The sequence below is a fragment of the Crotalus tigris genome, unplaced genomic scaffold (assembly GCF_016545835.1).
Source record: "Crotalus tigris isolate CLP2741 ecotype Arizona unplaced genomic scaffold, ASM1654583v1 scf7180000020524.2783371122:307494, whole genome shotgun sequence".
NCBI lineage: Eukaryota > Metazoa > Chordata > Lepidosauria > Squamata > Viperidae > Crotalus > Crotalus tigris.
This window is the reverse complement of record NW_024098060.1, coordinates 1-288,358: the sequence shown is the minus strand read 5'-3', so window position 1 is coordinate 288,358 and position 288,358 is coordinate 1. Positions and strand designations below refer to the sequence as shown.

The window sequence follows — 288,358 nt, the reverse complement described above, 5'->3', positions numbered from 1 at the left end:
TCTGTGCTTAATGAATGTTCCCAACACCAACACTGTTATCAAAGAAAAGGAAACTGCCACTGACATTAAACTGATTCCTAAAGGTTCCTCATAAGAAAGAAAGCTTATTGTTTTGGGGATGCATCCATCCCTGTTCTTGGTAGCATACTGATCTTCTGGGCATTCAATACAATCAATCGTATCTGAAAAGGAAAAGAAAAGAATGGATTTATTACATCTAATTGGAAACCACTTCTATTTGGACATTGATGGGAAGATAGGCTTACTGTGGAGACTGAATCTATTATAGTTAATTAGACAACAAGTGATAAGATATGGCATTAAGAAAGAAACATGGGTATTTTATACAGGACAAATTATTTATAATTTTTCAGGATGATTGAGGATAGATAAACTTTCTATGAGTGGATTACAATAACAGTTTGTTGATAGAAAGTTTTGAAATTTTAATCTTGTGTTGTTTTATTGTTATTATTTTTTCTGTTAAATATGTTATCCCTAATGTAATATATAGAAGACAGGTCAATAACTTGCAGATAGATTTACTAATGTAAAAATGGGGGGGCTGTTTCACAAGGTGTGAGAAATAATAATAATAATAATAATAATAATAATAATAATAATAATAATAATAATGAGGAGGAGGAGGAGGAGGAGCAGGAGGTTGGAAGGGACCTTGGAGTCATCGAGTCCAACCCCCTGCTCAGGCAGGAAACCCTACACCATTTCGGACAAATGGCTGTCCAGTTTCCTCTTAAAAACTTCCAGTGTTGGCGCATTCACCGCTTCTGGAGGCAGGTTGTTCCACTGGTTAATTGTTCTGACTGTCAGGAAGTTTCTCCTTAGTTCTAGGTTGCTTCTCTCCTTGATGAGTCTCCATCCCTTGCTTCTTGTCCTGCCTTCAGGCGCTTTGGAGAATAGCTTGATTCCCTCGTCTCTGTGGCAGCCCCTGAGATATTGGAATACTGCTATCATGTCCCCCCTCGTCCTTCTCTTCATTAAACTAAATATACCCAATTCCAGCAACCGTTCCTTGTATGTTTTATATATTTATATATTGAAGTAATGTATTAATCAGTATTCAGTTAGGGGGGATAATATATGTATACCTTTTTTCTTTTTTAATGTCTTGTTGTTTTGTGGGGTTTTTTCCCCTTTTTGTCTCTTTTGGGTTCTTTGGAGTTTTAATTTTTTCTTGAATGAAATATAAACAGATTAAAAAAAGAAATGAAAACATCCTGTTTAAGGATCAATATACAACATTCTGAAGAATACACGATATTCTTGAAAAGCCAGCACCAAAGAAGATTTCCTACTGCTAATATTGCCTGTTCTCTTGTTCTTGTTATGAAATCTAATATAGTAATTTATCATTTGTTGTATTTGAAAACTTTCAACCTTTTCCCTTCATAGTAAATTCTTAATTTTTCTATTGCTGTACAGCTGAACTGGGCCTTGAAGAAATGAAGGTTCTTTAATAGAAATCTCCATCCGGGCATATGCCTCAATATTTTTCAATACTGACATTTGTTGTCACTGAATTCCATCTCAACATTTCATGTCCTTTCATCCAGCTTGAAGAATACTTTGCTCTTTGATAATTATTTTTCTTGCAAGCATTCTAAATACTATTCTTTATTCTTTATCAGTTTATTCCCCTTTTCTTGGCACTGGTGAGACCACACCCAGTGTATTATGCATTATTCTGGACCCCAAATTTCCCAAAAGATGTTGAAAGCCCTCAGGCTGATACAGGGACTTGAGGACATGACATATGAGAAATTTAACCTGAGGGAAGGGAAAAGACTTAAGGGAAAACATGCTTTCTGTGCTCAGATAAATAAAAGGGAGGCATAAAAAAATACCGTATTTTCTGGCGTATAAGACGACTTTCTAAACCCTGAAAATCTTCTCAAAAGTCAGGGGTCGTCTTATACGCAGGAATATACGGGTAGCTGTTCTCTGAATTTAAAACCAATCTGCCCCCTAGTGGCCAGCCCTATTTTTTTTACAGAAATAAGCACCAACAGGACAAAGCTTTCTAGCAGCAAAGGAATGGAGCTCCTATTGTGCTCATCTATAAACAGAAATTCAATATTATACTGTATTTTCTGGCGTATAACTTTCTAAACCCTGAAAATGTTCTCAAAAGTTGGGGGTCGTCTTATACGCCCAGTCGCCTTATACGCCAGAATATATGGTAGTCAAAAGTTGGAACTAGGACCAAAAACCCTGGTTATAAGTTACAGCTTTCTAGATTTTATATAAATATAAGGAGAAACATATCTATTCAACAATGGAAGGATCTGTCTATAATGTTATGGGGTTCTCCATTGCTGGAGAAGTTGCTTTCATTGATTGTATTGCATACTCCAGAGGGTAGCATTATATCAACATTATGGTCCCATCCAGTTCCACAGTTTTATAAATTTAAGATTTTATCACTGTGTGAATTAATGAATGTATCAGTTTATCACGGAGACAGGCATGAAGCATGGGAGGATGAGCATTTTTTTTCATTGGGTTTTCTTTTTCTTTCTTTCTTTTGATTTGATGTTGGATGGAAAAGTCCAGAGGATCTCATGAATGCAAGAACAAGGGGACAGTTGCTACTTCTTTATCTCAAATAAAGAAGGTGGTGCTGTTGAATATAATGCATTGCCTACCCTTCAACTTTGAGATCTTCCTTTCTGGGCATGGTGTGCAATCATAACAGCAAAATTTATCCTTTTCTCTTTTTTTCTTCTGATACCCTGGAGGGCAAGATTCAGAACATATGGAAACTGGTTGTACCTACCAGAAAGAAAGAAGTAGCAATGGGTTTAGGGGAAGCAAGCCAAGGAATTTAGGTTTTCACAGCTACTATTTACAAATGAAATGACGTCTGGGTAGTCATGGGGATAGTAAATATATGAGGCCATATTCACAGTCTCACACAGCATTTCCCCCTTCAGCAGTTGATATAAAGGAACATTGTGGGTTGCTATTATTTTTATAATCTAGATAATAAAGATCTGGAGCTCAAGCAAATAAATAATCAATCAATCAATCAATCAATTGACTCAATCCAAAACTTTTAGAATGAAGAAATGAGTAGTGATATTCCTTGATGATGCTGATAACAATTATTTCTTCTAACTCAATCAAAATTTAATTCACTGGAAAATGAAAGCACAAAATTCTGCTTGCGTATTTTGGCCATGTCACCCAATCAATCTTACTAGAAAAGGCTAGTATGGTGGGAATGGGCAACAGTAAAAGGAAACAAGGCCTCTAAAAACCATGGTATTTAGATACTACCAAAGCAGACACCGCCAGACCATAAAACAGCTGAAAAAAAGGTATAAAAGATAAGAAACTATGGAGGGATCTGGTCCATAGAATCAGATATGTTTGAACAGATAGGATCATCAAGTAGAAACATGTAGGGTATGGTTTCTAAAATATAACAGAATAACAGAGTTAGAAGGGACCTTGAAGATCATCTACTCCAACCAACTCTTCAAGCAGAAGACCCTATACCATTCCACACAAATGGTTGTCCAATATCTTAAAACCCTCCAGTGTTGGAGCACCCACAACTTCTGGAGGCAAATTGTTCCACTGATTAATTGTTCTAGCTGCCAGGAAATTTTTCCTTAGTTCTAAGTTGGTTCTCTCCTTGATTAGTTTCCATCCATTGCTTCTTGTTCTAGCTGCCAGTTCTTTGGAGAATAGGTTGAACTATTTACTTATTCCGATAAATACTGTAAAACAGTGGTTCTCAACCTTTTTAATGCCGCGACCCCCAACCGGTCGTAAGTCGAGGACTACTCAACCAGTCGTAAGTCGAGGACTACTCAACTGGTGCAGCACCGTTTGCAGAATGGGACTTTTGGCAGGTTCAGCAGGGCAGAGACAGCCTGGACAATTCCTATTGGCTTTTGAAAGCCCATAGAATTAGACTCTATTCAAGAGAGTCTATTCTATTGGCTTTCAAAAGCCAATAGAATAAAAGGGAGTAGCACAATTAAGGAAAAGAGGGGGAAAATGGCAGACTGCATTGTTTGGCGACCCCCATGAAATGGTCGTTCGACCCCAAATGGGGTCCCGACCCACAGGTTGAGAACCACTGCTGTAAAACAATTCTAGAGGATAAGAAGGAAAATCAGAAATTAAATACTTATCTATATTATTTTTAAAAGTGCTTTCTATTCTGGTTTTCTTTTTTTCCTTATTACCATTTATAAATAATAAAATAGTGGAAATGTTGGCATTAAGCTCAAAAATGTCTACCTTTTTATATCATAGATATATTTGATGGATCTATATTATGTTCTACTCTATTCTAATATACTTTATGTAGGTATGATTTATCTTTTTCATGTTATATTAAGCATCAGTTGTAGAATCTCAGTAATTCTCTATCCATTTATTGACATTTTCCTTATTAAAAGTCCTTAGCTTACAAGCATTGATTTAGTTAGTTTGAAGTTAAAATGGTTTATGTCTAGTGACTTATGACTGTTTTTCACACTTACGACCTCATTACTATATCCTCATGGTCAAAGGATCAAAATTCAGATGCTTGGCACTGGTGTATATTTATGATGCTTGCAGGTCCTAGAATCATGTGATCACTTTTTGTGACTTTCTGAAAGTGAAATCAATGGGGAAGCTAGATCCACTTAGCAACCATGTTACTAAGTTAACAACTGCAGTGATTCACTTAACAACTGAGACAAGAAATGAAGCAAAACTCACTTAACTACTGCCTTACTTAGCAATAGAAAGTTTGGATTCAGTTGTGGTTCTAGGCTGGGTTCAGTCATGGTTCTAGCCAAGGATTGCCTATAGTACACTTACATGGCTGAGCGAAGTAGAAGAACAGAAAGACAATGGAAAAGATGGTATTAGTTGAATGTCCTCTAAAGAACTGAAGATAACCATCAGGAACAATCCAAGGTGAAGGGCTTCTGTCCACAGATTGTCACAAGGTTTCAGACTCAACTTAATGATACCTACCTATTTTTTATGGAAATAAATTGTCACCCATGATGGGCTCAGCCCATTCAGAAGAATGGAAAGACAGTGGAAACGATGGGTAGATGTTATTAATTGAATGTCCTGTAAAGAACTGAAGATAACCATCAGGAACAGTCTAAGGTGAAGGGCTTCTGTCCACAGACACACAAGGTTTCAGACTCAACTAATTGTTATGGAAATAAATTGTCACCCATGATGGGCTCAGCCCATTCAGAAGAATGGAAAGACAGTGGAAACGATGGGTAGATGTTATTAATTGAATGTCCTGTAAAGAACTGAAGATAACCATCAGGAACAGTCTAAGGTGAAGGGCTTCTGTCCACAGACACACAAGGTTTCAGACTCAACTAATTGTTATGGAAATAAATTGTCACCCATGATGGGCTCAGCCCATTCAGAAGAATGGAAAGACAGTGGAAACGATGGGTAGATGTTATTAATTGAATGTCCTGTAAAGAACTGAAGATAACCATCGGGAACAGTCTAAGGTGAAGGGCTTCTGTCCACAGACACACAAGGTTTCAGACTCAACTAATTGTTATGGAAATAAATTGTCATCCATGATGGGCTCAGCCCATTCAGAAAAAGCAAATGTTAAGTTACAGGTCTGAAGATGAAAAAATATTCTGAAAAAGAATCATAGATCATACCTGATTATAACGCTGGGGCCACATAATTGATGAGTCATCAATATTGAGATTTTTCCCTTCAGGATCCACTGTTCCAATTTGCACCCTAACGAAGGAGTTATTTGGGAATGTGATTAAGTTTGTGATATCAAATCCACCACCCATTTCCTTCCTTCCATTGAAGAACACTGTTTCCCCAGCAGAATTGTTGAACACAATAGATTGAAGAACTAGATGGAGCTACATCCAACATACAGAGGGAGACAGAGAGAGAGGAAAACAACACACACTGAAAATTGATTGGAATTTTTCTGAACACATCTCCTTCTTTTTGTGCAGTGCATGAATATTCAGTCTACCATGTGCAACTTCTCAAGAGACATAACAGACCAATAACCATGTTAGACAGACAGAGAGACAGACAGATAATTTTTAAAAAGATAGAGATAGATAGACAAAAATACAGATCAGTTGATAATGATACTTGTTAGCTGGGCTAACTTTATTGGTTGAGGACGAAGAGAATGATTAAAGATGCAGAAAATGATGAGAGGACATAAATCACAAGTACAAAGGGACTGTAGTTTGTAAAATAGAATAGAATAGAATAGAATAGAATAGAATAGAATAGAATAGAATAGAATAGAGTAGAGTAGAATAGAGTAGAGTAGAGTAGAGTAGAGTAGAGTAGAGTAGAGTAGAGTAGAGTAGAGCAGAGCAGAGCAGAACAGAACAGAACAGAACAGAACAGAACAGAATAGAATAGAATAGAATAGAATAGAAACTGGAAGGGATCTTGGAGGTCTTCTAGTCCAGACCCCCACTAAAGCAGGAAAACCTATACCATCTCAGACAAGTCACTGTCCAATCTCTTCTTTAAAACCTCCATAGATGGAGCAACCATGATTTCTGAAGGCAAGCTACTGATTAATTGTCCTCACTGTTAGGAAGTTTCTCGTTAATTTCAGGTTGCTTCTCTCTTTGATCAATTTCCAGACATTGTTTCTTGTCCTGGTTTCTGGTGCTTTAGAGAACCATTTGACCCCCTCTTCTTTGTGGCAGCCTCTCAAATACTGTAATACTGCTATCATATCACCCCCATTTTTTCTTTTCTTTAGACTAGCCAAACCCAAATCCTGCTGCCATTCTTCATATGTTTTAGTCTCCGGGCCTTTGAACATCTCAGTTCCTCTTCTCTGAATTTTCTCCAACTTACAACTTCAGAGAGCTTATCTTAGACTTTGTACTATTTCAGGCTTGTATGCACTAGACCATAGCATATTTCCACACTCAAGTAAACAAGAACCAAAAAGTGCAGCTACAGGGTTCCCAACAAGTAGTTCTCTATATTTGTTCTCTATCAGTGGAAATACAGGTATGTATTAATTAATAATAAGATGGTTATCCCAAAGATGCTTTTTCATGAGGCAACTGGACTTTTTTGTTTTTCTTTGAAGATGTTTTGCTTCTCATCCAAGAAGCTTCAATTCTGACTGGATAGTGGGAAGGGAAGGATTTATACTCCTGCAGACAGCTGTTCATTTGCCTTCTTTTAGGGAGTCCTTAGTGCTACCTGGAGGCTTATCTGTGTCTTCAGGGTCACCTGAGTAGTGCAAATGTGTGTAGAACTGTTGAAAGGACTGTGTTGTAGACTGGAGACAGATGATGTCTTATCCCTCCCCCTCTGTTGAGAGAGGGCTGCTCAGTTTTGACATAGATGGACGCTAAAAGAATGCAAAGGACCAGCTGTTTGTAAGGAGTGTAAATCCTTCCATTCCCCACTATCCAGTCAGAAGAAGCTTCTTGGATGAGAAGTGTAACGTCTTCAAACAAAATCAAGAAAGTCCAGTTGCCTTATGAAAAAGCATCTTTGGGATAACTATGACCTGGATGACTGAGAATCTCCATAGACAGTAAGATAGTTAATACTGGTTGACATTACATCACTCTAAAGATATTTGCACACACGGACACTTCAGAATACAGAATGAGAGAGTGTGAAGGGATGGTGGAGGCTCATTTTGAAGTTTTCCAATGTGGAACAACAGTAACAGAGAAAGAGTAGCAGTATCAACTTTTCAGAACTCTAAACTATAGATCTTTTACAATATCCAAATGTTTTTTTTTAAATAAAGCATTTCCCGCCACCTGACATAAGTCATGTTTCCCATATGAAGGAAAAAGATTATTATTATTATTATTATTATGGATCATCGCACAGTCAGCCAGATGTTCAGACTGGATTTGGCATTTTGTCTACCTATCGAGTCCTTACCCAGGACCTGGGATAGGCAGATGTGGATGTTTGATGGTATTACAGATATCGTCGCAGGATGGAAGCAGTTCCTAGTAAGGCCGCCTTTTGCAATTGACTAATAGCGAATTTGTCAATGCCAATGGTGTTCAAGTGGTGCTCCAGTTGTTTTGGGATTGCACCCAAGGAGCCTATTACTATTGGTACTACCCTTGCTTGCTTTTGCCACAGTCTTTCTATTTCTATTATTATTATTATTATTATTATTATTATTATTATTATTATTATTATTATTACTATTAATAAAGTTGGAAGGGACCTTGGAGGCCATCTAGTCCAGTGGTTCTCAACCTTTTTAATACCGCGACCCCCAACCGGTCGTAAGTCGAGGACTACTCAACCGGTCGTAAGTCGAGGACTACTCAACTGGTGCAGCACCGTTTGCAGAATGGGACTTTTGGCGGGCTCAGCAGGGCAGAGACAGCCTGGACAATTCCTATTGGCTTTTGAAAGCCAATAGAATTAGACTCTATTCAAGAGAGTCTATTCTATTGGCTTTCAAAAGCCAATAGAATAAAAGGGAGTAGCACAGCTAAGGAAAAGGGGAAAAAATGGCGGACTGCGTTGTTTGGCGACCCCCGTGAAATGGTCGGCAACCCCAAATGGGGTCCCGACCCACAGTTGAGACCACTGATCTAGTCCAACCCCCATGCTCAGGCAGGAAACCCTATACCATTTCAGACAAATGGCTGTCCAGTCTCTTCTTAAAAACTTCCAGTGTTAGAGCATTCACCGCTTCTGGAGGCAGATTGTTCCACTGATTAATTGTTCTTAACTGTCAGGAAGTTTCTCCTTAGTTCTAGGTTGCTTCTCTCCTTGATTAGTTTCCATCCGTTGCTTCTTGTCCTGCCTTCAGGTGCTTTGGAGAATAGCTTGACTCCCTCTTCTTTGTGGCAGCCCCTGAGATATTGGAACACTGCATCATGTCCCCCTCATCCTTCCTTTGTTAAACTAGGACATACCAATATCCAGCAAAAACCGTTCCTTATATCTTAGCCTCCAGTCCCCTAATCATCTTTGTTGCTCTTCTCTGTGCTCTTTTCTAGATTCTCAAACACTTTTTTACATCGTGGGTGACCAAAAACTGGATGCAGTATTCCAAGTGGGCCTTACCAAGGCATTGTTAAAGTGGTATTAATACTTCACGTGATCTGATTCTATCCCTCTGTTAATGCACCCTAGCACTGTGTTGGCTTTTTTTGGCATCTGCAGCACACGGCCTGGCTCATATTTTAAATGATTTAGTCCACTAGGACTCGAGATCCCTCTCACAGTTACTTACTATGAGCGAATACTTCCCTATTAATATACCTGTACATTTGGTTTTTCTTGCCTAATGTAGAACCTTACTTTTTCACCATTGAATTCATTGCACCCAGTTGTTTCAAGCTCTGTCTAGAAACTAACAAATAGATCACCGTGCGGTCTCTCAACATAGGGCGACGACCCAAAGTTGGCGGCTGCAGGATCTTCTGACCTCTTTTATGGGGTACGTCCAAGCTGTGGCGCTAGATCCGACTATTTTTGTCACCTACCTTCGGGGGCGCGGCTGCGCCATTCCGTGGGGGCACAGACCGGCTTGCTCTCTTCGCGCCACGCTATGCGCACTGCGCGTTCTGGGGCTCGGGCCTCGGCGGCGGCGCTCGCTGCCTTCCGGGGGGGGGCCACTACGCTCGCTATTGCTCGCTGCGCGTGGGGGCCTTGCGCGCCGCGCCTCTCCTCTCGGGTATACGCTCGCCCGCGCTATTGCGCGCCCACGCCGACGGGGAGCCCACCGCCCCACTATGCGCCGCCGCCACGCACGGGGGGCGCCACTCCCTTCTGCGCCCCTCATACGCGCGTCTATCGCCGCTGCGGAGGCCCGCCCCATGCCGATACGCCGCAGCCGTGCTCCTCCTTGGCAGTGGGAGTGAGTCGCGCCTGGAACAACATGGCTACGGCCGCGCGTGCGGGGCCTTCCGCCACCGAATTGCGCGCCTGCTCCGCTCCCTGCGCTGCTATGCGCACATATAACCTTGCGCTGTGTGGACGGCGGAGTGTCACGTCCCGATAAGGGCGGCGGCGCGCCTCCGGGAACGCCGCCGCGCATGCGCGCCACGCGCGGGAGCCCCGCCCCCATGCGCGCCGCACGCGGGGGGCGCCACTGCGCATGCGCGCCGCGCGCGGAGGCCCGCCCCCATGCACGCCGCACGCGGGGGGGCGGCGCCGCGCATGCGCGCCGCGCGTGGGGCCCCGCCCCCATGCGCGCCGCCGCCGCGCATGCGCATAACCTTTGTGTGACGGGGTCGCCGTCACACAAAGGTTAAGAACCGCTGGTCTAGATCCTCCTGTATCCTGTATTATAATTGTTCTTCAGTGCATCATAGAGAACAACAGAATTACAGAATTGGAACAAACCTTGGAGGTCTTCTAGTCCAACCCCCTGCTTAAGCAGAAGACCCTATATCATTCTAGACAAGTGTCTGTCCAGTCTCTTCTTAAAAGCTTCCAGTGATGGAGCACCCACAACTTCCAAAAGTAATATTCCACTGATTAATTGTTCTCAATGTCAGGTAATTTCTCCTTAGTTTTCAGGTTGCTTCTCTCCTTGATTAGTTTCCAACCATTGCTTCCTGTCCTGCCTTCTAGTGCTTTGGAGAGGTTGACCTCCTCTTCTTTGTGGTGGCCCCTCAAATAGTGGAATATTACTATCGTGTTTCTCCTAGTCCTTCTTTTCACTAGACTAGACATACGACTTTAATCGCTCATTAAAGAGATAATATGGATGATATATGAGTCTCTACTAATCTTTTTATGAGGGAAAGAGAAACGCACAGCCATTACCTGCCAAGGCTGAAGACTTTGAAGTTTGGTCCTTTTCATACCACTCTTTGATGTGAGTTTGGATCTAAATAACTCCATGGAATGTAAAGCATGTGCTATAGCATAGACCGCATTGTAGATGCTATAGCTATGACCAGTCATGTGCATTTCGAACAGAGATCCAGGAAGTTTTTTCAAGCTCTCTTCCCAAGAACATACTTCTGTGACTTCCATCTTCTTTGGACATTGAAATAAACAGTTAAAAGCTTGCTCCAGGAAGACATCCAGAAAATTATTTCCTTCAGCCTGACATGGGTCTAGGGCCAGAAGAAATTTCTGGAACTTGGGCAGTTGATGGGAGTGAACAGTAAAAGAAATGGCTCCTTGAAACACTTGCAAATCTGAGCCCATCTGAATTCTTGTCATCCCAAAATCAATCTGGGCAGTCATAACCCATACCCTTTGAAAGAATATATCTGAATTATCATGAGTTGCTTGAAGCATAAAATTGCTCAGCAATATCATGGACAAGTTTTCTCCATAAACAACAATTGTATTAACATTGACATTAGTCATCGGTAGATAAATATTCCAGACTTTCCTGTTAACACTGAAGATATCATCCAACTCTGCTTTTGGGATTTTTGTTGTGAATGCTGAACAGATTCCATTCTGGGAAAGCAGGGGTTCTAACATCTGTATGAAATGTTCTCCACTGTCATCATCAGTGATGAAGAACCCAATCCATGTCCACCCGAAATGGTGAAGTAACTGGATAATTCCCCTATACTGACTGGCTTCATTTGGAACCATACGGTATAGAGCTTGGGATGGTGTAATATGGCTCTCCTCTTGAGCAAAGGAGCCATAAGTAAGCTAAAAAAAAGTAGTTTTTTTAGAAACTGGCTGGAAGGAATGTATAAATAAATCTGCATGCGAGAAAATTTTTATACGTGTCAGAGTAAAAAAAAAGTATCTTTGTCTGCATAAACCCACAAGGTAAACATCTATTTTCTTTTTGTTTGAATGTTTCTGCATGTTAAAAAAATATATGAGGTGGAATATAGATAAAAAGGTTGGTATTACTTTAGAGGATGTGAATTTGGTAAAACAGATTAAAGATCAAAGTCGATTTCATATAAAAAGAATTGATAATGCTTTAATAGAATTGGACTCTGAAACGGAGTTAGTTAAAGATTGTATGATTAAATGGGCGCAAAATATCCAAGAGCCAATTTTATTGGATACATGGGAGACAATTTGGGTTAGAAATGTAAAATTTACTCAAGCACAAAATTTAAGAGAAATTTTTATAAAATGTTTTATAGATGGCATTTGGATCCCCAAAAGTTGTCCCGCATGTATCCAAAATTACAGCCCAAATGTTGGAGATGTGGAAATTTAGATGCAACTTATTTTCATATTTCGTGGACTTGTAAAGATATTAAAGCTTTTTGGATTAAGATTTGGTGGAATATTCAAAAGATTTTTAAGAAAAAGATAAAGTTTATTCCGCAATTATTTTTGTTGGATACTATTGTAGATTTGGATGTTAAAGAAACTAATTTGATGTTGAACTTCATAACTGCTGCAAGATTATTGGTGGGGCAATATTGGAAGAAAAACTTATTGCCTACTTTGGAAGAATGGATACTTAAAGAGTCTAATTTAGCAGAAATGGCGAAAATCTCCACCTATTTGAAGGATCATTCACAAGAAAGATATATTATGGTTTGGAGAAGATGGATTGATTATATTCAGAAGAAGTATGAAACTGAAAAGTATTATCTTGCTTTTGAATAGATTTTAGATAATTATTAATAGTATTAATGGTATTATTATTTTTGTTTTAATTTGTTAATATTTGTTTTGAGAAAGAGTTAAAGTGCATTATGGTTTTGATTGATAGTTTAGTTGGTTTATGTTAGCTAGAGTATGTTTGTTTATTTGTTACCCTGTAATCAGCTCTGGGAAGTGGGGGAGGGAGGAGGGAATGGGTGGGTTTATATTGTAATTTGTAAAACTTTTAATAAAATAAAATAAAATAAAATAAAAATATGATTTTCTGGAACAAGTATCTTGCAAAAAGGTATACTAAAAGTAGTTAATTGGAAAAAGTGCAGGGAAGGACAATTAAGGTGAGTAAAGGCCTAGAAACTAAAACATATGAAGAAAGGTTGCAGAGTTTGGGTATGGCCAGTCTAAAAAAAAGAAGGACTAGGGATGACTTGATAGCAGTATTCCAGTATTTGAGGGGCTACCACAAAGAAGAGGGGGTTAACGTATTCTCCAAAGCACCAGAAGGCAAGACAAGAAACAATGCATGGAAACTAATCAAGGAGAGAAGCAACCGGGAATGAAGGACAAACTTCCTAATAGTGAGAACAATTAACCATTGGAACAGCTTGCCTTCAGAAGTGGTGGGTGCTTCATCATTGGAGGTTTTTAAGGAGAGACTGGACAGCCACTTGTCTCAAATTTTATAGCAGTGTTTCCCAAACTTGAGAACTTTGAGACCGTTGGACTTCAACTCCCAGAATTTCTCAGCCAGAGATACATGTCTGCAGAATTCTGGGAGTTGAAGTCCAACGGTCTCAAAGTTCTCAAGTTTGGGAAACACTGTTTTATAGGGTCTCTTGCTTGAGCAGGGGGCTGGACTAGAAGACCTTCAAAGTGCCTTGGCAGCTCTATCCTGACACAATTTTATTCTTAATCTCCTATCCCTTTTCCACCTTGGGGAAACATTGCTGTTTATCTCTAATGCATTTCTGACCTGCAAAATCAAAGTAAGAAGAAAAACGATTATAATTTATAAACTTCTCCATTATTCTGTGAGCAGATCTTACCTGTGGGATCTTATAAAGACTTAAAAGGTTTGCCATATGGAATGAGACAACGGAACCAAGTCCGCCAATAACAGCAATAAGCTTTTTCCCAGAATCACATTCATAATTAGGTAAAAGACTGTGCATCTTGAAAAGAAGGTCTAGAGTGGTCCGATAGGTCATCATTGCATCATTGTAGCTATCACAGATATGGAATCCAAGCGTGATATTGGGTAAGATCTTGGAATCCTCGTTTATTTCATTTATGGCAAATGCCAAGGCCAGGATATGTTGGTAGAACTTAGTCACCATGCTGCCAATAAAGTGAGAAGCAAATTGTCCCATCATAGACTAACATTAAAAGGAAAATGCTGCAATCCTGACTCAGATTCATTGCAAGCAACAGTCATAGTTTTTCATCACTGTTTGAAAGAGGGAATAACAGAATAACAGAATTGAAAAGCACGTTGGAGGTCTTCTAATCCACACACACCCTCCCACCCCAGGCAGAAAACGCTACACAATTTCAGGCAAATGTCTGTCCAATTTTTTTCTTAAAAACCTCCAGTGTTGGAACACCCACAACTTCTGGATTTTGTACATGCAGCCAGACACAAAGTATTCTTCTCCATCATGAGAATGATTCATATATTGTATATAAAAACAACTTATATAATGAATATAAAACCTGGGATTGGGAAGTCTTTCAAATTTTTCTGTAAGGAATGGATGATCTACATTTAAATCTCAAATTCATACCACCAAATGTAGGGAAAAAAATGCTCAAAGAGAGAGATAGATAGAAAGATAGATAAAAACTCTTTAAAGCTGTGTGAAAATATTCTTCAACAGAAGGCATGATTTGAAAACATTTCAAATGTTTTAGTAAAACTTTTAGTAAAATCAGTGGCCATGGTTATATTTCTCTTTTAAAAGAATAATGAACCACAGACAAACTATAAACAAATACTACCTTTCCACCTTTATTTATTTATTTTTTCTTAGTTATCTTCATGTCATTTTATACGCCTGGTGGCCAGAGGGACACCTTGTGCAGTTTTCCAGGCAACGTTATTTAAAAATTATTTTCCTTTGCTTTCTTCGTAGGGCTGATAGAGAGGATTTGATCCAAAATCACCCAGCTAACTTCACGTCTAAGGCAATATTAGAACTCACAGTTTCTCAGTTTCTAATCCAGTGCCATAACTACTACATCATTCTGATTCTTATATTTTCACCTAATCTAGGATAAAAGTGAACTTGGAGGCTCAGGAAAACAATTGAGGTGCAAACCTAGATAACATAACAAGTCAAGCCAAGCACAACCTTTAGTCATTAAAACAGATAATGGGCTCATGTGAAGACATTCTCACTAAGAATAACAGAGTTGGAAGGGACCTTAAAGGTCTTCTAGTCCAACACCCTGTTCAAGCAGGAAATCCTATACCATTTCAGACACATGATTGTCCAATCTCTTCTTAAAAACTTCGAGGGTTGGAGCACCCACAACTTCTGGAGGCAAGTCGTTCCACTGGTTAATTGTTCTTACTGTCAGGAAATTTTTCCTTAGTTCTAGATTGGCTCTCTCCTTGGTTAGTTTCCATCCATTGCTATGAATAATAGTTTGACCTTCTTTTTCCTTTTGGCAGTCCCTTAGCTATTGGAAGACTGCTATCATATCACCCCTAGTCCTCCTTTTCATTAAACTAGATGCAACTCAGAGTAGATCATTCTGATTCAGTAAAATTGAGTATGACAAACCATTTGGGCACCTTCTTTTCAAAGTCCTAACAGCAAAAAAAAAAGGGGGGGGGAGGTGAAATCCTTACATGGGAAAATCCGATTCCAGCTCTTTTGATGGATGTTTCCTGAAGGTAAGTGGATAGGAAATATAAATTATCTGTGAGGACATTCCACCAAGGAGGAGATCTCCTGGTTGCTGCCAGTCATGTCGAACAGGAAGAGGATCATTTTTAGAGCACATCTCTGCAGCAAATTTGCACACTATGGGTGGTAAAAGAAATAAAACCAGGACCAACATCACCATCAGGTGTCAGAGGTCCCACTGTGACCACCTACAGATGCATGATTGCTATTCATCCCATTAGCATAGAATGAAAAGATTGGAAATAAATGTGCCCTGGATCAAATGATTATTTAAGAGTCCTGTTTTCCTTCTGCCCGTGCCCTGAATGGAAACCTGGAATTATTTCAGATTTATGCCTTTTTAAAAGAATGCTTTTTCTGGTAGCTATTGAGAAGCAATTGGAGGTTGGGTGAGTCATGAGAGTCTGATAATTGCATGGAAATAATTACTTCTGGCTTCAGAGGGGGTGGGGCTCATGGTAAGTCATATGGCTTTTTCACATTGGCTCACAACTCCATTGGGAAATTTGTCTCTGGATCAGTAATCTGACAAGAGCAAAGGGAATATGCCCTGGGTTGAAACCATACAGATGAAAAGCATCTGTAGACTAGATGCTCCATTATGATGATGATGATGATGATGATGATGATGGATCATCGCACAGTCAGCCAGATGTTCAGACTGGATCTGGCATTTTGTCTACCTATCGAGTCCTTACCCAGGACCTGGGATAGGCAGATATGGATGTTTGATGGTATTACAGGTATCGTCGCAGGATGGAAGCAGTTCCTAGTAAGGCCACCTTTTGCAATTGACTAATGGCAAATTTGTCAATGCCAATGGTGTTCAAGTGGTGCTGCAGTTGTTTTGGGATTGCACCCAAGGTGCCTATGACTATTGGTACTACCCTTGCTTGCTTTTGCCACAGTCTTTCTATTTCTATTTGTAGGTTTTTGTATTTTGTTATCTTCTCCAGTTCTTTCTCGTCTATTCCGCTGTCTCCAGGCACTGCCATGTCCACTATCCAGACTTTTTTGTCTTTCTTATTGACAATTGTTAAGTCTGGGGTGTTATGTTGCAGGTGCTTGTCTGTTTGAATTCTGAAGTCCCAGAGCAGTTTAATTTTATCATTTTCTATGACTTTCTCTATTTTATGATCCCACCAGTTTTTGCTTACAGGCAAATGATATTTTTTGCAGATCTTCCAATGCACCATTGTTGCTACTTTGTTATGCCGCTGCTTGTAGCCAGTCTGTACAATCTTCTTGCAACAGCTTACTAGGTGGTCCACTGTTTCTTCAGCTTCTTTGCATAGGCGGCACTTACTGTCTGTTGCTGTCTTCTCAATTTTGACTTTATATGCATTTGTCCTTAAGGCTTGGTCTTGTGCAGCCAGAATTAGTCCCTTGGTCTCTTTCTTCAATTTTCCTGCTCGTAGCCATTGCCAGGTCTTGTTATTATCTGCTTTCCCAGTTATTTTTTAATGTATTGGCCATGTAGTGCTTTGTCTTCCCATGCCTCTATTCTGTTCTTCATTTGGTCTTTCTTGTAGGCCAGTTTGGTCTCTCCAGTAGTCAGTAAGCCTTCCTGATATACTAATTTCAGTGCATCTTCATCACTGTCCTTCAGATATTCTTCCAAAGCCATTTTTTCTTCTTCAACCATCTGATGTACTTGCAGCATTCCATGCCCACCTATTTGCCTTGGTAGATAAAGTCTGTCAATGTCACTGCGTGGATGAAGGGCATGATTCATTGTCATTATTTTTCTGGTCTTCCTATCCATTGCTATTAGTTCTACTTGAGTCCAATCCACTATTCCAGCTGTGTATCTAATGACTGGAATTGCCCAGGTGTTGATTGCCTTTATTGTTATTATTATTATTATTATTATTATTATTATTATTATTATTGTTGTTGTTGTTGTTGTTGTTGTTGTTGTTGTTGTTGTTGTTATTTTCCATCAGGGGAAATTAATATGAAGAAATTGGCCAATGGAGGAAAATTGTCATTTTAACTCTTGTTTGGATTTCTGTGAAATTGACACAGGGAGTGTAAACTGAGACTGAATGTTTTCACATATGTGTCCCAACTGCTATTGTCATTTATGGCTCCATATCTCTTCAAATCCGGAGAAAATGATAGAAGCTTTGTGGAGTGCATTGGTGACTTCACTATACCTGTTGGCAACCCTATAAGGTAAATCAATCTTTTCTCAGAATTGCACTGTAACTGCAGAATGCAAAGATTTGTTGTAACCAAAATCTAGCTCACCTAAAGCAACCAAATCCCTTTGAAGCTAAAAGCATAAATGTATTAAATTTGCACACAACTGCAGTGTACACTGTGCTCCCAGCCAAAATAATTGGCAGCTTCCTGAGCATAAGCAGAACCATAGCTCATATACCTTTGACCGGCCATATTTTCAGACAAACTAAAGGAAAAGGCAGACACAGTGTGACTTTTATTTATTAATTCAATTTATACGCCACCCAGCTAATCTGGAATTACAGCATGATGTTGGGATGTTTTTGATAAACCCACCAGGAGAGTCTAGACCAGGTCTCGGCAGCCTTAAACACTCAAAGAGCCACTTGGACCCGTTTCCCAGAGAAAAGAAAACAGTGGGAGCTGCAAAACTTGTGTGCGCGCACGATTGATTGAAGAGTTTAATTTAAAAGAAATAGAGGCTGCTGTGCATGAGTTCTCTCTCTCTCTCTCTCTCTCTCCCTCTCTCTCTCTCTCCCTCTCTTTGTCTCCCTCCCTCTCTCCCTCTCTCTGATCTTCTGCTCATCTGGCAAGCTGGCTTCACGCTGTTCTCCGACAAGCTGACACACAATCTTATTGGGCTGGCTCTCTCCTGCCCTTGGTCTGCCAGTCCTCTTCCCCCACTCAGAAAGAGAGAGAGAGAGAGAGAGACACAGAGAGAGAGAGAGACAGTGAGAGTTAGAGACAGAGAGAGAAACAGAGAGAGACAGAGAAAGAGAGAGAGACAGAGAGACAGAGACAGAGAGAGCTTTCTTTGTTGTTGCCCCCACCCTGTGGAATATTGTCCCTCCGTAAGTGAGGAGGACCCTCATTCTCCTGACCTCTGGAAAGGCATGAAAAGAAGGCTCAGCAGCCTTGCTTGTGGGTATAAAGGAGCACACAACTATGGGACTGTCTAGCACAGTGGTTCTCAATCTGTGGGTCAGGACCCCATTTGGATGCAGTCCGCCTTTTTTTTTTTTTGCCCTTTTCCTTAGCTATGCTACTCCCTTTTATTCTATTGGCTTTTGAAAGCCAATAGAATAGACTCTCTTGAATAGAGTCTAAATCTATTGGCTTTCAAAAGCCAATAGGAATTGTCCAGGCTGTCTCTGCCCTGCTGAGCCCACCAAAAGTCCCATTCTGCAAACGGTGCTGCACCAGCTGAGTAGTCCTCGACTTACGACCGGGTGGGGGTCGCGGCATTAAAAAGGTTGAGAACCACTGGTCTAGCACCTTTAAAACCCTTTCCTAACCTTTTAAATATTAATTAAGAGCAACTTCTCTGTCTGATCACCTTGAATCCATTTCACTTCTCCACAGCAGACTTCAACTGGCCTTCTCTAAGAGTGGGGTACAATGTGGGTCAAAAGTCACACCATGACTTTCATAGGTCATGGAAGAACACCATGACAATCAAAGGTCTATCCGGGGTCATTCAGAGCCTGAACAGAAATTGTATACTATGAAATTCTCTACCCCCCAATATCCGCTTCAGGGAGAATGAGCCCATTATATTGTTCCACCCCATGTACACTTATAGATCTGGATGGATATCAGGGAGAGTTGGGGGATGTTCCTGCTGCATTGTCCATCTGAAGCATTGTTCACTCTTTGGAATCAGATTCAAAGATGAGGCTTTGAATCAAATTGCACCCATGCAACCTATCCTTTCTCGCAGAACTAATCCTATCCCATGCTTCACTGAAGAATTAAGGGAGGTGAAACAAGAGATATCAAGATCATAACTGGGACTTCACAAATGACAAACTCAACCAAATATGAGCTGGGGCTGTTACTAAGTCTTACATTGTGGCAGAAATGATGACACAGTGCCAATTTTCCACCACTCTTATTGCATCTGCATATATAATTCTGTAGCCCTGTTTGGGGGTGACAAATGTACTCCTGGGTATAGGAAATCCAGAGAAATCCTTGTGTGGGCATGTGAAATTATTTGTTAGCATCTATCACACAAAATTGCTGAAATACGTTCACAGTTGGAGTCGGCCTTATTGCAGGTCCAGGTGGGGGTGCCTGTGGAGGAGTCTTGCTCCAATATTTGGGAATAGGTTGAACCCATTGTGCCTGAGGAAGTGGATAGATCCTTAGGTCTGTGAATTGGGCAGCATTGTGTTATGCCACTTTGCCACCTTTTCCCCATTGTGATTTGGGGAGAGATCTTTCCCTGGGCTACTACTCAGTGGTGGGATTCAGCCAGTTTGCACCAGTTCGGTAGCTAATTTTTTATTGCCCAGGCCCAGAATGGACTTTTCTGGAAGTGGCATCCACACAAAGAACCGGTTGTTCACATATTTGAATCCCACCACTGCTACTACTGTGTGATGTTCTGCAGTATCCATACTCTTTTGATTCCTCTTAAATATCTAGATGAGTCTGCTTTGGTTGTCATGTGATCAGATATAATCGATATACAGAAGTAGCATCCTATGAGTCCTGAGAAAGAAAGAAAGGAAGGAAGGAAGGAAGGATTTAACATTTATAAATAAATGGACTTCCTAAAGTTATTTCACAATTAAAGAGGAAGGAGTGCTCTAATTGATTTCCCATTTCCCATTTTTGTGATCAAAAAGATTTGTTGCAGGGCTATAAAATATCAATGGTGGATAATTGGTTAAATCAGGTAAAGGATCGTGTCAGTCATCACACACACAAACAAACACAGACACAAAAATATGGTCCAGATCAGGAGACTTTGAGGAGACAGATTAAAAACCATTTGAAACAAATGAAAAAAGCCTAGTTATATTTTTACTATTTATAATTTAGTTTTCAATAAAAACAGTGTTCAAAACTATATTCCTCTTAATATTAAGAACTTTCTCTTCTGAAATTGATTCACTCTCTAAAGGTGGATCAATCAAAAACTTGTCTCCAATGTTATTCCTTTTTATCTGGTTGCTCACTAGGCATTACACACTGCTCCCAAACCAAAGGAATCTGAGCAGCTTACAAATTAACTCCCTTGTGAATGTTAAAAAGAAATATCATAACAATAACCAAAGTGCTTAAAGACCTCAAAACAATAAAAAATGTGAGTGTGATCCTATAATATGATGGGTCCATTTCTCTTTGGCTTTTTGGAAAAGTCACCCTTTAATGTGCTTCCTAATGAGAAAGTTGGGTAGTTGTATTGTTCCACAGAATGAAAAGTTTACAGCTACAGAACTAGCATTTGTTCATTTGCATTTACATTTTCTTTTTTTTTCCCCTCTAGCTCCCATACAGTTTGCAGCTATGAGTACCTTTTCTTAGTCCATAAATATCATCATTCTGATTTCTACTCAAAACCTCAAAGGAGCGTCACTGACTGTCCATTGATTTCCCCTATAATTACCTAAGGAATATCTGTAAAGTAGATTCTTCTCAAATCATTGAGGAATTTCAAGGGACAATTACCCAAGAACAGCTCAGGGTTGATGAAAAGAATTGTTAATTGTGCAACCAAAATGTTAGAGCTGCAGCAATTTGCTATTTGGGAAAGAATATTTATAGAGGCTATTCTAATCAGTGGGAGGATTTTTTTCCCCCTTATGTTTCAGTGTTGCAGGTGGACCTGGTTCATATGTGGTGACAAACATTTTCTTGAAGAAGATGATATTTTCCATGGCAGTGATGGCAACATTGTCAATGTTACTGTCAGGAGTTACATGCCTTATTCTTTGTACTAAAGCATGTGCTATGGAGAAACTTTCCCTTATTAAGCACAAGTATTTTCGGCCAGGGGATTTCATAGTGGCTGGGATACTATCTCAATTCTACATGATATCAGATCGAGTTGGTTTCACAAGGCACCCATCTGAACATCTGGTTGATGAGATTGTGTAAAGACTTTCACTTACCTGTAGCATATCTTAAACCATATAACTTTTTCCAATAGGTTGGCTGAGCATAGCTGATTACACGTATTACTTGCAGCACAAATTATTTGTTTTGTTTCTTGCTGTTAGTTCCTTCATTCTAAAACCAATGTAGATTGATTACACTGATATTTCTTACTGGACAAATAAATATTTTATACAAAGACACTTATAACAGCTCTCAACTCAGTGATTTCCCCATTTTCTTACTCTTTAAATGCTCTACTCTCAAATTACCCTTTGTAACTAACTGGGTATAACTTATAGTATGCCTAAGAGTTACTGATATGTTTTAATAGGATTATTAATGTTCTTTCAAGCAATTCATCTGTTTCTTAGTGAGAATTGTTTATAATGAATAAAAAGAAACATAACATTCTGCCTGGAACAACTGTAATATATCTATATCTATATCTATCTATCTATCTATCTATCTATCTATCTATCTATCTATCTATCTATCTATCTATCTATCTATCTATCTATCTATCTATATTAAAGGTATATATCTATATCTAGATAGATAGATAGATAGATAGATAGATAGATAGATAGATAGATAGATAGAGATAGAGACAGAGACAGAGATATAGATATAGATATAGATATAGATATAGATATAGATATAGATATAGATATAGATATAGATATAGATATAGATATAGATAGATATAGATAACAGTTGTTCCAGGCAGAATGTTATGTTTCTTTTTATTCATTATAAATAATTTTATATAAATAAATATATATATTTGTTTTCGTACATATATACACATACACATATTTCCCAGGAGCATTTTCCATTTCATCAAAAACCACATTTTTAGACACTATGAAAAAATCTTTGCAAAGTATTTCCATTACTATAAAATTATGTCATCAGTTTTCATATCCATCCATCACAATATTGGTGGTTCTGTGATGTCATTTTTCAGGAGGAGAAATATGATTTATAATATATCTCTCATTACAGATATTTTCTACAGAACTATCAACATATCCTAGCCTTGGTTTTTGCTATAAAGGAGATAAATGAAAACAATAACATATTATCCAACATCAGTCTGGGTCTTCAAATCTCTAATAGTTATTTCATGGCGAGATGGACTAACCTGGCTTCTATGGAGCTTGTTTCAACACAGGGCAGATTCATGCCCAACTACAAGTGTGATGTCAAGGATTGGGTGGTTTGTGTCATTGCAGGACCTAACTCTTCCATCTTTCCTTTCATGGCAAACATTTTGAATGTCTACAAGATGCCTCAGGTAAGATTTGTTCTTGAACAAAGTTTTAGTGGACTATAAGAACAACCTTGAAAGGCAGGAGAAAGAGCTGCAGGCAATTACAACACTCTGATAAATATAATCTGGGCCTAACATACTTCATTCTTTGGAACATAAAGGCAGGAGAGAGAATACTATCCAATTTTCAAGATTGACGTCAGCCTTTCAAGATTATGCAGACTAAAAAACAAAATCCTGAAATCTTCTATTGTAAAGTTCCCATAAAGAATCTTGCAAGTCTAAAAATGCTCCCTCCTTTTTACTTTTACAAACTAAAAAACAACAAATAATCTTTTTTTCCCCTTTTATATTACATTTTGTGAATTGGAAATAAAGTGGCAACCCAAATTTGCAGATGAGATGGATACGTTTTGCTACTCTGCTAGATTTATTCATCAATATGAATATTAATCAATTGAATTCCTTGAATTATTTATTAATGCACTCTAAAGAAATATCAGTTCATTTCATGCATCCATTTTCTTACCATGTTTAATAATGAAGTAAAGGATTCATGGACTTGATGAAGTAAAGGGAATATTTATCTTGATCTTTATATTGCAGAATATACTTCCTTCCTTCCTTCCTTCCTTCCTTCCTTCCTTCCTTCCTTCCTTCCTTCCTTCCTCTCCATGAATTTTTCATGATGACTCAAGTAACAAAAAATTAACCTATGTATTACAAATGAATCAATATGAAATTCAAATAAAATATTTATTTCACCATTAATTCCCTTATAGCTCATCCCACTGTAAAATGCATCAAGTACTTAGCAAAAATACTAGAACTAAAAGATAAATAGCTGAAACGATGTTCTTCAATTACTCATCCTATTTCACCTTCATCCCATCATTACTTCATTTCTTGAAATGTCTTCCATTTCCTATGAGGAGAAAAATGGTGATATATGTGTATGGATTTCCTTCCTCAATCAGAACCTAGAAGATTTAGATGTCAACGCTGTAAACATTGGATGTTCACGCTCTGACAACTGATGAAAATTGCAGCCATTTTCTCTTTGCTTTTAACATGCTTTTTCTGGTATTTAGAAATCAGGTGCAGAAGGGGGTGGGTGGGATGAATGCTTGAGCTCAGCTAGCCATAATAATAACTTTACTTTGTGGGAACCCAAGAACAAACTGATAATGTTTTGGCGGGCTGAGGAACTGGGGAGAAAGCACATGTTTTAGGCTAATTGGAGAATGTGATTTACGACAGCTTATTGGGGGTGGGAATTGCACTTTGTTATTTTGTGTGGGGGGAAGGGAATTTAGTTTTTGGGTTCAACTATGTAGTGCCAATACTTTGTTTCCTGAATAAGGAAGAATTTTTTTCCTTGAAGTTCTTTTGATAGGTTTCATCTATCGGAACCATGACATTAGACCTTAAAACATGTGGTTGATTTTCACTATAATATTTCCTGAATTAATATATATTTGATGTAAAGTGGTACCTGGAAAAATATTAATGGTCTGACAACGAATGTGGGTAAAAAGCAGATGGCCCACCAAAGATTGTGTGTGAAAGGGAGGTTTGTTTTGCTTACTAGACAACTCTTAAATTTAGGATGGCCAGACATCCTGTTCCCAGCTCTGCACATGATATATTACTAACTGCCTGTCACATGGTGTAACTAAACTGCTTAACACTTGATATATTGCTGATTGCTAAAAGCATTCCAATGTAAACGAAGAGCTATCGATTATAGATCTGTCTAGTAGTTTTCCTATGTTAGAAAAGGACCTATAGAATGTGGTATGGAATGTGACCTGCTCAGGAAATAACCCCCGCCTGAAGGATTATAAAAATGGTCATCAATGTACAGTCTGTGTTCAGATTCTTTAGCCATGATGGCTCTCTGAACCTGCGCAATAAACTTCCCTTTCCTGGAAAGAGCTGACTCAAATCTTTCAATTCTACAACAGATGTTTCTCACTTTGAACTTATATTACAGTAACAGCTGTTGTATAAAAATTCCACATTTGTTTCTGAAATTGATTAGATATCTTTCAATATTTGCAACAAACAAAATAAATTAAGAACAGCATTTTTAAAAATAATGAGTATTTCATTTTGGAAAACCATGTTCCCTCTTTCCCCAATGTTTAGCTCATTTATGGATATTCTCCATCAATACAGAGCAAGACACAAAGTGTTTTCTTTCATCAATTTTTCCCAAATGGTGATCAAGAGATTATGGGTCTTCTCCAGCTGCTGTTGTATTTAAAGTGGACATGGGTTGGACTGATTTTCCAACTTGAAAAGAGTGATGAAAAGTTCATAGAAAATGCTGTTAATTTGTTTTCCCAGAAAGGAATCTGTTTTGACTTCATGGAAGAGACAGCCCAGCCAACATTTATCAATTATGTTCAAAGTATACTTAATGATTTCCGTAAACTATATATTATTATCATGAAAAGTACTGCCAATGTGATAATTCTATACTGTGAAAACCATTACACTATCACTATTTTACTTTTGCCCTACTTTGAAGAAACGGTAGAGAAACCAGTCAAGAGAAAAGATAAAGTTTGGATAATGCCAGCTCAAATGGAATTTACATCATTTTCCCTTCTCAAAATGTTGACTATGGATTCTTTCCACGGTGCTATAACTTTTGAAGTCTCTTCCAAGGAGATCCCTGGATTCAGTAAATTTCTTCAGATGACAAAGCCAACTTCAGGAGAGGAAGACCAATTAATGAGAGTGTTTTGGAAACAGGTTTTTGATTGCACCTTTGCTCATGCATTGGTAGATGATGGTAAGCTGTGCACTGGAGAAGAGAAGTTTGAGAATGTACCTAAGTCTGTGTTTGATACCACCATGACTGGGCAGAGTTACAGCATCTATAATGCAGTTTATGCTGTGGCACATGTTTTACAAGTCATGCTTTCCCCCACATTTAAACAGAGGACACTAAAAGCTGGGAGAGAAACATTTTTGACTCAAAATGCCTGGCAGGTAATTAGAGAATGCATAAAGATTTCCTATTAATCTTGTTCTAATCAAAGAGCTGCAGAACAAAGTATAAGGCCAATGAGAATATTGGAGTGATAGGAGTGTCTACTATCTCTCCATTTTCCTCATCCTTCCAAAATTTGAAAAGTTTTGCAATTGTGAATAGATAAAAAAACTATAACAATATGGAGAAAAAGGTTTAGATGCTACAGAATCTGTGTGATTCTCAGAGGTTCAAACATCTGTGGCAGAGAAGAAACAAGATGAGTGTTTGTGCAATACTAATTCTATTAATGTGCTCAATTATATTAAATGGATGATCCATAGCCTAATACCACTGGTATCTTCCCTCCCTCCCTCCCTCCCCTCCTCCTCCTCCTCCTCCTCCTCTTCCTCCTCCTCTTCCTTCCTTCCTTCCTTCCTTCCTTCCTTCCTTCCTTCCTTTCTTTCTTTCTTCCTTTCTTCCTTTTTTCCATTAATTTTTTGTTTAGCTCCATCACTATTTGAGAACCATCTCTTTTAATAACACTGCAGGACAAAAAGTCTCCTTTAATGAAAATGGAGACTTGAACACTGGATTTGACATTATCAACTGGGTCACCTTCCCAAACAAGAGCTTTGTCAAAGTCAAAGTTGGAAAGATCGACCAAACAGCTTCTTCAGATAATCTATTTGTCATTTCTACAGAAGACATCATCTGGCCTGCCATGTTTAACCAGGTATTTCCTGCTCAGATTTCAAACTACAATATGCATTTTTCCCTTCCCTGTAATATAGTAATATAGATTATATTACTATGATAATATAATATAATTACTATAGTAATATAGATTTGAACTTGTCCTTCAGATTGTCAGACTGAAGACTGCCAACTTGAAGAAATAATGAGCAGCAATTTTGAAATGCAGAGACTGAAATCTCTTTATGGCAAGTGTTAAAATAATTTTGTGACATCTCTTCATCAAATCATTATAATTTTAGTAGAATATAATTCAATAGATGCTGTCTACTCTTGCTAGGATTTCAAGGTTGGCTGAGTTTAAATTATACAGTTTAATGACTGTATTGTATATGCTGCAGAAGTTCCACAATACAAGATGGTATTTTTAGAAAATCCATAACTAAATTCCAAACAGTGACACTGATTTTATTCAAGTTGTATTTCCAGCTTCCATGCAAGATGAAATTATTTTTAATTTTAAAGGAGGAATCATGTTTATACAATATTATTATTGTTAAAACCATAATCACCATATGGATATATGCTCATCATTTTGATATAATAACTCCTCACTCCATAGATATTTAAGAATTTGCTTTGATCTCGTAATTTCAGCTAATCCATTGTCCTCTTATTCTTCTTCAGCCTTGTCAAACATAGTATTTCTTCTCTAGTCTTTCCTTTCTTTGAATAGTCTAGCCCGAGTTTGACAGTTTCCATTTGCTAATCATTGTATCTGGGAAGCAGTCTCTATTAGATCCAGGAATGATTGACTTGTTCTTCTTTCTTCTCATTCCATTGTGTTGTTCTTAGTGCTCTGAAAATCATTTGCAACTATCTATATTTTGTTTCTTGCTTCTCCTCAGAGACCTTATTTGGAAATAATTCAATCATTTGAACGGATTGACTTGTCACAATAGCCACTGAAATATCCCACTCCTTCAATTTCTTTTTAAAGTTGTTGTTGGTTTCTTTTCTAGTGTTAATATCTTCTCTACATCTTCTGCATAGTGTCTATCTTTACCTATTCAATAAAGAAGGATAAAACTGTTGCTCCTAATTTTCTTCTTTTTCCACCAATACTTGAAAGATATGATCCACTGAATGAAGGCAATTGTTGTGTAAGGGGAAAAAAAATCAGGAACAAAGATAGATTTGAAAAGTAATAAAAGTTTATTTCATGCTAGCTATGAGCAAGAATGTGATCTACTAACTGCCAAGGCAATTTGGCACAAGGTAAGAGTCAACAGGACTTCAATTGGAGGTGGTACTTATGTCTCTTTTGTGTACAAAGGGACCCCAGATTGTTTATGCTTTGACTGCACCCTCAGGCTCAACCTGGTCGTATCCTACATGGTGTTTACTTTCCTGACATGGCTGGGAAGCAAAAAGAAATGGGGAATCCCATATCAATGATCATGTTAACTCTAGTTCAGACAGAACCCCTGGGCATTTGGGGGCAAAAGGAGAGAAAGAAATTAAAACTCAAGGAAAATATATAATTCTCTATTTCCAGCTAATTTATATAAGATAAACAACTCTTCTGGATCTTGACTTTCACCTAGTGAAATGATGCCATCTTCACCTCTCCAATTCTTAGGGTACCTTCCTTCACTTTTGATTCTAGGTCTCCTTACCTGTAATTCAGTATAATTTCTCTAAAGCAAGGAGATTTTGGAACACCCACATCCAACATTTATTATTTAAAAGTAAAATCCATTCTGAAATAGACTTTTCTAGAAAAAAATGTGTGCCTTGCAATAAATCCTGCTTTCACTTTTTGATAGGTCCAACCGCTTTCTGTATGCAATGACAATTGCTATCCAGGATACAGGAAGATGAAAATAGAAGGGAAGCCATTTTGCTGTTATGATTGCCTTCCATGTGCAAAAGGGGAAATTTCAAACCAGATGGGTAAGAGTGGTCCTGTGCAAGAGTATTCAATTTTCGTAATTGTTGAGTCCTCAGCTTAATGGCGAATAAGCACAGAACATCTCGTAGTGTCAAGAAGCCTTTATTGTAGTCTCTTCTGCTCCATTACAGCTCTGAGGCTCGCAAGCCTCTCTGCTTCTCTTAAGAACGCTTCCCTGGGCCGAATGGCAACATTTGGTGCGCTCTGCACCTTGCGCATGTGCGCGAAGCCGGCGCCAGCCAGTCTGGTCCCAGGCAGCTTGCAACTGCCCGGGACCATTGCAATGTCCCGAGCCTGCCTTTGCAGGCTCAGGACACAACACCCCTTCCCCCCCAGCTAAGACTAATAAACTATATGAATAGTTACATGCAACCTCAACACGAGCGTGGTGTGCCAACCCATGCTCCAAATGGTACCGGGCTATTGTTCTGGGGATTAATACCCAATGCCCGTATTTCCATTGTTCCCAACAGCAGACACCCTCTCACTGTTTCTGCTTTGCCAGCAGAGTTACAAAGTCCTCAAGGTACTTAGGAGATCTCTTGACTCTCTGTGACTTCCTTAGACCCTGAGAGTCCCCAATTCCATTTTGCCCAGAGGATGACATGAAGTTGTCCCCTCTTTCAGACCCTGGTGGTCCCCATGGACCGTGCCCCATTGCCTGGTCTGCTTGCTTGCCCACCGGGCTCGTCAGACCAGGACTTTGTTCTCCCAATAACCTGGTTGACCTGCCTAGTTGCAGGCTCTCTGGCCCCTCTAATAAACTGCCACTGTTAGGCAACTCTGTAGAGCCTCCCAGGCCCACACTGGACCTATCAGGGGGCTGCATTCCTTCGCTCCCCAGTCCCGTAATGGGACTGTCTGGAGTTTCAGTATTTCCCCAAAACTCAGTTGCCCCCCCATCTGTGCCGGAGGTGTCAGAATTTGGATTTGCCTCTCCGACCACCTCCCTGTGTGACTGCCTCCTTCTGGAAACAGCAGCAGTACTGGGCCAACTAGACTGTTTATGTGCCAGCTCTCTTGCAATGTTTGAGTTATTAGAATGCTCCCAGTTATTCTCCCTGACTGGAGTACTGAATGGTATTGGTGAATGATGAGTATGCCCCCTGGGTGACTCCCTGGCTGGAGTAGGCACTGGTGCCTGTGTGCTTCCTAGTTCCCATGGATTCCTGTTTGGAACACTTGCAGAATCTTGGAAAAGGCCGTCGGTGGCCTCTCTGTTGGGGCCCGGCTGCTGCCAACACCCATCCCTTTGCCCATAGAGGTCACCCCCCCTGGAAAAGGCCCAGGAGTTTCTGAGGGTAAGTCCAGTCTTGTACGCAGCTGGTCGATATATCGCCGAAGGACACGACCTTCATCCAACGATACCTCGTACGACAAGGGATGAGTAACTTTGCATACTACAGCAGGAACCTACAAGTGACCTGGCCCGTAATTACGGGTCCATACCGGGGCACCCACTTGCAGATACCTCGGTGCTCTGGGTTGAGTAGCCTTAGGAGGCAATCTTTCCGGGTGCAACCGGTCAAGTTTAGTAATCAGTTTGCGCCCCCAGCGAAGTTCAGCTGAGCTTTTCCCAGTAGAAGTTAAAGGTGTGGTGCTGTACGCAAGAAGAAAGTCTGCCAACCTGTGGTGCCAGTCTCCATAGGTCAGTTTCTTTAAAGCATCCTTGGTGATGCGGACCATCAGTTCAGCCATACCATTGGTGGAAGGGTGGAATGGTGCAGAGGTGGCATGACGAATCATGTTGGCCTGTAAGAAATCTTGGAATTCGGAAGAGGTGAATTGAGGCCCATTGTCAGACACCAAAACATCCGGAAGCCCATGTGCAGCAAAAATCCCCCTCAGTACTTGAATGGTCTTGGCAGCGGTGGTTGAAGAGACAGGTACAACCTCAAGCCACTTTGAATAGCTATCAACTAGGACCAAGAAGAATTGACCCTGAAAGGGCCCAGCGTAATAGATGTGCACCCTAGACCAAGGTGACTGTGTTTCCTCCCATCTATGTACAGGAGCCTGGGGCATTTCTGGGTGTGAGCACTGACAAAGGTGGCATGCATGCACCTTAGCCTCAATTTCCTTGTCTAACCCAGGCCACCACAAATGGCTGCGCGCAAGCGCCTTCATTCTTACAATGCCAGGATGGCCTTCATGAAGGGAACCTAAGACCCTAGATCTCATTGAGGTAGGAATAACAACTCTGCTGCCCCACAGCAGACAACCCTGAAAAGTGGATAACTCATGTTTCTTAAGCCAGAAGCTCTGAAACTCAGTACCTGGACAACTCTCTGGCCATCCAGACAAAACCCAGGATAAGACACAAGAGAGTGTAAGATCTGTGGCTGATTCAGCAGCCACATCCCTGGCATTTAAAGGTGACTCAGGCAGCGCCTGACTGGAAAGAATGTTGATGGCAGGGGCAGGATCAGCCTCCACTACTTGTAAGGGTAATTTACTGAGGCCACCAGCATGGCCCATTTCTTTGCCAGGTTTGTGAACTAAAGAAAAATCATAGGCTGACAGAAAGATGGACCATCTCAGCATCCTAGGGAAGATGATATGGGGGGTTTGTTTGTTTGTAGTAAACAACCGCAACAAAGGCTTATGGTCAGTGTAGACCATGAAATGCCTGCCATATAAAAAATCATGGAATTTTTTAATTCCAACAACAACAGCTAAGGCCTCCCTGTCTATCTGAGCGTAGTTTCGCTCAGCAGAAGACAAGGTTCTGGAGTAATAAGCAACAGGAACCTGAGTTCCATCAGGTCTTAGATGGCTAAGTACTGCTCCCACCCCATAAGGGGAGGCATCACATTAAAATGTGCAAGCACATTATTGGATGTAAGTAAGGCCTTAACCTCATTGAAGCTTGCTTCATGTGCTTGTGACCACTGCCACACTGCCTGTTTGTCCAGAAGCCTATGAAGTGGTTCAGCTATATTAGCTTTGTTAGGAATGAAAGCATTATAGAAATTCAAAAGGCCCAGAAAAGCTTGTAGTTCAGCTTTGGACTTAGGCCTAGGAGCTTGCATAATATCCTTTAGTTTAGACTCAGCAGGATGAATGCCAGTGGCATCAATTTTGAATCCCAGAAAATCTGTAGAAGGCACCCCAATTTTACATTTGTCTTTTTTTAAGCTTGAGGCCTGTTTTCCGGAACCGCAGCAAGACAGCCCTCAATCTCTCAACTAAATTTTGAGTGGAATCTCCAGCAATTAAGACATCATCAAAATAGGGGCAACCCCTGGTATACCTCTCAAGGTATTTTCCATTACGCTTTGGAAAATTCCAGGAGCCACATTTACTCCAAATTGTAGTCTTTTGACTTTGAATGCCCCCCTGTGTGTTACAATGGTTTGTGCTACAGCAGCAGCTTCATCAACAGATAACTGTTGATAAGCCTGTGCTAAATCTAGCTTTGCAAAAACACGCCCCCCCTTGAGGGAAGCCAGAATATGGCTGACTACAGGTACAGGATAGGCATGTTGTTGCAATGCCTTATTTAGGGTGCATTTGTAATCTGCACAGATGCGAATGTCCCCATTAGCCTTAAGAGGCGTGACTATGGGAGTTTCCCAAGGACTGGAGTCAACAGGTTCTAAGACTCCTTGCTGAATCAATTTGTCCAATTCAGCATCAATTTTTCCTTTTAAAGCAAAAGGTACTCTCCTTGCTTTTACTTTGATAGGAGTGACAGTGGGGTCCAACTTTAAGGAAACTGGGGGCCCTTTGTATGTACCCAGCTGTGGGCTGAAGATATCTGCAAATTCTTTGCAGACTTCTTGTAGACCTACTGTTTGCATACTATTAAGCCCTGTAACTTGTATTCCCAAGGCCTCAAACCAATCGAGTCCTATGAGACTCGTGCGCTCACCCCCAACTACCAATACATCTAATGGACCTTCAAAATCCTTATATTGTACATTAAGGGTGGCCTCCCCCTTAACACACACTTTGGAGTTTTGAAAGTCTGTTAGAACTATATTGGATGGCCTAAGCTTGGCCTGGAACCCACTGCTAGAGCAAATCTTTCTGAATGTGTGAATGGAAATAATTGAAAGTGCAGACCCAGTGTCTAGTTCCATAACCAATGGAACTCCTTGCAACTTCACTTTAAGTGACAGTTTCTTTTTGAGTGGCTTGTGTGTGCCTGTCCTATAAATGCTTCTTCGTGAAGCACAGAAACCCACCCTGTTTTGGCTGGGGACCCTGGTACCTTTCAGGCGCAATTCTTCTCGGGGTTGTACCTTCTGACGGCCCAGACACACAGCTGCTATGTGGCCTTGCTTCCCACATGCTCTATAGATTGTAGAACGGAACCTGCAGTCGGTCCTCTTGTGGCGACCTCCACACCCAAAACACTTGGGTACAGCTGAAGACTTTTCTTTGCCTTCCTTCTGCTTCCTTTCTTTGGCTGGGTAGAGATGATCCACCTCTTCTTCAGGATCCTCTTCCGAGCTCTCCTGGACTCCCTTATGGTGCACGGAAACAGCTTCTGGAGTGCTTCTGATAGGCCTCATATTCTTGATTGCCCCACCTGCTGCCTCTTCTGCAGTAACCTCTCTCAAGGCATCTTGGAACGATATGTCTTCCTTTGCAAAAAGTCTCTGCTGCAAGTCTCTGTTTCTAAGCCCACATACACATCTGTTTCTCAGCCTTTCTTCTAAGTCTTTAAACTCACAAGGCTTAGCTGCTCTTCTCAAAGCTGCAATGTATTCTTTAGCTGATTCACCAGCCCGTTGATCCCTTGTTCAAAAGTATGTCTCCATGCAATAACAGACAACTTGGGCTGAAAATGTTCTTTTAGTAATTTTTTTAAAATCTGTGTAGGTGACAGATTCAAGAGGTGCAGGGGCTGCTAAGTTTTCAGCAATTTCAAATGCATCTTGACCACAAACACACAGCAAGGTAGCGGCCTTTAAGCCATCTTCTCTTACTTGGTTTACTCTAAAATAGTTTTCTACTCTGGCCACATAAGACTCCCACCTTTTTGGGTGCGTGACAACAAATTCAGAGAGTCTCCCTATCTTCGCCATTTTCTCCTTTTGTAAGGAAGGGGTCTATCAGCCAGCTTACCTCCAGCGACGCTGTACTGGCAGGCAGGTGCTGAATTTAACGCCGTCTTCCTAGCTGCTCTCAGGACTCCTGAGTAAGCTTACAATTCTTCTTAATTAATTGTAAGGCATCCCACCTTCGTCACCAGTGTTGAGTCTTCAGCTTAATGGCGAATAAGCACAGAACATCTCGTAGTGTCAAGAAGCCTTTATTGTAGTCTCTTCTGCTCCACTACAGCTCTGAGGCTCACAGGCCTCCCTGCTTCTCTTAAGAACGCTTCCCTGGGCCGAATGGCAACATTTGGCGCGCTCCGTGCCTCTCGCATGCGTGCGAAGCCGGCGCCAGCCAGTCTGGTCCCGGGCAGCTTCCAACTACCCGGGATCATTGCAATGTCCCGAGACTGCCTTTGCAGGCTCAGGACACAACAGTAACCATGGTTCAGAATGGTAATATTTATACTACCTACAAAAGGCTTTTAGTCAATAATATTTCTTTATAAATACCAAAAATGAAAATATATTTCAAAGAATTCAGAAATAAACTTCTCATCTTATTTGTTCTAGATGGTTCCAATTATGGTTTCTAAATTAATGCTGAAATTTGTGTGTATTAAAGGAAAGGGATAGAGCTAGTATGCAGTTGCTGAATTAGGAGTTTATCTCCATTAAATAATCATACAACGTAATATATACTTTCCTCCCACTTAATGCTTTTCATTTTCTCCCCACCACAGTTCCTTGATAGCCAGGAACTAAATACAAGCAGGTCGTGCTTAATTAGGAATAAATTAATTTGCTAAATTAACATTCAGTTCTGCTACTTGACTATTTGTTGAAACTGGCCATCATCTGGCAGAAACTGGCAGTATTCCAATATCTCAGGGGCTGCCCCAAAGAAGAGGCAGTCAAGCTATTTTCCAAAGCACCTGAAAGCAGGACAAGAAGCAACAGGTGGAAACTAACCGAAGAGAGAAGCAACCTAGAACTAAGGAGAAATTTCCTGACAGTCAGAACAATTAACCAGTGGAACAACCTGCCTCCAGAAGCAGTAAATGCTTCAACCCTGGAAGTTTTTAAGAAGAGACTGGACAGCCATTTGTCCGAAATGGTGTAGGGTTTCCTGCCTGAGCAGGAGGTTGGACTAGATGACCTCCAAGGTCCCTTCCAACTTTACTATTATTATTATTATTATGGATCATCGCACAGTCAGCCAGATGTTCAGACTGGATTTGGCATTTTGTCTACCTATCGAGTCCTTACCCAGGACCTGGGATAGGCAGATGTGGATGTTTGATGGTATTATTATTATTATGGATCATCGCACAGTCAGCCAGATGTTCAGACTGGATTTGGCATTTTGTCTACCTATCGAGTCCTTACCCAGGACCTGGGATAGGCAGATGTGGATGTTTGATGGTATTACAGATATCGTCGCAGGATGGAAGCAGTTCCTAGTAAGGCCGCCTTTTGCAATTGACTAATAGCGAATTTGTCAATGCCAATGGTGTTCAAGTGGTGCTCCAGTTGTTTTGGGATTGCACCCAAGGAGCCTATGACTATTGGTACTACCCTTGCTTGCTTTTGCCACAGTCTTTCTATTTCTATTTGTAGGTCTTTGTATTTTGTTATCTTCTCCAGTTCTTTCTCTTCTATTCTGCTGTCTCCAGGCACTGCCACGTCCACTATCCAGACTTTTTTGTCTTTCTTATCGACAATTGTTAAGTCTGGGGTGTTGTGTTGCATTATTATTATTATTATTATTATTATTATTATTATTATTATTATTATTATTATTATTATTATTATTATTATTATCTTTTCTTATTCCAGATGCAGTTGATTGCTTCCAATGTTTAGAAGATCGATATCCAAACAAGGCTCAGACCCTTTGCATTCTAAAAAAAATTACTTTCTTATCTTACAATGAGCCACTGGGAGTCACTTTGTCCATTGTTAGTCTATTCTTTTCTGTTGTCACCATTATGATGCTGGGAATCTTCATTAAAAAGCAGGACACCCCCATTGTCAAAGCCAACAACAGGAACCTCACTTATACCCTTCTCGTTGCCCTTCTGCTCTCCTTCCTCTGCACTTTCCTTTTCCTTGGGCAACCTGATCAAGTGAAATGTCTTATGCGTCAAACTGCTTTTGGTATTATTTTCTCCGTAGCCCTTTCTTGTATTTTGGGTAAAACAACCATAGTGGTTCTTGCTTTCATGGCCACAAAGCCAGGCTCCAAAATACAGAAATGGGTGGGGAAAAGGATGGCTCTTTCCATTGTCCTTTCTTGCTCTTTGACTCAACTCACGATCTGTTTAGCATGGCTGGCAATCTCTCCCCCATTCCCAGATTCTGACATGCACTCTATGGCTGAGGAAATTGTCTTACAATGTAATGAAGGTTCAACCACCATGTTTTATACCATTCTTAGTTTTCTGGGATTCTTGACTGCTATTAGCTTCTCAGTTGCCTACCTAGCTAGGAGCTTACCTGACAGCTTTAATGAAGCCAAATTTATCACCTTTAGCATGTTGGTCTTTTGTAGTGTGTGGATATCATTTGTTCCCACCTACTTGAGCACAAAGGGCAAATATATGGTGGCTATGGAGATCTTTTCCATTTTGGCTTCTGCAGCCGGATTACTGGGCTGCATATTTTTCCCCAAATGCTACATCATTATTTTGAGACCTGATTTGAATACAAAGGAGCAATTAACAAAGAAAAATTTGTGAATATGGAGTTCAATTTGCCCATTGATTCAATGCAAACTTTCCCCTACTCCAATCTAAAATTCAGGTTCATTACATGCTGCAGTTTCTGGAACCTGGAACCGGTACATAAATCTGAACATAGCTTCACCATCATCATCAAAAGCCCTAGAACTTTCTAGCAAGTGGCAATAATTTTCTTCTCCTTTAGGAAAATTGCTTATAAAGAAGAACAGTAGAATACTTCAGTAGAATATTTTGGCTAACTGCAATGAAATGTTACAAACAATATCTGAGTGCTCACACTTGTACATTCTGAACTGTTGAAATTCAAATTTTCTTCTGGCTGTTCCTCTGAATTAGTTTTTATGTCACTTATAGATGTCAAGATTCAATCTGAATCAGAAGTTAATAAATTTTGCAAAAAGAGTCCTTAACATTTTTCTCCCTTGCGACTATCCATTTTTATATACTGTTTACAAGACATTAATATTTTCTTGGTATACCACTCAAGAGTCATCTGTGAAGGATGTGGTTGGTTTTAAAATGTGATGAATAAATAAATGATTGTGCCCTGATTACCAAGTATCTGAATTTTAACTTTGTGATCATGAAACTGCAATGAGCACAACTATGAGGATCTCTAAGAAATATGCTCCTTCAATAACATCATAACTTCAATTGGATATTAAATGAGACAATCCATAAACAATTAAATATGTATTGATATTGCAGAATATTTAAATATCAAGAGATAAATGGAGAGGATTGTAGCACAGAGTTGTCACTTGTTCAGTTGCTGCATGCATCTCTTGATTATGTTAGCATCTATCAGACAAAGTTGCTGTAATTTGTTCACAGATCCAGGGGGCCAATGCCTATGGAGCAGTCTGGCTTTGATATGTGAGAATAGTTTGACTCTATTGAGCCTGAGAAAATGGATCGGTCCCTATCCATCTCCTCTTTAGATCCGAGTGGCTGTCAAAACCAACAAACATTCTACCCTTCTATATAAACTCAGGGGATCAATGTTTTTTGCTGCAATGCCTGTGGAGCAGTCTGGCTGTCTGGGAATAGTTTGAATCTATTGAGCCTGAGAAAATGGATTGGTCCTTGGGGCTATGAGCTAAGCCATCTCCTCTTTAGATCGAAGTGGCTTTCAAAACCAACAAACATTCTACCCTTCTATATAAACTCAGAGGATCAGTGTGGGTAGCACTGTTTTTTTCTGGTTTGTCTTCTTTCTCTGATTTACATACATTTACAGACAGTGGTGATTGGCAAAGAGATGCTGCCTTTGGCCCTCACTGTGTGATGTTCCCAGTACAAGGTATCATCAGTTCAAAAAAGTGGCATAGTATGTGTTTTATTTGCTAGAAAGATGTATTTGATGGGTCCTAGAGGGTGGAAGGAAGGAAGGAAGGAAGGAAGGAAGGAAGGAAGGAAGGAAGGAAGGAAGGAAGGAAGGAAGGAAGGAAGGAAGGAAGGATTTAACTTTTATAAATAAGTGAATTTCTTATTTTAGTATTTGTATATTATCATATTCTTCAATTTATTTGTCCATGTGGTCAAACATGTACTGGTAAAGGACAAAGTAAAAATAAATAATTTCAAGTGACCATTATTTCTTTACTACAAAGAAACTGATTCAGGTTATGTTTTGTATATGATAAAAGGAGCAACATTTGTAGCAGCAATCAAATTTCACAATTAATGAGGAAGGAGTCCTGTGACTGGTAGATTATTATTATTATTTTCATTTCCCATATAGGATTGATAAATAGATTTGTTTCAGGGCTATAAAATATCAATGGTGGATAAATTGATTGGTGGTGGCTCATGTAACTCATCAAGCCAGACAAAAAAAATATGGTTCACACCATGTGATTTTGAGGATATGGAGTAAAAAATCATTTAAAATGAGTGAAAAGAGGCAAACTATATTTTTACTTTGCAATAAAAACAGTATTGAAAAATATGGTCCCCCTAGAACTTAGAACATTCTATTTTGAGATCGATTCATTTTGTAAATGTGGCTCAAATAAAAAGTTGTTTCCAACGGTATTCCTTTATTATTTGCATATTCACTTGGAATTACACACTGTTCCCATCCCAAAGGACTCTACACAGCTCACATGCCTGCTTCCATTAAAAAGTTTAAAAAGAAATGTCATGATTTAATTACATTACAAATACAGTAATCAAAGTGCTTAAAGACCTATCAAAAAGATAAATAAAGGTGGGCGGGATCCTATAACATTATGGGTCAATTTCATTTTAGCTCTTTGGGAAAAAAAATCATGCTTTAATGTACGCCCTAACAGGTCAAGGTCAGATAGTTGTTTTGTTCCAGAGAATTTAAAGTTTACAGCTACAGAACTAGCATTTGTTCATTTGAATTTTTATTATGTTTCTCTATCTCTTTTATAGTTTTCAGTTATGAGTTCTTTTTTACCTAGCCCATACATATCATCATTCTACTTTCTCCACAGTCTCCAAGGAGCGTCACCAAACATTCACTGATTTCCCCTATAATTACCCCAAAAATCTTACTAATGTGGTTTTTTTCTCAACTCTTTCAGGAATTCTCAGGCACAGCACCAAAGGATAGCTCAAGATTGAAAGGGTCTGTTAATTGTGGGATCAGAATGTTAGAGACGTAACAACCTTTTTTCTTAGAAAGAATATTTATTCTAATAAGTGAGAGTTTTTTCCCTTATGTTTCATTCTTACAGATAGAACTGGTTCATATGTAGTGAAAAGTGTTTTCTTGAAGAAGATGGAATTTTCCATGGTAGTGATGGCAATGTTGTCACTGTTACTGTCAGGAGCTACATGCCATATTCTGCATACTAAAGCATGTTCTGTGGGGAAACTTCCCTTTATTAAGCACAAGTATTTTCTGCCAGGAGATTTCATAATGGCTGGGATACTCTCTCAGTTCTACATGGTATCGGATCCAGTTGGTTTCACAAGGCACCCATCTGAAGAACTGGTTGATGAGCTCATGTAAAGACTTTCTCTTTTTTATTTTTTTTATTATTTTTCACCATACACCATACACCCAAACAAACTTAAAATACATAAACATAAATCTTTTCTTTTAACAGAACAGTACTATACATTTTAAGCATTCTTTACATCTTATTTACATTTTATGTACATCAATAATTATGTCTTTTCCTTTCTCTGTTCTAGCCAATTATAACATTTATTCCAAATTTCATAAAATTCTGTCACCCCCTTGTCTTTTAATTCTAACATAAGTTTAATCATTTCTGTGCATTCCAAGATTTTGTACATAATCATATCATTTGTAGGAACAAACATTGAGGATATGCTATACGAGCTGCAGTCAATATGTGTATATTCTCCATCTTTAAATTTATTATGCCCAAAAGAAATAATTCTGGTTTAAAATCCATTTGTATCTCCGTTATCCCCTGTATCCAATCTCTTATTCGTTCCCGATAATTTTTTGCTTTGGGGAACAGCCACCACATGTAATAAAATGTTCCTTCTCTGATTTTACATTTCCAACACTTTGGGTCTATATTTTTATACATTTTAGCCAATTTCGCTCATGTAATCAAGCTCATGTAAAGACTTTCTCTTCTTAACTATAGCATATCTTAAACCATATATCTTTCTCTAATAGGTTGCCCTGGCAAATAAATACACAAACACACTTATGACAACTCTTCCACTGATGTTTTTATTCAAATTCCATATTGAGATTTTCTTGGTTTTTTACGGTTAAATGAATCATTAGTGATGTATTATCAAGGTGCTGTACTATTTGTAGTTAAATCTATGTTAATCATTTAATTATTTCACTTAATATTACGGAACATTTGCATGCTTTGAATTATTTTCCAAACAGTGGTTGAGCATGCATGGAACACAGACTTAGAGCATCTCTGCCTTAATGAAACATCAGTGACTTTTATTGGAATAAGGTCTATCATTATCCCAGAAAAAAACATAATATATAACATTTGTCCTCAAGTTTACTCCAAACCCACTTTTCATGCCTATATCCACCATAAAACATACGCAGGAAGAAGATGAAAATATAAGGCTGAATATATATATAATAATTACATATGGGTTTTAATACGATCATTTTTCTTCAAGCAATTTATCTGTTTCTAGTAAAAATTGTTTATGATGAATTAAAAGAATCATAACATCCTGCCTAGATCCACACAATATATCTTTCAATGCAGATTTTTCCTGCAGAACTACCAACACATCCTCGCCTTGGTTTTTGCTGTAAAGGAGATAAATGAGAATAAGCCTATATTATCCAACATGAGCTTGGGTATTGACATCTCTAACAGTTATCACATGGCGGGATTGACTTACTTGGCTTCAATGGAGCTTCTATCAACACGTGGCAGATTCATCCCCAACTATAAGTGTGATGCCAAGGACTGGACAGTATCTGTTATTGCAGGACCTAACTCTTACATCTGTCCCTTAGTGGCAAACATCTTGAATGTCTACAAGGTGCCCCAGGTGAGATTTTTTTTTCTTGGACTAAGTATACACTGTAAGAATAACCTTGAAAGGCAAGAGGAAGAACTGCAGTCCTATTTTTAAAAAAAGTCTGATAAAAGAAATTTGAGACTAAACCAGAAGTGTTCTTTGAGAAAGCATCTCAAGATTAACACCCAATCCTCCCCAATTCTCTGGAAAGTTAAGGCAGTGGAAGGGAAAGTGTTTTCCTACTTGAAAGGTTAATGTCATCTCTTCCAGATTGTCCAGGGTAGGAAACCAAAATCACACATACTAATAATTCTTTTATTGTAAGGATACAATAACAGAGTCTTGCAAGTCTTAAACTACCTCCCATTTGTTTCTTTTGCACAGTGATGTTTACAAAAAAAAATAAAAAAAATAAACCAACTTTTCTTTTTATTACTTTTTTGTGGTTTGGAAATAAAGTGGTAACCATACAATGATGAACAACATATCATGTGTTTGCAGAAGAGATAGATAATTTTAGGTACTTTTCTTGATTTATTCTACAATCTGAATCTATGATGAATGTCAGTTCTGGAGATTGTCTAGACTAGAAAACAAGATCATGAATACTAGCAGTTATGTTATTGTAAGTTACGATAATCTTGCAGCTCTGAATGAACTCACCTTTTTTTTTTACTTTTATAAAGCCATGTTTAGAAAACAATGAATAATAATTTCTTTCCTTGAATATTATATTTTGTGGTGTGGAATTAAAATGGCAGTCCAAACTATGTGTTTGCAGATGAGATGGATATTTTTTCGTACTTGCTTTATTCCATGGAATTTTCCATGGTAGTCATGGCAATGTTGTCAATGTTACTGTCAGGAGCTACATGCCATATTCTGCGTACTAAAGCATTTTCTGTGGGGAAACTTCCCTTTATTAAGCACAAGTATTTTCTGCAGGAGATTTCATAATGGCTGGGATACTCTCTCAGTTCTACATGATATTGGATCCAGTTGGTTTTACAAGGCACCCATATGAAGAACTGGTTGATGAGCTCACGTAAAGACTTTCTCTTCTTAACTATAGCATATCTTAAACCATATATCTTTCTCTAATAGGTTGCCCTGTCAAATAAATGCACAAACACACTTATGACAACTCTCCTGCTGGTGTTTTTATTCAAATTCCATCTTGAGATTTTCTTGGTTTTTTACTGTTAAATGAATCTTTAGTGATGTACTATTAAGGTGCTGTACTATTTGTAGCTAAATCTATGTTAATCATTTAATTCTTTCACTAAATATTAGGGAACAGTTGCATGCTTTGAATTATTTTCCAAACAGCTGCTGAGCATGCATGGAACACAGATTTAGAGCCTCTCTGCCCTAATGAAACATCAGTGACTTTTATTGGGATAAGGTCTATCATTATCCCAGAAAAAAACATAATATATCTTTCATTGCAGATTTTTCCTTTATTTCCTGGTTTGGAAATAAAGTGGCAATCCAAACAATGATGAACAACATACCTTCTGTTTGCAGAAGAGATAGATAATTTTAGGTACTTTACTTGATTTATTCTTCAATCTGTAAGTTACAATAATCTTGCAACCCTGAATGAACTCACCTTTTGTTTACTTTTATGAAGCCATGTTTAGAAAACAATGAATAATAATTCCTTTCCTTGGTTAGAGGAGATGGGGAGGGGAAGAGAGTAGGAGGGGAGGAGAGAAAGAGAAGGGAAGTAGGGAAGGTTTAGAGAGTGTGGACGCAGGCTTGGGGGAATGGGCAGGCGGTACCAATGGTTAATTGTATTTTATATGAATAAATTGAAAATAAAAACTTTTTAAATAAATAATAATAATAATAATTTCTTTCCTTGAATATTATATTTTGTGATGTGGAATTAAAATGGCAGTCCAAACTATGTGTTTACAGATGAGATGGATATTTTTTCATACTTGTTTTATTCCTCAATCCGAATCATCTGAACAATTAATATACAATGATTCTTTGACATATTTACAAATATACTGAAGAGAAATGTCAATATACTGTATTGTAATGCATCCATTTTCCTACCATGCTTTAGTAAAAATATTAAGAATTCATGGATATGATTGAGTAATAGTTATCTTGATCTTTGTACTGCACACTGGTCTTCCTTCCTTCCTTCCTTCCTTCCTTCCTTCCTTCCTTCCTTCCTTCCTTCCTTCCTTCCTTCCCTCGCCCCTCACAAACTTCCTCCTTCCTTCCTATAAATATTATTCATTGTAATTCAAATATTTAAAAAAGCAATGGATGGAAAGTAATCAAGGAGAGAACCAACCTAGAATGAAGGAGAAATTTCCTGACAGAACAATTAACCAGATGAATGATTTGCTTCTAGAATTTGTGGGTGCTTCATTCCTGGAACATTTTAAGAAGAGACTGGATAGTCCCTTGTCTAGAATGGATGGGCTTCCTGACCAAGCAGGGGGTTGGACTAGAAAACCTCCAAGGTCCCTTCCAACTGTGTTATTCGGTTATCCTATTAAGGTTCAGGGATTACTGAATCAACAGATTGTCAAATATATGGCATTCAAATATTAAATTAAAGGAAACACTGATTTCTTTCTACATTATATTTTTCTTCAAGTTTGTGAGGAACACAGTCTGAATCATAGATTCTAATGCCCAACTATTTTAAATCATTTTTTCCCTAGCTTCTATATGGATCTACTCCAATAAAAGATAATAGCGAACACACAGTTTTCTTTCATCATTTTTTCCCAAATGAGGAGCTTCAGACTAAGGGGATTCTTCAGCTGCTGTTGCATTTAAAGTGGGTATGGATAGGGCTGATTTCCCAACCTGATGAGGGTGGACGGAGTTTTGTACGGAATGCCTTTACACTGTTTGTCCAGAAAGGTATTTGCTTTGCCTTCATGCAAGAGTTGCCAAAAGAAACTGTTTCTAATGATATTGAATATATGCTTAAAGATTATGTCGCCATGTACAAGGTTGTCATGAACAGCACTGCCAATGTTGTGATCCTGTATGGTGAAAACCACGTCATTGGCATTTTCAGAACACTTCCCCATCTTTCAGAATATGAGGATATACCGGTAAAGAGAAAAGACAAAGTTTGGATCATGCCAGCCCAGATGGAGTTCACATCAGTCCCTTTTCAAAAAATATTCCCTTTGGATTTTATTCATGGTGCCATATCTTTTGCGGTTTCTTCCAAGGAGGTGACTGGGTTCAAACCATTCTTGCAGACAAGAAGCCCTACTTCAGAAGAAGATCATTTAACAAGATTGTTCTGGGAGCAGGCATTTGAATGTTTTTACCTTAAAGATAAGTTAGATGAGGATGCTGGAGTGCTGTGCACTGGAGAGGAGAAGTTGGAGACTCTTCCTAATTCTGTCTTTGAGATCACCATGACTGGGCAGAGTTACAGCGTTTATAATGCAATCTATGCTGTGGCACATGCCTTGAGAGCCATGTTTTCATCCAAATACAAACACAGAGCAAGGGCAGACCACGGAAGGCTGATGATTATCAAGGAAGAAACGTGGCAGGTAATAATAAAAGAAATCACAATGACAGATTGATCAAGCAATCAATTTGTAAAATAAAATAAAATAAAATAAAATTGTAGCAATAAAATCTTCTCTGATGCCACCAGGTGATTTTATGATTGCAAAACATGTACATTTCAGGTTCAGTATGCACATAGTTTACACAAATTCATGTTTCATGTTTCCTGACAACAGTGTGGAGGAACTATGTAAAAAAGATCCAATTCTAAATCAAGCTTCAAAATTCAGTTTGAAATTTCGTCAGACCATTTTATTTGGTGATAATATGTTTATTAATATTGGGGTTCACTTGCACAGTAGTATTAGGAACTTCTAAATGGTAGTTGTGTACATTTAGTGTGGATTTTTATTTCTTCAGATCAATTGCATTTATTTATTGAACTTATATGGCTGCCCATCTCATTCATATAACACTGGACACTGTGCACAGTTAAAACACAAAGCTAAAAAATCAATATAATTCAAACACAAACATTTGTGTTTGATTTGCTTCCATTTAGCTCCATCCTTACCTGAGAAAAGTCTTATTTAACAACAGTGTTGGGGAAACAGTTTTCTTTAATGAAAAGGGGGAATTGGGAACTGGATTTGATATCATCAACTGGATCACATTCCCAAACAAAACATTTCTTAAAGTCAAAGTTGGAAAGATAGACCCATTGACTTCTCCAGAAGAGTCTTTCATGATTTCTGAAGAAAACATCATCTGGCCAACCATGTTCAACCAGGTATTTCCTACTCATGTTTCAGGTTGTCTCAAATCCTCCCATATTCAAAAATCACATTTATCATTTGAGTGACTAATTAATAATAAAATTAAGGCAATAAAATATGACGAAAAATGAAAGAGCAGAGCTCATTTTATATAGGTGTTCCATTATTAAACTTGTCTTTCCAGAAATCTATGGGCATTCCTAAATTTACACAATTACCAGCTGTCATTTTCAGGTTGTCCTACATATGGAACCATCTTTGAATTATAAAAGCTGAAAATCATTTAATAATAAACAAGCAGCATGCTGAGATACTGTACTGGTTGAAATATCTTATTCCTGTCCATTGTTACCTTATAATTTTACTATATTCTAACGGCCCATTTTCTAAGACATATTTTAAAATCCCAACTATTTTCTTTAGTTTTCTAAATTTAACCTGCAACTTTGTAAATATTAAAACATGGTCTATTTCATAATTTCTACAAGACTGACTAGATGCAATTGGAACTCTGTATCCCATGAGTAAATTCTCTGCAGTATTTCTTTTCAGGACCTATTTGGCAGAAAGGACGGGACTCAATGAAAATGCAGATAATTCCAAGTTTAAGTTCACCTATAAAGTGTGGGATAAATTACCAATCAGATTCACCTCAAAGGTGCTTTTCAAAGGCAACTGGACTTTTTTTTCCTGGAAAATGTTTTGCTTCTGATCCAAGAAGCTTCTTCAGTTCTCAAGGAACTGAATGTTTCTCAAACATTTTCAAGGAAAAAACCACAAAAGTTGGTTGACTTTTGAAAAGCACCTTTGGGACAACCATGACCTGGGTGATTGAGAATCCTCATAGATATTTACCGATCAGATTTACCAAAATGGAATTTGAGGGGAATCCAGTTTCAACAATTAAGGAAACCTCTAAGGTCCCATGGAAATACATGGGAAATGCATAGGATACATAGGAAATACATAGGAAATACATGGTTCCATGAGGACATATAGATAATGTCACATTATTATGGTGGCATTCATTAAATGTGCCTATCTAATAATATGTTGAATTGAATCCTATATATAGAATTTCTCCAAAAGTTATGCAGATTTGTCAGAATATCATATACACTTTTAAATATGAGTGTATAAAATATAAAACTCCCTCCGGGTTTCATTTCTGAATAGGCATTACCACTTTCTGTATGCAATGAAAATTGTTATCCAGGCTACCTGAAGAAAAAAATAGATGAGAAGCCCTTTTGCTGCTATGATTGTCTTCCTTGTTCAAAGGGGAAAATTTCAAACAGATCAGGTAAGATGTGCTTAATGAGAAGACTTATTAATTGTCACCAGCAATATTGTATACCTATCTGTGTTTACTCTGCACGGTATTGTTCTCAAATGTAATCAATTATTCAGAATTTGGAATGTTGGCCTCATTGAAGCAAGGTATTAGATGAGAGGCATTTGAATATAAATAACTCAGGTTGGTAGTTGAGCTGTTAGTTTGATCTCCAAGCTTGGCGATTTGGCTGCAAATGTTTCATCTCCATTCAGGGAGATATCTTCAGTGTGCTTTTAATTGTGCTCTTGTGTCAGAACACTGACCTTTAAATTGGTGTGGGTGTTATTTGTCAAGGTGTTTCTGAGTCATGGTCAGGATTTGGGCTGTTTGACTGACTGGTTTGTTGTTGTGAATTGAATATGATGCTATGTTAGTATAAAGAAGCAAGAAAATGAGTTGTCCTTGCTGGAGAGAAGCAGGCACATAAGTAGATATGAAACATAAATATTGGTCCTTCTGCTGGTCTGATAATGAACTACAATCTTCATGGATCTTTAACCCTTATAAATAACTGGAATTCTTGCTAAAACTTTTGTCACCTGAGCATGAAGAATATTCATAATGAAAAAGCTTTTTCCAAGATGACACTGAGATTGATACAAACAACACTCTTAGTGTCTATTTAACCAAACATATACAGGGTACTTTTCTGCATGTGGATGGTCCCATTCTTAATTTTTAATACTGTAATACAAATAAAATGGACATAATTAACTAGAAATAAATGGAGTTGCTTTCATAGCTTCTATGGGCCACAATGTTTTCTTTGAGCAGTCCTTGGTGCTCTCTCAGCTTGGTGATTTTCTTGCAGATATTTCATTACCAAACTAGGTAACATCATCAGTGCAACAGTAATGATGTTGACTAGCACTGATGATGTTACCAAGTTTGATTATGAAATGTCTGCAAGAAAACAACTGATCTCAGATAGCACCAAAGTTTCCTCATTTCAACTCTGAGTTATAAATAACTTCCTTATTATGACTGTAATCTCATAATTCGCAGTAGAGTCAGGGCAACTGAGCATTTACTGGCTGGATGCCTTTCCTGACACCATGTGGAGTTGGCAGCAGATATTTTTTCTTTACACCCTAAGAAAAAAATCTGCCGCTATTGAATTATCAACCACCGAAGTGGGAGACGAGCATCTTAACCACTAGGCCATGATTCAGCTCTGAAATTCTGATCAATAAACAGTCCTTTAATGTTTTCTTTGGCAGACGCAGTTGACTGTTTCCAATGTCCAGAAGATCAATATCCAAATGAAGCTCACAATCTTTGCATCGAAAAACATATAACTTTCTTGTCTTATGAAGAACCTTTGGGAATCACTTTGGCCACTGTAGCTGTCTTCTTTTTTATAACTTCAGCCTTGGTGCTGAGGATCTTCATTAAAGAGTGGGAAACCCCCATAGTCAAAGCCAACAACAGGAATCTCACCTATATTCTTCTTATTGCTCTCCAGCTCTCTTTCCTCTGCAGTTTTCTTTTCATTGGACAACCTGGTCAAGTCAAATGTCTCATACGACAAACTGCATTTGGCATCATCTTCTCTGTAGCCATTTCTTGCATTTTGGGTAAAACAACCATAGTGGTTCTTGCTTTCATGGCCACCAAACCAGGATCCCAAATAAAGAAATGGGTGGGGAAAAGGCTGGCCAACTCCATTGTCCTTTCTTGCTCTCTGATACAAGTCACAATTTGTGTTGCATGGCTGGCAATTTCTCCCCCATTTCCAGATTCAGACACCCATTCCATGGCTGAAGAAATTGTACTAGAATGTAACGAAGGATCAGCCATTATGTTTTATACTGTTCTGGGCTTTATGGGGTTCTTAACTGCTATCAGTTTCACAGTAGCCTTCCTAGCTAGGAAGTTACCTGATAGCTTCAATGAAGCCAAATTCATTACCTTCAGCATGCTGGTGTTTTGCAGCGTTTGGGTAACATTTGTTCCTACCTATCTGAGCACCAAGGGAAAGTACATGGTGGTGGTGGAGATCTTCTCCATTCTGGCTTCAGCAATGGGGTTGCTTGGCTGTATCTTTTTCCCAAAATGCTATATTATTCTTCTGAGACCTGATTTAAACAGAAAGGACAAACTTATTAAAAAACACTGAATTATGTTTCCGAACCTTATTCTGTAAACTCTCCTCACTGTTGTGTTTCCTTTTTCTGCTAGTCTTTGTAGTTTGGGAAAACTGAGACAGATGCACAAATGCACAAAATAAATATTTGTTTAATGTTGGAATGTGCCTAGTTTATAACCATGTCAAGAAATAAAGTACAATATCTTCCTGTGGCAATTTTGCCCAGCATTTTGCCTGCCATTTGGTCAGATTTGTTGTAGTCTTGGGTCTTCATGGATCATGGGTAATGCTTTGAAGGAAGCTTAAGTATAAGATGATAGTTACCAAAATCCAATTCAGAGTTCTTAGGAAGCTAAATCCTTATATGGAATATGATAGTAGTTTCGAACTTTCTTTTAGAGGGTAGGTTATTGAGTAAATAGTGTAGATTAATTGTCAGACCAGTCTAGGTGCATGGATGCATGGATGATAAAGGCAATGTTCATCCATTGGACATGCTCATAGATAAACTTTGCTTTTATGGAAGTAATCCTCTCTTTTTGTTCCCTCAGTAATACTTTATATAACTAATAGGATAGATATTTCAGAGACACTAAGCATAAGGTGATGATATTGCATTTATCTTCCTATTACCATCCTTTGATTTTTGATTTTTTTAACTTTCTTTTCTGGAAGTTAAAATAGGAATCCAGATGAACGATACAGTATTGCGTTCTCCAATATTCACAACCAATCAGACTTAACAGAAAATTGGTCCATTTTCACTATAACATTTCCTGAATCAAGAGTTTATCATTACTTTTTTGTATAGTGCCTCTATGCTCGTGTAATGATCTCCATTTTTCGATGTTGGTTGAAAATCTGTTGACTCCAGATCACTGCCTGGACATGTCTTCCTGTTTTCTTGGCAAGTTTTTAATTTTAATTTTGTGATCATGGAACTGCAAAGAGCACAACTATGAGGATCTCTAAGAAGTACTGCTCCTTCAATAACATCATAACTTGAATTGGTCTTTTAAAGAGTGGATATTAAATGAGACAATCCATAAACAATTAAATATGTATTGATATTGCAGAATATTTAAATATCAAGAGATAAATGGAGAGAATTTTAGCTCAGGCTTGTCACTTGTTGAGTTGCTACATGCATCCCTTGATTATATTAGCATCTATCAGACAAAGTTGCTGTAATTTGTTCACAGATCCAGGGGGCCAATGCCTATGGAGCAGTCTGGCTTCAATATCTGGGAATAGTTTGAATCTATTGAGCCTGAGAAAATGGATCGGTCCTTATCCATTTCCTCTTTAGATCCGAGTGACTTTCAAAACCAACAAACATTCTACCCTTCTATATAAACTCAGGGGATCAGTGGTTTTTGCTGGTTTGGTTTCTTTCTCTGATTTACATTCCAGACAGTGGTGATTGGCAAAGAGATGTTGCCTTTGGCCTTCACTGTGTGATGTTCTCAGTACAAGGTATCATCAGTTCAAAAAAGTGGCATACTATGGCTCTTATTTTCTAGAAAGATGTATTTGATGGGTTCTAGAGCAGTGGTTCTCAACCTGTGGGTCGGGACACCATTTGGGGTTGAACGACCATTTCACGGGGGTCGCCAAACAAGGCTGTCTGCCATTTTTTCCCCTTTTCTTTGGCCATGCCCCTGGCACCTGATGATGTAAAAGTGGTTTGGGGTCAACACAACATGGGGAACTGTACTATGGGGTCGCGGCATTAGAAAGGTTGAGAACCACTATCCTAGAGGGAGGAAGGAAGGAAGGAAGGAAGGAAGGAAGGAAGGAAGGAAGGAAGGAAGGAAGGAAGGAAGGAAGGAAGGAAGGAAGGAAGGAAGGATTTAAATTTTATAAATAAGTGAATTTTTTATTTTAGTATTTGTATATTATCATATTCTTCAATTTATTTGTCCATGTAGTGAAAGAACTAATGGTAAAGGACAAATAAAAATAAATAATTTCAAGTGACCATTATTTCTTTACTACAAAGAAACTGATTCAGGTTATGTTTTTGTATATGATAAAAGGAGCAACATTTGTAGCAGCAATCAAATTTCACAATTAATGAGGAAGGAGTCCTGTGACTGATAGATTATTATTAGGATTGATAAAGAGATTTGTTGCAGGGCTATAAAATATCAATGGTGGATAAATGGATTGGTGGTGGCTCATGTCACTCATCAAGCCAGAAAAAAAAATATGGTTCATACTGTGTGACTTTGAGGATATGGAGTAAAAAAATCATTTTAAATGAGTGAAAAGAGCCAAGCTATATTTTTACTTTGCAATAAAAACAGTATTGAAAAATATGGTCCTCCTAGAACTTAGAACACTCTATTTTGAGATGGATTCACTTTGTAAATGTGGCTCAAATAAAAAGTTGTTTCCAATGGTATTCATTATTATTTGCATATTCACTTGGTATTATACACTGTTCCCATCCCAAAGGACTCTGAGCAGCTCACATGACTGCTTCCATTAGAAAGTTTAAAAAGAAATGTCATGATTTAATTACATTGTTGTTGTTAGTTGTGAAGTCATGTCCGACCCATCGCAACCCCATGGACAATGTTCCTCCAGTCCTTTTAATTACATTACAAATACAATAATCAAAGTGTTTAAAGACCTATCAAAAAGATAAATAAAGGTGGGTGGGATTCTATAACATTAGGGGTCAATTTCTTTTTAGCTCTTTGGAAAAAAAATCATGCTTTAATGTATGCCCTAACAGGTCAAAGTCAGATAGTTGTATTGTTCCAGAGAATTTAAAGTTTAAAGCTACAGAACTCTTTTATTCCTAGACCATACATATCATCATTCTACTTTCTCCACAGTCTCCAAGGAGCGTCACCAAACATTCACTGATTTCCCCTATAATTACCCAAAGAATCTTACTAATGTTTTTTTTTTTTTCTCAATTCTTTCAGGAATTCTCAGGCACAGCACCAAAGAACAGCTCAAGATTGAAAAGGTCTGTTAATTGTGGGATCAGAATGTTAGAGATGTAACAACCTTTTTTCTTAGAAACAATATTTATTCTAATAAGTGAGAGTTTTTTCCCCTTAGGTTTCATTCTTACAGAAAGAACTGGTTCTTATGTAGTGAAAAGTGTTTTCTTGAAGAAGATGGAATTTTCCATGGTAGTGATGGCAGTGTTGTCACTGTTACTGTCAGGAGCTACATGCCATATTCTGCCTACTAAAGCACATTCTGTGGGGAAACTTCCCTTTATTAAGCACAAGTATTTTCTGCCAGGAGATTTCATAATGGCCAGGATACTCTCTCAGTTCTACATGATATCGGATCCAGTTGGTTTCACAAGGCACCCATCTGAAGAACTGGTTGATGAGCTCATGTAAAGACTTTCTCTTCTTAACTATAGCATATCTTAAACCATATATCTTTCTCTAATAGGTTGCCCTGGCAAATAAATACACAAAAACATTTAATTCTTTCACTTAATATTAGGGAACAGTTGCATGCTTTGAATTATTTTCCAAACAGCTGTTGAGCATGCATGGAACACAGACTTAGAGCATCTCTGCCTTAATGAAATATCAGTGGCTTTTATTGGGATAAGGTCTATCATCTATCATTATCCCAGAAAAAAACATAATATATAACATTTGTCCTCAAGTTTACTCCAAACACACTTTTCATGCCTATATCCACCATAAAACATATCCAAGAAGAAGATAAAAATATAAGACTAAATATATATATAAGAATTACATATGGGTTTTAATACGATCATTTTTCTTCCAGCAATTTATCTGTTTCTAGTAAAAAATGTTTACGATGAATTAAAAGAATCATAACCTCCTGCCTAGATCCACACATCATATCTTTCAATGCAGATTTTTCCTGCAGAACTACCAACATATCCTGGCCTTGGTTTTTGCTGTAAAGGAGATAAATGAGAATAAGCCTATATTATCCAATATGACCTTGGGTATTGACATCTCTAACAGTTATTACATGGCGGGATTGACTTACTTGGCTTCCATGGAGCTTCTCTCAACACGTGGCAGATTCATCCCCAACTACAAGTGTGATGCCAAGGATTGGGCAGTATCTGTTATTGCAGGACCTAACTCTTACATCTGTCTCTTCATGGCAAACATCTTGAATGTCTACAAGATGCCCCAGGTGAGATTTTTTTTCTTGGACTAAGTATACACTGTAAGAATAACCTTGAAAGGTGGGAGGAAGAACTGCAGTCCTATTTAAAAAAAGTCTGATAAAAGAAATTTGAGACTAAACCAGAAGTGTTCTTTGAGAAAACATCTCGGGATTGACACCCACTCCTCCCCAATTCTCTGGAAAGTTAAGGCAGTGGAAGGGAAAGTGTTTTCCTACTTGCAAGGTTAATGTCATCCCTTCCAGATTGTCCAGGGTAGGAAACCAAAATCACACATACTAATAATTCTTTTATTATAAGGTTACAATAACAGAGTCTTGCAAGTCTTAAACTACCTCCCATTTGTTTCTTTTACAAAGTAATGTTTACAAAAATACAACAAATAAACCAACTTTTCTTTTTATTACTTTTTCGTGATTTGGAAATAAAGTGGCAGTCCATACAATGATGAACAACATACTATGTGTTTGCAGAAGAGATAGATAATTTTAGGTACTTTACTTGATTTATTCTTCAATCTGAATCTATGATGAATGTCAGTTCTGGAAGATTGTCTAGACTAGAAAACAAAATCATGAATACTAGTAGTTATGTTATTGTAACTTACCATAATCTTGCAACCCTGAATGAACTCACCTTTTTTTTACTTTTATGGAGCCATGTTTAGAAAACAACAAATAATAATTTCTTTCCTTGAATACTATATTTTGGAATGTGGATTAAAATGGCAGTCCAAATTATGTGTTTGCAGATGAGATGGATATTTTTTCATACTTTACTTGTTTTATTTCTCAATCTGAATCATCTGAACAATTAATATACAATGATTCTTTGACATATTTACAAATACACTGAAGAGAAATGTCAATATATTGTCATGCATCCATTTTCCTACCATACTTTAGTAAAAATATTAAGAATTCATGGACCTGATTGAGTAATAGTTATCTTGATCTTTGTATTGCACACTGGTCTTCCTTCCTTCCTTCCTTCCTTCCTTCCTTCCTTCCTTCCTTCCTTCCTTCCTTCCTTCCTTCCTTCCTTCCTTCCTCTCTATAAATGTTATTCATGGTAATTCAAATAATTTAAAAATGAAGTTAAGTAATACAAATCAATGAATGTACACTATATCTATATTGATGTTCAATTTAACCTATACAAGATCTCCTTGTTGGACTTTATACTTTGAAAACTTTTGTTTCCATTATATAAAAGAGATTTTGTCTTTGCCATCAAGAATATTTTTTGTCTTTAAGAAAAAAAGATAAAAATGATGGTCCATTGGGTATGACAAGCTATGGATTTGGTTGATTTGATTATTATTGTAGAATCACATGGAGGTGTTAAGAGGGTGAAGCAAGAAAGCCGGAGGATTTTTAGAGAGATGGAATGTTGGTTTTATTGTAGTGTTTTGTACAGAGGTGACTATCTATAGAACAATGGGATCGGAATAGTTGATTAATATAGAAAGAAGCAAATTGAAACTTTTATGAACATGTACAGTTTTTAGAGGGCTTTTTTTAAAAAAATGTACACTTTCCAGAGTCGTTCTATCAGTGAGGTAAGTGGGCAGTCATTTGCTCTTCAAGCTTGTTTCAATTTAGTTTCTGAATGTAACATCATCAGCAGAATTTTCTTATCCTGTTTTCCTTAGCTTATAAATGTCTTATGCACCAGTGAGGTCTATTGGTTGTGTGATTGCCAAAATCTAAAACTTACTTGCCTAATAACCTAGCAGCCACATTCATAGCACATCTACTCCCCAAGCTTTCTTCCAAGACAGCTCTACATACATCATGTTGCTGTAATCTGATTGCAACGGAGTCAATGTCATCAGATTATCATAGGGAGCTTTGTATTTTCCATTTCTGTTCTAAAGGGTGGGTCAAGGAGACTCTACTGTCTCTCATAGAGAATCAAATAATGTCATATCATATAATATCATCATATCTTGGACAGTAAGAAGAAGATATATTAGCAAAAGATGGATTAAAATAAATCTAGAAAGAGTGCAGAGAATGATTAGGGAACTGGAGGTTAAAACATACAAAGAAGGTTTGCAGGAAATGGGTATCTCCAGTTTAATGAAGGCAGGAGAAGAAGCAATGGATGGAAAGTAATCAAAGAGAGAACCAACCTAGAATGAAGGAGAAACTTCCTGACAGAACAATTAATCAGTGGAACGATTTGCTTCCAGAATTTGTGGGTGCTCCATCCCTGGAACATTTTAAGAAGAGACTGGATAGTGACTTGACTAGAATGGACGGGCTTCCTGTCCAAGCAGGGGGTTGGACTAGAAAATCTACAAGGTCCCTTCCAAATGTGTTATTCTGTTATCCTGTTAAAGTTCAGGGATTGCTGAATCAAATTACTGAATCAAATCTATGGCATTCAAATATTAAATTAAAGGACAAACTGGTTTCTTTCTAGGTTATATTTTTCTTGAAGGAACATAATCTGTATCATAGACTCTAATACCCAACTATTTAAAATTATTTTTCCCTAGCTTCTATATGGATCTGCTCCAATAAATGATAATAGCGAACACACAGTTTTCTTTCATCCTTTTTTCCCAAACGAGGACCTTCAGACGAAGGGGATTCTTCAGCTGCTGTTGCATTTAAAGTGGGTATGGATAGGGCTGATTTCCCAACCTGATGAGGGTGGACGGAGTTTTGTACGGAATGCCCTTACACTGTTTGTCCAGAAAGGTATTTGCTTTGACTTCATGCAAGAGTTGCCCAAAGACATTTATTCTAATCACATTGAATATATATTTAAAGATTATGTCGCCATGTACAAGGTTGTCATGAACAGCACTGCCAATATTGTGGTCCTCTATGGTGAAAACGATGTCATTGGCATTTTCAGAATATTTCCCCATCTTTCAGAATATGAGGATATACCGGTAAAGAGAAAAGACAAAGTTTGGATCATGCCAGCCCAGATGGAGTTCACATCAATCCCTTTTCAAAAAATATTCCCTTTGGACTTTATTCATGGTGCCATATCTTTTGCAGTTTCTTCCAAGGAGGTGACTGGGTTCAAACCATTCTTGCAGACAAGAAGCCCTATTTCAGAAGAAGGAGATCATTTAACAAGATTGTTCTGGGAGCAGGCATTTGAATGTTTTTTCCTTAAAGATAAGTTAGATGAGGATGCTGGAGTGCTGTGCACTGGAGAAGAGAAGTTGGAGACTCTTCCTAATTCTGTGTTTGAGACCACCATGACTGGGCAGAGTTACAGCATTTATAATGCAATCTATGCTGTGTCACATGCCTTGAAAGCCATGTTTTCATCCAAATACAAACTCAGAGCAAGGGCAGACCACAGAAGGCTGATGATTATCAAGGAAGAAACGTGGCAGGTAATAATGAAAGAAATCACAATGACAGATTGATCAAGCAATCAATTTGTAAAATAAAATAAAATTGTAAGAATAAAATCTTCTCTGATGCCATCAGGTGATTTTATGATTGCAAAACATGTACATTTCAGGTTCAGTATCCACATACTTTACACAAATTCATGTTTCATGTTTCCTGACAACAATGTGTAGGAACTATGTAAAAAAGATCCAATTCAAAAAATTTAATTAAATCAAAGCTTCATAATTCAGTTTAAAATTTTGTCAAACCATTTTACTTGGAGATAATATGCTTATTAATATTATAATTCACTTGCACAGTAATATTAGGAATTTCTAAATGGTAGTTGTGTACAATTGGTGTGGGTATTTATTTCTCCAGATCAATTGCATTTATTTATTGAATTTATATGGCTGCCCATCTCATTCATATAACACTGGACACCGTGCACAGTTAAAACACAAAGCTAAAAAATCAATATAATTCAAAGACAAACATTTGTGTTTGATTTGCTTCCATTTAGCTCCATCCTTACCTGAGAACAGTCTTATTTAACAACAGTGTTGGGGAAACAGTTTTCTTTAATGAAAAGGGGGAATTGGGAACTGGATTTGATATCATCAACTGGATCACATTCCCAAACAAAACATTTCTTAAAGTCAAAGTTGGAAAAGTAGACCCACTGACTTCTCCAGAAGAGTCTTTCATGATTTCTGAAGAAAACATCATCTGGCCGACCATGTTCAACCAGGTATTTCCTACTCATGTTTCAGGTTGTCTCAAATCCTCCCATATTCAAAAATCAGATTTATCATTTGAGTGACTCATTAGTAATAAAATTAAGGCAATAAAATATGATGAAAAATGAAAGAGCAGAGATCAGATTACATAGGTGTTCCATTATTAAACTTGTCTTTCCAGAAATCTATGGGCATTCCTAAATTTACACAATTACCACCTGTCATTTTCAGGTTGTCCTACATAGAGAACCATCTTTGAATTATAAAAGCTGAAAATCATTTAATAATAAACAATCGCCATGCTGAGATACTGTACTAGTTGAAATATCTTATTCCTGTCCATTGCTACCTTATAATTTGATTATATTCCAACAGCATATTGTCTAAGACATATTTTAAAATCCCAACTATTTTCTTTAGTTTTCTAAATTTAACTTGCAAATTTATCACCATTAAAACATGGTCTATTTCATAATTTCTCCAAGACTGACTAGATGCAACTGGAACTCTGTATCCCATGAGTAAATTCTCTGCAGTATTTCTTTTCAGGACCTCTTTGGCAGAAAGGACTGGACTCAATGAAAATGCAGATAATTCCAAAGTTTAATTTCACCTATAAAGTGTGGGATAAATTACCAATCAGATTCAACTCAAAGGTGCTTTTCAAAGGCAACTGGACTTTTATTTTCTTGAAAATATTTTGCTTCTGATCCAAGAAGCTTCTTCAGTTCTCAAGGAATTGAATGTTTCTCAAACATTTTCAAGGAAAAAGCCATGAAATTTCATTGACTTTTGAAAAGCATCTTTGGGACAACCATGACCCGGATGATTGAGAATTCTCATAGATATTTACCAATTAGATTGACCAAAATGGAATTTGAGGGGAGTCCAGTTTGAACAATTAAGGAAACCTCTAAGGTCCCATTGAAATACATGGGAAATACATAGGAAATATATGGTTCCATGAGGGCATATAGACAATGTCACATAATTATGGTGGCATTCATTAAATGTACCTATCTAATAATACATTGAATTGAATCCCATACAGTATAAAGAATTTCTCGAAAAGCTATGCAGATTTGTCAGAATATCATATACAGAGTGAAATATGAGTGTATAAAGTACAAGTATTGAACTCCTGATTTCATTTCTGAATAGGCATTACCACTTTCTGTATGCAATGAAAATTGTTATCCAGGCTACCTGAAGAAAAAAATAGATGAGAAGCCCTTTTGCTGCTATGATTGTCTTCCTTGTGCAAAGGGGAAAATTTCAAACAGATCAGGTAAGATGTGCTTAATGAGAAGACTTATTAATTGTTACCAGCAATATTGTATACCTATCTGTGTTTACTCTGCATGGTATTGTTCTCAAATGTAATCAATTATTCAGAATTTGGAGTGTTGACCTCATTGAAGCAAGATAGCCCCAGTATTAGATGAGATACACTTGAATATTACTAGCTCAGGTTGGTAGTTGAGCTGTTAGTTTGATCTCCAAGCTTGGCAATTTGGCTGCAAACGTTTCATCTACATTCAGGGAAACATCTTCAGTGTGCTTTGAATTGTGCTCATGTGTCAGAGCACTGACCTTTAAATTGGTGTGGGTGTTATTTGTTCAGATGTTTCTGAGTCATGGACAGGATTCGGGCTGTTTGACTGATGGGTTTGTTGTTATGAATTGAATATGATGCTCTTTTAATATAAAGAAGCAAGAAAATGAGCTTGTCCTTGCTGGAAAGAAGCAAGCACATAAATAGATATGAAACATAAATATTGGTCCTTCTGCTGGTCTGATAATGAACTACAATCTGCATGGATCTTTCACCCTTACAAATAACTGAAATTCTTACTAAAACATTTGTCACCTGAGCATGAATAATATTCGAAATGAAAAAGCTTTTGAATTAAGAGAAATTTCTCCAAAAATTAGGTTCTCTCTTTTTAAAGGTAGAGAAGTCACTTATTAAGAAGAAAAGAGACAGATTTTGACTTATTTTCCATAACATACATCAGTCATTAAGTAAAATGTCCAACCAGATGAGCTCCAAAAGAAGTATCACACAATTTCTCTGGAAAATAAGCTAGGAAACTCTGACCTATTATAAAATTTTCTGTTTCACGATCTTTCCATCTTCCAACAGGACACTGAGATTGATACAAACAACACTCTTGGTGTCTATTTGACCAAACATATACAGGGTGCTTTTCTGCATGTGGATGGTCCCATTCTTAATTTTTAATACTGCAATGCAAGTAAAATGGACATAATTAACTAGAAATAAATGGAGTTGCTTTCATAGCTTCTATGGGCCACAATGTTTTCTTTGAGCAGTCCTTGGTGCTCTCTCAGCTTGGTGATTTTCTTGCAGATATTTCATTACCAAACTATGTAACATCATCAGTTCAACAGAAATGATGTTGACTAGCACTGATGATGTTACCAAGTTTGATTATGAAATGTCTGCAAGAAAACAACGGATCTCAGATAGCACCAAAGTTTCCTCATTTCAACTCTGTTATAAATAACTTTCTTATTATGACTGTAATCCCATAATTCGCAGTAGAGTCAGGGCAACTGGATGGAACTGAGCATTTACTGGCTGGATGCCTTTCCTGACACCATGTGTAGTTGGCAGCAGATATTTTTTCTTTACACTCTAAGAGAAACATCTGCCACTATTGAATTGTCAACTACCCAAGTGGGAGACGAGCATCTTAAGCACTAAGCCATGATTCAGCTCTGAAATTCTGATCAATAAACAATCCTTTAATGTTTTCTTTTGCAGATGCAGTTGACTGTTTCCAATGTCCAAAAGATCAATATCCAAATGAAGCTCGCAATCTTTGCATCGAAAAACATATAACATTCTTGTCTTATGAAGAACCTTTGGGAATCACTTTGGCCACTGTAGCTGTCTTCTTTTTTATAACTTCAGCTTTGGTGCTAAGGATCTTCATTAAAGAGTGGGAAACGCCCATAGTCAAAGCCAACAACAGGAATCTCACCTGTACTCTTCTCATTGCTCTCCAGCTATCTTTCCTCTGCAGTTTTCTTTTCATTGGACAACCTGATCAAGTCAAATGTCTCATGCGACAAACTGCATTTGGCATCATCTTCTCTGTAGCCATTTCTTGCATTTTGGGTAAAACAACCATAGTGGTTCTTGCTTTCATGGCCACCAAACCAGGATCCCAAATAAAGAAATGGGTGGGGAAAAGGCTAGCCAACTCCATTGTCCTTTCTTGCTCTCTGATACAAGTCACAATTTGTGTTGCATGGCTGGCAATTTCTCCTCCATTTCCAGATTCAGATACACATTCCATGGCTGAAGAAATTGTACTAGAATGTAACGAAGGATCAACCATCATGTTTTATACTGTTCTGGGCTTTATGGGGTTCTTAACTGCTATCAGTTTCACGGTAGCCTTCCTAGCTAGGAAGTTACCTGATAGCTTCAATGAAGCCAAATTCATTACCTTCAGCATGCTGGTGTTTTGCAGCGTTTGGGTAACATTTGTTCCTACCTATCTGAGCACCAAGGGAAAGTACATGGTGGTGGTGGAGATCTTCTCCATTCTGGCTTCAACAACGGGGTTGCTTGGCTGTATCTTTTTCCCAAAATGCTATATTATTCTTCTGAGACCTAATTTAAACAGAAAGGACAAACTTATTAAAAAACACTGAATTATGTTTCCAAACCTTATACTGTAAATTCTCCTCACTGTAGTGTTTCCTTTTTCTGCTACTCTTTGCAGTTTGGGAAAACTGAGACAGATGCACAAATGCACAAAATAAATATTTGTCTAATGTTGGAATGTGCCTAGGTTTATAACCATGTGAAGAAATAAAGTACAATATCTTCCCATGGCAATTTTGCCAAGCATTTTGCTTGCCATTTGCTCAGATTTGTTGTAGTCTTGGGTCTTCATGGATCATGGGTAATGCTTTGAAGGATGCTTAAATATGGGAAAGGGATAGGAAAGGCAAAGTTCATCCATTGGACATGCTCATAGATGAACTTTGGTTTTATAGAAGTAATCCTCTCCACCTAGTCTTTTTGTGCCCTCAGTAATGCTTAATATAACTAATAGAATAGATATTTCAGAGACATTAAGCATAAGGCGATGATGTTGCATTTATCTTCCTATTACCATCCTTTGATTTTTGATTTTTTTTTTTAATTTCTTTTCTGGAAGTTAAAATAGGAATCCAGATGAAGGATAAGCTTTTGCATTCTCCAATATTCAGAACCAATCAGACTTAACAAAAATTGGTCCATTTTCACTATAACATTTCCTGAATCAAGAGTTTATCATTTATTTTTTGTATAGTGTCTCTATGCTCGTGTAATGATCTCCATTTTTCAGTATTGGTTGAAAATCTTTTGACTCCAGATGACTGACTGGACATGTCTTCCTGTTTTCTTAGCAAGTTTTTAATTTTAATTTTGTGATCATGGAACTGCATTGAGCACAACTATGAGGATCTCTAAGAAGTACTGCTCCTTCAGTAACATCATAACTTCAATTGGTCTTTTAAAGAGTGGATATTAAATGAGACAATCCATAAACAATTAAATATGTATTGGTATTGCAGAATATTTAAATATCAAGAGATAAATGGAGACAATTGTAGCTCAGGCTTGTCACTTGTTGAGTTGCTACATGCATCCCTTGATTATATTAGCATCTATCAGACAAAGTTGCTGTAATTTGTTCACAGATACCTATGGAGCAGTCTGTCTTTGATATGTGGGAATAGTTTGAATCTATTGAGCCTGAGAAAATGGATCGGTCCCTATCCATCTCCTCTTTAGATCCGAGTGGCTTTCAAAACCAACAAACATTCTACCCTTCTATATAAACTCAGAGGATCAGTGTGGGTAGCACTGTTTTTTGCTGGTTTGGTTTCTTTCTCTGATTTACATTCCAGACACTGGTGATTGCCAAACAGATGCTGCCTTTGGCCCTCATTGTGTGATGGTCTCAGTACGAGGTATCATCATTCAAAAAAGTGGCATGCTATGGGTCTTATTTGCTAGGAAGATGTATTTGATGGGTCCTAGAGGAAGGAAGGAAGGAAGGAAGGAAGGAAGGAAGGAAGGAAGGAAGGAAGGAAGGAAGGAAGGATTTAAATTTTATAAATAAGTAAATTTCTTATTTTAGTATTTGTATATTATCATATTCTTCAATTTATTTGTCCATGTAGTGAAAGAAGTAATGGTAAAGGACAAATAAAAATAAATAATTTCAAGTGCCCATTATTTCTTTACTACAAAGAAACTGATTCAGGTTATGTTTTTGTATATGATAAAAGGAGCAACATTTGTAGCAGCAATCAAATTTCACAATTAATGAGGAAGGAGTCTTGTGACTGGTAGATTATTATTTTTTTCATTTCCCATATACAATTGATAAAGAGATTTGTTGCAGGATTGTAAACTATCAATGGTGGATAAATGGTGGTGGCTCATGTCACTCATCAAGCCAGACAAAAAATAAATGGTTCACACCGTGTGACTTTGAGGATATGGAGTAAAAAATCATTTAAAATGAGTGAAAAGAGCCAAACTATATTTTTATTTTGCAATAAAAACAGTATTGAAAAAATATTTCCAATGGTATTCCTTTTGCATATTCACTTGACATTACACACTGTTCCCATCCCAAAGGACTCTGTACAGCTCACAGGCCTGTATCCATTAGAAAGCTTAAAAAGAAATGTCATGATTTAATTATATTGTTGTTGTAAGTTGCGAAGTCATGTCCGACCCATCGCAACCCCATGGACAAAGTTCCTCCAGGCCTTTTAATTACATTACAAATACAATAATCAAAGTGTTTAAAGACCTATCAAAAAGATAAATAAAGGTGGTCGGGATTCTGTAACATTATTCGTCAATTTCCTTTTAGCTCTTTGGAAAGAAAATCATGCTTTAATGTACACCCTAACAGGTCAAAGTCAGATAGTTGTTTTGTTCCAGAGAATGTAAAGTTTACAGCTACAGAACTAGCATTTGTTTATCTGAATTTTCATTATGTTTCTCTATCTCTTTTACAGTTTTCAGTTATGAGTTCTTTTTTTCCTAGCCCATACATATCATCATTCTACTTTCTCCACAGTCTCCAAGGAGCGTCACCAAACATTCACTGATTTCCCCTATAATTACCCAAAGAATCTTACTAATGTGGTTTTTTTCTCAACTCTTTCAGGAATTCTCAGGCACAGCACCAAAGGATAGCTCAAGATTGAAAGGGTCTGTTAATTGTGGGATCAGAATATTAGAGATGTAACAACCTTTTTTCTTAGAAAGAATATTTATTCTAATAAGTGAGAGTTTTTCCCCTTATGTTTCATTCTTACAGATAGAACTGGTTCTTATTTAGTGAAAAGTGTTTTCTTGAAGAAGATGGAATTTTCCATGGTAGTGATGGCAATGTTGTCAATGTTACTGCCAGGAGCTACATGCCTTATTAAAACATGTTCTGTGGGGAAACTTCCCTTTATTAAGCACAAGTATTTTCTGCCAGGAGATTTCATAATGGCTGGGATACTCTCTCAGTTCTACATGATATCGGATCCAGTTGGTTTCACAAGGCACCCATCTGAAGAACTGGTTGATGAGCTCATGTAAAGACTTTCTCTTCTTAATTTTTTGCTTTGGGGAACAGCCACCACATGTGATAAAATGTTCCTTCTCTGATTTTACATTTCCAACACTTTGGGTCTATATTTTTATACATTTTAGCCAATCTCGCTCATGTAATCAAGCTCATGTAAAGACTTTCTCTTCTTAACTATAGCATATCTTAAACCATATATCTTTCTCTAATAGGTTGCCCTGGCAAATAAATACATAAACACACTTATGACAACTCTCCTGCTGGTGTTTTTATTCAAATTCCATATTGAGATTTTCTTGGTTTTTTTTTACTGTTAAATGAATCGTTAGTGATGTACTATCAAGGTGCTGTACTATTTGTAGCTAAATCTATGTTAATCATTTAGTTCTTTCACTTAATATTAGGGAACAGTTGCATGCTTTGAATTATTTTCCAAACAGCTGTTGAGCATGCATGGAACACAGACTTAGAGCATCTCTGCTTAATGAAACATCAGTGACTTTTATTGGGATAAGATCTATCATCTACAATTATCTAAATATCTAAGAACTAAAAACAATATATATATATATATATATATATATATAAAAGAATATGGGTTTTAATACGATCATTTATCTTCCAGCAATTTATCTGTTTCTAGTAAAAATTGTTTATGATGAATTAAAAGAATCATAACTTCCTGCCTAGATCCACACAATATATCTTTCAATGCAGATTTTTCCTGCAGAACTACCAACATATCCTGGCCTTGGTTTTTGCTGTAAAGGAGATAAATGAGAATAAGCCTATATTATCCAACATGAGCTTGGGTATTGACATCTCTAACAGTTATTACATGGCGGGATTGACTTACTTGGCTTCCATGGAGCTTCTCTCAACACGTGGCAGATTCATCCCCAACTATAAGTGTGATGCCAAGGACTGGGCAGTATCTGTTATTGCAGGACCTAACTCTAACATCTGTCCCTTAGTGGCAAACATCTTGAATGTCTACAAGGTGCCCCAGGTGAGTTTTTTTTTTCTTGGACTAAGTATACACTGTAAGAATAACCTTGAAAGGTGGGAGGAAGAACTGCAGTCCTATTTAAAAAAAGACTGATAAAAGAAATTTGAGACTAAACCAGAAGTGTTCTTTGAGAAAGCATCTCAGGATGAACACCCAATCCTCCCCAATTCTCTGGAAAGTTAAGGCACAGGAAGGGAAAGTGTTTTCCTACTTGAAAGGTTAATGTCATCCCTTCCAGATTCTCCAGGGTAGCAAACCAAAATCACACATATTAATAATTCTTTTATTGTAAGGTTACAATAACAGAGTCTTGCAAGTCTTAAACTACCTCCCATTTGTTTCTTTTACACAGTGATGCTTACAAGAAAAAAAAAACAACTTTTCTTTTGTTACTTTTTTGTGGTTTGGAATTAAAGTGGCAATCCATACAATGATGAACAACATATCATGTGTTTGCAGAAGAGATAGATAATTTTAGGTACTTTACTTGATTTATTCTTCAATCTGAATCTACGATGAATGTCAGCTCTGGAGATTGTCTAGACTATAAAACAAAATCATGAATACTAGTAGTTATGTTATTGTAAGATACTGGCAGTCCAAACTATGTGTTTGCAGATGAGATGGATATTTTTTTGTACTTGGTTTATTCCATGGAATTTTCCATGGTAGTGATGGCAATGTTGTCAATGTTACTGTCAGGAGCTACATGCCGGCTGAGCATGCATGGAAAACAGATTTAGAGCCTCTCTGCCCTAATGAAACATCAGTGACTTTTATGGGGATAAGGTCTATCATTATCCCAGAAAAAAACATAATATATCTTTCATTGAAGATTTTTCCTTTATTTCCTGGTTTGGAAATAAAGTGGCAAGAAGAGATAGATAATTTTAGGTACTTTACTTGATTTATTCTTCAATCTGAATCTACGATGAATGTCAGCTCTGAAAGATTGTCTAGCCTAGAAAACAAAATCATGAATACTAATAGTTATGTTATTGTAAGTTACAATAATCTTGCAACCCTGAATGAACTCACCTGTTTTTACTTTTATAAAGCCATGTTTAGAAAACAATGAATAATAATTTCTTTCCTTGAATATTTTATTTTGGGATGTGGAATTAAATTGGCAGTCCAAATTATGTGTTTGCAGATGAGATGGATATTTTTTCATACTTTACTTGTTTTATTTTCAATCTGAATCATCTGAACAATTAATATACAATAATTCTTTGACATATTTACAAATACACTGAAGAGAAATGTCAATATATTGTCATGCATCCATTTTCCTACCATGCTTTAGTAAAAATATTAAGAATTCATGGACCTGATTGAGTAATAGTTATCTTGATCTTTGTATTGCACACTGGTCTTCCTTCCTTCCTTCCTTCCTTCCTTCCTTCCTTCCTTCCTTCCTTCCTTCCTTCCTTCCTTCCTTCTTTCCTTCCTTCCTTCCCTCGCCCCTCACAAACTTCCTCCTTCCTTCCTATAAATATTATTCATTGTAATTCAAATATTTAAAAAAGCAATGGATGGAAAGTAATCAAGGAGAGAACCAACCTAGAATGAAGGAGAAATTTCCTGACAGAACAATTAATTAGAAGAATGATTTGCTTCTAGAATTTGTGGGTGCTTCATTCCTGGAACATTTTAAGAAGAGACTGGATAGTCACTTGTCTAGAATGGATGGGCTTCCTGTCCAAGCAGGGGGTTGGATAGAAAACCTACAAGGTCCCTTCCAAATGTTTTATTCTGTTATCCTGCTAAGATTCAGGAATTACTGAATCAACAGATTGTCAAATCTATGCCATTCAAATATTAAATTAAAGGAAACACTGATTTCTTTCTAGATTATATTTTTCTTCAAGTTTATGAGGAACACAGTCTGAATCACAGATTCTAATACCCAACTATTTTAAATTATTTTTCCCTAGCTTCTATATGGATCTGCTCCAATGAAAGATAATAGCGAAGACACAGTTTTCTTTCATCGTTTTTTCCCAAATGAGGAGCTTCAGACGAAGGGGATTCTTCAGCTGCTGTTGCATTTAAAGTGGGTATGGATAGGGCTGATTTCTCAACCTGATGAGGGTGGACGGAGTTTTGTACGGAATGCCCTTACACTGTTTTTCCAGAAAGGTATTTGCTTTGCCTTCATGCAAGAGTTGCCCAAAGAAACTGTTTCTAATGACATTGAATATATGCTTAAAGATTATGTCGCCATGTACAAGGTTGTCATGAACAGCACTGCCAATGTTGTGATCCTGTATGGTGAAAACCACGTCATTGGCATTTTCAGAACACTTCCCCATCTTTCAGAATATGAGGATATACCAGTAAAGAGAAAAGACAAAGTTTGGATCATGCCAGCCCAGATGGAGTTCACATCAGTCCCTTTTCAAAAAATATTCCCTTTGGATTTTATTCATGGTGCCATATCTTTTGCAGTTTCTTCCAAGGAGGTGACTGGGTTCAAACCATTCTTGCAGACGAGAAGCCCTACTTCAGAAGAAGAAGATCATTTAACAAAATTGTTCTGGGAGCAGGCATTTGAATGTTTTTTCCTTAAAGATAAGTTAGATGAGGATGCTGGAGTGCTGTGCACTGGAGAGGAGAAGTTGGAGACTCTTCCTAATTCTGTCTTTGAGATCACCATGACTGGGCAGAGTTACAGCGTTTATAATGCAATCTATGCTGTGGCACATGCCTTGAGAGCCATGTTTTCATCCAAATACAAACACAGAGCAAGGGCAGACCACGGAAGGCTGATGATTATCAAGGAAGAAACGTGGCAGGTAATAATAAAAGAAATCACAATGACAGATTGATCAAGCAATCAATTTGTAAAATAAAATAAAATAAAATAAAATTGTAGCAATAAAATCTTCTCTGATGCCACCAGGTGATTTTATGATTGCAAAACATGTACATTTCAGGTTCAGTATCCACATTGTTTTCATGTTTCATGTTTCATGACAACAGTGTGGAGGAACTATGTAAAAAAGATCCAATTCAAAAAAATTCATTAAATCCCAGCTTCATAATTCAGTTTAAAATTTTGTCAAACCATTTTACTTGGGGATAGTATGCTTATTAATATTATGGTTGACTTGCACAGTAATATTAGGAATTTCTAAAGGGTAGTTGTGTACAATTGGTGTGGATATTTATTTCTCCAGATCAACTGCATTTAATTATTGAATTTATATGGCCGCCCATCTCATTCATATAACACTGGACACCGTGCACAGTTAAAACACAAAGATAAAAAATCAATATAATTCAAACACAAACATTTGTGTTTGCTTTGCTTCCATTTAGGTCCATCCTTACCTGAGAACAGTCTTATTTAACAACAGTGTTGGGGAAACAGTTTTCTTTAATGAAAAGGGGGAATTGGGAACTGGATTTGAGATCATCAACTGGATCGCATTCCCAAACAAAACATTTCTTAAAGTCAAAGTTGGAAAGATAGACCCATTGACTTCTCCAGAAGAGTCTTTCATGATTTCTGAAGAAAACATCATCTGGCCGACCATATTCAACCAGGTATTTCCTACTCATGTTTCAGGTTGTCTCAAATCCTCCCATATTCAAAAATCAGATTTATCATTTAAGTGACTCATTAGTAATAAAATTAAGGCAATAAAATATGACGAAAAATGAAAGAGCAGAGATCAGATTACACAGGTGTTCCGTTATTAAACTTGTCTTTCCAAAAATCTATGGGCATTCCTGAATTTACACAATTACCAGCTGTCATTTTCAGGTTGTCCTACATAGGGAGCCATCTTTGAATTATAAAAGCTGAAAATCATTTAATAATAAACAAGCGACTTCAAAATACCATTATGGGCTATACCTCGGCATGCCATAGAAGGTATAAGGAAAGGGGTAAATATGGACAAGGTCTCTTACGTACAGTTATTAAGATGGGATGGCCAAGATTGGCAGTTAAAATCTTTGGAAGAATTAACACATGAAAATTTAACTTATTCATGGTTCCAATATAGACAAATAGTGGATAGATGGAAGATGGATTGTAAAACGGGCTGGCTTAGAGAAGATGAAATTTTTTTAAAACAAGTAAGAGATCAAAGGCCAACCCATATTAAGAGAGTTTATGGGGTTTTAGTGGAATTAGATTCAGAACCTGAACTAGTTAAAGATTGTATGATTAAATGGGCACAGAATATTGGTGAAACGATTTCAATGGATACTTGGGAACTTATTTGGATAAGAAATGTTAAATTCACACAAGCGCAAAATTTAAGAGAGAATTTTTATAAGATGTTTTATAGATGGCACCTTGACCCAAAGAAAATGTCCATTATGTACCCTAATCTACAGCCGAAATGCTGGAGATGTGGATATTTGGATGCTACCTATTACCATATTTGGTGGACGTGTAAGCATATAAAAGCTTTTTGGATTAAGATATGGTGGAATATTCAAAGAATCTTTAAAAGGAGGGTAAAATTTACTCCGCAATTATTTTTACTAGGTATTGTTATTGACTGTGATGCTAAGGAGGTTATATTGATGTTAAATTTGATTACAGCCGCTAGGTTGTTAATAGGACAATATTGGAAGAAGGAATCTTTGCCTACTTTACAAGAATGGTTTCATAAAGTTTCGTATTTGGCAGAAATGGCAAAGATTTCGGCTTTCTTAAAGGAGCAATCTCAAGAAAATTTTTTGCGGTATGGGAAAAATGGATAAATTTTATACAACATAATTTGGATATGGAAAAATATTATTTAGCCTTTTTATAATTTGTAATGATTGTTCTTTCTCTCTTTCTTTCTTCTTTTTCTTTTTCATATATATACATTTTTTACGTATTATTATTCATATATTTTTTTTTTATATATATGCTTTATTCTTCGTCTACTTTTTTCTTTCTTCTTTCTCTCTCTCTCTTCTTTTTTCATTTTTTTTTCCTTTTTAGTATATATTACTTATTTTAAAGTTTATGTTATGTACCGTATATTATTATTATATATATTATTACTGTGATTTTCATTATTATTATTAATTATTTTATAAATTGCAAATGTTATTTTTAAAAATTTGTTAAATAATCCTATATTCAGTTCTGGGAAGTCGGGGGGGGGGGTGGGGTGGTTGGGGAGGGGGGGTGGATTCTTATTTGTAAAACTTTTGAAAAATTTCAATAAAAAAAAAAAAATAATAATAATAAACAAGCAACATGCTGAGATACTGTACTGGTTGAAATATCTTATTCCTGTCCATTGCTACCTTATAATTTGATTATATTCCAACGGCATATTGTCTAAGACATATTTTAAAATCCCAACTATTTTCTTTAGTTTTCTAAATTTAACCTGCAACTTTGTCACTATTAAAACATGGTCTATTTCATAATTTCTACAAGACTGACTAGATGCAATTGGAACTCTGTATCCCATGAGTAAATTCTCTGCAGTATTTCTTTTCAGGACCTATTTGGCAGAAAGGACTGGACTCAATGAAAATGCAGATAATTCCAAAGTTTAATTTCACCTATAAAGTGTAGGATAAATTACCAATCAGATTCACCTCAAAGGTGCTTTTCAAAGGCAACTGGACTTTTTTTCTTGAAAATGTTTTGCTTCTGATCCAAGAAGCTTCTTCAGTTCTCAAGGAATTGAATATTTCTCAAACATTTTAAAGGAAAAAACCACGAAAGTTGGTTGACTTTTGAAAAGCATCTTTGGGACAACCATGACCTGGATGATTGAGAATCCTCATAGATATTTACCGATCAGATTGACCAAAATGGAATTTGAGGGGAGTCCAGTTTGAACAATTAAGCCTTCAGGAAATTTCTAAGGTCCCATGGAAATACATGGGAAATAGATAGGATACATAGGAAATAGATAGAGAATACATGGTTCCATGAGGACATATAGATAATGTCACATTATTATGGTGGCATTCATTAAATGTGCCTATCTAATAATACGTTGAATTGAATCCTATATATAGAATTTCTCCAAAAGTTATGCAGATTTGTCAGAATATCATATACACTTTTAAATATGAGTGTATAAAATATAAAACTCCCTCCGGGTTTCATTTCTGAATAGGCATTACCACTTTCTGTATGCAATGAAAATTGTTATCCAGGCTACCTGAAGAAAAAAATAGATGAGAAGCCCTTTTGCTGCTATGATTGTCTTCCTTGTGGAAAGGGGAAAATTTCAAACAGATTAGGTAAGATGTGCCATGTATATAATTGAGAAGACTTATTCATTCTCACCAGCAATATTGTGTACTTATCTGTGTTTAATCTGCACGGTATTGTTCTCAAATGTAATCAATTGTTCAGAATTTGGAGTATTGGCTTCATTGAAGCAAGATAACCTCAGTATTAGATGAGATGCATTTGAATATTATTAGCTCAGGTTGGTAGTTGAACTGTTAGTTTGATCTCCAAGCTTGGCGATTTGGCTGCAAATGTTTCATCTCCATTCAGGGAGATATCTTCAGTGTGCTTTGAATTGTGCTCTTGTGTCAGAACTCTGACCTTTAAATTGGTCTGGGTGTTATTTGTCCAGATGTTTCTGAGTCATGGTCAACATTTGGGCTGTTTGACTGTCTGGTTTGTTGTTGTGAAAATCTTCCATCTTCCAACATGACACTGAGATTGATACAAACAACACTCTTGGTGTCTATTTGACCAAACATATACAGGGTACTTTTCTGCATGTGGATGGTCCCATTCTTAATTTGTAATACTGTAATACAAATAAAATGGACATAATTAACTAGGAATAAATGGAGTTGCTTTTATAGCTTCTATGGGCCACAATGTTTTCTTTGAGCAGTCCTTGGTGCTCTCTCAGCTTGGTGATTTTCTTGCAGATATTTCATTACCAAACTAGGTAACATCATCAGTGCAACAGTAATGATGTTGACTAGCACTGATGATGTTACCAAGTTTGATTATGAAATGTCTGCAAGAAAACAACTGATCTCAGATAGCACCAAAGTTTCCTCATTTCAACTCTGAGTTATAAATAACTTCCTTATTATGACTGTAATCCCATAATTCGCAGTAGAGTCAGGGCAACTGGATGGAACTGAGCATTTACTGGCTGGATGCCTTTCCTGACATTGTTATGTCCTGGGCCTGTGCAAGCAGGCTCGGGGCATTGCAGGCAGTCCCGGGCAGGTGCAAGCTGCCCGGGACCAGACAGGCTGTCGCCAGTACTTGTGCGCATGCGCGGGTGCTGGCGCGCCAAAAGTTGCAGATTGACCCGGGAAAGGCCTATAAAAGGAGGCCGAGAGTTTTGGGCGTTGCCGCCATATTCCAATGTAAGCTGAACTGAAAAATAAATGTTTCCTGAGAACTACAACTGCTTCTCGTGTCTTACCATTTCGCGACGGACTCAACACTGGCGACGAAGGTGGGATTGCCTTACATCGAAGAAGAAAAGGTGTAAGCTTACCTGAGTGAGTCCGGAGCGGCAGGAACGGCGTTGACTTGGCAGCTACCCGCCAATCCAGTGTGCATTCGGGGGTAGGCTGGCTGATAGACCCTTCCTGATTCAAAAATGGCAAAGATTGGAAGGCTTTTGGAATTCGACGTCTCACATCCAGAGAGGTGGGAGTCCTACATAGCCAGGGTGGAAAACTACCTCAAAGTGAACCAGGTGAGGGAAGATAGCTTGAAGGCTGCCACCCTGCTGTGCGTTTGCGGTCAAGACGCATTCGAAATCGCTGAGAACCTCGCAGCACCTGTTTCTTTAGAGTCTGTCAACTATGCAGATCTAAAGAAGTTACTGAAGGAGCACTTCCACCCGAAGATGTCCGTCATCGGGTGGTGCCACACCTTCGAGCAGAGAGATCAATGACCCAGAGAATCGGCCAAGGAGTACATCGCCGCATTGAGGAAAGCCTCCAAACACTGCGAGTTCAAGGACCTCGAAGAACGACTGAGGGACCGGTTTGTATGCGGGCTAAGGCATCGAGAGTTACAACAGAGACTTTTCGCTAAGGAGGACTTGTCCTTCCAAGATGCCTTGAGAGAGGTCACCGCAGAAGAAGCAGCGGGCAGCGCCATCAAGAACATGCGGCTGATCAGAAACAGTCCAGATGCTGCATCCGTGCACCAGGAAGAAGTCCAGAAGAACTCCGAGGAGGATCCGGACGAGGAAGTGGACCATCTCCACCCCACAAAGGAAGGAAAACCAAGAGGAAGCTCTTCAGCTCTCCCCAAGTGCATCGGTTGTGGAGGTCGCCACAAGAGAACCGACTGCAAGTTCTGCTCCGCTATCTGCCGGGCGTGCGGAAAACAAGGACACATTGCAGCTGTGTGCCTGGGCCGTCAGAAGGTACAACCTCAGGAAGAATTGCGGCTGAAAGGTACCAGGGTCCCCAGCCAGAATAGGGTGGGGTTTTGCGCTTCGCGAAGAAGCATCTATAGGACAGGCACACACAAGCCCATTAAGAAAAAGCTGTCACTTAAGGTGAAGCTACAAGGGGTTCCATTAACTCTGGAACTGGACACGGGGTCTGCACTTTCGATCATTTCTATGCACACATTTAGGAAGATTTGTTCTGGCAGCGGAACCCAGGCCATGTTGAGGCCTTCCGACATTGTGCTAATGGATTTTCAAAACTCCAGAATGTGTGTTAAGGGGGAGGCCACCCTTAACGTACAGTATAAGGATTTTGAGGGTCCATTAGACCCTCGGTTCCAGGAGGAGCTTGGGGAAATACCTGACTCCCTTGTCCACAACTCGTCCGGGTCCCTGGTTGCGGCCTAGAATGAGGCGGCGTCCGGGGCCCTGGATCGAATTGCGCCTTTGCGACCTCTCTGTGGTGGTGGTCCCCGGAGGGTGCCTTGGTTTACTGAGGAGCTCCGGGAGATGAAGCGCCACAAGAGACGTCTAGAGCGACGTTGGAGGGCCAGTAACTCTGAATCTGACCAATCACTATTAAGAGCCTATCTTAGGACTTATTTAGTGGCGATAAGAGCGGCAAAGCGTGTTCACTTTTCCGCACTTATTGCGTCCGCAGAATCTCGCCCGGCCGCCTTGTTTAGGGTGACCCGCTCCCTTCTTAAAGGGAGGAGGCGGAGGAACCCTTGCAGGGGAGAGCTGAGGAGTTTGTTCAGTTTCTTCGGACAAAATCGCTCAGATTCAGAGGGACCTGGACTCTGACTGGGCAGTGCCAGCCGAGTTGCCAGGGGCTGGTCTTAGTCATATTATCTGGAGCGAGTTTGAGCCTGTGACCCCTGATGAAGTGGACAAGGCCGTGAGGGCAATGAATGCCGCCACCTGTTTATTGGACCCGTGCCCCTCCTGGCTGGTTTCGGCCAGTAGGGAGGTGACACGAGGCTGGCTCCAGGCGATAATCAATGCTTCCTTGATGGAGGGGTCTTTCCCGCAACCTTTAAAGGAAGCGGTGGTGAGGCCCCTCCTCAAGAAGCCTTCCCTGGACCCAGCTGTTTTGAAGAACTTTCGTCCCGTTTCCAACCTCCCCTTTGTGGGGAAGGTTGTAGAGAAGGTGGTGGCATCTCAACTCTTGCGATCCTTGGATGAAACCAATTAACTGGACCCTTTTCAGTCTGGTTTCAGGCCCGGCTACAGCACTGAGACTGCTTTGGTCACACTGACCGATGACCTCTGGCGAGCCCGGGATAGGGGTCATTCCTCTATCCTGGTGCTTCTTGACCTCTCAGCGGCTTTCGATACCATCGACCATGGTATCCTTCTGCGTCGTCTCGGAGAGGTGGGGGTGGGTGGCACCGTATTTCGGTGGTTCTCCTCCTACCTCTCTGACAGGTCGCAGTCGTTGTTGCCGGGTGGACAGAGATCGACCCCTAGGCGCCTCGATTATGGGGTGCCTCAGGGCTCGGTCCTGTCCCCCCTCCTTTTTAACATCTACATGAAACCGCTGGGTGAGATCATTCAGCGACACGGGGTGAGGTATCATCAGTACACGGATGATACTCAATTATATATCTCCACCCCGTGTCCTTTCAGTGAAGCAGTCGACGTGATGTGCCAGTGCTTGGAAGATGTGAGGGTCTGGATGGGGGTGAACAGGCTTAGACTCAACCCTGACAAGACCGAGTGGCTCTGGGTCTTGCCTCCCAAAGGCCAACTGGATGGTCCATCTTTAGTCCTGGCGGGGGGGCAAATTTACCTCCCTCAGTGCAGGCACGCAACTTGGGTGTCCTCCTGGACTCACAGCTAAATCTGGAACAACATCTATCGGCTGTGGCCAGGGGGACCTTTGCACAGGTTCGCCTAGTGCACCAGTTGCAGCCTTATTTGGACCAGGAGGCTTTACTCACAGTCACTCATGCCCTTGTCACCTCAAGACTGGATTACTGTAATGCGCTCTACATGGGGCTACCCTTGAAGAGCGTTCGGAGGCTGCAGTTGGTTCAGAACGCAGCCGCGAGAGCGATTGTGGGCGCGCCAAGGTACGCCCACGTGTCACCTATCCTCCGCGAGCTGCACTGGCTTCCTGTGGGTCTCCAGACGCAATTCAAGGTGTTGGTTATCACCTTTAAAGCCCTTCATAGCATAGGGCCAGGTTACTTACAGGACCGCATTCTGCCGCATAGCTCCCAGAGACCGGTGAGGTCCCATAGATTGGGCCTCCTTCAGGTCCCGTCGGCCAGACAATGTCGGCTGGCGGGCCCTCGGGGAAGGGCCTTTTCTGTGGTGGCTCCGACCTGGTGGAATCAACTTCCCCCCGAGGTTCGAACTACTCCCACCGTGCCGGTCTTTAAGAAGGCCGTTAAAACCCTCCTGTTCCGGCAGGCCTGGGGCTGATGTCCCCGGGGGGGCGGGATATGATTGGACTCGCGGTATGACTGCTTTATTTTATTCTTTTATCATTGTTTTAACTTTGTACGCTGCCCTGAGTCCTTTGGGATTGGGTGGCATATAAATATTGAAAATAAATAAATAAATAAATAAATAAATATTAGTAGTCGGGGGTGAACGAACGAGTCTCATAGGACTCGAATGGTTTGAGGCCTTGGGAATACACGTCACAGGGCTCAACAGCCAACAAACACTCGACCTACAGGAAGTCTACAAAGAATTTGCAGATGTTTTCAGCCCCCAGCTGGGCACATTCAAAGGACCCCCTGTGTCGTTAAAGCTAGACCCCACTGTCACTCCCATTAGAATTAAAGCAAGAAGGGTCCCTTTTGCTTTAAAGAGTAAAATTGACACTGAGTTGGATAAACTGATCCAACAAGGAATTCTAGAACCTGTTGACTCCAGTCCTGGGAGACCCCCATTGTCACGCCTCTCAAGGCAAATGGGGACATTCGCATCTGTGCTGATTACAAATGCACTCTAAATAAGGCATTGCAGCAACATGCCTATCCTGTTCCTGTGGTCAGTCATATCCTGGCCTCCCTCAAGGGGGGGCGCGTTTTTGCAAAGCTTGACCTAGCTCAAGCATATCAACAGCTGCCTGTTGATGATGACGCTGCTATAGCTCAGACTATTGTGACCCACAGAGGGGCTTTCTAAGGTAAAGAGACTTCAATTTGGAGTAAATGTCGCTCCTGGGATTTTCCAAAGCGTAATGGAAAACACACTACGGGGTATACCAGGGGTTTGCCCCTATTTTGATGATGTCTTAATTGCAGGAGACTCCACACACATTCTAGCTGAAAGGCTAAGGGCTGTCCTGTTAAGGTTCAGGAAACGGGACTCAAACTCAAGAAGGACAAATGTAAAATTGGGGTGCCTTCTACTGAGTTTCTGGGGTTCAAAATTGATGCTGCTGGGATTCATCCTGCTGAATCCAAACTAAAAGCCATTATGCAAGCCCCTAGGCCAAAGTCTAAGGCCGAACTACAGGCTTTCCTGGGCCTTCTGAATTTCTACAATTCCTTTCTTCCACATAAGGCTAGTGTAGCTGAGCCTCTTCACAGGCTATTAGATAAACAGGCAGTGTGGCAGTGGTCACAAACACATGAGGCAAGTTTCAATGAGGTCAAGGCCTTACTCACTTCTAACAGTGTACTTGCACACTTCAATGAGTCCCTTCCTGTGTGCATCGCTTGTGATGCTTCCCCTTATGGGGTAGGTGCTGTACTGAGCCACCTCAGGGCTGATGGAACTCAGGTTCCTGTTGCATATTACTCCAGGACATTGTCTTCAGCTGAGCGCAACTATGCTCAAATAGACAGGGAGGCCTTAGCTGTTGTTGCTGGAATTAAAAAATTCCATGATTTTTTGTATGGTAGGCATTTCACGGTCTTCACTGACCATAAGCCTTTGCTGGGACTGTTTACAACACGTAAACAAACTCCCCAAATCATCTCCCCCAGGATCCTAAGGTGGTCTATCTTTTTGTCTGCATATGATTTTTCCCTACTTCACAAGCCTGGGAAGGAAATGGGCCATGCTGATGGCCTCAGTAGATTACCCCTGCCGGTAATAGAGGCTGACCCTGCACCAGCTATCAATATTCTCTCTATTCAAGCTTTACCCAAGTCCCCCCTGAATGCCAGGGATGTAGCCGCTGAATCAGGCACAGATCACACACTTTCACGTGTCCTTTCTTGGGTTTTGTCTGGATGGCCTGAGCACTGTCCTGGTCCTGAGTTTCAGGGTTTCTGGTCTAAAAGGAACGAGTTGTCCACCTCTCAGGGTTGTCTGCTCTGGGGAAGCAGAGTTGTCATTCCCACCTCAATGAGGACTAGGGTCTTAGATTCCCTCCACAAGGGTCATCCTGGCATTGTACGAATGAAGGCCCTTGCGCGCAGCCACTTGTGGTGGCCGGGGGGTAGAGAAAGACATAGAAGCTAAGGTGCATGCTTGCCACCTTTGTCAACGCTCACGCCCTGAAATGCCCCAAGCTCCTGTGCATAGATGGGAGGAAACACAGTCTCCATGGTCTAGGGTGCACATCGATTACGCTGGGCCCTTTCAGGGTCAATTCTTCTTGGTCCTCATTGACAGCCATTCAAAATGGCTTGAGGTTGTACCTGTCTCTTCCACCACCACTGCAAAGACTATTCAGGTACTGAGGGGGATTTTTGCTGCACATGGGCTCCCAGATGTCATTGTGTCTGACAACGGCCCCCAATTCACTTCCTCCGAATTCCAAGCTTTCTTGCAGGCTAACATGATTCGTCATGCCACCTCTGCACCCTTCCACCCATCCACCAACGGTATGGCTTAACGCATGGTGCGCATCACCAAGAACGTCTTGAAGAAACTCACCTACGGAGACTGGCATCACAAGTTGGCTGACTTCCTCCTTTCATATCGCACCACACCGTCCACTTCTACAGGGAGAAGCCCAGCTGAACTTCATTGGGGGCGCAAACTGACTACCAAGCTTGACCGGTTGCATCCGGACAGACTGCCTCCTTCTGTCTCACACCCCAGGGCACCTAGGCAACTACTTGTGGGTGCCCCGGTTTGGACTCGTAATTACGGGCCTGGTCATACATGGGTCCCCGCATCTATATCCAGGGTCACAGGTCCTCTATCCTACGAGGTATCCCTGGACAACGGTCGTGTCCTGCGTCGGCACATTGACCAACTTCGCCCTAGACGGGACCTTCCCGCTGAGACTCCTGGGTCTTTTCCAGGGGGGGAGGGGGAGCCCTTTGGGCAAAGGGAGGGTCATGGAATGATGCCCATTATCAATGGGGAAGCCACAATCAGCCCATCCCGAGATTCCGCAATTGCTCCCAACAGGAAGTCATGGAGCCCAACTAGAACCCAGGCATCAATGCCTACTCCAGCCAGGGAGTCACCCCGGGGGCATGATCACTTCTCGCCCGCATCACTCAGTACTCCAGTCAGAGAGAATACCCGGGAGCATCCCAACAATCCATTCCCTGCAAGAGAGCTGGCACACACTCCTCCTAGTTGGCCTGACGTCAACCCTGTCCCTAGAAGGGGGCAAACACACAGGGAGGTGGTCGAGGAACCAAATCCCGACTACAACACCTCTGACTTCACTCAGGGGACAACTGAGTTTTGGGACAACACTGAAACCCACACAAGCCCGAACACAGAATGGGATTCAGGGGACAGACAGCCTTCTGACAGGTCTTGGACGGACCTAGGAGGCTCTACAGAAACGCCCAACGATGGCAATCACGTAGAGGGGCCAGAGAGCCTACAGCTAGGTGGGACAACCAGGTCATACACTGGAAGAAGCCCTGGCCTGACAAGCCCGGTGGGCAAGCAAGCAGGCCAGGCATTGGAGCACAATCCTTGGGGGTCACCAAGGCATAATGGAGGGAACAGGCACGCGTCACCCCTCAGTCAGGGAGTACCTGGCAAGCACCCAGAGCTTAGGAGGTCACAGAGAGCAAGGAAATCAACTAAGTACTTAGAAGATTACATAACACTATTGGCAAAACAGAGCCAGTAAAATAGAGGCACAGAGGCCAATGGTATTGGGAGCAGAGCACTGCACTGAAAATGGGTTGTGTTGTATTATGGCATTGGTCATAGTTTTAGCCCAGGGGAAAGGGGTGTTATGTCCTGGGCCTGTGCAAGCTTGCTCGGGGCATTGCAGGCGGTCCCGGGCAGGTGCAAGCTGCCCAGGACCAGACAGGCTGTTGCCAGTCCTTGTGCGCATGCGCCGGTGCTGGCGCGCCAAAAGTTGCAGGTTGACCCGGGAAAGGCCTATAAAAGGAGGCCGAGAGTTTTGGGCGTTGCCGCCATATTCCAATGTAAGCTGAACTGAAGAATAAAGGTTTCCTGAGAACTAACACTGCTTCTCGTGTCTTACCATTTCGCGACGGACTCAACAGACACCATATGGAGTTGACAGCAGATAATTTTTCTTTACACTCTAAGAGAAACATCTGCCGCTATTAAATTGTCAACCACCCAAGTGGAAGGAGAGCATCTTAAGCACTAGGCCATGATTCAGCTCTGAAATTCTCATCAATAAACAGTCCTTTAATGTTTTCTTTTGCAGATGCAGTTGACTGTTTCCAATGTCCAGAAGATCAATATCCAAATGAAGCTCACAATCTTTGCATCGAAAAACATATAACTTTCTTGTCTTATGAAGAACCTTTGGGAATCACTTTGGCCACTGTAGCTGTCTTCTTTTTTATAACTTCAGCTTTGGTGCTGAGGATCTTCATTAAAGAGTGGGAAACCCCCATAGTCAAAGCCAACAACAGGAATCTCACCTATACTCTTCTCATTGCTCTCCAGCTCTCTTTCCTCTGCAGTGTTCTTTTCATTGGACAACCTGGTCAAGTCAAATGTCTCATGCGACAAACTGCATTTGGCATCATCTTCTCTGTAGCCATTTCTTGCATTTTGGGTAAAACAACCATAGTGGTTCTTGCTTTCATGGCCACCAAACCAGGATCCCAAATAAAGAAATGGGTGGGGAAAAGGCTGGCCAACTCCATTGTCCTTTCTTGCTCTCTGATACAAGTCACAATTTGTGTTGCATGGCTGGCAATTTCTCCTCCATTTCCAGATTCAGACACGCACTCCATGGCTGAAGAAATTGTACTAGAATGTAATGAAGCATCAACCATCATGTTTTATACTGTTCTGGGCTTTATGGGGTTCTTAACTGCTATCAGTTTCACAGTAGCCTTCCTAGCTAGGAAGTTACCTGATAGCTTCAATGAAGCCAAATTCATTACCTTCAGCATGCTGGTGTTTTGCAGCATTTGGGTAACATTTGTTCCTACCTATCTGAGCACCAAGGGAAAGTACATGGTGGTGGTGGAGATCTTCTCCATTCTGGCTTCAGCAATGGGGTTGCTTGGCTGTATCTTTTTCCCAAAATGCTATATTATCCTTCTGAGACCTGATTTAAACAGAAAGGACAAACTTATTAAAAAACACTGAATTGTGTTTCTGAACCTTATACTGTAAACTCTACTCACTGCTGTGTTTACTTTTTCTGCTAGTCTTTGCAGTTTGGGAAAACTGAGACAGATTTTTTTTTCAAAAATACACAGAATAAATATTTGTCTAATGTTGGAATGTGCCTAGGTTTATAAACATGTCAACAAATAAAGTACAATTTCCTCCCATGACAATTTTGCCCAGCATTTTGCTTGCCATTTGCTCAGATTTGTTTAGTCTTGGGTCTTCATGGATCATGGGTAATGCTTTTAATTTCTTTTCTGGAAGTTAAAATAGGAATCCAGATGAAGGATACACTATTGCATTCTCCAATATTCACAACCAATCAGACTTAACAGAAAATTGGTCCATTTTCACTATAACATTTCCTGAATCAAGAGTTTATCATTCATTTTTTGTTTAGTGCCTCTATGCTCGTGAAATGATCTCCATTTTTCGATTTTGGTTTAAAATCTTTTGACTCCAGATGACTGACTGGACATGTCTTCCTGTTTTCTTGGCAAGTTTTTAATTTTAATTTTGTGATCATGGAACTGCATTGAACACAACTATGAGGATCTCTAAGACGTACTGCTCCATCAATAACATCATAACTTCAATTGGTCTTTTAAAGAATGGATATTAAATGAGACAATCCATAAACAGTTAACTATGTATTGATATTGCAGAATATTTAAATATCAAAAGATAAATGGAGAGAATTGTAGCTCAGAGTTGTCACTTGTTGAGTTGCTGCATGCATCCCTTGATTATATTAGCATCTATCAGACAAAGTTGCTGTAATTTGTTCACAGATCCAGGGGGCCAATGCCTATGGAGCAGTCTGGCTTCAATATCTGGGAATAGTTTGAATCTATTGAGCCTGAGAAAACGTATCGGTCCTTATCCATCTCCTCTTTAGATCCGAGTGGCTTTCAAAACCAACGAACATTCTACCCTTCTATATAAACTAATTGGATCAGTGTTTTTTGCTGGTTTGGTTTCTTTCTCTGATTTACATTCCAGACAGTGGTGATTGGCAAAGAGATGTTGCCTTTGGCCCTCACTGTGTGATGTTCTAAGTACGAGGTATGATCAGTTCAAAAAAGTGGCATATTATGGTTCTTATTTTCTAGAAAGATGTATTTGATGGGTCCTAGAGGGTGGAAGGAAGGAAGGAAGGAAGGAAGGAAGGAAGGAAGGAAGGAAGGAAGGAAGGAAGGAAGGAAGGATTTAAATTTTATACATAAGTGAATTTCTTATTTTAGTATTTGTATATTATCATATTCTTCAATTTATTTGTCCATGTAGTGAAAGAAGTAATGGTAAAGGACAAAGTAAAAATAAATAATTTCAAGTGACCATTATTTCTTTACTACAAAGAAACTGATTCAAGTTATGTTTTTGTATTTGATAAAAGGAGCAACATTTGTAGCAGCAATCAAATTTCACAATTAATGAGGAAGGAGTCCTGTGACTGGTAGATTATTATTTTTTTCATTTCCCATATACGATTGATAAAGAGATTTGTTGCAGGGCTGTAAAATATCAATGGTGGATAAATGGTGGTGGCTCATGTCACTCATCAAGCCAGACAAAAAATAAATGGTTCACACCATGTGACTTTGAGGATATTGAGTAACAAATCATTTAAAATGAGTGAAAAGAGCCAAACTATATTTTTACTTTGCAATAAAAGCAGTATTGAAAAATATGGTCCTCCTAGAACTTAGAATATTATATTTTGAGATGGATTCACTTTGTAAATATGGCTCAAAAAATTGTTTCCAATGGTATTCCTTTTGCATATTCACTTGACATTACACACTGTTCCCATCCCAAAGGACTCTGCACAGCTCACATGCCTGCTTCCATCAGAAAGTTTAAAAAGAAATGTCATGATTTAATTATATTGTTGTTGTTAGTTGCGAAGTCATGTCCGACCCATCGCAACCCCATGGACAATGTTCCTCCAGTCCTTTTAATTACATTACAAATACAATAATCAAAGTGCTTAAAGACCTATCAAAAAGATAAATAAAGGTGGGTGGGATTCTATAACATTACGGGTCAATTTCTTTTTAGCTCTTTGGAAAAAAAAATCATGCTTTAATGTACACCCTAACAGGTCAAAGTCAGATAGTTGTATTGTTCCAGACAATTTAAAGTTTAAAGCTACAGAACTCTTTTAATCCTAGACCATACATATCATTATTCTACTTTCTCCATAGTCTCCAAGGAACGTCACCAAACATTCACTGATTTCCCCTATAATTACCCAAAGAATCTTACTAATGTGGTTTTTCTCTCAACTCTTTCAGGAATTCTCAGGCACAGCACCAAAGAATAGCTCAAGATTGAAAGGGTCTGTTAATTGTCGGATCAGAATGTTAGAGACGTAACAATCTTTTTTGTTAGAAAGAACATTTATCCTAATAAGTGAGAGTTTTTCCCCTTATGTTTCATTCTTACAGATCGAACTGGTTCTTATGTAATGAGAAGTGTTTTCTTGAAGAAGATGGAATTTTCCATGGTAGTGATGGCAATGTTGTCACTGTTACTGTCAGGAGCTACATGCCTTATTAAAACATGTTCTGTGGGGAAACTTCCCTTTATTAAGCACAAGTATTTTCTGCCAGGAGATTTCATAATGGCTGGGATACTGTCTCAGTTCTACATGGTATCAGATCCAGTTGGTTTCACAAGGCACCCATCTGAAGAACTGGTCGATGAGCTCATGTAAAGACTTTCTCTTCTTAACTATAGCATATCTTAAACCATATATCTTTCTCTAATAGGTTGCCCTGGCAAATAAATACACAAACACACTTATGACAACTCTCCCACTGGTATTTTTATTCAAATTCCATATTGAGATTTTCTTGTTTTCTTACTGTTAAATGAATCATTAATGATGTACTAGCAAGGTACTGTACTATTTGTAGCTAAATCTATGTTAATCATTTAATTCTTTCACTTAATATTAGGGAACAGTTATATGCTTTGAATTATTTTCCAAACAGCTGTTGAGCACAGACTTAGAGTATCTCTGACTTAATGAAACATCAGTGACTTTTACTGGGATAAGATCTATCATCTAAAAATATCTAAAATATCTAAGATCTAAAAATAATATATAACATTTGTACTCAGGTTTACTCCAAACACATTTTTCATGCCTATATCCACCATAAAACATATGCAAGAAGAAGATAAAAATTTAAGGCTAAATATATATATAAAAATTACATATGGGTTTTAATACGATCATTTTTCTTCAAGCAATTTATCTGTTTCTAGTAAAAATTATTTATGATGAATTAAAAGAATCATAACCTCCTGCCTACATCCACATAACATATCTTTCATTGCAGATTTTTCCTGCAGAACTACCAACACATCCTGGCCTTGGTTTTTGCTGTAAAGGAGATAAATGAGAATAAGCCTATATTATCCAACATGAGCTTGGGTATTGACATCTCTAACAGTTATTACATGGCGGGATTGACTTACTTGGCTTCCATGGAGCTTCTCTCAACACGTGGCAGATTCATCCCCAACTATAAGTGTGATGCCAAGGACTGGGCAGTATCTGTTATTGCAGGACCTAACTCTTACATCTGTCCCTTAGTGGCAAACATCTTGAATGTCTACAAGATGCCCCAGGTGAGATTTTTTTTTCTTGGACTAAGTATACACTGTAAGAATAACCTTGAAAGGTGGGAGGAAGAACTGCAGTTCTATTTTTAAAAAAGTTTAATAAAAGAAATTTGAGACTAAACCAGAAGTGTTCTTTGAGAAAGCATCTCAGGATTGACACCCACTCCTCCCCAATTCTCTGGAAAGTTAAGGCAGTGGAAGGGAAAGTGTTTTACTACTTGAAAGGTTAATGTCATCCCTTCCAGATTGTCCAGGGTAGCAAACCAAAATCACACATATTAATAATTCTTTTATTGTAAGGTTACAATAACAGAGTCTTGCAAGTCTTAAACTACCTCCCATTTGTTTCTTTTACAAAGTGATGTTTACAAAAAAAATAAACCAACTTTTCTTTTTATTACTTTTTTGTGATTTGGGAATAAAGTGGCAATCCATACAATGATGAACAACATATCATGTGTTTGCAGAAGAGATAGATAATTTTAGGTACTTTACTGGATTTATTCTTCAGTCTGAATCTATGATGAATGTCAGCTCTGGAGATTGTCTAGACTAGAAAACAAAATCATGAATACTAATAGTTATGTTATTGTAAGTTACAATAATCTTGCAACCCTGAATGAACTCACCTTTTTGTTACTTTTATAAAGCCATATTTAGAAAACAAGAAATAATAATTTCTTTCCTTGAATATTGTATTTTGTGGTGTGGAATTAAAATGGCAGTCCAAACTATGTGTTTGCAGATGAGATGGATATTTTTTCATACTTGCTTTATTCCTCAAACTGAATCATCTGAACAATTAATATACAATGATTCTTTGACATATTTACAAATATACCGAAGAGAAATGTCAATATACTGTATTGTCATGCATCCATTTTCCTACCTTGATTTAGTAAAAATATTAACAATTCATGGACCTGATTGAGTAATAGTTATCTCGCCCCTCACAACCTCCCTCCTTCCAGCCTATAAATGTTATTCATGGTAATTCAAATAATTTAAAAAAGCAATGGATGGAAAGTAATCAAGGAGATTTATAAATCTAGAAAGAGTGCAGCGAATAATTAGGGAACTGGAGGTTAAGACATACAAAGAATGGTTGCAGGAATTGGGTATCTCCAGTTTAATGAAAAGGACTAAGGGTGATTTGATAGCAGTTTTCCAATATCTAAGGGGCTGCCACAATGAAGAAGGGGTCAAACTATTCTCCAAACATATGAAGGCAGGACGAGAAGCAATGGATGGAAAGTAATCAAGGAGAGAACCAACCTAGAATGAAGGAGAAATTTCCTGACAGAACAATTAATCAGTGGAATGACTTGTTTCCAGAAATTGTGGGTGCTCCATTCCTGGAATATTTTAAGAAGAGACTGGATAGTCACGTGTCTAGAACGGATGGGCTTCCAGTCCAAGCAGGGGGTTGGACTAGAAAACCTCCAAGGTCCCTTACAACCGTGTTATTCTGTTATCTTATTAAGGTTCAGGAATTACTGAATCAATAGATTGTCAAATCTATGGCATTCAAATATTAAATTAAAGGAAAAACTGGTTTCTTTCTAGGTTACATTTTTCTTGAAGTTGGTGAGGAACACAATCTGTATCATAGACTCTAATACCCAACTATTTTAAATCATTTTTCCCTAGCTTCTATATGGATCTGCTCCAATGAATGATAATAATGAACACACAGTTTTCTTTCATCGTTTTTTTCCAAATGAGGAGCTTCAGACTAAGGGGATTCTTCAGCTGCTGTTGCATTTAAAGTGGGTATGGATAGGGCTGCTTTCCCAATCTGATGAGAGTGGAGAGAGATTTGTACGGAATGCCCTTACACTGTTTGTCCAGAAAGGTATTTGCTTTGACTTCATGCAAGAGTTGCCCAAAGGCATTTATTCTAATCACATTGAATATGTATTTAAAGATTATGTTACCATTTACAAGGTTGTCATGAACAGCACTGCCAATGTTGTGATCCTCTACTGTGGAAACCACATAATTGCCATCTTCAGAATGTTTCCCTATTTTTCAGAATATGAGGATATACCAGTAAAGAGAAAAGATAAAGTCTGGATCATGCCAGCCCAGATGGAGTTCACATCAATCCCTTTTCAAAAAATACTCCCTTTCGACTTTATTCATGGTGCCATATCTTTTGCGGTTTCTTCCAAGGAGGTGACTGGGTTCAAACCATTCTTGCAGATGAGAAGCCCTTCTTTAGAAGAAGGAGATCATTTAACAAGATTGTTCTGGGAGCAGGCATTTGAATGTTTTTACCTTAAAGATAAGTTAGATGAGGATGCTGGAGTGCTGTGCACTGGAGAGGAGAAGTTGGAGACTCTTCCTAATTCTGTCTTTGAGACCACCATGACTGGGCAGAGTTACAGCGTTTATAATGCAATCTATGCTGTGGCACATGCCTTGAAAGCCATGTTTTCATCCAAATACAAACACAGAGCAAGGGCAGACCACGGAAGGCTGATGATTATCAAGGAAGAAAGATGGCAGGTAATAATAAATGAAATCACAATGACAGATTGATCAAGCAATCAGTTTGTAAAATAAAACAAAATAAAATAAAATTGTAAGAATAAAATCTTCTCTGATGCCATCAGGTGATTTTATGATTGCAAAACATGTACATTTCAGGTTCAGTATCCACATAGTTTACACAAATTCATGTTTCATGTTTCCTGACAACAGTGTGTAGGAACTATGTAAAAAGGATCCAATTCAAAAAATCTAATTAAAGCCCAGCTTCATAATTCAGTTTAAAATTTTGTCAAACCATTTTACCTGGAGATAATATGCTTATTAATATTATGGTTCACTTGCACAGTAATATTAGGAATTTCTAAATGATAGTTGTGTACAATTGGTTTGGTATACAACTGGTATTTATTTCTCCAGATCAATTGCATTTATTTATTGAATTTATATGGCTGCCCATCTCATACATATAACACTGGACACCGTGCACAGTTAAAACACAAAGCTAAAGAATCAATATAATTCAAACACAAACATTTGTGTTTGATTTGCTTCCATTTAGCTCCATCCTTACCTGAGAAAAGTCTTATTTAACAACAGTGTTGGGGAAACAGTTTTCTTTAATGAAAAGGGGGAATTGGGAACTGGATTTGATATCATCAACTGGATCGCATTCCCAAACAAAACATTTCTTAAAGTCAAAGTTGGAAAGGTAGACCGATTGACTTCTCCAGAAGAGTCTTTCATGATTTCTGAAGAAAACATCATCTGGCCAACCATGTTCAACCAGGTATTTCCTACTCATGTTTCAGGTTGTCTCAAATCCTCCCATATTCAAAAATCACTTTTATCATTTAAGTGACTCATTAGTAATAAAATTAAGGCAATAAAATATGATGAAAAATGAAAGAGCAGAGATCAGATTCCATTATTAAACTTGTCTTTCAGAAATCTATGGGCATTCCTGAATGTACACAATTACCAGCTGTCATTTTCAGGTTGTCCTACATAGGGAACCATCTTTGAATTATAAAAGCTGAAAATCAATTAATAATAAACAAGCGCCATGCTGAGATACTGTACTAGTTGAAATATCTTATTCCTGTCCATTGCTACCTTATAATTTGATTATATTCCAACGGAATATTGTCTAAGACATATTTTAAAATCCCAACTATTTTCTTTAGTTTTCTAAATTTAACTTGCAAATTTATCACCATTAAAACATGGTCTATTTCATAATTTCTACAAGACTGACTAGATGCAACTGGAACTCTGTATCCCATGAGTAAATTCTCTGCAGTATTTATTTTCAGGACCTATTTGGCAGAAAGGACTGGACTCAATGAAAATGCAGATAATTCCAAAGTTTAATTTCACCTACAAAGTGTGGGATAAATTACCAATGAGATTCAACTCAAAGGTCCTTTTCAAAGGCAACTGGACTTTTTTTTCTTGAAAATGTTTTGCTTCTGATCCAAGAAGCTTCTTCACTTCTCAAGGAATTGAATGTTTCTCAAACATTTTCAAGGAAAAAACCACAAAAGTTGGTTGACTTTTGAAAAGCATCTTTGGGACAACCATGACCTGGATGATTGAGAATCCTCATAGATATTTACCGATCAGATTTACCAAAATGGAATTTGAGGGGAATCCAGTTTGAACAATTAAGGAAACCTCTAAGGTCCCATGGAAATACATGGGAAATGCATAGGATACATAGGAAATACATAGGAATACATAGGAAATACATAGGGAATACATGATTCCATGAGGACATATAGACAATGTCACATTATTATGGTGGCATTCATTAAATGTGCCTATCTAATAATACGTTGAATTGAATCCTATATATAGAATTTCTCCAAAAGCTATGCAGATTTGTCAGAATATCATATACAGAGTGAAATGTGAGTGTATAAAGTACAACTATTGAACTCTCTCCTGATTTCATTTCTGAATAGGCATTACCACTTTCTGTATGCAATGAAAATTGTTATCCAGGCTACCTGAAGAAAAAAATAGATGAGAAGCCCTTTTGCTGCTATGATTGTCTTCCTTGTGCAAAGAAGAAAATTTCAAACAGATCAGGTAAGATGTGCTTAATGAGAAGACTTATTAATTGTCACCAGCAATATTGTATACCTATCTGTGTTTACTCTGCATGGTATTGTTCTCAAATGTAATCAATTATTCAGAATTTGGAGTATTGGCCTCATTGAAGCAAGATAGCCCCAGTATTAGATGAGATACACTTGAATATTACTATCTCAGGTTGGTAGTTGAGCTGTTAGTTTGATCTCCAAGCTTGGCGATTTGGCTGCAAATGTTTCATCTCCATTCAGGGAAACATCTTCAATGCGCTTTGAATTGTGCTCATGTGTCAGAGCACTGACCTTTAAATTGGTGTGGGTGTTATTTGTTCAGATGTTTCTGAGTCATGGAGAGGATTTGGGCTCTTTGACTGATAGGTTTGTTTTTATGAATTGAATATGATGCTATTTTAATATAAAGAAGCAAGAAAATGAGCTTGTCCTTGCTGGAGAGAAGCAAGCACATAAATAGATATGAAACATAAATATTGGTCCTTCTGCTGGTCTGATAATGAACTACAATCTTCATGGATGTTTCACCCTTACAAATAACTGAAATTCTTACTAAAACATTTGTCACCTGAGCATGAAGAATATTCAAAATGAAAAAGCTTTTGAATTAAGAGAAATTTCTCCAAAAATAAGGATATCTCTTTTTAAAGGTAGAGAAGTCACTTATAAAGAAGAAAAGTGATAAATTTTGACTCATTTTCCATAAAATACATCAGTCATTAAGTAAAATGTCCAACCAGATGAGCTCAAAAAGAGGTATCACACAATTTCTCTGGAAAATAACCTAGGAAACTCTGACCTATTATAAAATTTTCTGTTGCACGATCCTTGCATCTTCCAACATGACACTGAGATTGATACAAACAACACTCTTGGTGTCTATTTATCCAAACATATACAGGGTACTTTTCTGCATGTGGATGGACCCATTCTTAATTTTTAATACTGTAATGCAAGTAAAATGGACATAATTAACTAAAAATAAATGGAGTTGCTTTCATAGCTTCTATGGGCCACAATGTTTTCTTTGAGCAGTCCTTGGTGCTCTCTCAGCTTGGTGATTTTCTTGCAGATATTTCATTACCAAACTAAGTAACATCATCAGTTCAACAGTAATGATGTTGACTAGCACTGATGATGTTACCAAGTTTGATTATGAAATGTCTGCAAGAAAACAACGGATCTCAGATAGCACCAAAGTTTCCTCATTTCAACTCTGAGTTATAAATAACTTCCTTATTATGACTGTAATCCCATAATTCGCAGTAGAGGCAGGGCAACTAGATGGAACTGAGCATTTACTGGCTGGATGCCTTTCCTGACACCAGGTGGAGTTGGCAGCAGATATTTTTTCTTTACACTCTAAGAGAAACATCTGCCGCTATTGAATTGTCAACCACCCAAGTGGGAGGTGAGCATCTTAAGCACTAGGCCATGATTCAGCTCTGAAATTCTGATCAATAAACAGTCCTTTAATGTTTTCTTTTGCAGATGCAGTTGACTGTTTCCAATGTCCAGAAGATCAATATCCAAATGAAGCTCACAATCTTTGCATCGAAAAACATATAACTTTCTTGTCTTATGAAGAACCTTTGGGAATCACTTTGGCCACTGTAGCTGTCTTCTTTTTTATAACTTCAGCCTTGGTGCTGAGGATCTTCATTAAAGAGTGGGAAACCCCCATAGTCAAAGCCAACAACAGGAATCTCACCTATACTCTTCTCATTGCTCTCCAGCTCTCTTTCCTCTGCAGTTTTCTTTTCATTGGACAACCTGGTCAAGTCAAATGTCTCATGCGACAAACTGCATTTGGCATCATCTTCTCTGTAGCCATTTCTTGCATTTTGGGTAAAACAACCATAGTGGTTCTTGCTTTCATGGCCACCAAACCAGGATCCCAAATAAAGAAATGGGTGGGGAAAAGGCTGGCCAACTCCATTGTCCTTTCTTGCTCTCTGATACAAGTCACAATTTGTGTTGCATGGCTGGCAATTTCTCCCCCATTTCCAGATTCAGACACGCACTCCATGGCTGAAGAAATTGTACTAGAATGTAACGAAGGATCAGCCATCATGTTTTATACTGTTCTGGGCTTTATGGGGTTCTTAACTGCTATCAGTTTCACGGTAGCCTTCCTAGCTAGGAAGTTACCTGATAGCTTCAATGAAGCCAAATTCATTACCTTCAGCATGCTGGTGTTTTGCAGCGTTTGGGTAACATTTGTTCCTACCTATCTGAGCACCAAGGGAAAGTACATGGTGGTGGTGGAGATCTTCTCCATTCTGGCTTCAGCAATGGGGTTGCTTGGCTGTATCTTTTTCCCAAAATGCTATATTATTCTTCTGAGACCTGATTTAAACAGAAAGGACAAACTTATTAAAAAACACTGAATTATGTTTCCGAACCTTATTCTGTAAACTCTCCTCACTGTTGTGTTTCCTTTTTCTGCTAGTCTTTGCAGTTTGGGAAAACTGAGACAGATGCACAAATGCACAAAATAAATATTTGTTTAATGTTGGAATGTGCCTAGTTTATAACCATATCAAGAAATAAAGTACAATATCTTCCCGTGGCAATTTTGCCCAGCATTTTGCTTGCCATTTGCTCAGATTTGTTGTAGTCTTGGATCTTCATGGATCATGGGTAATGCTTTGAAGGAAGCTTAAGTATAAGATGATAGTTATCAAAATCCAATTCAGAGCTCTTAAGAAGCTAAGTCCTTATTGGATTTTGATAGTAGTTTCCAACTTTCTTTTGCAGGGGAGGTTATTGAGTAAATAGTGTAGATTCACTGTCAGACCAGACTAGGTGCATGGATGCATGGATGTTAAAGGCAAAGTTCATCCATTGGACATGCTCATAGATGAACTTTGCTTTTATGGAAGTAATCCTCTCCACCTTGTATTTCTGGACCCTCAGTAATATAACTAATAGGATAGATATTTCAGAGACATTAAGCATAAGGCAATGATGTTGCATTTAACTTCTTATTACCATCCTTTGATTTTTGATTTTTTTTATTTTATTTTCTGGACCTAAAAATAGGAATCCAGATGAAGGATAAGGTATTGCGTTCTCCAATATTCACAACAAATCAGACTTAACAGAAAATTGGTCCATTTTCACTATAACATTTCCTGAATCAAGAATTTATCATTAATTTTTTGTATACTGCCTCTATGTTCATGAAACAATCTCCATTTTTTGATGTTGGTTGAAAATCGATTGACTCCAGATGACTGCCTGGACATGTCTTCCTGTTTTCTTGGCAAGTTTTTAATTTTAATTTTGTGATCATGGAACTGCAATGAGCACAACTATGAGGATCTCTAAGAAGTACTACTCCTTCAATTAACATCATAACTTCAATTGGTCTTTTAAAGAGTGGATATTAAATAAGACCATCCATAAACAATTAAATATGTATTGATATTGCAGAATCAGGGGCTGCCATAAAGAAGAGGAAATTAAGCTATTTTCCAAAGCACCTGAAGGCAGGACAAGAAGCAACGGGTGGAAACTAATCAAGGAGAGAAGCAACCTAGAACTAAGGAGAAACTTCCTGACAGTGAGAACAATCAATCAGTGGAACAGCCTGCCTCCGGAAGCAGTAAATGCTCCAACACTGGAAGTTTTTAAGAAGAGACTGGACAGCCGCTTGTCCGAAATGGTGTAGGGTTTCCTGCCCGAGCAGGGGGTTGGACTCGATGACCTCCAAGGTCCCTTCCAACTTTACTACTATTATTATTATTATTAAGCATCTCTTAATTATATTAGCATCTATCAGACAAAATTGCTGTAATTTGTTCACTGATCCAAGGGGGCAATGCCTGTGGAGCAGTCTGGCTTCAATATCTGGGAATAGTTTGAATCTATTGAGCTTGAGAAAATGGATCGGTCCTTATCCATCTCCTCTTTAGATATGAGTGGCTTTCAAAACCAACAAACATTCTACCCTTCTATATAAACTCAGAGGATCAGTGTGGGTAGCACTGTTTTTTGCTGGTTTGGTTTCTTTCTCTGATTTACATTCCAGACACTGGTGATTGGCAAACAGATGTGCCTTTGGCCCTCACTGTGTGATGGTCTCAGTACGAGGTATCATCATTCAAAAAAGTGGCATACTATGGGTCTTATTTGCTAGGAAGATGTATTTGATGGGTCCTAGAGGAAGGAAGGAAGGAAGGAAGGAAGGAAGGAAGGAAGGAAGGAAGGAAGGAAGGAAGGAAGGAAGGAAGGATTTAAATTTTATAATTTTCTTATTTTAGTATTTGTATATTATGTTATTCTTCAATTTATTTGTCCATGTAGTCAAACATGTACTGGTAAAAACAAAGTAAAAATAAATAATTTCAAGTGACCATTATTTCTTTACTACAAAGAAACTGATTCAGGTTATGTTTTTGTATATGATAAAAGGAGCAACATTTGTAGCAACAATCAAATTTCACAATTAATGAGGAAGGAGTCCTGTGACTGGTAGATTATTATTATTTTTCATTTCCCATATAAGATTGATAAAGAAATTTGTTGCAGGGCTATAAAATATCAATGGTGGATAAATTGATTGGTGGTGGCTCATGTCACTCATCAAGCCAGAAAAAAAAATATGGTTCATACTGTGTGACTTTGAGGATATGGAGTAAAAAAATCATTTAAAATGAGTGAAAAGAGCCAAGCTATATTTTTACTTTGCAATAAAAACAGTATAGAAAAATATGGTCCTCCTAGAAATTAGAACATTCTATTTTGAGATTGATTTACTTTGTAAATGTGGCTCAAATAAAAAGTTGTTTCCAATGGTATTCCTTTATTATTTGCATATTCACTTGGTATTACACACTATTCCCATCCCAAAGGACTCTGCACAGCTCATAGGCCTGCTTCCATTAGAAAGCTTAAAAAGAAATGTCATGGTTTAATTATATTGTTGTTATTAGTTGCAAAGTCATATCCGACCCATTGCGGCCCCATGGACAAGGTTCCCCCAGGCCTTAAAATTACATTACAAATACAATAATCAAAGTGCTTAAAGACCTATCAAAAAGATAAATAAAGGTGGGCGGGATTCTATAACATTACGGGTCAATTTCTTTTTAGCTCTTTGGAAAAAAAATCATGCTTTAATGTACGCCCTAACAGGTCAAAGTCAGATAGTTGTATTGTTCCAGAGAATTTAAAGTTTAAAGCTACAGAACTCTTTTTTTCCTAGACCATACATATCATTATTCTACTTTCTCCACAGTCTCCAAGGAGCGTCACCAAACATTCACTGATTTCCCCTATAATTACCCAAAGAATCTTACTAATGTGGTTTTTTTCTCTCAACTCTTTCAGGAATTCTCAGGCACAGCACCAAAGGATAGCTCAAGATTGAAAGGGTTTGTTAATTGTGGGATCAGAATGTTAGAGACGTAACAACCTTTTTTCTTAGAAAGAACATTTATCCTAATAAGTGAGAGTTTTTCCCCTTATGTTTCATTCTTACAGATCGAACTGGTTCTTATGTAATGAGAAGTGTTTTCTTGAAGAAGATGGAATTTTCCATGGTAGTGATGGCAATGTTGTCACTGTTACTGTCAGGAGCTACATGCCTTATTAAAACGTGTTCTGTGGGGAAACTTCCCTTTATTAAGCACAAGTATTTTCTGCCAGGAGATTTCATAATGGCCGGGATACTCTCTCAGTTCTACATGGTATCGGATCCAGTTGGTTTCACAAGGCACCCATCTGAAGAATTGGTTGATGAGCTCATGTAAAGACTTTCTCTTCTTAACTATAGCATATCTTAAACCATATATCTTTCTCTAATAGGTTGCCCTGGCAAATAAATACACAAACACACTTATGACAACTCTCCCACTGGTATTTTTATTCAAATTCCATATTGAGATTTTCTTGTTTTCTTATTGTTAAATGAATCATTAATGATGTACTATCAAGGTACTGTACTATTTGTAGCTAAATCTATGTTAATCATTTAATTCTTTCACTTAATATTAGGGAACAGTTACATGCTTTGAATTATTTTCCAAACAGCTGTTGAGCACAGACTTAGAGCATCTCTGACTTAATGAAACATCAGTGACTTTTACTGGGATAAGATCTATCATCTAAAAATATCTAAAATATCTAAGATCTAAAAATAATATATAACATTTGTCCTCAGGTTTACTCCAAACACATTTTTCATGCCTATATCCACCATAAAACATATCCAAGAAGAAGATAAAAATATAAGGCTAAATATATATATAAGAATTACATATGGGTTTTAATATGATCATTTTTCTTCAAGCAATTTATCTGTTTCTAGTAAAAATTGTTTACGATGAATTAAAAGAATCATAACCTCCTGCCTACATCCACATAACATATCTTTCATTGCAGATTTTTCCTGCAGAACTACCAACACATCCTGGCCTTGGTTTTTGCTGTAAAGGAGATAAATGAGAATAAGCCTATATTATCCAACATGAGCTTGGGTATTGACATCTCTAACAGTTATTACATGGCGGGATTGACTTACTTGGCTTCCATGGAGCTTCTCTCAACACGTGGCAGATTCATCCCCAACTATAAGTGTGATGCCAAGGATTGGGCAGTATCTGTTATTGTAGGACCTAACTCTTACATCTGTCCCTTAGTGGCAAACATCTTGAATGTCTACAAGATGCCCCAGGTGAGATTTTTTTTTCTTGGACTAAGTATACACTGTAAGAATAACCTTGAAAGGTGGGAGGAAGAACTGCAGTTCTATTTTTAAAAAAGTTTAATAAAAGAAATTTGAGACTAAACCAGAAGTGTTCTTTCAGAAAGCATCTCAGGATTGATACCCACTCCTCCCCAATTCTCTGGAAAGTTAAGGCAGTGGAAGGGAAAGTGTTTTACTACTTGAAAGGTTAATGTCATCCCTTCCAGATTGTCCAGGGTAGCAAACCAAAATCAGACATATTAATAATTCTTTTATTGTAAGGTTAATAACAGAGTCTTGCAAGTCTTAAACTACCTCCCATTTGTTTCTTTTACAAAGTGATGTTTACAAAAAAAATAAACCAACTTTTCTTTTTATTACTTTTTTGTGATTTGGGAATAAAGTGGCAATCCATACAATGATGAACAACATATCATGTGTTTGCAGAAGAGATAGATAATTTTAGGTACTTTACTGGATTTATTCTTCAGTCTGAATCTATGATGAATGTCAGCTCTGGAGATTGTCTAGACTAGAAAACAAAATCATGAATACTAATAGTTATGTTATTGTAAGTTACAATAATCTTGCAACCCTGAATGAACTCACCTTTTTATTACTTTTATAAAGCCATATTTAGAAAACAAGAAATAATAATTTCTTTCCTTGAATATTGTATTTTGTGGTGTGGAATTAAAATGGCAGTCCAAACTATGTGTTTGCAGATGAGATGGATATTTTTTCATACTTGCTTTATTCCTCAAACTGAATCATCTGAACAATTAATATACAATGATTCTTTGACATATTTACAAATATACCGAAGAGAAATGTCAATATACTGTATTGTCATGCATCCATTTTCCTACCTTGATTTAGTAAAAATATTAACAATTCATGGACCTGATTGAGTAATAGTTATCTTGATCTTTGTATTGCACACTGGTCTTCCTTCCTTCCTTCCTTCCTTCCTTCCTTCCTTCCTTCCTTCCTTCCTTCCTTCCCTCGCCCCTCACAACCTCCCTCCTTCCAGCCTATAAATGTTATTCATGGTAATTCAAATAATTTAAAAAAGCAATGGATGGAAAGTAATCAAGGAGATTTATAAATCTAGAAAGAGTGCAGCGAATAATTAGGGAACTGGAGGTTAAGACATACAAAGAATGGTTGCAGGAATTGGGTATCTCCAGTTTAATGAAAAGGACTAAGGGTGATTTGATAGCAGTTTTCCAATATCTAAGGGGCTGCCACAATGAAGAAGGGGTCAAACTATTCTCCAAACATATGAAGGCAGGACGAGAAGCAATGGATGGAAAGTAATCAAGGAGAGAACCAACCTAGAATGAAGGAGAAATTTCCTGACAGAACAATTAATCAGTGGAATGACTTGTTTCCAGAAATTGTGGGTGCTCCATTCCTGGAATATTTTAAGAAGAGACTGGATAGTCACGTGTCTAGAACGGATGGGCTTCCAGTCCAAGCAGGGGGTTGGACTAGAAAACCTCCAAGGTCCCTTACAACCGTGTTATTCTGTTATCTTATTAAGGTTCAGGAATTACTGAATCAATAGATTGTCAAATCTATGGCATTCAAATATTAAATTAAAGGAAAAACTGGTTTCTTTCTAGGTTACATTTTTCTTGAAGTTGGTGAGGAACACAATCTGTATCATAGACTCTAATACCCAACTATTTTAAATCATTTTTCCCTAGCTTCTATATGGATCTGCTCCAATGAATGATAATAATGAACACACAGTTTTCTTTCATCGTTTTTTTCCAAATGAGGAGCTTCAGACTAAGGGGATTCTTCAGCTGCTGTTGCATTTAAAGTGGGTATGGATAGGGCTGCTTTCCCAATCTGATGAGAGTGGAGAGAGGTTTGTACGGAATGCCCTTACACTGTTTGTCCAGAAAGGTATTTGCTTTGACTTCATGCAAGAGTTGCCCAAAGGCATTTATTCTAATCACATTGAATATGTATTTAAAGATTATGTTACCATTTACAAGGTTGTCATGAACAGCACTGCCAATGTTGTGATCCTCTACTGTGGAAACCACATAATTGCCATCTTCAGAATGTTTCCCTATTTTTCAGAATATGAGGATATACCAGTAAAGAGAAAAGATAAAGTCTGGATCATGCCAGCCCAGATGGAGTTCACATCAATCCCTTTTCAAAAAATACTCCCTTTCGACTTTATTCATGGTGCCATATCTTTTGCGGTTTCTTCCAAGGAGGTGACTGGGTTCAAACCATTCTTGCAGATGAGAAGCCCTTCTTTAGAAGAAGGAGATCATTTAACAAGATTGTTCTGGGAGCAGGCATTTGAATGTTTTTACCTTAAAGATAAGTTAGATGAGGATGCTGGAGTGCTGTGCACTGGAGAGGAGAAGTTGGAGACTCTTCCTAATTCTGTCTTTGAGACCACCATGACTGGGCAGAGTTACAGCGTTTATAATGCAATCTATGCTGTGGCACATGCCTTGAAAGCCATGTTTTCATCCAAATACAAACACAGAGCAAGGGCAGACCACGGAAGGCTGATGATTATCAAGGAAGAAAGATGGCAGGTAATAATAAATGAAATCACAATGACAGATTGATCAAGCAATCAATTTGTAAAATAAAACAAAATAAAATAAAATTGTAAGAATAAAATCTTCTCTGATGCCATCAGGTGGTTTTATGATTGCAAAACATGTACATTTCAGGTTCAGTATCCACATAGTTTACACAAATTCATGTTTCATGTTTCCTGACAACAGTGTGTAGGAACTATGTAAAAAGGATCCAATTCAAAAAATCTAATTAAAGCCCAGCTTCATAATTCAGTTTAAAATTTTGTCAAACCATTTTACCTGGAGATAATATGCTTATTAATATTATGGTTCACTTGCACAGTAATATTAGGAATTTCTAAATGATAGTTGTGTACAATTGGTTTGGTATACAACTGGTATTTATTTCTCCAGATCAATTGCATTTATTTATTGAATTTATATGGCTGCCCATCTCATACATATAACACTGGACACCGTGCACAGTTAAAACACAAAGCTAAAGAATCAATATAATTCAAACACAAACATTTGTGTTTGATTTGCTTCCATTTAGCTCCATCCTTACCTGAGAAAAGTCTTATTTAACAACAGTGTTGGGGAAACAGTTTTCTTTAATGAAAAGGGGGAATTGGGAACTGGATTTGATATCATCAACTGGATCGCATTCCCAAACAAAACATTTCTTAAAGTCAAAGTTGGAAAGGTAGACCGATTGACTTCTCCAGAAGAGTCTTTCATGATTTCTGAAGAAAACATCATCTGGCCAACCATGTTCAACCAGGTATTTCCTACTCATGTTTCAGGTTGTCTCAAATCCTCCCATATTCAAAAATCACTTTTATCATTTAAGTGACTCATTAGTAATAAAATTAAGGCAATAAAATATGATGAAAAATGAAAGAGCAGAGATCAGATTCCATTATTAAACTTGTCTTTCAGAAATCTATGGGCATTCCTGAATGTACACAATTACCAGCTGTCATTTTCAGGTTGTCCTACATAGGGAACCATCTTTGAATTATAAAAGCTGAAAATCAATTAATAATAAACAAGCGCCATGCTGAGATACTGTACTAGTTGAAATATCTTATTCCTGTCCATTGCTACCTTATAATTTGATTATATTCCAACGGAATATTGTCTAAGACATATTTTAAAATCCCAACTATTTTCTTTAGTTTTCTAAATTTAACTTGCAAATTTATCACCATTAAAACATGGTCTATTTCATAATTTCTACAAGACTGACTAGATGCAACTGGAACTCTGTATCCCATGAGTAAATTCTCTGCAGTATTTATTTTCAGGACCTATTTGGCAGAAAGGACTGGACTCAATGAAAATGCAGATAATTCCAAAGTTTAATTTCACCTACAAAGTGTGGGATAAATTACCAATGAGATTCAACTCAAAGGTCCTTTTCAAAGGCAACTGGACTTTTTTTTCTTGAAAATGTTTTGCTTCTGATCCAAGAAGCTTCTTCACTTCTCAAGGAATTGAATGTTTCTCAAACATTTTCAAGGAAAAAACCACAAAAGTTGGTTGACTTTTGAAAAGCATCTTTGGGACAACCATGACCTGGATGATTGAGAATCCTCATAGATATTTACCGATCAGATTTACCAAAATGGAATTTGAGGGGAATCCAGTTTGAACAATTAAGGAAACCTCTAAGGTCCCATGGAAATACATGGGAAATGCATAGGATACATAGGAAATACATAGGAATACATAGGAAATACATAGGGAATACATGATTCCATGAGGACATATAGACAATGTCACATTATTATGGTGGCATTCATTAAATGTGCCTATCTAATAATACGTTGAATTGAATCCTATATATAGAATTTCTCCAAAAGCTATGCAGATTTGTCAGAATATCATATACAGAGTGAAATGTGAGTGTATAAAGTACAACTATTGAACTCTCTCCTGATTTCATTTCTGAATAGGCATTACCACTTTCTGTATGCAATGAAAATTGTTATCCAGGCTACCTGAAGAAAAAAATAGATGAGAAGCCCTTTTGCTGCTATGATTGTCTTCCTTGTGCAAAGGAGAAAATTTCAAACAGATCAGGTAAGATGTGCTTAATGAGAAGACTTATTAATTGTCACCAGCAATATTGTATACCTATCTGTGTTTACTCTGCATGGTATTGTTCTCAAATGTAATCAATTATTCAGAATTTGGAGTATTGGCCTCATTGAAGCAAGATAGCCCCAGTATTAGATGAGATACACTTGAATATTACTATCTCAGGTTGGTAGTTGAGCTGTTAGTTTGATCTCCAAGCTTGGCGATTTGGCTGCAAATGTTTCATCTCCATTCAGGGAAACATCTTCAATGCGCTTTGAATTGTGCTCATGTGTCAGAGCACTGACCTTTAAATTGGTGTGGGTGTTATTTGTTCAGATGTTTCTGAGTCATGGAGAGGATTTGGGCTCTTTGACTGATAGGTTTGTTTTTATGAATTGAATATGATGCTATTTTAATATAAAGAAGCAAGAAAATGAGCTTGTCCTTGCTGGAGAGAAGCAAGCACATAAATAGATATGAAACATAAATATTGGTCCTTCTGCTGGTCTGATAATGAACTACAATCTTCATGGATGTTTCACCCTTACAAATAACTGAAATTCTTACTAAAACATTTGTCACCTGAGCATGAAGAATATTCAAAATGAAAAAGCTTTTGAATTAAGAGAAATTTCTCCAAAAATAAGGATATCTCTTTTTAAAGGTAGAGAAGTCACTTATAAAGAAGAAAAGTGATAAATTTTGACTCATTTTCCATAAAATACATCAGTCATTAAGTAAAATGTCCAACCAGATGAGCTCAAAAAGAGGTATCACACAATTTCTCTGGAAAATAACCTAGGAAACTCTGACCTATTATAAAATTTTCTGTTGCACGATCCTTGCATCTTCCAACATGACACTGAGATTGATACAAACAACACTCTTGGTGTCTATTTATCCAAACATATACAGGGTACTTTTCTGCATGTGGATGGACCCATTCTTAATTTTTAATACTGTAATGCAAGTAAAATGGACATAATTAACTAAAAATAAATGGAGTTGCTTTCATAGCTTCTATGGGCCACAATGTTTTCTTTGAGCAGTCCTTGGTGCTCTCTCAGCTTGGTGATTTTCTTGCAGATATTTCATTACCAAACTAAGTAACATCATCAGTTCAACAGTAATGATGTTGACTAGCACTGATGATGTTACCAAGTTTGATTATGAAATGTCTGCAAGAAAACAACTGATCTCAGATAGCATCAAAGTTTCCTCATTTCAACTCTGAGTTATAAATAACTTCCTTATTATGACTGTAATCCCATAATTCGCAGTAGAGTCAGGGCAACTGCATGCAACTGAGCATTTACTGGCTGGATGCCTTTCCTGACACCAGGTGGAGTTGGCAGCAGATATTTTTTCTTTACACCCTAAGAGAAACATCTGCCGCTATTGAATTGTCAACCACCCAAGTGGGAGGTGAACATCTTAAGCACTAGGCCATGATTCAGCTCTGAAATTCTGATCAATAAACAGTCCTTTAATGTTTTCTTTGGCAGATGCAGTTGACTGTTTCCAATGTCCAAAAGATCAATATCCAAATGAAGCTCACAATCTTTGCATCGAAAAACATATAACTTTCTTGTCTTATGAAGAACCTTTGGGAATCACTTTGGCCACTGTAGCTGTCTTCTTTTTTATAACTTCAGCTTTGGTGCTAAGGATCTTCATTAAAGAGTGGGAAACCCCCATAGTCAAAGCCAACAACAGGAATCTCACCTATACTCTTCTCATTGCTCTCCAGCTCTCTTTCCTCTGCAGTTTTCTTTTCATTGGACAACCTGATCAAGTCAAATGTCTCATGCGACAAACTGCATTTGGCATCATCTTCTCTGTTGCCATTTCTTGCATTTTGGGTAAAACAACCATAGTGGTTCTTGCTTTCATGGCCACCAAACCAGGATCCCAAATAAAGAAATGGGTGGGGAAAAGGCTAGCCAACTCCATTGTCCTTTCTTGCTCTCTGATACAAGTCACAATTTGTGTTGCATGGCTGGCAATTTCTCCCCCATTTCCAGATTCAGACACGCACTCCATGGCTGAAGAAATTGTCCTAGAATGTAACGAAGGATCAGCCATTATGTTTTATACTGTTCTGGGCTTTATGGGGTTCTTAACTGCTATCAGTTTCACGGTAGCCTTCCTAGCTAGGAAGTTACCTGATAGCTTCAATGAAGCCAAATTCATTACCTTCAGCATGCTGGTGTTTTGCACCGTTTGGGTAACATTTGTTCCTACCTATCTGAGCACCAAGGGAAAGTACATGGTGGTGGTGGAGATCTTCTCCATTCTGGCTTCAACAACGGGGTTGCTTGGCTGTATCTTTTTCCCAAAATGCTATATTATTCTTCTGAGACCTAATTTAAACAGAAAGGACAAACTTATTAAAAAACACTGAATTATGTTTCCAAACCTTATACTGTAAATTCTCCTCACTGTAGTGTTTCCTTTTTCTGCTAGTCTTTGCAGTTTGGGAAAACTGAGACAGATGCACAAATGCACAAAATAAATATTTGTGTAATGTTGGAATGTGCCTAGGTTTATAACCATGTGAAGAAATAAAGTACAATTTCTTCCCATGGCAATTTTGCCAAGCATTTTGCTTGCCATTTGCTCAGATTTGTTGTAGTCTTGGGTCTTCATGGATCATGGGTAATGCTTTGAAGGACGCTTAAATATGGGAAAGGGATGGGAAAGGCAAAGTTCATCCATTGGACATGCTCATAGATGAACTTTGGTTTTATAGAAGTAATCCTCTCCACCTAGTCTTTTTGTGCCCTCAGTAATGCTTAATATAACTAATGAGAGTGGATATTAAATGAGACAATCCATAAACAATTAAATATGTATTGGTATTGCAGAATATTTAAATATCAAGAGATAAATGGAGACAATTGTAGCTCAGGCTTGTCACTTGTTGAGTTGCTACATGCATCCCTTGATTATATTAGCATCTATCAGACAAAGTTGCTGTAATTTGTTCACAGATACCTATGGAGCAGTCTGTCTTTGATATGTGGGAATAGTTTGAATCTATTGAGCCTGAGAAAATGGATCGGTCCCTATCCATCTCCTCTTTAGATCCGAGTGGTTTTCAAAACCAACAAACATTCTACCCTTCTATATAAACTCAGAGGATCAGTGTGGGTAGCACTGTTTTTTGCTGGTTTGGTTTCTTTCTCTGATTTACATTCCAGACAGTGGTGATTGGCAAAGAGATGTTGCCTTTGGTCCTCACTGTGTGATGGTCTCAGTACGAGGTATCATCATTCAAAAAAGTGGCATACTATGGCTCTTATTTTCTAGAAAGATGTATTTGATGGGTCCTAGAGGAAGGAAGGAAGGAAGGAAGGAAGGAAGGAAGGAAGGAAGGAAGGAAGGAAGGAAGGATTTAAATTTAATAAATAAGTAAATTTCTTATTTTAGTATTTGTATATATCATATTCTTCAATTTATTTGTCCATGTAGTGAAAGAAGTAATGGTAAAGGACAAATAAAAATAAATAATTTCAAGTGACCATTATTTCTTTACTACAAAGAAACTGATTCAGGTTATGTTTTTGTATATGATAAAAGGAGCAACATTTGTAGCAGCAATCAAATTTCACAATTAATGAGGAAGGAGTCCTGTGACTGGTAGATTATTATTTTTTTCATTTCCCGTATAAGATTGATAAAGAGATTTGTTGCAGGGCTGTAAAATATCAATGGTGGATAAATGGTGGTGGCTCATGTCACTCATCAAGCCAGACAAAAAATAAATGGTTCACACCATGTGACTTTGAGGATATGGAGTAAAAAATCATTTAAAATGAGTGAAAAGAGCCAAACTATATTTTTATTTTGCAATAAAAACAGTACTGAAAAAATTTTTTCCAATGGTATTCATTTATTATTTGCATATTCAGTTGACATTACACACTGTTCCCATCCCAAAGGACTCTGCACAGCTCACATGCCTGCTTCCATTAGAAAGCATAAAAAGAAATGTCATGATTTAATTACATTGTTGTTGTTAGTTGCGAAGTCATGTCCGACCCATCACGACCCCATGGACAATGTTCCTCCAGGCCTCTTAATTACATTACAAATACAATAATCAAAGTGTTTAAAGGCCTATCAAAAAGATAAATAAAGGTGGTCGGGATTCTCTAACATTATGGGTCAATTTCTTTTTAGCTCTTTGGGAAAAAAATCATGCTTTAATGTACACCCTAACAGGTCAAAGTCAGACAGTTGTTTTGTTCCAGAGAATTTAAAGTTTACAGCTACAGAACTAGCATTTGTTCATCTGAATTTTCATTATGTTTCTTTATCTCTTTTACAGTTTTCAGTTATGAGTTCTTTTTTTTTTCTTAGCCCATACATATCATTATTCTACTTTCTCCACAGTCTCCAAGGAGCGTCACCCAACATTCAGTGATTTCCCCTATAATTACCCAAAGAATCTTACTAATGTGGTTTTTTTCTCAACTCTTTCAGGAATTCTCAGACACAGCTCCAAAGGATAGCTCAAAATTGAAAGGGTCTGTTAATTGTGGGATCAGAATGTGAGAGATGTAACAATTGTGGGATCAGAATGTGAGAGATGTAATATTCTTTCTTAGAAAGAATATTTACTCTAATAAGTGAGAGTTTTCCTCCCTTATGTTTCATTCTTACAGATAGAACTGGTTCTTATGTAGTGAAAAGTGTTTTCTTGAAGAAGATGGAATTTTCCATGGTAGTGATGGCAATGTTGTCACTGTTACTGTCAGGAGCTACATGCCATATTCTGCATACTAAAACATGTTCTGTGGGGAAACTTCCCTTTATTAAGCACAAGTATTTTCTGCCAGGTGATTTCATAATGGCTGGGATACTAGCTCAGTTCTCCATGATATGGGATCCAGTTGGTTTCACAAGGCACCCATCTGAAGAAATGATTAATGAGCTCATGTAAAGACTTTTTCTTCTTAACTATAGCATATCTTAAACCATATATCTTTCTCTAATAGGCTGTCCTGTACTATTTGTAGCTAAATCTATGTTAATCATTTAATTATTTCATTTAATATTAGGGAACAGTTGCATGCTTTGAATTATTTTCCAAACAGCTGTTGAGCATGCATGAAACACAGACTTAGAGCATCTCTGCCTTAATGAAACATCAGTGACTTTTATTGGGATAAGGTCTATCATTATCCCAGAAAAAAATATAATATATAATATTTGTCCTCAGGTTTACTCCAAACACTTTTTTCATGCCTATATCCACCATAAAACATACCCAAGAAGAAGATAAAAATATAAGCCTACATATGGGTTTTAATACAATCATTTTCCTTCAAGCAATTTATCTGTTTCTAGTAAAAATTATTTGTGATGAATTAAAAGAATCATAACCTCCTGCCTAGATCCACACAATATATCTTTCATTGCAGATTTTTCCTGCAGAACTACCAACATATCCTGGCCTTGGTTTTTGCTGTAAAGGAGATAAATGAAAATAAGCCTATATTATCCAACATGAGCTTTGGTATTGACATCTCTAACAGTTATCCCATGGCGGGATTGACTTACTTGGCTTCCATGGAGCTTCTCTCAACACGTGGCAGATTCATCCCCAACTATAAGTGTGATGCCAAGGACTGGGCAGTATCTGTTATTGCAGGACCTAACTCTTACATCTGTCCCTTAGTGGCAAACATCTTGAATGTCTACAAGATGCCCCAGGTGAGATTTTTTTTTCTTGGACTAAGTATACACTGTAAGAATAACCTTGAAAGGTGGGAGGAAGAACTGCAGTTCTATTTTTAAAAAAGTTTAATAAAAGAAATTTGAGACTAAACCAGAAGTGTTCTTTGAGAAAGCATCTCAGGATTGACACCCACTCCTCCCCAATTCTCTGGAAAGTTAAGGCAGTGGAAGGGAAAGTGTTTTACTACTTGAAAGGTTAATGTCATCCCTTTCAGATTGTCCAGGGTAGCAAACCAAAATCACACATACTAATAATTCTTCTATTGTAAGGTTACAATAACAGATTCTTGCAAGTCTTCAACTACCTCCCATTTGTTTCTTTTACAAAGTAATGTTTACAAAAATACAACAAATAAACCAACTTTTCTTTTTATTACTTTTTTGTGGTTTGGAAATAAAGTGGTAATCCATACAATGATGAACAACATACCATGTGTTTGCAGAAGAGATAGATAATTTTAGGTACTAAGCAATGGATGGAAAGTAATCAAGGAGAGAACCAACCTAGAATGAAGGAGAAATTTCATGACAGAACAATTAATCAGTGGAATGATTTGCTTCCAGAATTTGTGGGTGCTCCATCCCTGGAACATTTTAAGAAGAGACTGGATAGTCACTTTTCTAGAATGGATGGGCTTCCTGTCCAAGCAGGGGGTTGGATAGAAAACCTCCAAGGTCCCTTCCAAATGTATTATTCTGTTATCCTGTTAAAGTTCAGGGATTACTGAATCAAATTACTGAATCAAATCTATGGCATTCAAATATTAAAATAAAGGAAAAACTGGTTTCTTGAAGTTGGTGAGGACCACAATCTGTATCATAAACTCTAATACCCAACTATTTTAAATCATTTTTCCCTAGCTTCTATATGGATCTGCTCCAATGAAAGATAATAGTGAAAAGACAGTTTTCTTTCATCGTTTTTTCCCAAACGAGGAGCTTCAGACGAAGGGGATTCTTCAGCTGCTGTTGCATTTAAAGTGGGTATGGATAGGGCTGATTTCCCAACCTGATGAGGGTGGACGGAGTTTTGTACGGAATGCCCTTACACTGTTTGTCCAGAAAGGTATTTGCTTTGACTTCATGCAAGAGTTGCCCAAAGAAACTTTTTCTAATCACATTGAATATCTATTTAAAGATTTATGGTGAAAACCACGTCATTGGTATTTTCAGAACACTTCCCTATCTTTCAGAATATGAGGATATACCAGTAAAGAGAAAAGACAAAGTTTGGATCATGCCAGCCCAGATGGAGTTCACATCAGTCCCTTTTCAAAAAATACACCCTTTGGACTTTATTCATGGTGCCATATCTTTTGCGGTTTCTTCCAAGGAGGTGACTGGGTTCAAACCATTCTTGCAGATGAGAAGCCCTACTTCAGAAGATCATTTCACAAAATTGTTCTGGGAGCAGGCATTTGAATGTTTTTTTCTTAAAGATAAGTTAGATGAGAATGCTGGAGTGCTGTGCACTGGAGAAGAGAAGTTGGAGACTCTTCCTAATTCTATCTTTGAGACCACCATGACTGGGCAGAGTTACAGCGTTTATAATGCAATCTATGCTGTGGCACATGCCTTGAAAGCCATGTTTTCATCCAAATACAAACACAGAGCAAGGGCGGACCATGGAAGGCTGATGATTATCAAGGAAGAAACATGGCAGGTAATAATAAAAGAAATCCCAATGACAAATTGATGAAGCCTCTCTGATGCCATCAGGTGTTTTTTATGACTACAAAATATGTACATTTCAGGTGCAGTATCCACATAGTTTACACAAATTCATGGTTTATGTTTCAGGACAACATACTGTGTAGAAACTATGTAAAAAAGATCCAATTCAAAAATTAGATTAAATCAAGCTTCATAATTCAGTTTGAAATTTTGTCAAACCATTTTACTTGGTAATAATATGGTTATTAATATTATGGTTCACTTGCACAGTAGTATTAGCAACTTCTAAATGTACATTTAGTGTGGATATTTATTTCTCCAGATCAATTCCATTTATTTATTGAATTTATATGGCCACCCGTCTCATACATGTAACACTGGACACCATGCACAGTTAAAACACAAAGCTAAATTATCAACATAATTCAAACACAAATATTTGTGCTTGATTTGCTTCCATTTAGCTCCATCCCTACCTGAGAACAGTCTTATTTAACAACAGTGTTGGGGAAACAGTTTTCTTTAATGAAAAGGGGGAATTGGGAACTGGATTTGATATCATCAACTGGATCACATTCCCAAACAAAACTTTTCTTAAAGTCAAAATTGGAAAGATAGATCCACTGACTTCTCCAGAAGAGTCTTTCATGATTTCTGAAGAAAACATCATCTGGCCGACCATGTTCAACCAGGTATTTCCTACTGATGTTTCAGGTTGTATAAAATCCTCCCCCCTACCATATTCAGAAATTACTTTTATCATTTGAGTGACTCATTAGTAATAAAATTAAGGCAATAAAATATGATGAAAAATGAAAGAGCAGAGATCAGATTACACAGGTGTTCCATTATTAAACTTGTCTTTCCAGAAATCTATGGGCATTCCTGAATGTATGCAATTACCAGCTGTCATTCTCAGGTTGGCCTACATAGGAAACCATCTTTCACTTATAAAAGCTGGAAATTATTTAATAATAAACAAGCGACATGCTGAGATACTGTACTAGTTGAAATATCTTATTCCTGTCCATTGCTACCTTATAATTTGATTATATTCCAACAGCATATTGTCTAAGACACATTTTAAAATTCTCTGCAGTATTTATTTTCAGGACCTATTTGGCAGAAAGGACTGGACTCAATGAAAATGCAGATAATTCCAAAGTTTAATTTCACCAACAAAGTGGGATAGATTACCAATCAGATTCACCTCAAAGGTGCTTTTCAAAGGCAACTGGACTTTTACCGATCAGATTGACCAAAATGGAGTTCGAGGGGAGTCCAGTTTGAACAATTAAGCCTTCAGGAAACCTCTAAGGTCCCATGGAAATACATGGGAAATACATAGGACACATAGGAAATACATAGGGAATACATGGTTCCATGAGGACATATAGACAATGTCACATTATTATGGTGGCATTCATTAAATGTGCCTATCTAATAATACATTGAATTGAATCATATATATAGAATTTCTCCAAAAGCTATGCAGATTTGTCAGAATATCATATACAGAGTGAAATGTGAGTGTATAAAATACAACTATTGAACTCTCTCCGGGTTTCATTTCTGAATAGGCATTACCACTTTCTGTATGCAATGAAAATTGTTATCCAGGCTACCTCAAGAAAAAAATAGATGAGAAGCCCTTTTGCTGTTATGATTGTCTTCCTTGTGCAAAAGGGAAAATTTCAAAAAGATTAGGTAAGATGTGCCATGTATATAATTGAGAAGACTTATTCATTCTCACCAGCAATATTGTATACCTCTCTGTGTTTAATCTGCACGGTATTGTTCTCAAATGTAATCAGTTATTCAGAATTTGGAGTATTGGCCTCATTGAAGCAAGATAACCTCAGTATTAGATGAGATGTATTTGAATATTACTAGCTTGATGAAAAGTTTTGCTAAGGCTTTTGCGGTGGGAATCTTTTGGCAAGGGATAAAGTGCACCTGTTTGGAAAACAAGTCCGTGACCGTCCAGACAACAGTATTCCCATTGCTTTCTGGCAATTCCACTATAAAATCCATGGCTATTTCTCTCCAGGAGGCTGTGGGATTTGCCACTGTTTGTAATAGTCCTGGCGATTTCCCTTGCAACCTCTTTGCAGTCGCACATTTTGGGCAACTGGCTACATAACTTTCTATGTCCTTTTTTATTGATGGCCACCAAAATTGCCATTTAATTAAGTGTAAAGTTTTTACAAATCCAAAATGCCCTGCTGATTTTGTGTCATGGCAAAGCTGCATGAAAGTGACTCTTTGGGTTGTTGGTATATATAACTTTTCCCCTACCCAAGGCAACCCGTCTCTCATTGTGCACACATTTTTGTTTTTCTGGAACCATTCATCTGTTTCCAAACTTTTGGGGAATTCAATTCCAGTTTGGCTGTCCAGTTGTGGTTTTAATTTAGCTTGGGTTCTGGTGGTTACTGGTGCTGCCAGTTGTGACTCTGCCATCATCGGTTTAGCGTCTGTGGCTCGTGCGCTGTTACATTGGGGCATGCGAGATAGTATATCTGCCAGGAAGTTCTTTCTCCCTGGTAAATGTTTAAGTTTAAATTGGAACTGGTGAAAATGCTGGGACCAGCGGGCTTGTTTGGGATTGAGTTTCCTGGGCGTTTTCAGAGCTTCCAAATTTTTGTGATCAGTCCACACCTGGAAGGGGATTTTGTTGCCTTCCAGGAACTGTCGTCACGTGAGTAATGCCCAACGTATCCCGTATGCCTCCTTCTCCCATACGGGCCAGCACTGTTCTGTTTCTGTGAGTTTCTTGGATGTATATGCACAGGGTTGCAATTTTCCATCATCGTTTTCTTGTAATAGAATAGCCCCCACTGCCACATCACCTGCCTGTATTACGAAGGGCTTATCTATGTCTGGGTGCCTTAGTACTGGTTCGGCAGAAAAAAGACTCTTTAGTCTCTCAAACGCTGCTTGGCACTCCATTGTCCATGTTAGTGGCTGGCTAGGTTTTACTGAGGATGCTCCCTTCATTTTTAGTAAGTTAGTGAGGGGCAAGGCTATCTGGGCAAATGAGGGGATGAATTGGCGGTAAATGTTTGCAAAGCCCAGGAAACTTTGTAGTTGCTTTCTTGTGCAGGGTGGTGCCCAATCTAATACTGCTCTGACCTTCTCTGGGTCCATTTCAATGCCCTGGGGGGATATGCAATAACCGAGGTAGTCTATCCTTTCCTGGTGGAATTCGCATTTTGAGAGTTTGGCATATAGGTGGGTGGCTTGCAGTTTCTTTAAAACCGCTCTGACAGGGTTGACATGTTCCTCTTTAGTTTCGGTGAAGATAAGAATGTTGTCCAAGTAAACAAGGACCCCCTTAAACAGGTGCTCCCTTAGAACATCATTGATTAATTGCATAAAGACTGCAGGGCCCCCTTATAATCCAAATGGCAAGACTTTGAATTGATAGCGCCCCATGGGGCAGTTAAATGTGGTCTTCCATTGTCCCCTTCCTTAATTCTCACGTGATAGTAAGCTTCCCTTAGGTCTAGTTTAGAAAAAAATTTCCCTTTAGAGAGATGTGGCAGCATGTCTTTCATGAAGGGCAGAGGGTATAGGTTGCTTTCACTGATTGTATTCAGGGCCCTATAATCCACGCCTCAGCATAAAGAGCCGTCCTTCTTCTCTCTAAAGAGGACCGGGGCAGCCACTCTGGTATTTCTGTTAGTCCCTTTTCCTCTCCCATGGATGCTTTTTCTATTCTTGATTCTGGTAGTCCCCCTTGGGATTTTAAGTCCATAGGGTCCCCCTTCAGGAATTTGATTTCTGTTGTCCTCCAATTTACCCAGGGGCTCCATTTTTTTAACCATTCCATCCCTAAGATCATTGGGCATCCATGCCTGGGGTCACCACAAACGTTATGTCCTCCTCATGTTTGCCCAGGGAGAGGTGTATTGGTAGAGTGGCTAGGGTAGCTGGCACCCCCCCCCCCCGCTATTGATCCATCTAACTGGCCAAATGAGATTGGTTGTTCCAGTCTCCTTGATGGAATGCCCAGGTTCCCCACTAGTGTTGGACTAATGAGGCAGCGGGTGCAGCCAGAGTCTATTAAGGCTTTCACCTTCACAGCTTCGGGCATGGAGGGAATTAATATAGTCATGTCTTGAAGATGGGTGCGATGCATCCACTTACCAGGGGTTCGCCCTCCGAGCTGTCATCTGAGGCATCCACACACCCTGCAGTGTAAGCTGGAGTTCTTTCCCCCTGATGAGCAGAGGTGGGGGGTTCCGCAATTTCCATCATTCTCATGGCAGTTTCTTTTGGCTTAGCTGAAGACTTTCCAGATTTGCTGATTGGGGATCTGTCTGGGTTGCGCTGGGGTGCTTTGGAGCGGCATTCTACAGCTCGATGCCCTTCTCTTCCGCACTTGAAACACCCCATTTGCTTCTTGGCTGTAGCCAATGGTTTCACTGGTTCGTGTGTCAACTCAGGCGGGGAGCGACTCCATTGTTTTCCTCGGCGGTGTCTCTTCAATATGTCGATCTCTGCTTCCTCTGCCAAGATGTACCATTCCTAAAGTTGATGTGGGTCCCCTTGGGGAAGGCAAGCGTCATATAGGTCATAATTTAGTCCGTCTTTGAAATGGCTAAGGAGGATGTCTTCTGGCCAGTTCAGTTTGCTGGCAATGGCCCAGAATTCTTGTGTATATTCAGCCACCGGGTGTTTGCCTTGCCTCATCGTTTTTATCCTTTCTCGGGTTTTGCGATCAGCCAGGGGGTCTTCAAATCATCTTCTCAGAGAGGACATGAAACGGTTGAAGTCATTGAGTTCTGGGGCATTGGAGTCGTGCAAGTTCACCACCCAATCTGCAGCCGGTCCGTCCAGGGCAGATTACATGATCCGGAAGCGGGCTTTGTCACTGGGGATGTCCCGCCTGTATTCCTCCATGTAGCTGAGGGCTTGGGTTAGGAAAAACCCCAAGTGTGTTGGCTCCCCTTTGAATTTCACCTCCAACGGTGGACGTCTTGGAATGGATCGGTGCCTCCATTGTTGGTGGTAGTGTCTTCCATCCAGATCGCCATCTGTGGTTTGGTAGGGGGTGGGGACTACTGGATCAGCAGATGTCCCCGGGGCTGCAGGTTCCACTTCCCCCTTGGTGTCTCTCCCTTTGCGGCTCCAGGCATTGGGGCGGCCATAGGGCTCAGGATTCTCTTCTCCTAGGGAGCTGAGAGTTCTCTTCATCAGGTCAATAGCTTTCTCTAGGATCCAGTCTAAGTACGGTGCCCAGCTTTCTCCCTCTTCACTTGCGTGCAGGGATTTCTCCATCTCCTGCTTCCATTCTGGTTGCTTGGCCCCCCGTCTCAGGGTCACCTTTCTTGATTCCTTTCCCCATTCGCTTTTCTTTCCAACGCCCATTGACCAGTGAGGCTTGTGTCCCGTGTCTCCACCACTTCTTCTACTGAGGAATCTGACCTCTCGGATCCCAACATCTGGCAAGGTTCCAATTGGGTCAGCTGCTCTTTTTCAGAGAGTTTCCCCCTTTCTTGCTCCATTGTCTGACATGGTAATTTTTTGCAAAATCCCCCGGCAAGGGTCTCCCTTCCAGGTGGATTAATTTTGCAAGTCCTGTCTAATGTAAGAACCCACCCCACTTTGCATCTTAAGAAGACAGAACTCTTGGAATAATTCTTCCTTTATTAAGAGAAAATGGTTACAGGCGTTCTAGACAGGACTTGGGGTCCAAGCTCTCCCATTCAAGGTTTTAAGGGGTTTCTCAGTAGCCCCACCCAATCATCCCCTACTTCCAGCGACAGTCTCAGGCATTACAATCCCACCCCCTTTTCCTTACTGCCGGCTGGATGGAGACTTCAGAGAAAACTACATGAAAGGTAATAGTCCCCTTTGTTATGATTAGACCTTTTGGTGCTATCCTTTGAAGTGTATTGAAGGAAGTGAGGGCCATAAAGCCCCTTTGTTCACCACCTTCCCTTCATTGTATGACAGAATCCCGAGAAGGCAGAAATGGGGTTTTTTATAGTTGATAATTAGAGATGAAATATAATTGGATTCTGACACTCAGGTTGGTAGTTGAACTGTTAATTTGATCTCCAAGCGTGGCGATTTGGCTGCAAATGTTTCATCTCCATTCAGGGAGATATCTTCAGTGTGCTTTGAATAGTGCTCTTGTGTCAGAAAACTGACCTTTAAATTGGTGTGGGTGTTATTTGTCCAGATGTTTTTGAGTCATGGTCAGGAATCGGGCTGTTTCACTGACTGATTTGTTATTGTGAATTGAATATGATGTGTAAAGAAGCAAGAAAAATGAGCTTGTCCTTGCTGGAGAGAAGAGAGCACATAAATAGATATGAAACATAAATATTGGTCCTTCTCCTGGTCTGATAATGAACTACAATCTTCATGGATCTTTCACCCTTATAAATAACTGGAATTCTTGCTAAAACATTTGTCACCTGAGCATGAAGAATATTCAAAATGAAAAAGCTTTTGAATTAAGAGAAATTTCTCCAAAAGTTAGGTTCTCTCTTTTTAAAGGTAGAAAAGTCACTTATTAAGAAGAAAAGTGATAGATTTTGACTTATTTTCCATAACATACATCAGTCATTAAGTAAAATGTCCAACCAGATGAGCTCCAAAAGAACTATCACACAGTTTCTCTGGAAAATAAGCTAGGAAACTCTGACCTATTATAAAATTTTCTGTTGCACTTTCCTTCCATCTTCCAACATGACACTGAGATTGATACAAATAACACTCTTGGTGTCTATTTAACCAAATATATAAAGGGTACTTTTCTGCATGTGGATGGTCCCATTCTTAATTTTTAATACTGTAATGCAAGTAAAATGGACATAATTAACTAGAAATAAATGGAGTTGCTTTCATAGCTTCTATGGGCCACCATATTTTCTCTGAAGAGTCCTTTGTGCTCTCTGAACTTGGTGGTTTTCTTGCAGATATTTCATTACCAACTAGGTAACATCATCGGTTCAACAGTAATGATGTTGACTAGCACTGATGATGTTACCATTATGAAATGTGTTGGTGTTGAAGGTGTTGAAGCCATAGGAACCCTGGGAGGAAGTGATCATGAAATATTAGAATTCAACATTATAGAAGCACAAGCAATAGAACACAGTCAAATCAGAGTCTTGGACTTCAAGAGAGCTAATTTCAATAAACTTAGAGAGGGTTGGGAAGGATTCCATGGATGAGAATCCTCCAGGGGAAAACAACTCCAGAAGCTGGGAAATTTTGAAAAATGAGATAATAAAAGCACAGTCTAGCACAATACCAACAAAGAGGAAAAACAACAGCTCTCAAAAGGAACCAGCAAGGCTGCATAAAAAACTCTCTGACAAATTGAAAGATAAAAAGGACAAGTATAGAAAGTGGAAAGAGGGGAACATAACTAAGTCAGAATATCAGCAAATAGCCCGAGCCTGCAAAGATGAAGTGAAGAAAGCCAAGGCTCAAAATGAACTAAGGCTTGCGACCAAAGTCAAAAATAACAAAAAAAGCTTCTTTCAACATGTAAAAAACAAGAAAAAAAGTGAACGAAATGATTGGTCCATTAGTGGGTGGAAGTGGCAAGAAGGTGACAAGCAACAAGGAGAAAGCAGAACTATTTAACTTGTTTTTCGCATCTGTCTTTACACAAAGGGAAAAAACAGACCAACCTATCAAAAATAGTGCCATAAAAAAACAAAATAGGAACACAAGTTAAGATAGTCAAGAAAATAGTAAGTGAGCACCTGTCCAGCCTAGATGAGTTCAGATTGCCAGGACCAGATGGATTACACCCCAAGGTTCTCAAGGAACTGGCAGATGTGATATCAGAACCACTGAATTATATCTTTCAAAGATCCTGGAACACAGGGGAACTACCAGAGGACTGAAAAAGTGCTGATGTAGTTCCCATCCTCAAAAAAAGGAAAAAAATGGATCCAAGAAATTACAGACCTATCAGCCTGACCTCAATACCTGGGAAGATCCTGGAAAAGATAATCAAACAACGAATCAACAAACACATAGAGGCAAACAAAGTCATTACTAAAAGCCAATATGGGTTTGTCAAAAATAGATCATGCCAGACAAATCTTATTGCATTCTTTGACCAAGTGACAAAATTAGTGGATAAGAGGAATGCTGTGGACATAATTTACTTGGACTTCAGTAAGCCATTTGACAAAGTAGATCACAATCTACTACTTGATAAGATAGAAAAATGTGGGGTAGACAGAATCACCACCAGATGGATCCGTAGCTGGCTGACCGGCCGTACTCAGCGAGTGGTCCTCAATGGAACTGCATCTATATGGAGGGAAGTGTGTAATGGGGTGCCCCAGGGCTCTGTTCTGGACCCAGTGCTCTTCAACATCTTCATCAACAATTTGGATGAAGGGATAGATGGGGAACTCATCAAATTTGCAGACGACACCAAGCTGGCAGGAATAGCCAACACTCCAGAAGACAGGCTTAAGATACAGAAGGATCTGGACAGACTTGAACACTGGGCACTAACTAACAAAATGAAATTCAATGGTGAAAAAAGCAAGGTTCTACATTTAGGCAAGAAAAACCAAATGCACAAGTACAGCATAGGTGGCACCATGCTCAATAGTAGTAACTGTGAGAGGGACCTCGGAGTCCTAGTAGACAATCACCTAAATATGAGCCAGCAGTGTGCTGCAGCTGCCAAAAAGGCCAACACAGTGCTAGGCAGCATTAACAGAGGGATAGAATCAAGATCACGTGAAATATTAATACCACTCTACAATGCCTTGGTAAGGCCACACTTGGAATAATGCATCCAGTTTTGGTCACCACGATGTAAAAAAGATGTTGAGACTCTAGAAAGAGTACAGAGAAGAGCAACAAAGCTGATTAGGGGACTGGAGGCTAAAACATATAAGGAACGGTTGCTAAAATTGGGTATGTCTAGTTTAACGAAGAGAAGGACAAGGGGGGATATGATAGCAGTATTCCAATATCTCAGGGGCTGCCATAAAGAAGAGGGAATTAAGCTATTTTCCAAAGCACCTTAAGGCAGGACAAGAAGCAACAGGTGGAAAACTAACCAAAGAGAGAAGCAACCTAGAACTAAAGAGAAACTTCCTGACAGTGAGAACAATTAATCAGTGGAACAGCCTGCCTCCAGAAGCAGTAAATGCTCTGACACTGGAAGTTTTTAAGAAGAGACTGGACAGCCATTTGTCCGAAATGGTGTAGAGTTTCCTGCCTGAGCAGGGAGTTGGACTAGATGACCTCCAAGGTCCCTTCCAACTTTACTACTATTATATTAAATGTCTGCAAGAAAATAACTGATCTCAGATAGCACCAAAGGTTTCTCATTTCAACTCTGAGTTATAAATAACTTCCCTTATTATGACTGTAATCCCATAATTCGCAGTAGAGTCAGGGCAACTGGATGGAACTGAGCATTTACTGGCTGGATGCCTTTCCTGACACCATGTGGAGTTGGCAGCAGATATTTTTTCTTTACACTCTAAGAGAAACATCTCCCGCTATTGAATTGTCAACCACCCAAGTGGGAGGAGAGCATCTTAAGCACTAGGCCATGATTCAGCTCTGAAATTCTGATCAATAAACAGTCCTTTAATGTTTTCTTTTGCAGATGCAGTTGACTGTTTCCAATGTCCAGAAGATCAATATCCAAATGAAGCCCACAATCTTTGCATCGAAAAACATATAACTTTCTTGTCTTATGAAGAACCTTTGGGAATCACTTTGGCCACTGTAACTGTCTTCTTTTTTGTAACTTCAGCCTTGGTGCTGAGGATCTTCATTAAAGAGTGGGAAACCCCCATAGTCAAAGCCAACAACAAGAATCTCACCTATACTCTTCTCATTGCTCTCCAGCTCTCTTTCCTCTGCAGTTTTCTTTTCATTGGACAACCTGATCAAGTCAAATGTCTCATGCGACAAACTGCATTTGGCATCATCTTCTCTGTAGCCATTTCTTGTATTTTGGGTAAAACAACCATAGTGGTTCTTGCTTTCATGGCCACCAAACCAGGATCCCAAATAAAGAAATGGGTGGGGAAAAGGCTGGCCAACTCCATTGTCCTTTCTTGCTCTCTGATACAAGTCACAATTTGTGTTGCATGGCTGGCAATTTCTCCCCCATTTCCAGATTCAGACATGCACTCCATGGCTGAAGAAATTGTACTAGAATGTAATGAAGGATCAACCATCATGTTTTATACTGTTCTGGGCTTTATGGGGTTCTTAACTGCTATCAGTTTCACAATAGCCTTCCTAGCTAGGAAGTTACCTGATAGCTTCAATGAAGCCAAATTCATTACCTTCAGCATGCTGGTGTTTTGCAGCGTTTGGGTAACATTTGTTCCAACCTATCTGAGCACCAAGGGAAAGTACATGGTGGTGGTGGAGATCTTCTCCATTCTGGCTTCAGCAGTGGGGTTGCTTGCCTGTATCTTTTTCCCAAAATGCTACATTATTCTTCTGAGACCTGATTTAAATAGAAAGGACAAACTTATTAAAAAACACTGAATTGTGTTTCTGAACCTTATACTGTTTGGGAAAATTGAGACAGATGCACAAATGCACAAAATAAATATTTGTCTAATGTTGGAATGTGCCTAGGTTTATAATCATATCAACAAATAAAGTACAATTTCCTCCCATGACAATTTTGCCCAGCATTTTGCTTGCCATTTGCTCAGATTTGTTTAGTCTTGGGTCTTCATGGATCATGGGTAATGCTTTGAAGGAGGCTTAAGTATAAGATTATAGTTACCAAAATCCAATTCAGAGCTCTTAAGAAGCTAAATCCCTATCCACATTTGACAGTAGTTTCCAACTTTCTTTTAGAGGGTAGGTTACTGAGTAAATTGTGTAGATTAATTGTCAGAGCAGTCTAGGTACATGGATGCATGGATGGGAAAGTCAAAGTTCATCCACTGAACATGCTAATATATGAACTTTGGTTTTATGGAAGTAATCCTCTCCACCTATCCTTTTTATGGACCCTCACTAATACTTAATCTAACTAATAGAATAGATATTTCAGAGACATTAAGCATAAAGCAATGATGCTGCATTTATCTTCCTATTACCATCTTTGATTTTTGATTTTTTTTTTACTTTCTTTTCTGGAAGTTAAAATAGGAATCCAGATGAACATTACACTATTGCGTTCTCCAATATTCACAACCAATCAGGCTTAACAGAAAATTGGTCCATTTTCACTATAACATTTCCTGAATCAAGAGTTTATCATTAATTTTTTGTTTAGTGCCTCTATGCTCGTGAAATAATCTCCATTTTTCGATGTTGGCTGAAAATCTTTTGACTCCAGATGACTGACTGGACATGTCTTCCTGTTTTCTTGGCAAGTTTTTAATTTTAATTTTGTGATCATGGAACTGAAATGAGCACGACTATGAGGATCTCTAAGAAGTAGTACTCCTTCAATAACATCATAACTTCAATTGGTCTTTTAAAGAGTGGATATTAAATAAACAATCCATAAAAAATTAAATATGTATTGATTTTGCAGAATATTTAAATATCAAGAGATAAATAAAGAGAATTGTAGCTCAGAGTTGTCACTTGTTGAGTTGCTGCATGCATCCCTTGATTATATTAGCATCTATCAGACAAAGTTGCTGTAATTTGTTCGCAGATCCAGAGGGCCAATGCCTTTGGAGCAGTCTGGGTTCAGTATCTGGGAATAGTTTGAATCTATTGAGCCTGAGAAAACGGATCGGTCCTTATCCATCTCCTCTTTATATCCGAGTGACTTTCAAAACCAACAAACATTCTACCCTTCTATATAAACTCATTGGATCAGTGTTTTTTGCTGGTTTGGTTTCTTTCTCTGATTTACATTCCAGACAGTGGTGATTGGCAAAGAGATGTTGCCTTTGGCCCTCACTGTGCGATGTTCTCAGTAAGAGGTATCATCAGTTCAAAAAAGTGGCATACTATGGCTCTTATTTTCTAGAAAGGTGTATTTGATGGGTCCTAGAGGGTGGAAGGAAGGAAGGAAGGAAGGAAGGAAGGAAGGAAGGAAGGAAGGAAGGAAGGAAGGAAGGAAGGAAGGAAGGATTTAAATTTTATAAATAAGTGAATTTCTTATTTTAGTATTTGTATATTATCATATTCTTCAATTTATTTGTCCATGTAGTGAAAGAAGTAATGGTAAAGGACAAATAAAAATAAATAATTTCAAGTGACCATTATTTCTTTACTACAAAGAAACTGATTCAAGTTATGTTTTTGTATATGATAAAAGGGGCAACATTTGTAGCAGCAATCAAATTTCACAATTAATGAGGAAGGAGTCCTGTGACTGGTAGATTATTATTTTTTTCATTTCCCATATACAATTGATAAAGAGATTTGATGCAGGGCTGTAAAATATCAGTGGTGGATAAATGGTGGTGGCTGATGTCACTCATCAAGCCAGATAAAAAATATATGGTTCACACCGTGTGACTTTGAGGATATGGAGTAAAAAATCATTTAAAATGAGTGAAAAGAGCCAAGCTATATTTTTATTTTGCAATAAAAACAGTATTGAAAAAATATTTCCAATGGTATTCCTTTTGCATATTCACTTGACATTACACACTGTTCCCATCCCAAAGGACTCTGTACAGCTCACAGGCCTGTATCCATTAGAAAGCTTAAAAAGAAATGTCATGATTTAATTATATTGTTGTTGTTAGTTGCGAAGTCATGTCTGACCCATCGCAACCCCATGGACAATGTTCCTCCAGGCCTTTTAATTACATTACAAATACAATAATCAAAGTGTTTAAAGACCTATCAAAAAGATAAATAAAGGTGGTCGGGATTCTATAACATTATTCGTCAATTTCCTTTTAGCTCTTTGGAAAGAAAATCATGCTTTAATGTACACCCTAACAGGTCAAAGTCAGATAGTTGTTTTGTTCCAGAGAATGTAAAGTTTACAGCTACAGAACTAGAATTTGTTTATCTGAATTTTCATTATGTTTCTCTATCTCTTTTACAGTTTTCAGTTATGGGTTCTTTTTTTCCTAGCCCATACATATCATCATTCTACTTTCTCCACAGTCTCCAAGGAGCGTCACCAAACATTCAATGATTTCCCCTATAATTACCCAAAGAATCTTACTAATGTGGTTTTTTTCTCAACTCTTTCAGGAATTCTCAGGCACAGCACCAAAGGATAGCTCAAGATTGAAAGGGTCTGTTAATTGTGGGATCAGAATATTAGAGATGTAACAACCTTTTTTCCTAGAAAGAATATTTATTCTAATAAGTGAGAGTTTTTCCCCTTATGTTTCATTCTTACAGATAGAACTGGTTCTTATTTAGTGAAAAGTGTTTTCTTGAAGAAGATGGAATTTTCCATGGTAGTGATGGAAATGTTGTCAATGTTACTGCCAGGAGCTACATGCCTTATTAAAACATGTTCTGTGGGGAAACTTCCCTTTATTAAGCACAAGTATTTTCTGCCAGGAGATTTCATAATGGCTGGGATACTCTCTCAGTTCTACATGATATCGGATCCAGTTGGTTTCACAAGGCACCCATCTGAAGAACTGGTTGATGAGCTCATGTAAAGACTTTCTCTTCTTAATTTTTTGCTTTGGGGAACAGCCACCACATGTGATAAAATGTTCCTTCTCTGATTTTACATTTCCAACACTTTGGGTCTATATTTTTATACATTTTAGCCAATCTCGCTCATGTAATCAAGCTCATGTAAAGACTTTCTCTTCTTAACTATAGCATATCTTAAACCATATATCTTTCTCTAATAGGTTGCCCTGGCAAATAAATACATAAACACACTTATGACAACTCTCCTGCTGGTGTTTTTATTCAAATTCCATATTGAGATTTTCTTGGTTTTTTTTTACTGTTAAATGAATCGTTAGTGATGTACTATCAAGGTGCTGTACTATTTGTAGCTAAATCTATGTTAATCATTTAGTTCTTTCACTTAATATTAGGGAACAGTTGCATGCTTTGAATTATTTTCCAAACAGCTGTTGAGCATGCATGGAACACAGACTTAGAGCATCTCTGCTTAATGAAACATCAGTGACTTTTATTGGGATAAGATCTATCATCTACAATTATCTAAATATCTAAGAACTAAAAACAATATATATATATATATATATATATATATAAAAGAATATGGGTTTTAATACGATCATTTATCTTCCAGCAATTTATCTGTTTCTAGTAAAAATTGTTTATGATGAATTAAAAGAATCATAACTTCCTGCCTAGATCCACACAATATATCTTTCAATGCAGATTTTTCCTGCAGAACTACCAACATATCCTGGCCTTGGTTTTTGCTGTAAAGGAGATAAATGAGAATAAGCCTATATTATCCAACATGAGCTTGGGTATTGACATCTCTAACAGTTATTACATGGCGGGATTGACTTACTTGGCTTCCATGGAGCTTCTCTCAACACGTGGCAGATTCATCCCCAACTATAAGTGTGATGCCAAGGACTGGGCAGTATCTGTTATTGCAGGACCTAACTCTAACATCTGTCCCTTAGTGGCAAACATCTTGAATGTCTACAAGGTGCCCCAGGTGAGTTTTTTTTTTCTTGGACTAAGTATACACTGTAAGAATAACCTTGAAAGGTGGGAGGAAGAACTGCAGTCCTATTTAAAAAAAGACTGATAAAAGAAATTTGAGACTAAACCAGAAGTGTTCTTTGAGAAAGCATCTCAGGATGAACACCCAATCCTCCCCAATTCTCTGGAAAGTTAAGGCACAGGAAGGGAAAGTGTTTTCCTACTTGAAAGGTTAATGTCATCCCTTCCAGATTCTCCAGGGTAGCAAACCAAAATCACACATATTAATAATTCTTTTATTGTAAGGTTACAATAACAGAGTCTTGCAAGTCTTAAACTACCTCCCATTTGTTTCTTTTACACAGTGATGCTTACAAGAAAAAAAAAACAACTTTTCTTTTGTTACTTTTTTGTGGTTTGGAATTAAAGTGGCAATCCATACAATGATGAACAACATATCATGTGTTTGCAGAAGAGATAGATAATTTTAGGTACTTTACTTGATTTATTCTTCAATCTGAATCTACGATGAATGTCAGCTCTGGAGATTGTCTAGACTATAAAACAAAATCATGAATACTAGTAGTTATGTTATTGTAAGATACTGGCAGTCCAAACTATGTGTTTGCAGATGAGATGGATATTTTTTTGTACTTGGTTTATTCCATGGAATTTTCCATGGTAGTGATGGCAATGTTGTCAATGTTACTGTCAGGAGCTACATGCCGGCTGAGCATGCATGGAAAACAGATTTAGAGCCTCTCTGCCCTAATGAAACATCAGTGACTTTTATGGGGATAAGGTCTATCATTATCCCAGAAAAAAACATAATATATCTTTCATTGAAGATTTTTCCTTTATTTCCTGGTTTGGAAATAAAGTGGCAAGAAGAGATAGATAATTTTAGGTACTTTACTTGATTTATTCTTCAATCTGAATCTACGATGAATGTCAGCTCTGAAAGATTGTCTAGCCTAGAAAACAAAATCATGAATACTAATAGTTATGTTATTGTAAGTTACAATAATCTTGCAACCCTGAATGAACTCACCTGTTTTTACTTTTATAAAGCCATGTTTAGAAAACAATGAATAATAATTTCTTTCCTTGAATATTTTATTTTGGGATGTGGAATTAAATTGGCAGTCCAAATTATGTGTTTGCAGATGAGATGGATATTTTTTCATACTTTACTTGTTTTATTTCTCAATCTGAATCATCTGAACAATTAATATACAATAATTCTTTGACATATTTACAAATACACTGAAGAGAAATGTCAATATATTGTCATGCATCCATTTTCCTACCATGCTTTAGTAAAAATATTAAGAATTCATGGACCTGATTGAGTAATAGTTATCTTGATCTTTGTATTGCACACTGGTCTTTCTTCCTTCCTTCCTACCTTCCTTCCTTCCTTCCTTCCTTCTTTCCTTCTTTCCTTCCTTCCCTCGCCCCTCACAAACTTCCTCCTTCCTTCCTATAAATATTATTCATTGTAATTCAAATATTTAAAAAAGCAATGGATGGAAAGTAATCAAGAAGAGAACCAACCTAGAATGAAGGAGAAATTTCCTGACAGAACAATTAATCAGAAGAATGATTTGCTTCTAGAATTTGTGGGTGCTTCATTCCTGGAACATTTTAAGAAGAGACTGGATAGTCACTTGTCTAGAATGGATGGGCTTCCTGTCCAAGCAGGGGGTTGGATAGAAAACCTACAAGGTCCCCTCCAAATGTTTTATTCTGTTATCCTGCTAAGATTCAGGAATTACTGAATCAACAGATTGTCAAATCTATGCCATTCAAATATTAAATTAAAGGAAACACTGATTTCTTTCTAGATTATATTTTTCTTCAAGTTTGTGAGGAACACAGTCTGAATCATAGACTCTAATACCCAACTATTTTAAATCATTTTTCCCTAGCTTCTATATGGATCTGCTCCAATGAAAGATAATAGCGAAGACACAGTTTTCTTTCATCGTTTTTTCCCAAATGAGGAGCTTCAGACGAAGGGGATTCTTCAGCTGCTGTTGCATTTAAAGTGGGTATGGATAGGGCTGATTTCTCAACCTGATGAGGGTGGACGGAGTTTTGTACGGAATGCCCTTACACTGTTTTTCCAGAAAGGTATTTGCTTTGCCTTCATGCAAGAGTTGCCCAAAGAAACTGTTTCTAATGACATTGAATATATGCTTAAAGATTATGTCGCCATGTACAAGGTTGTCATGAACAGCACTGCCAATGTTGTGATCCTGTATGGTGAAAACCACGTCATTGGCATTTTCAGAACACTTCCCCATCTTTCAGAATATGAGGATATACCAGTAAAGAGAAAAGACAAAGTCTGGATCATGCCAGCCCAGATGGAGTTCACATCAGTCCCTTTTCAAAAAATATTCCCTTTGGATTTTATTCATGGTGCCATATCTTTTGCAGTTTCTTCCAAGGAGGTGACTGGGTTCAAACCATTCTTGCAGATGAGAAGCCCTACTTCAGAAGAAGAAGATCATTTAACAAAATTGTTCTGGGAGCAGGCATTTGAATGTTTTTTCCTTAAAGATAAGTTAGATGAGGATGCTGGAGTGCTGTGCACTGGAGAAGAGAAGTTGGAGACTCTTCCTAATTCTGTCTTTGAGACCACCATGACTGGGCAGAGTTACAGCATTTATAATGCAGTCTATGCTGTGGCACATGCCTTGAAAGCCATGTTTTCATCCAAATACAAACTCAGAGCAAGGGCAGACCACGGAAGGCTGATGATTATCAAGGAGGAAACGTGGCAGGTAATAATAAAAGAAATCACAATGACAGATTGATCAAGCAATCAATTTGTAAAATAAAATAAAATAAAATAAAATTGTAGCAATAAAATCTTCTCTGATGCCACCAGGTGATTTTATGATTGCAAAACATGTACATTTCAGGTTCAGTATCCACATAGTTTTCATGTTTCATGTTTCATGACAACAGTGTGGAGGAACTATGTAAAAAAGATCCAATTCAAAAAAATTCATTAAATCCCAGATTCATAATTCAGTTTAAAATTTTGTCAAACCATTTTACTTGGAGATAATATGCTTATTAATATTATGGTTGACTTGCACAGTAATATTAGGAATTTCTAAATGGTAGTTGTGTACAATTGGTGTGGGTATTTATTTCTCCAGATCAATTGCATTTATTTATTGAATTTATATGGCCGCCCATCTCATTCATATAACACTGGACACCGTGCACAGTTAAAACACAAAGCTAAAAAATCAATATAATTCAAACACAAACATTTGTGTTTGCTTTGCTTCCATTTAGCTCCATCCCTACCTGAGAACAGTCTTATTTAACAACAGTGTTGGGGAAACAGTTTTCTTTAATGAAAAGGGGGAATTGGGAACTGGATTTGAGATCATCAACTGGATCACATTCCCAAACAAAACATTTCTTAAAGTCAAAGTTGGAAAGGTAGACCCATTGACTTCTCCAGAAGAGTCTTTCATGATTTCTGAAGAAAACATCATCTGGCCGACCATGTTCAACCAGGTATTTCCTACTCATGTTTCAGGTTGTCTCAAATCCTCCCATATTCAAAAATCACTTTTTTCATTTAAGTGACTCATTAGTAATAAAATTAAGGCAATAAAATATGACGAAAAATGAAAGAGCAGAGATCAGATTACATAGGTGTTCCGTTATTAAACTTGTCTTTCCAGAAATCTATGGGCATTCCTGAATGTACACAATTACCAGCTGTCATTTTCAGGTTGTCCTACATAGGGAGCCATCTTTGAATTATAAAAGCTGAAAATCATTTAATAATAAACAAGCAACATGCTGAGATACTGTACTGGTTGAAATATCTTATTCCTGTCCATTGCTACCTTATAATTTGATTATATTCCAACGGCATATTGTCTAAGACATATTTTAAAATCCCAACTATTTTCTTTAGTTTTCTAAATTTAACCTGCAACTTTGTCACTATTAAAACATGGTCTATTTCATAATTTCTACAAGACTGACTAGATGCAATTGGAACTCTGTATCCCATGAGTAAATTCTCTGCAGTATTTCTTTTCAGGACCTATTTGGCAGAAAGGACTGGACTCAATGAAAATGCAGATAATTCCAAAGTTTAATTTCACCTATAAAGTGTAGGATAAATTACCAATCAGATTCACCTCAAAGGTGCTTTTCAAAGGCAACTGGACTTTTTTTCTTGAAAATGTTTTGCTTCTGATCCAAGTAGCTTCTTCAGTTCTCAAGGAATTGAATATTTCTCAAACATTTTAAAGGAAAAAACCACGAAAGTTGGTTGACTTTTGAAAAGCATCTTTGGGACAACCATGACCTGGATGATTGAGAATCCTCATAGATATTTACCGATCAGATTGACCAAAATGGAATTTGAGGGGAGTCCAGTTTGAACAATTAAGCCTTCAAGAAACCTCTAAGGTCCCATGGAAATACATGGGAAATACATAGGATACATAGGAAATAGATAGAGAATACATGGTTCCATGAGGACATATAGACAATGTCACATTATTATGGTGGCATTCATTAAATGTGCCTATCTAATAATATGTTGAATTGAATCCTATATATAGAATTTCTCCAAAAGCTATGCAGATATCATATACAGAATATCATATACAGAGTGAAATATGAGTGTATAAAGTACAACTATTGAACTCTCTCCTGGTTTCATTTCTGAATAGGCATTACCACTTTCTGTATGCAATGAAAATTGTTATCCAGGCTACCTGAAGAAAAAAATAGATGAAAAGCCCTTTTGCTGCTATGATTGTCTTCCTTGTGCAAAGGGGAAAATTTCAAACAGATCAGGTAAGATGTGCTTAATGAGAAGACTTATTAATTGTCACCAGCAATATTGTATACCTATCTGTGTTTACTCTGCATGGTATTGTTCTCAAATGTAATCAATTATTCAGAATTTGGAGTATTGGCCTCATTGAAGCAAGATAGCCCCAGTATTAGATGAGATACACTTGAATATTACTATCTCAGGTTGGTAGTTGAGCTGTTAGTTTGATCTCCAAGCTTGGCGATTTGGCTGCAAATGTTTCATCTCCATTCAGGGAAACATCTTCAATGCGCTTTGAATTGTGCTCATGTGTCAGAGCACTGACCTTTAAATTGGTGTGGGTGTTATTTGTTCAGATGTTTCTGAGTCATGGAGAGGATTTGGGCTCTTTGACTGATAGGTTTGTTTTTATGAATTGAATATGATGCTATTTTAATATAAAGAAGCAAGAAAATGAGCTTGTCCTTGCTGGAGAGAAGCAAGCACATAAATAGATATGAAACATAAATATTGGTCCTTCTGCTGGTCTGATAATGAACTACAATCTTCATGGATGTTTCACCCTTATAAATAACTGAAATTCTTACTAAAACTTTTGTCACCTGAGCATGAAGAATATTCAAAATGAAAAAGCTTTTGAATTAAGAGAAATTTCTCCAAAAATAAGGATATCTCTTTTTAAAGGTAGAGAACTCACTTATTAAGAAGAAAAGTGATAAATTTTGACTCATTTTCCATAAAATACATCAGTCATTAAGTAAAATGTCCAACCAGATGAGCTCAAAAAGAGGTATCACACAATTTCTCTGGAAAATAACCTAGGAAACTCTGACCTATTATAAAATTTTCTGTTGCACGATCCTTGCATCTTCCAACATGACACGGAGATTGATACAAACAACACTCTTGGTGTCTATTTATCCAAACATATACAGGGTACTTTTCTGCATGTGGATGGACCCATTCTTAATTTTTAATACTGTAATGCAAGTAAAATGGACATAATTAACTAAAAATAAATGGAGTTGCTTTCATAGCTTCTATGGGCCACAATGTTTTCTTTGAGCAGTCCTTGGTGCTCTCTCAGCTTGGTGATTTTCTTGCAGATATTTCATTACCAAACTAGGTAACATCATCAGTTCAACAGTAATGATGTTGACTAGCACTGATGATGTTACCAAGTTTGATTATGAAATGTCTGCAAGAAAACAACTGATCTCAGATAGCATCAAAGTTTCCTCATTTCAACTCTGAGTTATAAATAACTTCCTTATTATGACTGTAATCCCATAATTTGCAGTAGAGGCAGGGCAACTGGATGGAACTGAGCATTTACTGGCTGGATGCCTTTCCTGACACCATGTGGAGTTGGCAGCAGATATTTTTTCTTTACACTCTAAGAGAAACATCTGCCGCTATTGAATTGTCAACCACCCAAGTGGGAGGTGAGCATCTTAAGCACTAGGCCATGATTCAGCTCTGAAATTCTGATCAATAAACAGTCCTTTAATGTTTTCTTTTGCAGATGCAGTTGACTGTTTCCAATGTCCAGAAGATCAATATCCAAATGAAGCCCACAATCTTTGCATCGAAAAACATATAACTTTCTTGTCTTATGAAGAACCTTTGGGAATCACTTTGGCCACTGTAACTGTCTTCTTTTTTGTAACTTCAGCCTTGGTGCTGAGGATCTTCATTAAAGAGTGGGAAACCCCCATAGTCAAAGCCAACAACAAGAATCTCACCTATACTCTTCTCATTGCTCTCCAGCTCTCTTTCCTCTGCAGTTTTCTTTTCATTGGACAACCTGATCAAGTCAAATGTCTCATGCGACAAACTGCATTTGGCATCATCTTCTCTGTAGCCATTTCTTGCATTTTGGGTAAAACAACCATAGTGGTTCTTGCTTTCATGGCCACCAAACCAGGATCCCAAATGAAGAAATGGGTGGGGAAAAGGCTGGCCAACTCCATTGTCCTTTCTTGCTCTCTGATACAAGTCACAATTTGTGTTGCATGGCTGGCAATTTCTCCCCCATTTCCAGATTCAGACATGCACTCCATGGCTGAAGAAATTGTACTAGAATGTAACGAAGGATCAGCCATCATGTTTTATACTGTTCTGGGCTTTATGGGGTTCTTAACTGCTATCAGTTTCACAGTAGCCTTCCTAGCTAGGAAGTTACCTGATAGCTTCAATGAAGCCAAATTCATTACCTTCAGCATGCTGGTGTTTTGCAGCGTTTGGGTAACATTTGTTCCTACCTATCTGAGCACCAAGGGAAAGTACATGGTGGTGGTGGAGATCTTCTCCATTCTGGCTTCAGCAATGGGGTTGCTTGGCTGTATCTTTTTCCCAAAATGCTATATTATTCTTCTGAGACCTGATTTAAACAGAAAGGACAAACTTATTAAAAAACACTGAATTATGTTTCTGAACCTTATAGTGTAAACTCTCCTCACTGTTGTGTTTCCTTTTTCTGCTAGTCTTTGCAGTTTGGGAAAACTGGGTCAGATGCACAAATGCACAAAATAAATATTTGTCTAATGTTGGAATGTGCCTAGGTTTATAACCATGTCAAGAAATAAAGTACAATATCATCCAGTGGCAATTTTGCCCAGCATTTTGCTTACCATTTGCTCACATTTGTTGTCGTCTTGGGTCTTCATGGATCATGGGTAATGCTTTGAAGGAAGCTTTAGTATAAGATGATAGTTACCAAAATCCAATTCAGATCTCTTAAGAAGCTAAGTCCTTATTGGAATATGAGTTTCGAACTTTCTTTTGGAGGGTAGGTTATTGAGTAAATAGTGTAAATTCACTGTCAGACCAGTCTAGGTGCATGGATGCATGGATGGTAAAGGCAAAGTTCATCCATTGGACATGCTCATAGATGAACTTTGGTTTTATAGAAGTAATCCTCTCCACCTAGTCTTTCTGTGCCCTCAGTAATACTTAATATAACTAATAGGATAGATATTTCAGAGACATTAAGCATAAGGCGATGATGTTGCATTTATCTTCCTATTACCATCCTTTGATTTTTGATTTTTGTTTTACTTTCTTTTCTGGAAGTTAAAATAGGAATCCAGATGAAGGATAAGCTTTTACATTCTCCAATATTCAGAACCAATCAAACTTAACAGAAAATTGGTCCATTTTCACTATAACATTTCCTAAATCAAGAGTTTATAATTAATTGTTTGTATACTGCCTTTATGCTCGTGTAATGATCTCCGTTTTTAGATGTTGGTTGAAAATTTGTTGACTCCAGATGACTGCCTGGACATGTCTTCCTGTTTTCTTGGCAAGTTTTTAATTTTAATTTTGTGATCATGGAACTGCAATGAGCACAACTATGAGGATCTCTAATGAGTACTGCTCCTTCAATAACATCATAACTTCAATTGGTCTTTTAAAGAGTGGATATTAAATGAGACAATCCATAAACAATTAAATATGTATTGATGTTGCAGAATATTTAAATATCAAGAGATAAATAAAGAGAATTGTAGCTCAGAGTTGTCACTTGTTGAGTTGCTGCATGCATCCCTTGATTATATTAGCATTCTCAGACAAAGTTGCTGTAATTTGTTCGCAGATCCAGGGGGCCAATGCCTATAGAGCAGTCTGGCTTCAATATCTGGGAATAGTTTGAATCTATTGAGCCTGAGAAAATGGATCGGTCCTTATCCATCTCCTCTTTAGATCCAAGTGACTTTCAAAACCAACAAACATTCTACCCTTCTATATAAACTAATTGGATCAGTGTTTTTTGCTGGTTTGCTTTCTTTCTCTGATTTACATTCCAGACAGTGGTGATTGGCAAAGAGATGTTGCCTTTGGCCCTCACTGTGTGATGTTCTCAGTACGAGGTATCATCAGTTCAAAAAAGTGGCATACTATGGCTCTTATTTTCCAAAAATATGTATTTGATGGGTCCTAGAGGAAGGAAGGAAGGAAGGAAGGAAGGAAGGAAGGAAGGAAGGAAGGAAGGAAGGAAGGAAGGAAGGAAGCATTTAAATTTTATAAATAAGTGAATTTCTTATTTTAGCATTTGTATATTATCATATTCTTCAATTTATTTGTCCATGTAGTGAAAGAAGTAATGGTAAAGGACAAATAGAAATAAATAATTTCAAGTGACCATTATTTCTTTACTACAAAGAAACTGATTCAGGTTATGTTTTTGTATATGATAAAAGGAGCAACATTTGTAGCCAGCAATCAAATTTCACAATTAATGAGGAAGGAGTCCTGTGACTGGTAGATTTTTTTTTTTTCATTTCTCATATACGATTGATAAAGAGATTTGTTGCAGGGCTGTAAAATATCAATGGTGGATAAATGGATTGGTGGTGGCTCATGTCACTCATCAAGCCAGACAAAAAATATATGGTTCACACCGTGTGACTTTGAGGATATGGAGTAAAAAATCATTTAAAATGAGTGAAAAGAGCCAAGCTATATTTTTATTTTGCAATAAAAACAGTACTGAAAAAAATGTTTCCAATGGTATTCCTTTTGCATATTCACTTGACATTACACACTGTTCCCATCCCAAAGGACTCTGCACAGCTCATAGGCCTGCTTCCATTAGAAAGCTTAAAAAGAAATGTCATGATTTAATTATATTGTTGTTGTTAGTTGCGAAGTCATGTCTGACCCATCGCAACCCCATGGACAATGTTCCTCCAGTCCTTTTAATTACATTACAAATACAATAATCAAAGTGTTTAAAGACCTATCAAAAAGATAAATAAAGGTGGTCGGGATTCTGTAACATTATTCGTCAATTTCCTTTTAGCTCTTTGGAAAGAAAATCATGCTTTAATGTACGCCCTAACAGGTCAAAGTCAGATAGTTGTTTTGTTCCAGAGAATGTAAAGTTTACAGCTACAGAACTAGCATTTGTTTATCTGAATTTTCATTATTTTTCTCTATCTCTTTTACAGTTTTCAGTTATGAGTTCTTTTTTTCCTAGCCCATACAAATCATCATTCTACTTTCTCCACAGTCTCCAAGGAGCGTCACCAAACATTCACTGATTTCCCCTATAATTACCCAAAGAATCTTACTAATGTGGTTTTTTTCTCTCAACTCTTTCAGGAATTCTCAGGCACAACACCAAAGAATAGCTCAAGATTGAAAGGGTATGTTAATTGTCGGATCAGAATGTTAGAGACGTAACAACCTTTTTTCTTAGAAAGAATATTTATTCTAATAAGTGAGAGTTTTTTCCCCTTAGGTTTCATTCTTACAGATAGAACTGGTTCTTATGTAGTGAAAAGTGTTTTCTTGAAGAAGATGGAATTTTCCATGGTAGTGATGGCAATGTTGTCAATGTTACTGTCAGGAGCTACATGCCTTATTAAAACATGTTCTGTGGGGAAACTTCCCTTTATTAAGCACAAGTATTTTCTGCCAGGAGATTTCATAATGGCTGGGATACTCTCTCAGTTCTACATGATATCGGATCCAGTTGGTTTCACAAGGCACCCATCTGAAGAACTGGTTGATGAGCTCATGTAAAGACTTTCTCTTCTTAACTATAGCATATCTTTCTCTAATAGGTTGCCCTGGCAAATAAATACACAAACACACTTATGACAACTCTCCTGCTTGTGTTTTTATTCAAATTCCATATTGAGATTTTAATTTTTTTACTGTTAAATGAATTGTTAGTGATGTACTATCAAGGTGCTGTACTATTTGTAGCTAAATCTATGTTAATCATTTAATTCTTTTACTAAATATTATAATGCTTTGAATTATTTTCCAAACAGCTGTTGAGCATGCATGGAACACAGACTTAGAGCATCTCTGCCTTAATTTAACATCAGTGCTTTTATTGGGATAAGATCTATCATCTAAAAATATCTAAAATATCTCAGATCTAAAAATATAACATTTGTTCTCAAGTTTACTCCAAACAAACTTTTCATGCCTATATCCGCCATAAAACATAACCAAGAAGAAGATGAAAATATAAGAATATTATATTATAATATTATATTATTATATATCTATCTTTGGTTATTCGGGTTTTTTCCCATGTCAAATTGGAAGTGTCTTGGCGACGTTTCGACGAAGTCTCATTCGTCACCTTCAGGCTGGTGCTTTCGGCTTCGTGCTTCCAGGAGCATATATTTGTTTTCTGAGGTTTTCGCGGGTGTTTGTATGTAGGTCTTTGGTTATTTGGGTTTTCTCCCGCGTCAAATTGGAAGTGCTCCTAGAAGCATGAAGCCGAAAAAATCAGCCTGAAGATGATGAATGAGATTTCATCAAAACGTATGGGTTTTAATACGATCATTTTTCTTCAAGCAATTTATCTGTTTCCAGTAAAAATTGTTTATGATGAATTAAAAGAATCATAACATCCTGCCTAGATCCACACAATATATCCTTTCTTGCAGATTTTTCCTGCAGAACTACCAACATATCCTGTCCTTGGTTTTTGCTGTAAAGGAGATAAATGAAAATATGCATATATTATCCAACATGAGCTTGGGTATTGATATCTCTAACAGTTATTACATGGCGGGATTGATTTACTTAGCTTCAATGGAGCTTCTCTCAACACGTGGCAGATTCATCCCCAATTATAAATGTGATGCCAAGGACTGGACAGTATCTGCTATTGCAGGACCTAACTCTTACATCTGTCCCTTCATGGCAAACATCTTGAATGTCTACAAGATGCCCCAGGTGAGATTTTTTTTCTTGGACTAAGTATACACTTTAAGAATCACCTTGAAAGGTGGGAAGAAGAACTGCAGTCCTATTTTTAAAAAGTCTAATAAAAGAACTTTGAGACTAAACCAGAAGTGTTCTTTGAGAAAGCATCTCAGGATTAACACCCAATCCTCCCCAATTCTCTGGAAAGTTAAGGCAGAGGAAGAGAAAGTGTTTTCCTACTTGCAAGGTTAATGTCATCCCTTCCAGATTGTCCAGGATAGGAAACCAAAATCACACATATTAATAATTCTTTTATTGTAAGGTTACAATAACAGAGTCTTGCAAGTCTTAAACTACCTCCCACCTTTTTCTTTTACAAAGTAATGTTTACAAAAATACAACAAATAAGGCAACTTTTCTTTTTATTACTTTTTTGTGGTTTGGAAATAAAGTGGCAATCCAAACAATGATGAACAACATACTATGTGTTTGCAGAAGAGATAGATAATTTTAGGTACTTTACTTGATTTATTCTTCAATCTGAATCTATGATGAATGTCAGCTCTGGAAGATTGTCTAGACTAGAAAAAAAAATCATGACTACTAATAGTTATGTTATTGTAAGTTACAATAATCTTACAACCCTGAATGAACTCACCTTTTTTTTTTTTTACTTTTATAAAGCCATGTTTAGAAAACAATAAATAATAATTTCTTTCCTTGAGTATTTTATTTTGGGATGTGGAATTAAAATGGCAATCCAAACTATGTATTCCCAGATGAGATAGATATTTTTTCATACTTTACTTGCTTTATTTCTCAATCTGAATCATCTGAACAATTAATATACAATGATTCTTTGACATATTTACAAATACACTGAAGAGAAATGTCAATATATTGTCATGCATCCATTTTCCTACCATGCATTAGTAAAAATACTAAGAATTCATGGACCTGATTGAGTAATAGTAACAGTATCTTGATCTTTGTACTGCACACTGGTCTTCCTTCCTTCCTTCCTTCCTTCCTTCCTTCCTTCCTTCCTTCCTCTCTATAAATGTTATTCATGGTAGTTCAAATAATTTAAAAAATGAAGTTATGTAATACAAATGAATGAATGTACGCTATATCTATACTGATGTTCAATTTAACCTATACAAGATCTCCTTGTTGGGCTTTATACTTTGAAAACTTTTCTTTCCATTATATAAAAGAGATTTTGTCTTTGCAATCAAGAATATTTTTCTTTTTAAGGAAAAAAGATAAAAATGATGGTCCATTGGGTATGACAAGCTATGGATTTGGTTGATTTGATTATTATTGCAGAGTCACATGGAGGTGTTAAGAGGGTGAAAGAAGAAAGACAGAGGATTTTTAGAGAGATGGGATGTTGGTTTTATTGTACTGTTTTGTACAGAGGTAACTATCTATAGAACAATGGGATCGGAGTAGTTGATTAATATAGAAAGAAGCAAATTGCAACCTTTATGAACATATACAGTTTTTAGAGGGCTTTTTTTTAAAAATGTACACTTTCCAGAGTCGCTCTATCAGTGAGGTAAGTGGGCAGTGGTTTGCTCTTCAAGCTTGTTTCAATTTAGTTTCTGAACATAACATCATCAGCAGAATTTTCTTATCCTGTTTTCCTTAGCTTAAAATGTCTTATTCGCCAGTGAGGTCTGTTGGTTGTGTGATTGCCAAAATCTAAAACTTACTTGCCTAATAACCTAGCAGCCACATTCATAGTCCCTCTACTCTCCAAGCTTTCTTCCAAGACAGCTCTATATACATCAATTTGCTGTAATCTGATTGCAACTGAGTCGATGTCATCAGATTATCATAGGGAGCTTTGTATTTTCCATTTCTGTTTTAAAGGGTGGGGCAAGGAGACTCTACTTCCAAGTAATCTTGCCACTGTCTCTCATAGAGTATCAAATAATGTCATATCATATAATATCATCATATCTTGGACAGTAAGAAGAAGATATATTAGCAAAAGATGGATTAAAATAAATCTAGAAAGAGTGCAGAGAATGATTAGGGAACTAGAGGTTAAAACATACAAAGAATGGTTGCAGGAATTGGGTATGTCTAGTTTAATGAAAAGGACTAAGGGTGACTTGATAGCAGTTTTCCAATATCTAAGGGGCTGCCACAATGAAGAAGGGGTCAAACTATTCTCCATAGCATATGAAGGCAGGACGAGATCAATGAATGGAAAGTAATCAAGGAGAGAACCAACCTAGAATGAAGGAGAAATTTCCTGACAGAACAATTAATCAGTGGAACGATTTGATTCCAGAATTTCTGGGTGCTCCATCCCTGGAATATTTTAAGAAGAGACTGGATAGTGACTTGACTAGAATGGACGGGCTTTCTGCCCAAGCAGAGGGTTGGATTAGAAAACCTCCAAGGTCCCTTCCAAATGTGTTATTCTGTTACCCTGTTAAAGGTCAGGGATTACTGAATCGAATCTCTGGCATTCAAATATAAAATTAAAGGAAAAACTGGTTTCTTTCTAGGTTATATTTTTCTTGAAGGAACACAATCTGTATCATAGACTCTAATACCTAACTATTTTAAATTATTTTTCCCTAGCTTCTATATGGATCTGCTCCAATGAATGATAATAGTGAACACACAGTTTTCTTTCATCGTTTTTTCCCAAATGAGGAGCTTCAGACGAAGGGGATTCTTCAGCTGCTGTTGCATTTAAAGTGGGTATGGATAGGGCTGCTTTCCCAACCTGATGAGAGTGGAGAGAGGTTTGTACGGAATGCCCTTACACTGTTTGTCCAGAAAGGTATTTGCTTTGACTTCATGCAAGAGTTGCCCAAAGAAATTTATTCTAATCACATTGAATATGTATTTAAAGATTATGTCACCATATACAAGGTTGTCATGAACAGCACTGCCAATGTTGTGATCCTCTACTGTGGAAATCACATAATTGCCATTTTCAGAATATTTCCCTATATTTCAGAATATGAAGATATACCAGTAACGAGAAAAGACAAAGTTTGGATCATGCCAGCCCAGATGGAGTTCACATCAATCCCTTTTCAAAAAATACTCCCTTTGGACTTTATTCATGGTGCCATATCTTTTGCAGTTTCTTCCAAGGAGGTGACTGGGTTCAAACCATTCTTGCAGATGAGAAGCCCTACTTCAGAAGAAGGAGATCATTTAACAAGATTGTTCTGGGAGCAGGCATTTGAATGTTTTTACCTTAAAGATAAGTTAGATGAGGATGCTGGAGTGCTGTGCACTGGAGAGGAGAAGTTGGAGACTCTTCCTAATTCTGTCTTTGAGACCACCATGACTGGGCAGAGTTACAGCGTTTATAATGCAGTCTATGCTGTGGCACATGCCTTGAAAGCCATGTTTTCATCCAAATACAAACACAGAGCAAGGGCGGATCACGGAAGGCTGATGATTATCAAGGAAGAAAGATGGCAGGTAATAATAAAAGAAATCACAATGACAGATTGATCAAGCAATCAATTTGTAAAATAAAATAAAATTGTAAGAATAAAATCTTCTCTGATGCCATCAGGTAATTTTATGATTGCAAAACATGTACATTTCAGGTTCCGTATCCACACAGTTTACACAAATTCATGTTTCATGTTTCCTGACAACAGTGTGGAGGAACTATGTAAAAAAGATTCAATTCAAAAAATTTGATTAAATCCCAGCTTCATAATTCAGTTTGAAATTTTGTCAAACCATTTTACCTGGAGATAATATGCTTATTAATATTCTGGTTCACTTGCACAGTAATATTAGGAATTTCTAAATGGTAGTTGTGTACAATTGGTTTGGTATACAATTGGTATTTATTTCTCCAGATCAATTGCATTTATTTATTGAATTTATGTGGCTGCCCATCTCATTCATATAACACTGGACACCGTGCACAGTTAAAACACAAAGCTAAAAAATCAATATAATTCAAACACAAACATTTGTGTTTGATTTGCTTCCATTTAGCTCTATCCTTACCTGAGAAAAGTCTTATTTAACAACAGTGTTGGGGAAACAGTTTTCTTTAATGAAAAGGGGGAATTGGGAACTGGATTTGATATCATCAACTGGATCACATTCCCAAACAAAACATTTCTTAAAGTCAAAGTTGGAAAGATAGACCCATTGATTTCTCCAGAAGAGTCTTTCATGATTTCTGAAGAAAACATCATCTGGCCAACCATGTTCAACCAGGTATTTCCTACTGATGTTCCAAGTTGTCTCAAATCCTCCCCCCTACCATATTCAAAAATCACTTTTATCATTTGAGTGACTCATCAGTAATAAAATTAAGGCAATAAAATATTATGAAAAATGAAAGAGCAGAGATCAGATTACACAGGTGTTCCATTATTAAACTTGTCTTTCCAGAAATCTATGGGCATTCCTGAATGTACACAATTACCAGCTGTCATTTTCAGGTTGTCCTAAATAGGGAGCCATCGTTGAATTATAAAAGCTGAAAATTATTTAACAATATACAAGCAATATTCTGAGATAATCTACTGGTTGAAATATCTTATTCCTGTCCATTGCTACCTTATAATTTTATTTTATTCTAACAAGACATTATCTAAGACAGTGGTTCTCAACCTGTGGGTCGGGACCCCATTTGGGGTCGAACGACGATTTCACAGGGGTCGCCAAACAAGGCTGTCCGCCATTTTTTCCCCCTTTTCTTTGTCCACGCCCCTGGCACCCAGTGATGTATAAGTGGTTGGGGGTCACCACAACATGGGGAACTATATTATGGGCTCGCGGCATTAGAAAGGTTGAGAACCACTGATCTAAGACATATTTTAAAATCCCAGTTATTTTCTTTAGTTTTCTAAATTTAACCTGCAACTTTGTCACTATTAAAACATGGTCTATTTCATAATTTCTACAAGACTGACTAGATGCAACTGGAACTCTGAATCCCATGAGTAAATTCTCTGCAGTATTTATTTTCAGGACCTCTTTGGCAGAAAGGACTGGACTCAATGAAAATGCAGATAATTCCAAAGTTTAATTTCACCTACAAAGTGTGGGATAAATTACCAATCAGATTCAACTCAAAGGTGCTTTTCAAAGGCAACTGGACTTTTTTTCTTGAAAATGTTTTGCTTCTCATCCAAGAAGCTTCTTCAGTTCTCAAGGAATTGAATGTTTCTCAAACATTTTCAAGGAAAAAGCCACGAAAGTTCATTGACTTTTGAAAAGCATCTTTGTGACAACCATGACCTGGATGATTGAGAATCCTCATAGATATTTACCAATCAGATTGACCAAAATGGAATTTGAGGGGAGTCCAGTTTGAACAATTAAGACTTCAGGAAACCTCTAAGGTTATGTGAAAACATGGAAATACATGGGAAATACATAGGAAATACATAGTTCCATGAGGACATCGAACTATGTATTTCCCATGTATATGAGGACATATAGACAATGTCACATTATTATGGTGGCATTCATTAAATATGCCTATCTAATAATATGTTGAATTGAATCCTATATATAGAATTTCTCCAAAAGCTATGCAGATATCATATACAGAATATCATATACAGAGTGAAATATGAGTGTATAAAGTACAACTATTAAACTCTCTCCTGGTTTCATTTCTGAATAGGCATTACCACTTTCTGTATGCAATGAAAATTGTTATCCAGGCAACCTGAAGAAAAAAATAGATGAGAAGCCTTTTTGCTGCTATGATTGTCTTCCTTGTGCAAAAGGGAAAATTTCAAACAGATTAGGTAAAATGTGCCATGTATATAATTGAGAAGACTTATTAATTCTTACCAGCAATATTGTATACCTATCTGTGTTTAATCTGCATGGTATTGTTCTCAAATGTAATCAGTTTTTCAGAATTTGGAGTGTTGGCCTCATTGAAGCAAGGTATTAGATGAGATGCATTTGAATATTAGTAGCTCAGTTTGGTAGTTGAGCTCTTAGTTCGATCTCCAACTGTGGCAATTTGACTGCAAACGATTCATCTCTATTTTGGGAGACATCTTCAGTGCATTTTGAATTGTGCTCGTGTCTCAGAACACTGACCTTTAAATTGGTATGAATGTTACTTGTCCAGATGTTTCTGAGTCATGGTCTGGATTCGGGCTGTTTGACTGACTGGTTTGTTGTTGTGAATTAAATATGATGCTATGTTAGTATCATATGGATGCATCCTTCCATCTTCAAAAATGACACTGAGATTGATACAAACAACACTCTTGGTGTCTATTTGACCAAACATATACAGGGTACTTTTCTGCATGTGGATGGTCCCATTCTTAATTTGTAATACTGTAATGCAAGTAAAATGGACATAATTAACTAAAAATAAATGGAGTTGCTTTCATAGCTTCTATGGGCCACAATGTTTTCTTTGAGCAGTCCTTTGTGCTCTCTGAACTTGGTGGTTTTCTTGCAGATATTTCATTACCAAACTAAGTAACATCATCAGTTCAACAGTAATGATGTTGACTAGCACCGATGGTGTTACCAGGTTTGATTATGAAATATCTGCAAGAAAACAACTGATCTCAGATAGCACCAAAGTTTCCTCATTTCAACTCTGAGTTATAAATAACTTTCTTATTATGACTGTAATCCCATAATTTGCAGTAGAGGCAGGGCAACTGGATGGAACTGAGCATTTACTGGCTGGATGCCTTTCCTGACACCATGTGGAGTTGGCAGCAGATATTTTTTCTTTACACTCTAAGAGAAACATCTCCCGCTATGGAATTGTCAACCACCCAAGTGGGAGACGAGCATCTTAACCACTAGGCCACGATACAGCTCTTAAATTCTGATCAATAAACAGTCCTTTAATGTTTTCTTTGGCAGATGCAGTTGACTGTTTCCAATGTCCAGAAGATCAATATCCAAATGAAGCTCACAATCTTTGCATCGAAAAACATATAACGTTCTTGTCTTATGAAGAACCTTTGGGAATCACTTTGGCCACTGCAGCTGTCTTCTTTTTTATAACTTCAGCTTTGGTGCTGAGGATCTTCATTAAAGAGTGGGAAACCCCCATAGTCAAAGCCAACAACAGGAATCTCACCTATACTCTTCTCATTGCTCTCCAGCTCTCTTTCCTCTGCAGTTTTCTTTTCATTGGACAACCTGGTCAAGTCAAATGTCTCATGCGACAAACTGCATTTGGCATCATCTTCTCTGTAGCCATTTCTTGCATTTTGGGTAAAACAACCATAGTGGTTCTTGCTTTCATGGCCACCAAACCAGGATCCCAAATAAAGAAATGGGTGGGGAAAAGGCTGGCCAACTCCATTGTCCTTTCTTGCTCTCTGATACAAGTCACAATTTGTGTTGCATGGCTGGCAATTTCTCCCCCATTTCCAGATTCAGACACACATTCCATGGCTGAAGAAATTGTACTAGAATGTAACGAAGGATCAGCCATCATGTTTTATACTGTTCTGGGCTTTATGGGGTTCTTAACTGCTATCAGTTTCACGGTAGCCTTCCTAGCTAGGAAGTTACCTGATAGCTTCAATGAAGCCAAATTCATTACCTTCAGCATGCTGGTGTTTTGCAGCGTTTGGGTAACATTTGTTCCTACCTATCTGAGCACCAAGGGAAAGTACATGGTGGTGGTGGAGATCTTCTCCATTCTGGCTTCAGCAATGGGGTTACTCGGCTGTATCTTTTTCCCAAAATGCTATATTATTCTTCTGAGACCTAATTTAAACAGAAAGGACAAACTTATTAAAAAACACTGAATTATGTTTCCAAACTTATACTGTAAACTCTCCTCACTGTAGTGTTTCCTTTTTCTGCTAGTCTTTGCAGTTTGGGAAAACTGAGATAGATGCACAAATGCACAGAATAAATATTTGTCTAATGTTGGAATGTGCCTAGGTTTATAACCATATCAAGAAATAAAGTACAATATCTTCCCGTGGCAATTTTGCCCAGCATTTTGCTTGCCATTTGCTCAGATTTGTTGTAGTCTTGGGTCTTCATGGATCATGGGTAATGCTTTGAAGGAGGCTTAAATATAAGATGATAGTTACCAAAATCCAGTTCAGAGCTCTTAAGAAGCTAAGTCCTTATTGGAATATGATAGTAGTTTAGAACTTTCTTTTGGAGGGTAGGTTATTGAGTAAATAGTGTAGATTCACTGTCAGACCAGTCTAGGTCCATGGATGCATGGATGGTAAAGGCAAAGTTCATCCATTGGATATGCTCATAGATGAACTTTGGTTTTATAGAAGTAATCCTCTCCACCTAGTCTTTCTGTGCCCTCAGTAATACTTAATATAACTAATAGGATAGATATTTCAGAGACATTAAGCATAAGGCGATGATGTTGCATTTATCTTCCTATTACCATCCTTTGATTTTTGATTTTTTTTTACTTTCTTGTCTGGAAGTTAAAAGAGGAATCCAGATGAAGTATAAGCTTCTGCATTCTCCAATATTCAGAACCAATCAGACTTAACAAAAATTGGTCCATTTTCACTATAACATTTCCTAAATCAAGAGTTTATAATTAATTTTTTGTATACTGCCTCTATGCTCGTGTAATGATCTCCATTTTTAGATGTTGGTTGAAATTTTGTTGAATCCAGATGGCTGCCTGGACATGTCTTCCTGTTTTCTTGGCAAGTTTTTAATTTTAATTTTGTGATCATGGAACTGCAATGAGCACAACTATGAGGAAAGCTAAGAAGTACTGCTCCTTCAATAACATCATAACTTCAATTGGTCTTTTAAAGAGTGGGTATTAAATGAGAAAATCCATAAAAAATTAAATATGTATTGATTTTGCAGAATATTTAAATATCAAGAGATAAATGGAGAGAATTGTAGCTCAGAGTTGTCACTTGTTGAGTTGCTACATGCATCCCTTGATTATATTAGCATCTATGAGACAAAGTTGCTGTAATTTGTTCACAGGTCCAGGGGGCCAATACCTATGGAGCAGTCTGGCTTCAATATCTGGGAATAGTTTGAATCTATTGAGCCTGAGAAAATGGATTGGTCCTTATCCATCTCCTCTTTAGATCCGAGTGACTTTCAAAACCAATAAACATTTTACCCTTCTATATAAACTCATTGGATCAGTGTTTTTTGCTGCTTTGGTTTCTTTCTCTGAATGACATTCCAGACAGTGGTGATTGGCAAAGAGATGTTGCCCTTGGCCCTCACTGTGTGATGTTCTCAGTACGAGGTATCATCAGTTCAAAAAACTGGCATACTATGGCTCTTATTTTCTAGAAAGGTATATTTGATGGGTCCTAGAGGGTGGAAGGAAGGAAGGAAGGAAGGAAGGAAGGAAGGAAGGAAGGAAGGAAGGAAGGAAGGATTTAAATTTAAATTTTTTAAATTTTTTACGGTTAAATCAATCGTTAGTGATGTACTATCAAGGTATTGTTTTTTTTTCATTTCCCATATACAATTGATAAAGAGATTTGTTGCAGGGCTGTAAAATATCAATGGTGGATAAATGGTGGTTGCTCATGTCACTCATCAAGCCAGACAAAAAATATATGGTTCACACCATGTGACTTTGAGGATATGGAGTAAAAAATCATTTAAAATGAGTGAAAAGAGCCAAGCTATATTTATTTTGCAATAAAAACAGTATTGAAAAAAATATTTCCAATGGTATTCCTTTTGCATATTCACTTGACATTACACACTGTTCCCATCCCAAAGGACTCTGCACAGCTCACAGGCCTGCTTCCATTAGAAAGCTTAAAAAGAAATGTCATGATTTAATTATATTGTTCTTGTTAGTGGCAAAGTCATGAATGACCCATCGCAACCCCATGGACAATGTTCCTCCAGGCCTTTTAATTACATTACAAATACAATAATCAAAGTGTTTAAAGACCTATCAAAAAGATAAATAAAGGTGGTCGGGATTCTATAACATTATGGGTCAATGCTTTAATGTACGCCCTAACAGGTCAAAGTCAGAAAGTTGTATTGTTCCAGAGAATGTAAAGTTTACAACTACAGAACTAGCATTTGTTTCTCAGAATTTTCATCATGTTTCTCTATCTCTTTTACAGTTTTCAGTTATGAGTTCTTTTTTTCCTAGCCCATACATATCATCATTCTACTTTCTCCACAGTCTCCAAGGAGCGTCACCAAACATTCATTGATTTCCCCTATAATTACCCAAAGAATCTTACTAATCTGGTTTTTTTCTCTCAACTCTTTCAGGAATTCTCAGGCACAGCACCAAAGAATAGCTCAAGATTGAAAGGGTCTGTTAATTGTTGGATCAGAATGTTAGAGATGTAACAACCTTTTTTCTTAGAAAGAATATTTATTCTAATAAGTGAGAGTTTTCCCCCCTTATGTTTCATTCTTATAGATAGAACTGGTTCATTTCTAGTGAAAAGTGCTTTCTTGAAGAAGATGGAATTTTCCATGGTAGTGATGGCAATGTTGTCACTGTTACTGTCAGGAGCTACATGCCATATTCTGCGTACTAAAACATGTTCTGTGGGGAAACTTCCCTTTATTAAGCACAAGTATTTTCTGCCAGGTGATTTAATAATGGCTGGGATACTCTCTCAGTTCTACATGGTATCGGATCCAGTTGGTTTCACAAGGCACCCATCTGAAGAACTGGTTGATGAGCTCATGTAAAGACTTTCTCTTCTTAACTATAGCATATCTTAAACCATATATCTTTCTCTAATAGGTTGCCCTGGCAAATAAATACCCAAACACACTTATGACAACTCTCCCACTGGTGGTTTTATTCAAATTCCATATTGGGATTTTCTTGTTTTCTTACTGTTAAATGAATCGTTAGTGATGTACTATCAAGGTGCTGTACTATTTGTAGCTAAATCTATGTTAATCATTTAATTCGTTCACTTAATATTAGGGAACAGTTGCATGCTTTGAATTATTTTCCAAACAGCTGTTGAGCATGCATGGAACACAGACCTAGAGTATCTCTGCCTTAATAAAACATCAGTGACTTTTATTGGAATAAGATCTATCATCTAAAAATATGTAAAATATCTAAGATCAAAAATATAACATTGGTTCTCAAGTTTACTCCAAACAAACTTTTCATACCTATATCCGCCATAAAACATAACCCAGAAGAAGATGAAAATATAAGGATATACATGTTTTTGCGGGTGTTTGTATGTAGGTCTTTGGTTATTCAGGTTTTCTCCCATGTCCAATTGGAAGTGCTCCTAGAAGCACGAAGCCAAAAACACCAGCCTGAAGATGACGAATGAGACTTCGTCGAAACGTCGCCAAAACACTTCCAATTTGATGCGGGAGAAAACCCGAATAACCAAAGACCTATATACATATACATATAGATATACATGTATGTGTGTGTGTGTGTGTGTGAGTGTGAGAGAGAGAGAGAGAGAGAGAGAGAGAGAGAGAGAGAGAGAGAGAGAGAGAGAGAGAGAGAGAGAGAGAGAGAGAGAGAGAGTGAATTACATATGGGTTTTAATATGATCATTTTTCTTCAAGCAATTTATCTGTTTCTAGTAAAAATTGTTTATGATGAATTAAAAGAATCATAACATCCTGCCTAGATCCACACAATATATCTTTTCTTCCAGATTTTTCCTGCAGAACTACCAACATATCCTGGCCTTGGTTTTTGCTGTAAATGAGATAAATGAAAATATGGCTATATTATCCAACATGAGCTTGGGTATTGACATCTCTAACAGTTATTTGATGGCGAGATTGACTTCCTTGGCTTCAATGGAGCTTCTCTCAACACGTGGCAGATTCATCCCCAACTATAAGTGTGATGCCAAGGACGGGGCAGTATCTGTTATTGCAGGACCTAACTCTTACATCTGTCCCTTCATGGCAACCATCTTGAATGTCTACAAGATGCCCCAGGTGAGATTTTTTTTCTTGGACTAAGTATACACTGTAAGAATAACCTTGAAAGATGGGAAGAAGAACGGCAGTCCTATTTAAAAAAAAAGACTGATAAAAGAAATTTGAGACTAAACCAGAGGGTTTTTTTGAGAAAGCATCTCAGGATTGACACCCCCTCCGCCCCAATTCTCTGGAAACTTAAGGCAGGGGAGGGAAAGTGTTTTCCTACTTGCAAGGTTAATGTCATCCCTTCCAGATTGTCCAGGGTAGGAGACCAAAATCACTCATATTAATAATTCTTTTATTGTAAGGTTACAATAACAGAGTCTTGCAAGTCTTAAAGTACCTCCCATTTCTTTCTTTTACAAAGTAATGTTTACAAAAAAAATAAACCAACTTTTCTTTTTATTAGTTTTTTGTGATTTGGAAATAAAGTGGCAATCCATACAATGATGAACAACGTATCATTTGTTTGCAGAAGAGATAGATAATTTTAGGTACTTTACTTGATTTATTCCTCAATCTGAATCTACGATGAATGTAAGCTCTGGAGATTGTCTAGACTAGAAAACAAAATCATGAATACTAGTAGTTATGTTATTGTAAGTTACAATAATCTTGCAACCCTGAATGAACTCACCTTTTTTTTTTATAAAGCCATATTTAGAAAACAAGAAATAATAATTTCTTTCCTTGAATATTATATTTTGTGGTGTGGAATTAAAATGGCAGTCCAAACTATGTGTTTGCAGATGAGATAGATATTTTTTCATACTTCTTTTATTCCTCAATCCAAATCATCTGAACAATTAATATACAATGATTCTTTGACATATTTACAAATATACTGAAGAGAAATGTCAATATACTGTATTGTCATGCATCCATTTTCCTACCATGCTTTAGTAAAAATATTAAGAATTCATGAACCTGATTGAGTAATAGTTATCTTCATCTTTGTACTGCACACTGGTCTTCCTTCCTTACTTCCTTCCTTCCTTCCTTCCTTCCCTCCCTCCTTCCTTCCCTCGCCCCTCACAACCTCCCTCCTTCCTGCCTATAAATGTTATTCATGGTAATTCAAATAATTTAAAAAAGCAATGGATGGAAAGTAATCAAGGAGATTTATAAATCTAGAAAGAGTCTAGCGAATATTAGGGAACTGGAGGTTAGAACATACAAAGAATGGTTGCAGGAATTGGATATGTCTAATTTAATGAAAAGGACTAAGGGTGACTTGATAGCAGTTTTCAAATATCGAAGGGGCTGCCACAATGAAGAAGGGGTCAAACTATTCTCCATAGCATATGAAGGCAGGATGAGAAGCAATGGATGGAAAGTAATCAAGGAGAGAACCAACCTAGAATAAAGGAGAAATTTCCTGACAGAACAATTAATCAGTGGAATGACTTGCTTCTAGAATTTGTGGGTGCTTCATTCCTGGAACATTTTAAGAAGAGACTGGATAGTCACTTTTCTAGAATGGATGGGTTTCCTGTCCAAGCAGGGGGTTGGACTAGAAAACCTCCAAGGTCCCTTCCAACTGTGTTATTCTGTTATCCTGTTAAGGTTCAGGGATTACTGAATCAACAGATTGTCAAATCTATGGCATTCGAATATTAAATTAAAGGAAACACTGATTTCTTTCTAGATTATATTTTTCTTGAAGCTGGTGAGGAACACAGTCTGAATCATAGATTCTAATACCCAACTATTTTAAATCATTTTTCCCTAGCTTCTATATGGATCTGCTCCAATGAAAGATAATAGCGAAGACACAGTTTTCTTTCATCCTTTTTTCCCAAATGAGGAGCTTCAGACGAAGGGGATTCTTCAGCTGCTGTTGCATTTAAAGTGGGTATGGATAGGGCTGCTTTCTCAACCTGATGAGAGTGCACGGAGTTTTGTACGGAATGCCCTTACACTGTTTGTCCAGAAAGGTATTTGCTTTGACTTCATGCAAGAGTTGCCCAAAGAAATTTATTCTAATCACATTGAATATATATTTAAAGATTATATTGCCATATACAAGGTTGTCATGAACAGCACTGCCAATGTTGTGATCCTCTTCTGTGGAAACCACATAATTGCCATTTTCAGAATATTTCCCCATCTTTCAGAATATGAGGATATACCAGTAAAGAGAAAAGACAAAGTCTGGATCATGCCAGCCCAGATGGAGTTCACATCAGTCCCTTTTCAAAAAATACTCCCTTTGGACTTTTTTGATGGTGCCATATCTTTTGCAGTTTCTTCCAAGGAGGTGACTGGGTTCAAACCATTCTTGCAGATGAGAAGCCCTACTTCAGAAGAAGGAGATCATTTAACAAGATTGTTCTGGGAGCAGGCATTTGAATGTTTTTTCCTTAAAGATAAGTTAGATGAGGATGCTGGAGTGCTGTGCACTGGAGAGGAGAAGTTGGAGACTCTTCCTAATTCTGTCTTTGAGACCACCATGACTGGGCAGAGTTACAGCGTTTATAATTCAATCTATGCTGTGGCACATGCCTTGAAAGCCATGTTTTCATCCAAATACAAACACAGAGCAAGGGCGGATCACGGAAGGCTGATGATTATCAAGGAAGAAACGTGGCAGGTAATAATGAAAGAAATCACAATGACAGATTGATCAAGCAATCAATTTGTAAAATAAAATAAAATAAAATAAAATTGTAAGAATAAAATCTTCTCTGATGCCATCAGGTGATTTTATGATTGTAAAACATGTACATTTCAGGTTCAGTATCCACATAGTTTACACAAATTCATGTTTCATGTTTCCTGACAACAGCTTCATAATTCAGTTTAAAATTTTGTCAAACAATTTTACTTGGAGATAATATGCTTATTAATATTATGGTTCACTTGCACAGTAATATTAGGAATTTCTAAATGGTAGTTGTGTACAATTGGTGTGGGTATTTATTTCTCCAGATCAATTGCATTTATTTATTGAATTTATATGGCCGCCCATCTCATTCATATAACACTGGACACCGTGCACAGTTAAAACACACAGCTAAAAAATCAATATAATTCAAACACAAACATTTGTATTTGATTTGCTTCCATTTAGCTCCATCCCTACCTGAGAACAGTCTTATTTAACAACAGTGTTGGGGAAACAGTTTTCTTTAATGAAAAGGGGGAATTGGGAACTGGATTTGAGATCATCAACTGGATCACATTCCCAAACAAAACATTTCTTAAAGTCAAAGTTGGAAAAGTAGACCCATTGACTTCTCCAGAAGAGTCTTTCATGATTTCTGAAGAAAACATCATCTGGCCGACCATGTTCAACCAGGTATTTCCTACTCATGTTTCAGGTTGTCTCAAATCCTCCCATATTCAAAAAATCACTTTTATCATTTAAGTGACTCATTAATAATAAAATTAAGGCAATAAAATATGACAAAAAATGAAAGAGCAGAGATCAGATTACACAGGTGTTCCGTTATTAAACTTGTCTTTCCAGAAATCTATGGGCATTCCTGAATGTACACAATTACCACCTGTCATTTTCAGGTTGTCCTACATAGGGAGCCATCTTTGAATTATAAAAGCTGAAAATCATTTAATAATAAACAAGCGCCATGCTGAGATACTGTACTAGTTGAAATATCTTATTCCTGTCCATTGCTACCTTATAATTTGATTATATTCCAACGGCATATTGTCTAAGACATATTTTAAAATCCCAACTATTTTCTTTAGTTTTCTAAATTTAACTTGCAAATTTATCACCATTAAAACATGGTCTATTTCATAATTTCTACAAGACTGACTAGATGCAACTGGAACTCTGTATCCCATGAGTAAATTCTCTGCAGTATTTCTTTTCAGGACCTCTTTGGCAGAAAGGACTGGACTCAATGAAAATGCACATAATTCCAAAGTTTAATTTCACCTACAAAGTGTGGGATAAATTACCAATCAGATTAAACTCAAAGATGCTTCTCAAAGGCAACTGGACTTTTATTTTCTTGAAAATATTTTGCTTCTGATCCAAGAAGCTTCTTCACTTCTCAAGGAATTGAATGTTTCTCAAACATTTTCAAGGAAAAAGCCACGAAAGTTCGTTGACTTTTGAAAAGCATCTTTGGGACAACCATGACCTGGATGATTGAGAATCCTCATAGATATTTACCAATCAGATTGACCAAAAGGGAATTTGAGGGGAGTCCAGTTTGAACAATTAAGGAAACCTCTAAAGTCCCATGGAAATACATGGGAAATGCATAGGATACATAGGAAAAACATAGCAATGCATAGGAAATACATAGCGAATACATGGTTCCATGAGGACATATAGACAATGTCACATTATTATGGTGGCATTCATTAAATGTGCCTATCTAATAATACATTGAATTGAATCCCATACAGTATAAAGAATTTCTCGAAAAGCTATGCAGATTTGTCAGAATATCATATACAGAGTGAAATATGAGTGTATAAAGTACAACTATTGAACTCTCTCCTGATGTCATTTCTGAATAGGCATTACCACTTTCTGTATGCAACGAAAATTGTTATCCAGGCTACCTCAAGAAAAAAATAGATGAGAAGCCCTTTTGCTGCTATGATTGTCTTCCTTGTGCAAAGGGGAAAATTTCAAACAGATCAGGTAAGATGTGCTTAATGAGAAGACTTATTAATTGTCACCAGCAATATTGTATACCTATCTGTGTTTACTCTGCATGGTATTGTTCTCAAATGTAATCAATTATTCAGAATTTGGAGTGTTGACCTCATTGAAGCAAGATAACCTCAGTATAAGATAAGATTCGTTTGAATATTACTTGCTCAGGTTGAAAGTTGAGCTGTTAGTTTGCTCTCCAAACTTGGCGATTTGGCTGCAAATGTTTCATCTCCATTCAGGGAAACACCTTCAGTGCACTTTGAATTGTGCTCATGTGCTCATTTAAATTGGTGTGGGTGTTATTTGTCCAGATGTGTCTGAGTCATGGTCAGGATTCGGACAGTTTGATTGACTGATTTGTTGTTGTGAATTGAATATGATGTGTAAAGAAGCAAGAAAATGAGCTTGTCCTTGCTGGAGAGAAGCAAGCACATAAATAGATATGAAACATAAATATTGGTCCTTCTGTTGATCTAATAATGAACTACAATATTCATGGATCTTTAACCCTTATAAATAACTGGAATTCTTGCTAAAACTTTTGTCACCTGAGCATGAAGAATATTCATAATGAAAAAGCTTTTGAATTAAGAGAAATTTCTCCAAAAATTAGGTTATTTCTTTTTAAAGGTAGAGAACTCACTTATTAAGAAGAAAAGTGATAGATTTTGACTTATTTTCCATAACATACATCAGTCATTAAGTAAAATGTCCAGATGAGCTCAAAAATAAGTATCACATGGTTTCTCTGGAAAATAAACTAGGAAACTCTGACCCATTACAAAATTTTCTGTTGCACTTTCCTTCCATCTTCCAACATGACACTGAGATTGATACAAACAACACTCTTGGTGTCTGTTTAACCAAACATATACAGGGTACTTTTCTGCATGTGGATGGTCCCATTCTTAATTTTTAATACTGTAATGCAAGTAAAATGGACATAATTAACTAGAAATAAATGGAGTTGCTTTCATAGCTTCTATGGGCCACAATGTTTTCTTTGATCAGTCCTTGGTGCTCTCTGAACTTGGTGGTATTCTTGCAGATATTTCATTACCAAACTAGGTAACATCATCAGTTCAACAGTAATGATGTTGACTAGCACTGATGATGTTACCATTATGAAATATCTGCAAGAAAACAACTGATCTCAGATAGCACCAAAGTTTCCTCATTTCAACTCTGAGTTATAAATAACTTCCTTATTATGACTGTAATCCCATAATTCGCAGTAGAGTCAGGGCAACTGGATGGAACTGAGCATTTACTGGCTGATGCCTTTCCTGACACCATGTGGAGTTGGCAGCAGATATTTTTTCTTTACACTCTAAGAGAAACATCTGCCGCCATTGAATTGTCAACCACCCAAGTGGGAGACGAGCATCTTAACCACTAGGCCACGATGCAGCTCTGAAATTCTGATCAATAAACAGTCCTTTAATGTTTTCTTTGGCAGATGCAGTTGACTGTTTCCAATGTCCAAAAGATCAATATCCAAATGAAGCTCACAATCTTTGCATCGAAAAACATATAACGTTCTTGTCTTATGAAGAACCTTTGGGAATCACTTTGGCCACTGTAGCTGTCTTCTTTTTTGTAACTTCAGCCTTGGTGCTGAGGATCTTCATTAAAGAGTGGGAAACCCCCATAGTCAAAGCCAACAACAGGAATCTCACCTATACTCTTCTCATTGCTCTCCAGCTCTCTTTCCTCTGCAGTTTTCTTTTCATTGGACAACCTGATCAAGTCAAATGTCTCATGCGACAAACTGCATTTGGCATCATCTTCTCTGTAGCCATTTCTTGCATTTTGGGTAAAACAACCATAGTGGTTCTTGCTTTCATGGCCACCAAACCAGGATCCCAAATAAAGAAATGGGTGGGGAAAAGGCTAGCCAACTCCATTGTCCTTTCTTGCTCTCTGATACAAGTCACAATTTGTGTTGCATGGCTGGCAATTTCTCCCCCATTTCCAGATTCGGACACGCACTCCATGGCTGAAGAAATTGTACTAGAATGTAACGAAGGATCAACCATCATGTTTTATACTGTTCTGGGCTTTATGGAGTTCTTAACTGCTATCAGTTTCACGGTAGCCTTCCTAGCTAGGAAGTTACCTGATAGCTTCAATGAAGCCAAATTCATTACCTTCAGCATGCTGGTGTTTTGCACCGTTTGGGTAACATTTGTTCCTACCTATCTGAGCACCAAGGGAAAGTACATGGTGGTGGTGGAGATCTTCTCCATTCTGGCTTCAACAACGGGGTTGCTTGGCTGTATCTTTTTCCCAAAATGCTATATTATTCTTCTGAGACCTAATTTAAACAGAAAGGACAAACTTATTAAAAAACACTGAATTATGTTTCCAAACCTTATACTGTAATTTCTCCTCACTGTAGTGTTTCCTTTTTCTGCTAGTCTTTGCAGTTTGGGAAAACTGAGACAGATGCACAAATGCACAAAATAAATATTTGTCTAATGTTGGAATGTGCCTAGGTTTATAACCATGTGAAGAAATAAAGTACAATATCTTCCCATGGCAATTTTGCCAAGCATTTTGCTTGCCATTTGCTCAGATTTGTTGTACTCTTGGGTCTTCATGGATCATGGGTAATGCTTTGAAGGACGCTTAAATATGGGAAAGGGATGGGAAAGGCAAAGTTCATCCATTGGACATGCTCATAGATGAACTTTGGTTTTATAGAAGTAATCCTCTCCACCTAGTCTTTTTGTGCCCTCAGTAATGCTTAATATAACTAATAGAATAGATATTTCAGAGACATTAAGCATAAGGCGATGATGTTGCATTTATCTTCCTATTACCATCCTTTGATTTTTGATTTTTTTTTTACTTTCTTTTCTGGAAGTTAAAATAGGAATCCAGATGAAGGATAAGCTTTTGCATTCTCCAATATTCACAACCAATCAGACTTAACAGAAAATTGGTCCATTTTCACTATAACATTTCCTGAATCAAGAGTTTATCATTAATTTTTTGTATACTGCCTCCATACTCGTGTAATGATCTCCATTTTTCAATATTGGTTGAAAATCATTTGACTCCAGATGACTGACTGGACATGTCTTCCTGTTTTCTTGGCAAGTTTTTAATTTTAATTTTGTGTTCATGGAACTGCAATGAGCACAACTATGAGGATCCCTAAGAAGTACTGCTCCTTCAATAACATCATAACTTCAATTGGTCTTTTAAAGAGTGGATATTAAATGAGACAATCCATAAACAATTAAATGTGTATTGATTTTGCAGAATATTTAAATATCAAGAGATAAATGGAGACAATTTTAGCTCAGGCTTGTCACTTGTTGAGTTGCTACATGCATCCCTTGATTATATTAGCATCTATCAGACAAAGTTGCTGTAATTTGTTCACAGATACCTATGGAGCAGTCTGTCTTTGATATGTCGGAATAGTTTGAATCTATTCAGCCTGAGAAAATGGATCGGTCCCTATCCATCTCCTCTTTAGATCCGAGTGGTTTTCAAAACCAACAAACATTCTACCCTTCTATATAAACTCAGAGGATCAGTGTTTTTTGCTGGTTTGGTTTCTTTCTCTGATTTACATTCCAGACACTGGTGATTGGCAAAGAGATGTTGCCTTTGGCCCTCACTGTGTGATGGTCTCAGTACGAGGTATCATCATTCAAAAAAGTGGCATACTATGGCTCTTATTTTCTAGAAAGATGTATTTGATGGGTCCTAGAGGAAGGAAGGAAGGAAGGAAGGAAGGAAGGAAGGAAGGAAGGAAGGAAGGAAGGAAGGAAGGAAGGAAGGAAGGATTTAAATTTAATAAATAAGTAAATTTCTTATTTTAGTATTTGTATATATCATATTCATCAATTTATTTGTCCATGTAGTGCAGCGGTTCTTAACCTTTGTGTGACGGCGACCCCGTCACACAAAGGTTATGCGCATGCGCGGCGGCGGCGCGCATGGGGGCGGGGCCCCGCGCGCGGCGCGCATGCGCGGCGCCGCCCCCCGCGCGGCGCGCATGGGGGCGGGGCCTCCGCGCGCGGCGCGCATGCGCAGTGGCGCCCCCCGCGTGCGGCGCGCGTGGGGCGGGGCTCCCGCGCGCGGCGCGCATGCGCGGCGGCGTTCCCGGAGGCGCGCCGCCGCCCCACGCACAGCGCGCATGCGCGGCGGCGCCCCCCGGAGGCGCGCTGCCGCCCCCACGCGCGGCGCGCGTGCGCGGCACCGCCCCCCCCGGAGGCGCAGCGCGCCCCCGGAGGGGACAAAATGGCGGATCGCCACCTTTGGCGACCCCATAAAAGAGGTCGATCGACCTCAAATGGGGTTGCGACCCATAGGTTGAGAACCGCTGATGTAGTGAAAGAAGTAATGGTAAAGGACAAATAAAAATAAATAATTTCAAGTGACCATTATTTCTTTACTACAAAGAAACTGATTCAGGTTATGTTTTTGTATATGATAAAAGGAGTAACATTTGTAGCAGCAATCAAATTTCACAATTAATGAGGAAGGAGTCCTGTGACTGGTAGATTATTATTTTTTTCATTTCCCATATACAATTGATAAAGAGATTTGTTGCAGGGCTATAAACTATCAATGGTGGATAAATCGTGGTGGCTCATGTCACTCATCAAGCCAGACAAAAAATAAATGGTTCACACCATGTGACTTTGAGGATATGGAGTAAAAAATCATTTAAAATGAGTGAAAAGAGCCAAACTATATTTTTATTTTGCAATAAAAACAGTATTGAAAAAAATATTTCCAATGGTATTCATTTATTATTTGCATATTCAGTTGACATTACACACTGTTCCCATCCCAAAGGACTCTGCACAGCTCACATGCCTGCTTCCATTAGAAAGCATAAAAAGAAATGTCATGATTTAATTACATTGTTGTTGTTAGTTGCGAAGTCGTGTCCGACCCATCACGACCCCATGGACAATGTTCCTCCAGGCCTCTTAATTACATTACAAATACAATAATCAAAGTGTTTAAAGACCTATCAAAAAGATAAATAAAGGTGGTCGGGATTCTCTAACATTATGGGTCAATTTCTTTTTAGCTCTTTGGGAAAAAAATCATGCTTTAATGTACACCTTAACAGGTCAAAGTCAGACAGTTGTTTTGTTCCAGAGAATTTAAAGTTTACAGCTACAGAACTAGCATTTGTTCATCTGAATTTTCATTATGTTTCTTTATCTCTTTTACAGTTTTCAGTTATGAGTTCTTTTTTTTTCTTAGTCCATACATATCATTATTCTACTTTCTCCACAGTCTCCAAGGAGCGTCACCAAACATTCAGTGATTTCCCCTATAATTACCCAAAGAATCTTACTAATGTGGTTTTTTTCTCAACTCTTTCAGGAATTCTCAGACACAGCTCCAAAGGATAGCTCAAAATTGAAAGGGTCTGTTAATTGTGGGATCAGAATGTGAGAGATGTAACAATTGTGGGATCAGAATGTGAGAGATGTAATATTCTTTCTTAGAAAGAATATTTATTCTAATAAGTGAGAGTTTTCCTCCCTTATGTTTCATTCTTACAGATAGAACTGGTTCTTATGTAGTGAAAAGTGTTTTCTTGAAGAAGATGGAATTTTCCATGGTAGTGATGGCAATGTTGTCACTGTTACTGTCAGGAGCTACATGCCATATTCTGCATACTAAAACATGTTCTGTGGGGAAACTTCCCTTTATTAAGCACAAGTATTTTCTGCCAGGTGATTTCATAATGGCTGGGATACTAGCTCAGTTCTCCATGATATGGGATCCAGTTGGTTTCACAAGGCACCCATCTGAAGAAATGATTAATGAGCTCATGTAAAGACTTTTTCTTCTTAACTATAGCATATCTTAAACCATATATCTTTCTCTAATAGGTTGTCCTGTACTATTTGTAGCTAAATCTATGTTAATCATTTAATTATTTCACTTAATATTAGGGAACAGTTGCATGCTTTGAATTATTTTCCAAACAGCTGTTGAGCATGCATGAAACACAGACTTAGAGCATCTCTGCCTTAATGAAACATCAGTGACTTTTATTGGGATAAGGTCTATCATTATCCCAGAAAAAAATATAATATATAATATTTGTCCTCAGGTTTACTCCAAACACTTTTTTCATGCCTATATCCACCATAAAACATACCCAAGAAGAAGATAAAAATATAAGCCTACATATGGGTTTTAATACAATCATTTTCCTTCAAGCAATTTATCTGTTTCTAGTAAAAATTATTTGTGATGAATTAAAAGAATCATAACCTCCTGCCTAGATCCACACAATATATCTTTCATTGCAGATTTTTCCTGCAGAACTACCAACATATCCTGGCCTTGGTTTTTGCTGTAAAGGAGATAAATGAAAATAAGCATATATTATCCAACATGAGCTTGGGTATTGACATCTCTAACAGTTATCCCATGGCAGGATTGACTTACTTGGCTTCCATGGAGCTTCTCTCAACACGTGGCAAATTCATCCCCAACTATAAGTGTGATGCCAAAGATTGGGCAGCATCTGTTATTGCAGGACCTAACTCTTACATCTGTCCCTTCGTGGCAAACATCTTGAATGTCTACAAGATGCCCCAGGTGAGATTTTTTTTTTCTTGGACTAAGTATACGCTGTAAGAATAACCTTGAAAGGTGGGAGGAAGAACTGCAGTCTTATTTTAAAAAAAAAGTCTGATAAAAGAAATTTGAGACTAAACCAGAAGTGTTCTTTGAGAAAGCATCTCAGGATTACACCCACTCCTCCCCAATTCTCTGGAAAGTTAAGGCAGGGGAAGGGAAAGTGTTTTCCTACTTGCAAGGTTAATGTCATCCCTTCCAGATTGTCCAGGGTAGCAAACCAAAATCACACATACTAATAATTCTTCTATTGTAAGGTTACAATAACAGAGTCTTGCAAGTCTTCAACTACCTCCCATTTGTTTCTTTTACAAAGTAATGTTTACAAAAATACAACAAATAAACCAACTTTTCTTTTTATTACTTTTTTGTGGTCTGCAAATAAAGTGGTAATCCATACAATGATGAACAACATACCATGTGTTTGCAGAAGAGATAGATAATTTTAGGTACTAAGCAATGGATGGAAAGTAATCAAGGAGAGAACCAACCTAGAATGAAGGAGAAATTTCATGACATAACAATTAATCAGTGGAATGATTTGCTTCCAGAATTTGTGGGTGCTCCATCCCTGGAACATTTTAAGAAGAGACTGGATAGTCACTTGTCTAGAATGGATGGGCTTCCTGTCCAAGCAGGGGGTTGGATAGAAAACCTCCAAGGTCCCTTCCAAATGTATTATTCTGTTATCCTGTTAAAGTTCAGGGATTACTGAATCAAATTACTGAATCAAATCTATGGCATTCAAATATTAAAATAAAGGAAAAACTGGTTTCTTGAAGTTGGTGAGGAACACAATCTGTATCATAAACTCTAATACCCAACTATTTTAAATCATTTTTCCCTAGCTTCTATATGGATCTGCTCCAATGAAAGATAATAGTGAACAGACAGTTTTCTTTCATCGTTTTTTCCCAAATGAGGAGCTTCAGACGAAGGGGATTCTTCAGCTGCTGTTGCATTTAAAGTGGGTATGGATAGGGCTGATTTCCCAACCTGATGAGGGTGGACGGAGTTTTCTACGGAATGCCCTTACACTGTTTGTCCAGAAAGGTATTTGCTTTGACTTCATGCAAGAGTTGCCCAAAGAAACTTTTTCTAATCACATTGAATATCTATTTAAAGATTTTATTGCCATGTACAAGGTTGTCATGAACAGCACTTCCAATGTTGTGATCCTCTACGGTGAAAACCACGTCATTGGCATTTTCAGAACACTTCCCTATCTTTCAGAATATGAGGATATACCAGTAAAGAGAAAAGACAAAGTTTGGATCATGCCAGCCCAGATGGAGTTCACCTCAGTCCCTTTTCAAAAAATACTCCCTTTGGACTTTATTCATGGTGCCATATCTTTTGCGGTTTCTTCCAAGGAGGTGACTGGGTTCAAACCATTCTTGCAGATGAGAAGCCCTACTTCAGAAGAAGATCATTTAACAAAATTGTTCTGGGAGCAGGCATTTGAATGTTTTTTCCTTAAAGATAAGTTAGATGAGGATGCTGGAGTGCTGTGCACTGGAGAAGAGAAGTTGGAGACTCTTCCTAATTCGGTCTTTGAGACCACCATGACTGGGCAGAGTTACAGCATTTATAATGCAGTCTATGCTGTGGCACATGCCTTGAAAGCCATGTTTTCATCCAAATACAAACACAGAGCAAGGGCGGACCATGGAAGCCTGATGATTATCAAGGAAGAAACATGGCAGGTAATAATAAAAGAAATCCCAATGACAAATTGATGAAGCCTCTCTGATGCCATCAGGTGTTTTTTATGACTACAAAATATGTACATTTCAGGTGCAGTATCCACATAGTTTACACAAATTCATGGTTTATGTTTCAGGACAACATACTGTGTAGAAACTATGTAAAAAAGATCCAATTCAAAAATAAGATTAAATCAAGCTTCATAATTCAGTTTGAAATTTTGTCAAACCATTTTACTTGGTAATAATATGGTTATTAATATTATGGCTCACTTGCACAGTCGTATTAGCAACTTCTAAATGTACATTTAGTGTGGATATTTATTTCTCCAGATCAATTCCATTTATTTATTGAATTTATATGGCCACCCATCTCATACATGTAAAACTTAAAACACAAAGCTAAATTATCAACATAATTCAAACACAAATATTTGTGCTTGATTTGCTTCCATTTAGCTCCATCCCTACCTGAGAACAGTCTTATTTAACAACAGTGTTGGGGAAACAGTTTTCTTTAATGAAAAGGGGGAATTGGGAACTGGATTTGATATCATCAACTGGATCACATTCCCAAACAAAACTTTTCTTAAAGTCAAAATTGGAAAGATAGATCCACTGACTTCTCCAGAAGAGTCTTTCATGATTTCTGAAGAAAACATCATCTGGCCGACCATGTTCAACCAGGTATTTCCTACTGATGTTTCAGGTTGTCTCAAATCCTCCCATATTCAAAAATCACTTTTATCATTTGAGTGACTCATTAGTAATAAAATTAAGGCAATAAAATATGATGAAAAATGAAAGAGCAGAGATCAGATTACACAGGTGTTCCATTATTAAACTTGTCTTTCCAGAAATCTATGGGCATTCCTGAATGTACACAATTACCAGCTGTCATTCTCAGGTTGGCCTACATAGGAAACCATCTTTCACTTATAAAAGCTGGAAATTATTTAATAATAAACAAGCGACATGCTGAGATGCTGTACTAGTTGAAATATCTTATTCCTGTCCATTGCTACCTTATAATTTGATTATATTCCAACAGCATATTGTCTAAGACATATTTTAAAATTCTCTGCAGTATTTATTTTCAGGACCTATTTGGCAGAAAGGACTGGACCCAATGAAAATGCAGATAATTCCAAAGTTTAATTTCACCAACAAAGTGGGATAAATTACCAATCAAATTCACCTCAAAGGTGCTTTGCAAAGGCAACTGGATTTTTACCGATCAGATTGACCAAAATGGAATTTGAGGGGAGTCCAGTTTGAACAATTAAGCCTTCAGGAAACCTCTAAGGTCCCATGGAAATATATGGGAAATACATAGGAAATACATGGTTCCATGAGGACATATAAACAATGTCACATTATTATGGTGGCATTCATTAAATGTGCCTATCTAATAATACATTGAATTGAATCCTATATATAGAATTTCTCCAAAAGCTATGCAGATTTGTCAGAATATCATATACAGAGTGCAATATGACTGTATAAAATATGCATCTCTCCGGGTTTCATTTCTGAATAGGCATTACCACTTTCTGCATGCAATGAAAATTGTTATCCAGGCTACCTCAAGAAAAAAATAGATGAGAAACCCTTTTGCTGCTATGATTGTCTTCCTTGTGCAAAAGGGAAAATTTCAAACAGATTAGGTAAGATGTGCCATGTATATAATTGAGAAGACTTATTCATTCTCACCAGCAATATTGTATACCTCTCTGTGTTTAATCTGCACGGTATTGTTCTCAAATGTAATCAGTTATTCAGAATTTGGAGTATTGGCCTCATTGAAGCAAGATAACCTCAGTATTAGATGAGATGTATTTGAATATTACTAGCTTGATGAAAAGTTTTGCTAAGGCTTTTGCGATGGGAATCTTTTGGCAAGGGATAAAGTGCACCTGTTTGGAAAACAAGTCCGTGACCATCCAGACAACAGTATTCCCATTGCTTTCTGGCAATTCCACTATAAAATCCATGGCTATTTCTCTCCAGGAGGCTGAGGGATTTGCCACTGTTTGTAATAGTCCTGGCGATTTCCCTTGCAACCTCTTTGCAGTCGCACATTTTGGGCAACTGGCTACATAACTTTCTATGCCCTTTTTTATTGATGGCCACCAAAATTGCCGTTTAATTAAGTGTAAAGATTTTACAAATCCAAAATGCCCTGCTGATTTTGTGTCATAGCAAAGCTGCATGAAAGTGACTCTTTGGGTTGTTGGTATATATAACTTTCCCCTACCCAAGGCAACCCGTCTCTCATTGTGCACACATTTTTGTATTTCTGCAACCATTCATCTGTTTCCAAACATTTTTGGAATTCAATTCCAGTTTGGCTGTCCAGTTGTGGTTTTAATTTAGCTTGGGTTCTGGTGGTTACTGGTGCTGACAGTTGTGACTCTGCCATCATCGGTTTAGCGTCTGTGGCTCGTGCGCTGTTATATTGGGGCATGCGAGATAGTGTATCTGCCAGGAAGTTCTTTCTCCCTGGTAAATGTTTGAGCTTAAATTGGAACTGGTGAAAATGCTGGGACCAGCGGGCTTGTTTGGGATTGAGTTTCCTGGGCGTTTTCAGGGCTTCCAAATTTTTGTGATCAGTCCACACCTGGAAGGGGATTTTGTTGCCTTCCAGGAACTGTCGCCACGTGAGTAATGCCCAACGTATCCCGTATGCCTCCTTCTCCCATACGGGCCAGCACTGTTCTGTTTCTGTGAGTTTCTTGGATGTATATGCACAGGGTTGCAATACTCCATCATCGTTTTCTTGTAATAGAACAGCCCCCACTGCCACATCACTTGCATCTGCCTGTATTACAAAGGGCTTATCCATGTCTGGGTGCCTTAGTACTGGTTCGGCAGAAAAAAGTCTCTTTAGTCTCTCAAACGCTGCTTGGCACTCCATTGTCCATGTTAGTGGCTGGCTAGGTTTTACTGAGGATGCTCCCTTCGTTTTTAGTAAGTTAGTGAGGGGCAAGGCTTTCTGGGCAAATGAGGGGATGAATTGGCGGTAAAAGTTTGCAAAGCCCAGGAAACTTTGTAGTTGCTTTCTTGTGCGGGGTGGTGCCCAATCTAATACTGCTCTGACCTTCTCTGGGTCCATTTCAATGCCCTGGGGGGATATGCAATAACCTAGGTAGTCTATCCTTTCGCATTTTGAGAGTTTGGCATATAGGTGGGTGGCTCGCAGTTTCTTTAAAACCGCTCTGACAAGGTTGACATGTTCCCCTTTAGTTTCGGTGAAGATAAGAATGTTGTCCAAGTAAACATGGACCCCCTTAAACAGTTGCTCCCTTAGAACATCATTGATTAATTGCATAAAGACTGCAGGGCCCCCTTATAATCCAAATGGCAAGACTTTGAATTGATAGCATCCCATGGGGCAGTTAAATGTGGTCTTCCATTCTTCCCCTTCCTTAATTCTCACGTGATAGTAAGCTTCCCTTAGGTCTAGTTTAGAAAAAAATTTCCCTTTCAAGAGGTGTGACAGCATGTCTTTCATGAGGGGCAGAGGGTATAGGTTGCTTTCACTGATTGTATTCAGGGCCCTATAATCCACGCCTAAGCGTAAAGAGCTGTCCTTCTTCTCTCTAAAGAGGACTGGGGCAGCCACTTTAGGTTTGGCTGGCTCAATGAACACTCTCTTTAGGTTTGTTTTTATGAATCTTTCCATTTCTTCCTTCTCCTTTGGGCTCATGGAGTATAATCTGGGCTTTGGGAGTTTTGCCCCAGGCTTGAATTCAATGGCACAGTCTGTGGGTCAGTGGGGGGGGGAAGCTCATTCGCCCTCTCCTCACTGAAAACTTCAGCAAGGTCTCTGTGTTCCTCTGGTATTTCTGTTAGTCCCTTTTCCTCTCCCATGGATGCTTTTTCTATTCTTGATTCTGGTAGTCCCCCTTGGAATTTTAAGTCCATAGGGTCCCCCTTCGAGAATTTGATTTCTGTCATCCTCCAATTTACCCAGGGGTTCCATTTTTTTAACCATTCCATCCCTAAGATCACTGGGCATCCATGCCTGGGGTCACCACAAACATTATGTCCTCCTCATGTTTGCCCAGGGAGAGGTGTATTGGTAGAGTGGCTAGGGTAGCTGGCACCCCCGCTGCTATGGATCCATCTAACTGGCCAAATGAGATTGGTTGTTCCAGTCTCCTCGATGGAATGCCCAGGTTCCCCACTAATGTTGGACTAATGAGGCAGCGGGTGCAGCCAGAGTCTATTAAGGCTTTCACCTTCACGGCTTCGGGCATGGAGGGAATTAATATAGTCACTGTCTTGAAGATGGGTGCGATGCATCCACTTACCAGGGGTTCGCCCTCCAAGCTGTCATCTGAGGCGTCCACACGCCCTGCGGTGTAGGCTGGAGTTCTTTCCCCCTGATGAGCAGAGGTGGGGGGGTTCCACAATTTCCATCATTCTCATGGCAGTTTCTTTTGGCTTAGCTGAAGACTTTCCGGATTTGCTGATTGGGGATCTGTCTGGGTTGCGCTGGGGCGCTTTGGAGCGGCATTCTACAGCTCAATGCCCTTCTCTTCCGCACTTGAAACACCCCATTTGCTTCTTGGCTGTAGCCAATGGTTTCACTGGTTTGTGTGTCAACTCATGCGGGGAGCGGCTCCATTTTTTTCCTCAGTGGTGTCTCTTCAATATGTCGATCTCTGCTTCCTCTGCCAAGATGTACCATTCCTCAAGTTGATGTGGGTCCCCTCAGGGAAGGCAAGCGTCATATAGGTCATAATTTAGTCCGTCTTTGAAATGGCTAAGGAGGATGTCTTCTGGCCAGTTCAGTTTGCTGGCAATGGCCCGGAATTCTTGTGTATATTCAGCCACCGGACGTTTGCCTTGCCTCATCATTTTTATCCTTTTGCGGGCTTTGCAATCAGCCAGGGGGTCTTCAAATCATCTTCTCAGAGAGGACATGAAACGGTTGAAGTGATTGAGCTCTGGGGCATTGGAGTCGTGCAAGTTCACCACCCAATCTGCAGCCGGTCCGTACAGGGCAGATTACACGATCCGGATGCGGGCTTTGTCACTGGGGATGTCCCACCTGTACTCCTCCATGTAGCTGAGGACTTTGGTTAGGAAAAACCCCAAGCATGTTGGCTCCCCTTTGAATTTCACCTGCAACGGTGGACGTCTTGGAATGGATTGGTGCCTCCGTTGTTGGTGGTAGCGTCTTCCGTCCAGATCGCCATCTGTGGTTCGGTAGGGGGTGGGACTACTGGATCAGGAGATGTCCCCGGGGCTGCAGGTTCCACTTCCCCCTTGGTGTCTCTCCCTTTGCGGCTCCAGGCGCTGGGGCGGCCATAGGGCTCAGGATTCTCCTCTCCTAGGGAGCTGAGAGTTCTCTTCATCAGGTCAATAGCTTTCTCTAGGATCCAGTCTAAGTACGGTGCCCACCTTTCTCCCTCTTCACTTGCATGCAGGGATTTCTCCATCTCCTGCTTCCATTCTGGTTGCTTGGCCCCCCGTCTCAGGGTCACCTTTCTTGATTCCTTTCCCCACTCACTTTTCTTTCCAACGCCCATTGACCAGTGAGGCTTGTGTCCCATGTCTCCACCACTTCTTCTCCTGAGGAATCTGACCTCTCGGATCCCAACATCTGGCAAGGTTCCAATTGGGTCAGCTGCTCTTTTTCAGAGAGTTTCCCCCTTTCTTGCTCCATTGTCTGACATGGTAATTTTTTGCAAAATCCCCCGGCAAGGGTCTCCCTTCCAGGTGGATTAATTTTGCAAGTCCTGTCTAATGTAAGAACCCACCCCACTTTGCATCTTAAGAAGACAGAACTCTTGGAATAATTCTTCCAACAGGCATCCTTTATTAAGAGAAAATGGTTGCAGGCGTTCTAGACAGGACTTGGGGTCCAAGCTCTCCCATTCAAGGTTTTAAGGGGTTTCTCAGTAGCCCCACCCAATCATCCCCTACTTCCAGCGACAGTCTCAGGCATTACAATCCCACCCCCTTTTCCTTACTGCCGGCTGGATGGAGACTTCAGAGAAAACTACATGAAAGGTAATAGTCCCCTTTGTTATGATTAGGCCTTTTGGTGCTATCCTTTGAAGTGTACTGAAGGAAGTGAGGGCCATAAAGCCCCTTTGTTCACCACCTTCCCTTCATCGTATGACAGAATCCCGAGAAGGCAGAAATGGGGTTTTTTATAGTTGATAATTAGAGATGAAATATAATTGGATTCTGACTCTCAGGTTGGTAGTTGAACTGTTAATTTGATCTCCAAGCGTGGGATTTGGCTGCAAATGTTTCATCTCCATTCAGGGAGATATCTTCAGTGTGCTTTGAATAGTGCTCTTGTGTCAGAACACTGATCTTTAAATTGGTCTGGGTGTTATTTGTCCAGACGTTTTTGAGTCATGGTCAGGATTCAGGCTGTTTGACTGACGGGTTTGTTGTTGTGAATTGAATATGATGTGTAAAGAAGCAAGAAAAATGAGCTTGTCCTTGCTGGAGAGAAGCAAGCACATAAATAGATATGAAACATAAATATTGGTCCTTCTGCTGGTCTGATAATGAACATTTGTCACCTGAGCATGAAGAATATTCGAAATGAAAAAGCTTTTGAATTAAGAGAAATTTCTCCCAAAATTAGGTTATCTCTTTTTAAAGGTAGAGAAGTCACTTATTAAGAAGAAAAGTGATAGATTTTGACTTATTTTCTATAAAATACATCAGTCATTAAGTAAAATGTCCAACCAGATGAGCTCAAAAAGAAGTATCACACCCTTTCATTGGAAAATACGCTAGGAAACTCTGACCTATTATAAAATTTTCTGTTGCACTATCCTTCCATTCTCCAAGATGACACTGAGATTGATACAAACAACACTTTTGGTGTCTATTTGACCAAACATATACAGGGTACTTTTCTGCATGCGGATGGTCCCATTCTTAATTTTTAATACTGTAATGCAAGTAAAATGGACATAATTAACTAGAAATAAATGGAGTTGCTTTCATAGCTTCTATGGGCCACAATGTTTTCTTCAAAGAGTCCTTTGTGCTCTCTGAACTTGGTGGTTTACTTGCAGATATTTCATTACCAAACTAAGTAACATCATCAGTTCAACAGTAATGATGTTGACTAGCACTGATGATGTTACCAAGTTTGATTATGAAATATCTGCAAGAAAAAGGGGCGTTGTCTTGCCTGAACGCCTTTTCTCAGCATGATGATGGAGAATCCATGGATGGGTTGTCTTAATCTATCTGCTCCAATTAGACTAAGTCTGAAATTTAGTACCGCCCCCTCTGTGCCAACTGCACCCCAGTTTTAGGCTAAGGCAATACTCAGACTTTAGTCCGACGCGTCTGAACAATATGGGAACCAGGCCAACTGACCTAATGGGAGGGAGTGGATTCTCCATCATCATGCTTAGAAAAGGCGTTCAGGCAAGACAACGCCCCTTTCTCCAGCATGATTGGATGGAGAACCCACGGATGGGACATACCAAAGCCCTGTGTCCCTAGGGTGGGGAATTAGATTGGGCCTGGGTCCCATCCAACTTTAATGTGTGTTCTAGAACCTTGCGGCCAAATGAAGCCGTAGAAGATGCATATACATCCCTCTTGTAGTGACAGACAAAGGAAGAGGGCGATTCCCATGTTGCTGCTCTACAAATTCCCTCTACGGAGGCCTGAGTAGACCAGGCAGCTGTAGTAGCTGCGCCCCGGTTGAATGGGCCGTGATATGCCTGGGATCTCGCAGTGACTGAGACTGGTATGCCAGAGAAATACAAACTCTAATCCACCTGCGTATTGTGGTTGAAGAAACCTTCTGACCTAGTGATGAAGGGTGATAGGACACAAACAGAGCCATTGTTCTGTGGAAAGATGAGGTTCTCTGTATATAACAATATAAGCCCTGCGCACATCCAATTTGTTCCACTGAACCTCTATGTCATTAGATGGGTTAGGACAGAAGTCCGGCAAAACTATTTCCTGAGATCTAGGATACAAGGACTTGACCTTAGGCATGAAGGAGGGGCCTAGCCTAAGGGTTACCCTGTCCTTATGGAACGTACACAGGTCCTTCCTCACTGAAGAGTAGCCAGTTCAGATATCCTTCTCGCTGAAGTTACAGCAACAAGAAATTCCACCTTCATCGATAACTGTTTAAACAAACCAGTGTCAATAGTTCAAAGGGTGCGAAACAAGAGCCTATAAACCTGATGAAGATCCCACGAGGGGTATCTATGTACAGTTGATGGTCTGACGTTGTTAGCTCCTTTTAGGAAGGAGCGTATCATAGGGTAATGTGTTAAGGATTCATTGCCACAGGAAATAACTGTGGCAAGTGCTGCTACCTGCCTGCGGATGGTGCTTGTGGAAAGCCCTTTGTCTAGACCATCCCTCAGGAACTCCAAGATAACTGGCATTGAAACCGCCAAAAGGTCAATTTTTCGAACTGAACACCAATTACAGGAGTCTCTCCATGTGGCATCGTATATTCTATTCGTCGAGGGTCGCCTGGATTGCTGAATCATAGCTATGACCCTTGACAAATATGAGTCTCAGCCTAAGGCCTGCCTCTCAAGTGCCAGACGGTTAACTGGAGTCATTGAGGGTCTGGATGGCGTAGTTCCCCCTGAATGTGGGAGATGCGATTTGCTGGGATCCTCCATGGAGATGATGCGTAGAGCTCCATCAGGTCAGCGACCAAGAGCATCTCGGCCAATGCGGTGCAACCAGGAGGACCTCTGCTCGTTCGCGAAGGATCTTCCTGATCGTGGCAGGAAGAAACGGCAGAGGAGGGAAGGCATAGAGCAGTTCCCTGGGCCAGGGACTGCGGAGTGCATCTGTTCCCTCCGCTGATGGAGGTGGGAACCCGGAAAGAATCTGGGAAGTTGTGAGTTGGTGGGGGAGGCAAAAGATCTAAGGTTGGGGAACCAAACCTGTCCACGATCTCTCTGAACACCTTCGGATCCTGCTGCCATTCGGAATGGTCCATGGTTGCCCAGTTCAGTGAGTCCGCCTGATGGTTGGTCACTCCGGATATGTGCTCCGCCCTGATGGAGGAAAGATTCAGTTCCGCCCAGGACCCAAGCAATTTGGCCTCCTGCATGAGAGGCCTGGACCTTATCCCCCCTTGTCTGTTGACGTGGGCCTTGGCTGTAATGTTGTCGGTTAAAATCAGGACATGTTGGCCCTGTACTATATCGGTGAATCCCTTTAGGGCCATATGTATGGCTCTGAGTTCCAGCCAGTTTATATTGTTCTTTAGGTCCTGTTTGGACCACCGACCTTGAGCCCAGTGCGTGTGGAGGTGTGCCCCCCATCCAAACAGGCTTGCATCTGTGGTAATGGTAATCCTGTCTGGTTCTAATACTGCTCCCCGTGACAGCGCTGGGGAGTCCCACCATTGAAGGGAGTTCAAGTCTCTGAAATGGAAGGAGAAGCCATGTAATTCTCTGGCGTGGAGGCGTGCCCATGGCACAATTTGCATGCAGGACACGGTCTTCCCCAGTAGCTGTGATAGGGAGGCCAATGTGACTACTCTGGCCCTTGGGATCCGACATACAAGAGTCTGAATAGAGTTCCTTCGGTCCTGAAATAGGTAGACCGTACAATTGTCCATGTCTATAACAGCACCCAAATGGAGGAGCCGGGTTGTTGTATGACTTTTCTGGAAATTAACAGAAAACCCGTGCTCCTGAAAGACCTTGATGGCTAGGGCGAGGTCTGACTGAGCGTTTCGGAATGATGATGACTGAATTAGTATGTCATCTAAATAGCATTGAATTCTGATTGGAATTTGTCTATGGTGGGCTGCGAGCACTGCCAGTACCTTGTAAATACCCTCGGTGTCGATGAGAGGCCAAATGGTAGGGTTCTGTACTGGTAGTGGGCATAGCTGAATCTGAGGGATTTGTGGTGGTTAGGAAACATGTCTCAGTTAGGTCTATTGAGGTAAGAAAGTCACCTTGCCTGATGCTGGCCAGGATTGATTGAAGTGGTTGCATCTTAAACTTCTTATACCTCAAGTAAGGTTTAGATCTTTCAAGTCTAAGATTGCCCTCCAGCCCCCCAAGTCTTAGGGATGACGAAGAGGTTTGAGTAAAACCTTCATCCTTCTTGGTCTTGTGTACTGGTTCAATTGCTCATATTTGTAATAAATGAGCTATGGCCTCTGACATAAAGTCAGCCCTGGACCTGCTCGTTGGGATAGGGCAAGAGCAGAATTTGTCAGGTGGTTGAGAACAAAATTCTAGTCTCAAACCTTGCGTGACAGTGTCTAACACCCATGCATCTGTAGTGATGGCTGTCCAAGTGCTGGAATAAGGGGCCAGCCGGCATATGTAGTGGTGACTGCCCAAGTGCTGGAATAAGGGGCCAGCTGGCTTCCTATGGGAAGTGAGACTGTGAGATCACTTGCCTCGTTTAGAGGAACGGCCCCTCGGCCTTGAACAGGCCGCTTGGCCTGGATCTGTGGTCTGCTTCTGCATGCTGAACGATCCTGCTGTCGTTCTTGTCTCTGAAAGGAATAGAGGGATGCCTGGGCCCAGTCCCAGGATGGAGCTGGTCGAAAGGCAGCCTCCTGTAACTGTTCTGTGACATGAGTTAACCAGAGTTTTACGTTTGTCCTTACCTTCAGTTAAGTATGGTTCTAGTGCCTTACCAAAGAGATGTCCACCTGTGTAAGGTTTAGAGGCCAGACGCCACTTGGTCTTGGTGTCTGTTTGCCAATTCCTGGGCCAAAGGAGCCTTCGTGCTGAGATGTCTGCAGCGATGGTCTGGCAGTGTATCTAGCCATGTGCAGAGAAGCGTCGGCTAGGTACTGGGATGTAGCCCCTAACGGACCCAGATTCTGGTGAGCTCTGAGCTGGTCCGGAGGGATCCTGTCCTGGAGCTCACGTAACCCAAGGGCTGAAGCCCTGGCGAAGAAGGCCATGGACGTTGCCGCCTTTGTTCCCCAGGCTGATGCCAGGTGGGAACTACGCAATGCGGAGTCAATCTTTTTATCCGCCGCCCTAAGTGCCTCATTTATGTCCCCAGGGATGTTAGCATTGGGAAACAATGAGTTCAAGGCTCATCAATCTCAGGAATCTCCAATAGGGAGGCCAGAGAACGGGCAACATTGAATAATGTTCCCTCTACTGCACCGGGGCTTAAGAAGGATCCTAAGTTCTCCCATTGTTCTTGAACTATATTCAGAAAAAGGGGAGGGCAGGGAATATTGTTCTGCGAGACTGAGGGCTCGGTGTATATGGCGTGGGGACCCTTGGACGTTGTAGGTGGGGTCTCCTGTTCTTGGGGGAGGTTTGCAGTAGTGCAGGCCCTGAGTAGCAGGGAATTAAAGAATGAATGGTCAAAGAGACCGACAGGAGGGGTGGGGTCAGAGGGAGTGATGCCCTCGTCCTCAAACAAAATCAGGCCAGATTGTTCAGCCCCTGTAGATTCCAAATCCAATGAGGGATCCTCCATCAAATCTGGAGATTGTGGATGATACGTGGCCTGGGGGGGTGGCTGTGGGGTGTTGGAGGCCATAAACTGAGCCACAGCCTGGGCTATCGTGGACTGAAGGAGGTCCGGGTTCAAGGCCTGGTTCTCAGGAGGGCGAAGCCCTGCTGCAGTGGGGGTGAACGTGGCCTGGGGTCCTGGGGTGTCCTGGTTGGTTGTGCCCCTCCCTGAGTCCCCTCTTGTGGTTAAATCTAATTGGGGAATTCCCCTGGGGGAAGATCAGGCCCCTGGGGCTGAGGCACAATGTGAGGAAAGGGGTTCAAAAATGGACCTTCCCATCGTGCCTGTCAGATCTGGGGAGGCCGCTCTCAGTCTTTGGGACTCCTCCTCCCTCTGTGGCTCCCTGCTTGGCCGGGCTCGCTTGGTGGTGTTCTTTCCACTTGCCTCTGTTTGGCGTTTCCTCTTGGCCGGCTCGCTGATTTTCTCTCCCATGATGAGTTGCTCTGGGCTCAACCTTGGCAAAATGCCCCCCCTCGGCGCTGTAACTCACCAAGGGAGCCTGCAGAGATGATTCAGCCCTTGAGGGGGGTGGGCGGGGAATTAATGGGCACCGCGTCCCTTGGGAGCGAACAGGCCCTCCCCGGTTCAACGCTGTAGTCTCGAAGCCTCTGTCACCGGTGATGAACACTGCCTTCAGGAGAAACTCCAGGCAGTCTGGGCCTCAGTCACACACAAAATGGCCACCGTGAGTCAATTCAAAATGGCGGCCGCAGAGTTCGCGCCCCCCCAAAAAACGGCAGTTAGAAGAAGGCCTTGAGGCCTGAGGCCTAAGCTGCGATGAGCCCTCGTTCCGAGGAAACGTTTGGGCTCCTAATGCAGCGAATGGATTCCCAAAAAAAAGGCCATTAGAAGAAGAAGGCCTTGAGGCATGTGGCCTAAGCTGTGATGAGCCCTCGTTCCGAGGAATCGCTTGGGCTCCTAACGCAGCGAATGGATTCCCCAAAAAAAAGGCCATTAGAAGAAGAAGGCCTTGAGGCATGTGGCCTAAGCTGCAATGAGCCCTCGTTCCGAGGAATCACTTGGGCTCCTAACACAGCGAATGGATTACAATTAGGTGAGCTGAGAGAGGCTGAGGCAGGCCGAGGCCTAGTAAGGCCTCCAGGCTCTGAAAATTGGATTGGTGCCAAAAACTTTCTCCTGCTGCTGGGGCGGTCTACTGAGGCCGAGGGACCTAGAAAAGGCTCCCTCCAGGCCTGATGAGCCTCGTCGTCCCTTGCAGAGCCCCCCAGTGAATTGGCAAGCTTACCCCTGCCTCTAAGGCCTCCAGGCTCTGGTTAGAAGAATGGAGCCTCTGATGCAGAGGAACGGCCCCTGGTAGGAGATTTCTCTTGCTTCTGGGAATCCAATTTTCAAGCTGATTGTGAAGCTGAAAGGCTCTCAAAGGGAGAAAGGGAAAGTTTCCCCCACCCCAGGGAGGTTTTGTCAGCCTGTCAGCCTGCTAGGCTACAGGTTGGGATGAAATAAAATAGGAATACACAGTCTTCTGCTCCAGGAGCGAAGAAAAAACACATCTTAGAGCAAAGAGACTAAGTCTAAAACTGGGGTGCAGTTGGCACAGAGGGGGCGGTACTAAATTTCAGACTTAGTCTAATTGGAGCAGATAGATTAAGACAACCCATCCGTGGATTCTCCATCCAATCATGCTGGAGAACAACTGATCTCAGATAGCACCAAAGTTTCCTCATTTCAACTCTGTTATAAATAACTTCCTTATTATGACTGTAATCCCATAATTCGCAGTAGAGTCAGGGCAACTAGATGGAACTGAGCATTTAGTGGCTGATACCTTTCCTGACACCATGTGGAGTTGGCAGCAGATATTTTTTCTTTACACTCTAAGAGAAACATCTGCCGTTATTGAATTGTCAACCACCCAAGTGAGAGGTGAGCATCTTAAGCACTAGGCCATGATTCAGCTCTGAAATTCTGATCAATAAACAGTCCTTTAATGTTTTCTTTTGCAGATGCAGTTGACTGTTTCCAATGTCCAGAAGATCAATATCCAAATGAAGCTCACAATCTTTGCATCAAAAAACATATAACTTTCTTGTCTTACGAAGAACCTTTGGGAATCACTTTGGCCACTGTAGCTGTCTTCTTTTTTATAACTTCAGCCTTGGTGCTGAGGATCTTCATTAAAGAGAGGGAAACCCCCATAGTCAAAGCCAACAACAGGAATCTCACCTATACTCTTCTTATTGCTCTCCAGCTCTCTTTCCTCTGCAGTTTTCTTTTCATTGGACAACCTGATCAAGTCAAATGTCTCATGCGACAAACTGCATTTGGCATCATCTTCTCTGTAGCCATTTCTTGCATTTTGGGTAAAACAACCATAGTGGTTCTTGCTTTCATGGCCACCAAACCAGGATCCCAAATAAAGAAATGGGTGGGGAAAAGGCTGGCCAACTCCATTGTCCTTTCTTGCTCTCTGATACAAGTCACAATTTGTGTTGCATGGCTGGCAATTTCTCCCCCATTTCCAGATTCAGACATGCACTCCATGGCTGAAGAAATTGTACTAGAATGTAACGAAGGATCAACCATCATGTTTTATACTGTTCTGGGCTTTATGGGGTTCTTAACTGCTATCAGTTTCACAGTAGCCTTCCTAGCTAGGAAGTTACCTGATAGCTTCAATGAAGCCAAATTCATTACCTTCAGCATGCTGGTGTTTTGCAGCGTTTGGGTAACATTTGTTCCTACCTATCTGAGCACCAAGGGAAAGTATATGGTGGTGGTGGAGATCTTCTCCATTCTGGCTTCAGCAATGGGGTTGCTTGGCTGTATCTTTTTCCCAAAATGCTATATTATTCTTCTGAGACCTGATTTAAACAGAAAGGACAAACTTATTAAAAAACACTGAATTATGTTTCTGAACCTTATACTATAAACTCTCCTCACTGTTGTGTTTACTTTTTCTGCTAGTCTTTGCAGTTTGGGAAAACTGAGACAGATTTTTTTTTAAAAAATGCACAGAATAAATATTTGTCTAATGTTTGAATGTGCCTAGATTTATAACCATGTCAACAAATAAAGTACAATTTCCTCCCATGACAATTTTGCCCAGCATTTTGCTTGCCATTTGCTTAGATTTGTTGTAGTCTTGGGTCTTCATGGATCATGGGTATTGCTTTGAAGGAGGTTTAAATATAAGATGATAGTTACCAAAATCCAATGTTGAGCTCTTAAGAAGCTAAGTCCTTATTGGAATATGATAGTAGTTTCGAACTTTCTTTTGGAGGGTAGGTTATTGAGTAAATAGTGTGGATTCACTGTCAGACCAGTCTAGGTGCATGGATGCATGGATGGTAAAGGCAAAGTTCATCCATTGGACATGCTCATAGATGAACTTTGGTTTTATAGAAGTAATCCTCTTCACCTTGTTGGAGTTATTGGATTATCTGGCCTGCTAGGCTGAGTCATCAGCTGCAGTAGGCCAAGGTATGAGGAAGTCGAATGTAAAAAAAGATTGCAGTAAACAAAGAAGTGCCGTGCGGTGCAAAGGAATGTGTTTTGGTGTTTTATTGGTGCCGGGTGTAACAGCTGTATAGGAGCGTGTGCAAAGCAAAGCTGTAGCACGTGTAACATGCTAATATGCTGTGTTATAACAAATGTGGTTGGTGTAAGGTGGTCACCAGGTGCATATAAACCCGCCTTCTGATAACACAATAAAAGGGATGCTTCGGCTTTGTTCGGGGCTCCCATCCCGAGGAAACCACGTGTACATGTCTGTTCTTCTACTCCCATGGGAGACCGCTGGGCGCATGAAAACCCACAACGGGTGACCCCGACGTGATTCATGTTTCTGAGCGTGTCTCTTGGTACCCTCTTACTCACTCAGCGGAAGAGCTTACTGCAACTCAGGGCCGGTCGTCAGGGCTAGACGAAGCACCCTCCCAAAACATTACCGTGAGTATGGGGACAGGATTCTCTAAGCCTCAGGTTGTGCACCTCTCAGAACTTAGGGAATTGACCAAGTCATCAATAATTGTTTTGAAAAACAATGGGAAAGATTTGCCGCTTCCCACTAAAGGGGATTTGATCCTTCTCTTAAAATATGTATATCAAAATTGCCTTGCATATCCCAAAGGAGGATCCCTAAAAATGTCTGTGTGGGTTAAATTAGGAAAGTATTTTCATGAATCCCCTCGAGCCCCTCCAAAAATTTTGTCTACATGGCGAATTGTAATTGAATGTCTCCAAATCCATGAAGATGCCATGAAAACAGAGAAGGGGAGGGTAGACCCCCCTCCTTCCTATAACTCTGAAAAGCCTGTAGACCCCCCGCCTGCTTATGACTCTGAAAAGCCCAATGAGTTAAAAAAGGGACAGAGTGCAGAAGAAAAATCCTCTTTGGCAGTTTATCAAGCCGATGTGTCTTTTGAACCATTCGCGCCAATGGAGGAGGGAGAAAAAGAACAAAGGAGTACCAATATGCTGCCTTCCCCTGCCAGCGCCATCTCCAGGGCACTGGCCGAAGCTCATGAAAAAGGGGAACTGCAACCTGAAGAATATCAATTTTGCGCGCCTGTTTTTATTAATCGAATCACAGGCAATCACAGATATGAAACAATCCCCATGACAACTATTAGAGAAATAATACAAGCAGCATCAAGTTATGGGATTTCTAGCCATTATACCTTGGGTCTGATAGGTCACATGGCTACTAGTTTTTATTTGTTGCCTGAAGATTGGAAAGGGCTATTCAATATGATTTTAACATCTTCTCAATATGTGGTTTGGGAATCTGAATGGAAAAAGGAATGTCAAAAGATCGTTTTAGCTTGGCCTGGCCGTAATCCACCAACTGTAGACCAGTTAACTGGAAGTGGAAATTTTACTTACCTGGGGGCTCAACAAGCAATGAACCCTTTGTTTTATTCTCATTCAGCCCTAGCTGCAAAAGCTGCCCTAACTCGGGTTGATGATCCACAGAGGGGAACAAAAGGCTCTTTTGTAAAGATTTTTCAAGGGTCTAATCAGCCCTATGGGGAATTTGTGGATCAGTTACAAAAGGCCATATCTAGGGAAATCACAAATGGAATAGCCCAAGAGGAATTGTTGAAAAGACTTGCCTTTGAAAATGCCAATGAGGACTGTAGACGGGTCCTGCAGCCCTTAATGAGCAAACCTGATGCAGGATTGGCAGACTATATTCAAGCCTGTAGAATTGTGGGGACCAATGCATTTAACATGGAAACTTTGGCTATGGCCTTGCAAAAAGCAGGAAGTAATAACGGGCAACCTGAGGGTAAAGCTGGTAACTGTTTTAATTGTGGGAAGCCTGGTCATTTTAAAAATCAGTGCCAGGCCCCGGGGGGGCGCTAATAAAAGCAGGGGAGTAGGAGCCAGACCAAAAACCGTTTGCCCGTGCTGTAAAAAGGGGTTTCACTGGGCAAACCAGTGTTGCTCCAACCCTATGCCCGCTGATTCCCAGGAACCGGGAAACTAGAGCTGGGGCATTCAGCTAGCCCCGCCTCAAAGGCTGAATCTTATCATTTTGTCCTGGTGGCCTCTGAGACAATAACCACAGGTTTATCCGGGCTGTCGTATTTTTTGCCAATCCGGCCGTCTGTCCCCTTTCCCCCTGATTGTGACACCCCTCTGTTAGTGTTTCCTCACCATGACTTTATTATGCAGGGAGTAACGGCTATGCCATTTTTGAAAGACCCAGCTGACTTTACATCAGTCGCTTTGGCATTTACCCCTAACACTCCCATGACTGTGCTTGAGGGAACAGTAGTGGCAACTGCCGTCCCTGTGCCCCAACAACCACAAGTTTTGGCCATTGAGCAAGAAATTCAAAAGTTCCGCCCCTCTATGGCCTTTCAAGTCAATGGACGCTCCTTTTTTGGTATTCTAGATACCGGAGCTGATGTATCGGTCATAAGAGAGGAGGAGTGGCCCTTTGAGTGGCAGACCGACAGCGCACCGTCGGTTTGGGGAGTGGGAGGAATCCGGCACGCACGTGTGAGCAAACACTGGCTTTCTCTGACCTCGGAAGAAACATCAGTCACTGCCCACATTAAACCTGTCATTCTTCCACTTCATATTAATCTGTGGGGTCGGGACTTGATGAGTCAGTTCAATGCAAAATTAATTTTGGATTAAGATGTCTCAATTAATAAAGTTAAACCTCTTGACTGACACCCCAGTTTGGGTGGATCAGTGGCCTTTAACCAAAGAAAAATTAGCCGCTCTGGTGCAATTGGTAGATCAACAATTAGAGTTAAAACACATTGAACCCTCATTGAGTCCTTATAATACTCCGGTGTTTGTCATAAAGAAAAAATCTGGAAAATGGAGAATTTTAAGCGATCTTAGAAATATCAATAAGATCATTCGCCCCATGGGGGCGCTCCAATGCGGTTTACCTAATCCTAATTTGATACCAAAAGACTATGACCTTATGGTTATAGATCTAAAAGATGCATTTTTCTCTATTCCACTACACCCAGAGGACAAACACTTATTTGCCTTTACTGTGCCTGAAATGAATAACTCCAAGCCCACGGCCAGATATCAATGGACTGTCTTGCCTCAAGGGATGCTAAACAGTCCTACAATGTGTCAATATGTTGTCAATCAGGTTTTAAGACCATATCGGGAAAAGTTTCCTCATTTTAAAATTTACCATTATATGGATGATATTTTAGTGGCAGCTCCAGGGCCCTCAGGTACAGTCTCAGCAACCTTGCCTGTTCTAACCTCCATTTTTCAAACAAATGGGTTTTTTATTTCACCTGAAAAAATTCAGCTTAAGCACCCCTTTCTGTACTTGGGCCAGAAGCTTTTGGCCTCACACGCTCAGCCTCAGCTGTCTAAGTTGTGTCTTCCACCATGCCCAACCTTAGTCCAACTTCAACAATATTTAGGATCAATTAATTGGGCCCGTCCCTATATGGGACTAATCACCTCTCAATTGGCTCCATTGTTCTCTGCTCTTACGCAGGGAAACAATCCAGGAGATAAGATCGTGTTAACTCAACAACAACTTAAAACCTGTGACATCATTCAGCATGCATTGTCAAAAGTATGGGTCGATCGTGTTCAGCCCGATATGCCCTTTTCTATGCTAATTTTTAACACTGTTGACCTTCCTACAGCAGCTTTGGCTCAGATCGTGTCTAATAAAAAAATGATGATTGTAGAATGGATCCACTTATCTCACACCCCGAAGAACCATTTCACAGAAACATACACTCTTTGCTCAGCTTATAACAAAATCTCGCTTTAGGGCAAAGGCTTTAGGGGGCGTTGAACCGTCCTTTTTATATATCCCTTGTTCGCTAACGGCTTGGGAAAGTTTGTTGGCCAACTATGAATCTTTGCAGCAAGCACTTGCTGATTGGCCAGGAGAAGTGTCTTGTCATCCACCATCAGATCCTCGCATTTTTTTATTAAAAACAATCCCATTTAAATGGCAATCTCCTTGTGCTTCTTTCCCTTTAAAAGAAGCAATAACGGTGTTTGCAGACGGCAGCAAGACTCATGGAGCCTGTGCTTGGAAAGAGGAGGGTAAGTGGCATACAAAAATCAGCCCCCCACAGACGTCAGCTCAGCGCTCTGAGCTAGTGGCAGCCACAATGGCATTTTTTCATTTTAAAGATCAACCCTTTAATTTGATCCTGGACAGTTTATATGTTACCCAAATTGTCAAAACCATTTTTGACTCTTATTTGGCACCAAATGTCTCTATGGATCTGTTAACTTTATTTTTGGACTTGCAACATCTCATAAACGATAGGAAGCACCCATTTTTTGTTGCCCATATTCGTAGCCATCAGCCTTTTCCAGGCCCACTCCAAGAAGGCAATGATGTTGCCGATGCTGCCGCCTCACAAACACCTCTTAATATGCCACTCACCTTTTTAACCCCCTGGGAAAGTCACTCCTATTTCCATCAGAATAAGAAAGCATTAATCAAACAATTTAATCTTTCAGCTGCTGAAGCTGCTGCCATCGTTCAGCAATGTCCAACCTGTAGCAAGCAAGCACACTCAATACCACTTGGAGTAAATCCTCGTGGCTTGGAGAGCTGTCAAAGTTGGCAAATGGATGTTACTCAATATCCTCCCTTTGCCCCGTGGAAACATCTTCATGTTTCTATTGATACATATTCTGGCTTCATTATGGCTTCCCCCCAGAGGGGTGAGGCCACTAAACATGTTATCAATCACTGTATTCAGTCATTTGCATTGTTGGGACGCCCCAAAGAACTTAAATCAGACAACGGACCTGCTTATATTAGCTCTGCTTTTGCAGAATTCTGTACAAAATGGTCCATTGTTCATAAGTTTGGCATTCCATATAATAGCCAAGGTCAAGCCTTGGTTGAGCGAGCAAATCAAACATTAAAAACAGCTCTCAATCGATATTTAAATGAAAAGGGGAAAATTGCCCCTGGCCTCCCAGCAGTGCAAAACATCCTTAACTTGTGCCTTTATACACTGAACTTTTTAAATCTGACGGGCGATCCACCATCAACAGCTGCCTCTCGTCATTTTTCAACAATCCCTCCCCCTACTTCAAGACCTCCAGTTTACTATCGACGGCTTCCAGACCCCACGTGGAAAGGTCCTGTAGAGCTTATTACCTGGGGGAGAGGCTACGCTGCGGTAGATGATCATGGCAAAATCATTTGGACTCCAGCTCGCTGTGTTCGCCCTTATTTGGTTCCATCTCCACCATCCTAACCAGACATCAGATGACCATGGACCCTGGGCCCACAACTCTTTTATGAAAGATGTGCAGAATATTTCTCGCCTTTTGAACAAGACTGAGTGTTGGATCTGCATGCATATTCCAACCCTGGAGGAGGGGGGACTTTTTATGCATGCGGTGCCTTTTAATACAACTGGTTGGAAACAATTTCCCTGGTCTAGAGGGACCCTTTCCAATGCTATGGTGAATTATATGGTATACACAATAGGAAGCAGAATCCAGGAAAAGGCAGCGATTTGTTGGGAATATAAGAACACTGCTAAAAACTCTGTTTTAGTAGGCAGATACCCATATTGTGACATCACATTTCAACTTTCAAACAACATGACTAGACCACATCCCTTTAAGAAAATTCCTCTTTTTGAATCCCTTGATGATTTTTCTGATTATATGTGTACCTATCAAATAACTGGATGCTCGCTATCAACAGGATGTCACCCCGGCAACACAGACACGATGTCCACACTCTTCCTTTGCAGTATTGTAAGAGCCATGGTTCGCCAAACTGTGCAAAGCTCCAGCATGACTACAAATATATTAAGTAACGTCTGGATGCTTTGTGGCCAGAGAGCATATCAACGTATACCTCCACGGTGGTCCGGCCGTTGTACATTGGGCTTTCTTGCTCCCTCAGTTTTTGTCTCAGATCAGCCACCTTCAGGCCGTTTGCGCAATCGAAGAGATCTAGAAAATGGCCTGGGAGGACCTGGCAGTACAGGAATGCAAGTTGCACGATCTATATTTCCATCTTTGGGGGTAGCCATGAATTACAAAGACATCTATGCATTAAATAACTGGACTAGGCACATGTTCAACGCTACCATTCAGACTACCAAATTGTTAAACAAGGAAGTGGCAGAAATACGAGAGATTGTTCTGCAAAATCGTTATGCTTTAGACATTATCCTTGCCTCGAAAGGAGGAGTATGTGCCTTAATCCATTCTCATTGTTGTGTTTATATCTCTGATTATAAAGCCAATATCACAGGTACCATTGAGCATATGGAAGACATGGTTCGCCATAATCCGTTACAATCCGACGGATCTGGCGCAATAAACATTTGGGATACCCTATGGTCTTGGCTACCCGACGGACCCTGGCTGCGATCATTGGTTTCTGGTATTATAACTATTGTGGTTATTTTAGTTTTGATATGTTGTTGTATTCAATGTTTGCCCTCTTTGTTTATGATGTTTAAAAAATTTTCCTCAGGAACTGTCACGCATCAACAGGTCAATTTAGTAACTACACCTATCACTGCAGTTCAGCTACCCCTGCTAACCAAACCGGCCTTCACTTTGCCAAGCGACACTGAGGATGACTTCGTATAAAGCACTCCCTCCTTATTTTAAATAAAACAGAAAAGTAGGAGATGTTGGAGTTATTGGATTATCTGGCCTGCTAGGCTGTCATCAGCTGCAGTAGGCCAAGGTATGAGGAAGTCGAAAGTAAAAAAAGATTGCAGTAAACAAAGAAGTGCCGTGCGGTGCAAAGGAATGTGTTTTGGTGTTTTGTTGGTGCCGGGAGACTGCTGGGCACGTGAAAACCCACACACCTACTCTTTCTGTGCCCTCAGTAATACTTAATATAACAAATAGGATAGATATTTCAGAGACATTAAGCATAAGGCGATGATGTTGCATTTATCATCCTATTACCATCCTTTGATTTTTGATTTTTTTTTTTAACTTTCTTTTCTGGAAGTTAAAATAGGAATCCAGATGAAGGATAAGCTTTTGCATTCTCCAATATTCAGAACCAATCAGACTTAACAAAAATTGGTCCATTTTCACTATAACATTTCCTAAATCAAGAGTTTATCATTAATTGTTTGTATACTGCCTCTATCCTCGTGTAATGATCTCCATTTTTAGATGTTGGTTGAAAATTTGTTGACTCCAGATGACTGCCTGGACATGTCTTCCTGTTTTCTTGGCAAGTTTTTAATTTTAATTTTGTGATCATGGACCTGCAATGAGCACAACTATGAGGATCTCTAAGAAGTACTGCTCCTTCAATAACATCATAACTTCAATTGGTCTTTTAAAGAGTGGATATTAAATGAGACAATCCATAAACAATTAAATATGTATTGATATTGCAGAATATTTAAATATCAAGAGATAAATGGAGAGAATTGTAGCTCAGACTTGTCACTTGTTGAGTTGCTACATGCATCCCTTGATTATATTAGCATCTATCAGACAAAGTTGCTATAATTTGTTCACAGATCCAGGGGGCCAATACCTATGGAGCATCTGGCTTTGATATGTGGGAATAGTTTGAATCTATTGAGCCTGAGAAAATGGATCGGTCCCTATCCATCTCCTCTTTAGATCCGAGTGGCTTTCAAAACCAACGAACATTCTACCCTTCTATATAAACTCAGGGATCAGTGTTTTTTGCTGGTTTGTCTTCTTTCTCTGATTTACATTCCAGACAGTGGTGATTGGCAAAGAGATGTTGCCTTTGGCCCTCACTGTGTGATGTTCTCAGTAAGAGGTATCATCAGTTCAAAAAAGTGGCATACTATGGTTCTTATTTTCTAGAAAGATTTATTTGATGGGTCCTAGAGGGTGGAAGGAAGGAAGGAAGGAAGGAAGGAAGGAAGGAAGGAAGGAAGGAAGGAAGGAAGGAAGGAAGGAAGGAAGGAAGGAAGGAAGGAAAGAAGGAAGGAAGGAAGGAAGGAAGGAAGGAAGGAAGGAAGGAAGGAAGGATGGATGGATTTAAATTTTATAAATAAGTGAATTTCTTATCTTAGTTTTTGTATATTATCATATTCTTCAATTTGTTTGTCCATGTAGTGAAAGAAGTAATGGTAAAGGACAAATAAAAATAAATAATTTCAAGTGACCATTATTTCTTTACTACAAAGAAACTGATTCAGGTTATATTTTTGTATTTGATAAAAGGAGCAACATTTGTAGCAGCAATCAAATTTCACAATTAATGAGGAAGGAGTCCTGTGACTGGTAGATTATTTTTTTTTTACTTCCCATATATGATTGATAAAGAGATTTGTTGCAGGGCTGTAAAATATCAATGGTGGATAAATTGATTGGTGGAGGCTCATGTCACTCATCAAGCAAAACAAAAAATATATGGTTCACACCGTGTGACTTTGAGGATATGGAGTAAAAAATCATTTAAAATGAGTGAAAAGAGCCAAGCTATCTTTTTATTTTGCAATAAAAACAGTACTGAAAAAAATGTTTCCAATGGTATTCATTTATTATTTGCATATTCAGTTGACATTACACACTGTTCCCATCCCAAAGGACTCTGCACAGCTCACATGCCTGCTTCCATTAGAAAGCATAAAAAGAAATGTCATGATTTAATTACATTGTTGTTGATAGTTGCGAAGTCCTGTCCGACCCATCATGACCCCATGGACAACGTTCCTTCAAGCCTTTTAATTACATTACAAATACAATAATCAAAGTGTTTAAAGACCTATCAAAAAGATAAATAAAGGTGGGCGGGATTCTCTAACATTATGGGTCAATTTCTTTTTTTGCTCTTTGGGAAAAAAATCATGCTTTAATGTATGCTCTAACGGGTCAAAGTCAGATAGTTGTTTTGTTCCAGAGAATTTAAAGTTTACAGCTACAGAACTAGCATTTTTTTATCTGAATTTTCATTATTTTTCTCTATCTCTTTTACAGTTTTCAGTTATGAGTTCTTTTTTTTCCTAGCCCATACATATCATCATTCTACTTTTTCCACAGGCTCCAAGGAGCGTCACCAAACATTCACTGATTTCCCCTATAATTACCCAAAGAATTTTACTAATGTGGTTTTTTTCTCAACTCTTTCAGGAATTCTCAGGCACAGCACCAAAGAACAGCTCAAGATTGAAAGGGTCTCTTAATTGTGGGATCAGAATGTCAGAGATGTAACAACCTTTTTTCTTAGAAAGAATATTTATTCTAATAAGTGAGAGTTTTTCCCCCTTATGTTTCATTCTTACAGATAGAACTGGTTCTTATGTAATGAGAAGTGTTTTCTTGAAGAAGATGGAATTTTCCATGGTAGTGATGGCAATGTTGTCAACGTTAATGTCAGGAGCTACATGCCTTATTAAAACATGTTCTGTGGGGAAACTTCCCTTTATTAAGCACAAGTATTTTCTGCCAGGAGATTTCATAATGGCTGGGATACTCTCTCAGTTCTACGTGATATCGGATCCAGTTGGTTTCACAAGGCACCCATCTGAAGAACTGGTTGATGAGCTCATGTAAAGACTTTCTCTTCTTAACTATAGCATATCTTAAACCATATATCTTTCTCTAATAGGTTACCCTGGCAAATAAATACACAAACACACTTATGACAACTCTCCCACTGGCATTTTTATTCAAATTCCATATTGAGATTTTCTTAGTTTTTTTACTGTTAAATGAATCGTTAGTGATGTACTATCAAGGTGCTGTACTATTTGTAGATGAAACTATGTTAATCATTTAGTTCTTTCACTTAATATTAGGGAACAGTTGCATGCTTTGAATTATTTTCCAAACAGCTGTTGAGCATGCATGGAACACAGACTTAGAGCATCTCTGACTTAATTAAACATCAGTGACTTTTATTGGGATAAGATCTATCATCTAAAAATATCTAAAATATCTAAGATCTAAAAATAATATATAACATTTGTACACAGGTTTACTCCAAACACATTTTTTATGCCTATATCCGCCATAAAACATACGCAAGAAGAAGATGAAAATATAAGGCTAAATATATATATATATAAGAATTACATATGGGTTTTAATACGATCGTTTATCTTCCAGCAATTTATCTGTTTCTAGTAAAAAAATTTGATGATGAATTAAAAGAATCATAACCTCCTGCCTAGATCCACACAATATATCTTTCAATGCAGATTTTTCCTGCAGAACTACCAACATATCCTGGCCTTAGTTTTTGCTGCAAAGGAGATAAATGAGAATAAGCCTATATTATCCAACATGAGCTTGGGTATTGACATCTCTAACAGTTATTACATGGCGGGATTGACTTACTTGGCTTCAATGGAGCTTCTCTCAACACGTGGCAGATTCATCCCCAACTATAAGTGTGATGCCAAGGACTGGGCAGTATCTGTTATTGCAGGACCTAACTCTAACATCTGTCCCTTAGTGGCAAATATCTTGAATGTCTACAAGGTGCCCCAGGTGAGATTTTTTTTTCTTGGACTAAGTATACACTGTAAGAATAACCTTGAAAGGTGGGAGGAAGAACTGCAGTCCTATTAAAAAAAAGTCTAATAAAAGAAATTTGAGACTAAACCAGAAGTGTTCTTTGAGAAAGCATCTCAGGATTAACACACACTCCTCCCCAATTCTCTGGAAAGTTAAGGCAGAGGAAGGGAAAGTGTTCTCCTACTTTCAAGGTTAATGTCATCCCTTTCAGATTGTCCAGGGTAGGAAACCAAAATCACACATATTAATAATCCTTTTATTGTAAGGTTACAATAACAGAGTCTTGCAAGTCTTAAACTACCTCCCATTTGTTTCTTTTACACAGTGATGTTTATAAAAAAAATAAACCAACTTTTCTTTTTATTACTTTTTTGTGATTTGGAAATAAAGTGGCAGTCCATACAATGATGAACAACATATCATGTGTTTGCAGAAGAGATAGTTAATTTTATTCTGATTTATTCTTCAATCTGAATCTATGATGAATGTCAGCTCTGGAGATTGTCTAGACTAGAAAACAAAAGCATGAATACTAGTAGTTATGTTATTGTAAGTTACGATAATCCTGCAACTCTGAATGAACTCACCTTTTTTTTTACTTTTATAAAGCCATGTTTAGAAAACAATGAATAATAATTTCTTTCCTTGAATATTATATTTTGTGGTGTGGAATTAAAATGGCAGTCCAAACTATGTGTTTGCAGATGAGATGGATATTTTTTCATACTTGCTTTATTCCTCAATCTGAATCATCTGAACAATTAATATACAATGATTCTTTGACATATTTACAAATATACTAAAGAGAAATGTCAATATACTGTATTGTCATGCATCCATTTTCCTACAATGCTTTAGTAAAAATATTAAGAATTCATGGACCTGATTGAGTAATAGTTATCTTGATCTTTGTACTGAACACTGGTCTTCCTTCCTTCCTTCCTTCCTTCCTTCCTTCCTTCCTTCCTTCCTTCCTTCCTTCCCTCGCCCCTCACAACCTCCCTCCTTCCTGCCTATAAATGTTATTCATGGTAATTCAAATAAATTAAAAAAGCAATGGATGGAAAGTAATCAAGGAGATTTATAAATCTAGAAAGAGTGCAGCGAATGATTAGGGAACTGGAGGTTAAAACATAAAAAGACTAGTTGCAGGAATTGGGTATGTCTAGTTCAATGAAAAGGACTAAGGGTGACTTGATAGCAGTTTTCCAATATCTAAGGGGCTGCCACAATGAAGAAGGGGTCAAACTATTCTCCATAGCATATGAAGGCAGGACGAGAAGCAATGGATGGAAAGTAATCAAGGAGAGAACCAACCTAGAATGAAGGAGAAATTTCCTGACAGAACAATTAATCAGTGGAATGACTTGCTTCTAGAATTTGTGGGTACTTCATTCCTGGAACATTTTAAGAAGAGACTGGATAGTCACTTTTCTAGAATGGATGGGTTTCCTGTCCAAGCAGGGGGTTGGACTAGAAAACCTCCAAGGTCCCTTCCAACTGTGTTATTCTGTTATACTATTAAGGTTCAGGGATTACTGAATCAACAGATTGTCAAATCTATGGCATTCAAATATCAAATTAAAGGAAACACTGATTTCTTTCTAGATTATATTTTTCTTGAAGCTGGTGAGGAACACAATCTGTATCACAGACTCTAATTCCCAACTATTTTAAATCATTTTTTCCCTAGCTTCTATATGGATCTGTTCCAATGAATGATAATAGCGAACACACAGTTTCCTTTCATCATTTTTTCCCAAATGAGGAGCTTCAGACGAAGGGGATTCTTCAGCTGCTGTTGCATTTAAAGTGGGTATGGATAGGGCTGATTTCCCAACCTGATGAGAGTGGAGAGAGGTTTGTACAGAATGCCCTTACACTGTTTCTCCAGAAAGGTATTTGCTTTGACTTCACGCAAGAGTTGCCCAAAGACATTTATTCTAATCACATTGAATATGTATTTAAAGATTATGTCGCCATGTACAAGGTTGTCATGAACAGCACTGCCAATGTTGTGATCCTCTACGGTGAAAACCACGTCATTGGCATTTTCAGAATATTTCCCTATCTTTCAGAATATGAGGATATACCAGTAAAGCGAAAAGACAAAGTTTGGATCATGCCAGCCCAGATGGAGTTCACATCAGTCCCTTTTCAAAAAATACTTCCTTTGGATTTTCTTCATGGTGCCATGTCTTTTGCAGTTTCTTCCAAGGAGGTGACTGGGTTCAAACCATTCTTGCAGAAGAAAAGCCCTACTTCAGAAAAAGGTGATCATTTAACAAGATTGTTCTGGGAGCAGGCATTTGAATGTTTTTTCCTTAAAGATAAGTTAGATGAGAATGCTGGAGTGCTGTGCACTGGAGAGGAGAAGCTGGAGACTCTTCCTAATTCTGTCTTTGAGACCACCATGACTGGGCAGAGTTACAGCGTTTATAATGCAATCTATGCTGTGGCACATGCCTTGAAAGCCATGTTTTCATCCAAATACAAACACAGAGCAAGGGCGGACCACGGAAGGCTGATGATTATCAAGGAAGAAAGATGGCAGGTAATAATAAAAGAAATCACAATGACGGATTGATCAAGCAATCAATTTGTAAAATAAAATAAAATAAAATAAAATTGTAAGAATAAAATCTTCTCTGATGCCATCAGGTGATTTTATGATTGCAAAACATGTACATTTCAGGTTCATTATCCACATAGTTTACACAAATTCATGTTTCATGTTTCCTGACAACAGCTTCATAATTCAGTTTAAAATTTTGTCAAACCATTTTACTTGAAGATAATATGCTTATTAATATTATGGTTCACTTGCACAGTAATATTAGGAATTTCTAAATGGTAGTTGTGTACAATTGGTGTGGGTATTTATTTCTCCAGATCAATTGCATTTATTTATTGAATTTATATGGCCGCCCATCTCATTCATATAACACTGGACACTGTGCACAGTTAAAACACAAAGCTAAATTATCAACATAATTCAAACACAAATATTTGTGCTTGATTTGCTTCCATTTAGCTCCATCCTTACCTGAGAACAGTCTTATTTAACAACAGTGTTGGGGAAACAGTTTTCTTTAATGAAAAGGGGGAATTGGGAACTGGATTTGATATCATCAATTGGATCACATTCCCAAACAAAACATTTCTTAAAGTCAAAGTTGGAAAAGTAGACCCATTGACTTCTCCAGAAGAGTCTTTCATGATTTCTGAAGAAAACATCATCTGGCCGACCATGTTCAACCAGGTATTTCCTACTCATGTATCAGGTTGTCTCAAATCCTCCCATATTCAAAAATCACTTTTATCATTTAAGTGACTCATTAGCAATAAAATATGACGAAAAATGAAAGAGCAGAGATCAGATTGCACAGGTGTTCCGTTATTAAACTTGTCTTTCCAGAAATCTATGGGCATTCCTGAATGTACACAATTACCAGCTGTCATTTTCAGGTTGTCCTACATAGGGAGCCATCTTTGAATTATAAAAGCTTAAAATCATTTAATAATAAACAAGTGACATGCTGAGATACTGTACTGGTTGAAATATCTTATTCCTGTCCATTGCTACCTTATAATTTGATTATATTCCAACGGCATATTGTCTAAGAGATATTTTAAAATCCCAACTATTTTCTTTAGTTTTCTAAATTTAACTTGCAAATTTATCACCATTAAAACATGGTCTATTTCATAATTTCTACAAGACTGACTAGATGCAACTGGAACTCTGTATCCCATGAGTAAATTCTCTGCAGTATTTCTTTTCAGGACCTCTTTGGCAGAAAGGACTGGACTCAATGAAAATGCAGATAATTCCAAAGTTTAATTTCACCTATAAAGTGTGGGATAAATTACCAATCAGATTCAACTCAAAGGTGCTTTTCAAAGGCAACTGGACTTTTATTTTCTTGAAAATACTTTGCTTCTGATCCAAGAAGCTTCTTCAGTTCTCAAGGAATTGAATGTTTCTCAAACATTTTCAAGGAAAAAGCCACGAACGTTCGTTGACTTTGAAAAGCCCCTTTGGGACAACCATGACCTGGATGATTGAGAATCCTCATAGATATTTACCAATCAGATTGAGCAAAATGGAATTTGAGGGGAGTCCAGTTTGAACAATTAAGGTAACCTCTAAAGTTCCATGGAAATACATGGGAAATACATAGGAAATACATAGGAAATATATGGTTCCATGAGGACATATAGACAATGTCACATTATTATGGTGGCATTCATTAAATGTACCTATCTAATAATACGTTGAATTGAATCCCATACAGTATAAAGAATTTCTCGAAAAGCTATGCAGATTTGTCAGAATATCATATACAGAGTGAAATATGAGTGTATAAAGTACAACTATTGAACTCTCTCCTGATGTCATTTCTGAATAGGCATTACCACTTTCTGTATGCAACGAAAATTGTTATCCAGGCTACCTCAAGAAAAAAATAGATGAGAAGCCCTTTTGCTGCTATGATTGTCTTCCTTGTGCAAAGGGGAAAATTTCAAACAGATTAGGTAAGATGTGCTTAATGAGAAGACTTATTAATTGTCACCAGCAATATTGTATACCTATCTGTGTTTACTCTGCATGGTATTGTTCTAAAATGTAATCATTTATTCAGAATTTGGAGTGTTGACCTCATTGAAGCAAGATAACCTCAGTATTAGATAAGATTTGTTTGAATATTACTTGCTCAGGTTGATAGTTGAGCTGTTAGTTTGCTCTCCAAGCTTGGCGATTTGGCTGCAAATGTTTCATCTCCATTCAGGGAAACACCTTCAGTGTGCTTTGAATTGTGCTCATGTGCTCATTTAAATTGGTGTGGGTGTTATTTGTCCAGATGTGTCTGAGTCATGGTCAGGATTCGGACAGTTTGATTGACTGATTTGTTGTGAATTGAATATGATGTGTAAAGAAGCAAGAAAATGAGCTTGTCCTTGCTGGAGAGAAGCAAGCACATAAATAGATATGAAACATAAATATTGGTCCTTCTGTTGATCTGATAATGAACTACAATCTTCATGGATCTTTAACCCTTATAAATAACTGGAATTCTTGCTAAAACTTTTGTCACCTGAGCATGAAGAATATTCAAAATGAAAAAGCTTTTGAATTAAAAGAAATTTCTCCAAAAATTAGGTTCTCTCTTTTTAAAGGTAGAGAAGTCACTTATTCAGAAGAAAAGTGATAGATTTTGACTTATTTTCCATAACATACATCAGTCATTAAGTAAAATGTCCAGATGAGCTCAAAAATAAGTATCACATGGTTTCTCTGGAAAATAAACTAGGAAACTCTGACCCATTACAAAATTTTCTGTTACACTTTCCTTCCATCTTCCAACATGACACTGAGATTGATACAAACAACACTCTTGGTGTCTGTTTAACCAAACATATACAGGGTACTTTTATGCATGTGGATGGTCCCATTCTTAATTTTTAATACTGTAATGCAAGTAAAATGGACATAATTAACGAGAAATAAATGGAGTTGCTTTCATAGCTTCTATGGGCCACTGTTTTCTTTGAGCAGTCCTTGGTGCTCTCTGAACTTGGTGATATTCTTGCAGATATTTCATTACCAAACTAGGTAACATCATCAGTTCAACAGTAATGATGTTGACTAGCACTGATGATGTTACCATTATGAAATATTTGCAAGAAAACAACTGATCTCAGATAGCACCAAAGTTTCCTCATTTCAACTCTGTTATAAAAACTTCCTTATTATGACATTAATCCCATAATTTGCAGTAGAGTCAGGGCAACTGGATGGAACTGAGCATTTACTGGCTGGATGCCTTTCCTGACACCATGTGGAGTTGGCAGCAGATAGTTTTTCTTTACACTCTAAGAGAAACATCTGCCACTATTGAATTGTCAACTACCCAAGTGGGAGACGAGCATCTTAAGCACTAAGCCATGATTCAGCTCTGAAATTCTGATCAATAAACAGTCCTTTAATGTTTTCTTTTGCAGATGCAGTTGACTGTTTCCAATGTCCAAAAGATCAATATCCAAATGAAGCTCACAATCTTTGCATCGAAAAACATATAACGTTCTTGTCTTATGAAGAACCTTTGGGAATCACTTTGGCCACTGTAGCTGTCTTTTTTTTTGTAACTTCAGCTTTGGTGCTGAGGATCTTCATTAAAGAGTGGGAAACCCCCATAGTCAAAGCCAACAACAAGAATCTCACCTATACTCTTCTTATTGCTCTCCAGCTCTCTTTCCTCTGCAGTTTTCTTTTCATTGGACAACCTGATCAAGTCAAATGTCTCATGCGACAAACTGCATTTGGCATCATCTTCTCTGTAGCCATTTCTTGCATTTTGGGTAAAACAACCATAGTGGTCCTTGCTTTCATGGCCACCAAACCAGGATCCCAAATAAAGAAATGGGTGGGGAAAAGGCTGGTCAACTCCATTGTCCTTTCTTGCTCTCTGATACAAGTCACAATTTGTGTTGCATGGCTGGCAATTTCTCCTCCATTTCCAGATTCAGACATGCACTCCATGGCTGAAGAAATTGTACTAGAATGTAACGAAGGATCAACCATCATGTTTTATACTGTTCTGGGCTTTATGGGGTTCTTAACTGCTATCAGTTTCACAGTAGCCTTCCTAGCTAGGAAGTTACCTGATAGCTTCAATGAAGCCAAATTCATTACCTTCAGCATGCTGGTGTTTTGCAGCGTTTGGGTAACATTTGTTCCTACCTATCTGAGCACCAAGGGAAAGTACATGGTGGTGGTGGAGATCTTCTCCATTCTGGCTTCAGCAATGGGGTTGCTTAGCTGTATCTTTTTCCCAAAATGCTATATTATTCTTCTGAGACCTGATTTAAACAGAAAGGACAAACTTATTAAAAAACACTGAATAATGTTTCTGAACCTTATACTGTAAACTCGCCTCACTGTTGTGTTTCCTTTTTCTGCTAGTCGTTGCAGTTTGGGAAAACTGGGTCAGATGCACAAATGCACAGAATAAATATTTGTCTAATGTTGGAATGTGCCTAGGTATATAACCATGTCAACAAATAAAGTGCAATTTCTTCCCTTGGCAATTTTGCCCAGCATTTTGCTTGCCATTTGCTCAGATTTGTTGTAGTCTTGGATCTTCATGTATCATGGGTAATGCTGTGAAGGAGGCCTAAATATAAGATGATAGTTACCAAAATCCAATTCAGAGCTCTTAAGAAGCTAAGTCCTTATTGGAATATGATAGTAGTTTCGAACTTTCTTTTGGAGGGTAGGTTATTGAGTAAATAGTGTAGATTCACTGTCAGACCAGTCTAGGTCCATGGATGCATGGATGGTAAAGGCAAAGTTCATCCATTGGATATGCTCATAGATGAACTTTGGTTTTATAGAAGTAATCCTCTCCACCTAGTCTTTCTATGCCCTCAGTAATACTTAATATAACTAATAGGATAGATATTTCAGAGACATTAAGCATAAGGCGATGATGTTGCATTTATCTTCCTATTACCATCCTTTGATTTTTGATTTTTTTTTACTTTCTTTTCTGGAAGTTAAAAGAGGAATCCAGATGAAGTATAAGCTTTTGCATTCTCCAATATTCAGAACCAATCAGACTTAACAAAAATTGGTCCATTTTCACTATAACATTTCCTAAATCAAGAGTTTATAATTAATTTTTTGTATACTGCCTCTATGCTCGTGTAATGATCTCCACTTTTAGATGTTGGTTGAAATTTTGTTGAATCCAGATGGCTGCCTGGACATGTCTTCCTGTTTTCTTGGCAAGTTTTTAATTTTAATTTTGTGATCATGGAACTGCAATGAGCACAACTATGAGGATATCTAAGAAGTACTGCTCCTTCAATAACATCATAACTTCAATTGGTCTTTTAAAGAGTGGATATTAGATGAGACAATCCATAAAAAATTAAATATGTATTGATTTTGCAGAATATTTAAATATCAAGAGATAAATGGAGAGAATTGTAGCTCAGAGTTGTCACTTGTTGAGTTGCTACATGCATCCCTTGATTATATTATCATCTATCAGACAAAGTTGCTGTAATTTGTTTGCAGATCCAGGGGGCCAATACCTATGGAGCAGTCTGGCTTCAATATCTGGGAATAGTTTGAATCTATTGAGCCTGAGAAAATGGATTGGTCCTTATCCATCTCCTCTTTAGATCCGAGTGACTTTCAAAACCAACAAACATTTTACCCTTCTATATAAACTCATTGGATCAGTGTTTTTTGCTGCTTTGGTTTCTTTCTCTGAATGACATTCCAGACAGTGGTGATTGGCAAAGAGATGTTGCCCTTGGCCCTCACTGTGTGATGTTCTCAGTACGAGGTATCATCAGTTCAAAAAACTGGCATACTATGGCTCTTATTTTCTAGAAAGGTATATTTGATGGGTCCTAGAGGGTGGAAGGAAGGAAGGAAGGAAGGAAGGAAGGAAGGAAGGAAGGAAGGAAGGAAGGAAGGATTTAAATTTAAATTTTTTAAATTTTTTACGGTTAAATCAATCGTTAGTGATGTACTATCAAGGTATTGTTTTTTTTTCATTTCCCATATACAATTGATAAAGAGATTTGTTTCAGGGCTGTAAAATATCAATGGTGGATAAATGGTGGTTGCTCATGTCACTCATCAAGCCAGACAAAAAATATATGGTTCACACCATGTGACTTTGAGGATATGGAGTAAAAAATCATTGAAAATGAGTGAAAAGAGCCAAGCTATATTTATTTTGCAATAAAAACAGTATTGAAAAAATTTTTTCCAATGGTATTCCTTTTGCATATTCACTTGACATTACACACTGTTCCCATCCCAAAGGACTCTGCACAGCTCACAGGCCTGCTTCCATTAGAAAGCTTAAAAAGAAATGTCATGATTTAATTATATTGTTCTTGTTAGTGGCAAAGTCATGAATGACCCATCGCAACCCCATGGACAATGTTCCTCCAGGCCTTTTAATTACATTACAAATACAATAATCAAAGTATTTAAAGACCTATCAAAAAGATAAATAAAGGTGGTCGGGATTCTATAACATTATGGGTCAATGCTTTAATGTACGCCCTAACAGGTCAAAGTCAGATAGTTGTATTGTTCCAGAGAATGTAAAGTTTACAGCTACAGAACTAGCATTTGTTTCTCTGAATTTTCATCATGTTTCTCTATCTCTTTTACAGTTTTCAGTTATGAGTTCTTTTTTTCCTAGCCCATACATATCATCATTCTACTTTCTCCACAGTCTCCAAGGAGCGTCACCAAACATTCACTGATTTCCCCTATAATTACCCAAAGAATCTTACTAATCTGGTTTTTTTCTCTCAACTCTTTCAGGAATTCTCAGGCACAGCACCAAAGAATAGCTCAAGATTGAAAGGGTCTGTTAATTGTTGGATCAGAATGTTAGAGATGTAACAACCTTTTTTCTTAGAAAGAATATTTATTCTAATAAGTGAGAGTTTTCCCCCCTTATGTTTCATTCTTATAGATAGAACTGGTTCATTTCTAGTGAAAAGTGCTTTCTTGAAGAAGATGGAATTTTCCATGGTAGTGATGGCAATGTTGTCACTGTTACTGTCAGGAGCTACATGCCATATTCTGCGTACTAAAACATGTTCTGTGGGGAAACTTCCCTTTATTAAGCACAAGTATTTTCTGCCAGGTGATTTAATAATGGCTGGGATACTCTCTCAGTTCTACATGGTATCGGATCCAGTTGGTTTCACAAGGCACCCATCTGAAGAACTGGTTGATGAGCTCATGTAAAGACTTTCTCTTCTTAACTATAGCATATCTTAAACCATATATCTTTCTCTAATAGTTTGCCCTGGCAAATAAATACCCAAACACACTTATGACAACTCTCCCACTGGTGGTTTTATTCAAATTCCATATTGGGATTTTCTTGTTTTCTTACTGTTAAATGAATCGTTAGTGATGTACTATCAAGGTGCTGTACTATTTGTAGCTAAATCTATGTTAATCATTTAATTCGTTCACTTAATATTAGGGAACAGTTGCATGCTTTGAATTATTTTCCAAACAGCTGTTGAGCATGCATGGAACACAGACCTAGAGTATCTCTGCCTTAATAAAACATCAGTGACTTTTATTGGAATAAGATCTATCATCTAAAAATATGTAAAATATCTAAGATCAAAAATATAACATTGGTTCTCAAGTTTACTCCAAACAAACTTTTCATACCTATATCCGCCATAAAACATAACCCAGAAGAAGATGAAAATATAAGGATATATATGTTTTTGCGGGTGTTTGTATGTAGGTCTTTGGTTATTCAGGTTTTCTCCCATGTCCAATTGGAAGTGCTCCTAGAAGCACGAAGCCAAAAACACCAGCCTGAAGATGACGAATGAGACTTCGTCAAAACGTCGCCAAAACACTTCCAATTTGATGTGGGAGAAAACCCGAATAACCAAAGACCTATATACATATACATATAGATATACATGTATGTGTGTGTGTGTGTGTGAGTGAGAGAGAGAGAGAGAGAGAGAGTGAGTGAATTACATATGGGTTTTAATATGATCATTTTTCTTCAAGCAATTTATCTGTTTCTAGTAAAAATTGTTTATGATGAATTAAAAGAATCATAACATCCTGCCTAGATCCACACAATATATCTTTTCTTCCAGATTTTTCCTGCAGAACTACCAACATATCCTGGCCTTGGTTTTTGCTGTAAATGAGATAAATGAAAATATGGCTATATTATCCAACATGAGCTTGGGTATTGACATCTCTAACAGTTATTTGATGGCGAGATTGACTTCCTTGGCTTCAATGGAGCTTCTCTCAACACGTGGCAGATTCATCCCCAACTATAAGTGTGATGCCAAGGACGGGGCAGTATCTGTTATTGCAGGACCTAACTCTTACATCTGTCCCTTCATGGCAACCATCTTGAATGTCTACAAGATGCCCCAGGTGAGATTTTTTTTCTTGGACTAAGTATACACTGTAAGAATAACCTTGAAAGATGGGAAGAAGAACGGCAGTCCTATTTAAAAAAAAGACTGATAAAAGAAATTTGAGACTAAACCAGAGGGTTTTTTTGAGAAAGCATCTCAGAATTGACACCCCCTCCGCCCCAATTCTCTGGAAACTTAAGGCAGGGGAGGGAAAGTGTTTTCCTACTTGCAAGGTTAATGTCATCCCTTCCAGATTGTCCAGGGTAGGAGACCAAAATCACTCATATTAATAATTCTTTTATTGTAAGGTTACAATAACAGAGTCTTGCAAGTCTTAAAGTACCTCCCATTTGTTTCTTTTACAAAGTGATGTTTACAAAAAAAATAAACCAACTTTTCTTTTTATTAGTTTTTTGTGATTTGGAAATAAAGTGGCAATCCATACAATGATGAACAACGTATCATTTGTTTGCAGAAGAGATAGATAATTTTAGGTACTTTACTTGATTTATTCCTCAATCTGAATCTACGATGAATGTAAGCTCTGGAGATTGTCTAGACTAGAAAACAAAATCATGAATACTAGTAGTTATGTTATTGTAAGTTACAATAATCTTGCAACCCTGAATGAACTCACCTTTTTTTTTTATAAAGCCATATTTAGAAAACAAGAAATAATAATTTCTTTCCTTGAATATTATATTTTGTGGTGTGGAATTAAAATGGCAGTCCAAACTATGTGTTTGCAGATGAGATAGATATTTTTTCATACTTCTTTTATTCCTCAATCCAAATCATCTGAACAATTAATATACAATGATTCTTTGACATATTTACAAATATACTGAAGAGAAATGTCAATATACTGTATTGTCATGCATCCATTTTCCTACCATGCTTTAGTAAAAATATTAAGAATTCATGAACCTGATTGAGTAATAGTTATCTTCATCTTTGTACTGCACACTGGTCTTCCTTCCTTACTTCCTTCCTTCCTTCCTTCCTTCCCTCCCTCCTTCCTTCCCTCGCCCCTCACAACCTCCCTCCTTCCTGCCTATAAATGTTATTCATGGTAATTCAAATAATTTAAAAAAGCAATGGATGGAAAGTAATCAAGGAGATTTATAAATCTAGAAAGAGTCTAGCGAATATTAGGGAACTGGAGGTTAGAACATACAAAGAATGTTTGCAGGAATTGGATATGTCTAATTTAATGAAAAGGACTAAGGGTGACTTGATAGCAGTTTTCAAATATCGAAGGGGCTGCCACAATGAAGAAGGGGTCAAACTATTCTCCATAGCATATGAAGGCAGGATGAGAAGCAATGGATGGAAAGTAATCAAGGAGAGAACCAACCTAGAATAAAGGAGAAATTTCCTGACAGAACAATTAATCAGTGGAATGACTTGCTTCTAGAATTTGTGGGTGCTTCATTCCTGGAACATTTTAAGAAGAGACTGGATAGTCACTTTTCTAGAATGGATGGGTTTCCTGTCCAAGCAGGGGGTTGGACTAGAAAACCTCCAAGGTCCCTTCCAACTGTGTTATTCAGTTATCCTATTAAGGTTCAGGGATTACTGAATCAAAAGATTGTCAAATCTATGGCATTCGAATATTAAATTAAAGGAAACACTGATTTCTTTCTAGATTATATTTTTCTTGAAGCTGGTGAGGAACACAGTCTGAATCATAGATTCTAATACCCAACTATTTTAAATCATTTTTCCCTAGCTTCTATATGGATCTGCTCCAATGAAAGATAATAGCGAAGACACAGTTTTCTTTCATCCTTTTTTCCCAAATGAGGAGCTTCAGACGAAGGGGATTCTTCAGCTGCTGTTGCATTTAAAGTGGGTATGGATAGGGCTGCTTTCTCAACCTGATGAGAGTGCACGGAGTTTTGTACGGAATGCACTTACACTGTTTGTCCAGAAAGGTATTTGCTTTGACTTCATGCAAGAGTTGCCCAAAGAAATTTTTTCTAATCACATTGAATATATATTTAAAGATTATGTTGCCATATACAAGGTTGTCATGAACAGCACTGCCAATGTTGTGATCCTCTTCTGTGGAAACCACATAATTGCCATTTTCAGAATATTTCCCCATCTTTCAGAATATGAGGATATACCAGTAAAGAGAAAAGACAAAGTCTGGATCATGCCAGCCCAGATGGAGTTCACATCAGTCCCTTTTCAAAAAATACTCCCTTTGGACTTTTTTGATGGTGCCATATCTTTTGCAGTTTCTTCCAAGGAGGTGACTGGGTTCAAACCATTCTTGCAGATGAGAAGCCCTACTTCAGAAGAAGGAGATCATTTAACAAGATTGTTCTGGGAGCAGGCATTTGAATGTTTTTTCTTTAAAGATAAGTTAGATGAGAATGCTGGAGTGCTGTGCACTGGAGAGGAGAAGTTGGAGACTCTTCCTAATTCTGTGTTTGAGACCACCATGACTGGGCAGAGTTACAGCGTTTATAATGCAATCTATGCTGTGGCACATGCCTTGAAAGCCATGTTTTCATCCAAATACAAACACAGAGCAAGGGCGGATCACGGAAGGCTGATGATTATCAAGGAAGAAACGTGGCAGGTAATAATGAAAGAAATCACAATGACAGATTGATCAAGCAATCAATTTGTAAAATAAAATAAAATAAAATAAAATTGTAAGAATAAAATCTTCTCTGATGCCATCAGGTGATTTTATGATTGCAAAACATGTACATTTCAGGTTCAGTATCCACATAGTTTACACAAATTCATGTTTCATGTTTCCTGACAACAGCTTCATAATTCAGTTTAAAATTTTGTCAAACAATTTTACTTGGAGATAATATGCTTATTAATATTCTGGTTCACTTGCACAGTAATATTAGGAATTTCTAAATGGTAGTTGTGTACAATTGGTTTGGTATACAATTGGTATTTATTTCTCCAGATCAATTGCATTTATTTATTGAATTTATGTGGCTGCCCATCTCATTCATATAACACTGGACACTGTGCACAGTTAAAACACAAAGCTAAATTATCAACATAATTCAAACACAAATATTTGTGCTTGATTTGCTTCCATTTAGCTCCATCCTTACCTGAGAACAGTCTTATTTAACAACAGTGTTGGGGAAACAGTTTTCTTTAATGAAAAGGGGGAATTGGGAACTGGATTTGATATCATCAACTGGATCACATTCCCAAACAAAACATTTCTTAAAGTCAAAGTTGGAAAGGTAGACCCATTGACTTCTCCAGAAGAGTCTTTCATGATTTCTGAAGAAAACATCATCTGGCCGACCATGTTCAACCAGGTATTTCCTACTGATGTTTCAGGTTGTCTCAAATCCTCCCATATTCAAAAATCACTTTTATCATTTAAGTGACTCATTTATAATAAAATTAAGGCAATAAAATATGATAAAAAATGAAAGAGCAGAGATCAGAGTACACAGGTGTTCCGTTATTAAACTTGTCTTTCCAGAAATCTATGGGCATTCCTGAATGTACACAATTACCAGCTGTCATTTTCAGGTTGTCCTACATAGGGAGCCATCTTTGAATTATAAAAGCTGAAAATCATTTAATAATAAACAAGCGCCATGCTGAGATACTGTACTAGTTGAAATATCTTATTCCTGTCCATTGCTACCTTATAATTTGATTATATTCCAACGGCATATTGTCTAAGAGATATTTTAAAATCCCAACTATTTTCTTTAGTTTTCTAAATTTAACTTGCAAATTTATCACCATTAAAACATGGTCTATTTCATAATTTCTACAAGACTGACTAGATGCAACTGGAACTCTGTATCCCATGAGTAAATTCTCTGCAGTATTTCTTTTCAGGACCTCTTTGGCAGAAAGGACTGGACTCAATGAAAATGCACATAATTCCAAAGTTTAATTTCACCTACAAAGTGTGGGATAAATTACCAATCAGATTAAACTCAAAGATGCTTTTCAAAGGCAACTGGACTTTTATTTTCTTGAAAATATTTTGCTTCTGATCCAAGAAGCTTCTTCACTTCTCAAGGAATTGAATGTTTCTCAAACATTTTCAAGGAAAAAGCCACGAAAGTTCGTTGACTTTTGAAAAGCACCTTTGGGACAACCATGACCTGGATGATTGAGAATCCTCATAGATATTTACCAATCAGATTGACCAAAAGGGAATTTGAGGGGAGTCCAGTTTGAACAATTAAGGAAACCTCTAAAGTCCCATGGAAATACATGGGAAATGCATAGGATACATAGGAAAAACATAGCAATGCATAGGAAATACATAGCGTGTCGGGCCGTGCTGCAACCAACTGCTGAACCTACCTGCGGCAGCAAGGCACTCGCCACTCTGTGTGACGTCCGGTCGGCCCGACATCGTTCCGGTGGCCACGCATGCGCAGAAGCCGGCCCGGCATGCAATCATAATTTCTAGAACCGCGCATGCGTGAAGGACAGGACAGGCAATCTGACGCATGCGTACCCAATAGCGGCCACGGGACATCTTCAAAGAGTCGGAAGACGACGGCAGAAGCTTCGGGAAGAGATCGAAGCAACGGGAAGCGGCCGGGTCGTCGGGAAGCGTTCAGTCATCATGATGCAGCAAGTTTTGAGGTGTGGGGCGGTCCGTAGGTGGGTGGCGGTGTATGGGCGGTGACAGGGGTGTGGGCTAGGAAGGGTTCCAGCCTATGTATAAAAACACTTAGGGTTAACAGCTAGTCAATGCTGACTTTATTCCGTTTACGTTTGTGAAATAAACTGGATGTTTTCCGTTCTTGACGAAGTGCCTCGTTTTTGGTTACGTGTGTCAAAGACGGGCTAACAGTAAGTCAGCATTCATCTTAGGCTCCTTTATTGGCTTTACCGTGGAGCTGACTACAGGCAGCATGGCCGAAGGTGTTCAGGAGATTGGGGTGTCGGAGGAGGTCCTTGAGCAGTCGGAGGAACCTGGCTCGTCAGTGGACCCAGGGGCAGCCGCGGAAGGACCAGTTGTTCGTCCAAAGGAGAAGAGTGTTCCGCTGCTGGGGGATGTGGACCCTGGGGTTAAGCAGAGGCCGGTATTACCAGAGGCGGCTGGCTGGGGACTGAGTTCCACGTCCCACCGAAAGGGCACCGAGCGTCGGTCCATACAGGATAACGGGGGCTCTGCGATGGGCTGGAGAGAGAGGAGAGTGGTCGGCGACGATGGAGATGACTGGAGTTACTCTACCACTCCAGGGCAGTATACCCTCGATGTCTTAAAGGCTAGGTTTGGGGAGCCAGGGTTCCTTCCCAGACAGGGGGTGGCCGCTCATCGCCCTGAGGAGTCATCTGGATTCCGTCTGGGTAGCCCACAGTTGCGGGGGTCAACGGTGCCGTTGCAACAAGGAGGACATGGAGGTGTGCGAATGGGACCCATAGCTACCACCCCTGTGTCTTTACCCTTGGGTCCCGGGGACCTTGGCCGGCATTCTACTGGCACGGGCCCTCAGCAGGGTGGCCAGCAGGCTGTAGCCTGGCCCACGGGTATACCATGGACCCCTCCAGCAATTGGGATTCTTTTTGATGGGGATCCGGACAAACTGGCCATGTTTTTAGGGCATGTGCTGAATCATTTGGACCGTTTCGCAGGATATTACTCCTCCCAATGGGCTATGGTGGTAGCGGTGACCGCTAGCTTACAAGGTGAGGCGGCTGCATGGGCGGCCGACCTGTTCGGAGAGCACGCCAGTGAGTTGGCCGACATAGGTGCCTTCCTGGAGGCTCTGAGATTGCGGTTTGAGGACTCCACCAGGGCGCAGAGAGCGGAGGCGGAAATAGTGACACTGAGGCAGGCAGGGAGGCCGGTGAGAGAGTTTATTAAGGACTTCCAGAGGGTAGCAGGCCGACTACGATCTTGGCCTGAGAAGCTACTGGTACATCATTTCAGGCATGGCCTCGATGTGGAACTCCAACAAGCTTGCCTGATGAGAGGTGTGCCAACTCGGTTGTCTGATTGGTACAGGACAGTGACCGAACTCTATGCAGGGTTACAGGAAATCAGACCGGTAACAGCCATCTCTCCTCCGGTGCCGCCTCAGCAAACAACCAACAAACCAGGTCTGTCGGGAGTTCCAGTTCAACCAGTTCCGCCCGGGGCACCAAGAGGGACGTTCCGTTGTTTTAGGTGCAATAAACCGGGTCATCGGGCGGCCCAGTGCCCAACTAGACCTGGACGAGGTTCAACTCCGGAACAGACAGCTTCAGGAATGAGAAGGCAGGAGGTTACCCCGTTCCGAGGAAAAGATCAATTGAGGGCCTTGCGGGATGAAGGCGGCACCCCTTATAAGGCTATACCTGTAGTGGCGGTTGCCACCCCGGAGGTAGTTCCCGAGAGGTGTGACCAAGAGGATCCGGAACAAGATCCCATGGTAAGTAATCCGGTGGTTCCATTCACCGTGCCAATCCGCCTAGGGGATTGTAAGTCTAAACAACGCATAGAATGTCAAGCATTAATAGATTCAGGGTGTACCCGATGTTTGATCAATAGAAAAGTGGCGGATGCGTTAGGACTTCGATTGATTAAATTATCTCGACCCATCAATTTTGAACAAGTGGATGGGTCCTTACTAGGTGGGGCACCGGCATCCTATGTAACGGAACTGGTGCGCTTAGAGATGCAGGAACACTGGGAATTGCTGCGTTTTATAGTCATCCCCTCAATGACCGAGGACGTGATCCTGGGGTTGGCATGGCTTGACAGATGGCAACCAGTTATCTGGTGGGCAGGGGGATGTCGCCGTATAAGGTTAGCAGTAGGTCCTCGACCCCCAGGCAGTGAGGGTGAGGAACCGCAGGTACAATCCCCACAAGGTAGCCTACGGCTGGAGGAAAGAATCAGAGTAGCGGTGGACACTGGTGGAGGTACCCGGTTTTTTCCTGTGGAATATGAGGATTTACAGGACGTGTTTAGTGAGCGAGAGTGTGATGCGTTGCCGCCCCATCGTCCTACCGACTGCGCTATAGATATCATACCTGGGGCAAAAATGCCAAAGCCTCGGATGTACCCCATGTCCCCTAAGGAGTTAGAGGAGCTACGAAAATATATCGATAAAAATTTAGAGCGGGGGTTTATACAGCCGGCCCGATCACGGATTGCCGCTCCGGTGTTATTTCAAGGGAAAAAGGACGGAGGATTACGGCTTTGCGTGGATTTCAGGGGGTTGAATGCGGTAAGCACAGAAAACATGTATCCATTGCCCCTGCTGAAGGACATGCTGTCTCATTTATCCCAAGGGAGGGTGTTTACGAAGCTGGATTTAAGGGAGGCATATTATCGCATTCGAATAAAACCAGGGGATGAGTGGAAGACCGCATTTAACTGCCCTTTAGGGAGCTTTCAGTTTACCGTCATGCCGTTTGGGCTCAAAGGAGCGCCGGCGGTATTTATGCAGACCATTAATGCGGTGTTGCATCAACATTTATATAGAGGGGTGTTAGTTTATTTAGACGATATTTTGATTTATTCTAAAACCATGGCGGAACATATACAATTGGTTAGAGAGGTGTTACGCAAACTCCTCCAGGCTCAGCTGTTCGTGAAGCTCTCGAAATGCGAATTCCATAAAACCTGTATCGAATATTTGGGGTATAAGATATCTGCTGCGGGAATAGAAATGGATCCAGGAAAGGTAAAAGCAGTACTTGGGTGGCAGGCGCCTCGGACGAGACGCCAGTTACAGAGCTTTTTAGGATTCGCGAATTTCTACAGGCAGTTTGTTCCTCATTTTGCCCGCGTCGCTTTGCCACTCACAGAGTTGTTGAAAACACGGAACTCCCCAACAAAGGTACGGCCTGGTCAACCATTAGCGTGGTCTAAGGAAAGTCAAGCTGCATTTGAACATTTAAAGGCGTTATTTGCCAAAGAGCCCATTTTACTACATCCCGATCCCGAGAAACAGTATATTGTCCAGGCAGATGCAAGTGATGTGGCGGTGGGGGCTGTATTGTTACAACGAAATCTTAAGGGTGAGCTACAGCCCTGCGCTTATACATCGCGCAAGTTATCAGAAACTGAGAGAAGATGGGCTATATGGGAGAAGGAGGCCTTTGCTATTAAGTGGGCTTTGGCAACATGGCGGCACTTTCTGGAAGGGGCTAAACATGAGATCGAAATATGGACGGACCATAAAAACCTGTCGCCCCGACGGTTAGCCCCTAAACACGTCCGTTGGGCACAATACTTTCAGCGGTTCACCTTCCAACTTAAATATGTACCTGGGGGCCGAAATTTCCTGGCGGACGCCTTGTCTAGGTTACCTCAATATGAGAGTCAAAGGGAAGAAATAGTACAAGCTATACTGCCACCATATACCCAGGGAGTGGGTAAACTACGGTCCCGTCCTAATTCCAGGGATCTGGAGTCGGAGTTGAAGGCGGCATTGCCCCAAGATTCGTGGTTTCAGAGTCACCGTACCCTGTTAACTCAGAGAGACGGTTTGGTATGGTTCGGAGGGAAGTTATATGTTCCATCGGTGTTACGAGCTAAAGTTCTTCAGAGATGTCATGACTCACAGTTAGCAGGGCATTTTGGGTTCATCAAGACGTTACACCTAATTAGACGCCAATTTTGGTGGCCTACATTAAGAAAAGATGTCGAACACTATGTAAAGGCATGTACAGTATGTGCCACCTGTAAACCTCAGCCAGGAAGGCCAGTGGGACAATTACAGTCGGTGGCGAACCCTGAGCATCCATGGCAAGATATTGCCATGGATTTTATAGTAGATTTGCCGAACAGTAGAGGATATACGATTATTTGGACAATAATCGATCTGTTCTCGAAACAGGCACATTTTGTTCCATGTCGAAAGTTACCCACTGCTCGGAAGTTAGCATACATGTTTCTGACTCATATATACCGGATCCATGGAGCCCCTCGGCGAATAATATCTGACCGGGGGGTTCAATTTACTGCAAAGTTCTGGAAGGGCTTTACCACGTTACTAGGGACGTCCCAGGGGCTCAGTACGGCGTACCACCCTGCCACCAATGGGGCTGCTGAGCGGGCAAATGCAGCTGTTGAAAGGTATCTGAGGAGTTATGTATCCTATCAGCAAACCAACTGGGCAGACCTACTGGTATTTGCGGAAGTGGCGTATAATAACGCAGTACATACCAGTACGGGGTTTGCGCCTTTTAAGGTGGTTTCAGGGAAGGAGTTCGTTCCCATACCTGAGTGTGAGGATTCGGGGGCACAATCATATCTGCCAAGAGAGTGGATCCAATGGGTGTCAGGAGCATGGAAGGCCGCAAGAACGGCGTTAATAGAATATGGACGAAGGATGAGGTCACAAGCAGACAAAAAACGACAGCCCTGCAAACCATATATGTTGGGTCAGCTAGTGTATCTGTCCACCAAATACCTGAAATTAAGAATCCCGTGTAAAAAACTGGGCCCTAAATATATTGGCCCGTTCAAAATTGTAAAGATTATTAATCCTGTAACCGTACAACTGCAATTACCCCGACTGCTAGGAAAGGTGCACCCAGTATTTCATTGTAGTTTGCTTAAACCAGTCCATTCATACCAAATGGACACTAGACCAGGCCCTATTAAAGATGACCATTATGAAGTGCAGAAGATACTCGATTCCCGTAATCAGAGAGGCAAGTTATATTATTTAATTAAGTGGAAGGGCTATCCTTTGGCAGAAGCTACATGGGTACGGGCAGATGATGTACAAGCCCCTAAATTAATCAATCAGTTCTATGTGGAAAACCCAGAAAAGCCGGGACTATGTGGGGTAGCGGGAGTGGACAAAAAGGGGTAAAGATACGGGTATAACATATTCGTTTGTTTCCCAGGGGGAACCGTGGTGAAAGGGGGGCAGTATGTCGGGCCGTGCTGCAACCAACTGCTGAACCTACCTGCGGCAGCAAGGCACTCGCCACTCTGTGTGACGTCCGGTCGGCCCGACATCGTTCCGGTGGCCACGCATGCGCAGAAGCCGGCCCGGCATGCAATCATAATTTCTAGAACCGCGCATGCGTGAAGGACAGGACAGGCAATCTGACGCATGCGTACCCAATAGCGGCCACGGGACATCTTCAAAGAGTCGGAAGACGACGGCAGAAGCTTCGGGAAGAGATCGAAGCAACGGGAAGCGGCCGGGTCGTCGGGAAGCGTTCAGTCATCATGATGCAGCAAGTTTTGAGGTGTGGGGCGGTCCGTAGGTGGGTGGCGGTGTATGGGCGGTGACAGGGGTGTGGGCTAGGAAGGGTTCCAGCCTATGTATAAAAACACTTAGGGTTAACAGCTAGTCAATGCTGACTTTATTCCGTTTACGTTTGTGAAATAAACTGGATGTTTTCCGTTCTTGACGAAGTGCCTCGTTTTTGGTTACGTGTGTCAAAGACGGGCTAACATAGCGAATACATGGTTCCATGAGGACATATAGACAATGTCACATTATTATGGTGGCATTCATTAAATGTGCCTATCTAATAATACATTGAATTGAATCCCATACAGTATAAAGAATTTCTCGAAAAGCTATGCAGATTTGTCAGAATATCATATACAGAGTGAAATATGAGTGTATAAAGTACAACTATTGAACTCTCTCCTGATTCACTTCTGAATAGGCATTACCACTTTCTGTATGCAACGAAAATTGTTATCCAGGCTACCTCAAGAAAAAAATAGATGAGAAGCCCTTTTGCTGCTATGATTGTCTTCCTTGTGCAAAGGGGAAAATTTCAAACAGATCAGGTAAGATGTGCTTAATGAGAAGACTTATTAATTGTCACCAGCAATATTGTATATCTATCTGTGTTTACTCTGCATGGTATTGTTCTCAAATGTAATCAATTATTCAGAATTTGGAGTGTTGACCTCATTGAAGCAAGATAACCTCAGTATAAGATAAGATTCGTTTGAATATTACTTGCTCAGGTTGAAAGTTGAGCTGTTAGTTTGCTCTCCAAACTTGGCGATTTGGCTGCAAATGTTTCATCTCCATTCAGGGAAACACCTTCAGTGCGCTTTGAATTGTGCTCATGTGCTCATTTAAATTGGTGTGGGTGTTATTTGTCCAGATGTGTCTGAGTCATGGTCAGGATTCGGACAGTTTGATTGACTGATTTGTTGTTGTGAATTGAATATGATGTGTAAAGAAGCAAGAAAATGAGCTTGTCCTTGCTGGAGAGAAGCAAGCACATAAATAGATATGAAACATAAATATTGGTCCTTCTGTTGATCTGATAATGAACTACAATCTTCATGGATCTCTAACCCTTATAAATAACTGGAATTCTTGCTAAAACTTTTGTCACCTGAGCATGAAGAATATTCATAATGAAAAAGCTTTTGAATTAAGAGAAATTTCTCCAAAAATTAGGTTATTTCTTTTTAAAGGTAGAGAACTCACTTATTAAGAAGAAAAGTGATAGATTTTGACTTATTTTCCATAACATACATCAGTCATTAAGTAAAATGTCCAGATGAGCTCAAAAATAAGTATCACATGGTTTCTCTTGAAAATAAACTAGGAAACTCTGACCCATTACAAAATTTTCTGTTGCACTTTCCTTCCATCTTCCAACATGACACTGAGATTGATACAAACAACACTCTTGGTGTCTGTTTAACCAAACATATACAGGGTACTTTTCTGCATGTGGATGGTCCCATTCTTAATTTTTAATACTGTAATGCAAGTAAAATGGACATAATTAACTAGAAATAAATGGAGTTGCTTTCATAGCTTCTATGGGCCACAATGTTTTCTTTGAGCAGTCCTTGGTGCTCTCTGAACTTGGTGGTTTTCTTGCAGATATTTCATTACCAAACTAGGTAACATCATCAGTTCAACAGTAATGATGTTGACTAGCACTGATGATGTTACCATTATGAAATGTCTGCAAGAAAACAACGGATCTCAGATAGCACCAAAGTTTCCTCATTTCAACTCTGAGTTATAAATAACTTCCTTATTATGACTGTAATCCCATAATTCGCAGTAGAGTCAGGGCAACTGGATGGAACTGAGCATTTACTGGCTGATGCCTTTCCTGACACCATGTGGAGTTGGCAGCAGATATTTTTTCTTTACACTCTAAGAGAAACATCTCCCGCTATTGAATTGTCAACCACCCAAGTGGGAGACGAGCATCTTAACCACTAGGCCATGATACAGTTCTGAAATTCTGATCAATAAACAGTCCTTTAATGTTTTCCTTTGCAGATGCAGTTGACTGTTTCCAATGTCCAAAAGATCAATATCCAAATGAAGCTCACAATCTTTGCATCAAAAAACATATAACTTTCTTGTCTTATGAAGAACCTTTGGGAATCACTTTGGCCACTGTAGCTATCTTCTTTTTTATAACTTCAGCCTTGGTGCTGAGGATCTTCATTAAAGAGTGGGAAACCCCCATAGTCAAAGCCAACAACAGGAATCTCACCTATACTCTTCTCATTGCTCTCCAGCTCTCTTTCCTCTGCAGTTTTCTTTTCATTGGACAACCTGGTCAAGTCAAATGTCTCTTGCGACAAACTGCATTTGGCATCATCTTCTCTGTAGCCATTTCTTGCATTTTGGGTAAAACAACCATAGTGGTTCTTGCTTTCATGGCCACCAAACCAGGATCCCAAATAAAGAAATGGGTGGGGAAAAGACTGGCCAACTCCATAGTCCTTTCTTGCTCTCTGATACAAGTCACAATTTGTGTTGCATGGCTGGCAATTTCTCCCCCATTTCCAGATTCAGACATGCACTCCATGGCTGAAGAAATTGTACTAGAATGTAACGAAGCATCAACCATTATGTTTTATACTGTTCTGGGCTTTATGGGGTTCTTAACTGCTATCAGTTTCACGGTAGCCTTCCTAGCTAGGAAGTTACCTGATAGCTTCAATGAAGCCAAATTCATTACCTTCAGCATGCTGGTGTTTTGCAGCGTTTGGGTAACATTTGTTCCTACCTATCTGAGCACCAAGGGAAAGTACATGGTGGTGGTGGAGATTTTCTCCATTCTGGCTTCAGCAATGGGGTTGCTTGGCTGTATCTTTTTCCCAAAATGCTATATTATTCTTCTGAGACCTGATTTAAACAGAAAGGACAAACTTATTAAATAACACTGAAATATGTTTCTGAACCTTGTACTGTAAACTCTCCTCACTGTTTGTGGTTCCTTTTTCTGCTAGTCTTTGCAGTTTGGGAAAACTGAGACAGATGCACAAATGCACAAAATAAATATTTGTCTAATGTTGGAATGTGCCTAGGTTTATAAACATGTCAACAAATAAAGTACAATATCTTCCCGTGGCAATTTTGCCCAGCATTTTGCCTGCCATTTGCTCAGATTTGTTGTAGTCTTGGGTCTTCATGGATCATGGGTAATGCTTTGAAGGAAGCTTAAGTATAAGATGATAGTTACCAAAATCCAATTCAGAGCTCTTAAGAAGCTAAGTCCTTATTGGAATATGATAGTTTCAAACTTTCTTTTGGAGGTTAGGTTATTGAGTAAATAGTGTAGATTCACTGTCAGACCAGTCTAGGTTCATGGATGCATGGATGGTAAAGGCAAAGTTCATCCATTGGACATGCTCATAGATAAACTTTGCTTTTATGGAAGTAATCCTCTCTTTTTGTTCCCTCAGTAATACTTTATATAACTAATAAGATAGACATTTCAGAGACACTAAACATAAGGCGATGATATTGCATTTATCTTCCTATTACCATCCTTTGATTTTTGATTTTTTTAACTTTCTTTTCTGGAAGTTAAAATAGGAATCCAGATGAACGATACACTATTGCGTTCTCCAATATTCACAACCAATCAGACTTAACAGAAAATTGGTCCATTTTCACTATAACATTTCCTGAATCAAGAGTTTATCATTACTTTTTTGTATAGTGCCTCTATGCTCGTGTAATGATCTCCATTTTTCGATGTTGGTTGAAAATCTTTTGACTCCAGATGACTGACTGGACATGTCTTCCTGTTTTCTTGGCAAGTTTTTAATTTTAATTTTGTGATCATGGAACTGCAATGAGCACAACTATGAGGATCTCTAAGAAGTACTACTCCATCAATAACATCATAACTTCAATTGGTCTTTTAAAGAGTGGATATTAAATGAGACAATCCATAAACAATTAAATATGTATTGATATTGCAGAATATTTAAATATCAAGAGATAAATGGAGAGAATTGTAGCTCAGACTTGTCACTTGTTGAGTTGCTACATGCATCCCTTGATTATATTAGCATCTATCAGACAAAGTTGCTGTAATTTGTTCACAGATCCACGGGGCCAATGCCTATGGAGCAGTCTGGCTTCAATATCTGGGAATAGTTTGAATCTATTGAGCCTGAGAAAATGGATCGGTCCTTATCCATCTCCTCTTTAGATCCGAGTGACTTTCAAAACCAACAAACATTCTACCCTTCTATATAAACTCAGGGGATCAGTGGTTTTTGCTGGTTTGGTTTCTTTCTCTGATTTACATTCCAGACAGTGGTGATTGGCAAAGAGATGTTGCCTTTGGCCTTCACTGTGTGATGTTCTCAGTACAAGGTATCATCAGTTCAAAAAAGTGGCATACTATGGCTCTTATTTTCTAGAAAGATGTATTTGATGGGTCCTAGAGCAGTGGTTCTCAACCTGTGGGTCGGGACCCCACTTGGGGTTGAACGACCATTTCACGGGGGTCGCCAAACAAGGCTGTCCGCCATTTTTCCCCCTTTTCTTTGGCCATGCCCCTGGTACCTGATGATGTAAAAGTGGTTGGGGGTCAACACAACATGGGGACTGTACTATGGGGTCGCGGCATTAGAAAGGTTGAGAACCACTATCCTAGAAGGAGGAAGGAAGGAAGGAAGGAAGGAAGGAAGGAAGGAAGGAAGGAAGGAAGGAAGGATTTAAATTTTATAAATAAGTGAATTTCTTATTTTAGTATTTGTATATTATCATATTCTACAATTTATTTGTCCATGTAGTGAAAGAACTAATGGTAAAGGACAAATAAAAATAAATAATTTCAAGTGACCATTATTTCTTTACTACAAAGAAACTGATTCAGGTTATGTTTTTGTATATGATAAAAGGAGCAACATTTGTAGCAGCAATCAAATTTCACAATTAATGAGGAAGGAGTCCTGCGACTGATAGATTATTATTAGGATTGATAAAGAGATTTGTTTCAGGGCTATAAAATATCAATGGTGGATAAATGGATTGGTGGTGGCTCATGTCACTCATCAAGCCAGAAAAAAAAATATGGTTCATAATGTGTGACTTTGAGGATATGGAGTAAAAAAATCATTTAAAATGAGTGAAAAGAGCCAAGCTATATTTTTACTTTGAAATAAAAACAGTATTGAAAAATATGGTCCTCCTAGAACTTAGAACACTCTATTTTGAGATGGATTCACTTTGTAAATGTGGCTCAAATAAAAAGTTGTTTCCAATGGTATTCATTATTATTTGCATATTCACTTGGTATTATACACTGTTCCCATCCCAAAGGACTCTGAGCAGCTCACATGCCTGCTTCCATTAGAAAGTTTAAAAAGAAATGTCATGATTTAATTACATTGTTGTTGTTAGTTGTGAAGTCATGTCCGACCCATCGCAACCCCATGGACAATGTTCCTCCAGTCCTTTTAATTACATTACAAATACAATAATCAAAGTGTTTAAAAACCTATCAAAAAGATAAATAAAGGTGGGTGGGATTCTATAACATTACGGGTCAATTTCTTTTTAGCTCTTTGGAAAAAAAATCATGCTTTAATGTACGCCCTAACAGGACAAAGTCAGATAGTTGTATTGTTCCAGAGAATTTAAAGTTTAAAGCTACAGAACTCTTTTATTCCTAGACCATACATATCATCATTCTACTTTCTCCACAGTCTCCAAGGAGCGTCACCAAATATTCACTGATTTCCCCTATAATTACCCAAAGAATCTTACTAATGTTTTTTTTTCTCAATTCTTTCAGGAATTCTCAGGCACAGCACCAAAGAACAGCTCAAGATTGAAAAGGTCTGTTAATTGTGGGATCAGAATGTTAGAGATGTAACAAACTTTTTTCTTAGAAACAATATTTATTCTAATAAGTGAGAGTTTTTTCCCCTTAGGTTTCATTCTTACAGATAGAACTGGTTCTTATGTAGTGAAAAGTGTTTTCTTGAAGAAGATGGAATTTTCCATGGTAGTGATGGCAGTGTTGTCAATGTTACTGTCAGGAGCTACATGCCTTATTAAAACATGTTCTGTGGGGAAACTTCCCTTTATTAAGCACAAGTATTTTCTGCCAGGAGATTTCATAATGGCCGGGATACTCTCTCAGTTCTACATGATATCGGATCCAGTTGGTTTCACAAGGCACCCATCTGAAGAACTGGTTGATGAGCTCATGTAAAGACTTTCTCTTCTTAACTATAGCATATCTTAAACCATATATCTTTCTCTAATAGGTTGCCCTGGCAAATAAATACACAAACACATTTAATTCTTTCACTTAATATTAGGGAACAGTTGCATGCTTTGAATTATTTTCCAAACAGCTGTTGAGCATGCATGGAACACAGACTTAGAGCATCTCTGCCTTAATGAAACATCAGTGACTTTTATTGGGATAAGGTCTATCATCTATCATTATCCCAGAAAAAAACATAATATATAACATTTGTCCTCAAGTTTACTCCAAACACACTTTTCATGCCTATATCCACCATAAAACATATCCAAGAAGAAGATAAAAATATAAGACTAAATATATATATAAGAATTACATATGGGTTTTAATATGATCATTTTTCTTCCAGCAATTTATCTGTTTCTAATAAAAAAATGTTTACGATGAATTAAAAGAATCATAACCTCCTGCCTAGATCCACACATCATATCTTTCAATGCAGATTTTTCCTGCAGAACTACCAACATATCCTGGCCTTGGTTTTTGCTGTAAAGAGATAAATGAGAATAAGCCTATATTATCCAACATGAGCTTGGGTATAGACATCTCTAACAGTTATTACATGGCGGGATTGACTTACTTGGCTTCAATGGAGCTTCTCTCAACCCGTGGCAGATTCATCCCCAACTATAAATGTGATACCAAGGATTGGGCAGTATCTGTTATTGCAGGACCTAACTCTTACATCTGTCTCTTCATGGCAAACATCTTGAATGTCTACAAGATGCCCCAGGTGAGATTTTTTTTCTTGGACTAAGTATACACTGTAAGAATAACCTTGAAAGGTGGGAGGAAGAACTGCAGTCCTATTTAAAAAAAGACTGATAAAAGAAATTTGAGACTAAACCAGAAGTGTTCTTTGAGAAAACATCTCAGGATTGACACCCACTCCTCCCCAATTCTCTAGAAAGTTAAGGCAGGGGAAGGGAAAGTGTTTTCCTACTTGCAAGGTTAATGTCATCCCTTCCAGATTGTCCAGGGTAGGAAACCAAAATCACACATACTAATAATTCTTTTATTATAAGGTTACAATAACAGAGTCTTGCAAGTCTTAAACTACCTCCCATTTGTTTCTTTTACAAAGTAATGTTTACAAAAATACAACAAATAAACCAACTTTTCTTTTTATTACTTTTTCGTGATTTGGAAATAAAGTGGCAGTCCATACAATGATGAACAACATACTATGTGTTTCCAGAAGAGATAGATAATTTTAGGTACTTTACTTGATTTATTCTTCAATCTGAATCTATGATGAATGTCAGTTCTGGAAGATTGTCTAGACTAGAAAACAAAATCATGAATACTAGTAGTTATGTTATTGTAAGTTACAATAATCTTGCAACCCTGAATGAACTCACCTTTTTTTTACTTTTATGGAGCCATGTTTAGAAAACAACAAATAATAATTTCTTTCCTTGAATACTATATTTTGGAATGTGGATTAAAATGGTAGTCCAAATTATGTGTTTGCAGATGAGATGGATATTTTTTCATACTTTACTTGATTTATTTCTCAATCTGAATCATCTGAACAATTAATATACAATGATTCTTTGACATATTTACAAATACACTGAAGAGAAATGTCAATATATTGTCATGCATCCATTTTCCTACCATACTTTAGTAAAAATATTAAGAATTCATGGACCTGATTGAGTAATAGTTATCTTGATCTTTGTATTGCACACTGGTCTTCCTTCCTTCCTTCCTTCCTTCCTTCCTTCCTTCCTTCCTTCCTTCCTTCCTTCCTTCCTTCCTCTCTATAAATGTTATTCATGGTAATTCAAATAATTTAAAAATGAAGTTAAGTAATACAAATCAATGAATGTACACTATATCTATATTGATGTTCAATTTAACCTATACAAGATCTCCTTGTTGGACTTTATACTTTGAAAACTTTTGTTTCCATTATATAAAAGAGATTTTGTCTTTGCCATCAAGAATATTTTTTGTCTTTAAGAAAAAAAGATAAAAATGATGGTCCATTGGGTATGACAAGCTATGGATTTGGTTGATTTGATTATTATTGTAGAATCACATGGAGGTGTTAAGAGGGTGAAGCAAGAAAGCCGGAGGATTTTTAGAGAGATGGAATGTTGGTTTTATTGTAGTGTTTTGTACAGAGGTGACTATCTATAGAACAATGGGATCGGAATAGTTGATTAATATAGAAAGAAGCAAATTGAAACTTTTATGAACATGTACAGTTTTTAGAGGGCTTTTTTTAAAAAAATGTACACTTTCCAGAGTCGTTCTATCAGTGAGGTAAGTGGGCAGTCATTTGCTCTTCAAGCTTGTTTCAATTTAGTTTCTGAATGTAACATCATCAGCAGAATTTTCTTATCCTGTTTTCCTTAGCTTATAAATGTCTTATGCACCAGTGAGGTCTATTGGTTGTGTGATTGCCAAAATCTAAAACTTACTTGCCTAATAACCTAGCAGCCACATTCATAGCACATCTACTCCCCAAGCTTTCTTCCAAGACAGCTCTACATACATCATGTTGCTGTAATCTGATTGCAACGGAGTCGATGTCATCAGATTATCATAGGGAGCTTTGTATTTTCCATTTCTGTTCTAAAGGGTGGGGCAAGGAGACTCTACTTCCAAGTAATCTTGCCACTGTCTCTCATGGAGAATCAAATAATGTCATATCATATAATATCATCATATCTTGGACAGTAAGAAGAAGATATATTACCAAAAGATGGATTAAAATAAATCTAGAAAGAGTGCAGAGAATGATTAGGGAACTGGAGGTTAAAACATACAAAGAACGTTTGCAGGAAATGGGTATCTCCAGTTTAATGAAAAGGACTAAGGGTGACTTGATAGCAGTTTTCAAATATCTACGGGGCTGCCACAATGAAGAAGGGGTCAAACTATTCCCAAAGCATATGAAGGCAGGAGAAGAGGCAATGGATGGAAAGTAATCAAAGAGAGAACCAACCTAGAATGAAGGAGAAATTTCCTGACAGAACAATTAATCAGTGGAACGATTTGCTTCCAGAATTTGTGGGTGCTCCATTCCTGGAACATTTTAAGAAGAGACTGGATAGTGACTTGACTAGAATGGATGGGCTTCCTGTCCAAGCAGGGGGTTGGACTAGAAAACCTCCAAGGTCCCTTCCAACTGTGTTATTCTGTTATCCTTCTAAAGTTCAGGGATTACGGAATCAAATTACTGAATCAAATCTATGGCATTCAAATATTAAACTAAAGGAAAAACTGGTTTCTTTCTAGGTTACATTTTTCTTGGAGGAACACAATCTGTATCATAGACTCTAATACCCAATTATTTTAAATTATTTTTCCCTAGCTTCTATATGGATCTGCTCCAATGAATGATAATAGTGAGCACACAGTTTTCTTTCATCCTTTTTTCCCAAACGAGGACCTTCAGACGAAGGGGATTCTTCAGCTGCTGTTGCATTTAAAGTGGGTATGGATAGGGCTGATTTCCCAACCTGATGAGGGTGGACGGAGTTTTGTACGGAATGCCCTTACACTGTTTGTCCAGAAAGGTATTTGCTTTGACTTCATGCAAGAGTTGCCCAAAGACATTTATTCTAATCACATTGAATATATATTTAAAGATTATGTCGCCATGTACAAGGTTGTCATGAAGAGCACTGCCAATATTGTGATCCTCTATGGTGAAAACGATGTCATTGGCATTTTCAGAATATTTCCCCATCTTTCAGAATATGAGGATATACCGGTAAAGAGAAAAGACAAAGTTTGGATCATGCCAGCCCAGATGGAGTTCACATCAATCCCTTTTCAAAAAATATTCCCTTTGGACTTTATTCATGGTGCCATATCTTTTGCAGTTTCTTCCAAGGAGGTGACTGGGTTCAAACGATTCTTGCAGACAAGAAACCCTACTTCAGAAGAAGGAGATCATTTAACAAGATTGTTCTGGGAGCAGGCATTTGAATGTTTTTACCTTAAAGATAAGTTAGATGAGGATGCTGGAGTGCTGTGCACTGGAGAAGAGAAGTTGGAGACTCTTCCTAATTCTGTGTTTGAGATCACCATGACTGGGCAGAGTTATAGCATTTATAATGCAATCTATGCTGTGTCACATGCCTTGAAAGCCATGTTTTCATCCAAATACAAACTCAGAGCAAGGGCGGACCACAGAAGGCTGATGATTATCAAGGAACAAAGATGGCAGGTAATAATAAAAGAAATCACAATGACAGATTGATCAAGCAATCAATTTGTAAAATAAAATAAAATAAAATTGTAAGAATAAAATCTTCTCTGATGCCATCAGGTGATTTTATGATTGCAAAACATGTACATTTCAGGTTCAGTATCCACATAGTTTACACAAATTCATGTTTCATGTTTCCTGACAACAATGTGTAGGAACTATGTAAAAAAGATCCAATTCAAAAAATTTAATTAAATCAAAGCTTCATAATTCAGTTTAAAATTTTGTCAAACCATTTTACTTGGAGATAATATGCTTATTAATATTATAGTTCACTTGCACAATAATATTAGGAATTTCTAAATGGTAGTTGTGTACAATTGGTGTGGGTATTTATTTCTCCAGATCAATTGCATTTATTTATTGAACTTATATGGCCGCCCATCTCATTCATATAACACTGGACACCATGCACAGTTAAAACACAAAGCTAAAGAATCAATATAATTCAAACACAAACATTTGTGTTTGCTTTGCTTCCATTTAGCTCCACCCTTACCTGAGAACAGTCTTATTTAACAACAGTGTTGGGGAAACAGTTTTCTTTAATGAAAAGGGGGAATTGGGAACTGGATTTGAGATCATCAACTGGATCACATTCCCAAACAAAACATTTCTTAAAGTCAAAGTTGGAAAGATAGACCCATTGACTTCTCCAGAAGAGTCTTTCATGATTTCTGAAGAAAACATCATCTGGCCGACCATGTTCAACCAGGTATTTCCTACTCATGTTTCAGGTTGTCTCAAATCCTCCCATATTCAAAAATGAGATTTATCATTTGAGTGACTCATTAGTAATAAAATTAAGGCAATAAAATATGACGAAAAATGAAAGAGCAGAGATCAGATTACACAGGTGTTCCGTTATTAAACTTGTCTTTCCAAAAATCTATGGCCATTCCTGAATGTACACAATTACCAGCTGTCATTTTCAGGTTGTCCTAATAGGGAGCCATCTTTGAATTATAAAAGCTGAAAATCATTTAATAATAAACAAGCAACATGCTGAGATACTGTACTGGTTGAAATATCTTATTCCTGTCCATTGCTACCTTATAATTTGATTATATTCCAATGGCATATTGTCTAAGACATATTTTAAAATCCCAACTATTTTCTTTAGTTTTCTAAATTTAACTTGCAAATTTATCACCATTAAAACATAGTCTATTTCATAATTTCTATAAGACTGACTAGATGCAACTGGAACTCTGTATCCCATGAGTAAATTCTCTGCAGTATTTCTTTTCAGGACCTCTTTGGCAGAAAGGACTGGACTCAATGAAAATGCCGATAATTCCAAAGTTTAATTTCACCTATAAAGTGTGGGATAAATTACCAATCAGATTCAACTCAAAGGTGCTTTTCAAAGGCAACTGGACTTTTATTTTCTTGAAAATATTTTGCTTCTGATCCAAGAAGCTTCTTCAGTTCTCAAGGAATTGAATGTTTCTCAAACATTTTCAAGGAAAAAGCCACGAAAGTTGGTTGACTTTGAAAAGCACCTTTGGGACAACCATGACCTGGATGATTGAGAATTCTCATAGATATTTACCAATCAGATTGACCAAAATGGAATTTGAGGGGAGTCCAGTTTGAACAATTAAGGAAACCTCTAAGGTCCCATTGAAATACATGGGAAATACATAGGAAATATATGGTTCCATGAGGACATATAGACAATGTCACATAATTATGGTGGCATGCATTAAATGTACCTATCTAATAATACATTGAATTGAATCCCATACAGTATAAAGAATTTCTCGAAAAGCTATGCAGATTTGTCAGAATATCATATACAGAGTGAAATATGAGTGTATAAAGTACAAGTATTGAACTCCTGATTTCATTTCTGAACAGGCATTACCACTTTCTGTATGCAATGAAAATTGTTATCCAGGCTACCTCAAGAAAAAAATAGATGAGAAGCCCTTTTGCTGCTATGATTGTCTTCCTTGTGCAAAGGGGAAAATTTCAAACAGATCAGGTAAGATGTGCTTAATGAGAAGACTTATTAATTGTTACCAGCAATATTGTATACCTATCTGTGTTTACTCTGCATGGTATTGTTCTCAAATGTAATCAATTATTCAGAATTTGGAGTGTTGACCTCATTGAAGCAAGATAACTTCAGTATTAGATTAGATACACTTGAATATTACTAGCTCAGGTTGGTAGTTGAGCTGTTAGTTTGATCTCCAAGCTTGGCAATTTGGCTGCAAACGTTTCATCTACATTCAGGGAAACATCTTCAGTGTGCTTTGAATTGTGCTCATGTGTCAGAGCACTGACCTTTAAATTGGTGTGGGTGTTATTTGTTCAGATGTTTCTGAGTCATGGACAGGATTCGGGCTGTTTGACTGATGGGTTTGTTGTTATGAATTGAATATGATGCTCTTTTAATATAAAGAAGCAAGAAAATGAGCTTGTCCTTGCTGGAAAGAAGCAAGCACATAAATAGATATGAAACATAAATATTGGTCCTTCTGCTGGTCTGATAATGAACTACAATTTGCATGGATCTTTCACCCTTACAAATAACTGAAATTCTTACTAAAACATTTGTCACCTGAGCATGAATAATATTCGAAATGAAAAAGCTTTTGAATTAAGAGAAATTTCTCCAAAAATTAGGTTATCTCTTTTTAAAGGTAGAGAAGTCACTTATTAAGAAGAAAAGAGACAGATTTTGACTTATTTTCCATAACATACATCAGTCATTAAGTAAAATGTCCAACCAGATGAGCTCCAAAAGAAGTATCACACAATTTCTCTGGAAAATAAGCTAGGAAACTCTGACCTATTATAAAATTTTCTGTTTCACGATCTTTCCATCTTCCAACAGGACACTGAGATTGATACAAACAACACTCTTGGTGTCTATTTAACCAAATATATACAGGGTACTTTTCTGCATGTGGATGGTCCCATTCTTAATTTTTAATACTGCAATGCAAGTAAAATGGACATAATTAACTAGAAATAAATGGAGTTGCTTTCATAACTTCTATGGGCCACAATGTTTTCTTTGAGCAGTCCTTGGTGCTCTCTCAGCTTGGTGATTTTCTGCAGATATTTCATTACCAAACTAGGTAACATCATCGGTTCAACAGTAATGATGTTGACTAGCACTGATGATGTTATCAAGTTTGATTATGAAATATCTGCAAGAAAACAACTGATCTCAGATAGCACCAAAGTTTCCTCATTTCAACTCTGAGTTATAAATAACTTCCTTATTATGACTGTAATCCCATAATTCGCAGTAGAGTCAGGGCAACTGGATGGAACTGAGCATTTACTGGCTGGATGCCTTTCCTGACACCATGTGGAGTTGGCAGCAGATATTTTTTCTTTACACTCTAAGAGAAACATCTGCCGCTATTGAATTGTCAACCACCCAAGTGGGAGGTGAGCATCTTAAGCACTAGGCCATGATTCAGCTCTGAAATTCTGATCAATAAACAGTCCTTTAATGTTTTCTTTTGCAGATGCAGTTGACTGTTTCCAATGTCCAAAAGATCAATATCCAAATGAAGCTCACAATCTTTGCATCGAAAAACATATAACGTTCTTGTCTTATGAAGAACCTTTGGGAATCACTTTGGCCACTGTAGCTGTCTTCTTTTTTATAACTTCAGCTTTGGTGCTGAGGATCTTCATTAAAGAGTGGGAAACCCCCACAGTCAAAGCCAACAACAGGAATCTCACCTGTACTCTTCTCATTGCTCTCCAGCTCTCTTTCCTCTGCAGTTTTCTTTTCATTGGACAACCTGATCAAGTCAAATGTCTCATGCGACAAACTGCATTTGGCATCATCTTCTCTGTAGCCATTTCTTGCATTTTGGGTAAAACAACCATAGTGGTTCTTGCTTTCATGGCCACCAAACCAGGATCCTAAATGAAGAAATGGGTGGGGAAAAGGCTGGCCAACTCCATTGTCCTTTCTTGCTCTGTGATACAAGTCACAATTTGTGTTGCATGGCTGGCAATTTCTCCCCCTTTTCCAGATTCAGACATGCACTCCATGGCTGAAGAAATTGTACTAGAATGTAACGAAGGATCAACCACCATGTTTTATACTGTTCTGGGCTTTATGGGGTTCTTAACTGCTATCAGTTTCACAGTAGCCTTCCTAGCTAGGAAGTTACCTGATAGCTTCAATGAAGCCAAATTCATTACCTTCAGCATGCTGGTGTTTTGCAGCGTTTGGGTAACATTTGTTCCTACCTATCTGAGCACCAAGGGAAAGTACATGGTGGTGGTGGAAATCTTCTCCATTCTGGCTTCAGCAATGGGGTTGCTTGGCTGTATCTTTTTCCCAAAATGCTATATTATTCTTCTGAGACCTGATCTAAACAAAAAGGACAAACTTATTAAAAAACACTGAATTATGTTTCCAAACCTTATACTGTAAACTCTCCTCACTGTAGTGTTTCCTTTTTCTGCTAGTCTTTGCAGTTTGGGAAAACTGAGACAGATTCACAAATGCACAAAATAAATATTTGTCTAATGTTGGAATGTGCCTAGGTTTATAACCATGCCAAGAAATAAAGTACAATATCTTCCCATAGCAATTTTGCCCAGCATTTTGCTTGCCATTTGCTCAGATTTGTTGTAGTCTTGGGTCTTCATGGATCATGGGTAATGCTTTGAAGGAGGCTTAAATATAAGATGATAGTTACCAAAATCCAATTCAGAGCTCTTAAGAAGCTAAGTCCTTATTGGAATATGATAGTTTCAAACTTTCTTTTGGAGGGTAGGTTATTGAGTAAATAGTGTAGATTCACTGTCAGACCAGTCTAGGTGCATGGATGCATGGATGGTAAAGGCAAAGTTCATCCATTGGACATGCTCATAGATGAACTTTGGTTTTATAGAAGTAATCCTCTCCACCTAGTCTTTCTGTGCCCTCAGTAATACTTAATATAACTAATAGGATAGATATTTCAGAGACATTAAGCATAAAGCAATGATGTTGCATTTATCTTACTATTACCATCCTTTTTGATTTTTGATTTTTTTTTTTACTTTCTTTTCTGGAAGTTAAAATAGGAATCCAGATGAAGGATAAGCTTTTGCATTCTCCAATATTCAGAACCAATCAGACTTAACAGAAAATTGGTCCATTTTCACTATAACATTTCCTAAATCAAGAGTTTATAATTAATTGTTTGTATACTGCCTCTATGCTCGTTAATCATCTCCATTTTTAGATGTTGGTTGAAAATTTGTTGACTCTAGATGACTGCCTGGACATGTCTTCCTGTTTTCTTGGCAAGTTTTTAATTTTAATTTTGTGATCATGGAACTGCAATGAGCACAACTATGAGGATCTCTAAGAAGTACTGCTCCTTCAATAACATCATAACTTCAATTGGTCTTTTAAAGAGTGGATATTAAATGAGACAATCCATAAAAAATTAAATATGTATTGATATTGCAGAATATTTAAATATCAAGAGATAAATAAAGAGAATTGTAGCTCAGAGTTGTCACTTGTTGAGTTGCTGCATGCATCCCTTGATTATATTAGCATTCTCAGACAAAGTTGCTGTAATTTGTTCGCAGATCCAGGGGGCCAATGCCTATAGAGCAGTCTGGCTTCAATATCTGGGAATAGTTTGAATCTATTGAGCCTGAGAAAATGGATCGGTCCTTATCCATCTCCTCTTTAGATCCAAGTGACTTTCAAAACCAACAAACATTCTACCCTTCTATATAAACTAATTGGATCAGTGTTTTTTGCTGGTTTGCTTTCTTTCTCTGATTTACATTCCAGACAGTGGTGATTGGCAAAGAGATGTTGCCTTTGGCCCTCACTGTGTGATGTTCTCAGTACGAGGTATCATCAGTTCAAAAAAGTGGCATACTATGGCTCTTATTTTCCAAAAATATGTATTTGATGGGTCCTAGAGGAAGGAAGGAAGGAAGGAAGGAAGGAAGGAAGGAAGGAAGGAAGGAAGGAAGGAAGGAAGGAAGGAAGCATTTAAATTTTATAAATAAGTGAATTTCTTATTTTAGCATTTGTATATTATCATATTCTTCAATTTATTTGTCCATGTAGTGAAAGAAGTAATGGTAAAGGACAAATAGAAATAAATAATTTCAAGTGACCATTATTTCTTTACTACAAAGAAACTGATTCAGGTTATGTTTTTGTATATGATAAAAGGAGCAACATTTGTAGCCAGCAATCAAATTTCACAATTAATGAGGAAGGAGTCCTGTGACTGGTAGATTTTTTTTTTTTCATTTCTCATATACGATTGATAAAGAGATTTGTTGCAGGGCTGTAAAATATCAATGGTGGATAAATGGATTGGTGGTGGCTCATGTCACTCATCAAGCCAGACAAAAAATATATGGTTCACACCGTGTGACTTTGAGGATATGGAGTAAAAAATCATTTAAAATGAGTGAAAAGAGCCAAGCTATATTTTTATTTTGCAATAAAAACAGTACTGAAAAAAATGTTTCCAATGGTATTCCTTTTGCATATTCACTTGACATTACACACTGTTCCCATCCCAAAGGACTCTGCACAGCTCATAGGCCTGCTTCCATTAGAAAGCTTAAAAAGAAATGTCATGATTTAATTATATTGTTGTTGTTAGTTGCGAAGTCATGTCTGACCCATCGCAACCCCATGGACAATGTTCCTCCAGTCCTTTTAATTACATTACAAATACAATAATCAAAGTGTTTAAAGACCTATCAAAAAGATAAATAAAGGTGGTCGGGATTCTATAATATTATGGGTCAATTTCCTTTTAGCTCTTTGGAAAGAAAATCATGCTTTAATGTGCGCCCTAACAGGTCAAAGTCAGATAGTTGTTTTGTTCCAGAGAATGTAAAGTTTACAGCTACAGAACTAGCATTTGTTTATCTGAATTTTCATTATTTTTCTCTATCTCTTTTACAGTTTTCAGTTATGAGTTCTTTTTTTCCTAGCCCATACAAATCATCATTCTACTTTCTCCACAGTCTCCAAGGAGCGTCACCAAACATTCACTGATTTCCCCTATAATTACCCAAAGAATCTTACTAATGTGGTTTTTTTCTCTCAACTCTTTCAGGAATTCTCAGGCACAACACCAAAGAATAGCTCAAGATTGAAAAAGTCTGTTAATTGTCGGATCAGAATGTTAGAGACGTAACAACCTTTTTTCTTAGAAAGAATATTTATTCTAATAAGTGAGAGTTTTTTCCCCTTATGTTTCATTCTTACAGATAGAACTGGTTCTTATGTAATGAGAAGTGTTTTCTTGAAGAAGATGGAATTTTCCATGGTAGTGATGGCAATGTTGTCAATGTTACTGTCAGGAGCTACATGCCTTATTAAAACATGTTCTGTGGGGAAACCTCCCTTTATTAAGCACAAGTATTTTCTGCCAGGAGATTTCATAATGGCTGGGATACTCTCTCAGTTCTACATGATATCGGATCCAGTTGGTTTCACAAGGCACCCATCTGAAGAACTGGTTGATGAGCTCATGTAAAGACTTTCTCTTCTTAACTATAGCATATCTTAAACCATATATCTTTCTCTAATAGGTTGCCCTGGCAAATAAATACACAAACACACTTATGACAACTCTCCTGCTTGTGTTTTTATTCAAATTCCATATTGAGATTTTAATTTTTTTTACTGTTAAATGAATTGTTAGTGATGTACTATCAAGGTGCTGTACTATTTGTAGCTAAATCTATGTTAATCATTTAATTCTTTTACTAAATATTATAATGCTTTGAATTATTTTCCAAACAGCTGTTGAGCATGCATGGAACACAGACTTAGAGCATCTCTGCCTTAATTTAACATCAGTGCTTTTATTGGGATAAGATCTATCATCTAAAAATATCTAAAATATCTCAGATCTAAAAATATAACATTTGTTCTCAAGTTTACTCCAAACAAACTTTTCATGCCTATATCCGCCATAAAACATAACCAAGAAGAAGATGAAAATATAAGAATATTATATTATAATATTATATTATTATATATCTATCTTTGGTTATTCGGGTTTTTTCCCATGTCAAATTGGAAGTGTCTTGGCGACGTTTCGACGAAGTCTCATTCGTCACCTTCAGGCTGGTGCTTTCGGCTTCGTGCTTCCAGGAGCATATATTTGTTTTCTGAGGTTTTCGCGGGTGTTTGTATGTAGGTCTTTGGTTATTTGGGTTTTCTCCCGCGTCAAATTGGAAGTGCTCCTAGAAGCATGAAGCCGAAAAAATCAGCCTGAAGATGATGAATGAGATTTCATCAAAACGTATGGGTTTTAATACGATCATTTTTCTTCAAGCAATTTATCTGTTTCCAGTAAAAATTGTTTATGATGAATTAAAAGAATCATAACATCCTGCCTAGATCCACACAATATATCCTTTCTTGCAGATTTTTCCTGCAGAACTACCAACATATCCTGGCCTTGGTTTTTGCTGTAAAGGAGATAAATGAAAATATGCATATATTATCCAACATGAGCTTGGGTATTGATATCTCTAACAGTTATTACATGGCGGGATTGATTTACTTAGCTTCAATGGAGCTTCTCTCAACACGTGGCAGATTCATCCCCAATTATAAATGTGATGCCAAGGACTGGACAGTATCTGCTATTGCAGGACCTAACTCTTACATCTGTCCCTTCATGGCAAACATCTTGAATGTCTACAAGATGCCCCAGGTGAGATTTTTTTTCTTGGACTAAGTATACACTTTAAGAATCACCTTGAAAGGTGGGAAGAAGAACTGCAGTCCTATTTTTAAAAAGTCTAATAAAAGAACTTTGAGACTAAACCAGAAGTGTTCTTTGAGAAAGCATCTCAGGATGAACACCCAATCCTCCCCAATTCTCTGGAAAGTTAAGGCAGAGGAAGAGAAAGTGTTTTCCTACTTGCAAGGTTAATGTCATCCCTTCCAGATTCTCCAGGATAGGAAACCAAAATCACACATATTAATAATTCTTTTATTGTAAGGTTACAATAACAGAGTCTTGCAAGTCTTAAACTACCTCCCACTTTTTTCTTTTACAAAGTAATGTTTACAAAAATACAACAAATAAGGCAACTTTTCTTTTTATTACTTTTTTGTGGTTTGGAAATAAAGTGGCAATCCAAACAATGATGAACAACATACTATGTGTTTGCAGAAGAGATAGATAATTTTAGGTACTTTACTTGATTTATTCTTCAATCTGAATCTATGATGAATGTCAGCTCTGGAAGATTGTCTAGACTAGAAAAAAAAATCATGACTACTAATAGTTATGTTATTGTAAGTTACAATAATCTTACAACCCTGAATGAACTCACCTTTTTTTTTTTTACTTTTATAAAGCCATGTTTAGAAAACAACAAATAATAATTTCTTTCCTTGAGTATTTTATTTTGGGATGTGGAATTAAAATGGCAATCCAAACTATGTATTCCCAGATGAGATAGATATTTTTTCATACTTTACTTGCTTTATTTCTCAATCTGAATCATCTGAACAATTAATATACAATGATTCTTTGACATATTTACAAATACACTGAAGAGAAATGTCAATATATTGTCATGCATCCATTTTCCTACCATGCATTAGTAAAAATACTAAGAATTCATGGACCTGATTGAGTAATAGTAACAGTATCTTGATCTTTGTACTGCACACTGGTCTTCCTTCCTTCCTTCCTTCCTTCCTTCCTTCCTTCCTTCCTTCCTCTCTATAAATGTTATTCATGGTAGTTCAAATAATTTAAAAAATGAAGTTATGTAATACAAATGAATGAATGTACGCTATATCTATACTGATGTTCAATTTAACCTATACAAGATCTCCTTGTTGGGCTTTATACTTTGAAAACTTTTCTTTCCATTATATAAAAGAGATTTTGTCTTTGCAATCAAGAATATTTTTCTTTTTAAGGAAAAAAGATAAAAATGATGGTCCATTGGGTATGACAAGCTATGGATTTGGTTGATTTGATTATTATTGCAGAGTCACATGGAGGTGTTAAGAGGGTGAAAGAAGAAAGCCAGAGGATTTTTAGAGAGATGGGATGTTGGTTTTATTGTAGTGTTTTGTACAGAGGTGACTATCTATAGAACAATGGGATCGGAGTAGTTGATTAATATAGAAAGAAGCAAATTGCAACCTTTATGAACATATACAGTTTTTAGAGGGCTTTTTTTAAAAAATGTACACTTTCCAGAGTCGCTCTATCAGTGAGGTAAGTGGGCAGTGGTTTGCTCTTCAAGCTTGTTTCAATTTAGTTTCTGAACATAACATCATCAGCAGAATTTTCTTATCCGGTTTTCCTTAGCTTAAAATGTCTTATTCGCCAGTGAGGTCTGTTGGTTGTGTGATTGCCAAAATCTAAAACTTACTTGCCTAATAACCTAGCAGCCACATTCATAGTCCCTCTACTCTCCAAGCTTTCTTCCAAGACAGCTCTATATACATCAATTTGCTGTAATCTGATTGCAACTGAGTCGATGTCATCAGATTATCATAGGGAGCTTTGTATTTTCCATTTCTGTTTTAAAGGGTGGGGCAAGGAGACTCTACTTCCAAGTAATCTTGCCACTGTCTCTCATAGAGTATCAAATAATGTCATATCATATAATATCATCATATCTTGGACAGTAAGAAGAAGACATATTAGCAAAAGATGGATTAAAATAAATCTAGAAAGAGTGCAGAGAATGATTAGGGAACTAGAGGTTAAAACATACAAAGAATGGTTGCAGGAATTGGGTATGTCTAGTTTAATGAAAAGGACTAAGGGTGACTTGATAGCAGTTTTCCAATATCTAAGGGGCTGCCACAATGAAGAAGGGGTCAAACTATTCTCCATAGCATATGAAGGCAGGACGAGAAGCAATGAATGGAAAGTAATCAAGGAGAGAACCAACCTAGAATGAAGGAGAAATTTCCTGACAGAACAATTAATCAGTGGAACGATTTGCTTCCAGAATTTCTGGGTGCTCCATCCCTGGAATATTTTAAGAAGAGACTGGATAGTGACTTGACTAGAATGGACGGGCTTTCTGCCCAAGCAGAGGGTTGGATTAGAAAACCTCCAAGGTCCCTTCCAAATGTGTTATTCTGTTACCCTGTTAAAGGTCAGGGATTACTGAATCGAATCTCTGGCATTCAAATATTAAATTAAAGGAAAAACTGGTTTCTTTCTAGGTTATATTTTTCTTGAAGGAACACAATCTGTATCATAGACTCTAATACCCAACTATTTTAAATTATTTTTCCCTAGCTTCTATATGGATCTGCTCCAATGAATGATAATAGTGAACACACAGTTTTCTTTCATCGTTTTTTCCCAAACGAGGAGATTCAGACGAAGGGGATTCTTCAGCTGCTATTGCATTTAAAGTGGGTATGGATAGGGCTGATTTCCCAACCTGATGAGAGTGGAGAGAGGTTTGTACGGAATGCCCTTACACTGTTTGTCCAGAAAGGTATTTGCTTTGACTTCATGCAAGAGTTGCCCAAAGAAATTTATTCTAATCACATTGAATATGTATTTAAAGATTATGTCGCCATATACAAGGTTGTCATGAACAGCACTGCCAATGTTGTGATCCTCTACTGTGGAAATCACATAATTGCCATTTTCAGAATATTTCCCTATATTTCAGAATATGAAGATATACCTGTAACAAGAAAAGACAAAGTTTGGATCATGCCAGCCCAGATGGAGTTCACATCAATCCCTTTTCAAAAAATACTCCCTTTGGACTTTATTCATGGTGCCATATCTTTTGCAGTTTCTTCCAAGGAGGTGACTGGGTTCAAACCATTCTTGCAGATGAGAAGCCCTACTTCAGAAGAAGGAGATCATTTAACAAGATTGTTCTGGGAGCAGGCATTTGAATGTTTTTTCCTTAAAGATAAGTTAGATGAGGATGCTGGAGTGCTGTGCACTGGAGAGGAGAAGTTGGAGACTCTTCCTAATTCTGTCTTTGAGACCACCATGACTGGGCAGAGTTACAGCATTTATAATGCAGTCTATGCTGTGGCACATGCCTTGAAAGCCATGCTTTCATCCAAATACAAACACAGAGCAAGGGCGGATCACAGAAGGCTGATGATTATCAAGGAAGAAAGATGGCAGGTAATAATAAAAGAAATCACAATGACAAATTGATCCAGCAATCAATTTGTAAAATAAAATAAAATTGTAAGAATAAAATCTTCTCTGATGCCATCAGGTAATTTTATGATTGCAAAACATGTACATTTCAGGTTCAGTATCCACATAGTTTACACAAATTCATGTTTCATGTTTCCTAACAACAGTGTGGAGGAACTATGTAAAAAAGATTCAATTCAAAAAATTTGATTAAATCACAGCTTCATAATTCAGTTTGAAATTTTGTCAAACCATTTTACTTGGAGATAATATGTTTATTAATATTCTGGTTCACTTGCACAGTAATATTAGGAATTTCTAAATGGTAGTTGTGTACAATTGGTTTGGTATACAATTGGTATTTATTTCTCCAGATCAATTGCATTTATTTATTCAATTTATATGTCTGCCCATCTCATTCATATAACACTGGACACCGTGCACAGTTAAAACACAAAGCTAAAAAATCAATATAATTCAAACACAAACATTTGTGTTTGATTTGCTTCCATTTAGCTCCATCCTTACCTGAGAAAAGTCTTATTTAACAACAGTGTTGGGGAAACAGTTTTCTTTAATGAAAAGGGGGAATTGGGAACTGGATTTGATATCATCAACTGGATCACATTCCCAAACAAAACATTTCTTAAAGTCAAAGTTGGAAAGATAGACCCATTGATTTCTCCAGAAGAGTCTTTCATGATTTCTGAAGAAAACATCATCTGGCCAACCATGTTCAACCAGGTATTTCCTACTGATGTTCCAAGTTGTCTCAAATCCTCCCCCCTACCATATTCAAAAATCACTTTTATCATTTGAGTGACTCATCAGTAATAAAATTAAGGCAATAAAATATTATGAAAAATGAAAGAGCAGAGATCAGATTACACAGGTGTTCCGTTATTAAACTTGTCTTTCCAGAAATCTATGGGCATTCCTGAATGTACACAATTACCAGCTGTCATTTTCAGGTTGTCCTAAATAGGGAGCCATCATTGAATTATAAAAGCTGAAAAATATTTAACAATAAACAAGCAATATTCTGGTTGAAATATCTTATTCCTGTCCATTGCTACCTTATAATTTTATTTTATTCTAATAAGACATTATCTAAGACAGTGGTTCTCAACCTGTGGGTCGGGACCCCATTTGGGGTCAAATGATGATTTCACAGGGGTCGCCAAACAAGGCTGTCCGCCATTTTTCCCCTCTTTTCTTTGTCCATGCCCCTGGCACCCAGTGATGTATAAGTGGTTGGGGATCACCACAACATGGGGAACTGTATTATGGGCTCGCGGCATTAGAACGGTTGAGAACCACTGATCTAAGACATTTTAAAATCCCAGCTATTTTCTTTAGTTTTCTAAATTTAACCTGCAACTTTGTCACTATTAAAACATGGTCTATTTCATAATTTCTACAAGACTGACTAGATGCAACTGGAACTCTGAATCCCATGAGTAAATTCTCTGCAGTATTTATTTTCAGGACCTCTTTGGCAGAAAGGACTGGACTCAATGAAAATGCAGATAATTCCAAAGTTTAATTTCACCTACAAAGTGTGGGATAAATTACCAATCAGATTCAACTCAAAGGTGCTTTTCAAAGGCAACTGGACTTTTTTTCTTGAAAATGTTTTGCTTCTCATCCAAGAAGCTTCTTCAGTTCTCAAGGAATTGAATGTTTCTCAAACATTTTCAAGGAAAAAGCCACGAAAGTTCATTGACTTTTGAAAAGCATCTTTGGGACAACCATGACCTGGATGATTGAGAATCCTCATAGATATTTACCAATCAGATTGACCAAAATGGAATTTGAGGGGAGTCCAGTTTGAACAATTAAGACTTCAGGAAACCTCTAAGGTTATGTGAAAACATGGAAATACATGGGAAATACATAGGAAATACATAGTTCCATGAGGACATCGAACTATGTATTTCCTATGTATTTCCCATGTATATGAGGACATATAGACAATGTCACATTATTATGGTGGCATTCATTAAATATGCCTATCTAATAATATGTTAAATTGAATCCCATATATAGAATGTCTCCAAAAGCTATGCAGATTTGTCAGAATATCATAAAACAGTGAAATATGAGTGTATGAAGTACAACTATTCAACTCTCTCCTGATTTCATTTCTGAATAGGCATTACCACTTTCTGTATGCAATGAAAATTGTTATCCAGGCTACCTGAAGAAAAAAATAGATGAGAAGCCCTTTTGCTGCTATGATTGTCTTCCTTGTGCAAAAGGGAAAATTTCAAACAGATTAGGTAAGATGTGCCATGTATATAATTGAGAAGACTTATTCATTCTCACCAGCAATATTGTATACCTATCTGTGTTTAATCTGCACGATATTGTTCTCAAATGTAATCAGTTTTTCAGAATTTGGAGGGTTGGCCTCATTGAAGCAAGGTATTAGATGAGATGCATTTGAATATTAGTAGCTCAGGTTGGTAGTTGAGCTGTTAGTTCGATCTCCAACCTTGGCAATTTGACTACAAACGATTCATCTCTATTTTGGGAGACATCTTCAGTGCACTTTGAATTGTGCTCGTGTGTCAGAACACTGACCTTTAAATTGGTATGAATGTTACTTGTCCAGATGTTTCTGAGTCATGGTCTGGATTCGGGCTGTTTGACTGACTGGTTTGTTGTTGTGAATTAAATATGATGCTATGTTAGTATCATATGGATGCATCCTTCCATCTTCAAAGATGACACTGAGATTGATACAAACAACACTCTTGGTGTCTATTTGACCAAACATATACAGGGTACTTTTCTGCATGTGGATGGTCCCATTCTTCATTTGTAATACTGTAATGCAAGTAAAATGGACATAATTAACTAGAAATAAATGGAGTTGCTTTCATAGCTTCTATGGGCCACAATGTTTTCTTTGAGCAGTCGTTTGTGCTCTCTGAACTTGGTGGTTTTCTTGCAGATATTTCATTACCAAACTAGGTAACATCATCAGTTCAACTGTAATCATGTTGACTAGCACTGATGATGTTACCAAGTTTGATTATGAAATATCTGCAAGAAAACAACTGATCTCAGATAGCACCAAAGTTTCCTCATTTCAACTCTGTTATAAATAACATCCTTATTATGACATTAATCCCATAATTCGCAGTAGAGTCAGGGCAACTGGATGGAACTGAGCATTTACTGGCTGGATGCCTTTCCTGACACCAGGTGGAGTTGGCAGCAGATATTTTTTCTTTACACTCTAAGAGAAACATCTGCCGCTATTGAATTGTCAACCACCCAAGTGGGAGGGGAGCACCTTACGCACTAGGCCATGATTCAGCTCTGAAATTCTGATCAATAAACAGTCCTTTAATGTTTTCTTTTGCAGATGCAGTTGACTGTTTCCAATGTCCAGAAGATCAATATCCAAATGAAGCTCACAATCTTTGCATCGAAAAACATATAACTTTCTTGTCTTATGAAGAACCTTTGGGAATCACTTTGGCCACTGTAGCTGTCTTCTTTTTTGTAACTTCAGCTTTGGTGCTGAGGATCTTCATTAAAGAGTGGGAAACCCCCATAGTCAAAGCCAACAACAGGAATCTCACCTGTACTCTTCTCATTGCTCTCCAGCTCTCTTTCCTCTGCAGTTTTCTTTTCATTGGACAACCTGATCAAGTCAAATGTCTCATGCGACAAACTGCATTTGGCATCATCTTCTCTGTAGCCATTTCTTGTATTTTGGGTAAAACAACCATAGTGGTTCTTGCTTTCATGGCCACCAAACCAGGATCCCAAATAAAGAAATGGGTGGGGAAAAGGCTGGCCAACTCCATTGTCCTTTCTTGCTCTCTGATACAAGTCACAATTTGTGTTGCATGGCTGGCAATTTCTCCCCCATTTCCAGATTCAGACATGCACTCCATGGCTGAAGAAATTGTACTAGAATGTAACGAAGGATCAGCCATCATGTTTTATACTGTTCTGGGCTTTATGGGGTTCTTAACTGCTATCAGTTTCACGGTAGCCTTCCTAGCTAGGAAGTTACCTGATAGCTTCAATGAAGCCAAATTCATTACCTTCAGCATGCTGGTGTTTTGCAGCGTTTGGGTAACATTTGTTCCTACCTATCTGAGCACCAAGGGAAAGTACATGGTGGTGGTGGAGATCTTCTCCATTCTGGCTTCAGCAATGGGGTTGCTTGGCTGTATCTTTTTCCCAAAATGCTATATTATTCTTCTGAGACCTGATTTAAACAGAAAGGACAAACTTATTAAAAAACACTGAATTATGTTTCTGATCCTTATACTGTAAACTCTCCTCACTGTTGTGTTTCCTTTTTCTGCTAGTCTTTGCAGTTTGGGAAAACTGGGTCAGATGCACAAATGCACAGAATAAATATTTTTCTAATGTTGGAATGTGCCTAGTTTATAACCATATCAAGAAATAAAGTACAATATCTTCCCGTGGCAATTTTGCCCAGCATTTTGCTTGCCATTTGCTCAGATTTGTTGTAGTCTTGGATCTTCATGGATCATGGGTAATGCTTTGAAGGAAGCTTAAGTATAAGATGATAGTTATCAAAATCCAATTCAGAGCTCTTAAGAAGCTAAGTCCTTATTGGATTTTGATAGTAGTTTCCAACTTTCTTTTGCAGGGGAGGTTATTGAGTAAATAGTGTAGATTCACTGTCAGACCAGACTAGGTGCATGGATGCATGGATGTTAAAGGCAAAGTTCATCTGAGGTGGGCAGGAAAAAGTTCAATATATCTATATCTTAATAGGAATGCTTGTTGCTGATAATAGTTAATAGATGATATTAAGTTTGGCTGTGAAATGTAACCTAAATCATATAACCTGTGTGTCATAATTATAGAGATGTGTTCATGCTATGTAGAAACCATTTTACAAGAAGTGTCAGTGTCAACTAAAAGTCACAGATGTTGTAAGATAGCACCCGTGCAGAAAGGTGTGGTAAGACAACCGTTTGTGTGAACTTCTCCTTTTTCCTTGTGTAGCCTCAAGATATAAACTTCTCTGTTTTAGTGTGTTAAAGGTGGATAAGAAGTCATCTATTAGGTTAAGCATGGGCGGCAAGCTGTATAAAAGTGACACCCTCAGAGTAACTCAGGGTTCAGAATTTGTCATGCTAATACTCTGAACCATCGTGTACGAATAAAAACCTGTTTTCTCCAACCCTTCGTGGTCTTGTCTTCTGATGTAAGTATCGTGGTTTTTTCCCACAACAATTATCTGGCGACGGCGGCAGGACGGCAAGGAGTCTTGGGGCTCTCTGGAGGGCACACCCTGATGCCAGGGGCCTGTAGTGTTAGGGGGAACATCCCAGGCGCCATCGGACCTTTTATTCCGAGGGACTTCCCTGTGACACAGGGCTCCAGCATTGGCGGTCGGCCACTCCAAGAACCACTGGTGAAGGGTAAGGAGACCAGGCAACTTTCCAGCCGGCTAGAGGACAAAGGATTCGCCTGCAGGCAAGTATTGAAAGGGAAATAAGGAATCCCTCCCTGTAAGCAGGGACGGAGGAGAGGACTGATCACCCTCTCTTTGGAATAAGGTGGGAGGATTGTTGTGTGTGTTTGCAGTGAGTGAGTGGCGCTCGAACTTCCCATCGGTGACCGTTGAGTTTCCGGCTCCCTGGGTCTAGCGCGTATAAGTGAAACCCTCAGTGTAATCCCGAGTGGAAGGACCCCTTACCTTCCTCTCATCCCCTTTCCTCATTTGTCTTGTCTGGTGCCCTGGGATGCTCATGGGGTGATGGTGGAAGTGTACTCCTTACTCCATTGGGGTGTATGTTAAAGCATTTTAAGTCTGCTTATGAGGATCAGGATTATGGTATTAAGTGGAGCAGGCATAAGTTGAGGATCTTCTGTGAGGTAGATTGGCCCAGCTTTAACATAGGCTGGCCAAGCACAGGGACACTAGATCCATTCATTGCTCTAAAAGTACATTAGTTAGTGTTCAATCCCATGTTAGGGCACCCAGACCAGGCACCCTATATTGATGTGTGGCTCAGCTTGTTGCAAAGACCTCCACCATGGATTCAGAAATGCAAAACTGTCCCCTGTGTTAAAAAGTTTAGAAGATAGAAAAAGCTGGGGACAAGCCATAATTCAACCAGATGTCCAGGATCAAGGGACCCAAACTGGACCTTCAGCAAGAGGTGCTGAGGGGGTCCAAGGCAGAAGAGGAACGGATGGGACTGCAAACAGAAGACAGAGAAGTGGGAGGACTGATAGCCGAACAAATGAGGACAAAGACTGAGGAAGCATCTTTGAATGCTCCCCTTAGACAAGTAGATCAATTGGTTGTCAGTAAGGATGATCCAGCAGAAACAGCCACAGCTCTTCTATTCCAACATATGCCTTTTACTACATCAGACCTTCTTGCTTGGAAATTTAGTGAAAAAAAAAACAAATCAAGTGTCCGAAAGACTTTTGTGAAAAGAGAAAAGGAGGAGGAAAAGAAAAAGGATCAGAAAATGCAAAGGAAAGCTGAATTGCTGGCAGTTGCTATGATGGGGGTGTCAAGGGGAGGTGGCAGAGGTAGAGGATGGGGAAGGGTGTTAGGACAAAACCAGTGTGCCATATGTAAGAAGGAAGGACACTGGACGGGTGAATGTCCAGAAAGAGAAAAGGATGAAGAAAAAGGAGGGGGAAGAGGCAGGTTTGCGAAGAGCTACAGAGGTGGCCCAAGGAGAAGCCAGGGAGGGAGAGAAAGAAGAAGAGGATTTTCAAGGACTCCCCTCATAGGCCTGGCAGAAGCAGAGGAGTGGGACTGAGACCGACTGGGTTCAGCCCGCCTCCCAGAACCTGTGGTCAGTTTAACAGTAGGAGGCAAACCTATTCCCTTCCTTGTGAATACTGGAGCCACCCGATTAGTCCTAACCCAACCCCTAAGCCAAGCCTCCCCTCACTCTATCAACATATAAGAGCAACAGGAAAAATATTGCAGCGACCCTTTTTGGAGCCCTTAAGTTGCACTAGGGGAGGAAAAACTATAACCCTTCAGTTTGAATATATGCCAATTCTTTTATTGGTAAGGGATCTGCTTTGTAAACTAAGGGTGCAGATCTCCTTTGAAGAGGATGGCACAATGGCCATAAACTATGGAAAGGTGATGGTGGAAGTACCCCAGAGGGATGGAGAATGGTGATGCTGGCACAAGCAGTAGAAGCAAATACAAAGTGGAAAGAGTTCAATATGCCACACCTGTGGGCAGAGGACAACCCCCCCCCCGGTTTTGCAAAGCATCGTCCACTATCTGCCAGCTGCTGTACCGAAGAATAGGAAAGAGTTAAGAGGATTGCTGTTGGCTTCTGCCGAATATGGATCCCTACCTTTAGTTTAATAGCAAGATCCCTATATGAGGCCACAGAGGATGGGAGATAAAGAACCATTGCAATAGGAACAGCAAGAAAATAACAGCTTCACCGCTCTCAAGGAGGCTCTAATGTGCGCCCCTAGTTTAGGTCTACTAGACTTGGACAAGTTATTTCAACTGTTTGTAGATACAAAGCAAAATGTGGCAGTAGGAGTTCTCACCCAGAAAACAGGAACCTGGCATCACCCGGTCACTTATCTGTCTAAACAGCTTGACAATGTAGCCAGAGGATGGCCGGCTTGCCTTAAAGCAAGTGCTGGAACAGCATTATTAACACAGGAAGCTAACAAGTTGACTTTTGGACAAAAGTTAGATATCTACACACCCCATGCTCTTAAAGCTGTCTTAGGAGCAAAAGGACATTTGTGGCTGACCAACCCATGCATGCTGAAGTATCAAGCTCTAATAATACATAATCCAATGATTATATTAATTTAATCAAACTCACTGAATCCAGCCATGCTGTTGCTTGAATCAGACTTGGAAACCACACATAGTTGCATACAAGCTATTGAAGAAACTTACGCTAGCCGCTCAGACATGAGAGATGTCCCCCTGCTTGATCCAGACTTTACAATATACACGGGTAGAACTAGTTTTATGCAAGAAGACATTCGAAAGGCAGGATGTGCTGTGGTGATTTTGAAGAAGTATGGGAAGCTGAGCAACTTCCGCCCGGTACAAATGCTCAGCTAGCTGACCTGCATGCATTAACTAGAACTTTGGAGTTGGCAAAAGGAAAGTGCATTAATATTACACAGACTCTAAGTATGCATTCCTAACAGTGCAAGTCCATGGAGCCTTATACAAAGTAAGAGGACTTATAACTTCAGGGGGAAAGGATGTTCAATATGGACCACAGATATTGCGTCTGCTGAATAGTGTGGGGAGCCTAAGGAAGTAGCTGTAATGCATTGCAAAGGCCATCAGAAGGGAGCATCAGATATTCAATTAGGAAATAATAAGGCAGACAGGGAAGCTCACATTGCTGTACTAAAGGCACCTTTTGAGCATACAAATTGTCTAGCTTTGTGGACCCCTGAGGAACAGGACCAGGGTAAACCAAACTACTCTCATGAAGATTTGGACAAAGCTGAGATGCTGGAAGCAAGGCAGGAAGATGGTTGATGGATTTTGCCAGACCAGCGAGTCTTTATCCCAGGATATATGGCATGGGATGCAGTGCAACAGGTTTATAAGCAACTGCACCTGGGAAAGGCGGCACTGGCAAATGCCCTGAAGAGAGAGGTTTATATTGACAAAATACACAGTATTGCAGCAAATGTTTGTGCTAGATGTGAGATCTGTTCCACCAACAACCCAAGGCAAGGACCCCAACTGCCTCAAGAACTTCAGCCCAGAGGAAATTATCCCTTCGATTCCTTGATGATTGATTTTACTGACATGCCATGCTCAGGTCCCTATAACGCAATGCTAGTCATAGTATGTACATACACTAGATGGCTAGATTGCATCCCTACAAAGAAGAAGAAGAAGAAGAAAAGCAACTGAGGTCGCAAAAGCCTTGCTTCATATTATTATTCCCAGGTATGGGTTGCCATCTAGAATCTCTTCAGATAATGGTCCTGAATTTATCCATAGAGCCACCCAAAAGATAGCAGCTATGCTAGGAATAACATGGAAGCTTGACTGTAGTTTCCATGCTCAATCAGGAGGAAGGGTGGAGAGAATACATAGACCATTAAGGAAAAATTGGCAAAAATATGTCAGGAGACTCAGCTTAAGTGGCCAGATGCTTTAAATATGGCCCTGGTTGTGGTAAGGTGTGCCCCACAAAGGGGGCTGCTCGTATCTCCCTTTGAATTATTGTATGGCAGAGTCCCCAACTTACTCAAACCAGGTGTCCAGAACTCTGAACAAGTGGCAGATACTGTTAAATTAGAACAGCTGCAGGCTCTTAACACTATAGTCCAGTGGCTACACCAATATGTTCTAACCCAAAGATCCCATGTCTTGGTTACACTAACACATAATATACCACCGGGACAGGAGGTCTGGGTAAAGGAATTGGAAGAGGGAAGTCTTAAGCCCAAAGTGGAAAAGGGCTGTATACTGTTGTTATGTGTTCTCCCCTTGCTATTAAGGTGGCTGAAATCAAATTGTGGATCCATTGGTCCAGGGTTAAATTGGCAGCCCCCACCCAATGGAAAATGAATAGTAACCCAACTCAACCCTTTAAGCTATCTCTGCATCGTAGGAGAAGGAGCCTCTCCCCTTCTGGTGACACCCCGGAAGCTGCACCCCTGCGAACGGGAGAGGTGAAGCAACCCCCTGCAGGTGTTACTCCGGAAGCTAACACCCATCGCACGGGCAGCAAAAGGTCCCTACCTTGGAAACTGCGTTCATATCATTAGTCTTAAAAGTCTTTTTAATTGGTTATGGATTCCACCCAGAAAATGAGGGAAACTGCCTGTATTAGGAAAGGGCTCATCCCAACAATTTGGGTGGTGGTAATGTTGTTGTTAATCATTGTTATAATTAACTCTCTGTTTCTGTATAGAAGGATCACAGTCAAAGAGAAGGGGGTTGAGGGTGTGCCTGAGGACTGGCTAATTGAACCCATGATCTGGATATCAGTAAGGCTGTCACCCCATCCCCCACTTTAAGTTATCCAGAACCTGTATCAACCTCTGTGGGACAGGGTCTTTCCACAAGGGAGGGCGATCATAAGGGAGTAAGTGGTGATGAATATCTCTTGGGGAACCCACGACCTTACCCTTCAGACCACGTCCCTCCTTGTGATGAATGTTTTGTAGACCTTCCTACAGGGAGACACTTTGTTTATATGGCTTTGGTATTGAGGGAACTGGTGAAGACCCTAAGACCTACCTCATGGTCCAAGTAGAACGAATCTATGATGGGCAAATTAGGTCTTTAGGCTGGTCTGTATATGATAATCTGAAGAAACTGGAAGATGACCCCCTCCCTATAAGTACAACAGCTACTAATTTGTTTATTGAAATGGCTGAGGAGGTGGCAAAAACACTCACTGTAAAGAATTGTTTTGTATGTGGTGGTACCAACATGGGGGAGCAATGGCCATAGGAAGCTTTAGAGGCCACCCCTGAAATTTATAACAACATGTTTAATGCTGGAAACGTGACAGCTCGAACTCGCTTCTCAGGAGCTGTGTGGACTTTGGCTACTAACCTGGTTGGGAGGAACTGTTTCTTCAGAAACCATACTGTGCCGGTAGGACATCTAATCTGTTTGGGATATTGGGATCAGGACTATGTAAAATGGGTCTCTCCTGGTCAAAGCCCAGAGCCCACTGAATTTGAGGGAACTCTGCTCCCCTATCTTAAAGGCTCTCAATATATTGTCTGATACTACTGATAAGATTCGAAGAGCAGTATATCAGAATAAGTTGGCCCTAGATTACATCTTGGCAAAGGAAGGAGGTGTTTGTGGAAAGTTCAACCTTTCCAATTGTTGTTTGCAAATTGATGAGACAGGAAAAGCCATTAAGCAGTTGACCACTGAAATGAGGCAACTTACCCATAATGCTGACCAAGAATGGAAAGGTTTTGACTTTACCCAGGTATTTACATCTTGGTTTCCCAAGCTGCCTGGTTTGCAAGCCATCGTGGCCCTCGTGGGAATCATTGCCCTTGGTTGTCTAATTCTATGTTGTATTTTACCTATTGTTACTTGCACCATTTCCAAGAGCCTCTCAATGCTCGTTGAGAAAAGAGCCATAGCCCAGGTCATGGCCCTTGTAGAGGAAGGGGAATATGCTACCTTATGTTATCCTCCAAGGTATGAAACTCCTCAATAATCTTGTGATTTTAGTGAAGTTTCAAGGGGAGGAAATGAGGTGGGCAGGAAAAAGTTCAATATATCTATATCTTAATAGGAATGCTTGTTGCTGATAATAGTTAATAGATAATATTAAGTTTGGCTGTGAAATGTAACCTAAATCATATAACCTGTGTGTCATAATTATAGAGATGTGTTCATGCTATGTAGAAACCATTTTACAAGAAGTGTCAGTGTCAACTAAAAGTCACAGATGTTGTAAGATAGCACCCGTGCAGAAAGGTGTGGTAAGACAACCGTTTGTGTGAACTTCTCCTTTTTCCTTGTGTAGCCTCAAGATATAAACTTCTCTGTTTTAGTGTGTTAAAGGTGGATAAGAAGTCATCTATTAGGTTAAGCGTGGGCGGCAAGCTGTATAAAAGTGACACCCTCAGAGTAACTTAGGGTTCAGAATTTGTCATGCTAATACTCTGAACCATCGTGCACGAATAAAAACCTGTTTTCTCCAACCCTTCGTGGTCTTGTCTTCTGATGTAAGTATCGTGGTTTTTCCCACAACACATCCATTGGACATGCTCATAGATGAACTTTGCTTTTATGGAAGTAATCCTCTCCACCTTGTATTTCTGGACCCTCAGTAATATAACTAATAGGATAGATATTTCAGAGACATTAAGCATAAGGCAATGATGTTGCATTTATCTTCTTATTACCATCCTTTGATTTTTGATTTTTTTTATTTTGTTTTCTGGACCTAAAAATAGGAATCCAGATGAAGGATAAGGTATTGCGTTCTCCAATATTCACAACAAATCAGACTTAACAGAAAATTGGTCCATTTTCACTATAACATTTCCTGAATCAAGAATTTATCATTAATTTTTTGTATACTGCCTCTATGTTCATGAAACAATCTCCATTTTTTGATGTTGGTTGAAAATCGATTGACTCCAGATGACTGCCTGGACATGTCTTCCTGTTTTCTTGGCAAGTTTTTAATTTTAATTTTGTGATCATGGAACTGCAATGAGCACAACTATGAGGATCTCTAAGAAGTACTACTCCTTCAATTAACATCATAACTTCAATTGGTCTTTTAAAGAGTGGATATTAAATAAGACCATCCATAAACAATTAAATATGTATTGATATTGCAGAATCAGGGGCTGCCATAAAGAAGAGGAAATTAAGCTATTTTCCAAAGCACCTGAAGGCAGGACAAGAAGCAACGGGTGGAAACTAATCAAGGAGAGAAGCAACCTAGAACTAAGGAGAAACTTCCTGACAGTGAGAACAATTAATCAGTGGAACAGCCTGCCTCCAGAAGCAGTAAATGCTCCAACACTGGAAGTTTTTAAGAAGAGACTGGACAGCCGCTTGTCCGAAATGGTGTAGGGTTTCCTGCCCGAGCAGGGGGTTGGACTCGATGACCTCCAAGGTCCCTTCCAACTTTACTACTATTATTATTATTATTAAGCATCTCTTAATTATATTAGCATCTATCAGACAAAATTGCTGTAATTTGTTCACTGATCCAAGGGGGCAATGCCTGTGGAGCAGTCTGGCTTCAATATCTGGGAATAGTTTGAATCTATTGAGCTTGAGAAAATGGATCGGTCCTTATCCATCTCCTCTTTAGATATGAGTGGCTTTCAAAACCAACAAACATTCTACCCTTCTATATAAACTCAGAGGATCAGTGTGGGTAGCACTGTTTTTTGCTGGTTTGGTTTCTTTCTCTGATTTACATTCCAGACACTGGTGATTGGCAAACAGATGCTGCCTTTGGCCCTCACTGTGTGATGGTCTCAGTACGAGGTATCATCATTCAAAAAAGTGGCATACTATGGGTCTTATTTGCTAGGAAGATGTATTTGATGGGTCCTAGAGGAAGGAAGGAAGGAAGGAAGGAAGGAAGGAAGGAAGGAAGGAAGGAAGGAAGGAAGGAAGGAAGGAAGGATTTAAATTTTATAATTTTCTTATTTTAGTATTTGTATATTATGTTATTCTTCAATTTATTTGTCCATGTAGTCAAACATGTACTGGTAAAAACAAAGTAAAAATAAATAATTTCAAGTGACCATTATTTCTTTACTACAAAGAAACTGATTCAGGTTATGTTTTTGTATATGATAAAAGGAGCAACATTTGTAGCAACAATCAAATTTCACAATTAATGAGGAAGGAGTCCTGTGACTGGTAGATTATTATTATTTTTCATTTCCCATATAAGATTGATAAAGAAATTTGTTGCAGGGCTATAAAATATCAATGGTGGATAAATTGATTGGTGGTGGCTCATGTCACTCATCAAGCCAGAAAAAAAAATATGGTTCATACTGTGTGACTTTGAGGATATGGAGTAAAAAAATCATTTAAAATGAGTGAAAAGAGCCAAGCTATATTTTTACTTTGCAATAAAAACAGTATTGAAAAATATGGTCCTCCTAGAAATTAGAACATTCTATTTTGAGATTGATTTACTTTGTAAATGTGGCTCAAATAAAAAGTTGTTTCCAATGGTATTCCTTTATTATTTGCATATTCACTTGGTATTACACACTATTCCCATCCCAAAGGACTCTGCACAGCTCATAGGCCTGCTTCCAATAGAAAGCTTAAAAAGAAATGTCATGGTTTAATTATATTGTTGTTTTTAGTTGCAAAGTCATGTCTGACCCATCGCGGCCCCATGGACAAGGTTCCTCCAGGCCTTAAAATTACATTACAAATACAATAATCAAAGTGCTTAAAGACCTATCAAAAAGATAAATAAAGGTGGGCGGGATTCTATAACATAACGGGTCAATTTCTTTTTAGCTCTTTGGAAAAAAAATCATGCTTTAATGTACGCCCTAACAGGTCAAAGTCAGATAGTTGTATTGTTCCAGAGAATTTAAAGTTTAAAGCTACAGAACTCTTTTTTTCCTAGACCATACATATCATTATTCTACTTTCTCCACAGTCTCCAAGGAGCGTCACCAAACATTCACTGATTTCCCCTATAATTACCCAAAGAATCTTACTAATGTGGTTTTTTTCTCTCAACTCTTTCAGGAATTCTCAGGCACAGCACCAAAGGATAGCTCAAGATTGAAAGGGTTTGTTAATTGTGGGATCAGAATGTTAGAAACGTAACAACCTTTTTTCTTAGAAAGAACATTTATCCTAATAAGTGAGAGTTTTTCCCCTTATGTTTCATTTTTACAGATCGAACTGGTTCTTAATTAGTGAAAACTATTTTCTTGAAGAAGATGGAATTTTCCATGGTAGTGATGGCAATGTTGTCACTGTTACTGTCAGGAGCTACATGCCTTATTAAAACGTGTTCTGTGGGGAAACTTCCCTTTATTAAGCACAAGTATTTTCTGCCAGGAGATTTCATAATGGCCGGGATACTCTCTCAGTTCTACATGGTATCGGATCCAGTTGGTTTCACAAGGCACCCATCTGAAGAATTGGTTGATGAGCTCATGTAAAGACTTTCTCTTCTTAACTATAGCATATCTTAAACCATATATCTTTCTCTAATAGGTTGCCCTGGAAAATAAATACACAAACACACTTATGACAACTCTCCCACTGGTATTTTTATTCAAATTCCATATTGAGATTTTCTTGGTTTCTTATTGTTAAATGAATCATTAATGATGTACTATCAAGGTACTGTACTATTTGTAGCTAAATCTATGTTAATCATTTAATTCTTTCACTTAATATTAGGGAACAGTTACATGCTTTGAATTATTTTCCAAACAGCTGTTGAGCACAGACTTAGAGCATCTCTGACTTAATGAAACATCAGTGACTTTTACTGGGATAAGATCTATCATCTAAAAATATCTAAAATATCTAAGATCTAAAAATAATATATAACATTTGTCCTCAGGTTTACTCCAAACACATTTTTCATGCCTATATCCACCATAAAACATATCCAAGAAGAAGATAAAAATATAAGGCTAAATATATATATAAGAATTACATATGGGTTTTAATATGATCATTTTTCTTCAAGCAATTTATCTGTTTCTAGTAAAAATTGTTTACGATGAATTAAAAGAATCATAACCTCCTGCCTACATCCACATAACATATCTTTCATTGCAGATTTTTCCTGCAGAACTACCAACACATCCTGGCCTTGGTTTTTGCTGTAAAGGAGATAAATGAGAATAAGCCTATATTATCCAACATGAGCTTGGGTATTGACATCTCTAACAGTTATTACATGGCGGGATTGACTTACTTGGCTTCCATGGAGCTTCTCTCAACACGTGGCAGATTCATCCCCAACTATAAGTGTGATGCCAAGGATTGGGCAGTATCTGTTATTCTAGGACCTAACTCTTACATCTGTCCCTTAGTGGCAAACATCTTGAATGTCTACAAGATGCCCCAGGTGAGATTTTTTTTTCTTGGACTAAGTATACACTGTAAGAATAACCTTGAAAGGTGGGAGGAAGAACTGCAGTTCTATTTTTAAAAAAGTTTAATAAAAGAAATTTGAGACTAAACCAGAAGTGTTCTTTCAGAAAGCATCTCAGGATTGATACCCACTCCTCCCCAATTCTCTGGAAAGTTAAGGCAGTGGAAGGGAAAGTGTTTTACTACTTGAAAGGTTAATGTCATCCCTTCCAGATTGTCCAGGGTAGCAAACCAAAATCAGACATATTAATAATTCTTTTATTGTAAGGTTAAACTACCTCCCATTTGTTTCTTTTACAAAGTGATGTTTACAAAAAAAATAAACCAACTTTTCTTTTTATTACTTTTTTGTGATTTGGGAATAAAGTGGCAATCCATACAATGATGAACAACATATCATGTGTTTGCAGAAGAGATAGATAATTTTAGGTACTTTACTGGATTTATTCTTCAGTCTGAATCTATGATGAATGTCAGCTCTGGAGATTGTCTAGACTAGAAAACAAAATCATGAATACTAATAGTTATGTTATTGTAAGTTACAATAATCTTGCAACCCTGAATGAACTCACCTTTTTGTTACTTTTATAAAGCCATATTTAGAAAACAAGAAATAATAATTTCTTTCCTTGAATATTGTATTTTGTGAATGTGGATTAAAATGGCAGTCCAAATTATGTGTTTGCAGATGAGATGGATATTTTTTCATACTTTACTTGTTTTATTCCTCAAACTGAATCATCTGAACAATTAATATACAATGATTCTTTGACATATTTACAAATATACCGAAGAGAAATGTCAATATACTGTATTGTCATGCATCCATTTTCCTACCTTGATTTAGTAAAAATATTAACAATTCATGGACCTGATTGAGTAATAGTTATCTTGATCTTTGTATTGCACACTGGTCTTCCTTCCTTCCTTCCTTCCTTCCTTCCTTCCTTCCTTCCTTCCTTCCTTCCTTCCTTCCCTCGCCCCTCACAACATCCCTCCTTCCAGCCTATAAATGTTATTCATGGTAATTCAAATAATTTAAAAAAGCAATGGATGGAAAGTAATCAAGGAGATTTATAAATCTAAAAAGAGTGCAGCGAATAATTAGGGAACTGGAGGTTAAGACATACAAAGAATGGTTGCAGGAATTGGGTATCTCCAGTTTAATGAAAAGGACTAAGGGTGATTTGATAGCAGTTTTCAAATATCTAAGGGGCTGCCACAATGAAGAAGGGGTCAAACTATTCTCCAAACATATGAAGGCAGGACGAGAAGCAATGGATGGAAAGTAATCAAGGAGAGAACCAACCTAGAATGAAGGAGAAATTTCCTGACAGAACAATTAATCAGTGGAATGACTTGTTTCCAGAAATTGTGGGTGCTCCATTCCTGGAATATTTTAAGAAGAGACTGGATAGTCACTTGTCTAGAATGGATGGGCTTCCAGTCCAAGCAAGGGGTTGGACTAGAAAACCTCCAAGGTCCCTTACAACCGTGTTATTCTGTTATCTTATTAAGGTTCAGGAATTACTGAATCAATAGATTGTCAAATCTATGGCATTCAAATATTAAATTAAAGGAAAAACTGGTTTCTTTCTAGGTTACATTTTTCTTGAAGTTGGTGAGGAACACAATCTGTATCATAGACTCTAATACCCAACTATTTTAAATCATTTTTCCCTAGCTTCTATATGGATCTGCTCCAATGAATGATAATAATGAACACACAGTTTTCTTTCATCGTTTTTTTCCAAATGAGGAGCTTCAGACTAAGGGGATTCTTCAGCTGCTGTTGCATTTAAAGTGGGTATGGATAGGGCTGCTTTCCCAATCTGATGAGAGTGGAGAGAGGTTTGTACGGAATGCCCTTACACTGTTTGTCCAGAAAGGTATTTGCTTTGACTTCATGCAAGAGTTGCCCAAAGGCATTTATTCTAATCACATTGAATATGTATTTAAAGATTATGTTACCATTTACAAGGTTGTCATGAACAGCACTGCCAATGTTGTGATCCTCTACTGTGGAAACCACATAATTGCCATCTTCAGAATGTTTCCCTATTTTTCAGAATATGAGGATATACCAGTAAAGAGAAAAGATAAAGTCTGGATCATGCCAGCCCAGATGGAGTTCACATCAATCCCTTTTCAAAAAATACTCCCTTTCGACTTTATTCATGGTGCCATATCTTTTGCGGTTTCTTCCAAGGAGGTGACTGGGTTCAAACCATTCTTGCAGATGAGAAGCCCTTCTTTAGAAGAAGGAGATCATTTAACACGATTGTTCTGGGAGCAGGCATTTGAATGTTTTTACCTTAAAGATAAGTTAGATGAGGATGCTGGAGTGCTGTGCACTGGAGAGGAGAAGTTGGAGACTCTTCCTAATTCTGTCTTTGAGACCACCATGACTGGGCAGAGTTACAGCGTTTATAATGCAGTCTATGCTGTGGCACATGCCTTGAAAGCCATATTTTCATCCAAATACAAACACAGAGCAAGGGCAGACCACGGAAGGCTGATGATTATCAAGGAAGAAAGATGGCAGGTAATAATAAATGAAATCACAATGACAGATTGATCAAGCAATCAATTTGTAAAATAAAATAAAATAAAATAAAATTGTAAGAATAAAATCTTCTCTGATGCCATCAGGTGGTTTTATGATTGCAAAACATGTACATTTCAGGTTCAGTATCCACATAGTTTACACAAATTCATGTTTCATGTTTCCTAACAACAGTGTGTAGGAACTATGTAAAAAGGATCCAATTCAAAAAATCTAATTAAAGCCCAGCTTCATAATTCAGTTTAAAATTTTGTCAAACCATTTTACCTGGAGATAATATGCTTATTAATATTATGGTTCACTTGCACAGTAATATTAGGAATTTCTAAATGATAGTTGTGTACAATTGGTTTGGTATACAACTGGTATTTATTTCTCCAGATCAATTGCATTTATTTATTGAATTTATATGGCCGCCCATCTCATACATATAACACTGGACACCGTGCACAGTTAAAACACAAAGCTAAAGAATCAATATAATTCAAACACAAACATTTGTGTTTGATTTGCTTCCATTTAGCTCCATCCTTACCTGAGAAAAGTCTTATTTAACAACAGTGTTGGGGAAACAGTTTTCTTTAATGAAAAGGGGGAATTGGGAACTGGATTTGATATCATCAACTGGATCGCATTCCCAAACAAAACATTTCTTAAAGTCAAAGTTGGAAAGATAGACCCATTGACTTCTCCAGAAGAGTCTTTCATGATTTCTGAAGAAAACATCATCTGGCCGACCATGTTCAACCAGGTATTTCCTACTGATGTTTCAGGTTGTCTCAAATCCTCCCATATTCAAAAATCACTTTTATCATTTGAGTGACTCATTAGTAATAAAATTAAGGCAATAAAATATGATGAAAAATGAAAGAGCAGAGCTCATTTTATATAGGTGTTCCGTTATTAAACTTGTCTTTCCAGAAATCTATGGCCATTCCTGAATATACACATTTACCAGCTGTCATTTTCAGGTTGTCCTACATAGGGAGCCATCTTTGAATTATAAAAGCTGAAAATCATTTAATAATAAACAAGCAACATGCTGAGATACTGTACTACTTGAAATATCTTATTCCTGTCCATTGCTACCTTATAATTTGATTATATTCCAACGGCATATTGTCTAAGACATATTTTAAAATCCCAACTATTTTCTTTAGTTTTCTAAATTTAACTTGCAAATTTGTCACCATTACAACATGGTCTATATCATAATTTCTACAAGACTGACTAGATGCAATTGGAACTCTGTATCCCATAAGTAAGTTCTCTGCAGTATTTCTTTTCAAGACCTATTTGGCAGAAAGGACTGGACTCAATGAAAATGCAGATAATTCCAAAGTTTAATTTCACCAACAAAGTGTGGGATAAATTACCAATCAGATTCAACTCAAAGGTCCTTTTCAAAGGCAACTGGACTTTTATTTTCTTGAAAATATTTTGCTTCTGATCCAAGAAGCTTCTTCAGTTCTCAAGGAATTGAATGTTTCTCAAACATTTTCAAGGAAAAAGCCACGAAAGTTCGTTGACTTTTGAAAAGCACCTTTGGGACAACCATAACCTCAATGATTGAGAATCCTCATAGATATTTACCGATCAGATTGACCAAAATGGAATTTGAGGGGAGTCCAGTTTGAACAATTAAGGAAACCTCTAAGGTCCCATGGAAATACATGGGAAATGCATAGGATACATAGGAAATACATAGGAATGCATAGGAAATATATAGGGAATACATGGTTCCATGAGGACATATAGACAATGTCACATTATTATGGTGGCATTCATTAAATGTGCCTATCTAATAATACGTTGAATTGAATCCTATATATAGAATTTCTCCAAAAGCTACGCAGATTTGTCAGAATATCATATACAGAGTGAAATATGAGTGTATAAAGTACAACTATTGAACTTTCTCCTGATTTCATTTCTGAATAGGCATTACCACTTTCTGTATGCAATGAAAATTGTTATCCAGGCTACCTGAAGAAAAAAATAGATGAGAAGCCCTTTTGCTGCTATGATTGTCTTCCTTGTGCAAAGGGGAAAATTTCAAACAGATCAGGTAAGATGTGCTTAATGAGAAGATTTATTAATTGTCACCAGCAATATTTTATAACTATCTGTGTTTACTCTGCATGGTATTGTTCTCAAATGTAATCAATTATTCAGAATTTGGAGTGTTGACCTCATTGAAGCAAGATAACCTCAGTATTAGATAAGATTCGTTTGAATATTACTAGCTCAGGTTGGTAGTTGAGCTGTTAGTTTAATCTCCAAGCTTGGCGATTTGTCTGCAAATGTTTCATCTCCATTCAGGGAAACACCTTCAGTGCGCTTTGAATTGTGCTCATGTGCTCATTTAAATTGGTGTGAGTGTTATTTGTCCAGATGTTTCTGAGTCATGATCAGGATTCAGGCAGTTTGATTGACTGATTTGTTATTGTGAATTGAATATGATGTGTAAAGTAGCAAGAAAATTAGCTTGTCCTTGCTGGAGAGAAGCAGGCACATAAATAGATATGGAACATAAATATTGGTCCTTCTGCTGGTCTGATAATGAACTATAACCTTCATGGATCTTTAACCCTTATAAATAACTGGAATTCTTGCTAAAACATTTGTCACCTGAGCATGAAGAATATTCAAAATGAAAAAGCTTTTGAATTAAGAGAAATTTCTCCAAAAAATTAGGTTATTTCTTTTTAAAGGTAGAGAAGTCACTTATTAAGAAGAAAAGTGATAGATTTTGACTTGTTTTCCATAACATACATCAGTCATTAAGTAAAATGTCCACATGAGCTCAAAAATAAGTATCACATGGTTTCTCTAGAAAATAAACTAGGAAACTCTGACCCATTACAAAATTTTCTGTTGGACTTTCCTTCCATTTTCCAACATGACACTGAGATTGATACAAACAACACTCTTGGTGTCTGTTTAACCAAACATATACAGGGTACTTTTCTGCATGTGGATGGTCTCATTCTTAATTTTTAATACTGTAATGCAAGTAAAATGGACATAATTAATAGAAATAAATGGAGTTGCTTTCATAGCTTCTATGGGCCACAATGTTTTCTTTGAGCAGTCCTTGGTGCTCTCTGAACTTGGTGGTTTTCTTGCAGATATTTCATTACCAAACTAGGTAACATCATCAGTTCAACAGTAATGATGTTGACTAGCACTGATGATGTTACCATTATGAAATGTGTTGGTGTTGAAGGTGTTGAAGCCATAGGAACCTTGGGAGGAAGTGATCATGCAATATTAGAATTCAACATTATAGAAGCACAAGCAATAGAACACAGTCAAATCAGAGTCTTGGATTTCAAGAGAGCTAATTTCAATAAACTTAGAGAGGGTTGGGAAGGATTCCATGGATGAGAATCCTCCAGGGGAAAACAACTCAAGAAGCTGGGAAATTTTGAAAAATGAGATAATAAAAGCACAGTCTAGCACAATACCAACAAAGAGAAAAACAACAGCTCTCAAAAGAAAACAGCAAGGCTGCATAAAAAACTCTCTGACAAATTGAAAGATAAAAAGGACAAGTATAGAAAGTGGAAAGAGGGGAACATAACTAAGTCATAATATCAGCAAATAGCCCGAGCCTGCAAAGATGAAGTGAAGAAAGCCAAGGCTCAAAATGAACTAAGGCTTGCGAAAAAAGTCAAAAATAATAAAAAAGCTTCTTTCAACATGTAAAAAATAAGAAAAAAAGTGAAGGAAATGATTGGTCCATTAGTGGGTGGAAGTGGCAAGAAGGTGACAAGCAACAAGGAGAAAGCAGAACTATTTAACTCGTTTTTTGCATCTGTCTTTACACAAAGGGAAAAAACAGATCAACCTATCAAAAATAGTGCCATAAAAAAACAAAATAGAAACACAAGCTAAGATAGGCAAGAAAATAGTAAGTGAGCACCTGTCCAGCCTAGATGAGTTCAAATTGCCAGGACCAGATGGATTACACCCCAAGGTTCTCAAGGAACTGGCAGATGTGATATCAGAACCACTGAACTATATCTTTCAAAGATCCTGGAACACAGGGGAACTAGCAGAGGACTGAAAAAGAGCTGATGTAGTTCCCATCCTCAAAAAAGGAAAAAAATGGATCCAAGAAATTACAGACCTATCAGCCTGACCTCAATACCTGGGAAGATCCTGGAAAAGATAATCAAATAACGAATCAACAAACACATAGAGGCAAACAAAGTCATTACTAAAACCCAACATGCGTTTGTCAAAAATAGATCATGCCAGACAAATCTTATTGCATTCTTTGACCAAGTGACAAAATTAGTGGATCAGAGGAATGCTGTGGAAATAATTTATTGGACTTCAGTAAGGCATTTGATAAAGTAGATCACAATCTACTACTTGATAAGATAGAAAAATGTGGGGTAGACAGAACCACCACCAGATGGATCCGTAGCTGGCTGACCAGCCATACTCAGTGAGTGGTCTTCAATGGAACTGCATCTATATGGAGGGAAGTGTGTAGTGGGGTGCCCCAGGGCTCTGTTCTTGGCCCAGTGCTCTTCAACATCTTCATCAACGATTTGGACGAAGGGATAGATGGGGAACTCATCATATTTGCAGACGACACCAAGCTGGCAGGAATAGCGAACACTCCAGAAGACAGGCTTCAGATACAGAAGGATCTGGACAGACTTGAACACTGGGCACTAAGTAACAAAATGAAATTCAATGGTGAAAAAAGCAAGGTTCTACATTTAGGCAAGAAAAACCAAATGCACAAGTACAGCATAGGTGGTGGCACCATGCTCAGTATTAGTAACTGTGAGAGGGACTCGGAGTCCTAGTAGACAATCACCTAAATATGAGCCAGCAGTGTGCTGCAGCTGCCAAAAAAGCCAACACAGTGCTGGGCTGCATTAACAGAGGGATAGAACCAAAATCACGTGAAGTATTAATACCACTCTTCAATGCCTTGGTAAGGCCACACTTGGAATACTGCATCCAGTTTTGGTCACACGATGTAAAAAAGATGTTGAGACTCTAGAAAGAGTACAGAGAAGAGCAACAAAGATGATTAGGGGACTGGAGGCTAAAACATATAAGGAACGGTTGCTAGAATTGGGTATGTCTAGTTTAACGAAGAGAAGGACAAGGGGGGACATGATAGCAGTATTCCAATATCTCAGGGGCTGCCATAAAGAAGAGGGAATTAAGCTATTTTCCAAAGCACCTGAAGGCAGGACAAGAAGCAACGGGTGGAAACTAATCAAGGAGAGAAGCAACCTAGAACTAAGGAGAAACTTCCTGACAGTGAGAACAATTAATCAGTGGAACAGCTTGCCTCCAGAAGCAGTAAATGCTCCAACACTGGAAGTTTTTAAGAAGAGACTGGACAGCCATTTATCCGAAATGGTGTAGGGTTTCCTGCCTGAGCAGGGGGTTGGACTAGATGACCTCCAAGGTCCCTTCCAACTTTACTACTATTACTATTATATTAAATGTCTGCAAGAAAATAACTGATCTCAGATAGCACCAAAGTTTCCTCATTTCAACTCTGAGTTATAAATAACTTCCTTATTATGACTGTAATCCCATAATTCCCAATAGAGTCAGGGCAACTGGATGGAACTGAGCATTTACTGGCTGGATGCCTTTCCTGACACCAGGTGTAGTTGGCAGCAGATATTTTTTCTTTACACCCTAAGAGAAACATCTCCCGCTATTGAATTGTCAACCACCCAAGTGGGAGGCGAGCATCTTAAGCACTAGGCCATGATTCAGCTCTGAAATTCTGATCAATAAACAGTCCTTTAATGTTTTCTTTTGCAGATGCAGTTGACTGTTTCCAATGTCCAGAAGATCAATATCCAAATGAAGCTCACAATCTTTGCATTGAAAAACATATAACTTTCTTGTCTTATGGAGAACCTTTGGGAATCACTTTGGCCACTGTAACTGTCTTCTTTTTTATAACTTCAGCCTTGGTGCTGAGGATCTTCATTAAAGAGTGGGAAACCCCCATAGTCAAAGCCAACAACAGGAATCTCACCTATACTCTTCTCATTGCTCTCCAGCTCTCTTTCCTCTGCAGTTTTCTTTTCATTGGACAACCTGGTCAAGTCAAATGTCTCATGCGACAAACTGCATTTGGCATCATCTTCTCTGTAGCCATTTCTTGCATTTTGGGTAAAACAACCATAGTGGTTCTTGCTTTCATGGCCACCAAACCAGGATCCCAAATAAAGAAATGGGTGGGGAAAAGGCTGGCCAACTCCATTGTCCTTTCTTGCTCTCTCATACAACTCACAATTTGTGTTGCATGGCTGGCAATTTCTCCCCCATTTCCAGATTCAGACATGCACTCCATGGCTGAAGAAATTGTACTAGAATGTAACGAAGGATCAGCCATTATGTTTTATACTGTTCTGGGCTTTATGGGGTTCTTAACTGCTATCAGTTTCACGGTAGCCTTCCTAGCTAGGAAGTTACCTGATAGCTTCAATGAAGCCAAATTCATTACCTTCAGCATGCTGGTGTTTTGCAGCGTTTGGGTAACATTTGTTCCTACCTATCTGAGCACCAAGGGAAAGTACATGGTGGTGGTGGAGATCTTCTCCATTCTGGCTTCAGCAATGGGGTTGCTTGGCTGTATCTTTTTCCCAAAATGCTATATTATTCTTCTGAGACCTGATCTAAACAAAAAGGACAAACTTATTAAAAAACACTGAATTATGTTTCCAAACCTTATACTGTAAACTCTCCTCACTGTAGTGTTTCCTTTTTCTGCTAGTCTTTGCAGTTTGGGAAAACTGAGACAGATGCACAAATGCACAAAATAAATATTTGTCTAATGTTGGAATGTGCCTAGCTTTATAACCATGCCAAGAAATAAAGTACAATATCTTCCCATAGCAATTTTGCCCAGCATTTTGATTGCCATTTGCTCAGATTTGTTGTAGTCTTGGGTCTTCATGGATCATGGGTAATGCTTTGAAGGAGGCTTAAATATAAGATGATAGTTACCAAAATCCAATTCAGAGCTCTTAAGAAGCTAAGTCCTTATTGGAATATGATAGTAATTTCGAACTTTCTTTTGGAGGGTAGGTTATTGAGTAAATAGTGTAGATTCACTGTCAGACCAGTCTAGGTGCATGGATGCATGGATGGTAAAGGCAAAGTTCATCCATTGGACATGCTCATAGATGAATTTTGGTTTTATAGAAGTAATCCTCTCCACCTAGTCTTTCTGTGCCCTCAGTAACACTTAATATAACTAGTAGGATAGATATTTCAGAGATATTAAGCATAAGGCGATGATGTTGCATTTATCTTCCTATTACCATCCTTTGATATTTTTTTTACTTTCTTTTCTGGAATTTAAAATAGGAATCCAGATGAAGGATAAGCTTTTGCATTCTCCAATATTCAGAACCAATCAGACATAACAAAAATTGGTCCATTTTCACTATAACATTTCCTAAATCAAGAGTTTATAATTAATTTTTTGTATACTGCCTCTATGCTCGTGTAATCATCTCCATTTTTAGATGTTGGTTGAAAATTTGTTGACTCCAGATGGCTGCCTGGACATGTCTTCCTGTTTTCTTGGCAAGTTTTTAATTTTAATTTTGTGATCATGGAACTGCAATGAGCACGACTATGAGGATCTCTAAGAAGTAGTACTCCTTCAATAACATCATAACTTCAATTGGTCTTTTAAAGAGTGGATATTAAATAAACAATCCATAAAAAATTAAATATGTATTGATATTGCAGAATATTTAAATATCAAGAGATAAATGGAGAGAATTGTAGCTCAGACTTGTCATTTGTTGAGTTGCTACATGCATCCCTTGATTATATTAGCATCTATCAGACAAAGTTGCTGTAATTTGTTCACAGATCCAGGGGGCCAATACCTATGCAGCAGTCTGGCTTCAATATCTGGGAATAGTTTGAATCTATTGAGCCTGAGAAAATGGATCGGTCCTTATCCATCTCCTCTTTAGATCCGAGTGACTTTCAAAACCAACAAACATTCTACCCTTCTATATAAACTCATTGGATCAGTGGTTTTTGCTGGTTTGGTTTCTTTCTCTGATTTACATTCCAGACAGTAGTGATTGGCAAAGAGATGTTGCCTTTGGCCCTCACTGTGCGATGTTCTCAGTAAGAGGTATCATCAGTTCAAAAAACTGGCATACTATGGCTCTTATTTTCTAGAAAGATGTATTTGATGGGTCCTAGAGCAGTGGTTCTCAACCTGTGGGTCGGGACCCCATTTGTGGTCGAACGACCATTTCACGGGGGTCGCCAAACAAGGCTGTCCGCCATTTTTTCCCCTTTTCTTTGGCCATGCCCCTGGCACCTGATGATGTAAAAGTGGTTGGGGGTCAACACAACATGGGGAACTGTACTATGGGGTCGCGGCATTAGAAAGGTTGAGAACCACTATCCTAGAGGGAGGAAGGAAGGAAGGAAGGAAGGAAGGAAGGAAGGAAGGAAGGAAGGAAGGAAGGAAGGAAGGAAGGAAGGAAGGAAGGAAATAAGGAAGGAAATAAGGAAGGAAGGAAGGATTTAAATTTTATAAATAAGTGAATTTCTTATTTTAGTATTTGTATATTATCATATTCTTCAATTTATTTGTCCATTTAGTGAAAGAACTAATGGTAAAGAACAAATAAAAATAAATAATTTCAAGTGACCATTATTTCTTTACTACAAAGAAACTGATTCATGTTATGTTTTTGTATTTGATAAAAGGAGCAACATTTGTAGCAGCAATCAAATTTCACAATTAATGAGGAAGGAGTCCTGTGACTGGTAGATTATTATTTTTTTCATTTCCCATATACAATTGATAAGGAGATTTGTTGCAGGGCTATAAAATACCAATGGTGGATAAATGGATTGGTGGTGGCTCATGTCATTCATCAAGCCAGACAAAAAATATATGCTTCATACTGTGTGACTTTGAGGATATGGAGTAAAAAATCATTTAAAATGAGTGAAAAGAGCCAAGCTATATTTTTATTTTGCAGTAAAAACAGTACTGAAAAAAATGTTTCCAATGGTATTCATTTATTATTTGCATATTCACTTGGCATTACACACTGTTACCATCCCAAAGGACTCTGCACAGCTCACAGGCCTGCTTCCATTAGAAAGCATAAAAAGAAATGTCATGATTTAATTAAATTGTTGTTAGTTGCGAAGTCGTTTCCGACCCATCACGACCCCATGGACAAACGTTCCTTCAAGCCTTTTAATTACATTACAAATACAATAATCAAAGTGTTTAAAGACCTATCAGAAAGAGAAATAAAGGTGGGCGGGATTCTCTAACATTATGGGTCAATTTCTTTTTAGTTCTTTGGGAAAAAAATCATGCTTTAATGTACCCCTAAAGTCAGATAGTTGTATTGTTCCAGAGAATGTAAGGTTTACAGCTACAGAACTAGCATTTGTTTATCTGAATTTTCATTATGTTTCTCTATCTCTTTTATAGTTTTCAGTTATGAGCTCTTTTTTTCCTAGCCCATACATATCATCATTCTACTTTCTCCACAGTCTCCAAGGAGCGTCACCAAACATTCACTGATTTCCCCTATAATTACCCAAAGAATCTTACTAATGTGGTTTTTTTCTCAACTCTTTCAGGAATTCTCAGGCACAACATCAAAGAATAGCTCAAGATTGAAAGGGTCTGTTAATTGTGGGATCAGAATGTGAGAGATGTAACAACCTTTTTTCTTAGAAAGAATATTTATTCTAATAAGTGAGAGTTTTTCCCCCTTATGTTTCATTCATACAGATCGAACTGGTTCTTATGTAGTGAAAAGTGTTTTCTTGAAGAAGATGGAATTTTCCATGGTAGTGACGGCAATGTTGTCACTGTTACTGTCAGAAGCTACATGCTTTATCAAAACATGTTCTTTGGGGAAACTTCCCTTTATTAAGCACAAGTATTTTCTGCCAGGAGATTTCATAATGGCTGGGATACTCTCTCAGTTCTACATGGTATCGGATCCAGTTGGTTTCACAAGGCACCCATCTGAAGAACTGGTCGATGAGCTCATGTAAAGACTTTCTCTTCTTAACTATAGCATATCTTAAACCATATATCTTTCTCTAATAGGTTGCCCTGGCAAATAAATACACAAATACACTTATGACAACTCTCCCACTGGTGGTTTTATTCAAATTCCATATTAGGATTTTCTTATTTTCTTACTGTTAAATGAATCATTAGTGATGTACTATCAAGGTGCTGTACTATTTGTAGCTAAATCTATGTTAATCATTTAATTCTTTCACTTAATATTAGGGAACAGTTACATGCTTTGAATTATTTTCCAAACAGCTGTTGAGCATGCATGGAACACAGACTTAGAGCATCTCTGACTTAATGAAACATCAGTGACTTTTATTGGGATAAGATCTATCATCTAAAAATATCTAAAATATCTAAGATCTAAAAATAATATATAACAGTTGTCCTCAGGTTTATTCCAAACACATTTTTCATGCCTATATCCGCCTTAAAACATACGCAAGAAAAAGATGAAAATATAAGGCTAAATATATATATACATAAGAATTGCATATGGGTTTTAATACCATCATTTATCTTCCAGCAATTTATCTGTTTCTAGTAAAAATTGTTTATGATGAATTAAAAAAATCATAACCTCCTGCCTAGATCCACACAATATATCTTTCAATGCAGATTTTTCCTGCAGAACTACCAACATATCCTGGCCTTAGTTTTTTCTGTAAAGGAGATAAATGAGAATAAGCCTATATTATCCAACATGAGCTTGGGTATTGACATCTCTAACAGTTATTACATGGCGGGATTGACTTACTTGGCTTCAATGGAGCTTCTCTCAACACGTGGCAGATTCATCCCCAACTATAAGTGTGATGCCAAGGACTGGGCAGTATCTGTTATTGCAGGACCTAACTCTAACATCTGTCTCTTCATGGCAAACATCTTGAATGTCTACAAGATGCCCCAGGTGAGATTTTTTTTTCTTGGACTAAGTATACACTGTAAGAATAACCTTGAAAGGTGGGAGGAAGAACTTCAGTCCTCCTTTTAAAAAAGTCTAATAAAAGAAATTTGAGACTAAACCAGAAGTGTTCTTTGAGAAAGCATCTCAGGATGAACACCCAATCCTCCCCAATTCTCTGGAAAGTTAAGGCAGTGGAAGGGAAAGTGTTTTCCTACTTGCAAGGTTAATGTCATCCCTTCCAGATTGTCCAGGGTAGGAAACCAAAATCACACATATTAATAATCATTTTATTGTAAGGTTACAATAACAGAGTTTTGCAAGTCTTAAACTACCTCCCATTTGTTTCTTTTACACAGTGATGTTTACAAAAAAAAAATAAACCAACTTTTCTTTTTATTACTTTTTTGTGATTTGGAAATAAAGTGGCAATCCATACAATGATGTACAACATATCATGTGTTTGCAGAAGAGATAGATAATTTTAGGTACTTTACTGGATTTATTCTTCAGTCTGAATCTATGATGAATGTCAGCTCTGGAAAATTGTCTAGACTAGAAAACAAAATCATGAATACTAATAGTTATGTTATTGTAAGTTACAATAATCTTGCAACCCTGAATGAACTCACCTTTTTTTTTTACTTTTATAAAGCCATATTTAGAAAACAAGAAATAATAATTTCTTTCCTTGAATATTATATTTTGTGGTGTGGAATTAAAATGGCAGTCCAAACTATGTGTTTGCAGATGAGATGGATATTTTTTCATACTTGCTTTATTCCTCAATCTGAATCATCTGATTCTTTGACATATTTACAAATATACTGAAGAGAAATGTCAATATACTCTATTGTCATGCATCCATTTTCCTACCATGCTTTAGTAAAAATATTAAGAATTCATGGACCTGATTGAGTAATAGTTATCTTGATCTTTGTACTGCACACTGGCCTTCCTTCTTTCCTTCCTTCCTTCTTTCCTTCCTTCCTTCCTTCCTTCCCTCGCCCCTCACAACCTCCCTCCTTCCTGCCTATAAATGTTATTCATGGTAATTCAAATAAATTAAAAAAGCAATGGATGGAAAGTATTCAAGGAGATTTATAAATCTAGAAAGAGTGCAGCAAATAATTAGGGAACTGGAGGTTAAAACATACAAAGAATGGTTGCAGGAATTGGGTATGTCTAGTTCAATGAAAAGGACTAAGGGTGACTTGATAGCAGTTTTCAAATATCTAAGGGGCTGCCACAAGGAAGAAGGGGTCGAACTATTCTCCACAGCATATGAAGGCAGGACGAGAAGCAATGGATGGAAAGTAATCAAAAAGAGAACCAACCTAGAATGAAGGAGAAATTTCCTGACAGAACAATTAATCAGTGGAATGACTTGCTTCTAGAATTTGTGGGTGCTTCATTCCTGGAACATTTTAAGAAGAGACTGGATAGTCACTTTTCTAGAATGGATGGGTTTCCTGTCCAAGCAGGGGGTTGAACTAGAAAACCTCCAAGATCCTTTCCAACTGTGTTATTCTGTTATCCTATTCAGGGATTACTGAATCAACAGATTGTCAAATCTATGGCATTCAAATATTAAATTAAAGGAAACACTGATTTCTTTCTAGATTATATTTTTTTTGAAGCTGGTGAGGAACACAATCTGTATCACAGACTCTAATTCCCAACTATTTTAAATCATTTTTTCCCTAGCTTCTATATGGATCTGTTCCAATGAATGATAATAGCGAACACACAGTTTCCTTTCATCATTTTTTCCCAAATGAGGAGCTTCAGACTAAGGGGATTCTTCAGCTGCTGTTGCATTTAAAGTGGGTATGGATAGGGCTGATTTCCCAACCTGATGAGAGTGGAGAGAGGTTTGTACGGAATGCCCTTACACTGTTTGTCCAAAAAGGTATTTGCTTTGACTTCACGCAAGAGTTGCCCAAAGACATTTATTCTAATCACATTGAATATGTATTTAAAGATTATGTCGCCATGTACAAGGTTGTCATGAACAGTACTGCCAATGTTGTGATCCTCTACGGTGAAAACCACGTCATTGGCATTTTCAGAGTATTTCCCTATCTTTCAGAATATGATGATATACCCGTAAAGAGAAAAGACAAAGTCTGGATCATGCCAGCCCAGATGGAGTTCACATCCGTCCCTTTTCAAAAAATACTCCCTTTGGACTTTATTCATGGTGCCATATCTTTTGCAGTTTCTTCCAAGGAGGTGACTGGGTTCAAACCATTCTTGCAGATGAGAAGCCCTACTTCAGAAGAAGAAGATCATTTAACAAGATTGTTCTGGGAGCAGGCATTTGAATGTTTTTTCCTTAAAGATAAGTTAGATGAGGATGCTGGAGTGCTGTGCACTGGAGAGGAGAAGTTGGAGACTCTTCCTAATTCTGTGTTTGAGACCACCATGACTGGGCAGAGTTACAGCGTTTATAATGCAGTCTATGCTGTGGCACATGCCTTGAAAGCCATGTTTTCATCCAAATACAAACACAGAGCAAGGGCGCATCATGGAAGGCTGATGATTATCAAGGAAGAAACATGGCAGGTAATAATAAAAGAAATCACAATGACAGATTGATCAAGCAATCAATTTGTAAAATAAAATAAAATAAAATAAAATTGTAAGAATAAAATCTTCTCTGATGCCATCAGGTGATTTTATGATTGCAAAACATGTACATTTCAGGTTCAGTATCCACATAGTATACACAAATTCATGTTTCATGTTTCCTGACAACAGCTTCATAATTCAGTTTAAAATTTTGTCAAACCATTTTACTTGGAGATAATATGCTTATTAATATTATGGTTCACTTGCACAATAATATTAGGAATTTCTAAATGGTAGTTGTGTACAATTGGTGTGGCTATTTATTTCTCCAGATCAATTGCATTTATTTATTGAATTTATATGGCTGCCCATCTCATTCATATAACACTGGACACTGTGCACAGTTAAAACACAAAGCTAAAAAATCAATATAATTCAAACACAAACATTTGTGTTTGATTTGCTTCCATTTAGCTCCATCCTTACCTGAGAACAGTCTTATTTAACAACAGTGTTGGGGAAACAGTTTTCTTCAATGAAAAGGGGGAATTGGGAACCGGATTTGACATCATCAACTGGATGACATTCCCAAACAAAACATTTCTTAAAGTCAAAGTTGGAAAGGTAGACCCATTGACTTCTCCAGAAGAGTCTTTCATGATTTCTGAAGAAAACATCATCTGGCCGACCATATTCAACCAGGTATTTCCTACTCATGTTTCAGGTTGTCTCAAATCCTCCCCCCTACCATATTCAAAAATCACTTTTATCATTTGAGTGACTCATTAGTAATAAAATTAAGGCAATAAAATATGATGAAAAATGAAAGAGCAGAGATCAGATTACATAGGTGTTCCGTTATTAAACTTGTCTTTCCAGAAATCTATGGGCATTCCTGAATGTACACAATTACCAGCTGTCATTTTCAGGTTGTCCTACATAGGGAGCCATCTTTGAATTATAAAAGCTGAAAATCATTTAATAATAAACAAGCAACATGCTGAGATACTGTACTACTTGAAATATCTTATTCCTGTCCATTGCTACCTTATAATTTGATTATATTCCAATGGCATATTGTCTAAGACATATTTTAAAATCCCAACTATTTTCTTTAGTTTTCTAAATTTAACTTGCAAATTTATCACCATTAAAACATGGTCTATTTCATAATTTCTACAAGACTGACTAGATGCAACTGGAACTCTGTATCCCATGAGTAAATTCTCTGCAGTATTTCTTTTCAGGACCTATTTGGCAGAAAGGACTGGGCTCAATGAAAATGCAGATAATTCCAAAGTTTAATTTCACCTATAAAGTGTGGGATAAATTACCAATCAGATTCAACTCAAAGGTGCTTTTCAAAGGCAACTGGACTTTTATTTTCTTGAAAATATTTTGCTTCTGATCCAAGAAGCTTCTTCAGTTCTCAAGGAATTGAATGTTTCTCAAACATTTTCAAGGAAAAAGCCACGAAAGTTGGTTGACTTTTGAAAAGCATCTTTGGGACAACCATGACCTGGATGATTGAGAATCCTCATAGATATTTACCAATCAGACTGACCAAAAGGGAATTTGAGGGGAGTCCAGTTTGAACAATTAAGGAAACCTCTAAAGTGCCATGGAAATACATGGGAAATACATAGGAAATACATAGGAAATATATGGTTCCATGAGGACATATAGACAATGTCACATTATTATAGTGGCATTCTTTAAATGTGTCTATGTAATAATACATTGAATTGAATCCCATACAGTATATAGAATTTCTCCAAAAGCTATGCAGATTTGTCAGAACATCATATACAGAGTGAAGTATGAGTGTATAAAATACAACTATTGAACTCTCTCCTGATTTCATTTCTGAATAGGCATTACCACTTTCTGTATGCAATGAAAATTGTTATCCAGGCTATCTGAAAAAAAAAATAGATGAGAAGCCCTTTGCTATGATTGTCTTCCTTGTGCAAAGGGGAAAATTTCAAACAAATCAGGTAAGATGTGCTTAATGAGAAGACTTATTAATTGTCACCAGCAATATTGTATACCTATGTGTTTACTCTGCTTGGTATTGTTCTCAAATGTAATCAATTATTCAGAATTTGGAGTGTTGGCCTCATTGAAGCAAGATAACCTCAGTATTCGATGAGATACACTTGAATATTACTAGCTCAGGTTGCTAGTTGAGCTGTTAGTTTGATCTCGAAGCTTGGCAATTTGGCTGCAATTGTTTCATCTCCATTCAGAGAAACATCTTCAATGTGCTTTGAATTGTGCTCATGTGCTCATTTAAATTGGTGTGGGTGTTATTTGTCCAGATGTTTCTGAGTCATGGACAGGATTTGGGCTGTTTGACTGACTGGTTTGTTGTTGTGAATTGAATATGATGCTATGTTAGTATAAAGAAGCAAGAAAATGAGCTTGTCCTTGTTGGAGAGAAGCAGGCACATAAATAGATATGAAACATAAATATTGGTCCTTCTGCTGGTCTGATAATGAACTACAATCTTCATGGATCTTTAACCCTTATAAATAACTGGAATTCTTGCTAAAACTTTTGTCACCTGAGCATGAAGAATATTCATAATGAAAAAGCTTTTTCCAAGATGACACTGAGATTGATACAAACAACACTCTTAGTGTCTATTTAACCAAACATATACAGGGTACTTTTCTGCATGTGGATGGTCCCATTCTTAATTTTTAATACTGTAATACAAATAAAATGGACATAATTAACTAGAAATAAATGGAGTTGCTTTCATAGCTTCTATGGGCCACAATGTTTTCTTTGAGCAGTCCTTGGTGCTCTCTCAGCTTGGTGATTTTCTTGCAGATATTTCATTACCAAACTAGGTAACATCATCAGTACAACAGTAATGATGTTGACTAGCACTGATGATGTTACCAGGTTTGATTATGAAATGTCTGGAAGAAAACAACTGATCTCAGATAGCACCAAAGTTTCCTTATTTCAACTCTGAGTTATAAATAACTTCCTTATTATGACTGTAATCCCATAATTCGCAGTAGAGTCAGGGCAACTGGATGGAACTGAGCATTTACTGGCTGGATGCCTTTCCTGACACCATGTGGAGTTGGCAGCAGATATTTTTTCTTTACACTCTAAGAGAAACATCTGCCGCTATTGAATTGTCAACCACCCAAGTGGGAGCTGAGCATCTTAAGCACTAGGCCATGATTCAGCTCTGAAATTCTGATCAATAAACAGTCCTTTAATGTTTTCTTTTGCAGATGCAGTTGACTGTTTCCAATGTCCAAAAGATCAATATCCAAATGAAGCTCGCAATCTTTGCATCGAAAAACATATAACGTTCTTGTCTTATGGAGAACCTTTGGGAATCACTTTGGCCACTGTAGCTGTCTTCTTTTTTGTAACTTCAGCTTTGGTGCTAAGGATCTTCATTAAAGAGTGGGAAACCCCCATAGTCAAAGCCAACAACAGGAATCTCACCTATATTCTTCTTATTGCTCTCCAGCTCTCTTTCCTCTGCAGTTTTCTTTTCATTGGACAACCTGATCAAGTCAAATGTCTCATGCGACAAACTGCATTTGGCATCATCTTCTCTGTAGCCATTTCTTGCATTTTGGGTAAAACAACCATAGTGGTTCTTGCTTTCATGGCCACCAAACCAGGATCCCTAATGAAGAAATGGGTGGGGAAAATGCTGGCCAATTCCATTGTCCTTTCTTGCTCTCTGATACAAGTCACAATTTGTGTTGCATGGCTGGCAATTTCTCCCCCATTTCCAGATTCAGACATGCACTCCATGGCTGAAGAAATTGTACTAGAATGTAACGAAGGATCAGCCATCATGTTTTATACTGTTCTGGGCTTTATGGGGTTCTTAACTGCTATCAGTTTCACAGTAGCCTTCCTAGCTAGGAAGTTACCTGATAGCTTCAATGAAGCCAAATTCATTACCTTCAGCATGCTGGTGTTTTGCAGCGTTTGGGTAACATTTGTTCCTACCTATCTGAGCACCAAGGGAAAGTATATGGTGGTGGTGGAGATCTTCTCCATTCTGGCTTCAGCAATGGGGTTGCTTGGCTGTATCTTTTTCCCAAAATGCTATATTATTCTTCTGAGACCTGATTTAAACAGAAAGGACAAACTTATTAAAAAACACTGAATTAAGTCTCCGAACCTTATACTGTAAACTTTCCTCACTGTAGTGCTTACTTTTTCTGCTAGTCTTTGCAGTTTGGGAAAACTGAGACAGATGCACAAATGCACAAAATAAATATTTGTCTAATGTTGGAATGTGCCTAGGTTTATAACCATGTCAAGAAATAAAGTACAATTTCCTCCCATGACAATTTTGCCCAGCATTTTGCTTGCCATTTGCTCAGATTTGTTTAGTCTTGGGTCTTCATGGATCATGGGTAATGCTTTGAAGGAGGCTTAAGTATAAGATGATAGTTACCAAAATCCAATTCAGAGCTCTTAAGAAGCTAAATCCCTATTGGAATTTGATAGTAGTTTCCAAATTTCTTTTGGAGGGTAGCTTACTGAGTAAATAGTGTAGATTAATTGTCAGACCAGTCTAGGTGCATGGATGCATGGATGGTAAAGGCAAAGTTCATCCATTGGACATGCTCATAGATGAACTTTGCTTTTATGAAAGTAATCCTCTCCACCTATTCTCTTTCTGGACCCTCACTAATACTTAATCTAACTAATAGAATAGATATTTCAGAGACATTAAGCATAAAGCAATGATGTTGCATTTATCTTCCTATTACCATCCTTTGATTTTTTATTTTTTTAACTTTCTTTTCTGGAAGTTAAAATAGGAATCCAGATGAAGGATACACTATTGTGTTCTCCAATATTCACAACCAATCAGACTTAACAGAAAATTGGTCCATTTTCACTATAACATTTCCTGAATCAAGAGTTTATCATTCATTTTTTGTATAGTGTCTCTATGCTCGTGTAATGATCTCCATTTTTCAATATTGGTTGAAAATCTTTTGACTCCAGATGACTGACTGGACATGTCTTCCTGTTTTCTTGGCAAGTTTTTAATTTTAATTTTGTGATCATGGAACTGCAGGGAGCAAAACTATGAGGATCTCTAAGAAGTACTGCTCCTTCAATAACATCATAATTTCAATTGGTCTTTTAAAGAGTGGATATTAAATGAGACAATACATAAACAATTAAATATGTATTGATATTGCAGAATATTTAAATATCAAGAGATGAATGGAGAGAATTGTAGCTCAGGCTTGTCACTTGTTGAGTTGCTACATGCATCCCTTGATTATATTAGCATCTGTCAGACAAAATTGCTGTAATTTGTTCACAGATACCTATGGAGCAGTCTGGCTTTGATATGTGGGAATAGTTTGAATCTATTGAGCCTGAGAAAATGGATCGGTCCCTATCCATCTCCTCTTTAGATCTGAGTGCTTTCAAAACCAACAAACATTCTACCCTTCTATATAAACTCGGGATCAGTGTTTTTTGCTAGTTTGGCTTCTTTCTCTGATTTACATTCCAGACAGTCGTGATTGGTAAAGAGATGTTGCCTTTGGCCCTCACTGTGTGATATTCTCAGTAAGAGGTATCATCAGTTCAAAAAAGTGGCATACTATGGGTCTTATTTGCTCGAAAGATGTATTTGATGGATCCTAGAGGAAGGAAGGAAGGAAGGAAGGAAGGAAGGAAGGAAGGAAGGAAGGAAGGAAGGAAGGAAGGAAGGAAGGAAGGAAGGAAGGAAGGAAGGATTTAAATTTTATAAATAAGTGAATTTCTTATTTTAGTATTTGTATATTATCATATTCTTCAATTTATTTGTCCATGTAGTGAAAGAAGTAATGGTAAAGGACAAATAAAAATAAATAATTTCAAGTGACCATTATTTCTTTACTACAAAGAAACTGATTCAGGTTATATTTTGTATATGATAAAAGGAGCAACATTTGTAGCAGCAATCAAATTTCACAATTAATGAGGAAGGAGTCCTGTGACTGGTAGATTATTATTTTTTTCATTTCCTATATACAATTGATAAAGAGATTTGTTGCAGGGCTATAAAATATCAATGGTGGATAAATGGATTGGTGGTAGCTCATGTCATTCATCAAGCCAGACAAAAAATATATGGTTCACACCGTGTGACTTTGAGGATATGGAGTAAAAAATCATTTAAAATGAGTGAAAAGAGCCAAGCTATATTTTATTTTGCAATAAAAACAGTATTGAAAAAAATGTTTCCAATGGTATTCCTTTTGCATATTCACTTGGCATTACACACTGTTCCCATCCCAAAGGACTCTGCACAGCTCGCATGCCTGCTTCCATTAGAAAGCTTAAAAAGAAATGTCATGATTTAATTATATTGTTGTTGTTAGTTGCGAAGTCATGTCTGACCCATCGCAACCCCGTCCTTTTAATTACATTACAAATACAATAATCAAAGTGTTTAAAGACCTATCAAAAAGATAAACAAAGGTGGTCGGGATTCTATAATATTATGGGTCAATTTCCTTTTAGCTCTTTGGAAAGAAAATCATGCTTTAATGTACGCCCTAACAGGTCAAAGTCAGATAGTTGTTTTGTTCCAGAGAATTTAAAGTTTACAGCTACAGAACTAGCATTTGTTTATCTGAATTTTCATTATTTTTCTCTATCTCTTTTACAATTTTCAGTTATGAGTTCTTTTTTTCCTAGCCCATACAAATCATCATTCTACTTTCTCCACAGTCTCCAAGGAGCGTCACCAAACATTCACTGATTTCCCCTATAATTACCCAAAGAATCTTACTAATGTGTTTTTTTCTCTCAACTCTTTCAGGAATTCTCAGGCACAACACCAAAGAATAGCTCAAGATTGAAAGGGTCTGTTAATTGTCGGATCAGAATGTTAGAGACGTAACAACCTTTTTTCTTAGAAAGAATATTTATTCTAATAAGTGAGAGTTTTTTCCCCTTATGTTTCATTCTTACAGATAGAACTGGTTCTTATGTAATGAGAAGTATTTTCTTGAAGAAGATGGAATTTTCCATGGTAGTGATGGCAATGTTGTCAATGTTACTGTCAGGAGCTACATGCCTTATTAAAACATGTTCTGTGGGGAAACTTCCCTTTATTAAGCACAAGTATTTTCTGCCAGGAGATTTCATAATGGCTGGGATACTCTCTCAGTTCTACATGATATTGGATCCAGTTGGTTTCACAAGGCACCCATCTGAAGAACTGGTTGATGAGCTCATGTAAAGACTTTCTCTTCTTAATTTTTTGCTTTGGGGAACAGCCACCACATGTGATAAAATGTTCCTTCTCTGATTTTACATTTCCAACACTTTGGGTCTATATTTTTATACATTTTAGCCAATCTCCTCATGTAATCAAGCTCATGTAAAGACTTTCTCTTCTTAACTATAGCATATCTTAAACCATATATCTTTCTCTAATAGGTTGCCCTGGCAAATAAATACACAAACACACTAATGACAACTCTCCTGCTGGTGTTTTTATTCAAATTCCATATTGAGATTTTTTTTTTACTGTTAAATAATTGTTAGTGATGTACTATCAAGGTGCTGTACTATTTGTAGCTAAATCTATGTTAATCATTTAATTCTTTTACTAAATATTATAATGCTTTGAATTATTTTCCAAACAGCTGTTGAGCATGCATGGAACACAGACTTAGAGCATCTCTCCTTTAATTTAACATCAGTGATTTTATTGGGATAAGATCTATCATCTAAAAATATCTAAAATATCTCAGATCTAAAAATATAACATTTGTTCTCAAGTTTACTCCAAACAAACTTTTCATGCCTATATCCGCCATAAAACATAACCAAGAAGAAGATGAAAATATAAGAATATTATATTATAATATTATATTATTATATATCTATCTTTGGTTATTCGGGTTTTCTCCCACGTCAAATTGGAAGTGTCTTGGCGACGTTTCGACGAAGTCTCATTCGTCACCTTCAGGCTGGTGCTTTCGGCTTCGTGCTTCCAGGAGCATATATTTGTTTTCTGAGGTTTTCGCGGGTGTTTGTATGTAGGTCTTTGGTTATTTGGGTTTTCTCCCGCGTCAAATTGGAGGTGCTCCTAGAAGCATGAAGCCGAAAAAATCAGCCTGAAGATGACGAATGAGATTTCATCAAAACGTATGGGTTTTAATATGATCATTTTTCTTCAAGCAATTTATCTGTTTCCAGTAAAAATTGTTTATGATGAATTAAAAGAATCATAACCTCCTGCCTAGATCCGCACAATATATCCTTTCTTGCAGATTTTTCCTGCAGAACTACCAACATATCCTGGCCTTGGTTTTTGCTGTAAAGGAGATAAATGAAAATATGCATATATTATCCAACATGAGCTTGGGTATTGATATCTCTAACAGTTATTACATGGCGGGATTGATTTACTTAGCTTCAATGGAGCTTCTCTCAACACGTGGCAGATTCATCCCCAATTATAAATGTGATGCCAAGGACTGGACAGTATCTGCTATTGCAGGACCTAACTCTTACATCTGTCCCTTCATGGCAAACATCTTGAATGTCTACAAGATGCCCCAGGTGAGATTTTTTTTCTTGGACTAAGTATACACTTTAAGAATCACCTTGAAAGGTGGGAAGAAGAACTGCAGTCCTATTTTTAAAAAGTCTAATAAAAGAACTTTGAGACTAAACCAGAAGTGTTCTTTGAGAAAGCATCTCAGGATGAACACCCAATCCTCCCCAATTCTCTGGAAAGTTAAGGCAGAGGAAGAGAAAGTGTTTTCCTACTTGCAAGGTTAATGTCATCCCTTCCAGATTCTCCAGGATAGGAAACCAAAATCACACATATTAATAATTCTTTTATTGTAAGGTTACAATAACAGAGTCTTGCAAGTCTTAAACTACCTCCCACTTTTTTCTTTTACAAAGTAATGTTTACAAAAATACAACAAATAAGGCAACTTTTCTTTTTATTACTTTTTTGTGGTTTGGAAATAAAGTGGCAATCCAAACAATGATGAACAACATACTATGTGTTTGCAGAAGAGATAGATAATTTTAGGTACTTTACTTGATTTATTCTTCAATCTGAATCTATGATGAATGTCAGCTCTGGAAGATTGTCTAGACTAGAAAAAAAAATCATGACTACTAATAGTTATGTTATTGTAAGTTACAATAATCTTACAACCCTGAATGAACTCACCTTTTTTTTTTTACTTTTATAAAGCCATGTTTAGAAAACAACAAATAATAATTTCTTTCCTTGAGTATTTTATTTTGGGATGTGGAATTAAAATGGCAATCCAAACTATGTATTCCCAGATGAGATAGATATTTTTTCATACTTTACTTGCTTTATTTCTCAATCTGAATCATCTGAACAATTAATATACAATGATTCTTTGACATGTTTACAAATACACTGAAGAGAAATGTCAATATATTGTCATGTATCCATTTTCCTACCATGCTTTAGTAAAAATATTAAGAATTCATGGACCTGATTGAGTAATAGTTATCTTGATCTTTGTATTGCACACTGGTCTTCCTTCCTTCCTTCCTTCCTTCCTTCCTTCCTTCCTTCCTTCCTTCCTTCCTTCCTTCCTTCCTTCCTCTCTATAAATGTTATTCATGTAGTTCAAATAATTTAAAAAATGAAGTTATGTAATACAAATGAATGAATGTACGCTATATCTATACTGATGTTCACTTTAACCTATACAAGATCTCCTTGTTGGACTTTATACTTTGAAAACTTTTCTTTCCATTATATAAAAGAGATTTTGTCTTTGCAATCATAAATATTTTTCTTTTTAAGGAAAAAAGATAAAAATGATGGTCCATTGGGTATGACAAGCTATGGATTTGGTTGATTTGATTATTATTGCAGAGTCACATGGAGGTGTTAAGAGGGTGAAAGAAGAAAGACAGAGGATTTTTAGAGAGATGGGATGTTGCTTTATTGTAATATTTTGTACAGAGTTGACTATCTATAGAACAATGGGATCAGAGTTGTTGATTAATATAGAAAAAAGTAAATTGCAACCTTTATGAACATATACAGTTTTTAGAGGGCTTTTTAAAAAAATGTACACTTTTCAGAGTCGCTCTATCAGTGAGGTAAGTGGGCAGTGGTTTGCTCTTCAAGCTTGTTTCAATTTAGTTTTTGAACATAACATCATCAGCAGAATTTTCTTATCCTGTTTTCCTTAGCTTAAAATGTCTTATTCGCCAGTGAGGTCTGTTGGTTGTGTGATTGCCAAAATCTAAAACTTACTTGCCTAATAACCTAGCAGCCACATTCGTAGTCCCTCTACTCTCCAAGCTTTCTTCCAAGACAGCTCTATATACATCAATTTGCTGTAATCTGATTGCAACTGAGTCGCTGTCATCAGATTATCATAGGGAGCTTTGTATTTTCCATTTCTGTTCTAAAGGGTGGGGCAAGGAGACTCTACTTCCAAATAATCTTGCCACTTTCTCTCATAGAGTATCAAATAATGTCATGTCATATAATATCATCATATCTTGGACAGTAAGAAGAACATATATTAGCAAAAGATGGATTAAAATAAATCTAGAAAGAGTGCAGAGAATGATTAGGGAACTAGAGGTTAAAACATACAAAGAATGGTTGCAGGAATTGGGTATGTCTAGTTTAATGAAAAGGACTAAGGGTGACTTGATAGCAGTTTTCCAATATCTAAGGGGCTGCCACAATGAAGAAAGGGTCAAACTATTTTCCATAGCATATGAAGGCAGGACGAGAAGCAATGAATGGAAAGTAATAAAGGAGAGAACCAACCTAGAATGAAGGAGAAATTTCCTGACAGAACAATTAATCAGTGGAACGATTTGCTTCCAGAAAATGTGGGTGCTCCATCCCTGGAATATTTTAAGAAGAGACTGGATAGTCACTTTTCTAGAATGGATGGGTTTCCTGTCCAAGCAGAGGGTTGGACTAGAAAACCTCCAAGGTCCCTTCCAAATGTGTTATTCTGTTATCCTGTTAAAGTTCAGGGATTACTGAATCAAATTACTGAATCGAATCTCTAGCATTCAAATATTAAATTAAAGGAAAAACTGGTTTCTTTCTAGGTTATATTTTTCTTGAAGGAACACAATCTGTATCATAGACTCTAATACCCAACTATTTCAAATTATTTTTCCCTAGCTTCTATATGGATCTGCTCCAATGAATGATAATAGTGAACACACAGTTTTCTTTCATCGTTTTTTCCCAAACGAGGAGATTCAGACTAAGGGGATTCTTCAGCTGCTGTTGCATTTAAAGTGGGTATGGATAGGGCTGATTTCTCAACCTGATGAGAGTGGAGAGAGGTTTGTACGGAATGCCCTTACACTGTTTGTCCAGAAAGGTATTTGCTTTGACTTCATGCAAGAGTTGCCCAAAGAAATTTATTCTAATCACATTGAATATGTATTTAAAGATTATGTCGCCATATACAAGGTTGTCATGAACAGCACTGCCAATGTTGTGATCCTCTACTGTGGAAATCACATAATTGCCATTTTCAGAATATTTCCCTATATTTCAGAATATGAAGATATACCAGTAACGAGAAAAGACAAAGTTTGGATCATGCCAGCCCAGATGGAGTTCACATCAATCCCTTTTCAAAAAATACTCCCTTTGGACTTTATTCATGGTGCCATATCTTTTGCAGTTTCTTCCAAGGAGGTGACTGGGTTCAAACCATTCTTGCAGACGAGAAGCCCTTCTTTAGAAGAAGGAGATCATTTAACAAGATTGTTCTGGGAGCAGGCATTTGAATGTTTTTTGCTTAAAGATAAGTTAGATGAGAATGCTGGAGTGCTGTGCACTGGAGAAGAGAAGTTGGAGACTCTTCCTAATTCTGTCTTTGAGATCACCATGACTGGGCAGAGTTACAGCATTTATAATGCAGTCTATGCTGTGGCACATGCCTTGAAAGCCATGTTTTCATCCAAATACAAACACAGAGCAAGGGCGGACCATGGAAGTCTGATGATTATCAAGGAAGAAAGATGGCAGGTAATAATAAAAGAAATCACAATGACAGATTGATCAAGCAATCAATTTGTAAAATAAAATAAAATTGTAAGAATAAAATCTTCTCTGATGCCATCAGGTAATTTTATGATTGCAAAACATGTACATTTCAGGTTCCGTATCCACACAGTTTACACAAATTCATGTTTCATGTTTCCTGACAACAGTGTGGAGGAACTATGTAAAAAAGATCCAATTCAAAAAATTTGATTAAATCACAGCTTCATAATTCAGTTTGAAATTTTGTCAAACCATTTTACTTGGAGATAATATGTTTATTAATATTATGGTTCACTTGCACAGTAATATTAGGAATTTCTAAATGGTAGTTGTGTACAATTGGTTTGGTATACAATTGGTATTTATTTCTCCAGATCAATTGCATTTATTTATTGAATTTATATGGCTGCCCATCTCATTCATATAACACTGGACACCGTGCACAGTTAAAACACAAAGCTAAAAAATCAATATAATTCAAACACAAACATTTGTGTTTGATTTGCTTCCATTTAGCTCCATCCTTACCTGAGAAAAGTCTTATTTAACAACAGTGTTGGGGAAACAGTTTTCTTTAATGAAAAGGGGGAATTGGGAACTGGATTTGATATCATCAACTGGATCACATTCCCAAACAAAACATTTCTTAAAGTCAAAGTTGGAAAGATAGACCCATTGACTTCTCCAGAAGAGTCTTTCATGATTTCTGAAGAAAACATCATCTGGCCAACCATGTTCAACCAGGTATTTCCTACTGATGTTCCAAGTTGTCTCAAATCCTCCCCCCTACCATATTCAAAAATCACTTTTATCATTTGAGTGACTCATCAGTAATAAAATTAAGGCAATAAAATATTATGAAAAATGAAAGAGCAGAGATCAGATTACACAGGTGTTCCGTTATTAAACTTGTCTTTCCAGAAATCTATGGGCATTCCTGAATGTACACAATTACCAGCTGTCATTTTCAGGTTGTCCTACATAGGGAGCCATCTTTGAATTATAAAAGCTGAAAATTATTTAACAATAAACAAGCAATATTCTGAGATAATCTACTGGTTGAAATATCTTATTCCTGTCCATTGCTACCTTATAATTTTATTTTAGTCTAACAAGACATTATCTAAGACAGTGGTTCTCAACCTGTGGGTCGGGACCCCATTTGGGGTCGAACGACGATTTCACAGGGGTCGCCAAACAAGGCTGTCCGCCATTTTTTCCCCCTTTTCTTTGTCCATGCTCCTGGCACCCAGTGATGTATAAGTGGTTGGGGGTCACCACAACATGGGGAACTGTATTATGGGCTCACGGCATTAGAAAGGTTGAGAACCACTGATCTAAGACATATTTTAAAATCCCAGCTATTTTCTTTAGTTTTCTAAATTTAACCTGCAACTTTGTCACTATTAAAACATGGTCTATTTCATAATTTCTACGAGACTGACTAGATGCAACTGGAACTCTGAATCCCATGAGTAAATTCTCTGCAGTATTTATTTTCAGGACCTCTTTGGCAGAAAGGACTGGACTCAATGAAAATGCAGATAATTCCAAAGTTTAATTTCACCTACAAAGTGTGAGATAAATTACCAATCAGATTCAACTCAAAGGTGCTTTTCAAATGCAACTGGACTTTTTTTCTTGAAAATGTTTTGCTTCTCATCCAAGAAGCTTCTTCAGTTCTCAAGGAATTGAATGTTTCTCAAACATTTTCAAGGAAAAAGCCACGAAAGTTCATTGACTTTTGAAAAGCATCTTTGTGACAACCATGACCTGGATGATTGAGAATCCTCATAGAAATTTACCAATCAGATTGACCAAAATGGAATTTGAGGGGAGTCCAGTTTGAACAATTAAGACTTCAGGAAACCTCTAAGGTTACGTGAAAACATGGAAATACATGGGAAATACATAGGAAATACATAGTTCCATGAGGACATCGAACTATGTATTTCCTATGTATTTCCCATGTATATGAGGACATATAGACAATGTCACATTATTATGGTGGCATTCATTAAATATGCCTATCTAATAATATGTTGAATTGAATCCCATATATAGAATGTCTCCAAAAGCTGTGCAGATTTGTCAGAATATCATATACAGAGTGAAATATGAGTGTATAAAGTACAACTATTGAACTTTCTCCTGATTTCATTTCTGAATAGGCATTACCACTTTCTGTATGCAATGAAAATTGTTATCCAGGCTACCTGAAGAAAAAAATAGATGAGAAGCCCTTTTGCTGCTATGATTGTCTTCCTTGTGCAAAAGGGAAAATTTCAAACAGATTAGGTAAAATGTGCCATGTATATAATTGAGAAGACTTATTAATTCTTACCAGCAATATTGTATACCTATCTGTGTTTAATCTGCACGGTATTGTTCTCAAATGTAATCAGTTTTTCAGAATTTGGAGTGTTGGCCTCATTGAAGCAAGGTATTAGATGAGATGCATTTGAATATTAGTAGCTCAGTTTGGTAGTTGAGCTGTTAGTTCGATCTCCAACCTTGGCAATTTGACTGCAAACGATTCATCTCTATTTTGGGAGACATCTTCAGTGCATTTTGAATTGTGCTCGTGTGTCAGAACATTGACCTTTAAATTGGTATGAATGTTACTTGTCCAGATGTTTCTGAGTCATGGTCTGGATTCGGGCTGTTTGACTGACTGGTTTGTTGTTGTGAATTAAATATGATGCTATGTTAGTATCATATGGATGCATCCTTCCATCTTGAAAGATGACACTGAGATTGATACAAACAACACTCTTGGTGTCTATTTGACCAAACATATACAGGGTACTTTTCTGCATGTGGATGGTCCCATTCTTAATTTGTAATACTGTAATGCAAGTAAAATGGACATAATTAACTAGAAATAAATGGAGTTGCTTTCATAGCTTCTATGGGCCACAATGTTTTCTTTGAGCAGTCGTTTGTACTCTCTGAACTTGGTGGTTTTCTTGCAGATATTTCATTACCAAAATAAGTAACATCATCAGTTCAACAGTAATGATGTTAACTAGCACTGATGGTGTTACCAAGTTTGATTATGAAATATCTGCAAGAAAACAACTGATCTCAGATAGCACCAAAGTTTCCTCATTTCAACTCTGAGTTATAAATAACTTTCTTATTATGACTGTAATCCCATAATTCGCAGTAGAGTCAGGGCAACTGGATGAAATTGAGCATTTATTGGCTGGATGCCTTTCCTGACACCATGTGGAGTTGGCAGCAGATATTTTTTCTTTACACTCTAAGAGAAACATCTGCCGCTATTGAATTGTCAACCACCCAAGTGGGAGGTGAACATCTTAAGCACTAGGCCATGATTCAGCTCTGAAATTCTGATCAATAAACAGTCCTTTAATGTTTTCTTTTGCAGATGCAGTTGACTGTTTCCAATGTCCAGAAGATCAATATCCAAATGAAGCTCACAATCTTTGCATCGAAAAACATATAACGTTCTTGTCTTATGGAGAACCTTTGGGAATCACTTTGGCCACTGTAGCTGTCTTCTTTTTTATAACTTCAGCCTTGGTGCTGAGGATCTTCATTAAAGAGTGGGAAACCCCCATAGTCAAAGCCAACAACAGGAATCTCACCTATACTCTTCTTATTGCTCTCCAGCTCTCTTTCCTCTGCAGTTTTCTTTTCATTGGACAACCTGATCAAGTCAAATGTCTCATGCGACAAACTGCATTTGGCATCATCTTCTCTGTAGCCATTTCTTGCATTTTGGGTAAAACAACCATAGTGGTTCTTGCTTTCATGGCCACCAAACCAGGATCCCAAATGAAGAAATGGGTGGGGAAAAGGCTGGCCAACTCCATTGTCCTTTCTTGCTCTCTGATACAAGTCACAATTTGTGTTGCATGGCTTGCAATTTCTCCCCCATTTCCAGATTCAGACATGCACTCCATGGCTGAAGAAATTGTACTAGAATGTAATGAAGGATCAGCCATCATGTTTTATACTGTTCTGGGCTTTATGGGGTTCTTAACTGCTATCAGTTTCACGGTAGCCTTCCTAGCTAGGAAGTTACCTGATAGCTTCAATGAAGCAAAATTCATTACCTTCAGCATGCTGGTGTTTTGCAGCGTTTGGGTAACATTTGTTCCTACCTATCTGAGCACCAAGGGAAAGTACATGGTGGTGGTGGAGATCTTCTCCATTCTGGCTTCAGCAATGGGGTTGCTTGGCTGTATCTTTTTCCCAAAATGCTATATTATTCTTCTGAGACCTGATTTAAACAGAAAGGACAAACTTATTAAAAAACACTGAATTATGTTTCCGAACCTTATACTGTAAACTCTCCTCACTGTTGTGTTTCCTTTTTCTGCTAGTCTTTGCAGTTTGAGAAAACTGGGTCAGATGCACAAATGCACAGAATAAACATTTGTCTAATGTTGGAATGTGCCTAGGTATATAACCATGTCAACAAATAAAGTGCAATTTCTTCCCTTGGCTATTTTGCCCAGCATTTTGCTTGCCATTTGCTCAGATTTGTTGTAGTCTTGGATCTTCATGGATCACGGGTAATGCTTTGAAGGAAGCTTAAGTATAAGATGACAGTTATCAAAATCCAATTCAGAGCTCTTAAGAAGCTCAAGTCCTTATTGGATTTTGATAGCAGTTTCCAACTTTCTTTTGGAGGGTAGGTTATTGAGTAAATAGTGTAGATTCACTGTCAGAGCAGTCTAGGTGCATGGATGCATGGACGGTAAAAGTGAAGTTCATCCATTGGACATGCTCATAGCTGAACTTTGCTTTTATGGAAGTAATCCTCTCCACCTTGTATTTCTGGATCCTCAGTAATATAACTAATAGGATAGATATTTCAGAGACATTAAGCATAAGGCGATGATATTGCATTTATCTTCCTATTACCATTCTTTGATTTTTGATTTTTTTTACTTTCTTTTCTGGGCCTAAAAATAGGAATCCAGATGAAGGATAAGCTATTGCGTTCTCCAATATTCACAACCAATCAAACTTAACAAAAATTGGTCCATTTTCACCATAACATTTCCTGAATCAAGAATTTATCATTATTTTTTGTATAGTGCCTCTATGCTCGTGTAATGATCTCCATTTTTCAATGTTGATTGAAAATCTGTTGACTCCAGATGACTGCCTGGACATGTCTTCCTGTTTTCTTGGCAAGTTTTTAATTTTAATTTTGTGATCATGGAACTGCAATGAGCACAACTATGAGGATCTCTAAGAAGTACTGCTCCTTCAATAACATCATAACTTCAATTGGTCTTTTAAAGAGTGGATATTAAATGACACAATCCATAAAAAATTAAATATGTATTGATATTGCAGAATATTTAAATATCAAGAGATAAATGGAGAGAATTGTAGCTCAGAATTGTCACTTGTTGAGTTGCTACATGCATCCCTTGATTATATTAGCATCTATCAGACAAAGTTGCTGTAATTTGTTCACAGATCCAGGGGGCCAATGCCTATGGAGCAGTCTGGCTTCGATATGTGAGAATAGTTTGAATCTATTGAGCCTGAGAAAACGGATCGGTCCTTATCCATCTCCTCTTTAGATCCGAGTGACTTTCAAAACCAACAAACATTCTACCCTTCTATATAAACTCAGGGGATCAGTGTTTTTTGCTGGTTTGGTTTCTTTCTCTGATTTACATTCCAGACAGTGGTGATTGGCAAAGAGATGTTGCCTTTGGCCCTCACTGTGTGATGTTCTCAGTACGAGGTATGATCAGTTCAAAAAAGTGGCATACTATGGTTCTTATTTTCTAGAAAGATGTATTTGATGGGTCCTAGAGGGTGGAAGGAAGGAAGGAAGGAAGGAAGGAAGAAAGGAAGGAAGGAAGGAAGGAAGGAAGGAAGGAAGGAAGGAAGGAAGGAAGGATTTAAATTTTATACATAAGTGAATTTCTTATTTTAGTATTTGTATATTATCATATTCTTCAATTTATTTGTCCATGTAGTGAAAGAAGTAATGGTAAAGAACAAATAAAAATAAATAATTTCAAGTGACCATTATTTCTTTACTACAAAGAAACTGATTCAGGTTATGTTTTTGTATTTGATAAAAGGAGCAACATTTGTAGCAGCAATCAAATTTCACAATTAATGAGGAAGGAGTCCTATGACTGGTAGATTATTATTTTTTTTTCATTTCCCATATACAACTGATAAAGAGATTTGTTGCAAGGCTGTAAAATATCAATGGTGGCTCATGTCACTCATCTAACCAGAGAAAAAATATATGGTTCACACCGTGTGACTTTGAGGATATGGAGTAAAAAATCATTTAAAATGAGTGAAAAGACCCAAGCTTATTTTATTTTATTTTGCAATAAAAACAGTATTGAAAAAAAATGTTTCCAATAGTATTCCTTTTGCATATTCACTTGACATTACACACTGTTCCCATCCCAAAGGACTCTGCACAGCTCACAGGCCTGCTTCCATTAGAAAGCTTAAAAAGAAATGTCATGATTTAATTATGTTGTTGTTACTTGCGAAGTCATGTCTGACCCATCGCAACCCCATGGACAATGTTCCTCCAGTCCTTTTAATTACTTTACAAATACAATAATCAAAGTTTTTAAAGACCTATCAAAAAGATAAATAAAGGTGGTCAGGATTCTATAACATTATGGGTCAATTTCCTTTAGCTCTTTGGAAAGAAAATCATGCTTTAATGTACGCCCTAACAGGTCAAAGTCAAATAGTTGTATTGTTCCAGAGAATGTAAAGTTTACAGCTACAGAACTAGCATTTGTTTATCTGAATTTTCATTATTTTTCTCTATCTCTTTTACAGTTTTCTATGAGTTCTTTTTTTCCTAGCCCATACATATCATCATTCTACTTTCTCCACAGTCTCCAAGGAATGTCACCAAACATTCACTGATTTCCCCTATAATTAGCCAAAGAATCTTACTAATGTGTTTTTTTTCTCTCAACTCTTTCAGGAATTCTCAGGCACAGCACCAAAGAATAGCTCAAGATTGAAAGGGTCTGTTAATTGTGGGATCAGAATGTTAGAGACATAACAACCTTTTTTCTTAGAAAGAATATTTATTCTAATAAGTGAGAGTTTTTCCCCCTTATGTTTCATTTTTACAGATCGAACTGGTTCTTATGTAGTGAAAACTATTTTCTTGAAGAAGATGGAATTTTCCATGGTAGTGATGGCAATGTTGTCAATGTTACTGTCAGGAGCTACATGCTTTATTAAAACATGTTCTGTGGGGAAACTTCCCTTTATTAAGCACAAGTATTTTCTGCCAGGAGATTTCATAATGGCTGGGATACTCTCTCAGTTCTACATGATATCGGATCCAGTTGGTTTCACAAGGCACCCATCTGAAGAACTGGTTGATGAGCTCATGTAAAAACTTTCTCTTCTTAACTATAGCATATCTTTCTCTAATAGGTTGCCCTGGCAAATAAATACACAAACACACTTATGACAACTCTCCCACTGGTATTTTTCTTCAAATTCCATATTGAGATTTTCTTGTTTTTTTACGGTTAAATCAATCGTTACTGATGTACTATCAAGATGCTGTACTATTTGTACTTAAATCTATGTTAATCATTTAATTATTTCACTTAATATTAGGGAACAGTTGCATGCTTTGAATTATTTTCCAAACAGCTGTTGAGCATGCATGGAACACAGACTTAGAGCATCTCTGCCTTAATGAAACATCAGTGACTTTTATTGGGACAAGATCTATCATCTAAAAATATCAAAGATCTAAAAATATAACATTTGTTCTCAAATTTGCTCCAAACAAACTTTTCATGCCTATATCCGCCATAAAATATAACCAAGAAGAAGATGGAAATATAAGGATATAATATATATATCCTAGAACAGCGGTTCTCAACGTTTGTGTGACGGCGACCGCCGCCACACAAACGTTATGCGAATGCGCGGCCACGGCGCGCATGGGGGCAGGCCCCCGCGCACAGCGCGCATGCGCGGCGCCCCCCCCGCGCGGCGCGCATGGGGGCGGCCCCCTGCGCGCGGTGTGCATGCGCGGCGCCCCCCCACGCGCGGCGCGCATGCGCGGCGCCACCCCGAAGGCGCGGCACCGCCCCCACGTGTGGCGCGCATGCGCGGCGCCACCCCCGGAGGTGCGCCGCCGCCCCTGGAGGCGCGCCGCCGCCCCTACGTGCGGCGCGCATGCGCGGCAGCGCCCCCCAGAGGCGCGCCGCCACCCCCACGCGCAGCGCGCATGCACGGCACCGCCCCCCCGGAAGCGCGACGCGCCCCCGGAGGGGACAAAATGGCGGTTCGCCGCGTTTGGCGACCCCGCAAAAGAGGTCGATCGACCCCAAATGGGGTCGTGACCCATAGGTTGAGAACCGCTGTCCTAGAAGCATGAAGCCGAAAACACCAGCCTGAAGATGACGAAGGAGACTTCGTCGAAACATTGCCAAGACACTTCCAATTTGACACGGGAGAAAACCCGAATAACCAAAGATAGATAGATAGATAGATAGATAGATAGATAGATAGATAGATAGATAGATAGATAGATAGATAGATAGATAGATGAATTACATATGGGTTTTAAGACGATCATTTTTCTTCAAGCAATTTATCTGTTTCTAGTAAAAAATGTTCATGATGAATTAAAAGAATCATAACATCCTGCCTAGATCCACACAATATATCCTTTCTTGCAGATTTTTCCTGCAGAACTACCAACATATCTTGGCTTTGATTTTTGCTGTAAAGGAGATAAATGAGAATAAGCCTATATTAGCCAACATGACCTTGGGTATTGACATCTCTAACAGTTATTACATGGCGGGATTAACTTACTTGGCTTCAATGGAGCTTCTCTCAACACGTGGCAGATTCATCCCCAACTATAAATGTGATGCCAAAGACTGGACAGTATCTGTTATTGCAGGACCTAACTCTTACATCTGTCCCTTAGTGGCAAACATCTTGAATGTCTACAAGATGCCCCAGGTGAGATTTTTTTTCTTGGACTAAGTATACACTTTAAGAATCACCTTGAAAGGTGGGAAGAAGAACTGCAGTCCTATTTTTAAAAAGTCTAATAAAAGAACTTTGAGACTAAACCAGAAGTGTTCTTTGAGAAAGCATCTCAGGATGAACACCCAATCCTCCCCAATTCTCTGGAAAGTTAAGGCAGAGGAAGAGAAAGTGTTTTCCTACTTGCAAGGTTAATGTCATCCCTTCCAGATTCTCCAGGATAGGAAACCAAAATCACACATATTAATAATTCTTTTATTGTAAGGTTACAATAACAGAGTCTTGCAAGTCTTAAACTACCTCCCACTTTTTTCTTTTACAAAGTAATGTTTACAAAAATACAACAAATAAGGCAACTTTTCTTTTTATTACTTTTTTGTGGTTTGGAAATAAAGTGGCAATCCAAACAATGATGAACAACATACTATGTGTTTGCAGAAGAGATAGATAATTTTAGGTACTTTACTGGATTTATTCTTCAGTCTGAATCTATGATGAATGTCAGCTCTGGAAGATTGTCTAGACTAGAAAACAAAATAATGACTACTAATAGTTAAGTTATTGTAAGTTACAATAATCTTACAACCCTGAATGAACTCACCTTTTTTTTTTTTTACTTTTATAAAGCCATGTTTAGAAAACAACAAATAATAATTTCTTTCCTTGAGTATTTTATTTTGGGATATGGAATTAAAGTGGCAATCCAAACTATGTGTTTGCAGATGATGAACAACATATCATGTGTTTGCAGAAGAGATAGATAATTTTAGGTACTTTACTTGATTTATTCTTCAATCTGAATCTACGATGAATGTCAGCTCTGGAGATTGTCTAGACTATAAAACAAAATCATGAATACTAGTAGTTATGTTATTGTAAGATACTGGCAGTCCAAACTATGTGTTTGCAGATGAGATGGATATTTTTTTGTACTTGGTTTATTCCATGGAATTTTCCATGGTAGTGATGGCAATGTTGTCAATGTTACTGTCAGGAGCTACATGCCGGCTGAGCATGCATGGAAAACAGATTTAGAGCCTCTCTGCCCTAATGAAACATCAGTGACTTTTATGGGGATAAGGTCTATCATTATCCCAGAAAAAAACATAATATATCTTTCATTGAAGATTTTTCCTTTATTTCATGGTGTGGAAATAAAGTGGCAAGAAGAGATAGATAATTTTAGGTACTTTACTTGATTTATTCTTCAATCTGAATCTACGATGAATGTCAGCTCTGAAAGATTGTCTAGCCTAGAAAACAAAATCATGAATACTAATAGTTATGTTATTGTAAGTTACAATAATCTTGCAACCCTGAATGAACTCACCTGTTTTTACTTTTATAAAGCCATGTTTAGAAAACAATGAATAATAATTTCTTTCCTTGAATATTTTATTTTGGGATGTGGAATTAAATTGGCAGTCCAAATTATGTGTTTCCAGATGAGATGGATATTTTTTCATACTTTACTTGCTTTATTTCTCAATCTGAATCATCTGAACAATTAATATACAATGATTCTTTGACATATTTGCAATACACTAAAGAGAAATGTCAACATATTGTCATGCATCCATTTTCCTACCATACATTAGTAAAAATATTAAGAATTCATGGACCTGATTGAGTAATAGTTACAGTATCTTGATCTTTCTACTGCACACTGGTCTTCCTTCCTTCCTTCCTTCTTTCCTTCCTTCCTTCCTTCCTTCCTTCCTTCCTTCCTTCCTTCCTTCCTTCCTTCCTGTCTATAAATGTTATTCATGGTAATTCAAATAATTTAAAAAACGAAGTTATGTAATACAAATGAATGAATGTATGCTATATCAATACTGATGTTCATTTTAACCTATACAATATCTCCTTGTTGGACTTTATACTTTGAAAACTTTTCTTTCCATTATACAAAAGAGATTTTGTCTTTGCCATCAAGAATATTTTTGTTTTTAAGGAAAAAAAGATAAAAATGATGGTACATTGGGTATGACAAGCTATGGATTTGGTTGATTTATTATAATAATAATAATAGTAGTAAAGTTGGAAGGGACCTTGGAGGTCATCTAGTCCAACCCCCTGCTCGGGCAGGAAACCTTACACCATTTCGGACAAATGGCTGTCCAGTCTCTTCTTAAAAACTTCCAGTGTTGGAGCATTTACTGCTTCTGGAGGCAAGCTGTTCCACTGATTAATTGTTCTCACTGTCAGGAAGTTTCTCCTTAGTTCTAGGTTGCTTCTCTCCTTGATTAGTTTCCACCCGTTGCTTCTTGTCCTGCCTTCAGGTGCTTTGGAAAATAGCTTAATTCCCTCTTCTTTATGGCAGCCCCTGAGATATTGGAATACTGCTATCATGTCCCCCCTTGTCCTTCTCTTCGTTAAACTAGACATACCCAATTCTAGCAACGTTCCTTATATGTTTTAGCCTCCAGTCCCCTGGAGCATCTTTGTTGCTCTTCTCTGTACTCTTTCTAGAGTCTCAACATCTTTTTTACATCGTGGTGACCAAAACTGGATGCAGTATTCCAAGTGTGGCCTTACCAAGGCATTGAAGAGTGGTATTAATACTTCACGTGATCTTGATTCTATCCCTCTGTTAATGCAGCCTAGCACTGTGTTGGCCTTTTTGGCAGCTGCAGCACACTGCTGGCTGATATTTAAGTGATTGTCTACTAGGACTCCGAGGTCCCTCTCACAGTTACTACTATTGAGCATGGTGCCACCTATGCTGTACTTGTGCATTTGGTTTTTCTTGCCTAAATGTAGAACCTTGCTTTTTTTCACCATTGAATTTCATTTTGTTAGTTAGTGCCCAGTGTTCAAGTCTGTCCAGATCCTTCTGTATCTGAAGCCTGTCTTCTGGAGTGTTGGCTATTCCTGCCAGCTTGGTGTCATCTGCAAATTTGATTAGTTCCCCATCTATCCCTTCATCCAAATCGTTGATGAAGATAATTGATAATTATTGCAGAGTCACATGGAGGTGTTAAGAGGATGAAAGAAGAAAGCCAGAGGATTTTTAGAGAGATGGGATGTTGGTTTTATTGTAGTGTTTTGTACAGAGGTAACTATCTATAGAACAATGGGATCAGAGTAGTTGATTAATATAGAAAGAAGCAAATTGCAACCTTTATGAACATATACAGTTTTTAGAGGGCTTTTTTTTTAAATGTACACTCTCCAGAGTCACTCTATCAGTGAGGTAAATGGGCAGTCATTTGCTCTTCAAGCTTGTTTCAATTTAGTTTCCGAATGTAACATCATCAGCAGAATTTTCTTACCCTGTTTTTCTTAGCTTATAAATGTCTTATTCGCCAGTGAGGTCTGTTGCTTGTGTGATTGCCAAAATCTAAAACTTACTTGCCTAATAACCTAGTAGCCACATTCATAGCACCTCTACTCTCCAAGCTTTCTTCCAAGACAGCTCTACATACATCATGTTGTTGTAATCTGATTGCAACTGAGTCGATGTCATCAGATTATCATAGGGAGCTTTGTATTTTCCATTTCTGTCCAAAAGGGAGGGGCAAGGAGACTCTACTCCCAAGTAATCTTGCCACTGTCTCTCATAGAGAATCAAATAATGTCATATCATATAATATCATCATATCCTGGACAGTAAGAAGAAGATATATTAGCAAAAGGTGGATTAAAATAAATCTAGAAAGAGTGCAACGAATGATTAGGGAACTGGAGGTTAAAACATACAAAGAATGGTTGCAGGAATTGGGTATGTCTAGTTTAATGAAAAGGACTAAGGGTGGCTTGATAGCAGTTTTCAAATATATAAGGGGCTGCCACAATGAAGAAGGGGTCAAACTATTCTCCATAGCATATGAAGGCAGGACGAGAAGCAATGGATGGAAAGTAATAATAATAATAGTAGTAGTAAAGTTGGAAGGGACCTTGGAGGTCATCTAGTCCAACCCCCTGCTCGGGCAGGAAACCCTACACCATTTCGGACAAATGGCTGTCCAGTCTCTTCTTAAAAACTTCCAGTGTTGGAGCATTTACTGCTTCTGGAGTCAAGCTGTTCCACTGATTAATTGTTCTCACTGTCAGGAAGTTTCTCCTTAGTTCTAGGTTGCTTCTCTCCTTGATTAGTTTCCACCCGTTGCTTCTTGTCCTGCCTTCAGGTGCTTTGGAAAATAGCTTATTCCCTCTTCTTTATGGCAGCCCCTGAGATATTGGAATACTGCTATCATGTCCCCCCTTGTCCTTCTCTTCGTTAAACTAGACATACCCAATTCTCGCAACCGTTCCTTATATGTTTTAGCCTCCATTCCCCTAATCATCTTTGTTGCTCTTCTCTGTACTCTTTCTAGAGTCTCAACATCTTTTTTACATCGTGGTGACCAAAACTGGATGCAGTATTCCAAGTGTGGCCTTACCAAGGCATTGAAGAGTGGTATTAATACTTCACGTGATCTTGATTCTATCCCTCTGTTAATGCAGCCTAGCATTGTGTTGGCCTTTTTGGCAGCTGCAGCACACTGCTGGCTCATATTTAAGTGATTGTCTACCTAGGACTCCGAGGTCCCTCTACAGTTACTACTATTGAGCATGGTGCCACCTGTGCTGTACTTGTGCATTTGGTTTTTCTTGCCTAAATGTAGAACCTTGCTTTTTTCACCATTGAATTTCATTTTGTTAGTTAGTGCCCAGTGTTCAAGTCTGTCCAGATCCTTCTGTATCTGAAGCCTGTCTTCTGGAGTGTTGGCTATTCCTGCCAGCTTGGTGTCGTCTGAAAATTTGATGAGTTCCCCATCTATCCCTTCATCCCAATCGTTGATGAAGATGTTGAAGAGTACTCGGCCCAGAACAGAGCCCTGGGGCACCCCACTACACACTTCCCTCCATATAGATGCAGTTCCATTGAGGACCACTCGCTGAGTACGGCCGGTCAGCCAGCTACGGATCCATCTGGTGGTGGTTCTGTCTACCCCACATTTTTCTATCTTGTCAAGTAGTAGGTTGTGATCTACTTTATCAAATGCCTTACTGAAGTCCAAGTAAATTATGTCCACAGCATTCCTCTGATCCACTAATTTTGTCACTTGGTCAAAGAATGCAATAAGATTTGTCTGGCATGATCTATTTTTGACAAACCCATGTTGGCTTTTAGTAATGACTTTGTTTGCCTCTAGGTGTTCGTTGATTCGTTGTTTGATTATCTTTTCCAGGATCTTCCCAGGTATTGAGGTCAGGCTGATAGGTCTGTAATTTCCTGGATCCATTTTTTTTCCTTTTTTGAGGATGGGAACTACATCAGCTCTTTTCCAGTCCTCTGGTAGTTCCCCTGTGTTCCAGGATCTTTGAAAAATATAGTTCAGTGGCTCCGATATCACATCTGCCAGTTCCTTGAGAACTCTGGGGTGTAATCCGTCTGGTCCTGGCGATTTGAACTCATCTAGGCTGGACAGGTGCTCACTAACGATTTTCTTGCCTATCTTAACTTGTGTTTCTGTTTTGTTTTTTATGGCACTATTTTTGATAGTTGGTCTGTTTTTTTCCCTTTGTGTAAAGACAGATGCAAAAACGAGTTAAATAGTTCTGCTTTCTCCTGTTGCTTGTCACCTTCTTGCCACTTCCACCACTAATGGACCAATCTTTCCTTCACGTTTTCTTGTTTTTTACATGTTGAAAGAAGCTTTTTTTGTTATTTTTGACTTTGGTCGCAAGCCTAGTTCATTTTGAGCCTTGGCTTTCTTCACTTCATCTTTGCAGGCTCGGGCTATTTGCTGATATTCTGACTTAGTTATGTTCCCTCTTTCCACTTTCTATACTTGTCCTTTTTATCTTTCAATTTGTCAGAGAGTTCTTTATGCAGCCATGTTGGTTTCTTTTGAGAGCTGTTATTTTTCCTCTTTGTTGGTATTGTGCTAGACTGTGCTTTTATTATCTCATTTTTCAAAATTTCTCAAGCTTCTTGAGTTGTTTTCCCCTTGAGGATTCTCATTCATGGAATCCTTCCCAAGCCCTCTCTAAGTTTATTGAAATTAGCTCTCTTGAAGTCCGAGACTCTAGTTTGACTGTGTTCTATTGGTTGTGCTTCTATAATGTTGAATTCTAATATTGCATGATCACTTCCTTCCAGGGTTCCTATGGCTTCAACACCGTCTATCATTTCATCTCTGTTAGTGAGAATTAAATCCAAGATGGCTAATCCCCTAGGTCCCTTCTCTACTTTTTGGGAGACAAAGTTGTCTGCTAGGTTTGCCAGGAACCTGTTTGATCTTCCACTTAGTGCGGAGTTTGTCTCCCAGTTGATGTCAGGGTAGTTAAAGTCCCCCATTACTATTGTGATGTGCTTCCTACATACCTTAGTTAGCTGACTAGCAAAAAGTTCATCTATGTCCTCTGTTTGGTTGGGTGGTCTGTAGTATACACCTATGGCAATGTCATTCCCCCCCCCTTTTATATTGACCCAAATGCATTCAAGACAGTTTTTATCATTGTTGTACTCTATTTCTGTGGAGATGTAGTTATTTCTTATATAATCAAGGAGAGAACCAACCTAGAATGAAGGAGAAATTTCCTGACAGAACAATTAATCAGTGGAATGATTTGCTTCCAGAATTTGTGGGTGCTCCATCCCTGGAACATTTTAAGAAGAGACTGGATAGTCACTTGTCTAGAATGGATGGGCTTCCTGTCCAAGCAGGGGGTTGGACTAGAAAACCTCCAAGGTCCCTTCCAACTGTGTTATTCTGTTATCCTTCTAAAGTTCAGGGATTACGGAATCAAATTACTGAATCAAATCTATGGCATTCAAATATTAAACTAAAGGAAAAACTGGTTTCTTTCTAGGTTACATTTTTCTTGGAGGAACACAATCTGTATCATAGAGTCTAATACCCAACTATTTTAAATTATTTTTCCTTAGCTTCTATATGGATCTGCTCCAATGAATGATAATAGTGAACACACAGTTTTCTTTTATCGTTTTTTCCCAAATGAGGACCTTCAGACTAAGGGGATTCTTCAGCTGCTGTTACATTTAAAGTGGGTATGGATAGGGCTGATTTCCCAACCTGATGAGAGTGGAGAGAGGTTTGTATGGAATGCCCTTACACTGTTTGTCCAGAAAGGTATTTGCTTTGACTTCATGGAAGAGTTGCCCAAAGACATTTATTCTAATCACATTGAATATGTATATAAAGATTATGTCACCATGTACAAGGTTGTCATGAACAGCACTGCCAATGTTGTGATCCTCTATGGTGAAAACCACATAATTGCCATTTTCAGAATGTTTCCCCATCTTTCAGAATATGAGGATATACCAGTAAAGAGAAAAGACAAAGTTTGGATCATGCCAGCCCAGATGGAGTTCACATCAATCCCTTTTCAAAAAATACTCCCTTTGAATTTTATTCATGGTGCCATATCTTTTGCAGTTTCTTCCAAGGAGGTGACTGGGTTCAAACCATTCTTGCAGATGAGAAGCTCTTCTTTAGAAGAAGAAGATCATTTAACAAGATTGTTCTGGGAGCAGGCATTTGAATGTTTTTTCCTTAAAGATAAATTAGATGAGAATGCTGGAGTGCTGTGCACTGGAGAGGAGAAGTTGGAGACTCTTCCTAATTCTGTCTTTGAGACCACCATGACTGGGCAGAGTTACAGCATTTATAATGCAATCTATGCTGTGGCACATGCCTTGAAAGCCATGTTTTCATCCAAATACAAACACAGAGCAAGGGCGGACCACGGAAGGCTGATGATTATCAAGGAAGAAACATGGCAGGTAATAATAAAAGAAATCACAATGACAGATTGATCAAGCAATCAATTTGTAAAATAAAATAAAATAAAATAAAATTGTAAGAATAAAATCTTCTCTGATGCCATCAGGTGATTTTATGATTGCAAAACCTGTACATTTCAAGTTCAGTATCCACATAGTATACACAAATTCATGTTTCATGTTTCCTGACAACAGTGTGGAGGAACTATGTAAAAAAGATCCAATTCTAAATCAAGCTTCAAAATTCAGTTTGAAATTTCGTCAGACCATTTTATTTGGTGATAATATGTTTATTAATATTGGGGTTCACTTGCACAGTAGTATTAGGAACTTCTAAATGGTAGTTGTGTACATTTAGTGTGGATTTTTATTTCTCCAGATCAATTGCATTTATTTATTGAATTTATATGGCCGCCCATCTCATACATATAACACTGGACACCGTGCACAGTTAAAACACAAAGCT

General features: G+C 38.3%; 16 protein-coding genes and 3 pseudogenes across 16 annotated transcripts in view; 18 read left to right on the top strand and 1 right to left on the bottom strand.

The window, feature by feature from the left end:
* LOC120318908 (vomeronasal type-2 receptor 26-like) overlaps nt 1–11,583 on the bottom strand; it is a 12,303-nt gene extending 720 nt beyond the window's left edge. The window contains exons 1-4 of the mRNA XM_039367060.1: nt 10,792–11,583; nt 5,676–5,894; nt 2,667–2,793; nt 1–182 (exon numbers count right to left, since the gene is read on the bottom strand). The exon at nt 1–182 is cut by the window's left edge and continues 720 nt beyond it. Of these exons, the coding sequence (XP_039222994.1) occupies nt 1–182; nt 2,667–2,793; nt 5,676–5,894; nt 10,792–11,583 (1,320 nt within the window). The remainder of the gene's footprint in view (nt 183–2,666; nt 2,794–5,675; nt 5,895–10,791) is intronic.
* Nucleotides 11,584–17,568: 5,985 nt separating this feature from the next.
* On the top strand, nt 17,569–36,249 carry LOC120318905 (vomeronasal type-2 receptor 26-like). The gene is made up of 6 exons (XM_039367055.1): nt 17,569–17,660; nt 22,563–22,854; nt 25,183–25,833; nt 26,322–26,549; nt 28,339–28,465; nt 35,348–36,249. The coding sequence occupies exons 1-6, from the start codon at nt 17,569–17,571 to the stop codon at nt 36,247–36,249; spliced, it is 2,292 nt and encodes a 763-aa protein (XP_039222989.1).
* A 4,326-nt stretch (nt 36,250–40,575) lies between these two features.
* Nucleotides 40,576–48,454, top strand: LOC120318904 (extracellular calcium-sensing receptor-like). The gene is made up of 4 exons (XM_039367054.1): nt 40,576–40,746; nt 43,407–44,264; nt 46,176–46,302; nt 47,556–48,454. The coding sequence occupies exons 1-4, from the start codon at nt 40,576–40,578 to the stop codon at nt 48,452–48,454; spliced, it is 2,055 nt and encodes a 684-aa protein (XP_039222988.1).
* Nucleotides 48,455–48,703: 249 nt separating this feature from the next.
* On the top strand, nt 48,704–60,375 carry LOC120318903 (vomeronasal type-2 receptor 26-like). Its single transcript, XM_039367053.1, has 8 exons — nt 48,704–48,707; nt 49,838–49,900; nt 51,364–51,407; nt 52,307–52,585; nt 55,084–55,944; nt 56,469–56,696; nt 57,847–57,973; nt 59,477–60,375. Exons 1-8 carry the CDS (start codon nt 48,704–48,706, stop codon nt 60,373–60,375), a joined length of 2,505 nt encoding a protein of 834 aa, XP_039222987.1.
* A 3,777-nt stretch (nt 60,376–64,152) lies between these two features.
* Nucleotides 64,153–80,165, top strand: LOC120318902 (extracellular calcium-sensing receptor-like). Its single transcript, XM_039367052.1, has 4 exons — nt 64,153–64,323; nt 66,261–67,121; nt 70,419–70,545; nt 79,267–80,165. The coding sequence occupies exons 1-4, from the start codon at nt 64,153–64,155 to the stop codon at nt 80,163–80,165; spliced, it is 2,058 nt and encodes a 685-aa protein (XP_039222986.1).
* A 256-nt stretch (nt 80,166–80,421) lies between these two features.
* LOC120318901 (vomeronasal type-2 receptor 26-like) lies at nt 80,422–90,816 on the top strand. Its single transcript, XM_039367051.1, has 7 exons — nt 80,422–80,425; nt 82,640–82,904; nt 83,654–83,831; nt 85,476–86,336; nt 86,881–87,108; nt 88,286–88,412; nt 89,918–90,816. Exons 1-7 carry the CDS (start codon nt 80,422–80,424, stop codon nt 90,814–90,816), a joined length of 2,562 nt encoding a protein of 853 aa, XP_039222985.1.
* A 249-nt stretch (nt 90,817–91,065) lies between these two features.
* LOC120318900 (vomeronasal type-2 receptor 26-like) lies at nt 91,066–102,173 on the top strand. Its single transcript, XM_039367050.1, has 7 exons — nt 91,066–91,069; nt 93,917–94,181; nt 94,931–95,108; nt 96,833–97,693; nt 98,238–98,465; nt 99,643–99,769; nt 101,275–102,173. The coding sequence occupies exons 1-7, from the start codon at nt 91,066–91,068 to the stop codon at nt 102,171–102,173; spliced, it is 2,562 nt and encodes an 853-aa protein (XP_039222984.1).
* Nucleotides 102,174–105,319: 3,146 nt separating this feature from the next.
* LOC120318899 lies at nt 105,320–117,703 on the top strand (annotated as a pseudogene).
* Nucleotides 117,704–117,905: 202 nt separating this feature from the next.
* On the top strand, nt 117,906–129,036 carry LOC120318898 (vomeronasal type-2 receptor 26-like). The gene is made up of 8 exons (XM_039367048.1): nt 117,906–117,909; nt 119,050–119,112; nt 120,500–120,764; nt 121,589–121,766; nt 123,685–124,545; nt 125,072–125,299; nt 126,478–126,604; nt 128,110–129,036. The coding sequence occupies exons 1-8, from the start codon at nt 117,906–117,908 to the stop codon at nt 129,006–129,008; spliced, it is 2,625 nt and encodes an 874-aa protein (XP_039222982.1). The 3' UTR covers nt 129,009–129,036.
* Nucleotides 129,037–131,912: 2,876 nt separating this feature from the next.
* Nucleotides 131,913–141,028, top strand: LOC120318897 (vomeronasal type-2 receptor 26-like). Its single transcript, XM_039367047.1, has 6 exons — nt 131,913–132,112; nt 133,115–133,292; nt 135,864–136,724; nt 137,259–137,486; nt 138,907–139,033; nt 140,130–141,028. Exons 1-6 carry the CDS (start codon nt 131,913–131,915, stop codon nt 141,026–141,028), a joined length of 2,493 nt encoding a protein of 830 aa, XP_039222981.1.
* Nucleotides 141,029–144,986: 3,958 nt separating this feature from the next.
* On the top strand, nt 144,987–152,139 carry LOC120318896 (extracellular calcium-sensing receptor-like). Its single transcript, XM_039367046.1, has 4 exons — nt 144,987–145,157; nt 146,875–147,735; nt 149,640–149,766; nt 151,241–152,139. Exons 1-4 carry the CDS (start codon nt 144,987–144,989, stop codon nt 152,137–152,139), a joined length of 2,058 nt encoding a protein of 685 aa, XP_039222980.1.
* Nucleotides 152,140–152,389: 250 nt separating this feature from the next.
* Nucleotides 152,390–172,470, top strand: LOC120318895 (vomeronasal type-2 receptor 26-like). The gene is made up of 8 exons (XM_039367045.1): nt 152,390–152,393; nt 153,376–153,438; nt 155,328–155,601; nt 156,201–156,378; nt 157,266–158,123; nt 158,583–158,810; nt 159,664–159,790; nt 171,572–172,470. The coding sequence occupies exons 1-8, from the start codon at nt 152,390–152,392 to the stop codon at nt 172,468–172,470; spliced, it is 2,631 nt and encodes an 876-aa protein (XP_039222979.1).
* A 438-nt stretch (nt 172,471–172,908) lies between these two features.
* Nucleotides 172,909–190,447, top strand: LOC120318894. The gene is made up of 12 exons (XM_039367044.1): nt 172,909–172,972; nt 173,734–174,867; nt 175,823–176,284; nt 177,063–177,125; nt 178,978–179,043; nt 180,772–180,834; nt 182,308–182,572; nt 183,338–183,515; nt 185,236–186,096; nt 186,577–186,804; nt 187,955–188,081; nt 189,549–190,447. The coding sequence occupies exons 1-12, from the start codon at nt 172,909–172,911 to the stop codon at nt 190,445–190,447; spliced, it is 4,410 nt and encodes a 1,469-aa protein (XP_039222978.1).
* Nucleotides 190,448–194,346: 3,899 nt separating this feature from the next.
* Nucleotides 194,347–207,600, top strand: LOC120318893 (extracellular calcium-sensing receptor-like). Its single transcript, XM_039367043.1, has 4 exons — nt 194,347–194,517; nt 196,234–197,094; nt 205,107–205,233; nt 206,708–207,600. Exons 1-4 carry the CDS (start codon nt 194,347–194,349, stop codon nt 207,598–207,600), a joined length of 2,052 nt encoding a protein of 683 aa, XP_039222977.1.
* A 3,095-nt stretch (nt 207,601–210,695) lies between these two features.
* On the top strand, nt 210,696–219,580 carry LOC120318892 (annotated as a pseudogene).
* A 3,019-nt stretch (nt 219,581–222,599) lies between these two features.
* Nucleotides 222,600–231,608, top strand: LOC120318891 (vomeronasal type-2 receptor 26-like). Its single transcript, XM_039367041.1, has 6 exons — nt 222,600–222,688; nt 223,592–223,883; nt 226,455–227,315; nt 227,850–228,077; nt 229,489–229,615; nt 230,710–231,608. The coding sequence occupies exons 1-6, from the start codon at nt 222,600–222,602 to the stop codon at nt 231,606–231,608; spliced, it is 2,496 nt and encodes an 831-aa protein (XP_039222975.1).
* Nucleotides 231,609–233,461: 1,853 nt separating this feature from the next.
* On the top strand, nt 233,462–252,210 carry LOC120318890 (vomeronasal type-2 receptor 26-like). The gene is made up of 12 exons (XM_039367040.1): nt 233,462–233,654; nt 235,181–235,401; nt 235,606–235,835; nt 237,245–237,320; nt 238,052–238,503; nt 241,714–241,801; nt 241,860–241,978; nt 242,728–242,905; nt 244,616–245,476; nt 246,021–246,248; nt 247,439–247,565; nt 251,312–252,210. Exons 1-12 carry the CDS (start codon nt 233,462–233,464, stop codon nt 252,208–252,210), a joined length of 3,672 nt encoding a protein of 1,223 aa, XP_039222974.1.
* Nucleotides 252,211–252,460: 250 nt separating this feature from the next.
* On the top strand, nt 252,461–263,228 carry LOC120318889 (annotated as a pseudogene).
* Nucleotides 263,229–267,484: 4,256 nt separating this feature from the next.
* LOC120318888 (vomeronasal type-2 receptor 116-like) lies at nt 267,485–275,426 on the top strand. The gene is made up of 4 exons (XM_039367039.1): nt 267,485–267,655; nt 270,255–271,115; nt 273,305–273,431; nt 274,528–275,426. The coding sequence occupies exons 1-4, from the start codon at nt 267,485–267,487 to the stop codon at nt 275,424–275,426; spliced, it is 2,058 nt and encodes a 685-aa protein (XP_039222973.1).
* The last annotated feature ends 12,932 nt before the right edge of the window (nt 275,427–288,358 follow it).

Excerpts from the sequence above, each read along its gene's own strand:
- LOC120318905 (XM_039367055.1), top strand. The coding sequence starts at position 17,569 with ATGGCTCCATATCTCTTCAAATCCGGAGAAAATGATAGAAGCTTTGTG. Across the intron at positions 25,834-26,321 it reads TGACTCAAAATGCCTGGCAG|CTCCATCACTATTTGAGAAC; the intron begins GTAATTAGAGAA and ends TTTTTTGTTTAG. Across the intron at positions 26,550-28,338 it reads GGCCTGCCATGTTTAACCAG|GTCCAACCGCTTTCTGTATG; the intron begins GTATTTCCTGCT and ends ACTTTTTGATAG.
- LOC120318904 (XM_039367054.1), top strand. The coding sequence starts at position 40,576 with ATGGCGGGATTGACTTACTTGGCTTCAATGGAGCTTCTATCAACACGT. Across the intron at positions 40,747-43,406 it reads ATGTCTACAAGGTGCCCCAG|CTTCTATATGGATCTACTCC; the intron begins GTGAGATTTTTT and ends TTTTTTCCCTAG. Across the intron at positions 44,265-46,175 it reads TCAAGGAAGAAACGTGGCAG|GCATTACCACTTTCTGTATG; the intron begins GTAATAATAAAA and ends ATTTCTGAATAG.
- LOC120318903 (XM_039367053.1), top strand. Across the intron at positions 51,408-52,306 it reads AACAGCTCAAGATTGAAAAG|AACTACCAACATATCCTGGC; the intron begins GTCTGTTAATTG and ends TTTTTCCTGCAG. Across the intron at positions 56,697-57,846 it reads GGCCGACCATGTTCAACCAG|GCATTACCACTTTCTGTATG; the intron begins GTATTTCCTACT and ends ATTTCTGAATAG.
- LOC120318902 (XM_039367052.1), top strand. The coding sequence starts at position 64,153 with ATGGCGGGATTGACTTACTTGGCTTCCATGGAGCTTCTCTCAACACGT. Across the intron at positions 64,324-66,260 it reads ATGTCTACAAGGTGCCCCAG|CTTCTATATGGATCTGCTCC; the intron begins GTGAGTTTTTTT and ends ATTTTTCCCTAG. Across the intron at positions 70,546-79,266 it reads GAAAATTTCAAACAGATTAG|ATGCAGTTGACTGTTTCCAA; the intron begins GTAAGATGTGCC and ends TTTCTTTTGCAG.
- LOC120318901 (XM_039367051.1), top strand. Across the intron at positions 83,832-85,475 it reads ATGTCTACAAGATGCCCCAG|CTTCTATATGGATCTGCTCC; the intron begins GTGAGATTTTTT and ends ATTTTTCCCTAG. Across the intron at positions 86,337-86,880 it reads TCAAGGAAGAAAGATGGCAG|CTCCATCCTTACCTGAGAAA; the intron begins GTAATAATAAAT and ends GCTTCCATTTAG.
- LOC120318900 (XM_039367050.1), top strand. Across the intron at positions 95,109-96,832 it reads ATGTCTACAAGATGCCCCAG|CTTCTATATGGATCTGCTCC; the intron begins GTGAGATTTTTT and ends ATTTTTCCCTAG. Across the intron at positions 97,694-98,237 it reads TCAAGGAAGAAAGATGGCAG|CTCCATCCTTACCTGAGAAA; the intron begins GTAATAATAAAT and ends GCTTCCATTTAG.
- LOC120318898 (XM_039367048.1), top strand. Across the intron at positions 124,546-125,071 it reads TCAAGGAGGAAACGTGGCAG|CTCCATCCCTACCTGAGAAC; the intron begins GTAATAATAAAA and ends GCTTCCATTTAG. Across the intron at positions 126,605-128,109 it reads GAAAATTTCAAACAGATCAG|ATGCAGTTGACTGTTTCCAA; the intron begins GTAAGATGTGCT and ends TTTCTTTTGCAG.
- LOC120318897 (XM_039367047.1), top strand. The coding sequence starts at position 131,913 with ATGGCAATGTTGTCAATGTTACTGTCAGGAGCTACATGCCTTATTAAA. Across the intron at positions 137,487-138,906 it reads GGCCAACCATGTTCAACCAG|GCATTACCACTTTCTGTATG; the intron begins GTATTTCCTACT and ends ATTTCTGAATAG. Across the intron at positions 139,034-140,129 it reads GAAAATTTCAAACAGATTAG|ATGCAGTTGACTGTTTCCAA; the intron begins GTAAAATGTGCC and ends TTTCTTTGGCAG.
- LOC120318896 (XM_039367046.1), top strand. The coding sequence starts at position 144,987 with ATGGCGAGATTGACTTCCTTGGCTTCAATGGAGCTTCTCTCAACACGT. Across the intron at positions 145,158-146,874 it reads ATGTCTACAAGATGCCCCAG|CTTCTATATGGATCTGCTCC; the intron begins GTGAGATTTTTT and ends ATTTTTCCCTAG. Across the intron at positions 147,736-149,639 it reads TCAAGGAAGAAACGTGGCAG|GCATTACCACTTTCTGTATG; the intron begins GTAATAATGAAA and ends ATTTCTGAATAG.
- LOC120318895 (XM_039367045.1), top strand. Across the intron at positions 155,602-156,200 it reads GAAATGATTAATGAGCTCAT|TTATCCCATGGCAGGATTGA; the intron begins GTAAAGACTTTT and ends CATCTCTAACAG. Across the intron at positions 158,124-158,582 it reads TCAAGGAAGAAACATGGCAG|CTCCATCCCTACCTGAGAAC; the intron begins GTAATAATAAAA and ends GCTTCCATTTAG.
- LOC120318894 (XM_039367044.1), top strand. The coding sequence starts at position 172,909 with ATGGATGGTAAAGGCAAAGTTCATCCATTGGACATGCTCATAGATGAA. Across the intron at positions 183,516-185,235 it reads ATGTCTACAAGGTGCCCCAG|CTTCTATATGGATCTGTTCC; the intron begins GTGAGATTTTTT and ends TTTTTTCCCTAG. Across the intron at positions 186,805-187,954 it reads GGCCGACCATGTTCAACCAG|GCATTACCACTTTCTGTATG; the intron begins GTATTTCCTACT and ends ATTTCTGAATAG.
- LOC120318893 (XM_039367043.1), top strand. The coding sequence starts at position 194,347 with ATGGCGAGATTGACTTCCTTGGCTTCAATGGAGCTTCTCTCAACACGT. Across the intron at positions 194,518-196,233 it reads ATGTCTACAAGATGCCCCAG|CTTCTATATGGATCTGCTCC; the intron begins GTGAGATTTTTT and ends ATTTTTCCCTAG. Across the intron at positions 205,234-206,707 it reads GAAAATTTCAAACAGATCAG|ATGCAGTTGACTGTTTCCAA; the intron begins GTAAGATGTGCT and ends TTTCCTTTGCAG.
- LOC120318891 (XM_039367041.1), top strand. The coding sequence starts at position 222,600 with ATGGCTGGGATACTCTCTCAGTTCTACATGATATCGGATCCAGTTGGT. Across the intron at positions 228,078-229,488 it reads GGCCAACCATGTTCAACCAG|GCATTACCACTTTCTGTATG; the intron begins GTATTTCCTACT and ends ATTTCTGAATAG. Across the intron at positions 229,616-230,709 it reads GAAAATTTCAAACAGATTAG|ATGCAGTTGACTGTTTCCAA; the intron begins GTAAGATGTGCC and ends TTTCTTTTGCAG.
- LOC120318890 (XM_039367040.1), top strand. The coding sequence starts at position 233,462 with ATGTCCAGGATCAAGGGACCCAAACTGGACCTTCAGCAAGAGGTGCTG. Across the intron at positions 235,402-235,605 it reads AGCTGAGCAACTTCCGCCCG|TGTGGGGAGCCTAAGGAAGT; the intron begins GTACAAATGCTC and ends TCTGCTGAATAG. Across the intron at positions 237,321-238,051 it reads AACCCATGATCTGGATATCA|GCTCTCAATATATTGTCTGA; the intron begins GTAAGGCTGTCA and ends CCTATCTTAAAG.
- LOC120318888 (XM_039367039.1), top strand. The coding sequence starts at position 267,485 with ATGGCGGGATTGATTTACTTAGCTTCAATGGAGCTTCTCTCAACACGT. Across the intron at positions 267,656-270,254 it reads ATGTCTACAAGATGCCCCAG|CTTCTATATGGATCTGCTCC; the intron begins GTGAGATTTTTT and ends ATTTTTCCCTAG. Across the intron at positions 273,432-274,527 it reads GAAAATTTCAAACAGATTAG|ATGCAGTTGACTGTTTCCAA; the intron begins GTAAAATGTGCC and ends TTTCTTTTGCAG.